Here is a 274,997-nt window from a genome sequence, read left to right as displayed (position 1 = left end):
AGAGAAAAACTCTCAGAGGAGAGGAGAGGAGATGCTCTTGCTGAAATTGTTTAAGAAGAAGCTGGATTGCACTAGTAGAATATACATTACACAGATTCACTGTGTTTTCAGAAGGTTGAATCAGGCACCTCACCAGATTTTTAAAAGATTTTTCCATATTTGAACCCCCAGTACAACTGGAATGCTGAGATATTTTAAGTGAAATTTGGCTATTTCAAAACTAGTATACAAATTATACCACTGACATCCTTGATTTTGGATGTCCAGGAGGAGGAGAAACCCTCAGCATGAAGTATTTTTGGAGGACCGGGAGGGCAGGAGGGCAGAATTTATAGATTCTACCACAGTTTTGGGGGTTACTGTTTAAATACCACACAATGGGAACTGAGAATCAGAGGTGGGCAAGATCAACAAGAATCAAGAAACAAAAGATTCTTTTATCCTCTCGCTGACAATGAAATGGGCAAGACAAAATACACTGCAGAACTTCTTAACAAGGAAATTACAATTTGGGGGCTTTTTACCACTTGAACAATTTATTTCTCTCAGAATCCATATATTTTCTGTGAGCATATTGTCTTTGGAAGCCTGGTTTTTATGCATACAAGATCAGTGGCCAAAACTATTGAGCTTTTATAACAATTAAGCCTGAGTTATGTTGTATATTAACTACATCCTGTCATTAAAAAAATCCCTCATTTTACATTAGGCTTCTAAGATTTAGTCTTGTGCAGTTTCTTTCTGCTCAGTATTTGGGTCATTGCACATCACAGGAGGGGGATCCAGTTAAAGTTTTCCAATGATCTTACATAAGGGGAAGAACATAGAACCCAAAATGCATTTCCCAAATTTCATATATGAAACTCCCTTACGGAATTAATTGCAGCCACCTTTGATATCTTTTAGGATCATCTGTCATTTCCTCTTCTTCTTCAGTCATTTGATGTGTTTCAAGAACCGCTTCCATTTTTGGAAAAAGCTATTACACTGTTAATTGACTTTCTCCCCAGGAGAAATGTGAGTAAGCTACCTTTATAGAACAGTGCTTATTAGTACATGATACAGTGACTACAGTTTCTATAGGATACATAATTCATGTTGGCTGGTCAAAAAACTTCAACCTGCCCATTCTGGGGCTTAACAGTCTCAAGGTTCCAATAAGCAGCATTTCCTTGAGGAAACCTTATTTTATTAGCTCCCTAATCTATATGTAACATATTTAGGTATAAAATGAGTCAAAGAATCTTCCTGCTTCATGCCACTAAACACTTCAGTTAGAGCTTTCTGTGTTTCTAAACCCACTTGTTCTCAAACTGTAATTACATTCTTAAAATGTAAAGTCATTTACTGCCTTTCTTTTACACAATTTGCCTCACATTTTAATCCAGGTGATAGCCAAGTTTGTGTCAACAACTGGTTAAAATAAATCATGTACAATCTTCCTTCCCTATCCTGTTCTCCTAGCAGCAGTTTCATGGATCTCATATAAGACAAGTATTAAGGAAGGAGCTGAGCTGTTATCCTCATTGGAGTCCTAAAGAATGAGTAGGCGCTCAGTTTTGCTGTTATTTAGTTGTTTGGAAACTACTGGCCATTCCTTGACACAGACACTTTTTAAAGATAGTGCCAAAAGTCCCATGTTCTGTTAAGGCTCCTGTAAATATGCAGAAGTATCACCTTGATCAAAAGTTTCACTTTCGTGAGTAAGTGTACATTGAAGCCTTTGGTTTCTTCCTTCACATGTCTCTGAGGGAGAAATGAGTGAACAGCATTTTGATATCAGCACACATAGTTTAATCTGCATGAAGGAAATATATGCTCTGGAAAGTACTGGACAGGCTGAAGACACCAAGAAATGTAATAATAAAATGTGTATGCGAAGAGCTTGGCATGGTGGCTGGTATATATTAGGCCCTATATGATGCTCACACATGCCTGAGTGGTTGGCTTTGCACAGTGCTCACACAATTGGACATACCAAGAGTGCACAGAATACTTGTAATGAAATAAATGCTTTATCACATTTTAATGACCTTGTGCAGCTTAAACCAGCATGCTAGAAAATCAATATTGCTAGCATATAAGTTAATTTTCCATTAGCTTTTGGTATGGGGATGCTCTACTCTCCTGACTTCTGGCTCCTCTCTGCGGCCTCCATCCATCACTAGAGGATCCAGTGATACTGCTCTCCATTTGCAGATAGGTATGTGTGTACACATATATATATGCCAGCATTTATATAGATATATATAAAAATCTGGGACCTGGTTATGTTGTTATACAGAATACTGCAACACCTACTGTCAGTGGTAATACTGCTTAGGTAAAGCCTATTATGCAACTCTATCTGATTTTTCAAGGTGATGCTATTATGGTGACATTATGCACCTACCTCTGGAATATGTGTTGTTCAGGTGCCTTTGGCTGACTTAAAGAACTAATTAAAGGAATCCTTCGGCATGAAGTACAACAGAATTGCTTCTGCCACATAGTGAGAAAAGCGTATCTTACACTGCGCTGTGGATTCCCTTTCACATCGCAGGACTGCCTCCATGCAATCACTCTGCCATAAGTTTTAACATCAAAAGATGACAGAGATGTAGTGAAGTAAACATCTCTCAGAAACCACACAGCTTGGCAAATATTAAAAATGTTTGCCTGTCAGTGGCACCCAGAGCTAAGTAAGTGTTGTCTGAAAAAGACAGCAAGTAACTCATCCACATTTAAGAACTGATGTCTAAAGCATATTACAAGACAGACATGCTAGGCTTGAAAACTAGATTTTTTTAAAACCGGGACCCTGACAAAGAGTTGGAGGCTGGCCTTCATACCAAGTAGAGCAGCCATAAGTCTGTTGTCACTCCCACCACTCAACTCACTTGTCCCTCAACATAATGAGCTCCATTGTGGTGGAGAGTAGTGGGACATGTCATGAAGCGATAACCGCATGTATGCTGTCAGGTGGGTAAGGTTATGCTACAGGCATATACATACAGGCAATAAGGCACATAGACCAGGTGTTGGATGCACCTATGGGGCTTTGTATTAGGTGAAAGGTGAAAGCCCATGTTGCCAGTGTGCTGTTCCAGCAGGAGCAATATCTGAATCTCCTACCAAATGCGAGACCTTGAAGGGCTGCCCTATGGGCCCAGCAGTGGGTATTGCGTCAGTGCTGGGGCATTACACATGATTTCAGGCTTCAGCACTGAGATGAGATAACATTAGAGCTGGCCCTGGCAACCCTGTTCCAGCTCCTTCGGTGATATTTTATGGAAGGTTCAAGTGTCTTGGCACCCCTTGAGCAACACTGAGGAGAATTAGAAAGTCCTTGCCTGTTAATTACAGGAATGGTGCCACACAAGAAGCCTGACAAGACATAATAGTTATTACAACACATCAATCACAGCCACCCTAGACTTTTAATCCTGCAATAGTTTTCCTGTTAGATAAATCCTTCAGCTTTTCTGGGACTCAAATTCCACTCAGTGCAGCCTCAGTGGGAAAAATGTGTGTGATTCTGGGGGAAGCTAGACTGAAATGTGTGGAGATGTAATTCTGTGTCCTAAATAAGCCCATACTGTATCATAGCCTTCCTTTAGGAAGACATATATCAGTCCCTACCTTGAAGAACTTCCTTCTCTCAGTGTTTAAAGAATCCTACCTGAAGTGTCTCTACCTGTGAAACAGTGTGCTAAGCAGTTACAAATCAAATCAGTTCTGTACACTAGGACTTAAGGCTTTTCAGACATCACCACTCCTACCCCCAGATTATCTACACTGTCAAAGCCATTACTGACTGGTGTCTACCTTCCTCTTCATCACCTATGGTGCAAACAGCCTTAGGCTCAGTGAGGACCCAAGACCTCATTCCCATAGGCTGGCCCAGGAGGCTCAGGCCCTGCCTAGAGCAGTTACACCAACCTGGCCCTTCCCAGATGCTGTGAAATCCAGCTGCAGGCAGCTTCAGCTGGCACCAGGGCTGAACTTGCTCTCAACTCCCTACCTTGCAGTGTGGAAATTACCTGGGGTGCATGTTAGATAAGGGACAAGCTTAACACCATGAAATTCTGCTTGTCTTAGATGCCTAAAAGGGGATTATGCAACATTTAAGTACTGACATTGGAGAAAGTGATCCACAAAGCTCCTGATGGGTGTTCACCCGATAAAGAGGTGTGTAAATTGTGTTAGACCTGTAGACTCAGGAAGTTCTTTGTAAGACTGAATTTAAGCTGCCACCAAGCATCACAAAAGCTACCTTGATCTTTCCAAAGCCACATTTAACAATCTCTTGTTAATCTACTTCACTGCAGTTGCAATACAAATGCAATCCTGAAGATAAGCTGCATCTTACCCTGAAGGGTGACTGCACTGAGAACTGGCAGGTGCAGGTACCTCCCTCTGTTCTTAGGGAGTAAATAGCACAAAAAGGTGAAATCAGTTTTATTTTATCCACAGGCTGCCTTCACACACGCAAGGGGACGTCTCAGCTGGCCACATAGGGTCAGATTCTGGCCAGCAGCACAAGCAAGGAGATATTTATTAGCCAGAAAGTAGTGGGAGTGTTATGTGGGTGAATTTTTCCACAATATTAGAAGATACCAGAGATTCTAAGTGTGACAGGTCAACCCAGGGCAGTAAATGTACTTGCTTTCAGTCAGAAGAAGGGGCTATTCTGCCTATAGATCTTGCTAATGGCCCCCTGGGTCAAGCAAGCTTTCATAAATGGACAGCCCGTATCATCTGCAAAGCTGTCAAATATGCTGTTTGGCTGATGGTAGGAACTGTTGACCTGTGAGTTACATTGCTCCAGTTGTTTGTACCTAAGAAAAAATTAAAATTCCTGTCAAGTATCTTTGCTTAGGCCCTTATTGTGCACTGCTAGGCTCCCCCTGTGAACCTGCCTGCCAAGCCATGTGGGTGTGCGCATTCATTAGTATGCACACAGACTAATGCAAAGCAACCTGGAAGTAACAGGATATTGCAGTGCTATAATGCCAAAACCTCCACAACCTGATCAATGTTGATGGTGCAGTTAGTGCTGCATTGATTAATTTACAAAGTGAAACCCCTACAGCAAGTGAGTTTTGCACCTAAGCGCTCACTGCCACAGTGCCTACCAGAATCGTGCAGCTGTATAAAATAATAAATAGGTCACAGGCAAACCACAGGTGTAAGCATGTGCAGCCCAAATGGTACACTGTGCAATGAACACTTACAGGATGGCTGCACACCCTGTAGGGTAGACTCTGACAAATTTTTGTTACGCTAAGTCTTGTCCCTCACCACAGACTAAAACTCTTAACCCCAGAGGCTCTTGTCCATGCTTCCTGACCTCACTCTGCAAGGTGATGTGTATGCTCTACCATATATAACTATATTGTTGACTGTAGGTGCCAGTGGGCTTTGGGTTGCTGGTACCTGCTCTGCGTAGAGGCATAAGGCTGGCTACAAAATCCATACATGCTGCTAACCAGTGGTGGGATTATGGTGGCAAATGGGCCAGCTGCCCTGATGCTCACCCACCTACATGGCAAACAGTGATTTGCTTGAGCCCATCCTGAAAACTCTCAAGGTCTTTTCACGTCTCTGCAGCTGGGTGAGGTCAGGGCTGTCATTCCTCTCCTCTGATAAGGTAGCTCAACCAGAAGTCCTATGTCCTCTTTTAAATGCATGGGGGAGATTATGCCTTTCTGTATTTTCTACATACTGTCAAAACAAAAAAAAAGGATTTGGTGATAAAAACTGTGTACTACTTCCTTCTGCCCTAGTCCAGCTCCCCTAGTCTCCTCCAAGAACTTGGTTTTGAAATGTAGAATTGTGCAAGTTCAGCAAAACTGGATTTATGCCCACATCCAGACACAGCTTCAAAATGAAGAGACTGTCCAAACGCTTCCTGTCTAAGCCTATCATGTCAGCTTCTCTTCTGCTCTCCCACCCACCCACCAATCCCAAGCTCTGTTTCAGAAAACTGTTTCAAACATTTTGAAAAGCCATGCACCTTCCTTCCTGGCAACTGATGGCTCACAGCTTTTTTAGCCATTTGTAAAATTGAGTGGCCAAGGGCTGACACAGACCAAGGTGTCAAACATCCCCAGCCTCCACCAACGAGTATCCCAATCCTTCCCTGGCATGCGTGACCAACACTTATATATCCAGGGACAATCCCAGCTGACATGCAGAGCATCAGCTCCCAACGGAACTGGTTCTCCAACTAGTCCAAAGCCCTCTTCAATACACAGCTGTTATGGATATGATTCCTCTTGTCAGACACATGACCTACATTCTTGATCATACAATGTAATGCCTTTGGACATGGTAAAGTGTATGTGTCTCAGTTGCTCTCAACCTTCAAAACCAGTTCAAGTTAGTCTGTATAATTGATCTAAGTGTCTCATTTTCTATTCTAATAGTATGTGCCATCTGCATGTTTTTCCTTAAATAATTTTATATCCTCTTCTACATTATTAATTTAGCAGCATTTGGTGACAAAGAAATCCCCTGGAGATGCACAGAAGATCCCAAGAGAAGGATTTACACTTCATTGCTGTATTCTGTTGTAAGACATTTAGTAGCCAGTTTACTGCTTTATTATATATGATCACTGTTGTGTAAAACTGAGGCACACAAATGGATTTTTTTTTAGCAGTGTTGTCTATAAATCAGGCCCATGAGCCATTAAAAAATTGTATTGCATTTATTTGACAAGAGCCATTTTTCATAAAACTATAGTTTTATTCTTTGCTGTTTGCATATCATACCAGTCTTTCCTTAATTTTTCCTGGCTCAAATTTCAGGCCCTTTCCGCTATAATTTTCTAGCACTTGCCATTTGGCCTCTTTCACCAGTTTCTCTCCAGAGTTCCAAGAGGTGTTAAAATAATCAACCACTGAAGGGACCTGAGCCAATTCTTGTATCGTTCTTGAACAAAGGTATCTATCTCACCTGCCATCAGCTCCAGTTTCACTTACACATGCAAAAATGTAAACGGATGATCACTTATTACACTTTGTAGTATTTTATCTGTTTTGACTGTTATCACGGCAGAGGTTTACTTTATTCTTAGCATAGTACAGCAACAATTTCAGGTGAAGCTTCTGGCCCAATACTTTAATAAAATAACAATTGCTAGTGAAAAGCCATGCACATTAGAAACCTGTCTAGAAATATTCTCATTTCTTACAGTCATTTTTGGCAGATACTTATCTAGCAATTTCTCATCCCCTTCAAGGCTCTGTAGAATGAAACTCTTACAGCTTCTCAGGGCTTGTTTCTTATCTCCTATTATCTCATAGTTACCCTTATATTGACAGTGGGGTGTACTGAAGCTAGGGTTCTAATGAAATGTTTTAATTGGACCACAGTGAAGTGTGATATTCAATATAATGCCTCTGCCAAATGCAGTTTAGTGGAGGTAGGGAAATGTCACAAATCTAATTGTCAAGGCTAGCTACATGCTGCCGCAAACTGAGTCCTAAATCCTACTTTCAAGTATCACATTCCCCAGTCCCTCGTGCAAAAGACTAGAAATTTTGCAGTGGTTTCATTTTCAATTGGTCACATAATCAGTACAGTTCTTCTGAACTGTTTGCTTTAATATGAAATTACATACATGACACACTTTTCCTTTTTTCTCAAGAACCCTGATTGTCTTTTTCTCAGAAAATAGTCTCATAGAAAGTGTCAGAAATTATTAGAGAAGAATTGGAGCTTTTGACACATGAAAAGATGTGGGAGGGAGTTGCAGGTAAGGGAGCTTTTCTGTAAACATGAAGAGAAATGAAAGAGTTAAAGACCTTGATTTCTGAACTATGAATGTTTCATTTCACCATTTTCAGCTCTTTGAGTTGTGGAGGTTCACGTTTCTCTGGCTGGCTGGTGACTTAGGACAACCCCTTCAAAATGCAGACATGTTGTCAAGATTGTCTTCTGTATGACAAGGACAAGCATGAAATAGAAATAAAATAGGAATTTGATCATGCAGTGGGCAAATGGCACAAGATCTTTCATCAGCCTTTAGCTTTTAACAGTAATGAAATATAACATGCCACGATAAAAGCTGGGGGCAAGTTTGCCTTCGCTGGTATGTTTTGAAAGCAGTGCATTATTACATACACTGCTTTTCTCAGTCAGTACAAGACATTTTCTGCTACAGTCACATAGATGGGCTTCTTCCTCAAATACGTCCAGCAAGGTCACTGTGATCATATCACTGCTTTTTTTTTGCTAATATAAGATCATGGGGACTCACTTTGAATATGGCTAAGAAAAGGCACACATAGACTCGAGGCATTAACAGACACTATTTCTTCTCCACCCGAGCAACATTAATAACAAAGCGTCTGTTCTTTGTACGTTTCTGCTGTGGGCAATGACCACACCAGATCCTACAAAGAAATGAGAGCATGAGCGGCTGCACGGGCATACTGCTGTCAGAGAAATGGTCCAGAACTGGCAATTTTAGGTAGTTGCCTGCTTAAGAAGTCCAGCATTGTTAGAAAATACCTGGTAGTCCCACTGAGCATACACTGCCAGGGTGTACATCCTGAACAATGAAACACAATTTTATATTTATTTAATGATTTTTTTGTGTGTCTGAAACAGTTGATCTGGAAATTGAATACCATTGGGAGCAAGTGAATTGCTCTGCTGGTCTTATTGTTTTGATTCAGGTTAGAAATCTTACGTATTACTAACCTAGTTTCTTCATTTCATGACTTTAAAATTCGATCCTTTAATGCTTTATCTAATGCGCTTCTCACATGTAATTTTTTAAAAGATAATACATTATTTTACAAAAGATTTTGGCATTTAAGGGGCAGCTGAGCTTCTTTTAATGCACAGCTTAATATATTTCAGACTAGGAAAGAAGGTTATTCCATGTCAAGTCCTTGAGGATAGAGGAAGCGGAAAAAATGCTTTTAATGAAAATGTAAAAGAATAATTTGGTCACAAAAAAGAGAGATGAAAACACCTACTGAATAGTGTTTGAAGGTTCCACGTCTTAAGCACCTAATAACTCAAATTTTATTATTACTGTGTAGGATAGCAATATTTTTGGCTATGAATTTGGAGCTCCTTTGTTAGATTTTTGAATTCTGGGAGAATGATTTGTCAAGCTTGTAAAGATCTACTTCTAACATGTAAAAATTGAAAGACGAGTGAACAGGTAAGACGTCCTCTAATGAGAAAGACTGTCTTGGGCCACAAAATACCTACTTGTAGTTCTGCTGGTGGGAGGTTGAACTTCAAACATCAGTATCCTCCAAAATAGGCAAGGATAGCAAAGATTTGCTAGCAGTGCTTTCACCTCTGTAATGTGAACTTCCTGATACTTGCAATTCTGAAGCTTTCCCTTTATATCCCTGCAGCCTGTCTTTCAGCCCTGCAGCTTCACCGGGCTCTGGGACAGTGCTTTCACCTCTGCACCAAAGTCCTCTAACCCTCCAGACCTTGCACTAATGCACTGCAAATGCCTGTTAGGTCTGACACGCTGGATTTGTGGTGGGACACTGATGGGTTAATTGGCTTTCCTTTTCCACCTCCTGCTTTGTAGCTTTAATCTAAATCATCTAGGGACCACATTGCTCAATAGATAACAATAGCAGGCAGCGGTCATTTAAACAACTAATGAACATTACCCAAGGATGGGCAGCACAAAGCCTAACAGGCAATTAGCACTGCAATATCTGCACCTCATTAAAGCCTGCTCTAATCAACGCTATTAGTCTAAACAGTGGCAATGGGGAGACTGGGTGGGGCCTGGTGAAACCGTATTGTTACAGTTGGAGAAGTATTTGGGGTTTCCTTGTTGCATTGGAGGAGATGCCCCTTTGGTTGCCAGGAGGGCTTTCCTTTTCTGTTCTTTCTGCCTTCTTTTTTACTTCACTTTTGCCCAGTGGTGGTTTTTTCGAGTTGATGTATTGCTGTCAGCTGTGGATCATTTGAGTAAATCTGTGTGCATGTAAGCCTGCCTCCTTATTTGCTGCGCTACAAGGCTAAACTCCTAATTTATTGTTAAGTGTTGGGATGGAGGGCTTGCTGTAGTATTAAATATTAGGAAGATGCTTAAATATCTTCCTTCCTCTTCCCCCCCTTTTTCTGGTAAATAAATGAGTCACATGAATTTATTTGGTCCTCTTATAAGACACAAGTGTTTATAATCATTTAGGTTCGAAATCCGTGTTTGGAAGAGAGAGAAGGAAGAAAATAAATTTTATCCTGTGATATTAAACTCCCTAGTTATCATTCTGCACTGGCAGTGTCAGAGAAGGACATGAGTTCAAGAAGGTTTCAGTCCAAATAGGTCTCTAGAGCATCAGCCACTCTCAGACCTGACCTTGTGACCTCAGTCCTAAACAGGCTGTGCATTTCATGTTATGAGACAATGAGTGAGCTGGAGGTGTATCTCCACCTTTGCTCTTGCCTTTTGGCAAGCAGCAGCTCTTGACTGCAACAAGGATGAAGTATTTTTTGCATTTGAAATCTCTATTTTGCCTAGGGGGAAAAAAGACAGAATTTAAATTAAGAAGAAAGTGCTTTCACCTAAACTTAAAGAATCTTTAATTTAAAGAAAATTAATCGTTTAATTTTGCTTATTCTCCTTAAGCCTGGTAGCAATACTGCAGGGGAAACATACTACATCAAAAAGCACGTGGGCTGGGAGGGTAACTGCAAAGACAGTGGAATAAACAGCTGAGCAACATGTGCTTTGAATTAGTACCAATTAGTTAAAATGTTTCAGTTAGGCTTAGAAACAACCGGCTTGATTCAGCCTATAAAAGATACCGAATGGCTTGTTCCCTTCCCTAAAGAGCATTATGGAATCTGGGGTGAAAGAGGAAATGAGAGAAACTTCACGTTTAAGAATAACAAAGCCACCAAGCTGTCTGTGGTTTTCACAGGCAATGGTTCTTTCAAAAAAGAGGGGAGAATTTTGTCTGTCTGTAATCTCAAATTGTTTGTTGCTTCAAAATCTGGTAGTACGTCTGCCTCAAAAAGAGACTAGGTATTAGGTAGGTGTGGTAAGCACTTAAAAACAATTTAGTAGTTCCTATAGTTAAAAATAATTATAGGAGTATGACTTTGTGAAAGCCAGGATTTCTTCTTTCCAGTTGTAGACATCTTAAAGTGGAATAGTTATTAAAAGCTGCTTTTTTGTTTATTCAGTGACACAAGTTTATTCAAAGTCACTTGACTGGTCTGCCTCTACAGTCAACAAAGGACAGCATTGCTGAAGGGCAACTAACTCTTCCAAGTGCTTTCAGAAGGGAGTTATCACTTGCAGATGCTCATTCTTCTCTTTTAAGAGATCAAATGATCAAAGTCCTTTTTCTTTTCCCTTTTCAGAAGGGAGCGTGTATGTGGGATTACTTCAGATGAAGTAACCAACTACTTAACTGGCTAAAGTCATGCAACAAATGTCTCAAGAAACTCCTAAAACTCTGACTGAAATTTGCTGGTTACAAATAAGGCTGTGCTGATCACCGATGCTCTGACAAATTTACTGAAGGTACCAAAAAGGGAAGAGAGACACTGGACAAAGCTTTTCCAGATAGCTTTTGATATTTTAAAAAATGGTACTCATTTCCAAGAGGGTGATAGCAAGTTCTGAATTTAAGAAAATATATTTTAAAAGCCCACATCAGAGAGGAGCTGAGGAATTATATGAAATCACAAGATGAAGTGGGTAATTCAGTGTTGCATTAGAATCAGGAAATTGTTACCAGCAGAGCACTAGCTCCATACTGCAGAAAAAAGTTTCAAGTAGTAGTATTTGATATTGGTTATGGTCCTCATTGTGCTGAAGTTACTTCATTCAAGAAATCAGTTGTTTTCTCTCACTGTGAAAAAATTTTAGGAAGGCCTTTGTAAGATGGGACCTTACATAGCTGGACATTGGTCTAGAGTCTGAACACCGCCTTTCAAGCTCTTTTTTTCTGACCAGCACTGGGTAAGAAATCCTGGCTATTTTTGAATACTATTCTAAAAGAAAATCCCTTCTTTTCAAATATGTGAAATGTTATGCCTGCTTATGTAGTCCCCAGTGTTGCAAATTGTTGTAAATAATTTTACTCTAAATCATAGGTATGAAACTGTGCTGCTGAAGACTGCTATATTCATAGTTAGACTTTCCAGATTAGTCTCTCTCTTCTTTTCTGTAATAGATTTTAAAATCACTGCATAAGTCTTTATGCTCATAAAAAAAGCAAACATAGAAGTCTCACTGAAAAACAAAGAGAGTAAACCACTAATTCAAACAGAGAGGCTTGAAGGATCAAGTAATGTAAATTGTAAATAAGGCTACTGTTTCTTCATTCGTGTAAAGAGTATTTGTATTTTTGGACAAGGCACTTGAAACCAATAGCTTTTTCTAGATAAGATGAAGCTTTCAGAAATTCTGGGGCTTGAAGGTGGCTCTAGCCAAATGAGAAGCCTGTTGCACCCTTGGAAGTAGGAGCTCCATAAGCAGGATATAATTAATATCAACCTGTTTTGGATTCAAACATGAGCACACTCATATTGCATAACTATCACTGTATAAGCATTTTTGTACCTGATGTCCTAGTAAAAGTAGTATTGCCATTGCTAGGAACTGGTCTTGGGCTTTATACTAAATGGGCCAGACTCCAGTCCCTGCCTGTTAGGTTTGTTAGCAGCTTGTTACAAGAACTTTGTGTGAATTCGAGCTTGAACTAGTTTAGCTATATACACAATTTAAACATAGGATAGCAGTGAAGGCCTTGGAAATATGGGCACATGTTGAAACAGAGCCCCTAAACTATGAGTCAGTAATGAGTTCATCATCGGTGATCAGCCACTGGTGATTAAAAAGGCACACCCTGGAAAGCTGGGAAAAGATTGCTTTTGCTGTAGGGTGGCAAGGGGGCAGCAGCAACGGTTTATCAAGAGATTAAAAAAGAAAAAAATACGCACGCACACACACGCACAAAAATCCCAGTGCAAAACAAAAAACAAGCAACAGGACAAGACACCCCAGCACGCTGCAGTGCACAAGTGAATGGCTAGGAACTGCCTAGAAACTGAAACACTTATAAAAGGAGGAAACACTGAATTTAGGGGTTGTAAAGAAAGTATTTTCCTCTTTGATTCCTGCTTTCCCCCCCTTCTCAAAACTGATCACTTTTACCTCATGGACTGAGATCATCAAGGACAGGAGCCCTTGGCCTTGACTATATGGCAACTTCTTCATGGTATTGTACACTTAGAGCTAATTTAGAATAAGATTGTTAAAATCACTTATTTGAATATGTGGTGATGGTTATTAATAATAAGTACCAACAAACATTAGCTATGTTTATTGTTAACATCAGGCAAATAAAGTGGGGTTGATTTTGGTGTTTAAAGCTGCCCTTGTTTATCTGTCTTCTAAAAGCTCCCATCACAGCAGTCTCTATTTCCCTAATTAGTACAGTTGTATTCAGCTGCAACATGGTAAGAGGTCTACTAAGGAATTTTATTCTCAGTAGTGAAGGAATCAAATATCTAATATTTAATACTATAACTAGTATTTATATATTTCATGTTACATGGGACAAATGGGAAATGTGTGGGCAAGATTTCGAAAACCTAGTGGGACTTATCTTGCCAAATCTGAGAAGTCTGCAGCATAGATAACTGTATGTGATCTAATCTTTGAGTTTCCTTTCATATTCAGTGGAGGGAAATAAACTCTTCTGAAATTCTAGTCATTTGTCCTATCTTTGAGTGAGATGAGGTGACCCTTGAAGGCCTATTTCTGCCTCTTTGTAAAGAGCCCAGACAATGAACTCCAAGGTGACAGTCTGCACCATGAACATCTCCGTTTTGACAGGGGAATCTCACCCTTTGGCTATTAGACATGGCTGCTTCTGCAAACTCATCTAGTCAGAAGTTCCTCTTCTGTCTCTTCATAGGGGAAGCTACTAAAATCTTGTTTTAGAGTAAGAAAGCCCAGCAAGATTACTCGTTTGCTACTCTTAATCTTCTCCAAGCAATCCAGTTTTTGGGGTTAAGTAGATATTGGTTAGTTATGAATAAATCAAGTAAATGTGTTATGCAAATTTCTTTTTTTTTCTGCTTAAATTGGTGTTCTCAGTCTCCCTACTCCTTAAGCCGCTGTCGCTCCCCTGCCCCCTCCCCCCCCGCCTCATTTGGATCCCATCACAGTATTGTTTGAGTGTAGGAGGAGTGCAGTTTTCTGTGTTAGTGAAAAGGTTAATAGGTGGTTATTCTGGGGAGCAAGGTATGATGGCAATGCAATTTATACTGGGTAAAGGGAGAGGATGACTAATGGAATGAAAATCAGGCCCTTCTAGAGGTCACTAGCTCATAATATAGGACAAATAGGCACAGAAAGAGACAGTGCTGTAGAAGTGGTTGTAGGGGTAATTATCTGCACTATAAGGGAAGGCAGGAAACTACATTCAGGCCTTGTGCTACTCCTTTCCAGGATCTTTTTGCTGCTATGAGCCCAGTACCACCTTAAACTCTACTAAGCTGCTGTGGCCAATGCTTTATGCCATAAGAGATGATTTGAGAAGCAGTGGGGAAAAAGAACACTGTAACAGGCCATGGATTAAAAAAAAATACATTAAAAGGAAAAAGTATTTGCCACCAGTTTCTAGCCTGTTGCAAGAAGATAATACATGTATGTAGGAGTGTACCTGCCATGCCAGCTGCTCTTAGGAGCCTTGGTCAGAGGATGTGTGCTTGCATTTGCACTCAAATAGCTTCCAGACAAGGGAAGAAATAAATTTAAAGTGACAGCTGCTAGAATTCAAGGACTAGGAAAGACTTGAGGGATGTATTCTTCTACAGATTGCAGACAGATTAAAGGCATGGAGTAAACACAGGTGGTCTACACCAGCTGTGTGTTTCTGACTCAATGAAAAAAAGTTACACTCCTTTTGCATATATTCCAGCTCCATCACCATCTCCCTGACCTGTTGTATGACTTGGGAACATGATGCAATATGCCTCCTTTAGCTTAATCTAAATTATGGTAAACATCACATGAAGGTACAGCTAATGAAAGATCAACTACTGTCAGAACAGTTTCTGCCCCCTTTCCTTTCCCTCTCTGTCACCAGGTTAGTAGTGTGTCTTTGGATTCTCTGAACAATTCCAGCTCCTGAAGTCTAGCATACCAGCCTGCCCTTCCCAAGACTCATGACATAGATCCCTTGTGGCCTCTGTAGACCTTAGTGTGTACTTTTGGTCCTTTCACACAAATACAATGGAACTCAGTCCTATTATTATGGAAAAGAGTAAAGAGCACACATCCCAACCTGTCCCATTGTTATTCCTGATCTGTTGCTGTTTTTTTTTCTCTCAATGAATAACTTCAACTACTAGGTGGAAGCTGAAAACTTTTGGATTGGAACAAAGTGGTTGTTCCTTGATGTAATAAAGGGACTGGCAGTTGGTTAACTGCCTAGTCCAGCATTTAAAAGGAATCGTTTCCTATCTAGACACAGAGCAAAGCACAGACACTCCTAAAACTGTTTAAAAACAGCTTGTACTTGCTGGTGGTCTTTGTGCTATCAGGGGTTTTTTTGCAGTGGTAGGGGAAAAGCACTTTGATTTACTTTGCTGCTACTAGGTATCTGAGGTCTTTGAGAGCACCTGATGGAATAGACTTCACAAGCTTAAAATAATGGAGTTCAATATATAAACTTCTGAGCTCCTCAGTCATTAATTACTGCAGCAGTTGGGCTGGCTTATCTTTGGGCCAGCCTGTTGTTCTGGGATGTCTTATGCAGCTTCTGTTCAGACTGCTTTGCTTTGTAATTCTTGGGATCTTGGAGGGGTTTTTTTTTTGACAGATCTGCCTTATGATAAGTACCTATCTAATTAAGTCTGCATGGACAATCTTTTCTTGCATCTCTATCCTGTTGTAATAATATTTGGCAGACATTATTTCCTGCCCATTATCTCCCAACTTTTTGTCTTGTGGTTGCAAGATCCTGTGTTAGTTGGAAGTACAATTCTCTCACCTTGCTGTGTGCATCATTGGTTGCTTGTTAAAATAAGGGACCTGCAATGCACAAAAGTGAGAACCGAGGTTTTGAAAGAAGTTGTTGAAGCAGTTATTAATCCTTGGGAAAGAAAGCATATGATATATTTTTAAGATTTGAACAACTCTGCTTGCTAATGACATTACACAATAAAAGTCCCACAAGCGGGCAGGTGAAAGATTATGAAAATTAAAGATAACAAAGTCATTATCACAGCTCCGTATAAGCAGATTATTCATCTGTTTATTTAAATTTAATTTACTCAAAGCACTTGCCTTGGACCACTAGAAACTTTTATAATTTTTTTGAAACATAAAAATCCAGCAAACTTGGTGTCCTTAAAAATCTACAAAATTCCTTATTCCTCTGCAAAGTTTAAAGCTCCTTAGCTCAGTGTTATAAAACCCACTAACCACATTACACGTTGAGAGACTAACATTGCGTTTTGTCATACCTAGGAAGGAGGTGAATTCAACACACAGGTCATCAAAAGAAAATATCAGGGGAACAGTTTCCTCCCATTTGAAAAGATTGTTATGTGTCAAAGCAGTAAGAATTCAGTCAGTGTCACTTGGGGGGAAAGAGGATTTCCAAGGTAAAAAAGACACAAACAACTGAGCTTTATAGATAAAAATCAGTAGGTTGAAATTAACAAGTGTGAAAACATTGCATTTCAAAATATAGGTATGATGTATTCTCTGTGGGTATTGTTTGATATACAAGAATTTTGGAAATTAGAGAAGTCCAGTGTCAAAAATACTGTAGCAACCTGTTGACAAAGTCATAGACTGCTCTAGCAGGATCTGCCCTGTATTAATTTATTTTCATATTCTTTTCTGGTTCATAATGAAACACTGTTATCAAATAGTGCTGCTAATGATCCTTGTTAGTATGTGTGTAAATAGCCAATTATATCAAAGATGGCTGGAATACACTCGATATAATTTACCAAACACTTTAGAAAGCCTCTCAAGAATTCTTGCTAACTCCGCAATCAAGATGCTCACCAGTGTGAGGTCAGAAGCACAGCCTGGTCCAGTATCATTACAGATAGGGTATGTGTAGATGTAGTGGTAAAATTATACCAAAGATACAAGAGATGACCAAACAATCTTCTACCTCACTTGAAACATTAAATACATGCAGCTCCTATCCCTGATACATCAGCCAAAATTGTTCTTAAAACTTCTTATTGAAGGGATCCAACTACCTCGCCAGATAGCCTGTTCCAGAGCTTAGCTATCCTTATAGTAACAAGTTTTTTCTAGTGTGTAATGTAAATCCTCTTTGCTGCAAATAAAGCAGATTACTTCTTGCCCTCCTCCAGAGGACACTGAGAACAATTGATCACTGTCTTTGTTGTAATAACCTTTGATAAACTGGAAGACTCTTATCCCCTTCCTTCAACCTCCTTTTTTATCATCTAAACAATTGTTCTTTAAAGATTTTGGTTTTTGAAAAACCTTATTTTTCTCACTCTCTGTTGGATATTCTCTATGTCTATGCTTCTTTAATGCTGCGCCCAAAGCAGGAACCAAGATCTCACTAGTAACAAGTAGAGCAGAATAATTACCTCCCTTGTCTTGCATACAACACTTCTGATAATATACCCCAGAATGAGATTTTCCAGTTTTTTAAAGTGGCATCTCATAGTCTGTGAACTGCTATAAACCCAGATATTTTCTGCAGTACTGCTCACTCATTTATTTCCCCATTATGCTCTGTTATATTTGCTCTGACCTTCCTGACTGTACCTTTTTGAATGTGTCATTACGAAATTGTATCTTATTTCAGACTCTCCCTCCCAAATTGTCAAGATTCTTTTGAATTCCAAAAAGCTTCCCTTTTTCCCTGTCCCAGGTTGGCATCAGCTAAGATTTTGTGTGCATTACAGTAGCATACAAGGAGCTAGTAAAAGAGTCTTGTAGAGTTGGATGCATGACAGACTCCTTTAGGAGTATACATGACATGTCGTCACAGACTGACAGTAAGCCATAGTTTAAACACTGAATTTCTTCAGAGTCAGTTACTTATGAACCTTACGGTGATTTAATCTAAACCATTTCTAGGGTGTAACCAGGTTGCTTTTTGAAGTTTATGTGCTTGAGTTTGCAGATAAAATTGTCAGGTTGAACCTTGAGGCAGGGAGAAGGAAGAGGTTAGATATGGAGTAATAGGTCATTAAAAGGTGACTGTTGATCTACATGGTATCAGGAAAAGAAACCATACTGGAGAAAAAGAAGATGAGGCCAGGCACAAAGATTCACAAAGGTTTTCTGGAGGAAGAGGAGCAGAGGAAAATTAGCAGACAGTTAGCAGAGACATACTGTAGGTTGGGAATTAAGTGTGAAAAGAGATGCAGTTTTCTTTAGTCAGGAATGGACCAGATTTGAAGGACAAAATTAATTTAGAAAGCAGATAGATCATGTTACCAAAAGACTTCTTGCAGAACTGCTAAACATCATGAGCAAAAGCAGCAGAAGTGTGTTTGGGAAATAGACCCCCAACTCTTATGGAAACAACTCCCTTTTGGACAAAAGGGCAAAACACCTAAGGGGGACAGAGAAAACAGACCAGAAACAGCAAGGTAACGACAGAGAGAATTGTAATAGGGGATTGAAAGTGTGGATGACAGGAGAACAACGAGATGAAGGGAAAGAGTAGTAAGAGGTAATAGGTCCCTGTTTATCTGCTCAAAAAAAGATGTCACTCACCATAGCAAACATGGAAATTGAGAAGGATTGTGTGCAGTGCAAGCTTAAGCTCACATAGACATTTTTGAAGCTGGTTTTTTTAAGGAGTTTAACCCTTGAAGAAACTGTATTAGATTTCCCATTTTTGTCTACTAACGGTCAATGTCAAGAGCCCAATCGGGATCACTGCCAGCAGAATATGTATTAGAGGTTGTACTTCTATGCAAAGGACAGAAAACTTATTGGGTAACCACTTTTCATGATGCAAGTTCCTCCTTTATGTGCCAACTTTCTGTGTCAGAGCAGTCTGGGATTTCCCTATACGTTTACTGTCACTTAAGATCTCTGTAATCAAGGGTGACAGCACAGTGGGGTAAGCCAAGCCCACTTATGCTCATGTAATTGGATGCTCCTATGTACAATAAGCACCTTTTACTGCACAGTTCACAATGTCTCTCATGTGAATCATTCTGTTCTGCTCATGCTTCCTTCACTCTGCATCGTTTTGTTGCTCAAGGGCATTTTGTTCTTACTTAAAGAAGCCTACACCTTCCTTCTTTTTTAAGCATCACTGTAGATTATTTATGTTTAAGAGCTGAAAGAGTTGAATCTTAAATTTCAACTCACTGAAGCCTACCTTTAGATTGTCCTTACCTGCTTTCTGGGGCACCAGTCAGCACAAACTCAGTCTCCATGTATGATAAGTGACTAGCTGTAAGAAAGGTCAGCGCTCTTCAATCACATACACAAAGACACACAGGCTTCTTTAAGTAAAGGAAAATAAGGAGTTGGCTTTATAAATGTTCTAGGTGTCCAATTGAGACATCAAGACATTTTGGAGAAGTGGAAAGTTTTTCCTGCCATTATTCTGGATGCAGGCTGTGGTAGAGATCAGTTTGAGAGGTATCAGGTAGATGAGATCTGAGGAAAAAGAGGGGCTATTCAATGAGAAATTATGAGGTCAGAGACAAAAATGTGTTTTTTTCACATCTGCATTTCGACTGCGGCATATGTCACAACGCAGATGTCATGAAGAGCAGTAATAAGGAGGATGCAGAAATGGTGAGGTTCTGAGGAGCTGTATACTTCTGAGTAGAGAACAAATGATACAACTCTAGGATGGGCCAGTGCTGACTCATTTGACACTCCTGGAGGTAAGCCTGAGGTAAGTCCCCAAAGGGAGCCCTGGCCTGACCTGGCAAAACTATTCCAGCATTAACTGGGCTGAGTCCATGCTCCAGGAAGTTCTGAGAGCAATGTAAACTACAGTGGGGCAGATTTACACAGCTTTTACAGTGCTCAGAGATGCTGATATACCAGCAGAATGGAGAGGTACTTCAATATTCAGATACAAGATGATTTATTTAAGGATTAGGCCGGGGTGGGGGGTGTAATCTAGTTGCCTTATACTCACAGCCTATGTTGAATATATCCCCTTCCCAATCCCCAGTTCCTTTCAGAGCTCAGGATTCAGGTTTGGTGAGCCAGTGCACCCAGAAAACTGACTGACTGGTTCCCCAGATGGTTTGGATAGTATGATCCATGGTAGCCATAAAGGAAAACATGTCCAGTTTGGTGTATTCAACATCAATCAGTTGTGGGATTTCCTTTCTGACCTTCACTCAGTACTGCACAATCCCCTCTTCAGGTCTGCTGAGCAATAGCTATACTTCCATATACATAGTTAGTCAAGGACTAATCACCAGCTGGAGGCATTTGTGGTATAGAAGTGCAACACAGCACTGTGGCGCGGAAGCGTTCCTCCTCTGGCTTTCTCCCCCCATTCATAAATAACTCCAGAAAGGGGATTTATGCGTCTCGTTCCCTGAAGAAGAGTACTGGCACAGGGTTATACCATGCAGCTATGTGATGCAATGCAGCTTTCACACATGTACCCTACAAAGTATATAATTAAATGCCACACGAGCACGTGAGTTTTAAAATGTATTACAATGTATGTGAAACTACAGGACTAGACTTTCCAAGCATTACTTAATGTACGTACATTGTTATTACATTTTCTTAGGAAGGAACCCACTATCTTCCTTTTTGTCTATGAAATGACCACAATATCAGCCTGACAGAGATGAATGTGTTTCTTTCTTGCTGCCAAACTGAGAGCTCTGAGAGTCTGCAAACTGAACTCAGAATGTTATTACAAAGAATCAATATGTGTGGCCCCAGCTCTGATCTTCAAAACAGATAACTTTCAAAGCCTGCATTTAATTTCCTTCCAAATATTAAGCTATTTTAAAATGATCTTTGTAACAGATTACGTTGCTGTAAACATTACTATTGGTAAAATAAATGAGTAATTCTTTAACATTCTTTGTTATTTGGTTGATGTTATCTAGAGTGACTGCCTTCAACCTTAACAAACGTTTATCTAGAAACATTTTGGACTTACACAAATAACTTCAGTGTTAACTAAAGTACAGTTTTGGGGCCAAAGTCATCAAACTTTGTTTCTTCTAAGCCAAGTAGGGAGATGAGCTTTAGAGCTGAGGACTGTTCACTAAAGAAGTTTTTCAACAAGCAATGACCTGGACTTCCTCTAGAACTAGTTTCTGGGTAGTACAACAGCCTCAGCCGATATAATCCACCAGAGGGTTGTATGAGAAAATGACCAGCCCTTTAGGTTATAATTAAGTCCTTGCATTCAGCTGAACGTAGGGTGTGCTTCCTCCAGTTAAGCCCTGGCATATTAACTGTCCTCAAAAATAAATGGAAGCTGCTAATTTCCTCTGCCACACAGCAGCACTGTAAAGATAAAGCAGTAGAAAGGCTTTTTGTTAGCTGGGGGTTTACTGAAGAAATAGTGCTCATTTGATTATCTACTAGTGTATTCTCAGTGTAGCTATGCTCCATTGTATGTCCTTTCCCCCCAGCTGGGACAGTTACCACACTTGACTACAGCATAAGGAATAATATCCAGAAAAAGCTCACAGATTTTTCAGAGCCTTTATCCACTCTGATATTCGTTGAAAGGGCAACAGAGTGGGACACAAGCAAGCCAGGAAGTTTCTGGAGTGCATTAACGATAACTCCCTGATACAGGTGACTGAGGAATCAAGGAGAGGAAGTTCTTTGCTGGACTTGATACTTACAAACAAGGAAGAACTGGTCTGGGGTGTGAAGGTTGGGGTAGCCTTGGTTTTAGGGACCAGGCAATGGTGGAGTTAAGATAGCAGCCTCTCAACCCTAGGTTTCAGCAGAGTAGGCTTTGGCCTGTTCAGGGACCTGCTAGTAAGAACCCCATAGAAGATGGTCCTGGAGAGAAGAGGAGTTCAGGAGAGTTCAAAGTTTTACCTTCTCCAAGTTCCAGAATGGTCCACCAAAATGTGTAGAAAATCAAATGAAGGTGGCAGAAAGCCTGCATAGATGATTGAGGAGCTCCTGCCATAACTCAAACATAAAAATGAAGCATTCAAAAGGTGAAAGAAGAGACATGTGACCCCACAGGAATATAGAGATGCTGTCCAAGATGCATGCAAGGATGGAATAGGCAAGCCAAAGCCCATCTGGAGTTGAGTGTGGTGAGGGATGGGAAAGGCAACAAGCTTTTACAGGTATATCAGTAGCAAAAGGAAGACTAGTAAAATGTGGGCCCACTGCTGAATGAAACGAGGCAGATGGTGACAAGGAAAAAGGAGGCACTTGATGCCTCCTTTGCCTTGGTCTTTATGAGTAAGGATTGCGTTCAGGAATCCCAGGTCTCTGACAGTGGTTAGAAAGTGTGGACCAATAAAGACTTACACTTAGTGGAGGAGGATCGGGCTAGAGAACATTTAAGCAAACTGGATGTACGTAAGTCCATGGCACCTGATGGGATACATCCACGAGTGTTGAGTGACCTGGCTGATGTCACTGCAAGACCACTCAATCTTTGATATGTCATGGTGTTTGAGGGAGGTTCCTGAGAACTGGAAGAAGGCAAATACCACTAGTATCTTCAAGACTGGCAAGAAGGAGGATCTGCAGAACTACAGCCCATCAGATTCACCTCAATCCCTGGGAAGATGGTGAACAAAGAATCCTGGAAACCATTTTGAAACATATAACAGACAAGAAGGCAACTGGGAGTAGTAGGCATGGATTTATGAAGGGGAAAGCATGTTTGATTGACCTGATATCTTTCTACAATGAGATGACTAGATCACTGGATGAGGGAAGAGCAGTGGATGTCATTTACCTCGACTTTTATTAAAGCTTTCAATGTTGTCTCTTTTAACATTCCTACAGACAAATTAATAAAGTATGGCCTAGGTAAGTGGACACTGAAGTGGACTGAAAACAGGCTAAAATGCCAGGCTCGAGGGATTGTGACTAGAGGTAGGAAGTTCAACTGGAGACCAGTTAGCACCATGAGGAGATGCTCAGAATGCTGGTTGAGCTCACCCTCAAGAAGAGAAGGATCAGGGTGGATTTTATCAAATACCTGATCAGAGGCAGTAAAGCAGACAGAGCCAGACTGTCTGACAGGACGACAGGCCATGGGCAGGAATGGAAATACATGAAATTCAGTTCTAAACATAAGGAAAAAACTTTCATACTCTAATGATAGTTGACCACTGGAATGCGTCACCCACAGAGGTTGTGGATTCTCCATTCCTGGAGGTATTCAAAACCCAACTGGCCGAGAGCCTGAGCAACCTGCTTTAGCTTACCCAGCTTTGGGGGTGGGGGGTTGAACTAGACGATCTCTAGAGGGTACGTTCTAACCTCAACTGTTCTGTGGCTCTATGAATGATAGGAAAACTGGTTCCCGATAAAGCAGCTTGACAGTGAACTCCCAGGATGAAAAGATAAGACCAGAATCAAAGGAAAAATTGGTCACATTTAGCTAATGTACAGTTTATGCACTTTTAGGTAGAGGATGGGTATTCCTGTTTTGCTGAAAGTGGTGTATTATACCTCTACAATTAGATGACCAAAAGATATTAGAGGTAAGCAGATAAATTTAATTTGATGAAGCTGAGTAAATTAAAATTTGGTCTACACTTTATCTTTTGACTTCACGTATTTCATTTCAAAGCCAGCTTTTTCCTTTCGTAAGCTTTTCATGCCGTATATACCCTATTCATTAACTTTCTAATTTAACAATATGTGGTACAATGCCAAATCATTTTTATGTCCACAGTTTCCTCTCTGATATTTGTTACCACTATGAAAAATTGTCACATTTGATAGGAATAATCTCCCATGTGTGAATCCCACTGAGTCAAACTCTCCTTAATTAAATCATAACAGTCCAGCTGGCCTGCTCAATCTCGGTTTAATGGTGTCCTCTGTTACCCTTCCTGCATTTTTTTTATTCTTATATTTTCCTTAGTGTAAAAGACAGGTGTTACACTTGAATCTTTCTAAACATCTCCTTGCTTCCAGAAGCATACTGAATACATATGCTAATATTGGCCCAGTTCTTTTGGTACTTGCCTCAGGATTCTGTGAAGGAGACTTTCTCATTTTGCACAGTTGCTTAATCTTCAAATGCTCTAATTTTTTCTTTTATTCTCTTTTTTTACTTTCTTTCTTTTAGAGTACCAGTTCTGGCAAAATTCCAGTTTCCGTCAGTGGGTTTTGTTTTCTAAAATAATAACATCTGTTCCTGGGAAAAGTGGCTTGCTTTAATGATTATTTGTTTTTAGTAATTCCCATGGGTGTTCTTGTTTCTCATGTGGCTGAAATACTGTTGTCAGTTACGCTGATATCGTGGTTACTGCTGAACAGTCAGGCCGTGGGCCCTTTGTCAAAAACATATGCAGTCTGGTCAAAATTAAACTTGTTCAAAAATATTATATACTTGCTGGTGATAAAAATAAGGTGGTAGCACAAACTTCCTTTGCGTTATGATGACCATTTAGCAAGTGATACATATAATACAAGGTGTAACTATAAGGCAGAGATAAAACTTCATAATTTTTATTCATACTTTTCCTTATCTTTGTACAGCTGGATAAATTTAAAGTTGAGGTTAAACCTGGAATTTTGATATTAGGAAAGCCAATTTGTTTCAGTAACTACAGCACTTCTTAAATTTTAGGTACTTCCCTGTAAACTTATATTTTTCTAATACAATTTGCAGTTGGAGAAAAGTTATTAGAAGGCAAATGATCAAGTAGGCCAAGAAGATTGATTGTTCTCTTTCATGGTCTCTATTTCTCCATTTTACTCCAGAATATTCACAAAAAAATCTGCTGTAATCAATTTTAGAATGCTCTTTTATATGGAGATTATGTTTGGACTTGCAGGGCTCTATATGTAAATAAACCCCAACAATTCCTTAGCATTCAGTTTACATCTTCCCCTAAGTAATTTTGTGCACATTGTTCATTTTGTATGTCTGTGCCTCTGCTATTTCTTGCTTCATTGTTGACACGCTTTTGATTTTTGTAGACTTATATCTCACCTCCTCATCTATTTCTCCCTAAGCTATACATTTTTAACTCTCTTTCCTCACATTTAATTTCCTTCAAGCCTTTTATCAGTTGATAATATTTCTTCGGATTGGCTAAGTTTATGAACATGTTGCATTTGAGCTATCCTGTGTGATGTGGCCATCTGTTTGTTATAAAACGGATATTATAGGAACAGAAAGAATATAAATCAGAATTACACAGGAACCTAGGGACTGTAGTTAATTAAAAATAATGCAAAAGGTTCAGGTCTGCTGTTTAGAAAATAGGAAGCTTACTGAAAGTTCATTGTACTAAACAGAGTACAGAGGTGCAGGGGTGTATCTGAACTTCTTGTCTTTTTAATTTATAGTGGATCGTATAAAGAAATATATGAACAAACCAGCAAGTGATGATGTAGGAAATTGCCAAAATACACAGTTGACTTGCAGAGTACATTGCCTTTTATCTCAGATTACACCAGCTAAAACCAAGGTAACAGCCTAGATGATATGCTAGTTTTCAGGATATGTCAGAAGTGCTTCGCACAATCAACATTTACAGAGCTGGCACGACAAATAAGGGTGTTGCCTAAACTAGAAATAACAATTATATTGATTTTATATTACAATGAAAAACAGTTTATGAACTTGCATTTTCTTTGGACTGGACAAACCAGTAACTATTAGCAGAAGTAGCTATGCTATGGTAGAAGAATTTACCCAGAAAGCCTGTTCTGGGGCTAACACCACAGAGACCTAGGTAGGTACAAACACAAATAAAATATGATTATTTGGCCAAACAGCTGAAATTCCAAGTAGTAACTAACAACATTTGAAGTTTGTCTGTCTTTAGTGATATGTTACCCCCCATTTGTGTGTTATCACATCTCAAAGTGCCTTTTAGCACAATAAAGGTGACTTCAAAAACTTTAGGCAAGGAAGTATCTCCTTAGGGATGCTGGTTTTGCCTCACATCCTCCTTGTAAACCACTCTGTGGATTTATCAAACAGGGTTTCTGCCTGAGACATTCTCTTTTCTAGGCATATGTCCAAAGGTCTGGTACCTTCGTTTTCTGCTCTTTCACTTCTTCCGGAACTTTTCATTTTCAAATACAATGAATTTACCTTATTAGATTCTATCAAGCCATACTGGAAGAGTAACACAGTCACTGTGTCCAACTCTTGAATTTTTAGAAACAGAGGAACTTGCACAGTCTAGGATTTGGAAGATGGCTGCTTTGGAGATGATTTCTTCTAGACTGCCAAGTGTCATTCACAACACCTGGGACTGGTATATGATACCTCCTGGTATAAGAAAACTATGCATGTTATCTTGAAGGATGAAAAGTCCCTGAATATTAGAATGAAGCTCACTAGGAAATCAGATTTGGGCAAAAGAGCTGTCTTCTTAGAGATCCTGTCTACTCCTTTTATCAGTTCCTGGTGATTTTCATGAGCTGTCCAGAAACCCTCCTTGGGCACCTTCCGTATTCTTGCATGAGGAGAGAGAGAACATAGAAGTAGATTAAGTATAGAGTAACCATATGAAGTTCATAGCTCTCTCTACTCCCCACTGCTATCCAGTGCAATACACGTCAGCTATACGCTGTTCAGGTTTTGAGGAGAATGTAATAAGTAAGGGACTCTGAGGAGCCTCTGGAGTGCAGAGAGGTGATTCAGTTTGGTATGAACATACGTAATGAGTAGCTAGTATCTGGAGACAGTAGGTTCCTCCTGAGGGAACAGACCAAGTATTGTTAGAAGGGGAAAAGATGACATTTTAATAAAGACAAAAAACCTCTGTGGAGATTCCTTTGATAGAGTCATCAAAACTAACAAGTATTCATGGATTATTTTTGCTCAGTTTCTCCTCAAGTAAAAAATGGAGCTCCATCTCTCCTGCCCAGGTATCTGAACAGTTCAGTATTATCTTGTGGTCAGTGGTATCAGTGACAGATGATACATGTAAAAAAAACTCTAAGAACATTCTTTCTTTGTCAGTGGTTAGAAGATCATCAACAAATGAAGATCATTTGACAAGTGAAAGATTCTAGTATGAGATTACCTATAAGCCAATCTGGCCCAGAGTTTGAAGAAGAAATTGGGAAAGTTCTTGCTTTACTGATCTGTGGTGAGCAAAGAGGAACCTCTGCCATGGGGAAATCTCTGCAAAGTATAAGGTTGATTTAAGCTTCCAGTTACCACTAGTAGGGAATACTAAAAGTAAAAGTAGGACACTGCTGCACTCTGCCAATCCCAAACTTATACTCAGGTCCCTCAAAATCTTCTACCAGCTGGCAGAAAACAGAAGAGATTTGGAACATTTCTGATTTATCCTAGAAAGTGAACTTGGTTTTCTCAGTGCTGAGGAAGGAGATGAGTTGTTATATCCTTGTGTTTTATCACTACATTGCCACTACAGCAGAGAATATATTAAGCCTGGTCCTCAGGCTTGTCCCTCAACATTTTCTTGGTGGCATGTTTTTTCTCATTGCTTTTAGGTTTCTTCATTCCTCAGAACTTTTCATCTGAATTTCTCAAAATGCACTGGGCTGTCTCTGGGAATTTATTCCATATTTTGCAGAAAATCACTGTCTCATACAAGTTGCTTCTTGCACCTTATCTACAATTGTTCTTCATCACATTCTTCCATTAGCATGGGATGGGCTATTACTTCACTTACAAATGTAGTTGTCTTCTCTAAGGAGTAGCTCAGTGGGTGAATCTTGAACTCTAGGGAGCAGAGGGAAAATCAGAACTACAACTGGTATTTTTTGAAGTTGGTATCAAGTTCTTTGCTGTTGGAATAGATTTGTTATTGCAAAAGAAGCATCAAGGGTTCAGTTTTATGCAGAGACATAAGGCATCACAAGAAAACACCCAGTGCTTTCAGATACCAGCTGCAGATTTGTCTTGTGCTTGGAAGGGATTGGGAAGCTTATGTTGCTTAACTTCAAATGCACTTCATTATTCTGAATGTGGTGGTGTGATCTGAATATATCATGGTCAGCTGGTGTCCCATTTAGGAAGGAATGTGACAAAAGGAGAACAGAGACAAAAAATGGATGTAAGCAAAGAAAATAAAGAAAATATGGAGAAGCCTGGAAGAGTGAAGGGCTAAAAAATAATGCACAAGGAAACAGAAGTCAGTATGAAAAAAATTATATGGTATTTATTTCATATATGAAGTTCCCCCTTTATGTAAGCTGAGCTCCCTGCTAGCCCCTCTTCCTTTAATGCAGCATGCAGTTTGTTAGTCTGCTGGTTAAAATGCGTGGGGTTTTTTTACAGAAGGCATGAAAAGCACATAGTCAAATTACAAGGAAAAGTTTCATGTGACAGAACAAGTTGTAGGATGCCACAAACAAATTGGAGCATTTAAAGCATCCTCACTTTGCCTAATTGTCGTGGTTTAACCCCAGCCAGCAACTAAGCACCACACAGCCGCTCACTCACTCCCCCCCCACCCAGTGGGATGGGGGAGAAAATTGGGAAAAGAAGTAAAACTCGTGGGCTGAGATAAGAACGGTTTAATAGAACAGAAAAGAAGAAACTAATAATGATAATGATAACACTAATAAAATGACAACAGCAATAATAAAAGGATTGGAATGTACAAATGATGCGCAGTACAATTGCTCACCACCCACTGATCGACACCCAGCTAGTCCCCGAGCAGCGATTCCCCGCCCCCACTTCCCAGTTCCTATACTGGATGGGACTTCACATGGTATGGAATACCCTGTTGGCCAGTTTGGGTTAGCTGCCCTGGCTGTGTCCTGCGCCAACTTCTTGTGCCCCTCCAGCTGTCTCGCTGGCTGGGCATGAGAAGCTGAAAAATCCTTGACTTTAGTCTAAACACTACTGAGCAACAACTGAAAACATCAGTGTGTTATCAACATTCTTCGCATACTGAACTCAAAGCATAGCACCATACCAGCTACTAGGAAGACAGTTAACTCTATCCCAGCTGAAACCAGGACACTAATCCAAACTAAGGGGAGGTTTCCCTCTGTTTCTGCCATAGCTAATCCTAATGGGGATGTAACAGTATCATTAAACAGAAAGAGGTTCTTTTTCCATTTGCTCATGGGACTCTCCCTACATCTTTGGGCAAGGGGTTTTGTGCGCTGGTGGTGTGCGGAGGTCTTCTGCCTTTACCCTTCTCTCCTTCATCTGCTCCTTCAGATATTTCTGTATGTAAAATAAAGATGTATGTTGTTCAGGTTAATCACTCCTACAAAGCCACATTGAAATAAACACCAGAGCTAAAAGCTGGGGTACCTGGTCTTTTGATAAATCAGAGACTTGGTAAGGGAAGGAAAGAGAAGGCCAAAAGCTAGTATGTCATAGATCTTCTGGCAACTTAAGTGAACAAAGTACCCAGCTGATAAGTAAACAGAAGATAGCAAGCATCAAAATAGTTTTTTTATTAGTAATTTATTGAAGCCAGTATAAACAGTTTTGGCTCGAAGAGTTGTGTCTGGAGGAGATTTTTTTTTTTTTTAGTAGAGATTACTTAACCTTTTCCATCAGTTTCATTTGCATCCTAGTAATTTGCTATGGAATATCCTCCAGAACTTTCCTTAAACCTGGCTATCATTAAGACAAAAGACAGAACAGGTGAGTGTCAAATATGAGGACATGGGAAATAACAGTGTCGGAAACAAAAAATGCTATGATCTTTTGGGGAAGTAAGTTAATGTAGTCATTAGCAAAGGACAAAATGAGTAATATCTGGTGACTGAAGATGTCCTTTTTGATTCTAAATGGACCTTTGAGCTTGCTTTAACTTACAGAACAGGAATAAAACAGGAATAGAGATGGTGACATTATAAGTAGAATAATCCTTTCTGGCTAGTTTGTAGGAGTTAGAGTTGTAAACACTGCCCTTGAGGAAACCCAGGTAATGAAATATTTCAGCTTGCATGGGTAACATATTAAATCCTCCCTCCTGTTTCCTTTTGGTAGTATTTATGTGTGTGTGATTGTATAGCCCTTCAAAGGAGCAAACGTTAATCTGTTTCATTACCACTCTACATCCCAGCTGGTTTTACCAACATCCTGATCACATTCCCCAGAAACTTCTGCCCAACTTACTACTGCAGTAAAGGGCAAAGGACTCAGGACAGACCATTGGTTTTCAAGGACAGCATCCTCAAAACACAAGGAAGTGCCATTCCAATGCACGGGAAGTCAAGCAGGCATGGCAGAAACCAACATGAATAAGCAGCAAACTCCTGACTGAGCTCAAATGCAAAGAGGAGTTACACAGTGAAAGTGGGGACAGACTGCTTGAAAGGAATATAGAAACCTGACTTGACCATGTTGAGGTCAATGTGGGAGCCATGAGTGATATCACAGCAACAAGAAGGCTCCTACAAGTACATTGGCAGCAAAATAGAGGTCCACTGCTCAATGGATAGTGACAAAGGACATGACAAAGGCTTTCCTATTCCAGTTAAGGCAGATTAAACTCATATTTCACTTAAAAAAGCAATGGTGTAAATGCAGGATTTAAGAATCCCGTGTTTACTGTCTGACTGAACACAGATCAAACATGTTCCTAATATAAGCAAGGAGAAGTATGTTTTCTATTGCCAGGAAACACCATTTCTGGTTGAAGTCAGACTGTTTGCACTGTCTGGTGGATAGGTACAATAGGAGAGATTATATATAACACATCACATTGATTTTTACCTTCAGAAAGATCATCATTTCAGGATATAAAATGGCAGACAGGGGAAAAGCTGGGTACAGCCATTACTAAGGCCAGCATCTGGCCCTGCAAATGCATCTTCATTAACACTTCAGTTGGTATTTATGATACTGAACAGGCAGAGCAGAGCTGGCTCTACAGATCTCAAAGGAAAAAAAAAAGAAAATAGCAGAACTAAACATAGCTCTGGGATCAGCAGGATATCTACTCTTCAGAAGACAATTGGAATTGAAAAGCGGTATTTCCAAAAAGACAAAATAAAAACCCCCACCAACTTATTCTACTTAATACACACGTATGCAATCCCTGAGGGACAGCAGAGATCAGTCTGTCATTTTAAAGACTCCTGTGGGAAATGGACTCACAGGAAGCAACATCTGATGCTCACATATGTCTTGACCAGAAAGAAAGGGACCTGTGTGTGTTTCCAAAGTTATGAAGTGTGAACTTTGTTTTATCTTTGCTGTTGCAGTAAATTCTGTGATAATCTCTAGTTCTCTTTATTTCTACTAGGGACACAAAGCAGAGTAAAAGCTGAATTTGGTTCATTCTATTGTTTAAAATTTTAATTCATGGGGAATCTGAGTGTTAATTAAAAGATTAGATGATTTTAAAAGCTAATAGTTATGTGGTATTTGGGAATCAAATGTGGAGAGGCTAAATAAAGAAGACATGATATATGACCTGGAGCATGCTAGAAACCAATGGATATATTTCACAGATGCAATATGAATTTTGTGATCATCTAATCTGTTCTGTGCATGGCATACACTGCATATTTGCATCCACTGCTCCCTGCAACAAGACCACTGACTTGTGACAGAATTACAAACTATCTTTAGAAAGACTCCACCTATTGACATGAAGGTAACACACCATATGCTTTGGCCATGTCCTCTTGATGTTATAAATTGTGCTTTATTCCCTGTTATGATTTCTTCTGGATTTAACAGGGACATGTCAGATGTCCTTGCTAGGTTAAAGAGCCATCTAATAGATTCTGTTCATCAGAGTCTGATCAAAACACGTATAACTTCACTATGGTAAGTTGGAGACTGGACTTCTTTCAGCCTCTGTGTCCTGTTCTCTAGACCAGTTATCACTCTCACTGTTCCTCTGTGAACTACCAACAGTTTTGAAGTGCACACAGGGAGGTTGTGTTACAATGGTTTCTATCAAAGGAACGTTGTTTTTCTATTCAGTGTTCTTCTGTAATAATCCATGTATTGTGTTAGCCTTCCCAGTGGTGTTCAAGCGATTGCCTGTATAAATTTTCAGTCTGTCCAGAGCCAGTGGTTTCTGGAGCACTGTCCAGAGACAGGTCTCTGCATATGATTCTTTGTTCCTGCAGGAATAACATTGTGGTTTATTGTATTAAAAAGTGCCTTGGTGTGCCATACCAAGCATTCCACAGGTCTATGAACTGCTCGTTGACTTTCTTGTTTATCACCGTCCCAATATTTATAGAGTCTGAAAACTTTCCAAGTACAAATGTATGTTTACGCTATCATTATATCTCTGTGTCATTGCAAAAGAAGATTGTAACTATATAAGAGCACAAGAACAGGTCTTTGTAGGACACTACTAGTCTAACTGCAATTATTTGATGCATGCACATTAATTGCAGTGAGACTATCAACTTGACAAATTTAATTTGATTCAGTATGTGCCATTCTGATTTTCCAAGGTGCTCTTGTTTTTACTTTTTTATCTGAATGCGGAGGCATAAAGCCAGAAGTCTTACAAAAGTCTGATTATATTATATCAGCAGTACAGTCTCTGTTATCATTCATATTTGTAATCTCGTCAGAGAAAGATATCAAATCTCTTTGACATAATCTGCTTTCCATTAAGCTGCACTCTCCTCATTAGACTTGTGATGAGAGTTTTAAGATGTTACCACACAATGAGAGGAGTATCTAGAAGAAAGTAGTAAATAAGATATGATACGGTAGGAATTGGGGGGTTGACTTGTTCACTACTTCTGCTTCCTGATGGCTGAAAGCACTGTTTTCCTCTTGCTTGTGACTTTTGCTACATGTTTACCCTTGTGCCCAAGTCCAATAATTGTGTTTCAGAAACAACAGGTCAGACTCCTCTACCCACTGGTTGGCAGACACTACCATATGCAATAGTAACTGGGATATCCACAGAGGACTGGAAGATGTAACACAGGCCCTATTGGAGACCCATGTCCTTCTGGCACTGAAGACAAGGCCAGGGATCCTATATGCTGTGTATATATACACTAGGTACATCATGCTGTATTTCATCTTAAATAGCACTAGGCACTTCTATTTAAGCACTGAATGTCACTCAGTGTGCTCACTCTGTCCTGGAATTGTGCCCCAGCGGTACCTTCAAGATCCAGATCACTGTCTTGGCATGCCTAAGATGGCATGTTGGAGGTGCCATTTCAGAGGTGGCTGAACCTCAAGCTTCCACTAAGCAGTCCCCTCCTGTCCTTTCGATGACCTTGCAGCATCCACACGGAATGAACATTGACAGGGGACCATCTAGGAAAGGTGGGAAGGGCCATGCCAGCCGAGCCTTCTTACATGGTCTCTCTGCAGGATCCCCTTTAGAAGTGTGATTCTGATGATGCAATCCCATAATACTTGTAATGGAGGACCTCTCAGCACTGGAAGAAAGGCAGGAGCAGAGCAATGGTAAATTTGTTGCTGGATCTCTCAGTAGGGATTATGGGGATCCATGACAAGAGACAGGAAATCTCTAAGGCACTGGCAGAACAAGAGCAGTAGAGGCAAGGTCAGGGTGGTCCTCAGCATTGACACAGCCATCACCTAAATATTTAAAAATTATAGATAAGTATTTCATGGACCAGTCATGTGTAGGATGCAATCTTTGCCAGCATGGCTATCTTATCACTTTCATGTATTTTTTTCAAAGAATTATGATAATTTTTGGCCTAACCACCAAAATATCAAATTTAAACTGACATATACTTCTACAACAGTTTTTTAAATAATGGATCACATGGTTATGGTTGTTGAATGTCTGCAAAATTTGGCCTTTGGCAATGTTCAGCTACTTAGTTACAAAGCTAGGAGCCAAACTGTAGTCCATTATCTGTTTTGGGTAAATGTTTGGTTAAATGTCTTGCCCCTCAACACTCATTGTAACTGTTGTGAATAACAAAAGACTCACGGTGGGATCATCTATCCTTGCAGAGGAGTACCTTTAGAGGCCTTGTTCAGAATGTCATTCACACGAACAAAATCTGTGAATTTCTATCTTACTTTTTTTCTGGCAAAGGTATTTCTATACGTAAGGTGTAATGAGTGACAAGAAAATATATAGTGGTTGCCCTTACTTTTCTTTCAGAGTTTTTCCTGTGTTCTGTCTTAACTTCTCCATTCATTCAGATAACAAAAGTAACAGGAAACACACAAACAAAAAATAGATAAATGAAGTCCTAAGAAGCTAAAGGGTCCTAAGAATTTAGGAAATTACTACCTCATCAAAAAATGCCATTTCCAGCTTCCCTGTAAAAGTACATAAGAAAAGTCTTACGAATACATTTCTGCTCTGGTTATAGCATATGTAGATCAATACATTTAGTGAAGTTTACAATGTTAGTTCAGAAAGCTTCAGAAAAGTCTTAGTATTTTGTTCCCATGGGCCAAGAAACCAGTACCTGCAGTCCTCTGAAATGTCCTCAGTGTCTTTCACTGTTTCATTAACTGACAGAAGAATCATCTTCCAAGCTTGATCTTATTCTTAACTGTGTATAATCTCACACATTTTTATTTCAGAGGCAAGTGCAAATGTCTGTCCAATAGGAAGGGTTTCTTTTTTTTTGTTTTTCCCCCACAATTTTCTGTGAAACCTCAAATGATGCATGAAGAGCCTTTGTTAGAACAGTACTTTGGCTTTTTAAAGAAATTCGTTTGACCATTCATATAAAGTCTTTTTAATTTGGATATTTGAGTGGATTGGTAGTTATACCAGCTTGGGGGGGGGGTGTGTGTGTTGTTGTTGTTTGGGGCTTTTTGTGGGGAAAAAATGTTCTCTGATTTCACCATTTGCTGTCAGCTCACAACAGTTTATTCCCAGGGGAAGCTTTAGGGTTTTGACTGATTCCGGTATGATAACACAGTTCTGACACTCTCTTACATTTCCTTCTTATGTCTTTTAAGGACCCATTGCTTGTTATCTGCCTGACATTTATAAGTGTCTTCGCTTTGCTGGACAACATTTCATTAAACCTCTTAATCATCATCTCAGTATAAAGCAAAGCTCTCTTTAAAGCTCTGGAAGCTTTAGAAATATCCTACAATGCATTGCAGAAGGATGCATTACATTATGCGTCTTCCATTCAGGGATTCTTTAAGTAGACTGTACTTACTGGTATTAACCTTTATGATGGGGTCATGGCAGCTCATGTATCTCTGACTAAAATTTATCTCCAGTATCATGCTAACTGCTCCCATATGCTGTACCCAGTATGTGCATTCTGGCTATGTTACAGCTAGATTTCAAACTATTGACAAACTTGACAACAGATGGATGGCTTCTATGTAACAGCAGAAAGCAGTAATATGTTTCAGAATCTGATATATTTTTCCTAAAATAATCTGTTCTTAAAGACACTGGAAGTCAGAATTTGCCTAACAGAGACTGCCAATATTAATAGATATGTATGATTATTTTGTGTTCCTCAGAATTTCTTACTTCTCCCCTCAACTACAACTATTTTTTTGTTGTTTTGAAAAACGATAAATTAGTTTCCCAGTCTTATCACATAGCTGCTGCCCTAATCCAGCTTTTATTATTGGTACTAGGCCTCACTGTTCTCCTTCACAACACCCTGGAACACATTGGATATTTTCTTGTGCAAACTGTATTTTCAGCCAGCTGTGTCTCACTGTTCCAAACTTGGAGAGTATTTGAGCCATCAATGAGGTAAGGAGGAGAGCAAGCAAGTTAAAAAACTCAGATTCTCAGAGGCAACATCAATTGGCTTGTCTGAATGCTATGTAAATTAAAAGGCTATTATCATATTTGCTCTTTTTTTTTTTCTGTAGTTCACCTTTAGGCAACTGCCTTGCAGAAAATTTTTGCTGTATCCTAGTGATGCTGGAACTCAATTATCTGTGCAGTTCAACATCTATCTTGATTTTTCTGATGTTTTACTCGTGAGGCATGTGCATAAATAAGTAAAGGTTATGTACAAAGCAAGAATCACTATATAGGTTTATTCTGTTCAGCTTAAAGATTTTGTCAAATAGTTTTTCTGATGTCTTTTTGTTATGTGCATTTAGTGAAAAGTGTTAATAAACAAAGAGACTGGAGAGCTAGGAGTATCTTGGTTTAGCATTTTTATGTAAAAGTAACTCATACTCCATCTACTGAACAACGATGTAATGAACATTTGTCTGCCACTGTATCCAACACCCTGGGTTTACCCCCAGCATGGCAGATGATTTGTGTATTGGGCACAGAGCTGTTTTTTCTATATGTTCAAAAGGATACACATTTAAACTTGGGTTGGGGATTAAAAAGTTCAATTTAAGGGACATGCTTCTTATTCCCACAGGCAGCCAGTAGTAATTCTTAACCTCTCAGAGTCACCCCTGTCTTTGTACCAGGTTTGGGGGGGGTGGGGCTTGGGGTTTGAGCATTTCTTTCTTTAGCTACCTTGATTAATATATCAAGAAATAGAATGAGGTGGATGAAATAAATAAAATAAGGAAGCAAAGAGATACTGATTTAGTTGTTAACTACTGCCTGCTAATGAATATAATATATATTTGAAAGGAAGGCTAAGAATCACTCCAGTTCCATGCTAAAGTTCCTATCATCTGATATCCACAGGTGAGTTTGAATACTTTTAGGCAGAGTTTGACTTTGAAACCTTAAACATAAGGTGGTATTAGAGAAAAAGGGGATCATACAATATTCTTCTCCATTTTAGAGTTTTAAAAGAAAGCACTGTACTTGGCATAGCAGCACTGCATTTTGCATAGGTTCTGCACAAAGTCTGTCCTTTAAATCCCAAGTGAACCAAATCCTTTCTGACAGACAGACATGAGATCACAAACTTCTGGACACCACCTGGGCACTTAAGGGAAAAAACAAGTTGCTTGGTAATATCAGGACACATCTGCACATGCAGAAGCAGAATTTCGTGGGCCTACAGAATTCTACAGTTAAAGAGCTAATGCTCTTCAGCAGTGTATCTCCAAGTTCAGGAGACAAGGAGCAGAGCTTTCAGGATTACACTTTAAGAAATCTCCTTGATTTCCAGTTAAGACATATTTTAGGTAGTCTCACATCATGTGGGCCTTCAGGGCTAGTCCTAACTATACACATGATGATTGGTGAAGTTGAGTAAGACACACATTTTTTATACATGTAATTTTCTTCAACAGTGGAAATATCATGTACCTGCCTAATTTGACGTATACAAATTCATTTTCCTCTAACACAATACAGAACAAACTGCCCATTTACATTTCAAATATCTTTGCCTAACTAGAAGGGCTAAACTGTACAGCCCAAGGGCTAGAGAACTAAAATTGTACAGCACAAGTAAAATGAAACAATAAACTGATCTTCAGCAGAAATTAAATAGTACTGTGAAATGCAGGTACAAAAATGAGACAAAAACTATTTTGCTTGTACCTTAAGGATCTAAATAGGAGATTTACAGTAGTGCGTGATATGCTTGCTTCTTCAAAATCAGATTTTATGCTGTCCCTTTGCTGAAACTTCTTGATATCAAATGCCTCCACATCATTAATCTTATGTAAAAATATTCATTTAAACTTTTAAAGGTGTATTTTCTTTAAGATATTTTAAATGAATAAATCAGCCATGGACAAACCTGTGAATTTCACTTTAAATTGAGGTGTGTGATTAGGAATATTATATATATGAATTCCTGACAATTGTCTCTCTAAATAGGTGTCTGTATCCCCTTTCTTTGTCTTCTGTAAAGATTAAAACAGACAACAAGCAGGTAGTAATGACTGTGAACAGAATTCTTTAAGCATATTTAAAATAGTATAGATATCTTCTGCATTAGACACACTCTGGCCTGACAGGGAAGGAAATTAAGAGATTATTCAGCCCTGGTGTCTCCTGTAACAATCCCTGATTCCCAGGGTTTAAGCTGGCTGCTGTCCTCACTTGCCCTGTAGTCCCAGTGCTGGGGGGAACCAGCACGCTGATCAATCCTACTGTAATTTCATTTTTGATCTGTGGCAAGGGCAGAAAGCCAGCATTAGGGACCACAAGGGATAAAACGCTCCCCATGGTTGCTCCATGACCTATATCCCCTCCCAAACCCAGCTCAGTCCAGAGTGCCAGGTCCCCCCCTCACAATTTCACCACCTCACTAATGACCTCGTAACTCCCCTTTTCTCTCCAGCCTCCTGCTTTGAGTATAAAACTCTCTCGATCTGAGCTTGTTTCCCTAGATCTGAGTGTGCGCTCCTTTCCTCCGTGCACTGAACAGCACAACAGGACCCAGCTTCTGTGAACAACAATGCTGATGGATGATAGATAGATAGATAACGGATGGTTGGATAGGTAGGTAACTAGATGGATAGATAGATGAATAAATGAATAGACATAGATGGATAGGTGGATGAGTGGATAGAGCGGATAGATGGATAGATAGATAGATACATAGATACATAGATACATAGATAATAAAGAGACCTGCCTCTCTCCGGGGGACTCTGTCCCTTGCCCTAGCCGAAGCCGGGGTGCTGCCGAGCCCGGTTGTTTCCAAGCCGGTTTCTGCCGTTCCTTTCGGTGACTTGCAAATTCGCCGGTCGGTGTTTTGCCCTGGTGGCGGCTGCCCTCCGCCGGCCCGGAGCAGGGATTGCAGCAGCCGGATCCGACCCCGCTGCCTCTGCTCCTCCCTGGGCAGAGCTCCGGGCAGGGGCCGACTTGCTGGTGGACAAAACCCGCTGCATTTAAGTGAACCTAAGCTGTGCCCAAGTCTCATCACCTTTTTGGTTGGGCTTGAGCAGATAATATTTTTATATATGTCAGTGCTCATGGACTACAGGTTGTTTTCAATTAGCCCTTCCCGTCATTGATGGAATCCAGTACCTCTAACATAAAAATAGATTATCTTTTTTTTCCAGATGTATGAACCCAGCAGTAGAAAAATCTTGCCATGAGAGTTGTGCTGCACCTGTCCAGGTATAAACTCTTTGGAAAGTAAATTAGCTGTCATGCACCTTCAGCAGTACTCACTAAATGCACTGTTTTCATGTTTGCTTTATAATTTTCACTAGGAACTCTGTATATTCGTCTATCTTGAAGTTGCTATTTAGTTTGTCATTGCCAGTGTGTCTACTCCGTTAGTAAGTGTGATATTGATGTGAGTATATGTCTGTTGCCTAAACAGTGAATAAACCCATTCTGGATTTCTCCCCACAGGATGGATGTTTTCTGTTCTGTAGGTCTCCATTCTTTCAGAGTACCTACATGTCATTGGTCAGCAGTACCATGCATGTCAAAACGTTGTTCAACAGAAAGATGGCTTTTCACAGCTCAGCTTTGACAAGATACAACAGGTATAAAAAAATATTTAAGATACAAGAGTATGTTAGGATACCGAGAGCCTAAACTTCACTACTTTGTGTAAAAGATGTCCCAGGAATTTCACTGGTCACCCTGTATTTCTGGGAATAGTTTAGTTGTGTCAGAGACACAAGGGTCATCCTGTGATCCTGGAGGGTGCCTGGTCTGCAGTTACTGCTGGAACCATAATGCGAGTGGAAGGGACCTGCAGCTAAGGGCAGAGGATGTTAAACAGAGGGCATTAAAAGTCTTTGTTTTCCCAGGTATCCTCCCCAAACAAGATGTCTCTGCTGCTTCTGTATAGGCCAGATTTCTCTTATGCTGGGGTTATACAACCCTTATCATTTAGCTGGATTTGGTTTATGAACAGTGCTGGCCACTTAGTGAACCACTGGTCTGGTCACTGTATCTTCAGAAACACTAGACATGAAGTAGGGGGTGATCCCCTCATGTTGCCCCATCTCTCTGTTCACCTATGATGTGAGTAAACATGACAACTCCCTTGATGTCTCTGTCTCCTTTGAAAGCCTCAGTTCAGAAGCTGTTTTCCTTCCAGGCAGTGACCATGCTGTCCATGAAGTTGTGCTTGAATCACTTCTCTATTGACCTCCCTTTTAGGTAGCACTGGGCCAGGTGTTTCCACTTTCTCAGTATGTTCATGCCATCCAAGGGTTACAGGATTGGGAACTTGGCTTGAAGATGGGCCAAGCCTCGCATCAGGACACAGAAAGTTGGACGCTGATGCTTGCTTTCTCTGGGCACTTCATCCTGTTCAAGTGACTGAGATACTAGGGTTCCCTTTGGTTTGCTGCTGCCTTCTGATAATTTTCTTGCTCCCCGAGTGGAAAGAGAGGCAATCTGAGGGAGAAAGATGGAAAAGAGGAAATCTAGGTCCTAAGCCGGACACTGAGAATGGGGGAAGGACAGGCACAAGCCTACAGGGCCATATCTCTGCCTTTCTTCCTCCTACCTTCCTCTCCTGCCTGTTTTGTTTCTTCCTTGTTTATGTCCATTTTAGCTCCTTTCTGATCCATGCACCTGCTTTGACTTCAAACTGCATCTACTGCCCTTTCCTGCTTTTCTCCAGAAAATTCCCCATACCCTTTTCAATCTGGTTGATTGGACCCCACTTTCCCTTTACTAATGCCTATTCTGATTCTTTTCTTACAGGTGCTACACCAATAAGCTCTTCCTAAGCTGCCCTCAGGATGGATCCTACATGTATTTCTCTGTCCTTACTCTCCTCAATCAGCCTTGTTAACCGAACTGGTTCATTCTTGTCCTCTCTTGGCCCCTCTTGCATAGCATCTTTCCTTCCTCTAACCACTGCTATACTTCCTTCTCCTCTCCTTCACTTCCAAATCTACTTCTCAGGTGAATCCCTGTTTCTGTCCTCAGATGACCAACTAGAATTTCAAAATTAGCCTGTCCAAGGCCAGCTTCTCCCCATATCCTTTCCTGCCTGGCTTGTTCATTAAAGAGAAAATGTGCTATTTCTGTTCCCAGAACAGCATACAGTCTGGCTATTTCTCACTTTCTTATTATATCGCTCAACTGTTTTCCTTCAAACACTTTTAGTCACTATCTTTAGGTAGCAGATTGTAGAAACATTTCTTCACAAGCTGGAAGTTTCTTGCCATTGTTCATGAAATGCCTGTGTGGCACTTCTGTCCCTGCGTCTCTTTTTCAACGCTATCAAAATGTCATTGAGAAAATTGTCTTATTGTCTGTTGCTTCATGAAAAGCACACAGAAAGCCAAGATTATTCACACAGTGGACTTAAACTGCCTGACAACCTTGTGCTGCTTGACTGTTCATCATGTGACTTTCCATTTGTATCTATCTCCTAATCAACTGAAACAGCCACTGCAGGAAACTGTGGAAGGAGTCACACAGAAATTGGACACAAGAACAAGAAAAAAATCTCAGTAGATTACATTTTCCCCCACAAAATACATCAACTTAGAGCTAGAAATTAAAATATTATTTGTGGGCCATTTGAGACCTCAGGACACAAGAAAACATGTGGTTCTAGGGATTTATGTAGAAAATCGCTGCATATTTGACCTAGGAGTGAGGTTGAGGATGGAAAAATTGGATCCCATTAAGCACAATGTTTACAAAGATCAGAATAATTACTTGGCTTCAAAAGGCATTCGTAGTAGCAAAGTGTTGAAGCTGAGAGGATTCATTTTCAAACACTAAGTACCGAGATTGTCATGGCTAGAAAGAACAAGGCAAGAATTCATTGCCTTCAAAAGATGTAGGATCAAAAGGTCTTGGTAGACACCTGGCATATATCTTCTGTCCAGCATTATCTCTGGAGACTGGAGAGTACAGAATGTCTCTGAGAAGGTATATGAACTCCGACTTTTGAAGCAGGGAATTTCCCTTTATTCTTCAAAGTTGGAAGGTATACAGGGGAGATTTTAGAGCAGACAGCCTCACAAACAGATGTTAGTAGAAGGGAATTACTGTTACCTAGAAGAAACGTGGCCCCCATTTTGTCTGAGGAGAACAAGCAGCATTTCTGCCCCAAGCAAAACACTGGAGTCCTGACAGTAAAGGAGTCACTGGACCAAGAGGAGATCTGTCTGCAGAGCGATACCTGCACTCTCTTCTTTAAGATATTCTTTGAAAACCCATTGCAGCTGATCCAAAGGGCAGTGGAGGTTCGTGCTGCTATTAGTACTGAATTGGTTCTTCACTTCAGATTACTTCAGGAGAGGGCATACAACAGTTGGAGGTCTCCTTGTGAAATAGAAAATATTCAAAACTCTGAGCCTCCCGCAATCAGCCTGTGCTTGGAAATGCCTCGATTGTCTTTCTGACTTCCAGAAGATGCAGTGCACAACACATGAGCTATGCTTGCTATGTTTGCCTGTAGCTTGCATCTTTGTTAAGCACGTTTGACAGAAGGTTTGTGTAGGACGCCTTCTAGACGTTTCATACTGGCCTGGATTATTAGTGCCAACCCAAACGTCTCAATAAGTACTAAGAAAGTGTCTTTATTTGCCAGAGACGTCAGGTGAGAAACGTTTTTCCTAATTCGCCCTAGCAACAGCCAGAACCTAACGGAGGAGATGCGTGCTGAGACTCGGGGCTGGACGCCCATGTGCAGTTCCTGCGTTGGACGCCCAGTGCCGCTGTTGGCCAGTGCTGTGCCTGTGTTGCTGCTACTGGGCCGGAAGCTCCAAAGCCAGGAGAGACCAGTGAGCACCAGTCAGATGCTGCATGGCTGCTGACAATAGCTGAGAGCCCAGCCGAAACGTCCCGGTTGCACTGGAATATGCCCTGGTTCAAAGCCTTTCCAAGGGATGTGCTGGGATCTGCCGCATCGAGGACCGTCTGAAAACGCCAAGAGGACAAGGCAGAACCGGGAATGTGAAGGGGGGATACGGCCTCCCAGGTCCGTCCCAGGGGGATTTGGGAGGATTTCGCCACAGGTCTGGGCTGACTCAGGCAGAGCCCGTTGGTTGGTAAGCACCGACTTAATACCGCGAGAAAGAAGTGTTTGCATTTAGCAGAGTGATGGGGAAGGCATTAACTGCACTGAATGCAGACAGAGGAAGCCGGTTTATCTCTTGGAAAATGAACCACAAACAGGACATGTACCACTGATAGTTACAGTATAAAGGAGAGCCAGAAGGTTGGGATCGATTCTCCCGGCTTTCCTCACGTTTGCATCCAGCGGATTGCTCAGGGCAGCAGTTCCACGGGAGAGCTGGGAATTCAGGCGCTGAGGGCTAGAGGTGAGAGAAGAAATCCGTCCTGGGAGCTGGCTGGGAATGAGAGGACGGGAACGTTCCTCCCTCTTTTCACTCGGGCATGGAAATCACAGTGACTCGGGGAAGCATCTGTGCTTTGGTCTGCAGGCAACTGCTCCTTCCAAGCCAGGCTATCCTCAGGGTGTGTGGAGGTGGATGGGCAGTGGCTCCAGGGATGGGGAAGAAGCCTTTACCCAGGGGAGCAACAAAACCCGGCATGGGGCTGCTGAGATTTCTCTCAGAAAATCTGAATTCCTAGCTGGAAGACCAAGAAGGGGATTTTGGAGACTGAAATTGCACAGGCTGCACAATTGCAGGCAGAATCTTCTTTTAGGAACACTGCGTTCTGAAATATAGAGACATACCAGGAACCGAGCAGAATATGTTGCTGTAGCTCTTTTCTAGCGCTAAGATGTAAATCTCAGAGTAAAGAGGAGAACCGGTTTTCAGTAATTTTAAGCTACTTTCTTAGGATAACGACATCACCACTAAACCAAAAAACAAGGAAGCCTGCAACATCGCTATGTGCTCAAGGAGATAAGTGAATTGTCTGACACATTTATGCAAATTACATTCTTATTAGGACTATAGTTCCTTAGTCTATCCTAAAACACAGTGTGCCTTCATCTGGCAGTATACATTTTTTTTCCACTCATACACTTCCATTTTATTGTTGTGACCCAACACCAGTGTTAGTTAGCCAGTGGTGCATGGTAAGTGACCCTCTTTATTTCAGATTTCTCTAAAATCTGAAAAAATGGGAGCTTCAGTCTAAAGCAGCATCTTCTGATGTTCAAAGATACTATTATAGCCAAAAGCTCCGTTAAGGATCACTGTTCTTCTTACACCCTTCTACACCTGAAGCTGAAGGACACCATTTCTCTTCTGAAATGAGGGGAGTAACAATTAACTGGGTTACTGCAGTCAGGGTGGGAAGTGTCTGTGGAAGCTCTTCTCAGCTTGTGTCTGTTCCCCGCTGCGTAGTGGTGCCAAAGATTAGGTTATGGAGAAGCAAATACACCTTCGTCTCTCAGAGGTGCCAAGAGCTGAGCAGGAGCACCAGAAAGGGCACAAAGTAAATGGATTCCAGGTGTCACTGTTGTTTTTGCATGGCACGAATGAGGAAAGAAGCCACGTTCCCAACGCATCTACTGCTGTACTTGGCCTATATATGGTTTTACATCACGCTTCAGTGTTGGTGATAATGATAGCGACTCAAGAGATGAACACGTCCCTGGAATGGAAGAAAGGAAGAAAGACCTGACCTGGCCTTTGATTAAGTTAGCCTTTTAGATTCTATCATGCTTCCAAGTCAAAGGGCGGTAAGAGGAAGTCACCAAAAATGGTTACATCCGTGCAAAGTCCTCTAGTAGCTAAAATTCTGGGGAATCCTAAAGTCAACCCTGGTTGTTACTTTCTCCTACTGATACAGTCAAGAAGTTTTTGTTTTCAAACCAATGAAGCCATCAGCAACTTTCTAGGACTTCACCTGGTTAGTATTGTTTGACAGTGTCAGCCCTTTTAGCAAACAAAAATAAGGGAAAAAACAATTAGGGAAAAAACAATTAAGGAAAAAACTAGGAAATTAAAGGAAAGGTGTCAAACCCAAGGAGGTTAGGATACTTTCTGTATTTAAAAAACAACGTGGTTCCTTTTATTGTGGAAGCTGAATTAAAATTGCTCGAACCAAAAATAAGTAGTGCAAGCTGTATTTTGTTTTCTCCTCCATTTTTTTATTCTGTGAGAGGAAGACTGGTCTCGGAGGCAGCTGTGCGCATCACCAGGACATTGCGTGGGCATTTGCCGGAGCTCGCCGCTGGATCCACAGGAGTAGTCGCGGTATAAATCAACCCTCAGGGCCGGCGCTGAGTGCCTGACCGGTGTCCGGCACAGATCCCGGCTTGTACTGCCAGGCCGTGCTCAGGACCCCTCGCTCTCCCCTCCCACCTCCGTTTCCCCACGGTTGTTCTTCCCAGGTCCACTCCTGACCTCTCCCTCTTACCGAGTTTGATCCTGCCTCTAACCATCCCGTAATAAGCTTTGCGTATTCCTAGACACCCCCCTCGAACCTCTCGTAATCAGTTTGCTCTTTCCTATGAGACCCTTTCTGATAATCCATGATAATATCTTACTTCCCCCCCCCCACCCCCCCGTCATCGTTTACAAAGTTTATGGTTGAACCTCTCGCAGTTTACACTTGAATGGTTCCTCTAATGGCCAGTCCATCAGTGTCGTTAGGTCCCTGGTCTTTGCGGTTGTCTCCGTTAGCTCCTGCTCGTTAGCGTTTGTGTATCTGGGGGCTTAATTAATGAGCTCTCTAGTTTGTTTCCTTGCCTTTTGTATTAAATAGCTGTTGGCCGTATATCCTTACACAGGTACGGGAGTTCAGGTTCGACCTCTGAGTACAGGGACCTTTAAAGTACTTCTAAGCCTGTGCGGCAACGTCAGAGGACAAAGTACTGCATACTTCCAAAACATGAAAACAGGTTGCAGCATTTCGATGCTGGGGACATTTTTCACGAATGTGTTGCACAGTGACACACCTCATCGTGGGTGCAAGGATCAGCAGGCAGCAGGGGAGGATACTTCTGTCAATTAATGAGAAAAACGCTTTTCACACAGAAAACCGTTCAAGTTGTGTGAAATTCGGGCGAGGTGCGGTACACAATGTGAAGAAAACAACATTAAGATGATGTGTCTTAGAATAACATTATCATTCTAGTGTGATGGTGAGCTAGGGTGGTGGTGAAGCACTTGCTTTCGGGACCTTCCACTGGCACCAGCTCTCATATTCAGTAGCGGTGCTTCTCTGACCCGCCCCACTTATAACTGTCCTGTGCTTGTTAACAAGTAGAGAAGAGAAGGAAAATCCCGCAATGCATCCTGTGGAAGCGGCAGATCTTGCACTGCCTACACAAAACGGAGGAAACTCAAAAACTGCGTATGAAGAGTTCGCGGTTGCGAGTTGGGAAGTGATACCCAGAGCAGCGCAAGGTATGCGGGGAGGGAGCCTGCTTCCAAACGAAGAGAGCATTTACACTGCGGTTTTCGGCTTCGGTTTGGCACAGAGAGTGCAGATTCAAGCAGCAAACTCCAAACCAGCAGCGCTGTCCCGGATGAGAGGGCAGAGGAAATATTCCCCCTTGCGACGCTGGGTGGGGGTGTTGGCCACGGACCGGCAGGTTCCAATGCCCGCACCGGGTTTGCAGGCACAGGGAGACAAGAAAAAGCCGTGTGAGCTGCTCGGGAAGGGCGGCGGGGCGCGGCGTCGGGGTGCTCGGGGGCTTTCAGACCCCCTTAGCCCGGGATTCCTGACAAACACCACTCTGCCTCGGACGCTGCTTAAAAATGCTGGGAACCACGGAGGACAGCGGATGGCTTTTCTGGAGAGTAATGGCGTGTGTGAGACAGAGCGGAGGCAGCAAGAGGCAAGTGATCTTGTTTATTCTGTGCGTTTGTGTGTGTCAGAGCGGGGCTGAAACCCTCCGCTATTCTCTGGCGGAGGAAATGGAGAGGGACTCCTTTGTCGCCAATATTGCAAACGACCTGGGCGTTGCTCCGAGCCAGCTCGCAGCTCGCAAGGCCCGCATTGTGTCCGAGGGGAACGAGCAGCTTTTCCACCTCAATCAAAACACCGGAGTCCTGACAGTAAAGGAGTCGCTGGACCGAGAGGAGATCTGTCCGCAGAGTGATACCTGCACACTCTTCTTTAAGATATTCTTTGAAAATCCATTGCAGCTGATCCGAGGGGAGGTGGAGGTTCGTGACGTGAATGACAACTCCCCCGTGTTCCCAGAGAAGGAGATGGTTTTAGAGATTCTGGAAACAGCACCTCCCGGGTCCCGTTTTCCTCTGGAAAGTGCCCAGGACAAGGACGTGGGTAGTAACAGTTTGCAGAACTACAGCCTTGGAGTCAACTTGCATTTCTCCCTTGCTCTCAGAACAAGAAAAGGTGGAGCAAAATATGCAGAGCTCATCCTAGAGCAGCAGCTGGACCGTGAAGAGCAGCCGGAGCTGAATTTGTTCCTCATTGCCACCGACGGGGGCTCACCACCCAGGTCGGGTACGGCTCAAGTCCGGATCGTGGTCATAGATGCCAATGACAACACCCCAGTCTTTGGTCGGGAGATCTATGAGGTGCGCCTGGCTGAGAACAGCCCCCAGGAGCAGCTGGTGGTCAGAGTTGCGGCTGTGGATCCTGACGAAGGGTCCAACGGGAAAGTGCGGTACACCTTCACCCAGACATCGGAGAAGTCCCGGCAGCTTTTCAAGCTGAACCCTGCCAGTGGGGAGATACGGGTTGTGGGCAACCTGGACTTTGAGGAAGCAAAAAACCACGAGATGATGGTGAAAGCCACCGACAGCGGGGGGCTGTCTGCACATTGCAAAGTGCAGGTGGAGGTCCTGGATGTGAATGACAATGCCCCAGAGATAGTGCTCACCTCCCTCACCGCCTCCATTCCCGAGGACGCCCAGCCCCGCACCGTGGTGGCCCTGTTCAGTGTGCGGGACCGGGACTCCGGGGACAATGGCAGGATGGAGTGCTCGATCGATGGGGACTTGCCCTTCAGTCTTACCCCCACTTTCGATAATTACTATGAGCTGAGAACTAATGCGGCACTGGACAGGGAAAGGATGGCAGAGTATAACATCACCATCACAGCCATGGACTGGGGCACAACACGGCTCAGCTCTCAGGAAAGCATCTTTGTGCAGATATCGGACGTGAACGACAATCCCCCACAGTTCACTCAGGAGGTTTACACCATGTCGGTCACGGAGAACAACAGCCCCATGCTGCGGATTGGCACTGTGAACGCCACGGACGCTGACACAGGGAAAAATGCCCATGTAAACTACACGCTGGTGAGGCAGGAGGGCAAGGAGCAGCCCGATGTGTCGGTCAACTCTGAAAGCGGGGATGTTTATATCCTCCGCCCGCTGGACTACGAGGAGGTGCGCGCCTTCGAGGTGGAGGTGCACGCTGCTGACGGTGGCTCGCCGCCACTCAGCACACAGACGGTGCTACGCGTGGTTGTGCGGGACGAGAACGACAATGCACCCGTCGTGCTGCACCCACCCCCTGACAGCAGCGCAGTGGCAGGCGAGTTGGTGCCACGCTGGGCGCGCGCGGGCTACCTGGTGGCCAAGGTAGTGGCAGTGGACGCGGATGCAGGGCAGAACGCGTGGCTGTCATATGAGTTGGCCAAGGCGACGGAGCCAGGGCTGTTCCACGTGGGGCTGCACAGTGGTGAGGTGCGGACAGTGCGGGCCATGGCAGAGCGTGACGCACCCCGGCAGAGGCTTGTTGTGCTGGTGCGAGACTGCGGGCAGCCGCCGCGCTCCACCACCACCACCCTCAGCATTGCTCTAGTGGACGGCTTCTCTGACGCCCATTTGCGGTTGAGCGAGGAGGCACCGGCTGCTGATCCCGACGGGCAGCTCACCCTGTACCTCATCTCCTGCCTGGCCTGCATTTCGGCAGTGTTCCTGGCCACCGTGGTGGCCGTCGTGGTGGTGAAGGTGTGGCGGGCCAGGCGGAGTGAGGCGGAGACCTTGCCCACGTTCCCAAAGGCTGCCACGGAGAGCACCGCAGGCTCCCTGCCCCGCAGCTACATGTACGATGTTTGCTTCACCACTGGGACCATCAACAGTGAGTTTCAGTTCCTTAGGCCCCTCTTCCCCTGCTTTCCTGCTGGGCTGCCCCCCAGCCAGGGCGACCAGCGAAGCTCAGTGTGCTCGCAAGAGGTGGCCAACCTTGGAGAAGAAGGCAACTGGGCTGCACAGGTGAGGGACCTGGCTGGGCCGAGGTGATGGAGGGGAGCAGGGAGGGAGCAGCACGCTGGGGTGGAGGGGTTCACTCCTGGTAGTAAAGACTATTGATATTGCAGAGCTAGTGGTGAAGGAGCTACTGAGGCAGGACGAGAGGGTAGAGAGGGTCTTAGAGCCACTGGCGGGGGCCTCCCAGGAGGATCTGGCATGGCTCAGCTGCTCCCCAAGTGCTGACTAAACTCACCCCTCTGCATCCAGCTCTATGCCGTGAGTATTCACATTAGATCAAATCTTTGGTGTCACCACAAAGGGGGGCAGCTGCACCATGAGAAGATGAGAAGTAAAGGGTATGTATGTGTGAGCCGCACAGTGGGTCCTGTCCATGGACTGTGTACAGCCCGTAGGCACCCACAGCAGGAACGACACTGCTCCTAGGGACACGTCCTCACGGAGGCAGCAGCACCGGGAATGTAGTGGTCCTGTCTAGCATTAACTGGGACTGTGGGGACAATGGTACAAAGGGGTGTCATGTCACTGATGGTGTCTCCTGCACTGCTGTTAGGAGCTGGTGCTCGGCACTGCCAAGTGCTGTTCACCACAGTGGTGGCAGTGGTGAACTCAAGCTGTCTTTCAAGCTGCTGGAGTGGGGACCTCTGCCATTAAATTCCCATATATTTTTGTGGCTTGTATGAAAAGTATTGGCCAGAAAAATGTCATTATTGGGGCTTTACAAAGCACGCTCCCGGTGCCTTCCTCACCCAGCCCGGTGCTCCCAGACCATACCAGCACTTCTCTTCTCAGTGCTGCTGTGAACTTAAAGTGAGCCCTGTAAACTCTGGCTGTTTATAGAGCATGGGGGAGACAAAAGGTGGTCATTGAAACAGCTCCTTCTCTCCTCACTCTCCCATTAAGTCCAAGTCCCCTCTAAACATGGGGTTTACATCTAGCACTTCACAAGAGTCCGGACAATGAACACATATGAGGCTGAAGGCCCACAAACACCATCTTATCACCCCACAACATTTTCGTATTTCACAGCCACTGACGGCTTGGACTCACTTGACTGCAGGTTCTCAGAACTGCAGTCGCAGTAGACTCAGGGGAGAAAAGGACCCACCTTGATACATCAACATTAAACCACATTTACTGTTTGTGAGAAGGTGGTTTTATCTTGAGCTCTTACCATCTTAAATTACCTCCTCAGACTCATGAAAGTTTTGCAGTAGTGCCTTTGTGTTGTCCACAGGGGTGGATGGTTTCTGGCTTTAGATTTTCCCCATTCAGGTCGGAGACCCACCGCCTGGTCCAACCTCCTCTTTGGCTCTGGGTAGAGAAAAGTGGTGTTGTTACCAAAAAAGCCAGTCGAAGAAACTCTCTAAGACTCGATTTTGGAGTTTTAGAAAGCAGGCATTCTTTATTGCAGCATTGGATGCACGGGGGATAATTCCTCCTAGCGTGCACACCGTTACCTACAGCAAACAAAGCTTATATTGTTCTAATCATATACATATTCATGTTATCATTTACGTAGTGTCGGGCCCTTGGGCATGCGCAGTGTGGGTCATCTCTTTTTCCTAGTTAGTTGGCCTTGGCAGGTTTTAATTACAAAAACTCAGCAGGACCCAAGGCTTATCATCAGGGCCCAAGGCCTCTTGTCTGTTGGTGCCTTGGCGCATACCATTGACAAAGCTGAAGGTTTTCTTATGTTATTCGTACAACCAAAGGTTCAAGGTTGCTAAAGGAAGCAAAAGTTAATCACTACAGCGATACAGTGAAGTTTTCTTTCTCATCCCTTTATTCAAGGCATCAGTGTCACACATGCAGTAGTGTAAGACATGCTCTCTAAGATTCTCGCTGATGCCTGCTTACCTTCAACACCCAAATGACAGCCTCCATTCTCTGTTTGTTGCAGGGCAGAGCTCCCCCCTCCGAAGACATGGGTCTCAGACCTGCGGAAGCAGCTTGCACTGCAAACACGGGGATGGAACTAAATGTCAATTCTCATCAAAACCCTTGGCTCACTCCCCAGTAAGTGAGGAGAAAGACAAGCATGTCTGTCCTCACTGGCTAACATCCTCACAGGGAAAAGAGAATGAAAAGACAAAACACCCACCAAAAAATTACCAGAGAGTTACAAGGCTTCTCTGTGAGAGAGCAAAACCACCCTCCTCTTGAGCTATACTTTATTCATGTAGCTATTTTGTAATTGTGATATGGATGGAGGAGGAGCACTGTGTTGCATGTTGATTACACCAAGACTTGATGTATGATTGTGAGTGCTACTGTTTCTGAATCTTAAGGGAAATACTGAAAACCAGAAGCAGATCTGCAAGATAACTTTTTCCTACATCACCTTTTCTGTGGTTTGTTTTTTTTTTCGGGGGTGGGGGGGTGGGTGTTTTTTTTTTTCTTATGGAGAGGGCTCTGTAATAATGTCTTAATTTTCTGCAGCCTGTTCAATACCAGGCCAAACAGATATTAAGCAAAATGAAGTGGTTCTTGCAAAGTAATTCCTTAATAAAAAGCAGAAGCTGATTACATTAGAAATGGCTGACACTGGCACATTTCACATATTTGACCAGGAATTTACAGGTTCTCCATACTGTAAAGAGTGGGCTTTGAGAAATGTATTATTATTTTTTTCATAACATAAAGTTGAAATGAACATTTCAAGATTTTTGAGTGTAAGGTCATAGACAATTAAAAGTACTCTTTGTGGTTTTACAGTAAAATAGGCTAAAACTTTTACAATAAAGTTAAGGCACTGTAGAAGATAGCGCGTCAAGAAGCTTTCTGTTTTCTTTTATTTTCATTATTTGGTAATCTATAAAGTAATGTGATATTTCCTGTCGCTCACACATTTTTAAGAGTCAAACACCCGATGACAGAAAACAATAAAACCTCCTTGGAACTCCCTCGGGTGAGTGTGTTTTTTCAAAGATGACTTGTCACAGTCATCACCGAGGAAATAGCCACCCCAAGAGCAGGATTTCAGGAATAAATCTGTGCATTTGGAGTGGATTTTATGCAGGGGTAATCAGAGTGACCTGGAAGTAAGTCATTGTCAGAAGCCAGAGCAAGATGGAGGGGGATTTTCTGAGCAAAGCTGAGGTCTGAGAGATGCTGCCCCTAGCCCCTTCATGAGGGCTCCCATCCTGAGACGTCATGAATTGGGGGAACAACCTCAGTCCATTCCAGAAACCGGCCCTAGAATTACTACGGCGATTGCTGCCCTGGCTCATCGACCAGCTGACTCTCAGTGCTGGACACCTGTAACAATACACAGCTGCTTCAGCTAAACAGCCTACAAGTAATTTCTTCACACTGCATAAAAAGTTCAAGCCATTGTAGGGAGGGACATCAGAAAAAGCAGCTTAAAATAAATCTCGTTTTCAAATAAAAGGCTTCTATTTGAAGCACTGCTCCTTCAAGTGATTCCCATACTTTGAACAGGGTTGTATGGGCAGTTAAATCTGTATGCCCTGACCTGGGAACAGAGAAAGACAGCGGTTTCTTTCTGTTCTGCAGTCTTTGCCCTGAGAAATCTCCGCGTCCTTCTGCAGGTCGGCCGCCTGGTGCCGCTGCTGACCGCAGAGGCGCGGAGGCTCCGCGCAGCTCCCACCGCCGCCGCCCCCGGGACTGGGCGGCTGCATCATCAGGGGCTGCTCTGCTCAGGGGCCAGCAGGCTGGATCGACAGCTGCATCCAGCTCACAGGAATAGGAGATCAGTTCGCTGGGAGGGATGGAGCTGAGGAAGAGCGAGGAACGGCTCCCAGGGCGAGCGGTGGCTCTGATTCTGCTCCTCTGCATGTCGGGGATGAGAGCAGAAACCGCCCGGTACTCTGTGCCCGAAGAGGAGGAGAGGCTCCTTTGTGGCAAATATCGCTAAGGATTTGGGACTGACTGGTGAGGAATTATCGGCTTGACAGGCTCGGCTCGTTCCTGGAGGAGTAAAGCAGTATTTACAGCTGAACCAACACACCGGGAATTTGGTGGTGCAAGAGCGGATGAACCGGGAGGAGCTGTGCGGCCAGAGCGAGCCCTGCCTGGTGCATTTTGAGGTGCTGCTGGAGAACCCACTGCAGTCCTTCCAAGCTGAGGTAAGCTTCACCGACATAAGTGATCATGCTTCTGTGTTCTTAAATAAAGACATACTTTTAAAGATCCCGGAAAGTGCAATGCCGGAGGCTCAATTTTTGTTGGAAAGTGCTCAGGATCCAGAAGTGGGGAACAAGTCTTAAGCATTACAGTATCAGCTCAAACGACTATTTCCAGATCTACACATGGAGGTAGAGTGATGGCAGGAGATACGCCGAGCTGGTGTTGGACCGAGCCCTGGACCGGGAGCAGCAGGCAGAAGTGGCTTTCAGTGTCACAGCTGTGGATGGTGGGTCTCCACTGTGCTCTGGTACAGCCTTAATCCACGTGGTAGTCCTGGATATAAATTACAAAGTCCCAGTACTTACCCATAGCCTGTATAAAGTCCAAGTATTAGAAAATAGCGCCGAGGATACCCCAGTGGTGGTGGTGTCTGCTAATGATTTAGACTCAGGGATGAATGGAGAGATAACCTATTCCATCATTCCAAATTCAGAGGGAAATCACCAGACGTTTAAAATAAATCTAGAGACAGGGCAGATTTGACTCAAAGAGCCAGTGGATTATGAAGAAACAAAGACCTACAAGATAGACATCCAGGCCACAGATGGAGCGGGCCTCTTCACGCACTGCAAGGTAGAGGTGCAAGTGGAGGATGTGAACGACAACGCCCCCAAGGTGATCATCGCCTCCCTCACCAGCACCCTCGCGGAAGCTGCCCTGCTGAACACCATTGTGGCCCTCTTCAATGTGCGCGACCAGGACACGGGACAACGGCATGACGAGGTGTAAGCTGCTGGGCAAGCAGCCCTTTAGCATCAGGCCGCTGGCTGCTGACATGTACGCGCTGGTGACATCAGAGGCACTGGACCTGGAGGAGGTGGTGGAGTACAACATGACAGTGCGGGCTCATGACGAGGGCTCCCCCGCACTCTCGGCATCCAAGAAGCTGCTGTTACAACTCTTGGACATGAACGACAATGCGCCCACCTTCACCCAGGCTGTTTACACCATGGTGCTGAGTGAAAACGAGCCCACAGGGACAAGCTTGGGCTGCCTGACTGCCACGGACGCCAACATGGGAAAAAATGCCCACATGAGATACTCGATGGGACTGCTCCTGCCGGGAGTGCCCACTGCGGCATCGTTCGTGTCCGTGGACGCAGAGAGCGGAACCATGCGGGCGCTCTGCCCGCTGGACTATGAGGAGGTGCGTGCCTTCGAGATGGAGGTGCGGGCTGTCGATGGTGGCTCACTGCCACTCAGCACACAGGTGGTGCTATGCGTGGTGGTGTGGGACGAGAATGACAATGCACCCGTTGTGCTGCACCCACCCCCTGACAACAGCGCAGTGGTGGGCGAGCTGCTGCCACACTGGGCATGGGCGGACTACCTGGTGGCCAAGGTAGTGGTGGTGGATGCGGACGCAGGGCAGAATGCGTGGCTGTCATATGAGTTGGCCAAGGCAATGGAGCCAGGGCTGTTCCACGTGGGGCTGCACAGTGGCGAGGTGCGTATGGCATGGGCTGTGGCAGAGCATGACACACCCTGGCAGAGGCCTGTTGTGCTGGTGCGAGACCGCAGGCAGCTGCTGTGCTCCGCCACAGCCATCCTCAGCATTGCGCTGGTGGATGGCTTCTCCGATGCCTTCCTCCAGCTCTCTGACGCTCCTGTGGGGAGGCAGCAGCTGCAGGCAGCCAAGGAGGACCTGCTCACCACCTATCTCATCACCTCCCTGGGCTATGTCTGGTTGTTCTTCCTCCTGTCTGTCCTCGCCTTTTCAGAAGACAAGCTCTGCAAGGCTCAACTCTGGGCACGCCTTGCGACTCCCTCTGCCAGCTGCTATGCTGATGGCGACTTTGCCACCGGCGGCATGGACGTGGCCAACACGAATACTCTGTTGCCGGCTTACTGCTATGAAGCGTGCCTAAGCAGCAGCTCGGAGAGGAGCGCATTACAGTTCCTGAGGCCCGACCTGCACAGTCAGCAAAGACGCGCTGAGGCCAGGGCAGGCAAGGACGATGAACCGCTGTGCGGCTCACAGCCCGCGGGCGAGAGGGAAGGCAACCCGTGGAGCACAGCCCCTCGCCCCGCTCAGGCGGCGGACCGGGCGGGCGGCGGGCGCGCCCACGCCTGAGCCTCGCTGGGACCCGCCTCCGTTCCCCGTCCTCAGCCCGACGTTCCCGAGTAGATGTAGTGCCGTGCCGTGCTGCGACCTGCGGGCTGCCCCGGCGGAGGCTCTCTCGCCCGGCTTCTGCGTCCGGGGAAGGCGGCTCAGTCCCTCCGGGCTGAGCCTCCGCCCCGCCGTGCCGTGGGAAACGCCTCGTGCTCGTCTTGCCGCCGTGTTGCTCGAAGGGCGCGGCTCGGCCTGCCGGGAGCCGGGCGCGCGCGCCTGCCCGCGGGCTCTGGGCAGCGGGGGAAGACGCGGGGCAGCTGCCGGCGCTGCCCGTGCGCCCGGACTCAGGCGGCGGCCGCGCAGGGCTCTGGGCGCTCCTTCCCTGCGCTTCCCTCCCCGGCGCGGTGTGCGCGCGTGCTGCCGCGAGGCCCCCACGCGGGCGAGCGGGTCCCTGTGCCGGGGCGAGCCGGCAGCGCGGGCAGCGGGCGGCGGCGGGCGCAGTCCCGCCGCGGGCCGCAGGGTGGTGCTCCCGGCCAAGGCGGCGCCGAGCGGCTGCGGGCGGGGAGGCGGCCGAGCCCAGCCCGGCCCTGCCCAGCCCGGCCGAGCCGAGGCGAGCCGAGCCAGCCGAGCCGAGCCAGCCGAGCCGACCCGAGCCAGCCGAGCCGAGCCAGTCGAACCGAGCCGAGCGAGCCGAGCCGAGCCGGCCGGACTCGGCGCGAGGGAGGGCGCCCGCCCGCCGGCCCGCCCCGCCGCGCTGCTGCCGGGCGCCGCTTTCCGCGGAGGACTGCGCGGGCGATCCGCGAGACGGAGGCTGTCCGCCGCCCCGACATGGCGATCGCAAGGCAAGTGCTTTGTCTCTCTGCTTTCCTCTCCCTGCCGCACGCTCGCGCCGAGCCCATCCGCTACTCCGTAGCCGAGGAGGGGGAGAGCGGCTCCGTGGTAGCCAACGTGGCGGAGGACGCGGGGCTGGCCCCGGCGCAGCTCTCGGCTCGCCGCGCCCGCCTGGCCTCGGAGGACGGCCGGCAGCACTTTCGCTTAGAGCGCGGCACCGGCCGCCTCGTAGTGGCGGAGAGGCTGGACCGGGAGGAGCTCTGCGGGCAGTCCGCTACGTGCACGCTCCCCTTCGAGCTGCTGCTGGCGAACCCCCTGCAGTTCTTTCGGGTCGAGGTGGCCGTGGAGGACATCAATGACCATTCGCCCGTTTTCCCGGAGGAGCAAGTCACTTTTAAGATCCCGGAAACGAGCAACCCGGGCTCGCGTTTCCCGCTGGAGGGGGCTCGGGACCTGGATGTTGGCAGCAACAGCATCCAGGCTTACAGCATTGCACCCCAGAACGAATACTTTAGTGTCTCCTTTGGGAGTCGGATTAAGGGCAAGAAGTATGTAGAACTGGTCTTGGAAAAGCCACTGGACAGAGAGGAGGAGGCGGAGGTGGGTTTCAGCCTCATTGCCTTGGACGGAGGCTCTCCACCCAGGAGCGGCACCACCCAAGTCCGCATTGTCGTGCTAGATGTAAATGACAACGCTCCCGTCTTCACGCAGGAGCTGTACGTTGGGCAGGTTTTGGAAAATGCAGCGGAGGGCTCTGTGGTTCTCAGCGTGGTGGCAACGGATCGGGATGTAGGACCTAATGGGGAGGTGTCCTATCAGTTCAGCCAAGCGGTGGGCCAGAGCCACTCATCATTTGCGATCGACCCTGTGACCGGTGAAATTAGACTCACGAAGCCTCTGGACTTTGAGGCAGCAGAGAATCACGAGCTCAGTGTGCGGGCCACGGATGGCGGGGGCCTCTCAGCAATCTGCAAGGTGTTGGTGGAGGTAGTGGATGTGAATGACAATGCGCCGGAGGTGGTGGTCAGTTCCTTCAGCAGCCCCCTCCCCGAGAACGCATTACCCGGGACAGTGGTCGCCCTCTTTACTGTCAGGGACCGGGATGCTGGTGCCAACGGGATGATCTCCTGTGCCCTTGAGGACCAGCTATTGTTCTCCCTGCGGCCGGCCTATAAGAAGTACTATGAGCTGGTGACCGTGAGCACGTTGGACCGGGAGGAGACGGCACGTTACAGCCTCGCTGTCACAGCGGCAGACGCGGGGTCACCTCCTCTCACAACCACCCAGACCTTCACGGTGGACATCTCCGATGTCAATGACAATGTGCCTGTCTTCAACCAGACATCGTACACCATGTACGTGCGTGAGAACAATGTCCCCACGGTGCTCGTTGGAGCCGTCAGCGCCTCAGATGCCGACGAGGGGCCCAATGCCAAGGTGACGTATTCCCTGGCACCAGCCCACCCTGCCGAGCAGCCTCCCTGCTCCTGCATCTCCGTGAACTCTGAGAACGGGCAGGTATTTGTGCTGCGGCCTCTGGACTACGAGCAGGTGAGGCAGATCGAGGTCTTGGTGAGCGCCTCCGATGCGGGGACACCACCCCTTAGTGCCAACGTCACTGTCCGCCTTGTTGTGGTGGACGAGAATGACAATGCGCCACTGGTGCTGTACCCCTCACAGGACAGCAGCCCCGCGTCCAGCGAGCTGGTGCCCAAGTCATCTGAAGTGGGGTACCTCGTCACCAAAGTGGTGGCTGTTGACGCCGACTCGGGGCAGAACTCGTGGCTCTCGTACCACCTGCTGAGGGCCACTGACCCTGGGCTGTTTGCAGTGGGTGCCCAAAGTGGGGAGGTGCGACTGAGGCGGCCGGTGACAGAGAGGGATGCTGTGAAGCAGAAGCTCGTCGTCCTGGTGCGAGACAACGGGCAGCCACCGCTGTCAGCCACCGCTGCACTGAGCGCGCTCCTGCTCAATGACTTCTCAGACGTGCACCTGCCACACAGCAGCCTGGCCACGGAGGATGAGGGTGGCTCCCTGACAACCTATTTAATCATTTCATTGGTCTTCGTCTCAGTCCTCTTCCTCGCATCCATGGCAGCCTTCATCGTGCGCAAGGTGTGCAAGAGCAAGGAGCTGAAGGGGGGGCACGTGCTTTACGGCACTGGCAACTTGCAGAGTGGCCTGGCTGACGCGGCCGCTGCGGCGACCCTGCCCCACGCCTATTGCTACGAGATCAGCCTCACGACGGGCTCGGGCAACAGTGAGTTCAAGTTCCTGAAGCCCATCCTCCCCAGCCTGCCACCGCAGCACAGTGGCATGGGCAGGGGCACCGGCGATGAACAAGAATTCTCCCGTGGCCCTGTCACCATGGAGGATGTGGCACCAGACAACCCAGGGACGCTCTCTGCGGAACAGTTCAACAGTCTTTCCTTCAACTAGCATGGAGTCAAGCACAGCCGAAGGCTTCATGCCTCGCGATGGGAAGGGATCTGGGCTACAACACGTGGCAACGGTTCCCCCAGAGTAAATCTGTATTTGCCATTGGCATCACTGATTTCCCACAAATTCTAAGTCAGAAGAAAGGTTGTCCCCCCCTCGCAAACTAAAGAAACAAAAGAAACTAAGGCTCCCTCAGTCAGGCAATGGCATGTTTCAGCTCTGTTTCAGCCTTTTCTGAAATGCTTGGTGTGTGGGGTTAGGTCCAAGGCCCCCGGCTAAGTTCATGTCTCACTTGCTCTTAGGCAAGACCCTGAACCTGTATTTCTGATACAGGCAAGCATGCCATTGGCCTTCTCGGCCACCTGGGCACACTGCAGATTCATACTCAGCCGGCTGTCAACCAGCACCCTCAGGTCTTTTTCTGCCAGGCAGCTTTCCAGCCACTCTTCCCCGAGCCTGTAGCACTTCATGGGATTGTTGTGACACAAGTGCAGGACCCGGCACTTGCCCTTGTTGAACTTCATACAATTAGCCTCGGCCCGTCGATCCAGCCTGTCCAGATCCCTCTGTAGAGCCTTCCTACACTCAAGCAGATCAACCATACCTCCCAACTTGGTGTCGTCTGCAAACTTACTGAGGGTACACTCGATCCCTTTGCCGATTTCGTTGATAAAGATACTAAGGAGAACTGGCCCCAAAACCGAGCCCTGGGGAACACCACTTGTGACCAGCCGCCACCTGGATTTAACTCCGTTCACCACAACTCTCTGGGCTCATCCACCCAGCCAATTTTTTACCCAGCAAAGAGTACACCTGTCTAAGCCATGAGCCGCCAGCTTCTCAAGGAGTATGCTGTGAGAGACAGTGTCAAAGGCCTTACTAAAGTCCAGGTAGACAGCATCCACAGCTTTCCCCTCATCCACTAGGCGGGTCACCTGCTCATAGAAGGAGATCAGATTGGTTAAGAGCAGGACCTGCCTTTCATGAACCCATGCTGGCTGGGCCCGATCCCCTGGTTGTCCTCCACCTGCCGTGTGAGCACACTCAAGATGAACGGCTTCTTAATCTTCCCTGGTACCGAGGCCAGGCTGCAAGGCATCTAGTTCCCTGGATCATCCTTCCGACCCTTCTTGTAAATGGGCATCACATTGGCAAGCCTCCCGTCATCTGGGACCTCCCCTGTTGACCAGGACTGCTGATAAATGATGGAGAGTGTCTTGGCAAGCTCCTCCGCCAGCTCCCTCAGTACCCTCGGATGGATCCCATCTGGTCCCATAGACTTGTGAGTGTCCAGGTGGCGTAGCAGGTCATTACCTGCTTCCGCCTGAATTATGAGGGGTATATGCTGCTCTCCGTCCCTGTCTTCCAGCTCAGGGGGCTGAGTACCCTGAGGATAACTGGTCTCACTATTAAAGACCGAGGCAAAGAAGGCATTAAGTACCTCAGCCTTCTCCTCATCTTTGGTGGCAATGTTCCCCTCTGCGTCCAATAAAGGACGGATATTCTCCTTAGCTCTCTTTTTGTTGCCAACGTATTTGTAAAGACATTTTTTGTTATCTCTTCTGACAGCGGCCAGGTTGAGTTCTAGCTGAGCTTTTGCCTCTCTAATTCTCTCTCTGCATGACCTAACAAGATCCCTATACTCTTCCTGAGTTGCCTGCCCTTTCTTCCAGACGTGGTAAACTCTCCTTTTTTTCCTGAGTCCCAGCAAAAGCTCCCTGTTCAGCCAGGCCAGTTGTCTTCCCCGACGGTTTGTCTTGCTGCCCATGGGAATAGCCTGCTCCTGAGCCTTTAAGACTTCCTTCTTGAAGAACGTCCAGCCTTCCTGGACCCCTTTGCCCTTCAGGACTGTCTCCCAAGGGACTCTCTCAACCAGTGTCCTGAACAGGCCAAAGTTTGCCCTCCGGAAGTCCATGGTAGTGGTTTTGCTGACCCCCTTCCTTACCTCACCAAGAATCGAGAATTCTATCATTTTGTGGTCGCTAAGGCCACGACGGCCTCCGACCACCACATCTCCCACCAGTCCTTCCCTGTTTGTAAACAGTACGTCTAGGAAGGCTGCTCCCCTGGTAGGCTCACCTACCAGCTGTGTCAGGAAGTTCTCTTCCACACACACTCCAGGAACCTCCTAGACTGTTTGCCCTCTGCTGTGTTGTCTTTCCAGCAGGCGTCCGGAAATCTGAAGACCCCCACAAGAACAAGGGCACACGTTTGTGAGACTACTGCCAGCCGCTTGTAGAATGTTTCATCTGCCTCTTCAACCTGGTTGGGTGGTCTATGACAGACTCCCAGCACGATAGCTGCGTTGCTGGCCTTCCCCTTCATCCTTACCCACAAGCACTCGACCTTATCATCACAATCGTGGAGCTCTGTACAATGAAAACCCTCCCTGACATAGAGAGAGACACCCCACCACCTCTCCTTCCTTGCCTATCCCTATGCCTCTCTGAACGTCTTAGAGTGTTTGCATTCTGCATTCTCCTTTTTGCCCTTTCTCCTTCTACTCTGCGCACTGTGTTTGAGCCTTGTCTTGCCTACTCCTCTGAAAAAAGACTGTCACCCCATGTATACTAACAGATGCTTTGAATGAAGGCGGTGTGGCACAGAATATTCGGAAGCCCTCTCGCTGTGCAGTGCTGCAGTTATAACCTGTACCGTTGTAAACCGGGATACCCTTTTGTGTAAAAGTGAAATAAAGAAGAGAATCGAATGGCTTGTGTGGAGACAGTAGTCTTTGCAGAGAGGTTCTTTCTGGGAAAGCTCTGTCAAAGTTTTCAAAAGGCCGGGAGTTTTTTTTCTCGTGTTGTCCCTGGGGTGGGGTAAGGTTGAGCGGGTATATTGCTTCAGTTTGGAGATGAGGCCTAGAGTGCATTCAGGGAAATTAGGGGCAGCAGGGAACTGCTGGCAGGCCTGTGCGGTGCAGGTCTTCTGAGCACTGAGCTTGTGGCTGAGGCAGAGCGCAGATAGATGGAGGTGAGGGGAACCTGGCCCCTACCCGAAGAGGGGCCCTGGGTGTGCAAAGGCCTCTGCAAGGCCGTCAGGTGGGGGGCGTGAGCTTTCCAAGTCTGCTGACAGCTGCAGCTGCGGGGGCGGGCAAGGACGAAGCAGGAAGAACCGCTGTGCAGCTCGCAGGCCGCGGGCGAGAGGGAAGGCAACCCGTGGAGCACAGCCCCTCGCCCCGCTCAGGCGGCGGACCGGGCGGGCGGCGGGCGCGCCCACGCCTGAGCCTCGCTGGGACCCGCCTCCGTTCCCCGTCCTCAGCCCGACGTTCCCGAGTAGATGTAGTGCCGTGCCGTGCTGCGACCTGCGGGCTGCCCCGGCGGAGGCTCTCTCGCCCGGCTTCTGCGTCCGGGGAAGGCGGCTCAGTCCCTCCGGGCTGAGCCTCCGCCCCGCCGTGCCGTGGGAAACGCCTCGTGCTCGTCTTGCCGCCGTGTTGCTCGAAGGGCGCGGCTCGGCCTGCCGGGAGCCGGGCGCGCGCGCCTGCCCGCGGGCTCTGGGCAGCGGGGGAAGACGCGGGGCAGCTGCCGGCGCTGCCCGTGCGCCCGGACTCAGGCGGCGGCCGCGCAGGGCTCTGGGCGCTCCTTCCCTGCGCTTCCCTCCCCGGCGCGGTGTGCGCGCGTGCTGCCGCGAGGCCCCCACGCGGGCGAGCGGGTCCCTGTGCCGGGGCGAGCCGGCAGCGCGGGCAGCGGGCGGCGGCGGGCGCAGTCCCGCCGCGGGCCGCAGGGTGGTGCTCCCGGCCAAGGCGGCGCCGAGCGGCTGCGGGCGGGGAGGCGGCCGAGCCCAGCCCGGCCCTGCCCAGCCCGGCCGAGCCGAGGCGAGCCGAGCCAGCCGAGCCGAGCCAGCCGAGCCGACCCGAGCCAGCCGAGCCGAGCCAGTCGAACCGAGCCGAGCGAGCCGAGCCGAGCCGGCCGGACTCGGCGCGAGGGAGGGCGCCCGCCCGCCGGCCCGCCCCGCCGCGCTGCTGCCGGGCGCCGCTTTCCGCGGAGGACTGCGCGGGCGATCCGCGAGACGGAGGCTGTCCGCCGCCCCGACATGGCGATCGCAAGGCAAGTGCTTTGTCTCTCTGCTTTCCTCTCCCTGCCGCACGCTCGCGCCGAGCCCATCCGCTACTCCGTAGCCGAGGAGGGGGAGAGCGGCTCCGTGGTAGCCAACGTGGCGGAGGACGCGGGGCTGGCCCCGGCGCAGCTCTCGGCTCGCCGCGCCCGCCTGGCCTCGGAGGACGGCCGGCAGCACTTTCGCTTAGAGCGCGGCACCGGCCGCCTCGTAGTGGCGGAGAGGCTGGACCGGGAGGAGCTCTGCGGGCAGTCCGCTACGTGCACGCTCCCCTTCGAGCTGCTGCTGGCGAACCCCCTGCAGTTCTTTCGGGTCGAGGTGGCCGTGGAGGACATCAATGACCATTCGCCCGTTTTCCCGGAGGAGCAAGTCACTTTTAAGATCCCGGAAAGGAGCGACCCGGGCTCGCGTTTCCCGCTGGAGGGGGCTCGGGACCTGGATGTTGGCAGCAACAGCATCCAGGCTTACAGCATTGCACCCCAGAACGAATACTTTAGTGTCTCCTTTGGGAGTCGGATTAAGGGCAAGAAGTATGTAGAACTGGTCTTGGAAAAGCCACTGGACAGAGAGGAGGAGGCGGAGGTGTGTTTCAGCCTCATTGCCGTGGACGGAGGCTCTCCACCCAGGAGCGGCACCACCCAAGTCCGCATTGTCGTGCTAGATGTAAATGACAACGCTCCCGTCTTCACGCAGGAGCTGTACGTTGGGCAGGTTTTGGAAAATGCAGCGGAGGGCTCTGTGGTTCTCAGCGTGGTGGCAACGGATCGGGATGCAGGACCTAATGGGGAGGTGTCCTATCAGTTCAGCCAAGCGGTGGGCCAGAGCCACTCATCATTTGCGATCGACCCTGTGACCGGTGAAATTAGACTCACGAAGCCTCTGGACTTTGAGGCAGCAGAGAATCACGAGCTCAGTGTGCGGGCCACGGATGGCGGGGGCCTCTCAGCAATCTGCAAGGTGTTGGTGGAGGTGGTGGATGTGAATGACAATGCGCCGGAGGTGGTGGTCAGTTCCTTCAGCAGCCCCCTCCCCGAGAACGCATTACCCGGGACAGTGGTCGCCCTCTTTACTGTCAGGGACCGGGATGCTGGTGCCAACGGGATGATCTCCTGTGCCCTTGAGGACCAGCTATTGTTCTCCCTGCGGCCGGCCTATAAGAAGTACTATGAGCTGGTGACCGTGAGCACGTTGGACCGGGAGGAGACGGCACGTTACAGCCTCGCTGTCACAGCGGCAGACGCGGGGTCACCTCCTCTCACAACCACCCAGACCTTCACGGTGGACATCTCCGATGTCAATGACAATGTGCCTGTCTTCAACCAGACATCGTACACCATGTACGTGCGTGAGAACAATGTCCCCACGGTGCTCGTTGGAGCCGTCAGCGCCTCAGATGCCGACGAGGGGCCCAATGCCAAGGTGACGTATTCCCTGGCACCAGCCCACCCTGCCGAGCGGCCTCCCTGCTCCTGCATCTCCGTGAACTCTGAGAACGGGCAGGTATTTGTGCTGCGGCCTCTGGACTACGAGCAGGTGAGGCAGATCGAGGTCTTGGTGAGCGCCTCCGATGCGGGGACACCTCCCCTTAGTGCCAACGTCACTGTCCGCCTTGTTGTGGTGGACGAGAATGACAATGCGCCACTGGTGCTGTACCCCTCACAGGACAGCAGCCCCGTGTCCAGCGAGCTGGTGCCCAAGTCATCTGAAGCGGGGTACCTCGTCACCAAAGTGGTGGCTGTTGACGCCGACTCGGGGCAGAACTCGTGGCTCTCGTACCACCTGCTGAGGGCCACTGACCCTGGGCTGTTTGCAGTGGGTGCCCAAAGTGGGGAGGTGCGACTGAGGCGGCCGGTGACAGAGAGGGATGCTGTGAAGCAGAAGCTCGTCGTCCTGGTGCGAGACAACGGGCAGCCACCGCTGTCAGCCACCGCTGCACTGAGCGCGCTCCTGCTCAATGACTTCTCAGACGTGCACCTGCCACACAGCAGCCTGGCCACGGAGGATGAGGGTGGCTCCCTGACAACCTATTTAATCATTTCATTGGTCTTCGTCTCAGTCCTCTTCCTCGCATCCATGGCAGCCTTCATCGTGCGCAAGGTGTGCAAGAGCAAGGAGCTGAAGGGGGGGCACGTGCTTTACGGCACTGGCAACTTGCAGAGTGGCCTGGCTGACGCGGCCGCTGCGGCGACCCTGCCCCACGCCTATTGCTACGAGATCAGCCTCACGACGGGCTCGGGCAACAGTGAGTTCAAGTTCCTGAAGCCCATCCTCCCCAGCCTGCCACCGCAGCACAGTGGCATGGGCAGGGGCACCGGCGATGAACAAGAATTCTCCCGTGGCCCTGTCACCATGGAGGATGTGGCACCAGACAACCCAGGGACACTCTCTGCGGAACAGTTCAACAGTCTTTCCTTCAACTAGCATGGAGTCAAGCACAGCCAAAGGCTTCATGCCTCGCGATGGGAAGGGATCTGGGCTACAACACGTGGCAACGGTTCCCCCAGAGTAAATCTGTATTTGCCATTGGCATCACTGATTTCCCACAAATTCTAAGTCAGAAGAAAGGTTGTCCCCCCCTCCCAAACTAAAGAAACAAAAGAAACTAAGGCTCCCTCAGTCAGGCAATGGCATGTTTCAGCTCTGTTTCAGCCTTTTCTGAAATGCTTGGTGTGTGGGGTTAGGTCCAAGGCCCCCGGCTAAGTTCATGTCTCACTTGCTCTTAGGCAAGACCCTGAACCTGTATTTCTGATACAGGCAAGCATGCCATTGGCCTTCTCGGCCACCTGGGCACACTGCAGATTCATACTCAGCCGGCTGTCAACCAGCACCCTCAGGTCTTTTTCTGCCAGGCAGCTTTCCAGCCACTCTTCCCCGAGCCTGTAGCACTTCATGGGATTGTTGTGACACAAGTGCAGGACCCGGCACTTGCCCTTGTTGAACTTCATACAATTAGCCTCGGCCCGTCGATCCAGCCTGTCCAGATCCCTCTGTAGAGCCTTCCTACACTCAAGCAGATCAACCATACCTCCCAACTTGGTGTCGTCTGCAAACTTACTGAGGGTACACTCGATCCCTTTGCCGATTTCGTTGATAAAGATACTAAGGAGAACTGGCCCCAAAACCGAGCCCTGGGGAACACCACTTGTGACCAGCCGCCACCTGGATTTAACTCCGTTCACCACAACTCTCTGGGCTCATCCACCCAGCCAATTTTTTACCCAGCAAAGAGTACACCTGTCTAAGCCATGAGCCGCCAGCTTCTCAAGGAGTATGCTGTGAGAGACAGTGTCAAAGGCCTTACTAAAGTCCAGGTAGACAGCCTCCACAGCTTTCCCCTCATCCACTAGGCGGGTCACCTGCTCATAGAAGGAGATCAGATTGGTTAAGAGCAGGACCTGCCTTTCATGAACCCATGCTGGCTGGGCCCGATCCCCTGGTTGTCCTCCACCTGCCGTGTGAGCACACTCAAGATGAACGGCTTCTTAATCTTCCCTGGTACCGAGGCCAGGCTGCAAGGCATCTAGTTCCCTGGATCATCCTTCCGACCCTTCTTGTAAATGGGCATCACATTGGCAAGCCTCCCGTCATCTGGGACCTCCCCTGTTGACCAGGACTGCTGATAAATGATGGAGAGTGTCTTGGCAAGCTCCTCCGCCAGCTCCCTCAGTACCCTCGGATGGATCCCATCTGGTCCCATAGACTTGTGAGTGTCCAGGTGGCGTAGCAGGTCATTACCTGCTTCCGCCTGAATTATGAGGAGTATATGCTGCTCTCCGTCCCTGTCTTCCAGCTCAGGGGGCTGAGTACCCTGAGGATAACTGGTCTCACTATTAAAGACCGAGGCAAAGAAGGCATTAAGTACCTCAGCCTTCTCCTCATCTTTGGTGGCAATGTTCCCCTCTGCGTCCAATAAAGGACGGATATTCTCCTTAGCTCTCTTTTTGTTGCCAACGTATTTGTAAAGACATTTTTTGTTATCTCTTCTGACAGCGGCCAGGTTGAGTTCTAGCTGAGCTTTTGCCTCTCTAATTCTCTCTCTGCATGACCTAACAAGATCCCTATACTCTTCCTGAGTTGCCTGCCCTTTCTTCCAGACGTGGTAAACTCTCCTTTTTTTCCTGAGTCCCAGCAAAAGCTCCCTGTTCAGCCAGGCCAGTTGTCTTCCCCGACGGTTTGTCTTGCTGCCCATGGGAATAGCCTGCTCCTGAGCCTTTAAGACTTCCTTCTTGAAGAACGTCCAGCCTTCCTGGACCCCTTTGCCCTTCAGGACTGTCTCCCAAGGGACTCTCTCAACCAGTGTCCTGAACAGGCCAAAGTTTGCCCTCCGGAAGTCCATGGTAGTGGTTTTGCTGACCCCCTTCCTTACCTCACCAAGAATCGAGAATTCTATCATTTTGTGGTCGCTAAGGCCACGACGGCCTCCGACCACCACATCTCCCACCAGTCCTTCCCTGTTTGTAAACAGTACGTCTAGGAAGGCTGCTCCCCTGGTAGGCTCACCTACCAGCTGTGTCAGGAAGTTCTCTTCCACACACACTCCAGGAACCTCCTAGACTGTTTGCCCTCTGCTGTGTTGTCTTTCCAGCAGGCGTCCGGAAATCTGAAGACCCCCACAAGAACAAGGGCACACGTTTGTGAGACTACTGCCAGCCGCTTGTAGAATGTTTCATCTGCCTCTTCAACCTGGTTGGGTGGTCTATGACAGACTCCCAGCACGATAGCTGCGTTGCTGGCCTTCCCCTTCATCCTTACCCACAAGCACTCGACCTTATCATCACAATCGTGGAGCTCTGTACAATGAAAACCCTCCCTGACATAGAGAGAGACACCCCACCACCTCTCCTTCCTTGCCTATCCCTATGCCTCTCTGAACGTCTTAGAGTGTTTGCATTCTGCATTCTCCTTTTTGCCCTTTCTCCTTCTACTCTGCGCACTGTGTTTGAGCCTTGTCTTGCCTACTCCTCTGAAAAAAGACTGTCACCCCATGTATACTAACAGATGCTTTGAATGAAGGCGGTGTGGCACAGAATATTCGGAAGCCCTCTCGCTGTGCAGTGCTGCAGTTATAACCTGTACCGTTGTAAACCGGGATACCCTTTTGTGTAAAAGTGAAATAAAGAAGAGAATCGAATGGCTTGTGTGGAGACAGTAGTCTTTGCAGAGAGGTTCTTTCTGGGAAAGCTCTGTCAAAGTTTTCAAAAGGCCGGGAGTTTTTTTTCTCGTGTTGTCCCTGGGGTGGGGTAAGGTTGAGCGGGTATATTGCTTCAGTTTGGAGATGAGGCCTAGAGTGCATTCAGGGAAATTAGGGGCAGCAGGGAACTGCTGGCAGGCCTGTGCGGTGCAGGTCTTCTGAGCACTGAGCTTGTGGCTGAGGCAGAGCGCAGATAGATGGAGGTGAGGGGAACCTGGCCCCTACCCGAAGAGGGGCCCTGGGTGTGCAAAGGCCTCTGCAAGGCCGTCAGGTGGGGGGCGTGAGCTTTCCAAGTCTGCTGACAGCTGCAGCTGCGGGGGCGGGCAAGGACGAAGCAGGAAGAACCGCTGTGCAGCTCGCAGGCCGCGGGCGAGAGGGAAGGCAACCCGTGGAGCACAGCCCCTCGCCCCGCTCAGGCGGCGGACCGGGCGGGCGGCGGGCGCGCCCACGCCTGAGCCTCGCTGGGACCCGCCTCCGTTCCCCGTCCTCAGCCCGACGTTCCCGAGTAGATGTAGTGCCGTGCCGTGCTGCGACCTGCGGGCTGCCCCGGCGGAGGCTCTCTCGCCCGGCTTCTGCGTCCGGGGAAGGCGGCTCAGTCCCTCCGGGCTGAGCCTCCGCCCCGCCGTGCCGTGGGAAACGCCTCGTGCTCGTCTTGCCGCCGTGTTGCTCGAAGGGCGCGGCTCGGCCTGCCGGGAGCCGGGCGCGCACGCCTGCCCGCGGGCTCTGGGCAGCGGGGGAAGACGCGGGGCAGCTGCCGGCGCTGCCCGTGCGCCCGGACTCAGGCGGCGGCCGCGCAGGGCTCTGGGCGCTCCTTCCCTGCGCTTCCCTCCCCGGCGCGGTGTGCGCGCGTGCTGCCGCGGGGCCCCCACGCGGGCGAGCGGGTCCCTGTGCCGGGGCGAGCCGGCAGCGCGGGCAGCGGGCGGCGGCGGGCGCAGTCCCGCCGCGGGCCGCAGGGTGGTGCTCCCGGCCAAGGCGGCGCCGAGCGGCTGCGGGCGGGGAGGCGGCCGAGCCCAGCCCGGCCCTGCCCAGCCCGGCCGAGCCGAGGCGAGCCGAGCCAGCCGAGCCGAGCCAGCCGAGCCGACCCGAGCCAGCCGAGCCGAGCCAGTCGAACCGAGCCGAGCGAGCCGAGCCGAGCCGGCCGGACTCGGCGCGAGGGAGGGCGCCCGCCCGCCGGCCCGCCCCGCCGCGCTGCTGCCGGGCGCCGCTTTCCGCGGAGGACTGCGCGGGCGATCCGCGAGACGGAGGCTGTCCGCCGCCCCGACATGGCGATCGCAAGGCAAGTGCTTTGTCTCTCTGCTTTCCTCTCCCTGCCGCACGCTCGCGCCGAGCCCATCCGCTACTCCGTAGCCGAGGAGGGGGAGAGCGGCTCCGTGGTAGCCAACGTGGCGGAGGACGCGGGGCTGGCCCCGGCGCAGCTCTCGGCTCGCCGCGCCCGCCTGGCCTCGGAGGACGGCCGGCAGCACTTTCGCTTAGAGCGCGGCACCGGCCGCCTCGTAGTGGCGGAGAGGCTGGACCGGGAGGAGCTCTGCGGGCAGTCCGCTACGTGCACGCTCCCCTTCGAGCTGCTGCTGGCGAACCCCCTGCAGTTCTTTCGGGTCGAGGTGGCCGTGGAGGACATCAATGACCATTCGCCCGTTTTCCCGGAGGAGCAAGTCACTTTTAAGATCCCGGAAAGGAGCGACCCGGGCTCGCGTTTCCCGCTGGAGGGGGCTCGGGACCTGGATGTTGGCAGCAACAGCATCCAGGCTTACAGCATTGCGCCCCAGAACGAATACTTTAGTGTCTCCTTTGGGAGTCGGAGTGAGGATGACAAATACATGGAATTGGTCTTGGAAAAGCCGCTGGACAGAGAGGAGGAGGCGGAGGTGTGTTTCAGCCTCATTGCCGTGGACGGAGGCTCTCCACCCAGGAGCGGCACCACCCAAGTCCGCATTGTTGTCCTAGATGTAAATGACAACGCTCCCGTCTTCACGCAGAAGGTGTACGTTGGGCAGGTTTTGGAAAATGCAGCAGAGGGCTCTGTGGTTCTCAGCGTGGTGGCAACCGATCGGGATGCAGGACCTAATGGGGAGGTGTCCTATCAATTCAGCCAAGCGGTGGGCCAAAGCCACTCATCATTTGCGATCGACCCTGTGACCGGTGAAATTAGACTCACGAAGCCTCTGGACTTTGAGGCAGCAGAGAATCACGAGCTCAGTGTGCGGGCCACGGATGGCGGGGGCCTCTCAGCAATCTGCAAGGTGTTGGTGGAGGTGGTGGATGTGAATGACAATGCGCCGGAGGTGGTGGTCAGTTCCTTCAGCAGCCCCCTCCCCGAGAACGCATTACCCGGGACAGTGGTCGCCCTCTTTACTGTCAGGGACCGGGATGCTGGTGCCAACGGGATGATCTCCTGTGCCCTTGAGGACCAGCTATTGTTCTCCCTGCGGCCGGCCTATAAGAAGTACTATGAGCTGGTGACCGTGAGCACACTGGACCGGGAGGAGACGGCACGTTACAGCCTCGCTGTCACAGCGGCAGACGCGGGGTCACCTCCTCTCACAACCACCCAGACCTTCACGGTGGACATCTCCGATGTCAATGACAATGTGCCTGTCTTCAACCAGACATCGTACACCATGTACGTGCGTGAGAACAATGTCCCCACGGTGCTCGTTGGAGCCGTCAGCGCCTCGGATGCCGACGAGGGGCCCAATGCCAAGGTGACGTATTCCCTGGCACCAGCCCACCCTGCCGAGCGGCCTCCCTGCTCCTGCATCTCCGTGAACTCTGAGAACGGGCAGGTATTTGTGCTGCGGCCTCTGGACTACGAGCAGGTGAGGCAGATCGAGGTCTTGGTGAGCGCCTCCGATGCGGGGACACCTCCCCTTAGTGCCAACGTCACCGTCCGCCTTGTTGTGGTGGATGAGAATGACAATGCGCCACTGGTGCTGTACCCCTCACAGGACAGCAGCCCCGCGTCCAGCGAGCTGGTGCCCAAGTCATCTGAAGCGGGGTACCTCGTCACCAAAGTGGTGGCTGTTGATGCTGACTCGGGGCAGAACTCGTGGCTCTCGTACCACCTGCTGAGGGCCACTGACCCTGGGCTGTTTGCAGTGGGTGCCCAAAGTGGGGAGGTGCGACTGAGGAGGCCGGTGACAGAGAGGGATGCTGTGAAGCAGAAGCTCGTCGTCCTGGTGCGAGACAACGGGCAGCCACCGCTGTCAGCCACCGCTGCACTGAGCGCGCTCCTGCTCAATGACTTCTCAGACGTGCACCTGCCACACAGCAGCCTGGCCACGGAGGATGAGGGTGGCTCCCTGACAACCTATTTAATCATTTCATTGGTCTTCGTCTCAGTCCTCTTCCTCGCATCCATGGCAGCCTTCATCGTGCGCAAGGTGTGCAAGAGCAAGGAGCTGAAGGGGGGGCACGTGCTTTACGGCACTGGCAACTTGCAGAGTGGCCTGGCTGACGCGGCCGCTGCGGGGACCCTGCCCCACGCCTATTGCTACGAGATCAGCCTCACGACGGGCTCGGGCAACAGTGAGTTCAAGTTCCTGAAGCCCATCCTCCCCAGCCTGCCACCGCAGCACAGTGGCATGGGCAGGGGCACCGGCGATGAACAAGAATTCTCCCGTGGCCCTATCACCATGGAGGATGTGGCACCAGACAACCCAGGGATGCTCTCTGCGGAACAGTTCAATAGTCTTTCCTTCAACTAGCATGGAGTCAAGCACAGCCAGAGGCTTCACGCCTCGCAACGGGAAGGGATCTGGGCTACAACACGTGGCAACGGTTCCCCCAGAGTAAATCTGCATTTGCCATTGGCATCACCGATTTCCCACAACTTCTAAGTCAGAAGAAAGGTTGTCCCCCCCTCCCAAACTAAAGAAACAAAAGAAACTAAGGCTCCCTCAGTCAGGCAACGGCATGTTTCAGCTCTCTTTCAGCCTTTTCTGAAATGCTTGGTGTGTGGGGTAAGGTCCAGGGCCCCGGGCTAAGTTCTTGTCTCACTTGCTGTTAGGCAAGACCCTGAACCCTTATTCTGTGCTGTAATGCAATGGCACAGTTGGGCAGACAAGTCACATGCTCACTGAAAAGCACGCAGCCCACCTCCTCAGTCAGGGAAGCAAGGAAATTGTGAGTACTGTGTTACAACGTGGTGCAAGCGTGAGGCTCTTTCTCCTCTGGGTCCTGGATGTCTCTGTGTGAGATGTGTGGGCTCTGTCACTATGTCTGTCCGGACAGCCTTTGTGTGTCTGCACAGGCTGCACTATTGCTGCCCGGCAAAGCAGGGAGTTGCTCACATCTAACTGTTGCCTTGTGCACAGTTCCAGCTCATCAGGCAAGGAGGGTGTTTTGACCCTTTGAGTACAGAAGTCTCACCTTCCCTTGGGGAGAGCAATAAAACACACGAGATCTTCCTTTGGCCCAGAAGAGGGCGTTGGGCAGGTGGGCTGTCTTGCTGGGGTTGCCTTGGAAATACAGCAGCACAAACAGTGTTGGGACAGGCTGCACCTGTACAGAGGTGTGAAAGCATGTTCACTGAGTCTGGGTGCGTTGTAGGGAAACTCTACAAGTGGCTTCAAAGAGCATTTTGTGAAGGTAGAATCGAGATGAACTTGGAAAAGGACCGCTGAGCTTGGTCTCATCTGTGTTGTTCCCAATTTCAGAAGCTCCTTGATGGGAGTGGAAAGCTGTCCCGATAGGATTTTCTGGGTTTGTCTTAGAGCATTTGCATTCTCCTTTTTGCCCTTTCTCCTTCTACTCTGCGCACTGTGTTTGAGCCTTTTCTTGCCTATTCCTCTGAAAAAAGACTGTCACTCCATGTATAATAACAGATGGTTTGAATGAAGGTGGTATGCCACCGGAATATTCGGAAGCCCTCTCGCTGTGCAGTGCTGCAGTTATAACCTGTACCGTTGTAAACCGGTTGTGTGTAAAACTTTTGTGTAAAAGTGAAATAAAGAAGAGAATCGAATGGCTTGTGTGGAGACAGTAGTCTTTGCAGAGAGGTTCTTTCTGGGAAAGCTCTGTCAAAGTTTTCAAAAGGCCGGGAGGTTTTTTTCTTGTGTTGTCCCTGGGCTGAGGTAAGGTTGAGCGGGTACATTGCTTCAGTTTGGAGATGAGGCCTAGAGTGCATTCAGGGAAATTAGGGGCAGCAGGGAATTGCTGGCAGGCCTGTGCGGTGCAGGTCTTCTGAGCACTGAGCTTGTGGCTGAGGCAGAGCGCAGATAGATGGAGGTGAGGGGAACCTGGCCCCTACCCGAAGAGGGGCCCTGGGTGTGCAAAGGCCTCTGCAAGGCCGTCAGGTGGGGGGCGTGAGCTTTCCAAGTCTGCTGACAGCTGCAGCTGCAGGTAGCAACTGTAAGAGTTTTGAGAAGGTATTTTTAATCTAAAAGTTTTGGGGGATGGAGAGCAGAAAGACAGCATACATTTTCCTTTGGAGGAGTATTTGGGGGATCCCCAGCAGGTGGGCATTTAATGAGCAAAAACTGCTACCAGGGAGAGGATTCAGTCTCTGGAAATGCAGACAGAGGACTACAGTCGTCCCTTCTCAAAGGCCCTGATAAAAGGTAAGTCCTGAGGGTAGGCTGGTGTAGTGATGCTGACCAGAAGACCAATGTACATTGAGGACTGAGTGTTACACTACCCAGTTATTCTGGGAAGGCGCAGGCCTGTGCTGTGCTGTCCTGTTCTGTGTTGTGCTGCGTAAATCCCTGGTCAGCGGGAGAAGCTCAGCCAGCTCATTGTAACGGAGGAACCTGCAGGCAGCTCCCACTTGCTACTGGTAAGAAAGCTACCTGCAAGCAAGAAGTCTGCATGCAAACTTCTTTTACTGTGACACTAGAAATGGGGAATAGAATTGCTTTCTTGTAAGAAAGTCCTGTAATGGCTTGGATGACTGAATCAGGGGCACTCTTTCTTTTCTATGACCGGGGTCTGCATAGCATGTTCTGTGTGGCTGGAGTCCTCTGTGAAGCTACTCTGCTCAGTGTTCTCTGCATCTAAAGGGGCGTAGGATTATCTATGCTAATCTCTTCCAATAGTGTGAGCTGTAGTAAACAGAGTTGTGAATGACATTTCAAGAGAGTTGTCATGTCTCTCCTACTGAGATCACAAGGAACCAGCACATCCTGGTGTAAAACTGCTGCTTCTTGGGTCATTCCAAGTCGAGGGTCTGGGTGCCTGGTGCAGTTCATAACTAGATGGTTTAGTATGGTTTTTACCCTATGAGAGGGTGAGGCTGTTTTGTGCACTGGAGGGCCTGAACATGCTGCTGAGCTTTCCTGAGGGGCTAATCAGAGGTGCTGTTTAGGAAGGATAACTTCTTAGGCCACATAATAGACAGCCCTGCCAGAGGGGATGCATTACTCGATCTGTTGGTCACCAGTGCAAGTGAGCTAATCAGAGACGTCAAGACTGGAGGCAGACTGGACTGCAGTGATCATGCACTGGTGGAGTTCACAGTCCTGAGGGATATGGGTCAGGCAAAGAATAAAGCCAGGACCCTGAATTTTAGGAAAGCAAACTTCCATATGTTCAAGGAGTTAATCAATGGGACCCCCCTGGGAAACTGCCCTCAGGGACAGGGAGCAAAACAGAGATGGTAGATCTTTAAGGACAGTTTCCATAGAGCACAAGAGCTCTTGATCCCCATGTGTAAGAGATCAGGAAAGGAAGGCAAGAGACCAGCATGGATGAGTCGAGACCTGCTGGTCAAACTAAAGGCCAAGAAGGAAATGCACAAGCAGTGGAGGCAGGGACAGGTTTCCTGGGAAGAGTATAGGAATGTTGCCCAGTTGTGTAGGGATAGGGTCAGGAAGGCCGTGGGTCAGGAAGGCCAAGGCATGACTGGAGCTGAACTTGGCAAGGGACTCAAAGAATAATAATAAGAGCTTCTATAGATATGTCAGCCAGAAAAGGAAGGTCAAAGAAAGTGTACCCCCCCAACGAACTTGGCTGGCAAACTAGTAACAACAGATGAGAAGGCTGAGGTACTCAACAACTTTTTTGCCTCAGTCTTCACTGGCAATCTCTCTTCCCACACCTCTTGAGTGGATGGACCTCAAGGCAGGGACTGGGGGAGCAAAGTCCCTCCCACTGTAAGAGAAAAGCAGGTTCAAGACCACCCGAGGAACCTGACCATACATCAGTCTATGGGACCTGACAAGATGCATCCCAGAATCCTGAGAGAATTGGCTGATGTAGTTGGCAAGCCACTGTCCATGATATTTCAAAAGTCATGGCAGTCAGGTGAAGTCCCTGGTGACTGGAAAAAGAGAAACATTGCACCCATTTTTAAAAAGGGTAGAAAGGAGGACCCTGGGAACTAGTGACCTGTCAGCCTCACCTCTATGCCTGGGAAGATCATGGAACAGATCCTCCTAGAAGCTATGCTAAGGTACACAGAGGACAGGGAGGTAAATCCAGACAGCCAGCGTGGCTTCACCAAGGGCAAGTCCTGCCTGACCAATCTAGTGGCCTTCTGTGATGGAGCAAATACATCAGTGGACAAGGGAAGATTATCTATCTGGATTTCTGCAAAGCCTTTGGCACAGTCCCCCACAACATCCTTCTCTCTAAATTGGAGACAGATGGATTTAAGGGGTGGACTGTTTGTTGGATGAGGAATTGGCTGGATGGCTGCATCCAAAGAGTGGTGGTCAATGGCGCAATATCCAGATGGAGATCAGTGATGAATGGTGTCCCTCACAGACCTGTATGGGGATCGGTCCTGTTTAATATCTTTGGCAGTGACATAGACAGTGGGATCAAGTGCATCCTCAGCACAGTTGCAGACAACACGCAATGCAACTGAGTGGTGCGGTTGACATGCCTGAGGGGCAGGATGCCATTCAGAGGAACCTGGACAAGCTTGAGAAGTAGGCCCATGTGAACCTTACGAGGCTCAACAAGGCCAAGTGTAAGGTCCTGCACCTGGGTCATGGCAATACAGGCTGGGGGATGAAAGGGTTGAGAGCAGCCCTGCAGAGAAGGACTTGGGGGGTACTGGTGGATGAAAAAATGGACATGAGCCAGCAATATGTGCTCACAGCCCAGAAAGCCAACTGTATCCTGGGCTGCATCACCAGCAGCGTGGCCAGCAGGTCGAGGGAGGTGATTCTGCCCTTCTACTCTGCACTGGTAAGACCCCACCTGGAGTACTGCATCCAGCTCTGGCGTCCTCAGTACAAGAAAGACAGGCACCTGCTGGAGCAGGTCCACAGGAGGGCCACAAAAATGATCAGACGGATGGAACACCTCTCCTATGAGGAAAGACTGAGAGAGCTGGGGTTGTCTAGCCTGCAGAAGAGAAGGCTCCGGGGACACCTGATTGCAGTCTTACAATACTTCAGGGGGGCTTACAAGAAAGATGGCGACAGACTTTTTAACAGGGCCTGTTGCGATAGGACAAGGAGTCATGGTTTTAAACTAAAAGAGGGTAGGTTCAGACCAGATATAAGGAAAAAAAATTTATGATGGAGGTGGTGAAACACTGGAGCAGTTTGGCCAGAGAGGTTGTAGATGCCCCATCCCTGGAAACATTCAAGGTCAGGTTGGACAGGGCTCTGAGCAACCTCATCTAGTTGAAGATGTCCCTGCTCATTGCAGTGGGGTTGCACTAGATGATCTTTAAAGGCCCCTTCCAACCCAAATCATTCTAGGATTCTAGGATGCTATGATGCTATTCTATCATTCTGTCATTATATCATTCTATCACTTCGTCATTCTATGAAGCAAAGCGGTGGGCAGGACTTGCCAGAGAGACTATTCTGAATGCATGCATGTCCCCCGAATCTGTAAGCACTGTTAGCAGGAATGATGGGAAATGCGGGGCTGCAGCAGGCGCGGTTGGCTGAGCAGGAGTGGGAAGCCAGAAAGGCGGAGGACCGCTTCCCAGCGCCAGAGCGCTGCAGTTGCTGTCTGCGGCTGCGAGTGTCGCTGTTGGCTCACGATGGGCCGAAAGGCTCGGGAGGCGGCCGCCAGAGTAGCGGCGAGACGGCGACTGAGCCGCGGGGCTGCAAGGTCCGCGCCCGAAGCAGCGCGGTGGGAACGAGCCGAGCCGGACTGCTCGGGGGAAGGCGCGGCGGGAGGAGCGCGGCGTCAGCGGTGACCCGCAGGCCGGCTCCTGTGGGCGGAGGGGCAAGCGGGCAGCTGCTGCTGGGCTGTGCAATGGCGGAGAGAGGAGGGAGCTGGGGCCCGCGGAAGCGAGCCGTGTTGTGGTGCGTCCTGGTGGCGGCGTGGGAGGCGGCGTGGGGGCAGCTGCGCTACTCGGTTCCCGAGGAGATACCGAAGGGCTCGTTCGTGGGCGACGTGGCCAAGGATCTGGGGCTGGAGCTGCCGGCGCTCCGCGAACGCGACCTCAGCATCCTGGACAGAGGTAGGACGCAGTATTTCGCTCTGCACGGCAAGACGGGACATTTGGTGACGGCGGAGAGGATAGACAGAGAGCAGCTCTGCGAGAGTGTGCAGCGATGCGTGCTGCGCTGTGAGGTGATAGTGGAGGGGGAAATGCAGGTTTACGGCATCGAAGTAGAAATCACGGACATTAACGACAACGCGCCCAGCTTCCGAGAGGCGGAAACGGAGCTGAGAATGAGCGAGACGACAGCCCCGGGGTCGCGGTTTCCCCTGGCCAGGGCCCACGACCCGGACTCGGGACGGAATTCGCTGCAGAGCTACGAGCTGAGCGGCGACGAGCACTTCTCGCTGGCCGTGCAGGCGGGCCCCGGCGGGGATCAGCGTCCCGAGCTGGTGCTGGCGAAGGCGCTGGACCGGGAGGAGGCGGCGTTTCACGAGCTGGTGCTGAGGGCGAGCGACGGCGGAGAGCCGGCGCGGACGGGCACGGCGCGGATCCGCGTGGCGGTGCTGGACGCGAACGACAACGCGCCCGTGTTCAGCCAGGCGGAGTACACGCTGCGTGTGCCGGAGGACGTGCCCGTGGGCTCCACCCTCGTCACCGTCACGGCCACCGACGCCGACGAGGGGATCTACGGGCACGTGAAATATTCGTTTCATACCGTGTCAGTGAAAGCCTCGCAGATTTTCCAGCCGGACACTGAGACGGGAGCTATCACGCTGGTGCGGAGCCTGGACTTCGAAGAAGGCGACTCGCACGAATTGGAGGTGCAGGCAGAAGACGGCGGGGGTCTTTCCGACACGGCCAAAGTCGCGATCACGGTGACAGACGTCAACGACAATGCGCCCGAACTGACAGTGTCGTCGGCGCTGAGCGCGATCTCGGAGGACGCGCCGCCGGGGACGGTGGTGGCCCTGCTGCACGTGCAGGACCGGGACTCGGGGGCGAACGGCGAGGTGCGGTGCAGCATCGCCGAGCGCCTCCCGTTCCGGCTGGAGAAGTCCTTTGAGGACTACTACCGCGTGGTGACGGCGAGGGAGCTGGACCGGGAGGAGGTGGCGGAGTACAACGTGACGGTGCGGGCGGCGGACGGCGGGTCGCCGGCGCTGTGGAGCAGCGCGGTGCTGGCGCTGCGGGTGCTGGACGTGAACGACAACGCGCCGGTGTTCGCGGAGGCGCGCTACAGCGCCCGGCTGCCCGAGAACAACGCGGCGGGCGCGCTGGTGCTGACGGTGCGGGCGGCGGACGCGGACTGGGGGCAGAACGCGCGCGTGCGGTACCGGCTGTCGGAGGGGCGGGTGCGGGGCGCGCCGCTGTCGTCCTACGTGTCGGTGCAGGCGGAGACGGGCGCGCTGTACGCGCTGCGCTCCTTCGACTACGAGGAGGTGCGCGAGGTGGGGCTGTGGGTGCGGGCGGAGGACGGCGGCGCGCCGGCGCTGAGCAGCAACGTGTCGGTGCGGCTCGTGATCGTGGACGAGAACGACAACGCGCCGCAGGTGCTGTACCCGCCGGCGGCGCCGGCGGCGGGCGCGGGCTGGGCGGGCGTGGAGCTGGCGCCGCGCTCGGCGGAGCCCGGGGCGCTGGTGGCCAAGGTGGTGGCGGTGGACGCGGACGCGGGGCAGAACGCGTGGCTGTCGTACGAGCTGGCCAAGGCGACGGAGCCGGGGCTGTTCCGCGTGGGGCTGCACAGCGGCGAGGTGCGGACGGCGCGCTTCCCGCTGGCCCGCGACGCGGCGCGGCAGAGCCTGGTGGTGGTGGTGAAGGACCACGGGCGGCCGGCGCTGTCGGCCACGGCCACGCTGACGGTGGTGCTGGCGGAGAGCGTGGCCGAGCTGCTGTCGGAGCTGGGCAGCGCGGCGGCGGCGGCGCCGGGCGAGCCGGCCGGCAGCCTGACGCGGTGGCTGGTGGTGGCCGTGGCGGCCGTGTCCTGCCTCTTCCTCGCCTTCCTGCTGCTGCTGCTGGCGCTGCGCCTGCGGCGCTGGCGCCGCTCGCAGCTGCTGGCGGCGGGCAGCGGCGCCTTGCGCGGCGTCCCGGCCTCGCACTTCGTGGGCATCGACGGCGTCCGCGCCTTCCTGCACTCCTACTCGCACGAGGTGTCGCTCACCGCCGACTCGCGCAAGAGCCAGCTCCGCTTGTCGGGCGGCAGCTGCTGCGACACCCTCCCGGCCCGGCCGCCGGCTGAAGCTTCGGGTGATCTCGTCCCTACGGGAGATCATGTTGCCGAGAATGGTGGCCAAGTTTCCTTTCAGGTACCTTAATTTCTTTTAACCTTCTTTTGTGTGCGCGGTGCTTAGGATTCTTCGGTTAGCCACGACATTTTTAAGTGCACTCTTCGCAGTCTTGGAAACCACATTTTACGATAGTCGCCAGCTCGTGAATGTCTCCCCTTGAATGTGTGCTGAGTCTGGTCTGTGTGTTTTATGTACCATGTTCTCTACCGGCTGGGCTGAGCTCATTGTATCTAGCTTTCCCAAAAGCTGGAAGGTTCCGTTGCTTGTGCAACTGAAGAAAGAAATTTCAGTCTCTTGGTCTTCCTCTGATACTTCCTTGGAATTGTTTAAGTACTTGCTAGTACCCAGTTCCCAGAATTTCATTGCCATCCCCTGTATCAGCTCTCAAATGCCGGTAACAACCTTGTAGCCCGAAAGTCAACATCTCTGAAGTTCCAGGTTAATTGGAAATCCACCTTCAACAAAGAAATTAATCAATCCCGCTGAAGGACCCTTAAAGTTCTACGAATAGATTCGTATTACATAGTGAAAAATTCCTCTGATATCCCATCGAGTTTTTTCCCACTGCTGGGCTTTGTGACTTAACGTTTGGATTCGGTATAAATGTAATTGTCGATCAGTGTACAGGCATAGACATCAAAATAGAGTATATTTACTAGAATACAGATGGAAAATATTTTAAAACAAAGTACGATTCATCACAGTCTGTTTATCGTGTGTCTAATTTCTGAATGCGAGTTAATCTAAGAATATAAAATATTCTACTCTTTGATTTCCTTATAATATTAAAAGATTTTTTTCCTGCCAAACATGTAATTCTATGCTGAAAGCCTGTCTACCAAACAGGCTGTCTTGGAAGCGGCTGGCCTTATTTCCTCCATTACAGATCTTTCATCATGGACTGAACAGGATTTTAGGACTTCAGGAATATAATTAATGAATAACATTACGTTGCTCTATGTTTGTTATTCTGCTATTTAACCTGGTGAGACATTGTATCATTGCGTTTTAAACAAAGTAAACTGGTGTCACATAAAAATGACGCCTTTCAAGTTGAGAGAAAATCATACTGCAATGTTCCTGGTGAAGGGCTGCACAGATTTTTTTGTGCCGATTCTAGACCTTATCAAAATATTGTGAATTGTACAGGCGCTTTTGTGTGTGGTGGGAATGTAAACTGAGCCATAACCTTATACTTCACGTGACCTAACCTTGTAGTCATTACCCCCTTCTGCTGCCACCCATCAGACACAAACTCACATGCGATATTCATGTGGGAAGAAAATGTTTCCCTCTCTGATGCAGGCTGGTTCTTAATTGCATCCTCCTGGGACTTAACTGTGCTGTTGCCCTCAGGCTCGGGTACAAGGGGGAAGAGAAAATCCTGGAACTAGGAGACATCAATTTCTGCTTGGAAACAGAGATTTGGAGGGTGCTTCGTGGGTGAAGATGCATGAAAATGCGTGTCTGGGTTGTGATAATCAATTCTCGCCATATAGGAGGCAGTGAATTGACCGTGACATGTTTCAGCAGAGTCCCCCCGTCCTATATAAATATCAACATCCTTCTCTTGACCTTACGTAGAGATGCTCATATGCTTGCTACTTGACTCCTGAAACACTACAAATTCAAACCAGCTCCTCGTTCTGACAAGTTATTCATTTGTTACCGTGAGTTCTGTATAGGTGCAGCTGGAGGAAAAGGAATTATCCTCCACTGGATGAATGGCTGGGGTTAGCAGGAAAACATATTTTCTAACGACACCTTACTGAGAAGGGGAGGAGGTCTTCACACTGGCATCTACAGAGAGTCAGCGTTGGTGTATATGCGAGAGCTACTTCACTGGGTAGGTAGTCTGGAGGGTTTTCTAACCGTTTCTTATCTTCTGCATAAGGGGCTGTGGTGATACAGCCTTCCTTCAGGTCTTTTTTTTCTTCACCATAAGAGAGACAAAGTTTTAATGCACAGGAGAGATACAAGGGCTTTTCGTGAGAGACCTGTCTGTTTTCTCTTGGCTTGTTCAAGCAACCATAACCGCCGTCGACATTTGCCAGAAAAATATTCTTAAGGTTTGAGACCCACTTCAGTAAGTAATGGCCGGCTTAGGAGATGAGGACGTGGTACGGACGAAAGAAATTCGGAGCTGCGTTGTATGGCACTGGTAAGATGGTCCGCGGTTTTGACTGTAGAAAGAGATGGGATCTGGCAGGTCTGGTGTGACAGCTGTGGTTTTCTCAGTGGCTGGGATTCCCGGCTTTGCTCGTCCGTCAGCGATCACCGTTCAAAGTGGGAAAGCTGAGTGCTAGCTCGGGATCTCTCAGCTATAGAATATAAATCCTCTATCTACGAGCAGTGCTTCAGCGTTCTTCCCGTCCTGCCGTTTCTCTCACTGTGGTGATGAGATGGCAGCGGGGACACGCCCGCGCCCTCACCCTAGAACGAGTAAGATCACTGTGAGGCAGAGATAGAGATCCTGCCCCACATCCTCCGAGCAATAGGGGAGGATTTGTCCTGCAGAAGACTTGCAAGTGTAAGGAATTCAGGCAATGGGAATTATCGTTTCAGCACAGATACAAATTTACTGTTTCGCGCTACTGACAACACCTGTATTTTCCAACCCACCTGTGAGTGCAATTTAAGGACGCGCGTAGCAGGACCTTCGTGCTGTTCTCTTCCTCGCGGGCGCTGCGGTTCTCAGGCACGGACTCAGGGTGTCACTGTTGACCAAGGCGGAGAAGCGGCTCCGCCGTCGGCTCCTCCCCGTCCCCAGCGCCCGCGCAGTGCCGCTCCGCACCGAGCAGAGCAGAGAGAGGAGCAGGAACTGCCCGACTCAGCCTGTCCTGCGACCGACAACAGGGATTTCATATATTTATTTCTCTCAGGTACTGATTCAGCTGCTCGGGAAGCCTAAATAAAAATTCTGCGGAAGGTGCTTCAGCGAAGCAGTGGATGGAGGTCCGACCGGCAGCGCAGGGCCGGGCAGCCGCCGGGCGGGTCGCGCTGTTGGCCGTGCTGCTGCCGATGTGCTGCCGGGCGGCGCCGGAGCGGGTCCGCTACGCCATCCCCGAGGAGCTGGGCAGAGGCTCGTTGGTGGGGCCGCTGGCGTGGGACCTGGGGCTGAGCCCGGCCGACCTGCCGGCACGCAAGCTGCAGATAGTCTCTGGTGACGAAAAGCAGTACTTCACTCTCGGCGACGATAATACAAATCTGCGGGTAAACGAGAGGATAGACCGAGAGGGCATCTGCGGAGCCTTGTCGCCCTGTGTCCTCAGTTTGGAGGCAGTCGTGGAAAACCCTTTCAATATATTTCATGTGAGCGTTACTATCCAGGATATCAATGACAATGCGCCGCAGTTTGACAGAGAATTTATTGCCATAGAAATGATCGAGTCCACGCCTCCTGGGGCCAGGTTCCCACTGGGCAGTGGCAGAGACCCCGATATTGGGGCGAATTCATTACACAACTACCAACTTACCCCCAACCCACTCTTCTCCCTTGTAGTGAGGGAGAGTCCTGATGGGACGAAGCAGCCGGAATTAGTGCTGGAGAAAAGCTTAGATCGAGAAAAACAGAGAAATCACCATTTGATACTGACGGCGGTGGATGGCGGGGATCCAGCCCGGTCTGGGACCACCCAGATTAAGATTAATGTGACCGACGCAAATGACAACCCGCCAGTATTCACCAAGGAGATCTACAAAGTTCGACTGCTGGAAAACGTGCCAGAGGGCTCCTTAGCTTTTCAGGTGAAAGCTACTGACGGCGACGAAGGTACAAATGCAGAAATTACCTACTCCTTCAGTGACATCGCAAACAGTGCTCTACAGCTCTTCACGCTGGACTCCAGGACAGGGGACGTGAAGGTTACAGGCACCTTAGATTATGAAGAGGAAAAATATTACGAAGCCAGTGTTGAAGGCAAGGATGGAGGCGGGCTGAGTGCGCACGCCAAAGTGCACATAGACATTCTAGATGTGAACGACAATGCGCCAACCGTTTCCCTCCTCCCTATCCTAAACCCGATACCCGAAGATTCAGTCCCGAGCACAGTTGTAGCTGTGATCAATGTCCGTGACAGAGACTCGGGGGATAACGGAGAAGTGAGCTGCAACATTGACGGCGATTTGCCATTCAGACTAGAACCGTCATCAGAGAACACCTATAAACTAATAATAGCTAGTACCCTGGACAGAGAAAAGGTCTCCGCGTACAATATGACCATCACTGCTAGGGACTGGGGCAGCCCGGCGCTCTCCAGCCGCGCGGCGCTGGTGCTGGAGGTGTCGGACGTGAACGACAACGCGCCGGTGTTCGAGGAGGCCGCCTACAGCGCCTACGTGGCGGAGAACAACGCGGCGGGCGCGCCGGTGCTGCGCGTGCGCGCGCGGGACGCGGACGCGGGCGCCAACGGGCGCGTCAGCTACTGGCTGGCGGGCGGCAGCGCGGGCGCGGCGCCGTACGTGTCGGTGGAGGCGCGGAGCGGCGCGGTGTACGCGCAGCGCTCCTTCGACTACGAGCAGTGCCGCGAGTTCGCGGTGGCGGTGCGGGCGCAGGACGGCGGGGCGCCGGCGCGGAGCTCGACGGCGACGGTGCGCGTCTTCGTGCTGGACCGCAACGACAACGCGCCGCGGGTGCTGTGGCCGGCGGCGGGCGCGGGCGCGGCGGGGGCGGGCGCGGGGGCGTCCCCGGCCGCGGCCCCGTTCGAGGTGGTGCCGCGGTCGGCCGAGGCCGGGTACCTGGTGGCCAAGGTGGTGGCGGTGGACGCGGACGCGGGGCGCAACGCGTGGCTGTCGTACGAGCTGGTGCAGGCGCCGGAGCCGGCGCTGTTCCGCGTGGGGCTGCACAGCGGCGAGGTGCGGACGGCGCGGGCCGTGTCGGAGAGGGACGCGGCGAAGCAGCGGCTGGTGGCCGTGGTGAAGGACCACGGGCAGCCGGCGCTGTCGGCCACGGCCACGCTGCACGTGGTGCTGGCCGAGAGCTTGCAGGAGGCGCTGCCGGAGCTGAGCGAGCGGGCGGCGGGCGCCGACTCGCCGGCGGAGCTGCAGTTCTACCTGGTGCTGGCGCTGGCGCTCCTCTCCGCCCTCTTCCTGCTGAGCGTGGCGCTGGCCGTGCTGGCGCGGGTGCGCCGGGCCGGGCCGCCCGCCGTCCTGCGCTGCCTGGGCGCGCAGCGCTTCTCCGTGGCCGGCGCCGCCTTCCCGGCCGACTTCTGCGAGGGCACCTTGCCCTACTCCTACAACCTGTGCGTGGCGCCGGGCCGCGCCGTCGCCGAGGGCGCTTGGCTGCCGCCGCCGCTGCCCAGCCTGGCCGCGGAGGAGCTTCTCGGCGCGGAGCCCTGCGGGAAGCGGAGCCCGACCAGCAGCGCCGGCGCGGGAGAGCCGCCCGCGGACGCCGAGGCCCCGCAGGTCTGTAAGCCCGCGCAGTCCTTGCCTCTGAGCCCTTCCTAAGCTTACGCCGAGGGGACTGGGCTCTTGCTCGTCCTTTGGCCGCTTGGGCGCCTGCTGCCGCTCTCCCTTTCCACGAACGAATGAAAGGGCCAACGCTAAGGCTGTGCTATGGGCTAGTTGTTTTCTTTTTGTGATGGACCCCCGAACCGAGGGGGCATGTGCATCGCTGCCTGCTGCTGAGTTACTCTCGAGCGGAGCAGCAAGTCCTAAGTGTAAGCACGGTTTGTACCGTGTAAGGCTGTAAAAACAAAAGAAAACAAAAAAAACCCGAAAAAACAAAGTGGGGCGAAATGGAGGCTGATTGAGAGCGGCCTCCGATGTGCAGCCGAAAAGCAACGAAGTCGAGAGTGAAGGGCCGTCCCTGAGGAGGACTCCTTGTGAGGGGGGATCTTCATTGCTGCCTTGTGCTATGGCTGGGGGTTTGGGAAACTAATGTGGCTGGTGGCGTTCCAGTGTGACACACTTTTGATCTGCGGAAGGGTGAGGGAAAAGTCGTGCAAGCACGACTGCTGCTAATTGCTGTGCAACTGGTGGTGGAGATTGTGCTTTTGAACTAACGGGCCAAGACTGGTAATGCTCTGCACGGAATATTAAGAGCACTTTATGTGTACATTGTATCACCATAACAAAAACATTTATCCCTGCGGTAGAAATAACACAACCACGGGAGGCGTGTCATTTCCTTCTGGTCGTCATCCCCCCTTCCTAGCCGATTCCTTCACGTCATCGAATTAATTGTTTAGGTGTAAATGCCTATGAAGTATGCAGACCCTTAATTTATGTGGCCTAATGGCAAATCACCCATTCAAGTCCGTTAATTTTCCTTTTTCGGTATTAGCTGCCTCTGTAGGTCTTCCAACAGTTTAATGATGTAGCCATTAGCTCAGTGACTTCACTGAAGCACTCCGTTGCTCTCATCCCGTTCTAAAATACTGTCGGGACTTGACGACTAGCGGGAAAATAGGCGCAGAAGAAAAATTGGGAGCAACGCAGAGGTGTGCTATGGCTGCAATCCCCCTCCATTTTGCTAGGGTGGGCCACAGAATGGGCCGTATGAAGGGGAGTATTTCAAGGAAAGTTCCTGAAGCGTGGGTTCATGAGCCTGATATACTTGCTTCTCCGGCGGGGTGTGTGGGATGTGTGTCCGAATATCACGTTTTCAGGAACAGTGTGGCCAGCAGGAACAGGGAGGTGTTGTTCCCCTGTACTCGGCACTGGTGAGGCCGCACCTCGAGTACTGTGTTCAGTTTTGGGCCCCTCACTACAGGAAAGACATTGAGCTGCTTGAGCGTGTCCAGAGAAGGGCAACCAAGTTGGTGAGGGGCCTTGAGCACAAGTCTTATGAGGAGCGGCTGAGGGATCTGGGGTTGTTCAGTCTAGAAAAGAGGAGGCTGAGGGGAGACCTTATCGCTCTCTACAACTACCTGAAAGGGGGTTGTAGTGAGGTGGGTGTTGGTCTCTTCTGTCAGGTGTCTGGAGATAGGACAAGAGGAAATGGCCTCAAGTTGAGGCAAGGGAGATTTAGGTTAGATATTAGGAAAAATTTTTTTACTGAGAGGGTTGTCAAACATTGGAATGAGCTGCCCAGGGAAGTGGTTGAGTCACCATCCCTGGAGGTATTCAAAAAGCGAGTGGACAGGGTACTCCAGGGCATGGTTTAGGGGGCATGGTTAATGGTTGGACTTGATGATCTTGAAGGTCTTTTCCAACTGAAATGATTCTATGATTCTATGATTCTCTTGCTTTCCTTGTAGCAGTCATTCAAGCACGACGAATACAGAAAGTCACGTTAGAGGTTAAGGTATGGGCTCAGGTGGCTCAGATTCTCAGTTGATTGACCCCACCTTCTTGGGCCTATGAATGTTTAATCTCAGCCAATGGTCGTGGTAATTAATGTCAAGCGTGTTCCTTATTGTTGTCCCACAAACGGGGTTCGTTTTCCCGGCCTGCAAGCCAATACCACACAGAGTCGAGGTATTTTTAAATTAATTTCATGGATGCGCATGGACGGGTGCCTGTCTCAAGACAGCACACCTTTGTCTCAAAAATCCCCACGTTTATCTAATTAAGTGATACATATTCATTATTATTTCCCTTAATGATTGGTTCTTTCTTCTTTGCCTGTCATGTAAATTAGTGCACAGACTCGGTCTTTTTCCTTCATGGTCTTCTTTTGAGTAGGTGGTATCATTCGTGTAGGTGGTCAATGAGTTGGTGGTCGCGATCTCCCCCTGTAGGAATTACCTCTTACCTACTTGTTATTCTGTCTTGGCAGTTACAGGTGGTTCTTCAAGATTTATTGACCAGACCACAACCCATTACCTTTTCTGACATAAACATCAAGCCCCATTGTCAGATAGTTACTAAACCTTAATTGGACTAGTGTATATTTTTTGTTTCCTTATTTTAAATATTAACCGATGGGGGCTGTAGCCAGGACTTCAGCAGTTTCCTGGTTATTTCAATCATATTATGCATATTAATTGATAACAATTTCCCCTCTTTGAGACTTGTGAATTGTCAATATTTTTTAAAAGGTCTCACTTTCTATCTCTTATCACTAATACATATGGTTGAGATGCCTGTCTCATGATGAAACTCTTGAGACATCCAAACAATATACAAACAAAAATCACTGTAATAACCAAAATGATCAGCTTCTGTAGTAAACTCTGTAGCCATCCAGTCAGCGAGAATCCAAACTCATGCGGGATTTTATTCAAGCACCCTGTCTCCATTACCTCTCATATATTCCTACAAGATTACTTTACCACTGGACTGTGGACTCCAAGGGGCATGTAAATTTCCTTGAATACCCGAAAACTAGAAATTCCCTCTACGATTTCTACAATGAAATGGGGTCCTATATCAGAAGACATACCTTCTGGAATATCAAACCTAGGGAGAATTTCTTTTGATAAAGCCTTAATGATTTCTCTAGCCTTCTTGGTATGACATGGAAAGGCCTCTGGCCAACCAAAAAAGGTATCTACTATCATCAAGAAATATTTGTATGAATTACACCTTGGTAGTGACATAAAATCTATTTGCCAGTATTCCCCTGGAGTTATTCCTTGTTTCACAACTTGTCCTGTAACCCTCTTGGTAATTTTTTGGATGATTAGCACAACAAATAGCACATCTCTTAACTATTATGTCTGTCAGATTTTGCATTTTTGGTCCTACGACCTATCTTTTTGGCAGTCAATACCAATGCATTTGCTTTTGAAACTGTTTCTCGATGCAATCCTTTAAGTAGAATTTCCATCATCTTTTCAGATAGTAGCAGTTGCTTTAAAGGTGTCACCCACCATCCCTGATCATTCTTAGAACAGTCTAATTGTTCGGGCAATTGATCTTCTCTCTCAGTATATTGTGGAGGTGATGATTGTAAACGAGGTGCTGGAATTAAGGGTCCTTCAACTGTTGACTCTTTGAGAGCTGCTTCTTTTGCCACTTGATCCGCTTTTCGATTTCCCTTTATCATTTCACTATTCCCACTCTGAAGGGCTTTACAATGTGTTATTGGAACTTCCTTGGGTTGAAGAACTGCCTGCAAAAGTTTCGCTATTTCTTCCCCATATTGAATTGGGGTTCCTTGTGAGCTTAAAAGTCCTCTTTCTTTGCAGGTGGCTCCATGTGCCTGCTTCAGCCACGCTTCAGCCTTTAAATGCCTAATCTCAGTCAATGGTCGTGGCGTAGTTAATTCCAAGCGTGTTCCTTAGGAACGGAGGTATTTAAAGCACAGTCCCTGCCGCTTGCTTTCAGGAGCCCGATACCGCTGGTTCTCCGGGGGTGTGTGTCTGAATATCCCGTTTTGTATTTCAGAGCCCGTTTTCTCTTGCTCTCCTTGCACCAGTCATTCAGGCGTGACTGCTACACAAATAGGAGATTGTGCTTTCGGACTAATGGTATGAGGCTCGTGTGAGCATGTGAGACGAAGAGACATTATTTTACTTGGCATGTCTCGGCGTTAGCAAGTGACTTTTCCCGTGCGGTTGAAGCAGCACGGCGGCGGGAGGCCTCTGCCTTCCTCCTGGTCGTGATCGCCTCGAGGGTCGAAGGAGAGATGGGCTGGCGAAAAGCCGGCGCAGGAGATGACCGCTGGACGGGCCCCGCTGTCCCCGTGGCGACGGTGCCGTCCCCGCCCGCTGCCCGCGGGAAAGGCAGGGCGGGCAGCGCTCGGCCGCGCTCGGTGCCTGCAGTGCCGGGAGGAGGCTGCGGGCGCCGCTGTTGACCGAGGAGGAGCGAGAGGAAGGCCGGAGCGCTGCCGGCAGCCCCGCCCGCTGCGGCCCGGCTCGCTCGCTCGCTCGCTGGCTGGCTGGCTCGGCGGCCGGGCGGTCTGCGAGCGTCCCCGCGGTGCGGAGCCGTGCTGCAGCGAGGCGGAGGGGCCGGCGGCAGCGGCCGGGAGCGGCAGCCGGGGCCGGAGCCTTAGAGGGAAGCGGAGCCGGAGCCGGAGCGTCTGCGAGGAGCGTGCGGCGGCGGTGCGGGGCCGCGGCGGCGATGTGCGCGGCGGGGAGGCGCTGGGGCCGGCGGGAGCGAGCCGTGCTGTGGTGCGTCCTGGTGGCGGCGTGGGAGGCGGCGTGGGGGCAGCTGCGCTACTCGGTTCCCGAGGAGACGCCGAAGGGCTCGTTCGTGGGCGACGTGGCCAAGGACCTGGGGCTGGAGCTGCCGGCGCTCCGCGAACGCGGCGTCCGCATCTTGGACAGAGGTAGGACGCAATATTTCGCTCTGCACGGCAAGACGGGACATTTGGTGACGGCGGAGAGGATAGACAGAGAGCAGCTGTGCCGGCTGGTGGAGAAATGCGTGCTGCGCTGTGAGGTGATAGTGGAGGGGGAAATGCAGGTTTACGGCATCGAAGTAGAAATCACGGACATTAACGACAACGCGCCCAGCTTCCGAGAGGCGGAAACGGAGCTGAGAATGAGCGAGACGACAGCCCCGGGGTCGCGGTTTCCCCTGGCCAGGGCCCACGACCCGGACTCGGGACGGAATTCGCTGCAGAGCTACGAGCTGAGCGGCGACGAGCACTTCTCGCTGGCCGTGCAGGCGGGCCCCGGCGGGGATCAGCGTCCCGAGCTGGTGCTGGCGAAGGCGCTGGACCGGGAGGAGGCGGCGTTTCACGAGCTGGTGCTGATGGCGAGCGACGGCGGAGAGCCGGCGCGGACGGGCACGGCGCGGATCCGCGTGGCGGTGCTGGACGCGAACGACAACGCGCCCGTGTTCAGCCAGGCGGAGTACACGCTGCGTGTGCCGGAGGACGTGCCCGTGGGCTCCACCCTCATCACCGTCACGGCCACTGACGCCGACGAGGGGTTTAACGGGCGCGTGAAATACTCGTTGAAGAAAGTGACCGACCTCACAATTGAGATTTTCCAGCTAAACGACGAGACTGGATCGATCACACTGGTGCGGAGCCTGGACTTCGAAGAAGGCGACTCGCACGAATTGGAGGTGCAGGCAGAAGACGGCGGGGGTCTTTCCGACACGGCCAAAGTCGCGATCACGGTGACAGACGTCAACGACAATGCGCCCGAACTGACAGTGTCGTCGGCGCTGAGCGCGATCTCGGAGGACGCGCCGCCGGGGACGGTGGTGGCCCTGCTGCACGTGCAGGACCGGGACTCGGGGGCGAACGGCGAGGTGCGGTGCAGCATCGCCGAGCGCCTCCCGTTCCGGCTGGAGAAGTCCTTTGAGGACTACTACCGCGTGGTGACGGCGAGGGAGCTGGACCGGGAGGAGGTGGCGGAGTACAACGTGACGGTGCGGGCGGCGGACGGCGGGTCGCCGGCGCTGTGGAGCAGCGCGGTGCTGGCGCTGCGGGTGCTGGACGTGAACGACAACGCGCCGGTGTTCGCGGAGGCGCGCTACAGCGCCCGGCTGCCCGAGAACAACGCGGCGGGCGCGCTGGTGCTGACGGTGCGGGCGGCGGACGCGGACTGGGGGCAGAACGCGCGCGTGCGGTACCGGCTGTCGGAGGGGCGGGTGCGGGGCGCGCCGCTGTCGTCCTACGTGTCGGTGCAGGCGGAGACGGGCGCGCTGTACGCGCTGCGCTCCTTCGACTACGAGGAGGTGCGCGAGGTGGGGCTGTGGGTGCGGGCGGAGGACGGCGGCGCGCCGGCGCTGAGCAGCAACGTGTCGGTGCGGCTCGTGATCGTGGACGAGAACGACAACGCGCCGCAGGTGCTGTACCCGCCGGCGGCGCCGGCGGCGGGCGCGGGCTGGGCGGGCGTGGAGCTGGCGCCGCGCTCGGCGGAGCCCGGGGCGCTGGTGGCCAAGGTGGTGGCGGTGGACGCGGACGCGGGGCAGAACGCGTGGCTGTCGTACGAGCTGGCCAAGGCGACGGAGCCGGGGCTGTTCCGCGTGGGGCTGCACAGCGGCGAGGTGCGGACGGCGCGCTTCCCGCTGGCCCGCGACGCGGCGCGGCAGAGCCTGGTGGTGGTGGTGAAGGACCACGGGCGGCCGGCGCTGTCGGCCACGGCCACGCTGACGGTGGTGCTGGCGGAGAGCGTGGCCGAGCTGCTGTCGGAGCTGGGCAGCGCGGCGGCGGCGGCGCCGGGCGAGCCGGCCGGCAGCCTGACGCGGTGGCTGGTGGTGGCCGTGGCGGCCGTGTCCTGCCTCTTCCTCGCCTTCCTGCTGCTGCTGCTGGCGCTGCGCCTGCGGCGCTGGCGCCGCTCGCAGCTGCTGGCGGCGGGCAGCGGCGCCTTGCGCGGCGTCCCGGCCTCGCACTTCGTGGGCATCGACGGCGTCCGCGCCTTCCTGCACTCCTACTCGCACGAGGTGTCGCTCACCGCCGACTCGCGCAAGAGCCAGCTCCGCTTGTCGGGCGGCAGCTGCTGCGACACCCTCCCGGCCCGGCCGCCGCCCGACGAGCCCGCGCCGCTGCTCGGGGAGGACCCTGCCGGCGCCCGCCGCGCGGACCCCGCCGCTCCCCCGGTGAGTTCCTCCCACCAGCCCTTCTCCGCGGCGCGACGCGACGCGACGCTTCCCTCCGCTGCTTCTCCGCCCTTTCCCCCCCGTCTTCTGTCTCCTGCCTCGGGAGGTGGAGGTAGCGGGAAGGCAAAGCTTCGCTCAGCGACGCGCGGGGCGCTGGCGCCTCTTGCTGCCGGGGGGTGAACGTGGGATCGCGGCTCAGCGTGACAGTTGCTGCGGGAGGCAGGAGAAGCGGGAGGCTGCTGTTGCCTGCTGGAGTTTCCTCTCAGGGGGGCTTGCTGCTTTTATCACGTCGCTGATGTGTTACATGCTGTTCACTGACCCAGCCTCTCCCGGAGGACAGCTCCTCTTTGAATTTTAGAGCCCCGAGGTTTCTTTCCAGAAGGCTAGTGAGCAGGCAATGTATCTTCCTTCTCAGTACGGAGATGTAGCGAAATCTCGGCGAGGTCCGTGGCGTGGTAGTGGTGCATGTTGAGGACAAATGGTCTGGGTTCTGGCCCTTTGATGACAAGTGCTTGCAAACTATGAGGGTCAACGAGCACCAGGCAAGTTGTGACGGCTTGGAGACGAGAGTCTTGGGAGGTGTTTGTGAGGGGCTGTGGAACCAGACACAAGAGATCTGGTTTGCTCCTTTCCCTGTTCGGTGCCCATCTGTACTATCATGCAATGTGAGTTTTGGCTTCCCAAGTAAGCTTGGCCCAAGTCAGACACGTTGTTCCAGCTGCATAGGGAGCCCTGGGAGGTTCCTCCTGTGTGCTTGCACATTGTGGAGATGTTTCTAACTAACAGCTTAATTCTATACTTATGGCAAGTGCCCTAAAGGGAGCTTTGGGAGGAGCCAGCCCTGGTTTTGAAACCTACTAAACACCTGAGTTATGCCATAATCTAGAAGAGTATGTTGTCATCCCTTCCCTTCTGTGTGTGTTAACGTCCCGACTTGCTCGTTGTAATGATGTGGAGGTGGGCTTTTGTCTGTGATAATGTGTGGAAGACCACATGTGTTACATTTGGCTGACTGTCCCTTATATGCGTTTCATGCTTTCAGCTGTAAAGAGAGAGAGACTTTCATAGAAGTGTTTCCTTAAAATACTACTGGAAGAAATGCTCTTGCTTGTCACATGCACATGCTGAGAAGTCAAATATTCTCCCTGGTAAGGAGAAGTTGTCTGTGCAGCTTTTCTTCGGGTGCAGTCTATCTGCAAATGATGAAGGTCAAGGACAACCATGCAAGCTGTGAAGGGTTTGAGGAGAGTCTCGAGAGGGTGCTGTGTTTGAGGAGGTACTGGTGGAGACATGGCATGTGTTTTGTTGATTCCCAGGGTTTGTTGTTGTTGTTCTGAAAATGAGTCTGAAGGTGTCTCATTTTTTGGATATTGCCTTGCTCGGAGTCCAGCTGTCCAAGTTGTGAGTTCATCAGTGTGCTTTCCTGTTGCATGATGTTTCCTGGGAATGGTGGTTATGAAGCATAGATGTAAACTTTGCAATAGTGTGGTAGTGTAATGTATCTTCCAAGTTGCCCATGTGTTGAAGAAGGTTGACGTTGCCTTTGAGTTGAGACTTTGAGGACTGGATGTTTGACTGAGCTCCATGTCACTCATGGCCTTTAAAACTTTTAATGTTTAATCAAATTATATGGGATGAGCAGAAAAATCTCTTTGCATTTGTCCATGTTGAAATGCTTGGATTCTGAGACATTGTGTGCCCAACATTTCTTTCAATGCTGTTCGTCTGCAGAGGTGGCTTTCCTGTTGCATGCTCTTTGGGCAGGTTGAAGTTCTGCCTGTACAGAGACAGGGCAGCTGGAAGACTTTGCTGTGGTATAGTGTGAAATGGCTAAAGGGTAGGTTTAAAAGTTTGTCCTAGTTGTTAGATGAGTCCCACAGTTGTGGTTCCAAGTCTTTCCCCTTTTTTATCACCCAAAGAATCTATTAGTGGGAATACGGCTATGGTCTATGGTGTGAACTGCTGTGTGAGCCTCCTGTGTACTTGTTAGCAGGTAGTTACCTTTTCTGTGTACCTACCACAACTGACACAATCTGAAATGTGAAGCTACGATTCTTCCAGTCCTGTAGGGTCCCCATTAATGCCTTCTTTCTTTGTCCAGGTCTGAAGCTGGGCCTCACTTTGGCTGGTAATCCTTAAAACCCTAAAAGGTTAAAAGACTGACAGGTTGTTGGGGTGGGGAAGTAGTTTCCATCCACACCTTGAAGGTTTACAGCTGCCAAGATGTGGTGGGTTAGTCTTGGAAAGCTGTCAGGTGCCCACCAAGTTGCTTTTTCACTCTCCCTCCTCAACTGAACCGTGGAGGGAAAATATGATGAAAGGCTCATGGGTTGAGGTAAGGACAGGGAGATCACTCAGCAATTACCATCACGGGCAAGCCAGACTTGACTCAGGGAAATGAATTTAATCTACTGCCAGTTAAAGTCAGGGTAGGAAAATGAGAAATAAGAACAATCTTAAAACACCTTCCCTCCACTCCTCCCTTCTGAAAATATGTGGAAGATGGCAGCTGTTAAGAGTTGCTTCAAGTGTCCAGTACATGCCTTTCATGTTTACAGCTGTAAAGAGAGAGACTTTCATAGAAGTGTTTCCTTAAAATACTACTGGAAGAAATGCTCTTGCTTGTCACATGCACATGCTGAGAAGTCAAATATTCTCCCTGGTAAGGAGAAGTTGTCTGTGCAGCTTTTCTTTGGGTGGAGTCTATCTGCAAATGATGAAGGTCAAGGACAACCATGCAGGCTGTGAAGGATTTGAAGAGAGTCTCGAGGGTGCTGTGTGTGAAGAGGTACAGGTGGAGACATGGCATGTGTTTTGTTGATTCCCAGGGTTTGTTGTTGTTGTTCTGAAAATGAGTCTGAAGGTGTCTCATTTTTGGATATTGCCTTGCTTGGACTCCAGCTGTCCAAGTTGTGGGTTCATCAGTGTGCTTTTGCATGATGTTTCCTGGGAATGGCAGTTACTGAGCACAGACGTACACTTTATGTTCAGATTTGAGAGTCATGTACCTTCCCAGTTGCCCAGTGTGCTGAAGTAGGATGATGGTGTCTCTGAGCTGATACTTTGACAACTGGGTCTGTATCAGAGCTGCATGTCACTTATGCCCTTGAGAACATTTTACATTTCTTCAAAGTAGTATTGTTGTCCTAAAAGCAGATTCGTTACCTGCTGTGCAATAGACCAATCTCACACACCCAGGAAATCTATTGCTTTTTGTTGGGGCCTAGGTGCTCGGTGGACTTTCCACAAAGCAAGCACACCAGATTCATCAGGTGTGTCTCTTTTATACAGTAACTATTGCATATAATTTATTAAACTACTCCTACCTCGTACATATTCAGGCTATCTAATGTATATGCAGAGCATTGCGTAACCATGACACATAAAAGGCCTTCTCCACATGCGCAGGGGTCTCGAGTGGTCTTTGGTGGTCATTTTGGGAGGTATTCCCTCCTCACTTTGACCACTAAGTCGCTCTGTGTCGAGTCAAAGGTTTGTTTTCCTGCCAAGAGGGATGTATCATCAATCTGGGAAGAACAGATAGGGTCAGAATGTCCTTGGCTACTTCTGTAAGTATTACTAAAATTGTTTGAAGTTGAAAATGATAAACTAACATGATTTAGAACAGGATTTTCTAATCAGAACACAATTCTCTACATCTGAGATCAGTGCGATGAGCAGAGAAATCTCTTTGCATGCGTCCATGTTGTCATCCGTGTTCTCAGTAAGGAGAATTTGCACGTGCAACTTTTCTTTCAATGGTATCTGTCTGCAGAAGTAGCTTTCCTGTTGCGTAATATTTGAGCATGGTGAAAAATTCTGTCTGTCCCAATACAGGGCAGGTGAAAAAGTTTGCTGTGGTATAATTTGAAAAGTGTAAAAGATGGGAAGATGGTGTAAAAGTTCAGTTTGTCCTAGTTGTTAGATGAGCCCCACAGTTGTGGTTCCATGCATTTCCCCTTTTTTGTTGTGCAAAGGAATTACTTTGAGGAACTGTGGCTATGCTCTTAGGTGTGAGCTCCTGTGTGAGCCTCCTGTGGACTTTTCCCCAACTAGATACCTTTCTAATGTACCTACTACAGTTGATGTAATCTGAAATGTTAAGCTATGATTCCTTCACTTGTGTAGGTTTCCCATTCCTGCTTTGTTTCTTTGTCCAGGTCTGAAGTTGGACTGTAGAGAGAAAATATGACAAAAGTCTGATGGGTCAAGATAAGGACAGGGAGAGGTCATTCAGCAATTACTGTCACAGGCAAACCCGTCTTGATTCGGGGAAATTAATTTTATGTATTGTCAGTTAAAGTCAGAGTAGGATAATGAGAAACAAGAACAAGTTAAATCAAAAACACCTTCCCCCACTCCTCCCTTCTTCCCAGGCTCTACTTCACTGACAATTTCTCTACCTCCTCCCCCTGAGAGGTGCAGGGGGACAGGGAATGGGGGTTGTGGCCATTTCATCATGGTTTGTCTCTGCCACTCCTTCCTCCTCATTTTCTTCCCCTGCTCCAGCGTGGGGTCCCACCCATGGGAGACAGCCCTTTACAAACTTCTTCAACCAAGTCCTTCCCACAAGCTGCAGATCTTCATAAACTGCTCCAGCATGGGTCCTTTCCATGGGCTGCAGTCCTTCATGAATGGACTGCTCCAGCATAGGTCACCTGCAAGCGTCACAGGTCCTGCGCTGCCAGAAGACCTGCTCCAGTGTGCGATCCTCTCCACAGGGCCCCATGTTCTTCCAAGACCCTGCACCAGCACGGGCTCTCCACTGGCTCACAGCCTCCTTCAGGACACATCCACCTGCTGCAGCGTGGGGTCCTCCATGGGCTGCAGGGTGGATATCTGCTCCACCATGGACCTCCATGTGCTGCAGGGGGACAACCTGCATCACCATGGCCTTCATCACAGGCTGCAGGGGAATCTCTGCTCCAGCACCTGGAGCACCTCCTTCTTCACTGACCTTGGTGTCTGCATCGTTGTTTCTCTCACATATTCTCACTCCTCTCTCCCAGCTGCTGTTGCGCAGCAGGTTTTAACTCTTCTTAAATATGTTATCACAGAGGTGCTACCACTGCTGCTGATTGGCTCAGTATGGCCAGTGGTGGGTCCATCTTGGAGCCAGCTGGAACTGGCTCTGTCATACATGAGGGAAGCTTCTGGCATCTTCTCACAGAAGCCACCCCTGTAGCCCCCCTGCTACCAAAACCTGGCCATGCAAACCCAATACACAACACAAAGACTTTGATATATTTCTGTTTCCCTAAAATGTTGCTGAATGAAATACGCTTTTATCTGTGACCAACATACAGCCAAAAGTTAGATATTATCCATGGTTCAACTACAGGCTGTGAATGCAGAGCAAGGAGGGTGAGAGGCTGCCTTTGAACCAGGAAAATAGGTGGGTCAGTGTGGCTTTGTCTGGGCAATGGTTTGATTTCATGCCTGGTGCCAAGGCCTGTGCCATCCATGCTGTGATCCTGGTTTCTCTGTCCTGAAAGGTAATGGTAGTCCTCCAACAATAATGAAGTGTTTGCACATGTCATGGTTAAACCCCAGCCAGCAAGTAAGCACCACGCAGCCACTCACTCACTTCCCCCCACCCAGTGGGATGGGGGAGGGAATCAGGGAAAAAACAATCTCCTGGGTTGAGATAAGAACAGTTTAATAGAACAGAAAGGAACAAACTAATAATGATAACAGTAACAATAATTAAATGGCAATGCTAATAAAAGGATTAGAATATACAAACCAGGTGATGCACAATGCAATTGCTCACCACTCACTGACCCATGCCCAGTTAGTTCCCAAGCAGTGATCCCCTCCCCAGCCCCACTCCCCCCAGTTTATATACTAGGCATGACATCACATGGTAGGGAATACCCCTTTGGCCTGTTTGGGTCAGCTGTGCTGGCTGTGTGTCTCCTCCCAGCTTCTTGTACCCTGCCAGCCTTCTTGCTGGCTGGGCCTGAGAAGCTGAAAAATCCTTGACTTGGTCTAAACACTACTTAGCAACCACTGAAAACATCAGTGTGTTATCAACATTCTTCTCATACTGAATCCAAACCATAACAGTTATCAGCTACTAGAACGAAAATTAACTCTATCCCAGCCTAAGCCAGGACAGCCCAATAACTGTGCCTGTACAACGATGATGGTCCTCCTGCTAGCAGAGGACTTTTTTGGCAGGGACACCTGTGGGAAGTGGAGCCTGAGCACCAGTGCCAGCATAGAAGAGCCGCCCGTGGACACCGAGGGGCCACATGTCTATAAGCCCACGCTCTCTCACTGTTTTCCTTGAGCCTTTCTGAACCTCTGTCCTCTTTCCCCCGGGTTTCCCTGGGTGGTGTGGATGGGAAGTGCTGATCTGTGTCTCCAGGAAGGAATGAAAGAAGGAACAGTGTAACCCCAATCCATTCAGAGCAGCAAGTTGACTCCGTTTGTGCTGACTGAAATGGTAGAAACTAAAACGGGTGTCCCTGAAACCTTTTGATTTCTAGTGAAATCACCTGACTCTGCATAACAGACTCTGCAACATGGTCAGCTTTGTGTTGCAGAGCTTGTTTTCCTTTCTCAATGCTTTTTCCCATTGGGATGCACTTGGACCCAATTGATAGCATTAGACACATAGCTGATGGTTATTTCTGGTTTGATAATGGAAGTCCGAAAGGAAATGAGCGTGCAGTTCCATGAATAGAGAAATGAAAGTTTGTTCTGTGTAAAGAAAGAAAGGAGTCTCACTGTCTGCCCTCCCACCTTTTGGAGGAAGGCTGCTGCAGAAACAGTAGCATTAGTGGGATGGATTAATTTTCTCCAGGCATGGTTTCTCTGTGTTCTTGCTGCAGCTATTTCTCACTGTTTATTCCATCCTTGGAGGTAGCCCCTTCCTTGCCTATCGAGGTGAAGGTGGAGATGTAGATGTACAGCTGAGGGTAGAAAAGCATTTCCCTGGAGGGCTGTAGTTGCTATGTCATAAATGCAGGATTTTGTCCATCCATACCTTGAAGTTTCCATCCATACCTTGAAGGTTTAGAGCTGCCAAGACAAAGGCTTGGATAGACTTCTGTTTCTCTACAATGTTGCTGATTAAAATGGTCTTTTGCCTGTGGCTGATACATGGTCAAATCTTGGATGTTGTCCATGGTGCAAATAAAGGCTGTGAATGCAGAGCCAGCAGGCTGGCTCCCAAGCAGGAAAATTGGTGGGTCTATGTGGCTTTGGCTGAGCAATGGTTTCATTTCATGCCTGGTGCCAAGGCCCGTGCCATTCACGCGGTGATCCTGGTTCCCCTGTCCTGAAAGGCAATGACAGTCCTCCAGCAATAAAGCGTTTGTACAATAACTCTCCTTGCAGAACAGTGATGCATGGGTAGATCCTGCGTGAAACCTCCTTCATCCATCTGCATCTCCCTGTAACATCTGCAATGTAGACTTTCTTCATAGATGTAATTACACTGTCTTTCATGCCTTTGTTTCCTGGAAGGTCATGGTTCATTTTGCCCCATTTCTGGATAGTTCTTTATCTTTGGAGACTCGGCGTGTTGTTTTGCAGTAAATCCTTACTTCCCCTGGCAAGCCCTCAGCCACTGGAAGACAGAATTTTATGTATGAGAAAAAGAAAGCAGAAGCTAAAAGAGAATCTGTTATACTTTCTCAGAAGACTTAGCTTGAGAAAGTGGCCTGTGATTAGCCATTTACACTTACGGCTTCAGACTTGTGGGAGATGAGCAGGCCACAGAGTAGAAAAAATGATGAGAGCTGATGAGTTTTTCATAAAAGGAACCCCCCTACTCTGTAGTCCGGAGTAAGACTTTAGGGTTGCACTTGCAGTTTGAGAACACAACAGCTCCCAGGTGCTCTGGGGGATGAATTTCCATGCCCACAGTGAAGACCGAGACATCTTCCTGGTGAGTTTCTCTGACAGTACTTTTAATGGTTCCCTGCATTGCTTCTCTGTTTTTTTTTTCCTTTTCTTCCCCCCTCCCTGCCCCCTGGTGTTTTATGTATGTAGGTTTAGTTATAAGTAGTGGCATATCTTCTTTTAGCAATGCCTTGTGTGTTAGTGCCTCTTGCTCATGTTACAGCTGGTGTGGAAGGCAGGAGATGTAAGGGGGGGGTACATTTGTGTTCCGGTTTTGTTATGAGTGAATAGATGTAAACGTGACCTTTGAAGAAGTTGCATCTCTGTGGAACAGCATGTGTGATAAAAGAGGAGACAAGATTCCTCCTAAGTGAAGAGTTTGATGACCCAGTCTCTGTTGGATGACTGCTTGTCTTTTAGTTTGGCCATGTTAACTCTCGTGTGCTTTTGAATACTCATGTTTCTTCTGAGAATGGTGGTAAGCAGACAAATGTATGTCCTTTCTTGGTATGATCATGATGCATTAACCTCTCATGACATGTGTGTGTCAGTTATGAGGGTCAGAAGCTAACCTGCAAGTTGTGTGGCGTTGGAGAGAAATGAGAACAATGATACATCATTGCTCATACATACATGGTGTCGGAGTTTCAGCCTAGCTGGTAACAAAGGACCACGCAGCCGCTCGTTCACTCCTCCCCACTCCCCTCTGGTGGGATGGGGAGGAGAATCAGAAAGGAGAAAAGAAAAGGAAAAGGAACCTCGTGGGTTGATATAAGGACAATTTACTGGGACAACACAAAGTGAGAAGTTACAACAACAACAACAGTACTAATAAAAGAATATACAAAACGAGTGATGCACAGTGCAACTGCTCACCACCCGGACCCCGACGCTCCCCCACTGAAAGCCGAGAGCCCCCCACCCAGCCTGCTCCCCATTTATATACTGAGCATGATGTCACATGGTATGGAATAGCTCCTAGGCTAGTTCAGGTCAGCTGTCCTGGCTGTGACCCCTCCCAGGTTCCTGTGAAAATTAACTCTATCCCAGCTGAACCCAGGACATATGGGTAGAACATCTTGATAATTCCTGTGTGAAACCTCCTCTACCCCTGTATTTCTCCCTGTAACGTTTTGATGGAGACTTTCATCAAAGTGGTAATTATTTTCCCATCCTTTGATCTGCCTTCAGGCTTTGTTTCCTGGAAAGCCAACGTTTAGCACTTGTGGATTATTCTTTTGCAGTTGGAACTGTGAGTGTTGTTTTGCAGCAAACACTGACTTCCCTGGAGAACCAGGTGAAGACAAGACCTTTTTGTGTGAGGAAAATGAAACAGAAGTTAAAACTGAGTCTCTCATATGCCCTTATACCTAGATAAAGACCTTTGATAAAGTATTTACACAGTAGAAAAAGTCACAAGGACTGACAGATTTGTAAAAGCCACCCTCCTACTATGTAGTCCAAAGTAAGACTTTAGGGCTTTGCTTGTGGGTTCAGACCTCAGTCACTTCCAGGTGCTCTGGGAGATGAATTTTCAAGGCAGAGTTGCGGCCAAGCATCTGTACATTCCAGTAGTCAAATACTTACCTCGGTGGAGCAAGTCAGAGTGTTTGGTCTTGTTTATTAATCATCAGAAATGGCTGAGAGATTTGAGCTTCTGCTTTGCAAGAAGGAACTCGTGGAGAACACTTGCACACCCCCCTACCCACCACTTACTCCAAGTGGATAACAAGCACTAAAGAAGACCAATGAGCATTACTGCATAGCAGCAGTCACCTCTGATCCCCCTCTGGCAAGCTGGCTTCTCAGGAAGGTGGTACAGCCTGGTGTAGAGTACTGCTGGCCAATCCCACCTACCTGTGGCTTGTTCTTTTTTCTCTGAGGAGTACAAGGCTACATGTCCCTCTGTGTGATTTCCTAGGCTGCACAGGCCTGGATGTGTCACAGGAGCAAATAACCTGCCCCATCTTGCTTAGTGAGAGGTACTTGGTTTGGCTTCTTTGTTTTAATTAAGTGCTGCTGAGTTTTGTTGTTCTCATTAAAGGAACACGTGGGGCCTAGTAAAGTACAGGCAAGAGAGACCTAGCAGCCCTTCTAAATCACTGCAACTTGCCTAGCTTACATCTCGAGGCCTCAGCAACTTGTGGCAAAGCATCTGCAAATCACAGCACTGAAGTACCTGCCCCAATGAGGTCAGATGGAGGTTTTGGTTTTGTATATTAATCACCAGAAATCGTTGACAAGCTTTCAGCTGATCAGGCAGTCCTTGCATGGGCTGGCCAGATGGTGGGACTTTTGCCTAGAAGCTCCCAAAATCACAGAGAGAGCAAAATGCAAAATTGAGCCTTATGGCAGGCCTCGGACATTGGCATTTCCAGCAAGAGCACTGAAGGTTTTTCTGGATGGAAGAGGAGTCAGCATCAGGATGTGCACAGGGCAAAGAGCCTATACGGTTCTGCGCTTTGTTCTTCTCTGCCACACAGGTACAGTGACACTGGTCTGAGTTCAGGTCCACTACCTTTAGGCTTCACATCTCTCCATCAGTGTTAATTGTTGTTCTAAACCAGAATCAAACCTGAGCATTTCAGAGTAAAATGAAATTCACCCTTTTTGCATGGGCTTCCGAGACACACGTGGGCAGGGAGATGAAACATCAGGACAGGCTGAAAACATGCAAGACAAAACTTCTTTATTGCTCTGTCACACATATTTCCTTCTTAGTTTTCATACCAACTCACGCCAGAAGTTGTAAAGGTACATGACAGAGTGTATCACTACTTTAAGAGTCTACTGCGGCCTCAAGATCCTTCTTGAGTAGGAGACGACGGTCGTATTATAATGGCTAGGGTTCCTGCTAAGCATTACGTCAGTGCGTCTGAGCGTCCTTTTTGTATTAAAAGAGAGACCGCCAAGCTTGATGCGTACAGATCGAAAGCCCGGGCCGCCGTGAGCGAGCGCGGCCATCAGCCGGCTGCGGTGGCGTCGCGGCGCCTCCGGGTGCCGCTGTTGGCCGAGGCGGAGCGGCGCTGGAGCCGCAGCCGCAGCCGCCGCAGCGTCCTGCCCCCGCAGGCTGCTCGCTCGCACGGCGCCGGCCGGAGCGGCAGCGGCACGGGCAGCAGAGGCGAGAGGCGGCGCGGCGCGGGGAGCAGCGGCGTCCGAGCCGGCGCCGAGATCGCTGCCCTCCGGCGGGCCCTGCGCTCGCTGCGGAGAGTGGCTGGAAGGGAGGAGCGCGGCGAGCGCTGCCCAGAATGGCGGGCAGGCAGAGGCAGAGCCGCCGGCGAGCAGCCGGGCGAGTGCTGCTGCCCGCTTTGCTGCTGGGCTTGTGCTGCCGGGCGGCGCCGGACCGGGTCCGCTACGCCATCCCCGAGGAGCTGGGCAGAGGCTCGCTGGTGGGGCCGCTGGCGCGGGACCTGGGGCTGAGCCCGGCCGACCTGCCGGCACGCCAGCTGCGGCTCAGCGCCGAGAAGCAGTACTTCGGCGTGAGCGGGGAGACCGGGAACCTCTACGTGAGCGAGAGGCTGGACCGGGAGGAGATGTGCGGCGAGGCGGCGTCCTGCTCCGTCAGCTTCGAGGCGCTGGTGCAGAACCCGCTCAACGTTTTCCACGTCGAGGTGGCCATCCTGGACATCAACGACAACGCCCCGCGCTTCCTGCAAGACAGTTTCCAGCTGGAGATCAACGAGTTCACTTCTCCCGGTGCCCGGTTTGCCTTGGGCACGGCCGAGGACGCGGACGTGGGCAGCAACTCGCTGCAGGGCTACGAGCTGGAGGCCAACGGGTACTTCGCGGTGGAGGCGAAGGAGAGCCAGGACGGCAGCAAGTTCGCGGAGCTGGTGCTGCGGCGCGCACTGGACCGGGAGAGCGAGCAGAGCCTGCGGCTGGTGCTGACGGCGCTGGACGGCGGCGAGCCGCCCCGGAGCGGCACCGCCCAGCTCTGCATCAACGTCACCGACGCCAACGACAACCCACCCGTGTTCGCGCAGGACCGCTACCGCGCCAGCCTGCGGGAGGACGCGCCGCCGGGCTCGGTGGTGCTGAACGTCTCCGCCTCCGACGCCGACGCCGGCACCAACGCTCGCATCACTTACGGCTTCGGGAAACTGCCGGCCAAGGTGCTTCAGAAGTTCGTGGTGGACGCGGAGAGCGGGACGATCACGCTGCAGGAGGCGCTGGACTTCGAGGACACGCGAGGCTACACACTGCTGGTGGAGGCAAGGGACGGGGGCGGTCTGGTGGCACACTGCAAGGTGGAGGTGGAGGTGCTGGACGTGAACGACAACGCGCCCGAGGTGACACTGACGTCGGTGTCGAGCCCGGTGCCCGAGGACGCGCCTGCCGGCACGGTGGTGGCCCTGGTGAAAGTGCGGGACCGGGACTCCGGGGAGAACGGGCAGGTGTCGTGCGAGCTGTCGGGCGAGGCGCCGCTGTCGATCGTGGCGTCGTCGGGCGGCTCGTACAAGGTGGTGACGGCGAGCGCGCTGGACCGGGAGCAGGCGCCCGAGCACCGGGTGGCGGTGGTGGCCAGGGACCGGGGCAGCCCGGCGCTCTCCAGCCGCGCGGCGCTGGTGCTGGAGGTGTCGGACGTGAACGACAACGCGCCGGTGTTCGAGGAGGCCGCCTACAGCGCCTACGTGGCGGAGAACAACGCGGCGGGCGCGCCGGTGCTGCGCGTGCGCGCGCGGGACGCGGACGCGGGCGCCAACGGGCGCGTCAGCTACTGGCTGGCGGGCGGCAGCGCGGGCGCGGCGCCGTACGTGTCGGTGGAGGCGCGGAGCGGCGCGGTGTACGCGCAGCGCTCCTTCGACTACGAGCAGTGCCGCGAGTTCGCGGTGGCGGTGCGGGCGCAGGACGGCGGGGCGCCGGCGCGGAGCTCGACGGCGACGGTGCGCGTCTTCGTGCTGGACCGCAACGACAACGCGCCGCGGGTGCTGTGGCCGGCGGCGGGCGCGGGCGCGGCGGGGGCGGGCGCGGGGGCGTCCCCGGCCGCGGCCCCGTTCGAGGTGGTGCCGCGGTCGGCCGAGGCCGGGTACCTGGTGGCCAAGGTGGTGGCGGTGGACGCGGACGCGGGGCGCAACGCGTGGCTGTCGTACGAGCTGGTGCAGGCGCCGGAGCCGGCGCTGTTCCGCGTGGGGCTGCACAGCGGCGAGGTGCGGACGGCGCGGGCCGTGTCGGAGAGGGACGCGGCGAAGCAGCGGCTGGTGGCCGTGGTGAAGGACCACGGGCAGCCGGCGCTGTCGGCCACGGCCACGCTGCACGTGGTGCTGGCCGAGAGCTTGCAGGAGGCGCTGCCGGAGCTGAGCGAGCGGGCGGCGGGCGCCGACTCGCCGGCGGAGCTGCAGTTCTACCTGGTGCTGGCGCTGGCGCTCCTCTCCGCCCTCTTCCTGCTGAGCGTGGCGCTGGCCGTGCTGGCGCGGGTGCGCCGGGCCGGGCCGCCCGCCGTCCTGCGCTGCCTGGGCGCGCAGCGCTTCTCCGTGGCCGGCGCCGCCTTCCCGGCCGACTTCTGCGAGGGCACCTTGCCCTACTCCTACAACCTGTGCGTGGCGCCGGGCCGCGCCGTCGCCGAGGGCGCTTGGCTGCCGCCGCCGCTGCCCAGCCTGGCCGCGGAGGAGCTTCTCGGCGCGGAGCCCTGCGGGAAGCGGAGCCCGACCAGCAGCGCCGGCGCGGGAGAGCCGCCCGCGGACGCCGAGGCCCCGCAGGTCTGTAAGCCCGCGCAGTCCTTGCCTCTGAGCCTTTCCTAAGCTCACGCTGAGGGGAGTGGGCTCTTGCTCGTCCTTTGGCCGCTTGGGCGCCTGCTGCCGCTCTCCCTTTCCAAGAACGAATGAAAGGGCCAACGCTAAGGCTGTGCTATGGGCTAGTTGTTTTCTCTTTGTGATGGACCCCCGAACCGAGGGGGCATGTGCATCGCTGCCTGCTGCTGAGTTACTCTCGAGCGGAGCAGCAAGTCCTAAGTGTAAGCACGGTCTGTACCGTGTAAGGCTGTAAAAACAAAAGAAAACAAAAAACCCCGAAAAAACAAAGTGGGGCGAAATGGAGGCTGATTGAGAGCGGCCTCCGATGTGCAGCCGAAAAGCAACGAAGTCGAGAGTGAAGGGCCGTCCCTGAGGAGGACTCCTTGTGAGGGGGGATCTTCATTGCTGCCTTGTGCTATGGCTGGGGGTTTGGGAAACTAATGTGGCTGGTGGCGTTCCAGTGTGACACACTTTTGATCTGCGGAAGGGTGAGGGAAAAGTCGTGCAAGCACGACTGCTGCTAATTGCTGTGCAAGTAGTGGTGGAGATTGTGCTTTTGAACTAACGGGCCAAGACTGGTAATGAGCTGCACGGAATATTAAGAGCACTTTATGTCTACATTGTATCACCATAACAAAAACATTTATCCCTGCGGTAGAAATAACACAACCACGGGAGGCGTGTCATTTCCTTCTGGTCGTCATCGCCCCTTCCTAGCCGATTCCTTCACGTTATCGAATTAATTGTTTAGGTGTAAATGCCTATGAAGTATGCAGACCCTTAATTTATGTGGCCTAATGGCAAATCACCCATTCAAGTCCGTTAATTTTCCTTTTTCGGTATTAGCTGCCTCTGTAGGTCTTCCAACAGTTTAATGATGTAGCCATTAGCTCAGTGACTTCACTGAAGCACTCCATTGCTCTCATCCCGTTCTAAAATACTGTCGGGACTTGACGACTAGCGGGAAAATAGGCGCAGAAAAAAAATTGGGAGCAACGCAAAGGTGTCGTATGGCTGCAATCACCCTCCACCCACAGAATGGGCCGTATGAAGGGGAGTATTTCAAGGAAAGTTCCTGAAGCGTGGGTTCATGAGCCTGATATACTTGCTTCTCCGGGGGGGTGTGTGGGATGTGTGTGTCCGAATATCACGTTTTGTATTTCAGAGCCTGTTTTCTCTTGCTTTCCTTGTAGCAGTCATTCAAGAATGACGGCTACAAAAATTCGTGTTAGAGATTGTGGTACGGTTTCTCAGTTGATTGACCTCACCTTCTTGGGCCTTTAAATGTCTAATCTCAGCCAATGGTCGTGGTGTAGTTAATTTCCAGCGTGTTCCTTATTGTTGTCCCACAAACGGGGTTCGTGTACCCGGCCTGCAAGCCAATACCACACAGAGTCGAGGTATTTTTAAATTAATTTCATGGATGCGCATGGACGGGTGCCTGTCTCAAGACAGCACACCTTTGTCTCAAAACTCCCCATTTTTATCTAATTAATTAATACATATTCATTATTATTTGCCTTAACGATTGGTTCTTTCTTCTTTGCCTGTCATGTAAGTTAGTGCGCAGACTCTGTCTTCTTCCTTCATGGTCTTCTTTTGAGTAGGGGGTCTCATCTGAGTAGGTGGCCAATGAGTCGGTGGTCGCGATCTCCCCCTGTACGAATTAACTTTTTCCTACTTGTTACTCAGTCTTGGCAGTTACAGGTGGTTCTTCAAGGTTTATTGACCAGACCACAATCCATTACCTTTTCTGACATAAACATGAAGCCCCATTGTCAGAAGAAAGACCTTCTGGAATATCAAACCTAGGGAAAATTTCTTTTAATAAGGCCTTAATTATTTCTCTAGCATTGGTGGTACGACATGGAAAGGCCTCTGGCCAACCAAAAAAGGTATCTACTATCATCAAGAAATAATCGTATGAATTACACCGTGGTAGTTCCATAACATTTATTTGCCACTATTCCCCAGGAGTTGTTCCTTGTTTCACAGCTTCTCCTGTAACCCTCTTGGTAATTTTTTTGATGATTAGCACAACAAATAGCACGTCTCTTAACTATTATGTCTGTCAGGTTTTGCATTTTTGGTCCTACAAGCTATCTTTTTGGCAATCAATACCAATGCATTTGCTCTTGAATGCGTTTCTCGATGCAATCTTTTAAGTAGACTTTCCATCATCTTTTCAGAAAGTAGCAATTGCTTTAAAGGTGTCACCCACCATCCCTGATCGTTCTTAGAACAGTCTAATTGTTCGGGCAATTGATCTTCTCTCTCAGTATATTGTGGAGGTGATGATTGTAAACGAGGTGCTGGAATTAAGGGTCCTTCAACTGTTGACTCTTTGAGAGCTGCTTCCTTTGCCACTTGATCCGCTTTTCGATTTCCCTTTATCATTTCACTATTCCCACTCTGAAGGGCTTTACCATGTGTTATTGGAACTTCCTTGGGTTGAAGAACTGCCTGCAAAAGTTTCGCTATTTCTTCCCCATATTGAATTGGGGTTCCTTGTGAGCTTAAAAGTCCTCTTTCTTTGCAGGTGGCTCCATGTGCCTGCTTCAGCCACGCTTCAGCCTTTAAATGCCTAATCTCAGTCAATGGTCGTGGCGTAGTTAATTCCAAGTGTGTTCCTTAGGAACGGAGGTATTTAAAGCAAAGTCCCTGCCGCTTGCTTTCAGGAGCCCGATACCGCTGGTTCTGCCGGGGTGTGTGTCTGAATATCCCGTTTCGTATTTCAGAGCCTGCTTCCTCTTGCTCTCCCTGTACCAGTCATTCAGGCATAACTGCCACACAAATTGGAGATTGTGCTTTCGGACTAATGGGATGAGGCTCGTAATCATGTGCATGTGAGACGAAGAGACATTATTTTACTTGGCATGTCTCGGCGTTAGCAAGTGATTTTTCCCGTGCGGTTGAAGCAGCACGGCGGCGGGAGGCCTCTGCCTTCCTCCTGGTCGTGATCGCCTCGAGGGTCGAAGGAGAGATGGGCTGGCGAAAAGCCAGCGCAGGAGATGACCGCTGGACGGGCCCCGCAGTCCCCGTGGCGACGGTGCCGTCCCCGCCCGCTGCCCGCGGGAAAGGCAGGGCGGGCAGCGCTCGGCCGCGCTCGGTGCCTGCAGTGCCGGGAGGAGGCTGCGGGCGCCGCTGTTGACCGAGGAGGAGCGAGAGGAAGGCCGGAGCGCTGCCGGCAGCCCCGCCCGCTGCGGCCCGGCTCGCTCGCTCGCTCGCTGGCTGGCTGGCTCGGCGGCCGGGCGGTCTGCGAGCGTCCCCGCGGTGCGGAGCCGTGCTGCAGCGAGGCGGAGGGGCCGGCGGCAGCGGCCGGGAGCGGCGAGCCGGGGCCGGAGCCTTAGAGGGAAGCGGAGCCGGAACCGGAGCGTCTGCGAGGAGCGTACGGCGGCGGTGCGGGGCCGGCGGGGCCGCGGCGGCGATGTGCGCGGCGGGGAGGCGCTGGGGCCGGCGGGAGCGAGCCGTGCTGTGGTGCGTCCTGGTGGCGGCGTGGGAGGCGGCGTGGGGGCAGCTGCGCTACTCGGTTCCCGAGGAGATGCCGAAGGGCTCGTTCGTGGGCGACGTGGCCAAGGACCTGGGGCTAGAGCTGCCGGCGCTCCGCGAACGCGGCGTCCGCGTTGTCTCCGAGGGGAGGACGCAGTATTTCGCTCTGCATGGGAAGACGGGACATTTGGTGACGGCGGAGAGGATAGACAGAGAGCAAGTCTGCGAGAGTGTGCAGCGATGCGTGCTGCGTTGTGAGGTGATAGTGGAGGGGGAAATGCAGGTTTACGGCATCGAAGTGGAAATCACGGACATTAACGACAACGCGCCCAACTTCCGAGAGTCGCAAAAAGAACTGAGAATGAGCGAGACGACAGCCCCGGGGTCGCGGTTTTCCCTGGCCGAGGCCCACGACCCGGACTCGGGACGGAATTCGCTGCAGAGCTACGAGCTGAGCGGCGACGAGCACTTCTCGCTGGCCGTGCAGGCGGGCCCCGGCGGGGATCAGCGTCCCGAGCTGGTGCTGGCGAAGGCGCTGGACCGGGAGGAGGCGGCGTTTCACGAGCTGGTGCTGATGGCGAGCGACGGCGGAGAGCCGGCGCGGACGGGCACGGCGCGGATCCGCGTGGCGGTGCTGGACGCGAACGACAACGCGCCCGTGTTCAGCCAGGCGGAGTACACGCTGCGTGTGCCGGAGGACGTGCCCGTGGGCTCCACCCTCGTCACCGTCACGGCCACCGACGCCGACGAGGGGATCTACGGGCGCGTGAAATATTCATTGAAGAAAATTAAAGAGAGAGCTTCCAAGATTTTCCAGCTGGACACTGAGACGGGAGCCATCATGCTGGTGCGGAACCTGGACTTTGAGGAAGGCGACTCGCACGAATTGGAGGTGCAGGCAGAAGACGGCGGGGGTCTTTCCGACACGGCCAAAGTCGCGATCACGGTGACAGACGTCAACGACAACGCGCCCGAGATTTCGGTGCGATCGGCGCTGAGCGCGATCTCGGAGGACGCGCCGCCGGGGACGGTGGTGGCCCTGCTGCACGTGCAGGACCGGGACTCGGGGGCGAACGGCGAGGTGCGGTGCAGCATCGCCGAGCGCCTCCCGTTCCGGCTGGAGAAGTCCTTTGAGGACTACTACCGCGTGGTGACGGCGAGGGAGCTGGACCGGGAGGAGGTGGCGGAGTACAACGTGACGGTGCGGGCGGCGGACGGCGGGTCGCCGGCGCTGTGGAGCAGCGCGGTGCTGGCGCTGCGGGTGCTGGACGTGAACGACAACGCGCCGGTGTTCGCGGAGGCGCGCTACAGCGCCCGGCTGCCCGAGAACAACGCGGCGGGCGCGCTGGTGCTGACGGTGCGGGCGGCGGACGCGGACTGGGGGCAGAACGCGCGCGTGCGGTACCGGCTGTCGGAGGGGCGGGTGCGGGGCGCGCCGCTGTCGTCCTACGTGTCGGTGCAGGCGGAGACGGGCGCGCTGTACGCGCTGCGCTCCTTCGACTACGAGGAGGTGCGCGAGGTGGGGCTGTGGGTGCGGGCGGAGGACGGCGGCGCGCCGGCGCTGAGCAGCAACGTGTCGGTGCGGCTCGTGATCGTGGACGAGAACGACAACGCGCCGCAGGTGCTGTACCCGCCGGCGGCGCCGGCGGCGGGCGCGGGCTGGGCGGGCGTGGAGCTGGCGCCGCGCTCGGCGGAGCCCGGGGCGCTGGTGGCCAAGGTGGTGGCGGTGGACGCGGACGCGGGGCAGAACGCGTGGCTGTCGTACGAGCTGGCCAAGGCGACGGAGCCGGGGCTGTTCCGCGTGGGGCTGCACAGCGGCGAGGTGCGGACGGCGCGCTTCCCGCTGGCCCGCGACGCGGCGCGGCAGAGCCTGGTGGTGGTGGTGAAGGACCACGGGCGGCCGGCGCTGTCGGCCACGGCCACGCTGACGGTGGTGCTGGCGGAGAGCGTGGCCGAGCTGCTGTCGGAGCTGGGCAGCGCGGCGGCGGCGGCGCCGGGCGAGCCGGCCGGCAGCCTGACGCGGTGGCTGGTGGTGGCCGTGGCGGCCGTGTCCTGCCTCTTCCTCGCCTTCCTGCTGCTGCTGCTGGCGCTGCGCCTGCGGCGCTGGCGCCGCTCGCAGCTGCTGGCGGCGGGCAGCGGCGCCTTGCGCGGCGTCCCGGCCTCGCACTTCGTGGGCATCGACGGCGTCCGCGCCTTCCTGCACTCCTACTCGCACGAGGTGTCGCTCACCGCCGACTCGCGCAAGAGCCAGCTCCGCTTGTCGGGCGGCAGCTGCTGCGACACCCTCCCGGCCCGGCCGCCGCCCGACGAGCCCGCGCCGCTGCTCGGGGAGGACCCTGCCGGCGCCCGCCGCGCGGACCCCGCCGCTCCCCCGGTGAGTTCCTCCCACCAGCCCTTCTCCGCGGCGCGACGCGACGCGACGCTTCCCTCCGCTGCTTCTCCGCCCTTTCCCCCCCGTCTTCTGTCTCCTGCCTCGGGAGGTGGAGGTAGCGGGAAGGCAAAGCTTCGCTCAGCGACGCGCGGGGCGCTGGCGCCTCTTGCTGCCGGGGGGTGAACGTGGGATCGCGGCTCAGCGTGACAGTTGCTGCGGGAGGCAGGAGAAGCGGGAGGCTGCTGTTGCCTGCTGGAGTTTCCTCTCAGGGGGGCTTGCTGCTTTTATCACGTCGCTGATGTGTTACATGCTGTTCACTGACCCAGCCTCTCCCGGAGGACAGCTCCTCTTTGAATTTTAGAGCCCCGAGGTTTCTTTCCAGAAGGCTAGTGAGCAGGCAATGTATCTTCCTTCTCAGTACGGAGATGTAGCGAAATCTCGGCGAGGTCCGTGGCGTGGTAGTGGTGCATGTTGAGGACAAATGGTCTGGGTTCTGGCCCTTTGATGACAAGTGCTTGCAAACTATGAGGGTCAACGAACACCAGGCAAGTTGTGACGGCTTGGAGACGAGAGTCTTGGGAGGTGTTTGTGAGGGGCTGTGGAACCAGACACAAGAGATCTGGTTTGCTCCTTTCCCTGTTCGGTGCCCATCTGTACTATCATGCAATGTGAGTTTTGGCTTCCCAAGTAAGCTTGGCCCAAGTCAGACACGTTGTTCCAGCTGCATAGGGAGCCCTGGGAGGTTCCTCCTGTGTGCTTGCACATTGTGGAGATGTTTCTAACTAACAGCTTAATTCTATACTTATGGCAAGTGCCCTAAAGGGAGCTTTGGGAGGAGCCAGCCCTGGTTTTGTAACCTACTAAACACCTGAGTTATGCCATAATCTAGAAGAGTATGTTGTCATCCCTTCCCTTCTGTGTGTGTTAACATCCCGACTTGCTCGTTGTAATGATGTGGAGGTGGGCTTTTGTCTGTGATAATGTGTGGAAGACCACATGAGTTACATTTGGCTGACTGTCACCTATGTGCCTTTCATGTTTACAGCTGTAAAGAGAAAGACTTTCATAGAAGTGTTTCCTTAAAATACTACTGGAAGAAATGCTCTTGCTTGTCACATGCACATGCTGAGAAGTCAAATATTCTCCCTGGTAAGGAGAAGTTGTCTGTGCAGCTTTTCTTTGGGTGGAGTCTATCTGCAAATGATGAAGGTCAAGGACAACCATGCAAGCTGTGAAGGGTTTGAGGAGAGTCTCGAGAGGGTGCTGTGTTTGAGGAGGTACTGGTGGAGACATGGCATGTGTTTTGTTGATTCCCAGGGTTTGTTGTTGTTGTTCTGAAAATGAGTCTGAAGGTGTCTCATTTTTTGGATATTGCCTTGCTCGGAGTCCAGCTGTCCAAGTTGTGAGTTCATCAGTGTGCTTTCCTGTTGCATGATGTTTCCTGGGAATGGTGGTTATGAAGCATAGATGTAAACTTTGCAATAGTGTGGTAGTGTAATGTATCTTCCAAGTTGCCCATGTGTTGAAGAAGGATGACGTTGCCTTTGAGTTGAGACTTTGAGGACTGGGTCTTTAACTGAGCTCCATGTCACTCATGGCCTTTAGAACTTTTAATGTTTAATCAAATTATATGGGATGAGCAGAAAGTTCTCTTTGCATTTGTCCATGTTGCAGTGCTTGGATTCTGAGACATTGTGTGCCCAACGTTTCTTTCAATGCTGTCTGTCTGCAGAGGTGGCTTTCCTGTTGCATGCTCTTTGGGCAGGTTGAAGTTCTGCCTGTACAGAGACAGGGCAGCTGGAAGACTTTGCTGTGGTATAGTGTGAAATGGCTAAAGGGTAGGTTTAAAAGTTTGTCCTAGTTGTTAGATGAGTCCCACAGTTGTGGTTCCAAGTCTTTCCCCTTTTTTATCATCCAAAGAATCTATTAGTGGGAATACGGCTATGGTCTATGGTGTGAGCTGCCGTGTGAGCCTCCTGTGTACTTGTTAGCAGGTAGTTACCTTTTCTGTGTACCTACTACAGCTGACACAATCTGAAATGTGAAGCTACAATTCTTCCAGTCCTGTAGGGTTCCTATTAATGCCTTCTTTCTTTGTCCAGGTCTGAAGCTGGGCCTCACTTTGGCTGGTAATCCTGAAAACCCTAAAAGGTTAAAAGACTGACAGCTCCAGCTGTCCAAGTTGTGGGCTTATTAGTGCGCTTTCCTATTGCATGATGTTTCCTGGGAATGGCAGTTACTGAGCACAGACGTACACTTTATGTTCAGATTTGAGAGTCAATGTACCTTCCCAGTTGCCCAGTGTGCTGAAGTAGGATGATGGTGTCTTTGAGCTGATACTTTGACAACTGGGTCTGTATCAGAGCTGCATGTTGCTTATGCCCTTGAGAACATTTTACATTTCTTCCAAGTAGTATTGTTGTCCTAAAAGCGGATTCATTTCCTGCTGTGCAATAGACCAATCTCACACACCCAGGAAATCTATTGCTTTTTTGGGGGCCTGAGTGCTCGGTGGACTTTCCACAATCGAAGCACACCAGATTCATCAGGTGTGTCTCTTTTATACAGTAACTATTGCATATAATTTATTAAACTACTCCTACCTAGTACATATTCAGACTTCTAATGCAGATGCAGAGGATTATATAACCATGACAGATCAAAGGCCTTCTCCGCATGCGCAGGGGTCTTGGCTGGTCTTTGGTGGTCATTTTGGGAGGTATTCCCTCCTCACTTTGACCACTAAGTCGCTCTGTGTCGGGTCAAAGTTTTGTTTTCCTGCCAAGAGGGATGTATCATCAATCTGGAAAGAACAGGAAGGGTCAGAATCACCTTGGCTACTTCTGTAAGTATTACTAAAATTGTTTGAAGTTGAAAATTATTAACTAACTTGATTTAGAACAGGATTTTCTAATCTAAAACAGGATTTTCTAAATCTGAGATCAGTGCGATGAGCAGAGAAATCTCTTTGCATGTGCCCATGTTATCATCCGTGTTCTCAGTAAGGAGAATTTGCACGTTCAACTTTTCTTTTCTTTCAATGGTATCTGTCTGCAGAGGTAGCTTTTCTGTTGCATAATATTTGAGCACAGTGAAAAATTCTGTCTGTCCCAATACAGGGCAGGTGAAAAAGTTTGCTGTGGTATAATTTGAAAAGTGTAAAAAATGGGAAGATGGTGTAAAAGTTCAGTTTGTCCTAGTTGTTAGATGATCCCCACAGTTGTGGTTCCATGCATTTCCCCTCTTTTATTGTGCAAAGGAATTACTTTGAGGAACTGTGGCTATGCTCTTTGGTGTGAGCTCCTGTGTGAGCCTCCTGTGGACTTTTCCCCAACTAGATACCCTTCTTGTGTACCTACTACAGTTGACATAAGCTGAAATGTTAAGCTATGATTCCTTCACTTGTGTCAGTTTCCCATTCTTGCCTTGCTTGTTGTCCAGGTCTAAAGCTGGGCCTCCTTGTGGCTGGTAACCCTCAAAACATGAAAAGACCTCCTAGAATTGTTGGGCTGAACAAGTAGTTTCCATCCATACCTTGAAGGTGTTCAGCTGCCAAGACAAAGACGTTGGCAGACTTCTGTTTCCCTACAATGTCACTGAATGAAATGCTCTTTTGCCTGTGGTCGCCACATGGCCAAAACAGTGGATATTGTCCGTGGTGCCACTAAAGGCTGTGAATGCAAAGCAAGGAGGGTGGGAGGCTGGCTCCCAGCCAGGAGAACAGGTGGGTCAATGTGGCTTTGGCTGAGCAATAGTTTGATTTCATGCCTGATGCCAAGGCCTGTGCCATTCATGCTGTGATCCTGGTTTCCCTGTCCTGAAAGGCAATGACCGTCCTCCAGCAGTAACATATTTGTGGAATTCCTGTGCCTGCAGAATGATGATGCATGGGTAGAACGGCTTATAATTCCTGTGTGAAACCTCCTTTATCCATCTGTATCTCCTGTAATGTTGCGATGCATAGTTTCTTCATAGTTGTAATTACACTTTCTTTCAGGCCTCTGCTTCCTGGAAGGTCATGTTTCCTTTTCCCCACATCTGGATATTTCTTTTGCATTTGAAACTGTGAGTGTTGTTTTGCAGCAAATACTTACTTCAGCCAAGTAAGACAGAATTTTCAGTGTGAGGAAAATGAAGCAGAAGCTAAAAGAGAACCTGTTGTAATTTCTCAGCAGACTTAGCTTGAGAAAGAGGCCGATGAGAAGATGTTTAGCCTGACGGCTTTGTATCTGTGGGAGATGAGCAGGCCACACAGTAGAATAGAATTGCTGAGAGCTGTTGACTATTTCTTATAATGAAAGCCCCTACTATCTAGTCCAGAGTTAGACTTAAGGGCCGCACTTGCAGCTTGAGTTATGAATGACTGCCAGGTGCTCTTGGGGATGAATTTCAGTACCCGCAGTGAAGACCAAGAAGACTTCCCGGTGAGTTTCTCTGAGAACACTTTGTCTTCTAATGCTTCCTTGCCTTGCTTGTCTAATTTATGTTTTTCTTTACCTGGTCTCATATGTATGTAGGTTTACTTGTAATTATCAACATTGCTTCGTTTAGCAATGTGTCATGTGTTAGTGCCTCTTGCTCATGCTACAGTGGGTGTGAAAGGCAGGAGATGTGAGGGTATCTTTGTGTTCTGTTATTGTCAGGGGGAATAGATGTAGGCACAACCTTAGTAGGAGGCGGGAACATCTCTGTGGAACAGTGCGTGTGATAAAAGAGGGGAGGAGATTCCCCATAAGCCATTAGTTTGATGACCCATTCTCTGCTGGATGACCACTCCTCTTTTAGTGTGTCCGTTTATCATTCCTGTGCTTTAGAATCCTGTTCCTTCTCACAATGGTGGTGAGGAGACAAATGTACCTCCCTTCTTGGTATGAGCATCATGCATAATCCTCTCCTGATATGTTTTTGCCTATTATGTGAAGGTCAGAAACAAACCTGCAAGTTGTGTAGGGCTGGAGAGAAGACAGGGGAGCTCTGTGTGTTAGGCTATAGGAGAACAGATGGTCATTTCCTTGCTTGACATAGTTAACACAGCAGTGTGCCTGATGGAGTACTATGTACTATGAGTTGCTTCTGCTCAGTAAGTTTGGCCTAAGAAATGTTATTCCACCAATCCATCGACTGCTGTACATTCCTAAGTCTTGCCTTGCTTGTTGCCATGAGCTACAGCTCAACCTCAGGGTGTCTGATCACATGTGGAAGGTCACATCTGTTCCAGTTGTCTGAGTGTAGGGGCAGTTCCCACACAAAACTTCGATGTTTATGGCTGTAAAGAGGAAGCATTTCATAGACAGGCGTGTGCTCACCCAGGCATACTTGTCTGTAGGGTAAGAAAGGAGAACCATCTCTACTGCAGTCCACAAACTGCAGAGTGGCAGCCCTGCCCAGCCAAGGTTTCCATGAACAGACAAGAGACCAGTTGGAGAGCGCACGTAGGGTGTCCCCCACACAGTCCCCCAAACCATGCTGGCCACTCAATTGGAGAGATATGGGTTTGACAGTTGGCCTGTTAGATGAATAAGGAACTGGCTGGCTAGCAGTGTCCAAAGAGTTGTAGTCAATGGCTCAATGTTCTCGTGGAAACCAGTAATGTGTGGTGTCCCGCAAGGGTCCATACTGGGACCAATACTACTGAATATCTATCAAATAATACAGTGGGATTGAGTGCAGCCACAGCAAGTTTGCAGATGACACCGAGCTGAGTGGTGCAATTGATTCACTAGAGGGAAGGGATGCCATCCAGAGGGACCTTGACAGGCTGGAGGAGTGGGCCCATGTGAACCTCCTGAAGTTCAACAAGGCCAAGTGCAAGGTCCTGCACCTGGGTGGGGGCAACCCCCAGTTTCTGTACAGACTGGGGGATTGAGAGCAGCCTTGTAGAGACGGACTTGGGGGTAGTGGTGGGTGACAAATGGGACATGTACTGGCCATGTACTCTTGCTGCCCAGAAAGGCAATATTATCTTCGGCTGCATAACAAGCAGCATGGCCAGAAGGTCAAGGGGGGGAATTCTCTCCCTCCCTTCTACTTCCATGAGACCCTACCTGGAGTACTGCATCCAGCTCAGGGGTCCATGGCCCAAAAAGACATGGACCTGTTAGAGTAGTTCCAGAGAAGGACCACAAAAGTGTTCAAAGGGCTGGAACATCTCTGTGATGAAGAAGGGCTAAAGGAGTTGAGGTTCTTCAGGCTAGAGAACAGAAGGCTCTGGGGAGACCATATGGCACCTTTTCAATATATAGAGAGGGCTTAAAAGAAAGATGGAGAAAGACTTTTTACCAGGGCCTGTTGTGACAGGAGAACGGGCAATGTTTTTAAACTGAAAAAGGGTAGATTTTGATTGGACGTAAGGGTGGTGAGACACTGGAACAGGTTGGCCACAGAAGTTGCGGATGCGCCATCATTGGAAGTGTTCCAGAACAGGTTGGACAGGGCTTTGAGCAACCTGTCCTAGTGAAGGATGTCCCTGCCCATGGCAGAGGCGTGGATTCGATGATCTTTAAAGGCACCTTCCAACCCAAACCAGTCTACAAGTCTATGAAAGACTCGATGTGGCTTTGCACTTTCGCATTGTCAGCCGCTCAAGTATGGAAATGCAACAGAAGGCATTTCAGTGTGAATCAGAAACACAGTAGTATCTTAGCATGGAGCTACACACATTCCCTTTAGGGTGATATATTTCCCAGGGTAATTGTTCTCCGTAAAATGAAAATTAACAACGGGACAAATGTCAGACTTCCAGGAGCCAAAGGAAGAATTGCTGGGAAGATGGAAACCCTTTGCAGACCAGGCGTGAGAGGATTGCAATGATTTTTGCTTCATTCTGTTTCTGATTACTTATTGATTATTCCAACAAGAGTAATTCCATCTCGGTATTTCTCCCAGGTGAGGAAAGCAGAATTGAACGTACCTGACAGAGTGCTAAAAAGCTCGTGAAGGCTTCCCTAGCTATAATACTGTTTCATGCTGTTATCGTTCCACCTTGATTTTAGAAAGAGCAACCAAGTTCCTTTACTTATTGCTCTGCAACGAGTATTTCCTTCAGACATTCATTGCCACTCAAGGAGGCGACCTAGAAGTACCCGACAGCGTTTCTCAGCATTAAACGCCTTCGGGGGGGCAGGAAGCAAGTGTTTCCGCGCCTCCTGATTCTCGGAAAAGAGACACCCCAAAGCTGGGTGCAGCCACTAAACACCGGCCACAAGCCCGGGCCGCCGTGAGCGAGCGCGGCCATCAGCCGGCTGCGGTGGCGTCGCGGCGCCTCCGGGTGCCGCTGTTGGCCGAGGCGGAGCGGCGCTGGAGCCGCAGCCGCAGCCGCCGCAGCGTCCTGCCCCCGCAGGCTGCTCGCTCGCACGGCGCCGGCCGGAGCGGCAGCGGCACGGGCAGCAGAGGCGAGAGGCGGCGCGGGGAGCAGCGGCGTCCGAGCCGGCGCCGAGATCGCTGCCCTCCGGCGGGCCCTGCGCTCGCTGCGGAGAGTGGCTGGAAGGGAGGAGCGCGGCGAGCGCTGCCCAGAATGGCGGGCAGGCAGAGGCAGAGCCGCCGGCGAGCAGCCGGGCGAGTGCTGCTGCCCGCTTTGCTGCTGGGCTTGTGCTGCCGGGTGGCGCCGGAGCGGGTCCGCTACGCTATCCCCGAGGAGCTGGGCAGAGGCTCGCTGGTGGGGCCGCTGGCGCGGGACCTGGGGCTGAGCCCGGCCGACCTGCCGGCACGCCAGCTGCGGGTGGCGTCCGCCGCTAAAAGGCAGCTGAAATACTTTACCGTGAGCGGGGAGACCGGGAACCTCTACGTGAGCGAGAGGCTGGACCGGGAGGAGATGTGCGGCGAGGCGGCGTCCTGCTCCGTCAGCTTCGAGGCGCTGGTGCAGAACCCGCTCAACGTTTTCCACGTCGAGGTGGCCATCCAGGACATCAACGATAACGCCCCGCGCTTCCTGCGAGACAGTTTCCAGCTGGAGATCAACGAGTTCACTTCTCCCGGCACCCGGTTTTACTTGGGCACGGCCGAGGACGCGGACGTGGGCAGCAACTCGTTGCAGAGCTACGAGCTGGAGGCCAACGGGTACTTCGCGGTGGAGGTGAAGGAGAGCCAGGACGGCAGCAAGTTCGCGGAGCTGGTGCTGCGGCGCGCACTGGACCGGGAGAGGGAGCAGAGCCTGCGGCTGGTGCTGACGGCGCTGGACGGCGGCGAGCCGCCCCGGAGCGGCACCGCCCAGCTCTGCATCAACGTCACCGACGCCAACGACAACCCACCCGTGTTCGCGCACGACAGCTACCGCGCCAGCCTGCGGGAGGACGCGCCGCCGGGCTCGGTGGTGCTGAACGTCTCCGCCTCCGACGCCGACGCCGGCACCAACGCTCGCATCACCTACGGCTTCGGGGAAACGCCGGCCAAGGTGCTTCAGAAGTTCGTGGTGGACGCGGAGAGCGGGACGATCACGCTGCAGGAGGCGCTGGACTTTGAGGACACGCGAGGCTACACACTGCTGGTGGAGGCGAGGGACGGGGGCGGTCTGGTGGCACACTGCCAGGTGGAGGTGGAGGTGCTGGACGTGAATGACAACGCGCCCGAAATCACGATGTTGTCGGTGTCGAGCCCGGTGCCCGAGGACGCGCCGGCCGGCACGGTGGTGGCTCTCCTGAACGTGAACGACCGGGACTCCGGGGAGAACGGGCAGGTGTCGTGCGAGCTGTCGGGCGAGGCGCCGCTGTCGATCGTGGCGTCGTCGGGCGGCTCGTACAAGGTGGTGACGGCGAGCGCGCTGGACCGGGAGCAGGCGCCCGAGCACCGGGTGGCGGTGGTGGCCAGGGACCGGGGCAGCCCGGCGCTCTCCAGCCGCGCGGCGCTGGTGCTGGAGGTGTCGGACGTGAACGACAACGCGCCGGTGTTCGAGGAGGCCGCCTACAGCGCCTACGTGGCGGAGAACAACGCGGCGGGCGCGCCGGTGCTGCGCGTGCGCGCGCGGGACGCGGACGCGGGCGCCAACGGGCGCGTCAGCTACTGGCTGGCGGGCGGCAGCGCGGGCGCGGCGCCGTACGTGTCGGTGGAGGCGCGGAGCGGCGCGGTGTACGCGCAGCGCTCCTTCGACTACGAGCAGTGCCGCGAGTTCGCGGTGGCGGTGCGGGCGCAGGACGGCGGGGCGCCGGCGCGGAGCTCGACGGCGACGGTGCGCGTCTTCGTGCTGGACCGCAACGACAACGCGCCGCGGGTGCTGTGGCCGGCGGCGGGCGCGGGCGCGGCGGGGGCGGGCGCGGGGGCGTCCCCGGCCGCGGCCCCGTTCGAGGTGGTGCCGCGGTCGGCCGAGGCCGGGTACCTGGTGGCCAAGGTGGTGGCGGTGGACGCGGACGCGGGGCGCAACGCGTGGCTGTCGTACGAGCTGGTGCAGGCGCCGGAGCCGGCGCTGTTCCGCGTGGGGCTGCACAGCGGCGAGGTGCGGACGGCGCGGGCCGTGTCGGAGAGGGACGCGGCGAAGCAGCGGCTGGTGGCCGTGGTGAAGGACCACGGGCAGCCGGCGCTGTCGGCCACGGCCACGCTGCACGTGGTGCTGGCCGAGAGCTTGCAGGAGGCGCTGCCGGAGCTGAGCGAGCGGGCGGCGGGCGCCGACTCGCCGGCGGAGCTGCAGTTCTACCTGGTGCTGGCGCTGGCGCTCCTCTCCGCCCTCTTCCTGCTGAGCGTGGCGCTGGCCGTGCTGGCGCGGGTGCGCCGGGCCGGGCCGCCCGCCGTCCTGCGCTGCCTGGGCGCGCAGCGCTTCTCCGTGGCCGGCGCCGCCTTCCCGGCCGACTTCTGCGAGGGCACCTTGCCCTACTCCTACAACCTGTGCGTGGCGCCGGGCCGCGCCGTCGCCGAGGGCGCTTGGCTGCCGCCGCCGCTGCCCAGCCTGGCCGCGGAGGAGCTTCTCGGCGCGGAGCCCTGCGGGAAGCGGAGCCCGACCAGCAGCGCCGGCGCGGGAGAGCCGCCCGCGGACGCCGAGGCCCCGCAGGTCTGTAAGCCCGCGCAGTCCTTGCCTCTGAGCCCTTCCTAAGCTTACGCCGAGGGGACTGGGCTCTTGCTCGTCCTTTGGCCGCTTGGGCGCCTGCTGCCGCTCTCCCTTTCCACGAACGAATGAAAGGGCCAACGCTAAGGCTGTGCTATGGGCTAGTTGTTTTCTTTTTGTGATGGACCCCCGAACCGAGGGGGCATGTGCATCGCTGCCTGCTGCTGAGTTACTCTCGAGCGGAGCAGCAAGTCCTAAGTGTAAGCACGGTTTGTACCGTGTAAGGCTGTAAAAACAAAAGAAAACAAAAAAAACCCGAAAAAACAAAGTGGGGCGAAATGGAGGCTGATTGAGAGCGGCCTCCGATGTGCAGCCGAAAAGCAACGAAGTCGAGAGTGAAGGGCCGTCCCTGAGGAGGACTCCTTGTGAAGGGGGATCTTCATTGCTGCCTTGTGCTATGGCTGGGGGTTTGGGAAACTAATGTGGCTGGTGGCGTTCCAGTGTGACACACTTGTGATCTGCGGAAGGGTGAGGGAAAAGTCGTGCAAGCAGGACTGCTGCTAATTGCTGCGCAACTGGTGGTGGAGATTGTGCTTTTGAACAAACGGGCAAAGACTGGTAATGAGCTGCACGGAATATTAAGAGCACTTTATGTCTACATTGTATCACCATAACAAAAACGTTTTCCCCTGCGGTAGAAATAACACAGCCACGGGAGGCGTGTCATTTCCTTCTGGTCGTCATCGCCCCTTCCTAGCCGATTCCTTCACGTTATCGAATTAATTGTTTAGGTGTAAATGCCTATGAAGTATGCAGACCCTTAATTTATGTGGCCTAATGGCAAATCACCCATTCAAGTCCGTTAACTTTCCTTTTTCGGTATTAGCTGCCTCTGTAGGTCTTCCAACAGTTTAATGATGTAGCCATTAGCTCAGTGACTTCACTGAAGCACTCCATTGCTCTCATCCCGTTCTAAAATACTGTCGGGACTTAACAACTAGCGGGAAAATAGGCGCAGAATAAAAATTGGGAACAACGCAAAGGTGTCGTATGGCTACAATCACCCTCAACCCACAGAATGGGCCGTATGAAGGGGAGTATTTCAAGGAAAGTTCCTGAAGCGTGGGTTCATGACCCTGATATATTTGCTTCTCCGGGGGGGGGTGTGTGGGATGTGTGTGTCCGAATATTACGTTTTGTATTTCAGAGCCTGTTTTCTCTTGCTTTCCTTGTAGCAGTCATTCAAGCATGACGGCTACAAAAATTCGTGTTAGAGGTTAAGGTACGGGCTTAGGGGGCCTAGATTCTCAGTTGATTGACCTCACTTTCTTGGGCCTTTAAATGTCTAATCTCAGTCAATGGTCGTGGTGTAGTTAATTTCCAGCGTGTTCCTTATTGTTGTCCCACAAACGGGGTTCGTGTACCCGGCCTGCAAGCCAATACCACACAGAGTCGAGGTATTTATAAATTAATTTCATGGATGCGCATGAATGGGTGCCTGTCTCAAGACAGCACACCTTTGTCTCAAAACTCCCCACGTTTATCTAATTAAGTGATACATATTCATTATTATTTCCCTTAACGATTGGTCCTTTCTTCTTTGCCTGTCATGTAAATTAGTGCGCAGACTCGGTCTTCTTCCTTCATGGTCTTCTTTTGAGTAGGGGGTCTCATTTGAGTAGGCGGTCAATGAGTCGGTGGTCGCGATCTCCCCCTGTACGAATTAACTTTTTCCTACTTGTTACTCAGTCTTGGCAGTTACAGGTGGTTCTTCAAGGTTTATTGACCAGACCACAATCCATTACCTTTTCTGACATAAACATGAAGCCCCATTATCTGATAGTTAGCTCCTAAACCTTAAATCGTGTATAGTTTTTGTTTCCTTATTTTATATATTAATCGATGGGGGCTGTACGCAGGCGTTTAGCAGTTCCCTGGTTATTTCAATCATATTATGCATATTAATTGATAACAATTTCCCCTCTTTGAGACTTGTGAAGTCTCAATATACTTCAACAAGTCTCACTTTCTATCTCTTATCACTAATACATGTGATTGAGATGCCTGTCTCATGATGAAAGTCTTGAGACATCCAAACAACATACACTGTAATAACCAAAATGATTAGGTTCACTAGTAAACTCTGTAGCCATCTAGTAAGCGAGAATCCGAAATCATGCGGGAGTTTATTCAAGCACCCTGTCTCCATTGCTGCTCTTATATTCCTACAAGATTACTTTACCACTGGACTGGGGACTCCAAGGGATATGTAAATACCCCTTAATACCCGAAAATCTAGAAATTCCCTCTACGATTTCTACAATGAAATGGGGTCCTATATCAGAAGACATACCTTCTGGAATATCAAACCTAGGGAAAATTTCTTTTATAAGGCCTTAATGATTTCTCTAGCCTTCTTGGTACGACATGGAAAGGCTTTGGCCAACCAGAAGAATTACCGGCTATCATCAATAAATATTTGTATTTAGTACACCGCGGTAGTTCCATAACATCTCTTTGCCAGTATTCCCCAGGAGTTGTTCCTTGTTTCACAACTCCTCTTTTAACCCTCTTGGTAATTTTTTGGATGATTAGCACAACAAATAGCACACCTTTTAACCATTATGTCTGTCAGGTTTTGCATTTTTGGTCCTACAAGCTATCTTTTTGGCAATCAATACCAATGCATTTGCTTTTGAAGGTGTTTCTCGACGCAATCTTTTAAGTAGAATTTCCATCATCTTTTCAGAAAGTAGCAATTGCTTTAAAGGTGTCACCCACCATCCCTGATCATTCTTAGAACAATCCAATTGTTCTGGCAATTGATCTTCTCTCTCAGTATATTGTGGAGGTGATGATTGTAAACGAGGTGCTGGAATTAAGGGTCCTTCAACTGTTGACTCTTTGAGAGCTGCTTCTTTTGCCACTTGATCCGCTTTTCGATTTCCCTTTATCATTTCACTATTCCCACTCTGAAGGGCTTTACCATGTGTTATTGGAACTTCCTTGGGTTGAAGAACTGCCTGCAAAAGTTTCGCTATTTCTTCCCCATATTGAATTGGGGTTCCTTGTGAGCTTAAAAGTCCTCTTTCTTTGCAGGTGGCTCCATGTGCCTGCTTCAGCCACGCTTCAGCCTTTAAATGCCTAATCTCAGTCAATGGTCGTGGCGTAGTTAATTCCAAGCGTGTTCCTTAGGAACGGAGGTATTTAAAGCACAGTCCCTGCCGCTTGCTTTCAGGAGCCCGATACCGCTGGTTCTCCGGGGGTGTGTGTCTGAATATCCCGTTTTGTATTTCAGAGCCCGTTTTCTCTTGCTCTCCTTGCACCAGTCATTCAGGCATGACTGCTACACAAATTGGAGATTGTGCTTTCGAACTAATGGGATGAGGCTCGTGCGAGCATGTGAGACGAAGAGACATTATTTTACTTGGCATGTCTCGGCGTTAGCAAGTGACTTTTCCCGTGCGGTCGAAGCAGCACGGCGGCGGGAGGCCTCTGCCTTCCTCCTGGTCGTGATCGCCTCGAGGGTCGAAGGAGAGATGGGCTGGCGAAAAGCCGGCGCAGGAGATGACCGCTGGACGGGCCCCGCAGTCCCCGTGGCGACGGTGCCGTCCCCGCCCGCTGCCCGCGGGAAAGGCAGGGCGGGCAGCGCTCGGCCGCGCTCGGTGCCTGCAGTGCCGGGAGGAGGCTGCGGGCGCCGCTGTTGACCGAGGAGGAGCGAGAGGAAGGCCGGAGCGCTGCCGGCAGCCCCGCCCGCTGCGGCCCGGCTCGCTCGCTCGCTCGCTGGCTGGCTGGCTCGGCGGCCGGGCGGTCTGCGAGCGTCCCCGCGGTGCGGAGCCGTGCTGCAGCGAGGCGGAGGGGCCGGCGGCAGCGGCCGGGAGCGGCAGCCGGGGCCGGAGCCTTAGAGGGAAGCGGAGCCGGAGCCGGAGCGTCTGCGAGGAGCGTGCGGCGGCGGTGCGGGGCCGGCGGGGCCGCGGCGGCGATGTGCGCGGCGGGGAGGCGCTGGGGCCGGCGGGAGCGAGCCGTGCTGTGGTGCGTCCTGGTGGCGGCGTGGGAGGCGGCGTGGGGGCAGCTGCGCTACTCGGTTCCCGAGGAGATGCCGAAGGGCTCGTTCGTGGGCGACGTGGCCAAGGACCTGGGGCTGGAGCTGCCGGCGCTCCGCGAACGCGGCGTCCGCATTGTCTCCGAGGGGAGGACGCAGTATTTCGCTCTGCACGGCAAGACGGGACATTTGGTGACGGCGGAGAGGATAGACAGAGAGCAGCTGTGCCGGCTGGTGGAGAGATGCGTGCTGCGTTGTGAGGTGATAGTGGAGGGGGAAATGCAGGTTTACGGCATCGAAGTGGAAATCACGGACATTAACGACAACGCGCCCAGCTTCCGAGACGCAGAAATGGAGCTGAGAATGAGCGAGACGACAGCCCCGGGGTCGCGGTTTTCCCTGGCCGAGGCCCACGACCCGGACTCGGGACGGAATTCGCTGCAGAGCTACGAGCTGAGCGGCGACGAGCACTTCTCGCTGGCCGTGCAGGCGGGCCCCGGCGGGGATCAGCGTCCCGAGCTGGTGCTGGCGAAGGCGCTGGACCGGGAGGAGGCGGCGTTTCACGAGCTGGTGCTGATGGCGAGCGACGGCGGAGAGCCGGCGCGGACGGGCACGGCGCGGATCCGCGTGGCGGTGCTGGACGCGAACGACAACGCGCCCGTGTTCAGCCAGGCGGAGTACACGCTGCGTGTGCCGGAGGACGTGCCCGTGGGCTCCACCCTCGTCACCGTCACGGCCACCGACGCCGACGAGGGGCTCTACGGGCACGTGAAGTATTCGTTGAGGAAAACGAAGGACCTTGCATCGGAGATTTTCCAGCTGGACGCCGAGACGGGAGCCATCACGCTGGTGCGGAACCTGGACTTTGAGGAAATCTCCTCACATGAACTGGAGGTGCAGGCAGAAGACGGCGGGGGCCTTTTCGACACGGCCAAAGTCGCGATCACGGTGACAGACGTCAACGACAACGCGCCCGAGATTTCGGTGCGATCGGCGCTGAGCGCGATCTCGGAGGACGCGCCGCCGGGGACGGTGGTGGCCCTGCTGCACGTGCAGGACCGGGACTCGGGGGCGAACGGCGAGGTGCGGTGCAGCATCGCCGAGCGCCTCCCGTTCCGGCTGGAGAAGTCCTTTGAGGACTACTACCGCGTGGTGACGGCGAGGGAGCTGGACCGGGAGGAGGTGGCGGAGTACAACGTGACGGTGCGGGCGGCGGACGGCGGGTCGCCGGCGCTGTGGAGCAGCGCGGTGCTGGCGCTGCGGGTGCTGGACGTGAACGACAACGCGCCGGTGTTCGCGGAGGCGCGCTACAGCGCCCGGCTGCCCGAGAACAACGCGGCGGGCGCGCTGGTGCTGACGGTGCGGGCGGCGGACGCGGACTGGGGGCAGAACGCGCGCGTGCGGTACCGGCTGTCGGAGGGGCGGGTGCGGGGCGCGCCGCTGTCGTCCTACGTGTCGGTGCAGGCGGAGACGGGCGCGCTGTACGCGCTGCGCTCCTTCGACTACGAGGAGGTGCGCGAGGTGGGGCTGTGGGTGCGGGCGGAGGACGGCGGCGCGCCGGCGCTGAGCAGCAACGTGTCGGTGCGGCTCGTGATCGTGGACGAGAACGACAACGCGCCGCAGGTGCTGTACCCGCCGGCGGCGCCGGCGGCGGGCGCGGGCTGGGCGGGCGTGGAGCTGGCGCCGCGCTCGGCGGAGCCCGGGGCGCTGGTGGCCAAGGTGGTGGCGGTGGACGCGGACGCGGGGCAGAACGCGTGGCTGTCGTACGAGCTGGCCAAGGCGACGGAGCCGGGGCTGTTCCGCGTGGGGCTGCACAGCGGCGAGGTGCGGACGGCGCGCTTCCCGCTGGCCCGCGACGCGGCGCGGCAGAGCCTGGTGGTGGTGGTGAAGGACCACGGGCGGCCGGCGCTGTCGGCCACGGCCACGCTGACGGTGGTGCTGGCGGAGAGCGTGGCCGAGCTGCTGTCGGAGCTGGGCAGCGCGGCGGCGGCGGCGCCGGGCGAGCCGGCCGGCAGCCTGACGCGGTGGCTGGTGGTGGCCGTGGCGGCCGTGTCCTGCCTCTTCCTCGCCTTCCTGCTGCTGCTGCTGGCGCTGCGCCTGCGGCGCTGGCGCCGCTCGCAGCTGCTGGCGGCGGGCAGCGGCGCCTTGCGCGGCGTCCCGGCCTCGCACTTCGTGGGCATCGACGGCGTCCGCGCCTTCCTGCACTCCTACTCGCACGAGGTGTCGCTCACCGCCGACTCGCGCAAGAGCCAGCTCCGCTTGTCGGGCGGCAGCTGCTGCGACACCCTCCCGGCCCGGCCGCCGCCCGACGAGCCCGCGCCGCTGCTCGGGGAGGACCCTGCCGGCGCCCGCCGCGCGGACCCCGCCGCTCCCCCGGTGAGTTCCTCCCACCAGCCCTTCTCCGCGGCGCGACGCGACGCGACGCTTCCCTCCGCTGCTTCTCCGCCCTTTCCCCCCCGTCTTCTGTCTCCTGCCTCGGGAGGTGGAGGTAGCGGGAAGGCAAAGCTTCGCTCAGCGACGCGCGGGGCGCTGGCGCCTCTTGCTGCCGGGGGGTGAACGTGGGATCGCGGCTCAGCGTGACAGTTGCTGCGGGAGGCAGGAGAAGCGGGAGGCTGCTGTTGCCTGCTGGAGTTTCCTCTCAGGGGGGCTTGCTGCTTTTATCACGTCGCTGATGTGTTACATGCTGTTCACTGACCCAGCCTCTCCCGGAGGACAGCTCCTCTTTGAATTTTAGAGCCCCGAGGTTTCTTTCCAGAAGGCTAGTGAGCAGGCAATGTATCTTCCTTCTCAGTACGGAGATGTAGCGAAATCTCGGCGAGGTCCGTGGCGTGGTAGTGGTGCATGTTGAGGACAAATGGTCTGGGTTCTGGCCCTTTGATGACAAGTGCTTGCAAACTATGAGGGTCAACGAACACCAGGCAAGTTGTGACGGCTTGGAGACGAGAGTCTTGGGAGGTGTTTGTGAGGGGCTGTGGAACCAGACACAAGAGATCTGGTTTGCTCCTTTCCCTGTTCGGTGCCCATCTGTACTATCATGCAATGTGAGTTTTGGCTTCCCAAGTAAGCTTGGCCCAAGTCAGACACGTTGTTCCAGCTGCATAGGGAGCCCTGGGAGGTTCCTCCTGTGTGCTTGCACATTGTGGAGATGTTTCTAACTAACAGCTTAATTCTATACTTATGGCAAGTGCCCTAAAGGGAGCTTTGGGAGGAGCCAGCCCTGGTTTTGAAACCTACTAAACACCTGAGTTATGCCATAATCTAGAAGAGTATGTTGTCATCCCTTCCCTTCTGTGTGTGTTTAACATCCCGACTTGCTCATTGTAATGATGTGGAGGTGGGCTTTTGTCTGTGATAATGTGTGGAAGACCACATGAGTTACATTTGGCTGACTGTCCCTTATATGCGTTTCATGCTTTCAGCTGTAAAGAGAGAGAGACTTTCATAGAAGTGTTTCCTTAAAATACTACTGGAAGAAATGCTCTTGCTTGTCACATGCACATGCTGAGAAGTCAAATATTCTCCCTGGTAAGGAGAAGTTGTCTGTGCAGCTTGTCTTCAGGTAGAGTCTATCTGCAAATGATGAAGGTCAAGGACAACCATGCAAGCTGTGAAGGGTTTGAGGAGAGTGTCGAGAGGGTGCTGTGTTTGAGGAGGTACTGGTGGAGTCATGGCATGTGTTTTGTTGATTCCCAGGGTTTGTTGTTGGTGTTCTGAAAATGAGTCTGAAGGTGTCTTATTTTGGGGGTATTGCCTTGCTCGGAGTCCAGCTGTCCAAGTTGTGGGTTTATCAGTGTGCTTTTGCATGATTTTTCCTGGAATGGCAGTTACTGAGCACAGACGTACACTTTATGTTCAGATTTGAGAGTCATGTACCTTCCCAGTTGCCCAGTGTGCTGAAGTAGGATGATGGTGTCTTTGAGCTGATACTTTCACAACTGGGTCTTTATCAGAGCTGCATGTGGCTTATGCCCTTGAGAACATTTTACATTTCTTCAAAGTAGTATTGTTGTCCTTAAAGCAGATTCGTTACCTGCTGTGCAATAGACCAATCTCACACACCCAGGAAATCTATTGCTTTTTGTTTGGGCCTGGGTGCTCGGTGGACTTTCCACAATCCAAGCACACCAGATTCATCAGGTGTGTCTCTTTTATACAGTAACTATTGCATATAATTTATTAAACTACTCCTACCTCGTACATATTCAGGCTATCTAATGTATATGCAGAGCATTGCGTAACCATGACACATCAAAGGCCTTCTCTGCATGCACAGGGGTCTCGAGTGGTCTTTGGTGGTTGTTTGGGGAGGTATTGCCTACTCACTTTGACCACTAAGTCGCTCTGTGTCAGGTCAATGGTTTGTTTTCCTGCCAAGAGGGATGTATCATCAATCTGGAAAGAAGAGAAAGGGTCAGAATGACCTTGGCTACTTCTGTAGGTATTACTAAAATTGTTTGAAGTTGAAAATGATTAACTAACATGATTTAGAACAGGATTTTCTAATCAGAACACAATTCTCTACATCTGACATCAGTGTGATGAGTAGAGAAATCTCTTTGCATGCATCCGTGTTGCCATCCTTGTTCTCAGTAAGGAGAAGTTGCACGTGCAACTTTTCTTTCAATGGTGTCTGTCTGCAGAGGTAGCTTTTCTGTTGCATAATATTTGAGCACAGTGAAAAATTCTGTCTGTCCCAATACAGGGCAGGTGAAAAAGTTTGCTGTGGTATAAATTGAAAAGTGTAAAAGATGGGAAGATGGTGTAAAAGTTCAGTTTGTCCTAGTTGTTAGATGATCCCCACAGTTGCGGTTCCATGCATTTTTCCTTTTCTATTGTGCAAAGGAATTACTTCGAGGAACTGTGGCTATGGTCTTTGGTGTGAGCTCCTGTGTGAGCCTCCTGTGGACTTGTTAGCAGCTAGTTACCTTTTCTGTGTACCTACTACAGCTGACGTAATCTGAAATGTTAAGCTATGATTCCTTCACTTGTGTAGGTTTCCCATTCCTGCTTTGTTTCTTTGTCCAGGTCTGAAGTTGGACTGTAGAGAGAAAATATGAGAAAAGTCTCATGGGTCGAGATAAGGACAGGGAGAGATCATTCAGCAATTACTGTCACAGGCAAACCCGTCTTGATTCGGGGAAATTAATTCTATGTATTGCCAGTTAAAGTCAGAGTAGGATAATGAGAAACAAGAACAAATTAAATCAAAAACACCTTCCCCCTCTCCTCCCTTCTTCCCAGGCTCTACTTCACTGCCAATTTCTCTACCTCCTCCCCCTGAGAGGTGCAAGGGGAAGGGGAATGTGGGTTGTGGCCATTTCATCATGGTTTGTCTTTGCCACTCCTTCCTCCTCACGTTCTTCCCCTGCTCCAGCGTGGGGTCTCACCCATGGGAGACAGTCCTTTACAAACTTCTCCAACCAAGTCCTTCCCACAAGCTGCAGATCTTCATAAACTGCTCCAGCATGGGTCCTTTCCATGGGCTGCAGTCCTTCAAGAATGGACTGCTCCAGCATAGGTCACCTGCAAGCGTCACAGGTCCTGTGCTGCAGAAGACCTGCTCCAGTGTGCGATACTCTCCACAGGGCCCCATGTTCTTCCAAGAGCCTGCTCCAGCACGGGCTCTCCACAGACTCACAGCCTCCTTTGGGGCACATCCACCTGCTCCAGCGTGGGGTCCTCCATGGGCTGCAGGGTGGATATCTGCTCCACCATGGACCTCCATGTGCTGCAGGGGGACAACCTGCATTGCCATGGTCTTCATCATGGGCTGCAGTGGAATCTCTGGTCCAGCACCTGGAGCACCTCCTTTTTCACTGACCTTGGTGTCTGCATTGTTGTTTCTCTCACATATTCTCACTCCTCTCTCCCAGCTGCTGTTGCACAGCAGGTTTTACCTCTTCTTAAATATGTTATCACAGAGGTGCTACCACTGTTGCTGATTGGCTCAGTTTGGCCAGTGGTGGGTCCATCTTGGAGCCAGCTGGAACTGGCTCTGTCATACATGAGGGAAGCTTCTGGCATCTTCTCACAGAAGCCACCCCTGTAACCACCCTGCTACCAAAACCTGGCCATGCAAACCCAATACACAACACAAAGACTTTGATATACTTCTGTTTCCCTAAAATGTTGCTGAATGAAATACGCTTTTACCTGTGGCCGACATATGGCCAAAAGTTGGATATTATCCATGGGTCAATTACAGGCTGTGAATGCAGAGCAAGGAGGGTGAGAGGCTGCCTTTGAACCAGGAAAATAGGTGGGTCAGTGTGGCTTTGTCTGGGCAATGGTTTGATTTCATGCCTGGTGCCAAGGCCTGTGCCATCCATGCTGTGATCCTGGTTTCCCTGTCCTGAAAGGTAATGGTAGTCCTCTAACAATAATGAAGTGTTTGCGCATGTCGTGTTTTAACCCCAGCCAGCAAGTAAGCACCCCGCAGCCACTCACTCACTTTCCCCCCACCCAGTGGGATAGGGGAGGGAATCAGGGAAAAAACAATCTCCTGGCTTGAGATAAGAACAGTTTAATAGAACAGAAAGGAACAAACTAATAATGATAACTAACAATAATAAAATGGCAACACTAACAAAAGGATTGGAATATACAAACCAAGTGATGCACAATGCAATTGCTCACCACTCACTGTCCCATGCCCAGTTAGTTCCCAAGCAGCGATCCCCTCCCCAGCCCCACTCCCCCCAGTTTATATACTAGGCATGACATCACATGGTAGGGAATACCCCTTTGGCCAGTTTGGGTCAGCTGTGCTGGCTGTGTGTCTCCTCCCAGCTCCTTGTACCCTGCCAGCCCTCTTGCTGGCTGGGCCTGAGAAGCTGAAAAATCCTTGACTTGGTCTAAACACTACTTAGCAACCACTGAAAACATCAGTGTGTTATCAACATTCTTCTCATACTGAATCCAAACCATAACACTGTTATCAGCTTCTAGAAAGAAAATTAACTCTATCCCAGCTGAAGCCAGGACAGCGCAATAACTGTGCCTGTACAACGATGATGGTCCTCCTGCTAGCAGAGGACTTTTTTGGCAGGGACACCTGTGGGAAGTGGAGCCTGAGCACTAGCGCCAGTGCAGAAGAGCCGCCCGTGGACACCGAGGGGCCACATGTCTATAAGCCCACGCTCTCTCACTGTTTTCCTTGAGCCTTTCTGAACCTCTGTCCTCTCTCCCCTGGGTTTCCCTGGGTGGTGTGGATGGGAAGTGCTGATCTGTGTCTCCAGGAAGGAATGAAAGAAGGAACAGTGTAACCCCCATCCATTCAGAGCAGCAAGTTGACTCCGTTTGTGCTGACTGGAATGGTAGAAACTAAAACGGGTGTCCCTGAAACCTTTTGATTTCTAGTGAAATCACCTGACTCTGCATAACAGACTCTGCAACATGGTCAGCTTTGTGTTGCAGAGCTTGTTTTCCTTTCTCAATGCTTTTTCCCATTGCGATGCACTTGGACCCGATTGATAGCATTGGACACATAGCTGTTGGTTATTGCTGGTTTTATAATGGAAGTCCAAAAGGAATTGAGCATGTGGTTCCATGAACAGATTGATGAAAGTTTGTTCTGTGTAAAGAAAGAAAGGAGTCTCGCTGTCTGCCCTCCCACCTTTTGGAGGAAGGCTGCTGCAGAAACAGTAGCATTAGTGGGATGGATTAATTTTCTCCAGGCATGGTTTCTCTGTGTTCTTGCTGCAGCTATTTCTCACTGTTTATTCCATCCTTGGAGGTAGCCCCTTCCTTGCCTATCGAGGTGAAGGTGGAGATGTAGATGTACAGCTGAGGGTAGAAAAGCATTTCCCTGGAGGGCTGTAGTTGCTATGTCATAAATGCAGGATTTTGTCCATCCATACCTTGAAGTTTCCATCCATACCTTGAAGGTTTAGAGCTGCCAAGACAAAGGCTTGGATAGACTTCTGTTTCTCTACAATGTTGCTGATTAAAATGGTCTTTTGCCTGTGGCTGATACATGGTCAAATCTTGGATGTTGTCCATGGTGCAAATAAAGGCTGTGAATGCAGAGCCAGCAGGCTGGCTCCCAAGCAGGAAAATTGGTGGGTCTATGTGGCTTTGGCTGAGCAATGGTTTCATTTCATGCCTGGTGCCAAGGCCCGTGCCATTCACGCGGTGATCCTGGTTCCCCTGTCCTGAAAGGCAATGACAGTCCTCCAGCAATAAAGCGTTTGTACAATAACTCTCCTTGCAGAACAGTGATGCATGGGTAGATCCTGCGTGAAACCTCCTTCATCCATCTGCATCTCCCTGTAACATCTGCAATGTAGACTTTCTTCATAGATGTAATTACACTGTCTTTCATGCCTTTGTTTCCTGGAAGGTCATGGTTCATTTTGCCCCATTTCTGGATAGTTCTTTATCTTTGGAGACTCGGAGTATTGTTCTGCAGCAAATCCTTACTTCCCTTGGCAAGCCCTCAGCCACTGGAAGACAGAATTTTATGTATGAGAAAAAGAAAGCAGAAGCTAAAAGAGAATCTGTTATACTTTCTCAGAAGACTTAGCTTGAGAAAGGGGCCTGTGATTAGGCGTTTCCACTTACAGCTTCAGACTTGTGGGAGACGAGCAGGCCACAGAGTAGAAAAACTGATGAGAGCTGATGAGTTTTTCATAAAAGGAACCCCCTACTCTGTAGTCCGGAGTAAGACTTTAGGGTTGCACGTGCAGCTTGAGAACTCAAGGGCTCCCAGGTGCTCTGGGGGATGAATTTCCATGCCCACAGTGAAGACCGAGACATCTTCCTGGACTGTTTCTCTGACAGTACTTTTAATGCTTCCCTGCATTGCTTGTCTGAATTTTTTTCCTTTTCTTTCCCCTCCCCGGTGTTCTATGTATGTAGCTTTAGTTATAAGTAGTGGCATATCTTCATTTAGCAACGTGTTATGTGTTAGTGCCTCTGTGATGGAAAAGGACTTAACTGCAAGGTTCAAGCAAATGATTTATTTGAACTTCACTTACAGACTTAACACGCCACTATTGCAGGTTTTACAGATACAATGGAGGAATGCACTATTGCAATTTTTTAAGGCAAGAGTAGTACATTATTACAATCACAAGCAATTCACAGACAACCACAAGCACACACGCATTTACAAACTTAAAGCATAAACAATATTCACGTACTCCTCCAGGTAAGGGCTTTCAATCCCAGGGAAGTTACCTCAACTGGCATCCCCATCAAGGGGGAAAGGGTTTCCTTCACAAGCCAACTGTATAGTTGGAGAAGTGACTCCCCCATTTCCAACCTGAATCTCAGAGTTATTATCCCCTGACTTGTGGAATGGTGTGTATGACTATGAGTGGATTATGGTATATGCCTAAATGGATTATGTATATGTGAGTGGAGTTTTCCCTTATCTTTCCTTTGTTGGTCTGTGATTGCTTGAATACACAAGGTTGTCATTTGAAACTGAAGCTGAAACCCTCCAGGTTTGGGGTTTTTTTTACCTTGCTTCCTCAGACAACTGAATAGTGGTCGGATTGAGACTCAGGGCATACTATTTGTTAAGGGATTTCAAGGCTAAGTTCAGGTTTGGGTTCTTTGAATGGCACAGCCACCGCCCTGTGTAGTTTAGGGTTTATCAGACAACCCAGGGCTAAGGTGTCTACACAGCTCCCCGTGAGTCGTCTCTGCAGAGAGACAGGGCCTGAAGGCAACCCAAGGCTGGGTCGCTTTTGTAACCCCCCATGAGTCACCTGTGTGCACTAGACATGGTGAAACTCGTTTGTGAACTATGAGCCAGACAAGCCACACAGTCTCTTGCTCATGTTACAGCTGGTGTGGAAGGCAGGAGATGTAAGGGGGGTACATTTGTGTTCCGGTTTTGTTATGGGTGAATAGATGTAAACGTGACCTTTGAAGAAGTTGCATCTCTGTGGAACAGTGTGTGTGATAAAAGAGGAGACGAGATTCCTCCTAAGCAAAGAGTTTGATGACCCAGTCTCTGTTGGATGACCGCTTGTCTTTTAGTTTGGCCATGTTAACTCTCGTGTGCTTTTGAATACTCATGTTTCTTCTGAGAATGGTGGTAAGCAGACAAATGTATGTCCTTTCTTGGTATGATCATGATGCATTAACCTCTCATGACATGTGTGTGCCAGTTATGAGGGTCAGAAGCTAACCTGCAAGTTGTGTGGGGTTGGAGAGAAATGAGAACAATGATACATCATTGTTCATTACATACATGGTGTTGTTGTTTCAGCCCAGCCGGCAACAAAGGACCACGCAGCCGCTCGCTCACTCCTCCCCACTCCCCTCCGGTGGGATGGGGAGGAGAATCAGAAAGGAGAAAAGAAAAAAAAAAAGGAACCTCGTGGGTTGATATAAGGACAATTTACTGGGACAACACAAAGTGAGAAGTTACAACAACAACAACAGTACTAATAAAAGAATATACAAAACGAGTGATGCACAGTGCAACTGCTCACCACCCGGACCCCGACGCTCCCCCACTGAAAGCCGAGAGCCCCCCACCCAGCCTGCTCCCCATTTATATACTGAGCATGATGTCACATGGTATGGAATAGCTCCTAGGCTACTTCAGGTCAGCTGTCCTGGCTGTGACCCCTCCCAGGTTCCTGTGAAAATTAACTCTATCCCAGCTGAACCCAGGACATATGGGTAGAACATCTTGATAATTCCTGTGTGAAACCTCCTCTATCCCTGTATTTCTCCCTGTAACGTTTTGATGGAGAGTGTCATCAAAGTGGTAATTACATTTTCCCATCCTTTGATCTGCCTTCAGGCTTTGTTTCCTGGAAAGTCATCATTTATCACTTGTGGATTGTTCTTTTGCAGTTGGAACTGAGTGTTGTTTTGCAGCAAATACTGACTTCCCTGGAGAACCACATGGAGATAAGACCTTTTTGTGTGAGGAAAATGAAACAGAAGTTAAAATTGAGTCTTTCATATGCCCTTATACCTAGATAAAGACCTTTGATAGAGCATTTACGCAGTAGAAAAAGTCATAAGGACTAACGGATTTCCAAAAGCCACCCCCCTACTATGTAGTCCAAAGTAAGACTTTAGGGCTTTGCTTGTGGGTTCAGACCTCAGTCACTTCCAGGTGCTCTGGGAGATGAATTTTCAAGGCAGAGTTGCGGCCAAGCATCTGTACATTCCAGTAGTCAAATACTTACCTCGGTGGAGCAAGTCAGAGTGTTTGGTCTTGTTTATTAATCATCAGAAATGGCTGAGAGATTTGAGCTTCTGCTTTGCAAGAAGGAACTCGTGGAGAACACTTGCACACCCCCCTACCCATTGCCTACTCCAAGTGGATAACGAGCACTAATGAAGACCAATGAGCATTATTGCATAGCAGCAGTCACCTCTGATCCCCCTCTGGCAAGCTGGCTACTCAGGAAGGTGGTACAGCCTGGTGTAGAGTACTGCTGGCCAATCCCACCTACCTGTGGCTTGTTCTTATGTCTCTGAGGACTGCAAGGCTACGTGTCCCTCTGTGTGATTTCCTAGCCTGCACAGGCCTGGATGTGTCACAGCAACAAATAACCTGCCCCATCTTGCTTAGTGAGAGGTACTTGTTTGGGCTTCTTTGTTTTAATTAAGTGCTGCTGAGTTTTGTTGTTCTCATTAAAGGAACACGTGGGGCCTAGTAAAGTACAGGCAAGAGAGACCTAGCAGCCCTTCTAAATCACTGCAACTTGCCTAGCTTACATCTCGAGGCCTCAGCAACTTGTGGCAAAGCATCTGCAAATCACAGCACCGAAGTACCTGCCCCAATGAGATCAGATGGAGGTTTTGGTTTTGTATATTAATCACCAGAAATCGTTGACAAGCTTTCAGCTGATCAGGCAGTCCTTGCATGGGCTGGCCAGATGGTGGGACTTTTGCCTAGAAGCTCCCAAAATCACAGAGAGAGCAAAATGCAAAATCGAGCCTTATGGCAGGTCTCGGACTTTGGCATTTCCAGCAAGAGCACTGAAGGTTTTTCTGGATGGAAGAGGAGTCAGCATCAGGATGTGCACAGGGCAAAGAGCCTACACAGTTCTGCACTTTGTTCTTCTCTGCCAGCCATGTACAGTGACATTGGTCTGAGTTCAGGTCCACTACCTTTAGGCTTCACATCTCTCCATCAGTGTTAATTGTTGTTTTAAATCAGAATCAAACCTGAGCATTTCAGAGTAAAATGAAATTCACCCTTTTGCGTGGGTTTCCAAGACACACGTGGGCAGGGAGATGAAACATCAGGAAAGGCTGAAAACATGCACGAAGAAACTTCTTTATTGCTCTGTCACAGATATTTCTTCCTTGGTTTTCATACCAACTCATGCCAGAAGACGTAAAGGTACATGACAGAGTGTATCACTACTTTAAGAGTCTACTGCGGCCTCAAGATCCTTCTTGAGTAGGAGACGACGGTCGTATTATAATGGCTAGGGTTCCTGCTAAGCATTACGTCAGTGCCTCTGAGTGTCCTTTTTGTATTAAAAGAGAGACCGCCAAGCTTGATGCGTACAGATCGAAAGCCCGGGCCGCCGTGAGCGAGCGCGGCCATCAGCCGGCTGCGGTGGCGTCGCGGCGCCTCCGGGTGCCGCTGTTGGCCGAGGCGGAGCGGCGCTGGAGCCGCAGCCGCAGCCGCCGCAGCGTCCTGCCCCCGCAGGCTGCTCGCTCGCACGGCGCCGGCCGGAGCGGCAGCGGCACGGGCAGCAGAGGCGAGAGGCGGCGCGGCGCGGGGAGCAGCGGCGTCCGAGCCGGCGCCGAGATCGCTGCCCTCCGGCGGGCCCTGCGCTCGCTGCGGAGAGTGGCTGGAAGGGAGGAGCGCGGCGAGCGCTGCCCAGAATGGCGGGCAGGCAGAGGCAGAGCCGCCGGCGAGCAGCCGGGCGAGTGCTGCTGCCCGCTTTGCTGCTGGGCTTGTGCTGCCGGGCGGCGCCGGAGCGGGTCCGCTACGCCATCCCCGAGGAGCTGGGCAGAGGCTCGCTGGTGGGGCCGCTGGCGCGGGACCTGGGGCTGAGCCCGGCCGACCTGCCGGCACGCCAGCTGCGGCTCAGCGCCGAGAAGCAGTACTTCGGCGTGAGCGGGGAGACCGGGAACCTCTACGTGAGCGAGAGGCTGGACCGGGAGGAGATGTGCGGCGAGGCGGCGTCCTGCTCCGTCAGCTTCGAGGCGCTGGTGCAGAACCCGCTCAACGTTTTCCACGTCGAGGTGGCCATCCTGGACATCAACGACAACGCCCCGCGCTTCCTGCAAGACAGTTTCCAGCTGGAGATCAACGAGTTGACTTCTCCCGGCACCCGATTTGCCTTGGGCACGGCCGAGGACGCGGACGTGGGCAGCAACTCGCTGCAGGGCTACGAGCTGGAGGCCAACGGGTACTTCGCGGTGGAGGTGAAGGAGAGCCAGGACGGCAGCAAGTTCGCGGAGCTGGTGCTGCGGCGCGCACTGGACCGGGAGAGGGAGCAGAGCCTGCGGCTGGTGCTGACGGCGCTGGACGGCGGCGAGCCGCCCCGGAGCGGCACCGCCCAGCTCTGCATCAACGTCACCGACGCCAACGACAACCCACCCGTGTTCGCGCACGACAGCTACCGCGCCAGCCTGCGGGAGGACGCGCCGCCGGGCTCGGTGGTGCTGAACGTCTCCGCCTCCGACGCCGACGCCGGCACCAACGCTCGCTTCACCTACGGCTTCGGGAAAATGCCGGCCAAGGTGCTTCAGAAGTTTGTGGTGGACGCGGAGAGCGGGACGATCACGCTGCAGGAGGCGCTGGACTTCGAGGACACGCGAGGCTACACACTGCTGGTGGAGGCGAGGGACGGGGGCGGTCTGGTGGCACACTGCGAAGTGGAGGTGGAGGTGCTGGACGTGAACGACAACGCGCCCGAGGTGACACTGGCGTCGGTGTCGAGCCCGGTGCCCGAGGACGCGCCGGCCGGCACGGTGGTGGCCCTGGTGAAAGTGCGGGACCGGGACTCCGGGGAGAACGGGCAGGTGTCGTGCGAGCTGTCGGGCGAGGCGCCGCTGTCGATCGTGGCGTCGTCGGGCGGCTCGTACAAGGTGGTGACGGCGAGCGCGCTGGACCGGGAGCAGGCGCCCGAGCACCGGGTGGCGGTGGTGGCCAGGGACCGGGGCAGCCCGGCGCTCTCCAGCCGCGCGGCGCTGGTGCTGGAGGTGTCGGACGTGAACGACAACGCGCCGGTGTTCGAGGAGGCCGCCTACAGCGCCTACGTGGCGGAGAACAACGCGGCGGGCGCGCCGGTGCTGCGCGTGCGCGCGCGGGACGCGGACGCGGGCGCCAACGGGCGCGTCAGCTACTGGCTGGCGGGCGGCAGCGCGGGCGCGGCGCCGTACGTGTCGGTGGAGGCGCGGAGCGGCGCGGTGTACGCGCAGCGCTCCTTCGACTACGAGCAGTGCCGCGAGTTCGCGGTGGCGGTGCGGGCGCAGGACGGCGGGGCGCCGGCGCGGAGCTCGACGGCGACGGTGCGCGTCTTCGTGCTGGACCGCAACGACAACGCGCCGCGGGTGCTGTGGCCGGCGGCGGGCGCGGGCGCGGCGGGGGCGGGCGCGGGGGCGTCCCCGGCCGCGGCCCCGTTCGAGGTGGTGCCGCGGTCGGCCGAGGCCGGGTACCTGGTGGCCAAGGTGGTGGCGGTGGACGCGGACGCGGGGCGCAACGCGTGGCTGTCGTACGAGCTGGTGCAGGCGCCGGAGCCGGCGCTGTTCCGCGTGGGGCTGCACAGCGGCGAGGTGCGGACGGCGCGGGCCGTGTCGGAGAGGGACGCGGCGAAGCAGCGGCTGGTGGCCGTGGTGAAGGACCACGGGCAGCCGGCGCTGTCGGCCACGGCCACGCTGCACGTGGTGCTGGCCGAGAGCTTGCAGGAGGCGCTGCCGGAGCTGAGCGAGCGGGCGGCGGGCGCCGACTCGCCGGCGGAGCTGCAGTTCTACCTGGTGCTGGCGCTGGCGCTCCTCTCCGCCCTCTTCCTGCTGAGCGTGGCGCTGGCCGTGCTGGCGCGGGTGCGCCGGGCCGGGCCGCCCGCCGTCCTGCGCTGCCTGGGCGCGCAGCGCTTCTCCGTGGCCGGCGCCGCCTTCCCGGCCGACTTCTGCGAGGGCACCTTGCCCTACTCCTACAACCTGTGCGTGGCGCCGGGCCGCGCCGTCGCCGAGGGCGCTTGGCTGCCGCCGCCGCTGCCCAGCCTGGCCGCGGAGGAGCTTCTCGGCGCGGAGCCCTGCGGGAAGCGGAGCCCGACCAGCAGCGCCGGCGCGGGAGAGCCGCCCGCGGACGCCGAGGCCCCGCAGGTCTGTAAGCCCGCGCAGTCCTTGCCTCTGAGCCCTTCCTAAGCTTACGCCGAGGGGACTGGGCTCTTGCTCGTCCTTTGGCCGCTTGGGCGCCTGCTGCCGCTCTCCCTTTCCACGAACGAATGAAAGGGCCAACGCTAAGGCTGTGCTATGGGCTAGTTGTTTTCTTTTTGTGATGGACCCCCGAACCGAGGGGGCATGTGCATCGCTGCCTGCTGCTGAGTTACTCTCGAGCGGAGCAGCAAGTCCTAAGTGTAAGCACGGTCTGTACCGTGTAAGGCTGTAAAAACAAAAGAAAACAAAAAACCCCGAAAAAACAAAGTGGGGCGAAATGGAGGCTGATTGAGAGCGGCCTCCGATGTGCAGCCGAAAAGCAACGAAGTCGAGAGTGAAGGGCCGTCCCTGAGGAGGACTCCTTGTGAAGGGGGATCTTCATTGCTGCCTTGTGCTATGGCTGGGGGTTTGGGAAACTAATGTGGCTGGTGGCGTTCCAGTGTGACACACTTGTGATCTGCGGAAGGGTGAGGGAAAAGTCGTGCAAGCAGGACTGCTGCTAATTGCTGCGCAACTGGTGGTGGAGATTGTGCTTTTGAACAAACGGGCAAAGACTGGTAATGAGCTGCACGGAATATTAAGAGCACTTTATGTCTACATTGTATCACCATAACAAAAACGTTTTCCCCTGCGGTAGAAATAACACAGCCACGGGAGGCGTGTCATTTCCTTCTGGTCGTCATCGCCCCTTCCTAGCCGATTCCTTCACGTTATCGAATTAATTGTTTAGGTGTAAATGCCTATGAAGTATGCAGACCCTTAATTTATGTGGCCTAATGGCAAATCACCCATTCAAGTCCGTTAACTTTCCTTTTTCGGTATTAGCTGCCTCTGTAGGTCTTCCAACAGTTTAATGATGTAGCCATTAGCTCAGTGACTTCACTGAAGCACTCCATTGCTCTCATCCCGTTCTAAAATACTGTCGGGACTTAACAACTAGCGGGAAAATAGGCGCAGAATAAAAATTGGGAACAACGCAAAGGTGTCGTATGGCTACAATCACCCTCAACCCACAGAATGGGCCGTATGAAGGGGAGTATTTCAAGGAAAGTTCCTGAAGCGTGGGTTCATGACCCTGATATATTTGCTTCTCCGGGGGGGGGTGTGTGGGATGTGTGTGTCCGAATATTACGTTTTGTATTTCAGAGCCTGTTTTCTCTTGCTTTCCTTGTAGCAGTCATTCAAGCATGACGGCTACAAAAATTCGTGTTAGAGGTTAAGGTACGGGCTTAGGGGGCCTAGATTCTCAGTTGATTGACCTCACTTTCTTGGGCCTTTAAATGTCTAATCTCAGTCAATGGTCGTGGTGTAGTTAATTTCCAGCGTGTTCCTTATTGTTGTCCCACAAACGGGGTTCGTGTACCCGGCCTGCAAGCCAATACCACACAGAGTCGAGGTATTTATAAATTAATTTCATGGATGCGCATGAATGGGTGCCTGTCTCAAGACAGCACACCTTTGTCTCAAAACTCCCCACGTTTATCTAATTAAGTGATACATATTCATTATTATTTCCCTTAACGATTGGTCCTTTCTTCTTTGCCTGTCATGTAAATTAGTGCGCAGACTCGGTCTTCTTCCTTCATGGTCTTCTTTTGAGTAGGGGGTCTCATTTGAGTAGGCGGTCAATGAGTCGGTGGTCGCGATCTCCCCCTGTACGAATTAACTTTTTCCTACTTGTTACTCAGTCTTGGCAGTTACAGGTGGTTCTTCAAGGTTTATTGACCAGACCACAATCCATTACCTTTTCTGACATAAACATGAAGCCCCATTATCTGATAGTTAGCTCCTAAACCTTAAATCGTGTATAGTTTTTGTTTCCTTATTTTATATATTAATCGATGGGGGCTGTACGCAGGCGTTTAGCAGTTCCCTGGCTATTTCAATCATATTATGCATATTAATTGATAACAATTTCCCCTCTTTGAGACTTGTGAAGTCTCAATATACTTCAACAAGTCTCACTTTCTATCTCTTATCACTAATACATGTGATTGAGATGCCTGTCTCATGATGAAAGTCTTGAGACATCCAAACAACATACACTGTAATAACCAAAATGATTAGGTTCACTAGTAAACTCTGTAGCCATCTAGTCAGCGAGAATCCGAAATCATGCGGGAGTTTATTCAAGCACCCTGTCTCCATTGCTGCTCTTATATTCCTACAAGGTTACTTTACCACTGGACTGGGGACTCCAAGGGATATGTAAATACCCCTTAATACCCGAAAATCTAGAAATTCCCTCTACGATTTCTACAATGAAATGGGGTCCTATATCAGAAGACATACCTTCTGGAATATCAAACCTAGGGAAAATTTCTTTTATAAGGCCTTAATGATTTCTCTAGCCTTCTTGGTACGACATGGAAAGGCTTTGGCCAACCAGAAGAATTACTGGCTATCATCAATAAATATTTGTATTTAGTACACCGCGGTAGTTCCATAACATCTCTTTGCCAGTATTCCCCAGGAGTTGTTCCTTGTTTCACAACTCCTCTTTTAACCCTCTTGGTAATTTTTTGGATGATTAGCACAACAAATAGCACACCTTTTAACCATTATGTCTGTCAGGTTTTGCATTTTTGGTCCTACAAGCTATCTTTTTGGCAATCAATACCAATGCATTTGCTTTTGAAGGTGTTTCTCGACGCAATCTTTTAAGTAGAATTTCCATCATCTTTTCAGAAAGTAGCAATTGCTTTAAAGGTGTCACCCACCATCCCTGATCATTCTTAGAACAATCCAATTGTTCTGGCAATTGATCTTCTCTCTCAGTATATTGTGGAGGTGATGATTGTAAACGAGGTGCTGGAATTAAGGGTCCTTCAACTGTTGACTCTTTGAGAGCTGCTTCTTTTGCCACTTGATCCGCTTTTCGATTTCCCTTTATCATTTCACTATTCCCACTCTGAAGGGCTTTACCATGTGTTATTGGAACTTCCTTGGGTTGAAGAACTGCCTGCAAAAGTTTCGCTATTTCTTCCCCATATTGAATTGGGGTTCCTTGTGAGCTTAAAAGTCCTCTTTCTTTGCAGGTGGCTCCATGTGCCTGCTTCAGCCACGCTTCAGCCTTTAAATGCCTAATCTCAGTCAATGGTCGTGGCGTAGTTAATTCCAAGCGTGTTCCTTAGGAACGGAGGTATTTAAAGCACAGTCCCTGCCGCTTGCTTTCAGGAGCCCGATACCGCTGGTTCTCCGGGGGTGTGTGTCTGAATATCCCGTTTTGTATTTCAGAGCCCGTTTTCTCTTGCTCTCCTTGCACCAGTCATTCAGGCGTGACTGCTACACAAATAGGAGATTGTGCTTTCGGACTAATGGTATGAGGCTCGTGTGAGCATGTGAGACGAAGAGACATTATTTTACTTGGCATGTCTCGGCGTTAGCAAGTGACTTTTCCCGTGCGGTTGAAGCAGCACGGCGGCGGGAGGCCTCTGCCTTCCTCCTGGTCGTGATCGCCTCGAGGGTCGAAGGAGAGATGGGCTGGCGAAAAGCCGGCGCAGGAGATGACCGCTGGACGGGCCCCGCTGTCCCCGTGGCGACGGTGCCGTCCCCGCCCGCTGCCCGCGGGAAAGGCAGGGCGGGCAGCGCTCGGCCGCGCTCGGTGCCTGCAGTGCCGGGAGGAGGCTGCGGGCGCCGCTGTTGACCGAGGAGGAGCGAGAGGAAGGCCGGAGCGCTGCCGGCAGCCCCGCCCGCTGCGGCCCGGCTCGCTCGCTCGCTGGCTGGCTGGCTCGGCGGCCGGGCGGTCTGCGAGCGTCCCCGCGGTGCGGAGCCGTGCTGCAGCGAGGCGGAGGGGCCGGCGGCAGCGGCCGGGAGCGGCAGCCGGGGCCGGAGCCTTAGAGGGAAGCGGAGCCGGAGCCGGAGCGTCTGCGAGGAGCGTGCGGCGGCGGTGCGGGGCCGCGGCGGCGATGTGCGCGGCGGGGAGGCGCTGGGGCCGGCGGGAGCGAGCCGTGCTGTGGTGCGTCCTGGTGGCGGCGTGGGAGGCGGCGTGGGGGCAGCTGCGCTACTCGGTTCCCGAGGAGATGCCGAAGGGCTCGTTCGTGGGCGACGTGGCCAAAGACCTGGGGCTGGAGCTGCCGGCGCTCCGCGAACGCGGCGTCCGCATTGTCTCCGAGGGGAGGACGCAGTATTTCGCTCTGCACGGCAAGACGGGACATTTGGTGACGGCGGAGAGGATAGACAGAGAGCAGCTGTGCCGGCTGGTGGAGAAATGCGTGCTGCGCTGTGAGGTGATAGTGGAGGGGGAAATGAAGTTTTACGAAATCGAAGTGGAAATCACGGACATTAACGACAACGCGCCCAGCTTCAAGGAAATCGCGCTGGAGGAGAGAATGAGCGAGACGACAGCCCCGGGGTCGCGGTTTCCCCTGGCCGAGGCCCACGACCCGGACTCGGGACGGAATTCGCTGCAGAGCTACGAGCTGAGCGGCGACGAGCACTTCTCGCTGGCCGTGCAGGCGGGCCCCGGCGGGGATCAGCGTCCCGAGCTGGTGCTGGCGAAGGCGCTGGACCGGGAGGAGGCGGCGTTTCACGAGCTGGTGCTGAGGGCGAGCGACGGCGGAGAGCCGGCGCGGACGGGCACGGCGCGGATCCGCGTGGCGGTGCTGGACGCGAACGACAACGCGCCCGTGTTCAGCCAGGCGGAGTACACGCTGCGTGTGCCGGAGGACGTGCCCGTGGGCTCCACCCTCGTCACCGTCACGGCCACCGACGCCGACGAGGGGCTCTACGGGCACGTGAAATACTCATTGAGGAAAACGAAGGACTTGGCATCGGAGATTTTCCAGCTGGACGCCGAGACGGGAGCCATCACGCTGGTGCAGAACCTGGATTTCGAGGAAGGCGACTCGCACGAACTGGAGGTGCAGGCAGAAGACGGCGGGGGCCTTTTCGACACGGCCAAAGTCGCGATCACGGTGACAGACGTCAACGACAACGCGCCCGAGATTTCGGTGCGATCGGCGCTGAGCGCGATCTCGGAGGACGCGCCGCCGGGGACGGTGGTGGCCCTGCTGCACGTGCAGGACCGGGACTCGGGGGCGAACGGCGAGGTGCGGTGCTCGCTGGACGGGGGCGTCCCGTTCCGGCTGCGGAGCTCGCAGGGCAGCTACTACCGCGTGGTGACGGCGAGGGAGCTGGACCGGGAGGAGGTGGCGGAGTACAACGTGACGGTGCGGGCGGCGGACGGCGGGTCGCCGGCGCTGTGGAGCAGCGCGGTGCTGGCGCTGCGGGTGCTGGACGTGAACGACAACGCGCCGGTGTTCGCGGAGGCGCGCTACAGCGCCCGGCTGCCCGAGAACAACGCGGCGGGCGCGCTGGTGCTGACGGTGCGGGCGGCGGACGCGGACTGGGGGCAGAACGCGCGCGTGCGGTACCGGCTGTCGGAGGGGCGGGTGCGGGGCGCGCCGCTGTCGTCCTACGTGTCGGTGCAGGCGGAGACGGGCGCGCTGTACGCGCTGCGCTCCTTCGACTACGAGGAGGTGCGCGAGGTGGGGCTGTGGGTGCGGGCGGAGGACGGCGGCGCGCCGGCGCTGAGCAGCAACGTGTCGGTGCGGCTCGTGATCGTGGACGAGAACGACAACGCGCCGCAGGTGCTGTACCCGCCGGCGGCGCCGGCGGCGGGCGCGGGCTGGGCGGGCGTGGAGCTGGCGCCGCGCTCGGCGGAGCCCGGGGCGCTGGTGGCCAAGGTGGTGGCGGTGGACGCGGACGCGGGGCAGAACGCGTGGCTGTCGTACGAGCTGGCCAAGGCGACGGAGCCGGGGCTGTTCCGCGTGGGGCTGCACAGCGGCGAGGTGCGGACGGCGCGCTTCCCGCTGGCCCGCGACGCGGCGCGGCAGAGCCTGGTGGTGGTGGTGAAGGACCACGGGCGGCCGGCGCTGTCGGCCACGGCCACGCTGACGGTGGTGCTGGCGGAGAGCGTGGCCGAGCTGCTGTCGGAGCTGGGCAGCGCGGCGGCGGCGGCGCCGGGCGAGCCGGCCGGCAGCCTGACGCGGTGGCTGGTGGTGGCCGTGGCGGCCGTGTCCTGCCTCTTCCTCGCCTTCCTGCTGCTGCTGCTGGCGCTGCGCCTGCGGCGCTGGCGCCGCTCGCAGCTGCTGGCGGCGGGCAGCGGCGCCTTGCGCGGCGTCCCGGCCTCGCACTTCGTGGGCATCGACGGCGTCCGCGCCTTCCTGCACTCCTACTCGCACGAGGTGTCGCTCACCGCCGACTCGCGCAAGAGCCAGCTCCGCTTGTCGGGCGGCAGCTGCTGCGACACCCTCCCGGCCCGGCCGCCGCCCGACGAGCCCGCGCCGCTGCTCGGGGAGGACCCTGCCGGCGCCCGCCGCGCGGACCCCGCCGCTCCCCCGGTGAGTTCCTCCCACCAGCCCTTCTCCGCGGCGCGACGCGACGCGACGCTTCCCTCCGCTGCTTCTCCGCCCTTTCCCCCCCGTCTTCTGTCTCCTGCCTCGGGAGGTGGAGGTAGCGGGAAGGCAAAGCTTCGCTCAGCGACGCGCGGGGCGCTGGCGCCTCTTGCTGCCGGGGGGTGAACGTGGGATCGCGGCTCAGCGTGACAGTTGCTGCGGGAGGCAGGAGAAGCGGGAGGCTGCTGTTGCCTGCTGGAGTTTCCTCTCAGGGGGGCTTGCTGCTTTTATCACGTCGCTGATGTGTTACATGCTGTTCACTGACCCAGCCTCTCCCGGAGGACAGCTCCTCTTTGAATTTTAGAGCCCCGAGGTTTCTTTCCAGAAGGCTAGTGAGCAGGCAATGTATCTTCCTTCTCAGTACGGAGATGTAGCGAAATCTCGGCGAGGTCCGTGGCGTGGTAGTGGTGCATGTTGAGGACAAATGGTCTGGGTTCTGGCCCTTTGATGACAAGTGCTTGCAAACTATGAGGGTCAACGAACACCAGGCAAGTTGTGACGGCTTGGAGACGAGAGTCTTGGGAGGTGTTTGTGAGGGGCTGTGGAACCAGACACAAGAGATCTGGTTTGCTCCTTTCCCTGTTCGGTGCCCATCTGTACTATCATGCAATGTGAGTTTTGGCTTCCCAAGTAAGCTTGGCCCAAGTCAGACACGTTGTTCCAGCTGCATAGGGAGCCCTGGGAGGTTCCTCCTGTGTGCTTGCACATTGTGGAGATGTTTCTAACTAACAGCTTAATTCTATACTTATGGCAAGTGCCCTAAAGGGAGCTTTGGGAGGAGCCAGCCCTGGTTTTGTAACCTACTAAACACCTGAGTTATGCCATAATCTAGAAGAGTATGTTGTCATCCCTTCCCTTCTGTGTGTGTTAACATCCCGACTTGCTCGTTGTAATGATGTGGAGGTGGGCTTTTGTCTGTGATAATGTGTGGAAGACCACATGAGTTACATTTGGCTGACTGTCACCTATGTGCCTTTCATGTTTACAGCTGTAAAGAGAAAGACTTTCATAGAAGTGTTTCCTTAAAATACTACTGGAAGAAATGCTCTTGCTTGTCACATGCACATGCTGAGAAGTCAAATATTCTCCCTGGTAAGGAGAAGTTGTCTGTGCAGCTTTTCTTTGGGTGGAGTCTATCTGCAAATGATGAAGGTCAAGGACAACCATGCAAGCTGTGAAGGGTTTGAGGAGAGTCTCGAGAGGGTGCTGTGTTTGAGGAGGTACTGGTGGAGACATGGCATGTGTTTTGTTGATTCCCAGGGTTTGTTGTTGTTGTTCTGAAAATGAGTCTGAAGGTGTCTCATTTTTTGGATATTGCCTTGCTCGGAGTCCAGCTGTCCAAGTTGTGAGTTCATCAGTGTGCTTTCCTGTTGCATGATGTTTCCTGGGAATGGTGGTTATGAAGCATAGATGTAAACTTTGCAATAGTGTGGTAGTGTAATGTATCTTCCAAGTTGCCCATGTGTTGAAGAAGGATGACGTTGCCTTTGAGTTGAGACTTTGAGGACTGGGTCTTTAACTGAGCTCCATGTCACTCATGGCCTTTAGAACTTTTAATGTTTAATCAAATTATATGGGATGAGCAGAAAGTTCTCTTTGCATTTGTCCATGTTGCAGTGCTTGGATTCTGAGACATTGTGTGCCCAACGTTTCTTTCAATGCTGTCTGTCTGCAGAGGTGGCTTTCCTGTTGCATGCTCTTTGGGCAGGTTGAAGTTCTGCCTGTACAGAGACAGGGCAGCTGGAAGACTTTGCTGTGGTATAGTGTGAAATGGCTAAAGGGTAGGTTTAAAAGTTTGTCCTAGTTGTTAGATGAGTCCCACAGTTGTGGTTCCAAGTCTTTCCCCTTTTTTATCATCCAAAGAATCTATTAGTGGGAATACGGCTATGGTCTATGGTGTGAGCTGCCGTGTGAGCCTCCTGTGTACTTGTTAGCAGGTAGTTACCTTTTCTGTGTACCTACTACAGCTGACACAATCTGAAATGTGAAGCTACAATTCTTCCAGTCCTGTAGGGTTCCTATTAATGCCTTCTTTCTTTGTCCAGGTCTGAAGCTGGGCCTCACTTTGGCTGGTAATCCTGAAAACCCTAAAAGGTTAAAAGACTGACAGCTCCAGCTGTCCAAGTTGTGGGCTTATTAGTGCGCTTTCCTATTGCATGATGTTTCCTGGGAATGGCAGTTACTGAGCACAGACGTACACTTTATGTTCAGATTTGAGAGTCAATGTACCTTCCCAGTTGCCCAGTGTGCTGAAGTAGGATGATGGTGTCTTTGAGCTGATACTTTGACAACTGGGTCTGTATCAGAGCTGCATGTTGCTTATGCCCTTGAGAACATTTTACATTTCTTCCAAGTAGTATTGTTGTCCTAAAAGCGGATTCATTTCCTGCTGTGCAATAGACCAATCTCACACACCCAGGAAATCTATTGCTTTTTTGGGGGCCTGAGTGCTCGGTGGACTTTCCACAATCGAAGCACACCAGATTCATCAGGTGTGTCTCTTTTATACAGTAACTATTGCATATAATTTATTAAACTACTCCTACCTAGTACATATTCAGACTTCTAATGCAGATGCAGAGGATTATATAACCATGACAGATCAAAGGCCTTCTCCGCATGCGCAGGGGTCTTGGCTGGTCTTTGGTGGTCATTTTGGGAGGTATTCCCTCCTCACTTTGACCACTAAGTCGCTCTGTGTCGGGTCAAAGTTTTGTTTTCCTGCCAAGAGGGATGTATCATCAATCTGGAAAGAACAGGAAGGGTCAGAATCACCTTGGCTACTTCTGTAAGTATTACTAAAATTGTTTGAAGTTGAAAATGATTAACTAACTTGATTTAGAACAGGATTTTCTAATCTAAAACAGGATTTTCTAAATCTGACATCAGTGCGATGAGCAGAGAATTCTCTTTGCATGTGCCCATGTTATCATCCGTGTTCTCAGTAAGGAGAATTTGCACGTTCAACTTTTCTTTCAATGGTATCTGTCTGCAGAGGTAGCTTTCCTGTTGCATAATATTTGAGCACAGTGAAAAATTCTGTCTGTCCCAATACAGGGCAGGTGAAAAAGTTTGCTGTGGTATAATTTGAAAAGTGTAAAGATGTGAAGATGGTGTAAAAGTTCAGTTTGTCCTAGTTGTTAGATGAGCCCCACAGTTGTGGTTCCATGCATTTCCCCTCTTTTATTGTGCAAAGGAATTACTTTGAGGAACTGTGGCTATGCTCTTTGGTGTGCGCTCCTGTGTGAGCCTCCTGTGGACTTTTCCCCAACTAGATACCCTTCTTGTGTACCTACTACAGTTGACATAAGCTGAAATGTTAAGCTATGATTCCTTCACTTGTGTCGGTTTCCCATTCTTGCCTTCCTTGTTGTCCAGGTCTAAAGCTGGGCCTCCTTGTGGCTGGTAACCCTCAAAACATGAAAAGACCTCCTATAATTGTTGGGCTGAACAAGTAGTTTCCATCCATACCTTGAAGGTGTTCAGCTGCCAAGACAAAGACGTTGGCAGACTTCTGTTTCCCTACAATGTCACTGAATGAAATGCTCTTTTGCCTGTGGTCGCCACATGGCCAAAACAGTGGATATTGTCCGTGGTGCCACTAAAGGCTGTGAATGCAAAGCAAGGAGGGTGGGAGGCTGGCTCCCAGCCAGGAGAACAGGTGGGTCAATGTGGCTTTGGCTGAGCAATAGTTTGATTTCATGCCTGATGCCAAGGCCTGTGCCATTCATGCTGTGATCCTGGTTTCCCTGTCCTGAAAGGCAATGACCGTCCTCCAGCAGTAACATATTTGTGGAATTCCTGTGCCTGCAGAATGATGATGCATGGGTAGAACGGCTTATAATTCCTGTGTGAAACCTCCTTTATCCATCTGTATCTCCTGTAATGTTGCGATGCATAGTTTCTTCATAGTTGTAATTACACTTTCTTTCAGGCCTCTGCTTCCTGGAAGGTCATGTTTCCTTTTCCCCACATCTGGATATTTCTTTTGCATTTGAAACTGTGAGTGTTGTTTTGCAGCAAATACTTACTTCAGCCAAGTAAGACAGAATTTTCAGTGTGAGGAAAATGAAGCAGAAGCTAAAAGAGAACCTGTTGTAATTTCTCAGCAGACTTAGCTTGAGAAAGAGGCCGATGAGAAGATGTTTAGCCTGACGGCTTTGTATCTGTGGGAGATGAGCAGGCCACACAGTAGAATAGAATTGCTGAGAGCTGTTGACTATTTCTTATAATGAAAGCCCCTACTATCTAGTCCAGAGTTAGACTTAAGGGCCGCACTTGCAGCTTGAGTTATGAATGACTGTCAGGTGCTCTTGGGGATGAATTTCAGTACCCGCAGTGAAGACCAAGAAGACTTCCCGGTGAGTTTCTCTGAGAACACTTTGTCTTCTAATGCTTCCTTGCCTTGCTTGTCTAATTTATGTTTTTCTTTACCTGGTCTCATATGTATGTAGGTTTACTTGTAATTATCAACATTGCTTCGTTTAGCAATGTGTCATGTGTTAGTGCCTCTTGCTCATGCTACAGTGGGTGTGAAAGGCAGGAGATGTGAGGGTATCTTTGTGTTCTGTTATTGTCAGGGGGAATAGATGTAGGCACAACCTTAGTAGGAGGCGGGAACATCTCTGTGGAATAGTGCGTGTGATAAAAGAGGGGAGGAGATTCCCCATAAGCCATTAGTTTGATGACCCATTCTCTGCTGGATGACCACTCCTCTTTTAGTGTGTCCGTTTATCATTCCTGTGCTTTAGAATCCTGTTCCTTCTCACAATGGTGGTGAGGAGACAAATGTACCTCCCTTCTTGGTATGAGCATCATGCATAATCCTCTCCTGATATGTTTTTGCCTATTATGTGAAGGTCAGAAACAAACCTGCAAGTTGTGTAGGGCTGGAGAGAAGACAGGGGAGCTCTGTGTGTTAGGCTATAGGAGAACAGATGGTCATTTCCTTGCTTGACATAGTTAACACAGCAGTGTGCCTGATGGAGTACTATGCACTATGAGTTGCTTCTGCTCAGTAAGTTTGGCCTAAGAAATGTTATTCCACCAATCCATCGACTGCTGTACATTCCTAAGTCTTGCCTTGCTTGTTGCCATGAGCTACAGCTCAACCTCAGGGTGTCTGATCACATGTGGAAGGTCACATCTGTTCCAGTTGTCTGAGTGTAGGGGCAGTTCCCACACAAAACTTCGATGTTTATGGCTGTAAAGAGGAAGCATTTCATAGACAGGCGTGTGCTCACCCAGGCATACTTGTCTGTAGGGTAAGAAAGGAGAACCATCTCTACTGCAGTCCACAAACTGCAGAGTGGCAGCCCTGCCCAGCCAAGGTTTCCATGAACAGACAAGAGACCAGTTGGAGAGCGCACGTAGGGTGTCCCCCACACAGTCCCCCAAACCATGCTGGCCACTCAATTGGAGAGATATGGGTTTGACAGTTGGCCTGTTAGATGAATAAGGAACTGGCTGGCTAGCAGTGTCCAAAGAGTTGTAGTCAATGGCTCAATGTTCTCGTGGAAACCAGTAATGTGTGGTGTCCCGCAAGGGTCCATACTGGGACCAATACTACTGAATATCTATCAAATAATACAGTGGGATTGAGTGCAGCCACAGCAAGTTTGCAGATGACACCGAGCTGAGTGGTGCAATTGATTCACTAGAGGGAAGGGATGCCATCCAGAGGGACCTTGACAGGCTGGAGGAGTGGGCCCATGTGAACCTCCTGAAGTTCAACAAGGCCAAGTGCAAGGTCCTGCACCTGGGTGGGGGCAACCCCCAGTTTCTGTACAGACTGGGGGATTGAGAGCAGCCTTGTAGAGACGGACTTGGGGGTAGTGGTGGGTGACAAATGGGACATGTACTGGCCATGTACTCTTGCTGCCCAGAAAGGCAATATTATCTTCGGCTGCATAACAAGCAGCATGGCCAGAAGGTCAAGGGGGGGAATTCTCTCCCTCCCTTCTACTTCCATGAGACCCTACCTGGAGTACTGCATCCAGCTCAGGGGTCCATGGCCCAAAAAGACATGGACCTGTTAGAGTAGTTCCAGAGAAGGACCACAAAAGTGTTCAAAGGGCTGGAACATCTCTGTGATGAAGAAGGGCTAAAGGAGTTGAGGTTCTTCAGGCTAGAGAACAGAAGGCTCTGGGGAGACCATATGGCACCTTTTCAATATATAGAGAGGGCTTAAAAGAAAGATGGAGAAAGACTTTTTACCAGGGCCTGTTGTGACAGGAGAACGGGCAATGTTTTTAAACTGAAAAAGGGTAGATTTTGATTGGACGTAAGGGTGGTGAGACACTGGAACAGGTTGGCCACAGAAGTTGCGGATGCGCCATCATTGGAAGTGTTCCAGAACAGGTTGGACAGGGCTTTGAGCAACCTGTCCTAGTGAAGGATGTCCCTGCCCATGGCAGAGGCGTGGATTCGATGATCTTTAAAGGCACCTTCCAACCCAAACCAGTCTACAAGTCTATGAAAGACTCGATGTGGCTTTGCACTTTCGCATTGTCAGCCGCTCAAGTATGGAAATGCAACAGAAGGCATTTCAGTGTGAATCAGAAACACAGTAGTATCTTAGCATGGAGCTACACACATTCCCTTTAGGGTGATATATTTCCCAGGGTAATTGTTCTCCGTAAAATGAAAATTAACAACGGGACAAATGTCAGACTTCCAGGAGCCAAAGGAAGAATTGCTGGGAAGATGGAAACCCTTTGCAGACCAGGCGTGAGAGGATTGCAATGATTTTTGCTTCATTCTGTTTCTGATTACTTATTGATTATTCCAACAAGAGTAATTCCATCTCGGTATTTCTCCCAGGTGAGGAAAGCAGAATTGAACGTACCTGACAGAGTGCTAAAAAGCTCGTGAAGGCTTCCCTAGCTATAATACTGTTTCATGCTGTTATCGTTCCACCTTGATTTTAGAAAGAGCAACCAAGTTCCTTTACTTATTGCTCTGCAACGAGTATTTCCTTCAGACATTCATTGCCACTCAAGGAGGCGACCTAGAAGTACCCGACAGCGTTTCTCAGCATTAAACGCCTTCGGGGGGGCAGGAAGCAAGTGTTTCCGCGCCTCCTGATTCTCGGAAAAGAGACACCCCAAAGCTGGGTGCAGCCACTAAACACCGGCCACAAGCCCGGGCCGCCGTGAGCGAGCGCGGCCATCAGCCGGCTGCGGTGGCGTCGCGGCGCCTCCGGGTGCCGCTGTTGGCCGAGGCGGAGCGGCGCTGGAGCCGCAGCCGCAGCCGCCGCAGCGTCCTGCCCCCGCAGGCTGCTCGCTCGCACGGCGCCGGCCGGAGCGGCAGCGGCACGGGCAGCAGAGGCGAGAGGCGGCGCGGGGAGCAGCGGCGTCCGAGCCGGCGCCGAGATCGCTGCCCTCCGGCGGGCCCTGCGCTCGCTGCGGAGAGTGGCTGGAAGGGAGGAGCGCGGCGAGCGCTGCCCAGAATGGCGGGCAGGCAGAGGCAGAGGCAGAGCCACCGGCGAGCAGCCGGGCGAGTGCTGCTGCCCGCTTTGCTGCTGGGCTTGTGCTGCCGGGCGGCGCCGGAGCGGGTCCGCTACGCCATCCCCGAGGAGCTGGGCAGAGGCTCGCTGGTGGGGCCGCTGGCGCGGGACCTGGGGCTGAGCCCGGCCGACCTGCCGGCACGCCAGCTGCGGGTGGCGTCCGCCGCTAAAAGGCAGCTGAAATACTTTACCGTGAGCGGGGAGACCGGGAACCTCTACGTGAGCGAGAGGCTGGACCGGGAGGAGATGTGCGGCGAGGCGGCGTCCTGCTCCGTCAGCTTCGAGGCGCTGGTGCAGAACCCGCTCAACGTTTTCCACGTCGAGGTGGCCATCCTGGACATCAACGACAACGCCCCGCGCTTCCTGCGAGACAGTTTCCAGCTGGAGATCAACGAGTTCACTTCTCCCGGCACCCGGTTTTACTTGGGCACGGCCGAGGACGCGGACGTGGGCAGCAACTCGTTGCAGAGCTACGAGCTGGAGGCCAACGGGTACTTCGCGGTGGAGGTGAAGGAGAGCCAGGACGGCAGCAAGTTCGCGGAGCTGGTGCTGCGGCGCGCACTGGACCGGGAGAGGGAGCAGAGCCTGCGGCTGGTGCTGACGGCGCTGGACGGCGGCGAGCCGCCCCGGAGCGGCACCGCCCAGCTCTGCATCAACGTCACCGACGCCAACGACAACCCACCCATGTTCGCCCACGACAGCTACCGCGCCAGCCTGCGGGAGGACGCGCCGCCGGGCTCGGTGGTGCTGAACGTCTCCGCCTCCGACGCCGACGCCGGCACCAACGCCCGCATCACCTACGGCTTCGGGGAAACGCCGGCCAAGGTGCTTCAGAAGTTCGTGGTGGACGCGGAGAGCGGGACGATCACGCTGCAGGAGGCGCTGGACTTTGAGGACACGCGAGGCTACACACTGCTGGTGGAGGCGAGGGACGGGGGCGGTCTGGTGGCACACTGCCAGGTGGAGGTGGAGGTGCTGGACGTGAATGACAACGCGCCCGAAATCACGATGTTGTCGGTGTCGAGCCCGGTGCCCGAGGACGCGCCGGCCGGCACGGTGGTGGCTCTCCTGAACGTGAACGACCGAGACTCCGGGGAGAACGGGCAGGTGTCGTGCGAGCTGTCGGGCGAGGCGCCGCTGTCGATCGTGGCGTCGTCGGGCGGCTCGTACAAGGTGGTGACGGCGAGCGCGCTGGACCGGGAGCAGGCGCCCGAGCACCGGGTGGCGGTGGTGGCCAGGGACCGGGGCAGCCCGGCGCTCTCCAGCCGCGCGGCGCTGGTGCTGGAGGTGTCGGACGTGAACGACAACGCGCCGGTGTTCGAGGAGGCCGCCTACAGCGCCTACGTGGCGGAGAACAACGCGGCGGGCGCGCCGGTGCTGCGCGTGCGCGCGCGGGACGCGGACGCGGGCGCCAACGGGCGCGTCAGCTACTGGCTGGCGGGCGGCAGCGCGGGCGCGGCGCCGTACGTGTCGGTGGAGGCGCGGAGCGGCGCGGTGTACGCGCAGCGCTCCTTCGACTACGAGCAGTGCCGCGAGTTCGCGGTGGCGGTGCGGGCGCAGGACGGCGGGGCGCCGGCGCGGAGCTCGACGGCGACGGTGCGCGTCTTCGTGCTGGACCGCAACGACAACGCGCCGCGGGTGCTGTGGCCGGCGGCGGGCGCGGGCGCGGCGGGGGCGGGCGCGGGGGCGTCCCCGGCCGCGGCCCCGTTCGAGGTGGTGCCGCGGTCGGCCGAGGCCGGGTACCTGGTGGCCAAGGTGGTGGCGGTGGACGCGGACGCGGGGCGCAACGCGTGGCTGTCGTACGAGCTGGTGCAGGCGCCGGAGCCGGCGCTGTTCCGCGTGGGGCTGCACAGCGGCGAGGTGCGGACGGCGCGGGCCGTGTCGGAGAGGGACGCGGCGAAGCAGCGGCTGGTGGCCGTGGTGAAGGACCACGGGCAGCCGGCGCTGTCGGCCACGGCCACGCTGCACGTGGTGCTGGCCGAGAGCTTGCAGGAGGCGCTGCCGGAGCTGAGCGAGCGGGCGGCGGGCGCCGACTCGCCGGCGGAGCTGCAGTTCTACCTGGTGCTGGCGCTGGCGCTCCTCTCCGCCCTCTTCCTGCTGAGCGTGGCGCTGGCCGTGCTGGCGCGGGTGCGCCGGGCCGGGCCGCCCGCCGTCCTGCGCTGCCTGGGCGCGCAGCGCTTCTCCGTGGCCGGCGCCGCCTTCCCGGCCGACTTCTGCGAGGGCACCTTGCCCTACTCCTACAACCTGTGCGTGGCGCCGGGCCGCGCCGTCGCCGAGGGCGCTTGGCTGCCGCCGCCGCTGCCCAGCCTGGCCGCGGAGGAGCTTCTCGGCGCGGAGCCCTGCGGGAAGCGGAGCCCGACCAGCAGCGCCGGCGCGGGAGAGCCGCCCGCGGACGCCGAGGCCCCGCAGGTCTGTAAGCCCGCGCAGTCCTTGCCTCTGAGCCTTTCCTAAGCTCACGCTGAGGGGAGTGGGCTCTTGCTCGTCCTTTGGCCGCTTGGGCGCCTGCTGCCGCTCTCCCTTTCCAAGAACGAATGAAAGGGCCAACGCTAAGGCTGTGCTATGGGCTAGTTGTTTTCTCTTTGTGATGGACCCCCGAACCGAGGGGGCATGTGCATCGCTGCCTGCTGCTGAGTTACTCTCGAGCGGAGCAGCAAGTCCTAAGTGTAAGCACGGTCTGTACCGTGTAAGGCTGTAAAAACAAAAGAAAACAAAAAACCCCGAAAAAACAAAGTGGGGCGAAATGGAGGCTGATTGAGAGCGGCCTCCGATGTGCAGCCGAAAAGCAACGAAGTCGAGAGTGAAGGGCCGTCCCTGAGGAGGACTCCTTGTGAGGGGGGATCTTCATTGCTGCCTTGTGCTATGGCTGGGGGTTTGGGAAACTAATGTGGCTGGTGGCGTTCCAGTGTGACACACTTTTGATCTGCGGAAGGGTGAGGGAAAAGTCGTGCAAGCACGACTGCTGCTAATTGCTGTGCAAGTAGTGGTGGAGATTGTGCTTTTGAACTAACGGGCCAAGACTGGTAATGAGCTGCACGGAATATTAAGAGCACTTTATGTCTACATTGTATCACCATAACAAAAACATTTATCCCTGCGGTAGAAATAACACAACCACGGGAGGCGTGTCATTTCCTTCTGGTCGTCATCCCCCCTTCCTAGACGATTCCTTCACGTTATCGAATTAATTGTTCAGGTGTAAATGCCTATGAAGTATGCAGACCCTTAGTTTATGTGGCCTAATGGCAAATCACCCATTCAAGTCCGTTAACTTTCCTTTTTCGGTATTAGCTGCCTCTGTAGGTCTTCCAACAGTTTAATGATGCAGCCATTAGGTCAGTGACTTCACTGAAGCACTCCATTGCTCTCATCCCGTTCTAAAATACGGTCGGGACTTGACGACTAGCGGGAAAATAGGCGCAGAAAAAACATTGGGAGCAACGCAAAGGTGTCGTACGGCTGCAATCACCCTCAACCCACAGAATGGGCCGTATGAAGGGGAGTATTTCAAGGAAAGTTCCTGAAGCGTGGGTTCATGACCCTGATATATTTGCTTCTCCGGGGGGGTGTGTGGGATGTGTGTGTCCGAATATCACGTTTTGTATTTCAGAGCCTGTTTTCTCTTGCTTTCCTTGTAGCAGTCATTCAAGCATGACGGCTACAAAAATTCGTGTTAGAGGTTATGGTACGGGCTTAGATTCTCAGTTGATTGACCTCACCTTCTTGGGCCTTTAAATGTCTAATCTCAGCCGATGGTCGTGGTGTAGTTAATTTCCAGCGTGTTCCTTATTGTTGTCCCACAAACGGGGTTCGTTTACCCGGCCTGCAAGCCAATTCCTCACAGAGTCGAGGTATTTTTAAATTAATTTCATGGATGCGCATGGACGGGTGCCTGTCTCAAGACAGCACACCTTTGTTTCAAAACTCCTCATTTTTATCTAATTAAGTAATACATATTCATTATTATTTGCCTTAACGATTGGTTCTTTCTTCTTTGCCTGTCATGTAAATTAGTGCGCAGACTCGGTCTTCTTCCTTCATGGTCTTCTTTTGAGTAGGGGGTCTCATTTGAGTAGGTGGTCAATAAGTCGGTGGTCGCGATCTCCCCCTGTACGAATTAACTTTTTCCTACTTGTTACTCAGTCTTGGCAGTTACAGGTGGTTCTTCAAGGTTTATTGACCAGACCACAATCCATTACCTTTTCTGACATAAACATGAAGCCCCATTGTCAGAAGAAAGACCTTCTGGAATATCAAACCTAGGGAAAATTTCTTTTAATAAGGCCTTAATTATTTCTCTAGCATTGGTGGTACGACATGGAAAGGCCTCTGGCCAACCAAAAAAGGTATCTACTATCATCAAGAAATAATCGTATGAATTACACCGTGGTAGTTCCATAACATCTATTTGCCACTATTCCCCAGGAGTTGTTCCTTGTTTCACAGCTTCTCCTGTAACCCTCTTGGTAATTTTTTGGATGATTAGCACAACAAATAGCACGTCTCTTAACTATTATGTCTGTCAGATTTTGCATTTTTGGTCCTACAAGCTATCTTTTTGGCAATCAATACCAATGCATTTGCTCTTGAATGCGTTTCTCGATGCAATCTTTTAAGTAGACTTTCCATCATCTTTTCAGAAAGTAGCAATTGCTTTAAAGGTGTCACCCACCATCCCTGATCGTTCTTAGAACAGTCTAATTGTTCGGGCAATTGATCTTCTCTCTCAGTATATTGTGCAGGTGATGACTGTAAACGAGGTGCTGGAATTAAGGGTCCTTCAACTGTTGACTCTTTGAGAGCTGCTTCTTTTTGCCACTTGATCCGCTTTTCGACTTCCCTTTATCATTTCACTATTCCCACTCTGAAGGGCTTTACAATGTGTTATTGGAACTTCCTTGGGTTGAAGAACTGCCTGTAAAATTTCGCTGTTTCTTCTCCATATTGAATTGGGGTTCCTTGTGAGCTGAAAAGTCCTCTTTCTTTCCAAGTGGCTCCATGTGCCTGCTTCAGCCACGCTTCAGCCTTTAAATGCCTAATCTCAGTCAATGGTCATGGCGTAGTTAATTCCAAACGTGCCACTTATGAATGGAGGTCTTTAATGCAAAGTTGATGCCGCTTGGGGTCCTAACTCTGGCTCACGGAGGAAGGGGGCGCGGGGGGTGTCTGAATATCCCGCTTTCTATTTCAGAGCCTGCTTCCTCTTGCTCTCCTTGCACCAGTCATTCAGGCATGACTGCTACACATATTAGTGTTGAAGTTTGTGGTTTCGGACTAATGGGATGAGGCTCGTAATCATGTGCATGTGAGACGAAGAGACGTTATTTTACTTGGCATGTCTCGGCGTTAGCAAGTGACTTTTCCCGTGCGGTCGAAGCAGCACGGCGGCGGGAGGCCTCTGCCTTCCTCCTGGTCGTGATCGCCTCGAGGGTCGAAGGAGAGATGGGCTGGCGAAAAGCCGGCGCAGGAGATGACCGCTGGACGGGCCCCGCTGTCCCCGTGGCGACGGTGCCGTCCCCGCCCGCTGCCCGCGGGAAAGGCAGGGCGGGCAGCGCTCGGCCGCGCTCGGTGCCTGCAGTGCCGGGAGGAGGCTGCGGGCGCCGCTGTTGACCGAGGAGGAGCGAGAGGAAGGCCGGAGCGCTGCCGGCAGCCCCGCCCGCTGCGGCCCGGCTCGCTCGCTCGCTCGCTGGCTGGCTGGCTCGGCGGCCGGGCGGTCTGCGAGCGTCCCCGCGGTGCGGAGCCGTGCTGCAGCGAGGCGGAGGGGCCGGCGGCAGTGGCCGGGAGCGGCAGCCGGGGCCGGAGCCTTAGAGGGAAGCGGAGCCGGAGCCGGAGCGTCTGCGAGGAGCGTGCGGCGGCGGTGCGGGGCCGGCGGGGCCGCGGCGGCGATGTGCGCGGCGGGGAGGCGCTGGGGCCGGCGGGAGCGAGCCGTGCTGTGGTGCGTCCTGGTGGCGGCGTGGGAGGCGGCGTGGGGGCAGCTGCGCTACTCGGTTCCCGAGGAGATGCCGAAGGGCTCGTTCGTGGGCGACGTGGCCAAGGACCTGGGGCTGGAGCTGCCGGCGCTCCGCGAACGCGGCGTCCGCATTGTCTCCCAAGGGAGGACGCAGTATTTCGCTCTGCATGGGAAGACGGGACATTTGGTGACGGCGGAGAGGATAGACAGAGAGCAGCTGTGCCGGCTGGTGGAGAAATGCGTGCTGCGCTGTGAGGTGATAGTGGAGGGGGAAATGCAGGTTTACGGCATCGAAGTGGAAATCACGGACATTAACGACAACGCGCCCAGCTTCAAGGAAATCGCGCTGGAGGAGAGAATGAGCGAGACGACAGCCCCGGGGTCGCGGTTTCCCCTGGCCGAGGCCCACGACCCGGACTCGGGACGGAATTCGCTGCAGAGCTACGAGCTGAGCGGCGACGAGCACTTCTCGCTGGCCGTGCAGGCGGGCCCCGGCGGGGATCAGCGTCCCGAGCTGGTGCTGGCGAAGGCGCTGGACCGGGAGGAGGCGGCGTTTCACGAGCTGGTGCTGAGGGCGAGCGACGGCGGAGAGCCGGCGCGGACGGGCACGGCGCGGATCCGCGTGGCGGTGCTGGACGCGAACGACAACGCGCCCGTGTTCAGCCAGGCGGAGTACACGCTGCGTGTGCCGGAGGACGTGCCCGTGGGCTCCACCCTCGTCACCGTCACGGCCACCGACGCCGACGAGGGGCTCTACGGGCACGTGAAGTATTCCCTGAAGAAAGCGACAGACGTGGCATCGGAGATTTTCCATCTGGACACTGAGACGGGATTGATCACACTGGTGCGGAGCCTGGACTTCGAAGAAGGCGACTCGCACGAACTGGAGGTGCAGGCACGGGACGGCGGGGGTCTTTCCGACACGGCCAAAGTCGCGATCACGGTGACAGACGTCAACGACAATGCGCCCGAACTGACAGTGTCGTCGGCGCTGAGCGCGATCTCGGAGGACGCGCCGCCGGGGACGGTGGTGGCCCTGCTGCACGTGCAGGACCGGGACTCGGGGGCGAACGGCGAGGTGCGGTGCAGCATCGCCGAGCGCCTCCCGTTCCGGCTGGAGAAGTCCTTTGAGGACTACTACCGCGTGGTGACGGCGAGGGAGCTGGACCGGGAGGAGGTGGCGGAGTACAACGTGACGGTGCGGGCGGCGGACGGCGGGTCGCCGGCGCTGTGGAGCAGCGCGGTGCTGGCGCTGCGGGTGCTGGACGTGAACGACAACGCGCCGGTGTTCGCGGAGGCGCGCTACAGCGCCCGGCTGCCCGAGAACAACGCGGCGGGCGCGCTGGTGCTGACGGTGCGGGCGGCGGACGCGGACTGGGGGCAGAACGCGCGCGTGCGGTACCGGCTGTCGGAGGGGCGGGTGCGGGGCGCGCCGCTGTCGTCCTACGTGTCGGTGCAGGCGGAGACGGGCGCGCTGTACGCGCTGCGCTCCTTCGACTACGAGGAGGTGCGCGAGGTGGGGCTGTGGGTGCGGGCGGAGGACGGCGGCGCGCCGGCGCTGAGCAGCAACGTGTCGGTGCGGCTCGTGATCGTGGACGAGAACGACAACGCGCCGCAGGTGCTGTACCCGCCGGCGGCGCCGGCGGCGGGCGCGGGCTGGGCGGGCGTGGAGCTGGCGCCGCGCTCGGCGGAGCCCGGGGCGCTGGTGGCCAAGGTGGTGGCGGTGGACGCGGACGCGGGGCAGAACGCGTGGCTGTCGTACGAGCTGGCCAAGGCGACGGAGCCGGGGCTGTTCCGCGTGGGGCTGCACAGCGGCGAGGTGCGGACGGCGCGCTTCCCGCTGGCCCGCGACGCGGCGCGGCAGAGCCTGGTGGTGGTGGTGAAGGACCACGGGCGGCCGGCGCTGTCGGCCACGGCCACGCTGACGGTGGTGCTGGCGGAGAGCGTGGCCGAGCTGCTGTCGGAGCTGGGCAGCGCGGCGGCGGCGGCGCCGGGCGAGCCGGCCGGCAGCCTGACGCGGTGGCTGGTGGTGGCCGTGGCGGCCGTGTCCTGCCTCTTCCTCGCCTTCCTGCTGCTGCTGCTGGCGCTGCGCCTGCGGCGCTGGCGCCGCTCGCAGCTGCTGGCGGCGGGCAGCGGCGCCTTGCGCGGCGTCCCGGCCTCGCACTTCGTGGGCATCGACGGCGTCCGCGCCTTCCTGCACTCCTACTCGCACGAGGTGTCGCTCACCGCCGACTCGCGCAAGAGCCAGCTCCGCTTGTCGGGCGGCAGCTGCTGCGACACCCTCCCGGCCCGGCCGCCGCCCGACGAGCCCGCGCCGCTGCTCGGGGAGGACCCTGCCGGCGCCCGCCGCGCGGACCCCGCCGCTCCCCCGGTGAGTTCCTCCCACCAGCCCTTCTCCGCGGCGCGACGCGACGCGACGCTTCCCTCCGCTGCTTCTCCGCCCTTTCCCCCCCGTCTTCTGTCTCCTGCCTCGGGAGGTGGAGGTAGCGGGAAGGCAAAGCTTCGCTCAGCGACGCGCGGGGCGCTGGCGCCTCTTGCTGCCGGGGGGTGAACGTGGGATCGCGGCTCAGCGTGACAGTTGCTGCGGGAGGCAGGAGAAGCGGGAGGCTGCTGTTGCCTGCTGGAGTTTCCTCTCAGGGGGGCTTGCTGCTTTTATCACGTCGCTGATGTGTTACATGCTGTTCACTGACCCAGCCTCTCCCGGAGGACAGCTCCTCTTTGAATTTTAGAGCCCCGAGGTTTCTTTCCAGAAGGCTAGTGAGCAGGCAATGTATCTTCCTTCTCAGTACGGAGATGTAGCGAAATCTCGGCGAGGTCCGTGGCGTGGTAGTGGTGCATGTTGAGGACAAATGGTCTGGGTTCTGGCCCTTTGATGACAAGTGCTTGCAAACTATGAGGGTCAACGAACACCAGGCAAGTTGTGACGGCTTGGAGACGAGAGTCTTGGGAGGTGTTTGTGAGGGGCTGTGGAACCAGACACAAGAGATCTGGTTTGCTCCTTTCCCTGTTCGGTGCCCATCTGTACTATCATGCAATGTGAGTTTTGGCTTCCCAAGTAAGCTTGGCCCAAGTCAGACACATTATTCCAGGTGCATAGGGAGCCCTGGGAGGTTCCTCCTGTGTGCTTGCACATTGTGGAGATGTTTCTAACTAACGGCTTAAATCTATACTTATGGCAAGTGCCCTAAAGGGAGCTTTGGGAGGAGCCAGCCCTGGTTTTGTAACCTACTAAACACCTGAGTTATGCCATAATCTAGAAGAGTATGTTGTCATCCCTTCCCTTCTCTGTGTTTAACGTCCTGACTTGCTCATTGTAATGATGTGGAGGTGGGCTTTTGTCTGTGATAATGTGTGGAAGACCACATGAGTTACATTTGGCTGACTGTCCCTTATATGCGTTTCATGCTTTCAGCTGTAAAGAGAGAGACTTTCATAGAAGTGTTTCCTTAAAATACTACTGGAAGAAATGCTCTTGCTTGTCACATGCACATGCTGAGAAGTCAAATATTCTCCCTGGTAAGGAGAAGTTGTCTGTGCAGCTTTTCTTTGGGTGGAGTCTATCTGCAAATGATGAAGATCAAGGACAACCATGCAAGCTGTGAAGGGTTTGAGGAGAGTCTCGAGAGGGTGCTGTGTTTGAGGAGGTACTGGTGGAGACATGGCATGTGTTTTGTTGATTCCCAGGGTTTGTTGTTGTTGTTCTGAAAATGAGTCTGAAGGTGTCTCATTTTTGGATATTGCCTTGCTCGGAGTCCAGCTGTCCAAGTTGTGAGTTCATCAGTGTGCTTTCCTGTTGCATGATGTTTCCTGGGAATGGTGGTTATGAAGCATAGATGTAAACTTTGCAATAGTGTGGTAGTGTAACGGATCTTCCAAGTTGCCCATGTGTTGAAGAAGGATGACGTTGCCTTTGAGCTGAGACTTTGAGGACTGGGTCTTTAACTGAGCTCTGTGTCACTCATGGCCTTTAGAACTTCTAATGTTTAATCAAATTATATGGGATGAGCAGAAAGTTCTCTTTGCATTTGTCCATGTTGCAATGCTTGGATTCTGAGACATTGTGTGCCCAACGTTTCTTTCAATGCTGTCTGTCTGCAGAGGTGGCTTTCCTGTTGCATGCTCTTTGGGCAGGTTGAAGTTCTGCCTGTACAGAGACAGGGCAGCTGGAAGACTTTGCTGTGGTATAGTGTGAAATGGCTAAAGGGTAGGTTTAAAAGTTTGTCCTAGTTGTTAGATGAGTCCCACAGTTGTGGTTCCAAGTCTTTTCCCTTTTTTATCATCCAAAGAAACTATTAGTGGGAATACGGCTATGGTCTATGGCGTGAGCTGCTGTGTGAGCCTCCTGTGTACTTGTTAGCAGGTAGTTACCTTTTCTGTGTACCTACTACAGCTGACACAATCTGAAATGTGATGCTACGATTCTTCCACTCTTGTAGTTATCACGTTAATGCCTTCTTTCTTTGTCCAGGTCTGAAGCTGGGCCTCACTTTGGCTGGTAATCCTTAAAACACTAAAAGGTTAAAAGACTGACAGGTTGTTGGGGTGGGGAAGTAGTTTCCATCCACACCTTGAAGGTTTAGAGCTGCCAAGATGTGGTGGGTTAGCCTTGGGAAGCCGTCAGGTGCCCACCAAGCTGCTTGTTCACTCTCCCTCCTCAACTGACCTGTGGAGGGAAAATATGATGAAAGGCTCATGGGTTGAGGTAAGGACAGCGAGATCACTCAGCAATTACTGTCATGGGCAAGCCAGACTTGACTCGAGGAAATGAATTTAATCTATTGCCATTTAAACACAGGGTAGGAAAATGAGAAATAAGAACAATCTTAAAACACCTTCCCTCCACTCCTCCCTTCTGAAACTATGTGGAAGATGGAAGCTGTTGAGTTGCTTAAATTGTCCAGTACATGCCTTTCATGTTTACAGCTGTAAAGAGAAAGACTTTCATAGATGTGTTCCCTTAAAATACTACTGGAAGAAATGCTCTTGCTTGTCACATGCACATGCTGAGAAGTCAAATATCCCTGGTAAGGAGAAGTTGTCTGTGCAGCTTTTCTTCGGGTGCAGTCTATCTGCAAATGATGAAGGTCAAGGACAACCATGCAGGCTGTGAAGGGTTTGAGTCTTGAGGGTGCTGTGTGTGAGGGGGTCCTGGTGGAGACATGGCATGTGTTTTGTCAATTCCCAGGGTTTATTGGTGCTGTTCTGAAACTGAGTCTGAACATGTCTCATTTTTGGATATTGCCTTGCTCGGAGTCCAGCTGTCCAAGTTGTGGGTTCATCAGTGTGCTTTCCTGTTGCATGATGTTTCCTGGGAATGGCAGTTACTGAGCACAGACGTACACTTTATGTTCAGATTTGAGAGTCGTGTACCTTCCCAGTTGCCCAGTGTGCTGAAGTAGGATGATGGTGTCTTTGAGCTCATACTTTGACAACTGGGTCTTTATCAGAGCTGCATGTCGCTTATACGCTTGAGAACATTTTACATTTCTTCAAAGTAGTGTTGTTGTCCTAAAAGCAGATTCGTTACCTGCTGTGCAATAGACCAATCTCACACACCCAGGAAATCTATTGCTTTTTGTTGGGGCCTAGGTGCTTGGTGGACTTTCCACAAACCAAGCACACCAGGTTCACCAGGTGTGCCTCTTTTATTCAGCAACTATTGCATATAATTTATTAAACTACTCCTACCTCGTACATATTCAGGCTATCTAATGCAGATGCAGAGCATTGCATAATCATGACACATCAAAGGCCTTCTCCGCATGCACAGGGGTCTCGGGTGTTCTTTGGTGGTTGTTTGGGGAGGTATTCCCTCCTCACTTTGACCACTCAGTCACTCTGTGCCTGGTCAAGAGTTTGTTTTCCTGACAGGAGGGACATATCATCAATCAGGAAAGAACAGAAAGGGTGACAATGACCTTGGCTACTTCTGTAGGTATTACTAAAATTGTTTGAAGTTGAAAATGATTAACTAACATGATTTAGAACAGGATTTTCTAATCAGAACACAATTCTCTACATCTGACATCAGTGCGATGAGCAGAGAAATCTCTTTGCATGCGTCCGTGTTGTCATCCTTGTTCTCAGTAAGGAGAATTTGCACGTGCAACTTTTCTTTCAATGGTATCTGTCTGCAGAAGTAGCTTTCCTGTTGCGTAATATTTGAGCATGGTGAAAAATTCTGTCTGTCCCAATACAGGGCAGGTGAAAAAGTTTGCTGTGGTATAATTTGAAAAGTGTAAAGATGTGAAGATGGTGTAAAAGTTCAGTTTGTCCTAGTTGTTAGATGAGCCCCACAGTTGTGGTTCCATGCATTTCCCCTCTTTTATTGTGCAAAGGATTTACTTTGAGGAACTGTGGCTCTGCTCTTTGGTGTGCGCTCCTGTGTGAGCCTCCTGTGGACTTTTCCCCAACTAGATACCCTTCTTGTGTACCTACTACAGTTGACGTAATCTGAAATGTTAAGCTATGATTCCTTCACTTGTGTCGGTTTCCCATTCTTGCCTTGCTTGTTGTCCAGGTCTAAAGCTGGGCCTCCTTGTGGCTGGTAACCCTCAAAACATGAAAAGACCTCCTAGAATTGTTGGGCTGAGGAAGTAGTTTCCATCCATACCTTGAAGGTGTTCAGCTGCCAAGAGAAAGATGTTGGCACACTTCTGTTTCCCTACAATGTCACTGAATGAAATGCTCTTTTGCCTGTGATCACTGTATGGCCAAAACAGTGGATATTGTCCGTGGTGTCACTAAAGGCTGTGAATGCAGAGCAAGGAGGGTGGGAGGCTGGCTCCCAGCCAGGAAAACAGGTGGGTCAGTGCGGCTTTGGCTGAGCAATGGTTTGATTTCACGCCTCGTGCCAAGGCCTGCGCCGTCATCCAAAGAAATTACGTTGAGGAACTGTGGCTATGTTTTTGCGTGTGAGCTCCGGTTTGAGCCTCCTGTGGACTTTTCCCCAACTAGTTACCTTTTCTGTGTACCTACTACAGTTGATGTAATCTGAAATGTTAAGCTATGATTCCTTCACTTGTGTAGGTTTCCCATTCCTGCTTTGTTTCTTTGTCCAGGTCTGAAGTTGGACTGTAGAGAGAAAATACGACAAAAGTCTCATGGGTCGAGATAAGGACAGGGAGAGATCATTCAGCAATTACTGTCACAGGCAAACCCGTCTTGACTCGGGGAAATTAATTTTATGTATTGCCAGTTAAAGTCAGAGTAGGATAATGAGAAACAAGAACAAACTTAAAACACATTCCCTCCATTCCTCCCTTCTTCCCAGGCTCTACTTCACTGCCAATTTCTCTACCTCCTCCCCCTGAGAGGTACAGGGGGACAGGGAATGGGGGTTGTGGCCATTTCATCATGGTTTGTCTTTGCCACTCCTTCCTCCTCACGTTCTTCCCCTGCTCCAGCGTGGGGTCCCACCCATGGGAGACAGTCCTTTACAAACTTCTCCAACCAAGTCCTTCCCACAAGCTGCAGATCTTCATAAACTGCTCCAGCATGGGTCCTTTCCATGGGGTGCAGTCCTTCATGAATGGACTGCTCCAGCATAGGTCACCCGCAAGCGTCACAGGTCCTGCGCTGCCAGAAGACCTGCTCCAGCATGCGATCCTCCCCACGGGATGACATATTTTTCCAAGAGCCTGCTCCAGCACGGGCTCTCCACAGACTCACAGCCTCCTTTGGGGCACATCCACCTGCTCCAGCGTGGGGTCCTCCATGGGCTGCAGGGTGGATATCTGCTCCACCATGGACCTCCATGTGCTGCAGGGGGACAACCTGCATCGCCATGGTCTTCATCACAGGCTGCAGGGCAATCTCTGGTCCAGCACCTGGAGCACCTCCTTCATCACTGACCTTGGTGTCTGCATTGTTGTTTCTCTCACATATTCTCACTCCTCTCTCCCAGCTGCTGTTGCGCAGCAGGTTTTAACCCTTCTTAAATATGTTATGACAGAGGTGCTACCAATGCTGCTGATTGGCTCAGTATGGCCAGTGGTGGGTCCATCTTGGAGCCAGCTGGAACTGGCTCTGTCATACATGAGGGAAGCTTCTGGCATCTTCTCACAGAAGCCACCCCTGTAGCCCCCCTGCTACCAAAACCTGGCCACACAACCCAATACACAACACAAAGACTTTGATATACTTCTGTTTCCCTAAAATGTTGCTGAATGAAATACGCTTTTACCTGTGGCCGACATATGGCCAAAAGTTGGATATTATCCATGGTTCAACTACAGGCTGTGAATGCAGAGCAAGGAGGGTGAGAGGCTGCCTTTGAACCAGGAAAATAGGTGGGTCAGTGTGGCTTTGTCTGGGCAATGGTTTGATTTCATGCCTGGTGCCAAGGCCTGTGCCATCCATGCTGTGATCCTGGTTTCCCTGTCCTGAAAGGTAATGGTAGTCCTCTAACAATAATGAAGTGTTTGCACATGTCGTGGTTTAACCCCAGCCAGCAAGTAAGCACCCCGCAGCCACTCACTCACTTCCCCCCACCCAGTGGGCTTGGGGAGGGAATCGGGAAAAAAAGAGAAAACTCATGGCTTGAGATAAGAACAGTTTAATAGAACAGAAAGGAACAAACTAATAATAATAACAGTAAAAATAATGAAATGGCAATACGAATAAAAGGATTGGAATATACAAAACAAGTGATGCACAGTGCAATTGCTCACCACTCACCGTCCCATGCCCAGTTATTTCCCAAGCAGTGATCCCCTCCCCAGCCCCACTCCCCCCAGTTTATATACTAGGCATGACATCGCATGGTAGGGAAAACCCTTTTGGCCAGTTTGGGTCAGCTGTGCTGGCTGTGTGTCTCCTCCCAGCTTCTTGTACCCTGCCAGCCTTCTTGTCGGCTGGGCCTGAGAAGCTGAAAAATCCTTGACTTGGTCTAAACACTACTTAGCAACCACTGAAAACATCAGTGTGTTATCAACATTCTTCTCATACTGAATCCAAACCATAACACTGTTATCAGCTACTAGAAAGAAAATTAACTCTATCCCAGCCTAAGCCAGGACAGCCCAATAACTGTGCCTGTAGAACGATGATGGTCCTCCTGCTAGCAGAGGACATTTTTGGCAGGGACACCTGTGGGAAGTGGAGCCTGAGCACCAGTGCCAGCGCAGAAGAGCCACCCATGGACACCGAGGGGCCACATGTCTATAAGCCCACACTCTCTCACTGTTTTCCTTGAGCCTTTCTGAACCTCTGTCCTCTTTCCCCTGGGTTTCCCTGGGTGGTGTGGATGGGAAGTGCTGATCCGTGTCTCCAGGAAGGAATGAAAGAAGGAACAGTGTAACCCCCATCCATTCAGAGCAGCAAGTTGACTCCGTTTGTGCTGACTGAAATGGTAGAAACTATAACAGGTATCACTGAAAGTTTTTGATTTCTAGTGAAATCACCTGACTCTGCATAACAGACTCTGCAACATGGTCAGCTTTGTGTTGCAGAGCTTGTTTTCCTTTCTCAACGCTTTTTCCCATTCCAGTGGGATGCACTTGGACCCGATTGATAGCATTGGACACATAGCTGTTGGTTATTACTGGTTTTATAATGGAAGTCCAAAAGGAATTGAGCATGTGGTTCCATGAACAGATTGATGAAAGTTTGTTCTGTGTAAAGAAAGGAGTCTCGCTGTCTGCCCTCCCACCTTTTGGAGGAGGGCTGTTGCAGAAACGGTAGCATTAGTGGGATGGATTAATTTTCTCCAGGCATGGTTTCTCTGTGTTCTTGCTGCAGCTATTTCTCACTGTTTATTCCATCCTTGGAGGTAGCCCCTTCCTTGCCTATTGAGGTGAAGGTGAAGGTGAAGGGAGATGTAGATGTACAGCTGAGGGTAGAAAAGCATTTCCCTGAAGGGCTGTAATTGCTATGTCATAAATACAGGATTTTGTCCATCCATACCTGGAAGTTTGCATCCATACCTTGAAGGTTTAGAGCTGCCAAGACAAAGACTTGGATAGACTTCTGTTTCTCTACAATGTCGCCGACTGAAATGCTCTTTTGCCTGTGGCTGATACATGGCCAAATCTTGGATGTTGTCCATGGTGCAAATAAAGGCTGTGAATGCAGAGCCAGCAGGCTGGCTCCCAACCAGGAAAATTGGTGGGTCTATGTGGCTTTGGCTGAGCAATGGTTTGATTTCATGCCTGGTGCCAAGGCCCGTGCCATTCATGCGGTGATCCTGGTTCCCCTGTCCTGAAAGGCAATGACAGTCCTCCAGCAATAAAGCGTTTGTACAATAACTCTCCCTGCAGAACCATGATGCATGGGTAGATCCTGCGTGAAACCTCCTTCATCCATCTGCATCTCCCTGTAACATCTGCGACGTAGACTTTCTTCATAGTTGTAATTACACTGTCTTTCATGCCTTTGTTTCCTGGAAAGTCATGGTTCATTTTGCCCCATTTCTGGATAGTTCTTTATCTTTGGAGACTCGGCGTGTTGTTCTGCAGCAAATCCTTACTTCCCCTGGCAAGCCCTCAGCCACTGGAAGACAGAATTTTATGTATGAGAAAAAGAAAGCAGAAGCTAAAAGAGAATCTGTTATACTTTCTCAGAAGACTTAGCTTGAGAAAGGGGCCTGTGATTAGGCGTTTCCACTTAGGGCTTCAGACTTGTGGGAGATGAGCAGGCCACAGAGTCGAAAAAATGATGAGAGCTGATGAGCTTTCATAAAAGGAACCCCCTACTCTGTAGTCCGGAGTAAGACTTTAGGGTTGCACGTGCAGCTTGAGAACGCAACGGCTCCCAGGTGCTCTGGGGGATGAATTTCCATGCCCACAGTGAAGACCGAGACATCTTCCTGGTGTGTTTCTCTGACAGTAATTTTAATGCTTCCCTGCATTGCTTGTCCGAATTTTTTTCCTTTTCTTTCCCACCCCCTGGTGTTCTATGTATGTAGGTTTAGTTATAAGTAGTGGCATATCTTCATTTAGCAACGTGTTATGTGTTAGTGCCTCTGTGATGGAAAAGGACTTAACTGCAAGGTTCAAGCAAATGATTTATTTGAACTTCACTTACAGACTTAACACGCCACTATTGCAGGTTTTACAGATACAATGGAGGAATGCACTATTGCAATTTTTTAAGGCAAGAGTAGTACATTATTACAACCACAAGCAATTCACAGACAACCACAAGCACACACGCATTTACAAACTTAAAGCATAAACAATATTCACGTACTCCTCCAGGTAAGGGCTTTCAATCCCAGGGAAGTTACCTCAACTGGCATCCCCATCAAGGGGGAAAAGGGTTTCCTTCACAAGCCAACTGTATAGTTGGAGAAGTGACTCCCCCATTTCCAACCTGAATCTCAGAGTTTTTATCCCCGACTTGTGGAATGGTGTGTATGACTATGTCTGAGCGGATTATGGTATATGCCTAAATGGATTATGTATATGTGAGTGGAGTTTTCCCTTATCTTTCCTTTGTTGGTCTGTGATTGCTTGAATACACAAGGTTGTCATTTGAAACTGAAGCTGAAACCCTCCAGTTTTGGGGGTTTTTTTTACCTTGCTTCCTCAGACAACTGAATAGTGGTTGGATTGAGACTCAGGGCATACTATTTGTTAAGGGATTTCAAGGCTAAGTTCAGGTTTGGGTTCTTTGAATGGCACAGCCACCGCGCTGTGTAGTTTAGGGTTTATCAGACAACCCAGGGCTAAGCTGTCTACACAGCTCCCCGTGAGTCGTCTCTGCAGAGAGACAGGGCCTGAAGGCAACCCAAGGCTGGGTCGCTTTTGTAACCCCCCATGAGTCACCTGTGTGCACTAGACATGGTGAAACTTGTTTGTGAACTATGAGCCAGACAAGCCACACAGTCTCTTGCTCATGTTACAGCTGGTGTGGAAGGCAGGAGATGTAAGGGGGGTACATTTGTGTTCCGGTTTTGTTATGGGTGAATAGATGTAAACATGACCTTTGAAGAAGTTGCATCTCTGTGGAACAGTGTGTGTGATAAAAGAGGAGACGAGATTCCTCCTAAGCAAAGAGTTTGATGACCCAGTCTCTGTTGGATGACTGCTTGTCTTTTAGTTTGGCCATGTTAACTCTCACGTGCTTTTGAATACTCATATTTCTTATGAGAATGGTGGTAAGCAGACAAATGTATGTCCTTTCTTGGTATGATCATGATGCATTAACCTCTCATGACATGTGTGTGCCAGTTATGAGGGTCAGAAGCTAACCTGCAAGTTGTGTGGGGTTGGAGAGAAATGAGAACAATGATACATCATTGTTCATTACATACATGGTGTTGTTGTTTCAGCCCAGCCGGCAACAAAGGACCATGCAGCCGCTCACTCACTCCTCCCCACTCCCCTGCGGTGGGATGGGGAGGAGAATCAGAAAGGAGAAAAGAAAAAAAAAAAGGAACCTCGTGGGTTGATATAAGGACAATTTACTGGGACAACACAAAGTGAGAAGTTACAACAACAACAACAGTACTAATAAAAGAATATACAAAACGAGTGATGCACAGTGCAACTGCTCACCACCCGGACCCCGACGCTCCCCCACTGAAAGCCGAGAGCCCCCCACCCAGCCTGCTCCCCATTTATATACTGAGCATGATGTCACATGGTATGGAATAGCTCCTAGGCTAGTTCAGGTCAGCTGTCCTGGCTGTGACCCCTCCCAGGTTCCTGTGAAAATTAACTCTATCCCAGCTGAACCCAGGACATATGGGTAGAACATCTTGATAATTCCTGTGTGAAACCTCCTCTATCCCTGTATTTCTCCCTGCAACATTTTGATGGAGAGTGTCATCAAAGTGGTAATTACATTTTCCCATCCTTTGATCTGCCTTCAGGCTTTGTTTCCTGGAAAGTCATCATTTATCACTTGTGGATTGTTCTTTTGCAGTTGGAACCGAGTGTTGTTTTGCAGCAAATACTGACTTCCCTGGAGAACCACATGGAGATAAGACCTTTTTGTGTGAGGAAAATGAAACAGAAGTTAAAATTGAGTCTTTCATATGCCCTTATACCTAGATAAAGACCTTTGATAAAGCATTTACATAGTAGAAAAAGTCACAAGGACTAACGGATTTCCAAAAGCCACCCCCCTACTATGTAGTCCAAAGTAAGACTTCAGGGCTTTGCTTGTGGGTTCAGACCTCAGTCACTTCCAGGTGCTCTGGGAGATGAATTTTCAAGGCAGAGTTGCGGCCAAGCATCTGTACATTCCAGTAGTCAAATACTTACCTCGGTGGAGCAAGTCAGAGTGTTTGGTCTTGTTTATTAATCATCAGAAATGGCTGAGAGATTTGAGCTTCTGCTTTGCAAGAAGGAACTCGTGGAGAACACTTGCACACCCCCCTACCCATTGCTTAGTCCAAGTGGATAACAAGCACTAATGAAGATCAATGAGCATTACTGCATAGCAGCAGTCACCTCTGATCCCCCTCTGGCAAGCTGGCTACTCAGAAGGTGGTACAGCCTGGTGTAGAGTACTGCTGGCCAATCCCACCTACCTGTGGCTTGTTCTTTTTTCTCTGAGGACTACAAGGCTACATGTCCCTAGGCTGCACAGGCCTGGATGTGTCACAGTAGCAAATAACCTGCCCCATCTTGCTTAGTGAGAGGTACTTGTTTGGGCTTCTTTGGTTTAATTAAGTGCTGCTGAGTTTTGTTGTTCTCATTAAAGGAACACGTGGGGCCTAGTAAAGTACAGGCAAGAGAGACCTAGCAGCCCTTCTAAATCACTGCAACTTGCCTAGCTTACATCTCGAGGCCTCAGTGACTTGTGGCAAAGCATCTGCAAATCACAGCACTGAAGTACCTGCCCCAATGAGATCAGATGGAGGTTTTGGTTTTGTATATTAATCATCAGAAATCATTGACAAGCTTTCAGCTGATCAGGCAGTCCTTGCATGGGCTGGCCAGACAGTGGGACTTTTGCCTAGAAGCTCCCAAAATCACAGAGAGAGAAAAGCAAAATCGAGCCTTATGGCAGGCCTCGGACTTTGGCGTTTCCAGCAAGAGCACTGAAGGTTTTTCTGTACGGAAGAGGAGTCAGCGTCAGGATGTGCACAGGGCAAAGAGCCTACATGGTTCTACACTTTGTTCTTCTCTGCCAGGCATGTACAGTGACACTGGTCTGAGTTCAGGTCCACTACCTTTAGGCTTCACATCTCTCCATCAGTGTTAATTGTTGTTCTAAACCAGAATCAAACCTGAGCATTTCCGAATAAAATGAAATTCACCCTTTTTGCGTGGGCTTCCGAGAGACACGTGGGCAGGGAGATGAAACATCAGGAAAGGCTGAAAACATGCACGACAAAACTTCTTTATTGCTCTGTCACAGATATTTCCTTCTTAGTTTTCATACCAACTCACGCCGGAAGACATAAAGGTACATGACAGAGTGTATCACTACTTTAAGAGTCTACTGCAGCCTCAAGATCCTTCTTGAGTAGGAGACGACGGTCGCATTATAATGGCTAGGGTTCCTGCTAAGCATTACGTCAGTGCCTCTGAGTGTCCTTTTTGTATTAAAAGAGAGACCGCCAAGCTTGATGCGTACAGATCGAAAGCCCGGGCCGCCGTGAGCGAGCGCGGCCATCAGCCGGCTGCGGTGGCGTCGCGGCGCCTCCGGGTGCCGCTGTTGGCCGAGGCGGAGCGGCGCTGCAGCCGGAGCCGCAGCCGCCGCAGCGTCCTGCCCCCGCAGGCTGCTCGCTCGCACGGCGCCGGCCAGAGCGGCAGCGGCACGGGCAGCAGAGGCGAGAGGCGGCGCGGCGCGGGGAGCAGCGGCGTCCGAGCCGGCGCCGAGATCGCTGCCCTCCGGCGGGCCCTGCGCTCGCTGCGGAGAGTGGCTGGAAGGGAGGAGCGCGGCGAGCGCTGCCCAGAATGGCGGGCAGGCAGAGGCAGAGGCAGAGCCGCCGGCGAGCAGCCGGGCGAGTGCTGCTGCCCGCTTTGCTGCTGGGCTTGTGCTGCCGGGCGGCGCCGGAGCGGGTCCGCTACGCCATCCCCGAGGAGCTGGGCAGAGGCTCGCTGGTGGGGCCGCTGGCGCGGGACCTGGGGCTGAGCCCGGCCGACCTGCCGGCACGCCAGCTGCGGCTCAGCGCCGAGAAGCAGTACTTCGGCGTGAGCGGGGAGACCGGGAACCTCTACGTGAGCGAGAGGCTGGACCGGGAGGAGATGTGCGGCGAGGCGGCGTCCTGCTCCGTCAGCTTCGAGGCGCTGGTGCAGAACCCGCTCAACGTTTTCCACGTCGAGGTGGCCATCCAGGACATCAACGACAACGCCCCGCGCTTCCTGCGAGACAGTTTCCAGCTGGAGATCAACGAGTTCACTTCTCCCGGCGCCCGGTTTTACTTGGGCACGGCCGAGGACGCAGACGTGGGCAGCAACTCGCTGCAGGGCTACGAGCTGGAGACCAACGGGTACTTCGCGGTGGAGGTGAAGGAGAGCCAGGACGGCAGCAAGTTCGCGGAGCTGGTGCTGCGGCGCGCACTGGACCGGGAGAGGGAGCAGAGCCTGCGGCTGGTGCTGACGGCGCTGGACGGCGGCGAGCCGCCCCGGAGCGGCACCGCCCAGCTCTGCATCAACGTCACCGACGCCAACGACAACCCACCCGTGTTCGCGCAGGACCGCTACCGCGCCAGCCTGCGGGAGGACGCGCCGCCGGGCTCGATGGTGCTGAACGTCTCCGCCTCCGACGCCGACGCCGGCACCAACGCCCGCATCACTTACGGCTTCGGGGAAACGCCGGCCAAGGTGCTTCAGAAGTTCGTGGTGGACGCGGAGAGCGGGACGATCACGCTGCAGGAGGCGCTGGACTTCGAGGACACGCGAGGCTACACACTGCTGGTGGAGGCGAGGGACGGGGGCGGTCTGGTGGCACACTGCAAGGTGGAGGTGGAGGTGCTGGACGTGAACGACAACGCGCCCGAGGTGACACTGACGTCGGTGTCGAGCCCGGTGCCCGAGGACGCGCCGGCCGGCACGGTGGTGGCCCTGGTGAAAGTGCGGGACCGGGACTCCGGGGAGAACGGGCAGGTGTCGTGCGAGCTGTCGGGCGAGGCGCCGCTGTCGATCGTGGCGTCGTCGGGCGGCTCGTACAAGGTGGTGACGGCGAGCGCGCTGGACCGGGAGCAGGCGCCCGAGCACCGGGTGGCGGTGGTGGCCAGGGACCGGGGCAGCCCGGCGCTCTCCAGCCGCGCGGCGCTGGTGCTGGAGGTGTCGGACGTGAACGACAACGCGCCGGTGTTCGAGGAGGCCGCCTACAGCGCCTACGTGGCGGAGAACAACGCGGCGGGCGCGCCGGTGCTGCGCGTGCGCGCGCGGGACGCGGACGCGGGCGCCAACGGGCGCGTCAGCTACTGGCTGGCGGGCGGCAGCGCGGGCGCGGCGCCGTACGTGTCGGTGGAGGCGCGGAGCGGCGCGGTGTACGCGCAGCGCTCCTTCGACTACGAGCAGTGCCGCGAGTTCGCGGTGGCGGTGCGGGCGCAGGACGGCGGGGCGCCGGCGCGGAGCTCGACGGCGACGGTGCGCGTCTTCGTGCTGGACCGCAACGACAACGCGCCGCGGGTGCTGTGGCCGGCGGCGGGCGCGGGCGCGGCGGGGGCGGGCGCGGGGGCGTCCCCGGCCGCGGCCCCGTTCGAGGTGGTGCCGCGGTCGGCCGAGGCCGGGTACCTGGTGGCCAAGGTGGTGGCGGTGGACGCGGACGCGGGGCGCAACGCGTGGCTGTCGTACGAGCTGGTGCAGGCGCCGGAGCCGGCGCTGTTCCGCGTGGGGCTGCACAGCGGCGAGGTGCGGACGGCGCGGGCCGTGTCGGAGAGGGACGCGGCGAAGCAGCGGCTGGTGGCCGTGGTGAAGGACCACGGGCAGCCGGCGCTGTCGGCCACGGCCACGCTGCACGTGGTGCTGGCCGAGAGCTTGCAGGAGGCGCTGCCGGAGCTGAGCGAGCGGGCGGCGGGCGCCGACTCGCCGGCGGAGCTGCAGTTCTACCTGGTGCTGGCGCTGGCGCTCCTCTCCGCCCTCTTCCTGCTGAGCGTGGCGCTGGCCGTGCTGGCGCGGGTGCGCCGGGCCGGGCCGCCCGCCGTCCTGCGCTGCCTGGGCGCGCAGCGCTTCTCCGTGGCCGGCGCCGCCTTCCCGGCCGACTTCTGCGAGGGCACCTTGCCCTACTCCTACAACCTGTGCGTGGCGCCGGGCCGCGCCGTCGCCGAGGGCGCTTGGCTGCCGCCGCCGCTGCCCAGCCTGGCCGCGGAGGAGCTTCTCGGCGCGGAGCCCTGCGGGAAGCGGAGCCCGACCAGCAGCGCCGGCGCGGGAGAGCCGCCCGCGGACGCCGAGGCCCCGCAGGTCTGTAAGCCCGCGCAGTCCTTGCCTCTGAGCCCTTTCTAAGCTCACGCCGAGGGGAGTGGGCTCTTGCTCGTCCTTTGGCCGCTTGGGCGCCTGCTGCCGCGCTCTCTTTCCACGAACGAATGAAGTAATCCTCTGCCGTGTCTTTTCTGGCAGCAGGCAGCGGGAACGGCACTTCCTGCCTGACCACCTGTCACACCTGTAGGCTCAGTAGAGAGGTTACTGCCATTCAGCTTGTGCTGGATGAAATGGTACAAATGTGGTGAAGCTCTAAAGTGGAATGAGTTCTGCTGATGCTGAACGTCCACGGTTTGCATCTGTTTACTTTCCACTCAAAGCAGGCAGGTAGCGGCGGCAGTTCTTGGTTCATCACTCGTTCAGTTTCAGCTGAGAAGGTTTTCTTGTGGAACGTGTGTTCCCTAAATGGTATGAGTTACTGATGTTGAACGCGGATCCCTACCGTGTACAATGAGATGACCTAAGTCTATATGATGCAGTCGGGAAAGTGGGATTGGTGCTTGATGTTTGACATTTTTACCTTCCTGATGGCTTTTTCCCGAAGCGATGGACTTGGGACCTGGCTGACAGCTGAATAAAACCACCCCGTTGTTTAATGCTGTTTCTAGAATGGAGCAGCAAGTCCTAAGTGTAAGCACAGCCTGTACCGTGTAAGGCTGTAAAAACAACAAAAAAAACCCTGCAAAAAACAAAGTGGGGCGAAAGGGAGGCTGATTGAGACCGGCCTCGCCTGTGCAGCCGAAAAGCAACGAAGCCGAGAGTGAAGGGCTGTCCCTGAGGAGGACTCCTTGTGAAGGGGGATCTTCATTGCTGCCTTGTGCTATGGCTGGGGGTTTGGGAAAGTAATGTGGCTGGTGGCGTTCCAGTGTGACACACTTTTGATCTGCGGAAGGGTGAGGGAAAAGTCGTGCAAGCACGACTGCTGCTAATTGCTGTGCAAGTAGTGGTGGAGATTGTGCTTTTGAACTAACGGGCCAAGACTCGTAAGGCTGTGCACGGAATATTAACAGAACTTTATATCTACATTGTATCACCATAGCAAAAACATTTATCCCTGCGGTAGAAATAACACAACCACGGGAGGCGTGTCATTTCCTTCTGGTCGTCATCCCCCCTTCCTAGACGATTCCTTCACGTTATCGAATTAATTGTTCAGGTGTAAATGCCTATGAAGTATGCAGACCCTTAGTTTATGTGGCCTAATGGCAAATCACCCATTCAAGTCCGTTAACTTTCCTTTTTCGGTATTAGCTGCCTCTGTAGGTCTTCCAACAGTTTAATAATGTAGCCATTAGGTCAGTGACTTCACTGAAGCACTCCATTGCTCTCATCCCGTTCTAAAATACGGTCGGGACTTGACGACTAGCGGGAAAATAGGCGCAGAAAAAAAATTGGGAGCAACGCAAAGGTGTCGTACGGCTGCAATCACCCTCAACCCACAGAATGGGCCGTATGAAGGGGAGTATTTCAAGGAAAGTTCCTGAAGCGTGGGTTCATGACCCTGATATATTTGCTTCTCCGGGGGGGTGTGTGGGATGTGTGTGTCCGAATATCACGTTTTGTATTTCAGAGCCTGTTTTCTCTTGCTTTCCTTGTAGCAGTCATTCAAGCATGACGGCTACAAAAATTCGTGTTAGAGGTTATGGTACGGGCTTAGATTCTCAGTTGATTGACCTCACCTTCTTGGGCCTTTAAATGTCTAATCTCAGCCGATGGTCGTGGTGTAGTTAATTTCCAGCGTGTTCCTTATTGTTGTCCCACAAACGGGGTTCGTTTACCCGGCCTGCAAGCCAATTCCTCACAGAGTCGAGGTATTTTTAAATTAATTTCATGGATGCGCATGGACGGGTGCCTGTCTCAAGACAGCACACCTTTGTTTCAAAACTCCTCATTTTTATCTAATTAAGTAATACATATTCATTATTATTTGTCTTAACGATTGGTTCTTTCTTCTTTGCCTGTCATGTAAATTAGTGCGCAGACTCGGTCTTCTTCCTTCATGGTCTTCTTTTGAGTAGGGGGTCTCATTTGAGTAGGTGGTCAATAAGTCGGTGGTCGCGATCTCCCCCTGTACGAATTAACTTTTTCCTACTTGTTACTCAGTCTTGGCAGTTACAGGTGGTTCTTCAAGGTTTATTGACCAGACCACAATCCATTACCTTTTCTGACATAAACATAAAGCCCCATTGACTGATAGTTAGTTACTAAACCTTAATTATAGTGTATAGTTTTTGTTTCCTTATTTTAAATATTAACCGATGGGGGCTGTAGCCAAGACTTTAGCAGTTCCCTGGTTATTTCAATCATATTATGCATATTAATTGATAACAATTTCCCCTCTTTGAGACTTGTGAAGTCTCAATATACTTCAACAAGTCTCACTTTCTATCTCTTATCACTAATACATGTGATTGAGATGCCTGTCTCATGATGAAAGTCTTGAGACATCCAAACAACATACACTGTAATAACCAAAATGATTAGGTTCAGTAGTAAACTCTGTAGCCATCTAGTCAGCGAGAATCCGAAATCATGCGGGAGTTTATTCAAGCACCCTGTCTCCATTGCCTCTCTTATATTCCTACAAGATTACTTTACCACTGGACTGTGGACTCCAAGGGATATGTAAATTCCCTTTAATACCCGAAAATCTAGAAATTCCCTCTACGATTTCTACAATGAAATGGGGTCCTATATCAGAAGACATACCTTCTGGAATATCAAACCTAGGGAAAATTTCTTTTATAAGGCCTTAATGATTTCTCTAGCCTTCTTGGTACGACATGGAAAGGCTTTGGCCAACCAGAAGAATTACCGGCTATCATCAATAAATATTTGTATTTATTACACCGCGGTAGTTCCATAACATCTCTTTGCCAGTATTCCCCAGGAGTTGTTCCTTGTTTCACAACTCCTCTTTTAACCCTCTTGGTAATTTTTTGGATGATTAGCACAACAAATAGCACACCTTTTAACCATTATGTCTGTCAGGTTTTGCATTTTTGGTCCTACAAGCTATCTTTTTGGCAATCAATACCAATGCATTTGCTTTTGAAGGTGTTTCTCGACGCAATCTTTTAAGTAGACTTTCCATCATCTTTTCAGATAGTAGCAGTTGCTTTAAAGGTGTCACCCACCATCCCTGATCATTCTTAGAACAATCTAATTGTTCTGGCAATTGATCTTCTCTCTCAGTATATTGTGGAGGTGATGATTGTAAACGAGGTGCTGGAATTAAGGGTCCTTCAACTGTTGACTCTTTGAGAGCTGCTTCCTTTGCCACTTGATCCGCTTTTCGATTTCCCTTTATCATTTCACTATTCCCACTCTGAAGGGCTTTACCATGTGTTATTGGAACTTCCTTGGGTTGAAGAACTGCCTGCAAAAGTTTCGCTATTTCTTCCCCATATTGAATTGGGGTTCCTTGTGAGCTTAAAAGTCCTCTTTCTTTGCAGGTGGCTCCATGTGCCTGCTTCAGCCACGCTTCAGCCTTTAAATGCCTAATCTCAGTCAATGGTCGTGGCGTAGTTAATTCCAAGCGTGTTCCTTAGGAACGGAGGTATTTAAAGCAAAGTCCCTGCCGCTTGCTTTCAGGAGCCCGATACCGCTGGTTCTCCGGGGGTGTGTGTCTGAATGTCCCGTTTTGTATTTCAGAGCCCGTTTTCTCTTGCTCTCCTTGCACCAGTCATTCAGGCATGACTGCTACACAAATTGGAGATTGTGCTTTCGAACTAATGGGATGAGGCTCGTGTGAGCATGTGAGACGAAGAGACATTATTTTACTTGGCATGTCTCGGCGTTAGCAAGTGACTTTTCCCGTGCGGTCGAAGCAGCACGGCGGCGGGAGGCCTCTGCCTTCCTCCTGGTCGTGATCGCCTCGAGGGTCGAAGGAGAGATGGGCTGGCGAAAAGCCAGCGCAGGAGATGACCGCTGGACGGGCCCCGCTGTCCCCGTGGCGACGGTGCCGTCCCCGCCCGCTGCCCGCGGGAAAGGCAGGGCGGGCAGCGCTCGGCAGCGCTCGGTGCCTGCAGTGCCGGGAGGAGGCTGCGGGCGCCGCTGTTGACCGAGGAGGAGCGAGAGGAAGGCCGGAGCGCTGCCGGCAGCCCCGCCCGCTGCGGCCCGGCTCGCTCGCTCGCTCGCTGGCTGGCTGGCTCGGCGGCCGGGCGGTCTGCGAGCGTCCCCGCGGTGCGGAGCCGTGCTGCAGCGAGGCGGAGGGGCCGGCGGCAGCGGCCGGGAGCGGCGAGCCGGGGCCGGAGCCTTAGAGGGAAGCGGAGCCGGAGCCGGAGCGTCTGCGAGGAGCGTACGGCGGCGGTGCGGGGCCGGCGGGGCCGCGGCGGCGATGTGCGCGGCGGGGAGGCGCTGGGGCCGGCGGGAGCGAGCCGTGCTGTGGTGCGTCCTGGTGGCGGCGTGGGAGGCGGCGTGGGGGCAGCTGCGCTACTCGGTTCCCGAGGAGATGCCGAAGGGCTCGTTCGTGGGCGACGTGGCCAAGGATCTGGGGCTGGAGCTGCCGGCGCTCCGCGAACGCGGCGTCCGCGTTGTCTCCGAGGGGAGGACGCAGTATTTCGCTCTGCACGGCAAGACGGGACATTTGGTGACGGCGGAGAGGATAGACAGAGAGCAGCTCTGCGAGAGTGTGCAGCGATGCGTGCTGCGTTGTGAGGTGATAGTGGAGGGGGAAATGCAGGTTTACGGCATCGAAGTGGAAATCACGGACATTAACGACAACGCGCCCAGCTTCAAGGAAATCGCGCTGGAGGAGAGAATGAGCGAGACGACAGCCCCGGGGTCGCGGTTTCCCCTGGCCGAGGCCCACGACCCGGACTCGGGACGGAATTCGCTGCAGAGCTACGAGCTGAGCGGCGACGAGCACTTCTCGCTGGCCGTGCAGGCGGGCCCCGGCGGGGATCAGCGTCCCGAGCTGGTGCTGGCGAAGGCGCTGGACCGGGAGGAGGCGGCGTTTCACGAGCTGGTGTTGAGGGCGAGCGACGGCGGAGAGCCGGCGCGGACGGGCACGGCGCGGATCCGCGTGGCGGTGGTGGACGCGAACGACAACGCGCCCGTGTTCAGCCAGGCGGAGTACACGCTGCGTGTGCCGGAGGACGTGCCCGTGGGCTCCACCCTCGTCACCGTCACGGCCACCGACGCCGACGAGGGGCTCTACGGGCACGTGAAATACTCATTGAAGAAAATCACAGAGAAAGCTTCCAAGATTTTCCAGCTGGACACTGAGACGGGAGCCATCACGCTGGTCCGTAGCCTAGACTTCGAGGAAGGCGAGTCGCACGATTTGGAGGTGCAGGCACGGGACGGCGGGGGCCTTTTCGACACGGCCAAAGTCGCGATCACGGTGACAGACGTCAACGACAACGCGCCCGAGATTTCGGTGCGATCGGCGCTGAGCGCGATCTCGGAGGACGCGCCGCCGGGGACGGTGGTGGCCCTGCTGCACGTGCAGGACCGGGACTCGGGGGCGAACGGCGAGGTGCGGTGCAGCATCGCCGAGCGCCTCCCGTTCCGGCTGGAGAAGTCCTTTGAGGACTACTACCGCGTGGTGACGGCGAGGGAGCTGGACCGGGAGGAGGTGGCGGAGTACAACGTGACGGTGCGGGCGGCGGACGGCGGGTCGCCGGCGCTGTGGAGCAGCGCGGTGCTGGCGCTGCGGGTGCTGGACGTGAACGACAACGCGCCGGTGTTCGCGGAGGCGCGCTACAGCGCCCGGCTGCCCGAGAACAACGCGGCGGGCGCGCTGGTGCTGACGGTGCGGGCGGCGGACGCGGACTGGGGGCAGAACGCGCGCGTGCGGTACCGGCTGTCGGAGGGGCGGGTGCGGGGCGCGCCGCTGTCGTCCTACGTGTCGGTGCAGGCGGAGACGGGCGCGCTGTACGCGCTGCGCTCCTTCGACTACGAGGAGGTGCGCGAGGTGGGGCTGTGGGTGCGGGCGGAGGACGGCGGCGCGCCGGCGCTGAGCAGCAACGTGTCGGTGCGGCTCGTGATCGTGGACGAGAACGACAACGCGCCGCAGGTGCTGTACCCGCCGGCGGCGCCGGCGGCGGGCGCGGGCTGGGCGGGCGTGGAGCTGGCGCCGCGCTCGGCGGAGCCCGGGGCGCTGGTGGCCAAGGTGGTGGCGGTGGACGCGGACGCGGGGCAGAACGCGTGGCTGTCGTACGAGCTGGCCAAGGCGACGGAGCCGGGGCTGTTCCGCGTGGGGCTGCACAGCGGCGAGGTGCGGACGGCGCGCTTCCCGCTGGCCCGCGACGCGGCGCGGCAGAGCCTGGTGGTGGTGGTGAAGGACCACGGGCGGCCGGCGCTGTCGGCCACGGCCACGCTGACGGTGGTGCTGGCGGAGAGCGTGGCCGAGCTGCTGTCGGAGCTGGGCAGCGCGGCGGCGGCGGCGCCGGGCGAGCCGGCCGGCAGCCTGACGCGGTGGCTGGTGGTGGCCGTGGCGGCCGTGTCCTGCCTCTTCCTCGCCTTCCTGCTGCTGCTGCTGGCGCTGCGCCTGCGGCGCTGGCGCCGCTCGCAGCTGCTGGCGGCGGGCAGCGGCGCCTTGCGCGGCGTCCCGGCCTCGCACTTCGTGGGCATCGACGGCGTCCGCGCCTTCCTGCACTCCTACTCGCACGAGGTGTCGCTCACCGCCGACTCGCGCAAGAGCCAGCTCCGCTTGTCGGGCGGCAGCTGCTGCGACACCCTCCCGGCCCGGCCGCCGCCCGACGAGCCCGCGCCGCTGCTCGGGGAGGACCCTGCCGGCGCCCGCCGCGCGGACCCCGCCGCTCCCCCGGTGAGTTCCTCCCACCAGCCCTTCTCCGCGGCGCGACGCGACGCGACGCTTCCCTCCGCTGCTTCTCCGCCCTTTCCCCCCCGTCTTCTGTCTCCTGCCTCGGGAGGTGGAGGTAGCGGGAAGGCAAAGCTTCGCTCAGCGACGCGCGGGGCGCTGGCGCCTCTTGCTGCCGGGGGGTGAACGTGGGATCGCGGCTCAGCGTGACAGTTGCTGCGGGAGGCAGGAGAAGCGGGAGGCTGCTGTTGCCTGCTGGAGTTTCCTCTCAGGGGGGCTTGCTGCTTCTATCACGCGGCCGCCAGTTTGTTTCTCATTTTGTCCCCCGACCGGTTTTCTTGTCAGTAGTAGGTCTTCTGAACGGATGTGTTGCAGTATTAGCAAATCGAAGTTTGCGTTATTAGCAGCGTCAGATGTCTTCCCGACAGCAATTGTGCTTGAGTAGGATGAGATTCTCTTGAAACGGAACTTTAATTATCCCGTTTATATCTTGCCGTGATGGGTTAATCATTTATACTTTTCATGCAGCCCTATTGCTTGTTTCGTATCATTACCTGCTCGTGCATGTTGTAGCCCTTGATCATATGTTGTTTATTATTTATTGTCATTGAAATCAGTGTGTGAGGAACTGAGTACTACATGTTCTTAATAGCGGTACTCGTTAGAAAGGTTCTCTTCTTTTTTTCTGTGCTTCTTACCAGCTAGTGAGCACTTTTACTTATTGGATGGGACTTTCACAAATACAGAATTATTTTTATGTTGAACGGCGTGTTAGTTGAGGTGTTTTTCTCAAGTCCGTCTTTGTTTCACTTAATTATCACTCTTGCCTTGTAACACAGCTTTTTCATTTAACAGTCATTATTTAGGACCAATGTAAACCAGTGTTGGAAATAAACGTAGAGCCACCTGTGCCTGCTTTGGGGCAGGACTTGTATTTCTCTCGTGTGATGGTTCCTCACACAGCATGTCCCTCAGCCAGTAGTGACAGCAGTGCCATCTTTGTGTACCAGAATGCAGTATGTGTTTTCTGTGCTGGAGGTACATTTTCCTCAACCGGGAGACCATTCCTACACATTCCTGCACATTCCTTGTTGCTTGTGGGAATTTCCTTGGTTGGGTCAAAAGTGAGCTCCATGCTCCAGATTGAGCAATAAGGTGGAAGAGGAGCGAAATTACTTGTGGGTAAGTGTTAAATTCTAAAATACACGTGCATACATGAGCACTGGTTGGTCACTTTGGTGCTGAGCCGCCGCTGTGCTCTTCCAAAAATGGAGTGGAGTTGAAGAACTGGATGTTCCAAGACTGAATGTTGTGCTTATAGATTCTATAAGCCTCTTCCTAGGCCTTCAAATAACGGGTGAAATGCTAGAGAGTATTGTCACAGTTTCTGCTGGCGTGTGTTACAGATGGCATGGCACTTTAAGAAATGTCAAGATACTCTTGCTGTGAAGGATTATTCATTTGTGCTTTTTATGTCGCCTCTCAGCTTGGTTTGTATCGTTATCCCTCACATAGCAGTGCTTGATCTTTCGATGCTAAGCGTTTACAATCGATGCAAATGGTTTGTGAGGAACGGAGTAGTAGGCATTCTAAATAGTGTTACTGGTTAGAAAGGTTGTGTGCTCCTTACCAGCCGGTAAGTACATCCAGAGTCTTACTGCACCTGGAAGCATTTTGAGAGAATGACCTTCTTGTCCATTAGGAGTCTATTCACACAGCAACCTTGTGGCCTCTTCTGCCAAATGAGGGTTAATCTCTGAGGGATTGGTACTGTCCTATGGTCACTTTTCATCTGCTTTACTGTTAATCGTCGTGTCTTTTACAGAGAGGTGTAGTTAGAGGTAGCAGTGTAGCTGAGGGTGTAACAACAGTATGTCCTAATGTGCCTAATGCCACTATAATGTTCATTTCTTGCTCGGCAGCATTACGCAGAGGATTGGACTATTAGACATAGACAGGTATTTTCATCATGAATGGCTTATTAGTTGAAGGTTTTTCTAAAACTCTATCGTTTGTTGCTTTATTTATCACTATTGTCTTACAACACAGAGTTTTCATTTAATGTTAATTATTTGAAATGCATGTAAGCAGTACCTTAGTAATGCAATGCAACAAACTTTGAGAAAGGGCAAGATTCTGTGTAAATACCTGCTTGGTATGGGTAGGTGACCCTCTGGTATGCATCTGTCCATGTGAAGTATAGTGTGGCTACTTTGTGAGAATGGTCTTGTTGGTGAGGAAGAGCCTGTTCTCAGTGACATTGTAGCCAAGTGATCATTTGCTAATAACTGCTACAGTGGAAGAAGCTTGTGAAGGAGAAACTGAGTCCTGTAGTCCGTGTCCTTGTATCTTTTAAGGGAGTAGCAAGAGTGGAACTGAGTTATCACCAGCACCCTGTGAATGGGCACAGCAGTCATCCATGGAGTCATCTCTTGTTTGGAGCAATAGGAGTTTTAGGAAAGTCTGCTGTACCTGTAGTTTCCAAATTCGTGGGTTGTGTAGCACTTGAAATGATTCAGCTGGTCATAATGTGCCCTGCTCTCTCCACGGTCATGAACTAAGATTTGTTGGTTTGCAGAGTCTTGCGTTCTGTGATTTTCTTTGAGTGCTGCTGAGAGGTGGTGTTATCATACAAACAGGCACTGAGGAGGATCAAGTACTTTTTCATAGGCGTTGCACTCCAGAGGGTTTTATCCTTCCCACTTTCAGACCAGCACATGCCTGGAGTGTTCTGTGTGTTGTGGGTGCAAAATACACGTTGCTGTGTTTGTGTCACAGGTAACCTGCCTTCACTAGTGTTGCCCTTCTGACTTTTCTTCTTGTGACTTTTTTTGCCATCTTTTCTTCCTACAAGTCTCTGACTGTCCTGGGAAAGGTAGCTGACATGTCACATACACGTCAGGCATCACCATGGAGGAGTATACCACTCCACCTTACAATTCTCGGAAAAGCACACTGGTAATTGAAGTATCCTGGGTGCATGGGTACCTTTTTGCTGCTCGTCCATGTTCTTAGATCTACTTATTTACCCCATTCACTGAAAGAAGCAATTTTGAAGAAATGCTTTAACAGGTCTGTTTTCACAGTTCTAGAGCAAGAAGTTGTGGTGATCTCCATGATTTGTAAAACTGGGAGCATGTACTGATAGTGCTGCTGTAGAAAATAAGGCTTGCCATTTTCCCCCAGTCTCGGTCACTCTGAGAGGTATATAAAATAAAAAGGATATAAACAAGAATCTCCTCAAAGAAAACGGTGGGTCTGGTGCTTCCTTTCTACAACAGCTTTTCCACTGAAGTATTTTGTAGCTGTTGCTTCTCAGAGCTCGTAGAAATGAAATAAAAGAGCGGGGGAAAGACAACCCACAGCAATAGTAGAAGCTGTTGGAATATGTCAGACATTTGCTGTACAGTGTACCTGCTTGTACTTACCTGCACTCACCTAGGTCTGCTGTACGAAGTCTGCACGATCGTCAACACGTTCTCCAGCCGGACCCTTCACTTCCACTATTAAACAGAGCTGCTCGGATCGTCTTTCCACGGGTATGAGAACACTCGCCAAACTGAAAGCTGAATCGCGCCTTTCGGTAGCCGATGGTGCCGACTGCCGGCAGCAGCTGACAGTGCGGCTCGGAGCGCAGAGGCCAAAGCGCCGCACGGCCATCAGCCGGCTGCGGTGGCGTCGCGGCGCCTCCGGGTGCCGCTGTTGGCCGAGGCGGAGCGGCGCTGGAGCCGCAGCCGCAGCTGGAGCCGCAGCCGGAGCCGGAGCCGCAGCCGCCGCAGCGTCCTGCCCCCGCAGGCTGCTCGCTCGCACGGCGCCGGCCAGAGCGGCAGCGGCACGGGCAGCAGAGGCGAGAGGCGGCGCGGCGCGGGGAGCAGCGGCGTCCGAGCCGGCGCCGAGATCGCTGCCCTCCGGCGGGCCCTGCGCTCGCTGCGGAGAGTGGCTGGAAGGGAGGAGCGCGGCGAGCGCTGCCCAGAATGGCGGGCAGGCAGAGGCAGAGCCGCCGGCGAGCAGCCGGGCGAGTGCTGCTGCCCGCTTTGCTGCTGGGCTTGTGCTGCCGGGCGGCGCCGGAGCGGGTCCGCTACGCCATCCCCGAGGAGCTGGGCAGAGGCTCGCTGGTGGGGCCGCTGGCGCGGGACCTGGGGCTGAGCCCGGCCGACCTGCCGGCACGCCAGCTGCGGGTGGCGTCCGCCGCTAAAAGGCAGCTGAAATACTTTACCGTGAGCGGGGAGACCGGGAACCTCTACGTGAGCGAGAGGCTGGACCGGGAGGAGATGTGCGGCGAGGCGGCGTCCTGCTCCGTCAGCTTCGAGGCGCTGGTGCAGAACCCGCTCAACGTTTTCCACGTCGAGGTGGCCATCCAGGACATCAACGACAACGCCCCGCGCTTCCTGCAAGACAGTTTCCAGCTGGAGATCAACGAGTTGACTTCTCCCGGTGCCCGGTTTTACTTGGGCACGGCCGAGGACGCAGACGTGGGCAGCAACTCGCTGCAGGGCTACGAGCTGGAGACCAACGGGTACTTCGCGGTGGAGGCGAAGGAGAGCCAGGACGGCAGCAAGTTCGCAGAGCTGGTGCTGCGGCGCGCACTGGACCGGGAGAGGGAGCAGAGCCTGCGGCTGGTGCTGACGGCGCTGGACGGCGGCGAGCCGCCCCGGAGCGGCACCGCCCAGCTCTGCATCAACGTCACCGACGCCAACGACAACCCACCCGTGTTCGCGCAGGACCGCTACCGCGCCAGCCTGCGGGAGGACGCGCCGCCGGGCTCGATGGTGCTGAACGTCTCCGCCTCCGACGCCGACGCCGGCACCAACGCCCGCATCACCTACGGCTTCGGGAAACTGCCGGCCAAGGTGCTTCAGAAGTTCGTGGTGGACGCGGAGAGCGGGACGATCACGCTGCAGGAGGCGCTGGACTTTGAGGACACGCGAGGCTACACACTGCTGGTGGAGGCGAGGGACGGGGGCGGTCTGGTGGCACACTGCAAGGTGGAGGTGGAGGTGCTGGACGTGAACGACAACGCGCCCGAAATCACGATGTTGTCGGTGTCGAGCCCGGTGCCCGAGGACGCGCCGGCCGGCACGGTGGTGGCTCTCCTGAACGTGAACGACCGGGACTCCGGGGAGAACGGGCAGGTGTCGTGCGAGCTGTCGGGCGAGGCGCCGCTGTCGATCGTGGCGTCGTCGGGCGGCTCGTACAAGGTGGTGACGGCGAGCGCGCTGGACCGGGAGCAGGCGCCCGAGCACCGGGTGGCGGTGGTGGCCAGGGACCGGGGCAGCCCGGCGCTCTCCAGCCGCGCGGCGCTGGTGCTGGAGGTGTCGGACGTGAACGACAACGCGCCGGTGTTCGAGGAGGCCGCCTACAGCGCCTACGTGGCGGAGAACAACGCGGCGGGCGCGCCGGTGCTGCGCGTGCGCGCGCGGGACGCGGACGCGGGCGCCAACGGGCGCGTCAGCTACTGGCTGGCGGGCGGCAGCGCGGGCGCGGCGCCGTACGTGTCGGTGGAGGCGCGGAGCGGCGCGGTGTACGCGCAGCGCTCCTTCGACTACGAGCAGTGCCGCGAGTTCGCGGTGGCGGTGCGGGCGCAGGACGGCGGGGCGCCGGCGCGGAGCTCGACGGCGACGGTGCGCGTCTTCGTGCTGGACCGCAACGACAACGCGCCGCGGGTGCTGTGGCCGGCGGCGGGCGCGGGCGCGGCGGGGGCGGGCGCGGGGGCGTCCCCGGCCGCGGCCCCGTTCGAGGTGGTGCCGCGGTCGGCCGAGGCCGGGTACCTGGTGGCCAAGGTGGTGGCGGTGGACGCGGACGCGGGGCGCAACGCGTGGCTGTCGTACGAGCTGGTGCAGGCGCCGGAGCCGGCGCTGTTCCGCGTGGGGCTGCACAGCGGCGAGGTGCGGACGGCGCGGGCCGTGTCGGAGAGGGACGCGGCGAAGCAGCGGCTGGTGGCCGTGGTGAAGGACCACGGGCAGCCGGCGCTGTCGGCCACGGCCACGCTGCACGTGGTGCTGGCCGAGAGCTTGCAGGAGGCGCTGCCGGAGCTGAGCGATAGAGACGCTGTGTCCGAGCTGACGTCTGATCTAAACCTCATTCTTGTAGTGGCGCTCGCTGTCGTGTCCTTGTTATTCGTTTTGACAGTCATTTTGATACTGTTCTTTAAATGCCGACGGTCGAGGACTCCTCCCGTTTTTATAACTTCTGATAAGGAACTGTATTCCAGCCTGGGCTCAAAACCACCGTACAACTACTGCAGCAGCACGCTGCCCTTGCCCTGTTCCTACGAGGTGTGTTTAGCTTCCGAGTCGGGCCAGAAGGACTTCACATTTCTGAGACCAGGGACGGCAGCATTGTCTGACTGTCTCCTGACCAGGGAACCCGGCTCAGACACTCACTCCGGGAAGGATCCTCCTAGCCCCGGGAGCTTGGCAGAGGTGAGCTTCTGTCCCGGGGTCCCTCTCTGCGTGTTTGTGTGAATCTTCTTCTTCCCCTGTTCTGCCGTAGGGGATCGGTGGGCTACGGGCAGAGCTCAATGTCACTTCCCGGCAAACTGCTCAATAGCTCGGAGGCGTGGGTGGGTGTGAGTGTGCGCGTGATGTTCACTCTTCCTTTTGACCTGCCCAGTGTCATCCACGAATTGTCATTTGTGCCCCGAGGAGCGACGCTATGTTTGTACTGGTGTCTGTCTGTCCTACTCCAGGTGCGAGTTTCACCGAGCCGGGGTGATGGGGGCGGAGCGGGGGCAAAAGTGTCGTGGGGTCCTAAGCTGAGACAACCCTTTCGTCTTGGTCTAGTGAGTGCTTCATTCATTGTCTGCCAGATTTGAGCGCTTTCATGTGATAACGATGTGTGAGCTATCCCGGCCTCTTCACTCAGTGAGGGCAGCAGCTCTGTAGTTCTCTGTTTTCCCTTCCAGCTCTGTTCTTTTCATACTCTGAAGCCCTCAAAAGGAAAACCTTGTGTACACCCGTGACTTAACATTTCTCTTCCATTTGGGGAGCCGGGACTGTAGCTCCAAGCCCGGAGCCGAGCAGAAAATGCTCTGGGTCCACTGCTGCCACCGGCTTCTCTGGAGCCCCAGCACAGCTGGGAATAACGCCAGAGCAGCTCTGGCTGGGATTTGGCTTGAACCCATCCCCGAAGGAATTCTTGGTGCAGGGGAAAGGCACCTGTCCCCTTAGCTGTCACATGTTTCCACTCCTCTCCCTCCAAATGGTGCTTTCAGGAGCTCCGACCCGTTGCTTTCAATATTCGGGCTTCCCATCAAAGTAAGGGAGACATAATGTGTCCAGATCCGTCGAAATACGGGAGATGGAAATGTTCAGTCTTCCATATGTTTCCTGAGATCTCTTTGCTGTACTCAGCTCTCCACTGCTTGGCCGTCTTACTGCTGCTGGGATTAATAGGTCGTGTGTCCACTCATGTGAAAAGAAACTCCTTAAGAATTGCGGTATGCACGTTAAAGAAATTTCTCAGTAAGCAGAGTTTAGGAAAGGCACGAAATGGGCAGTGGTTGGAAAAAAGATTCAGACCTTATTTCAGAGAAAATAAGTGGCTGAAGACTATTTCAAGATTTGTCTCGAAGAGAGCTGTGGATTTTCTTCTTTTTAGATTATATGTAAGAAAGAAAGGTAATTGGGATTTGGTTGCGTAAGGGCCTATGAGATAAGAAGTCTGCTCTCAGCGCTGTGAGCCTGCATACACAGTTTTACAGAAGTGCTCCAAAACGCATATAGGCATAACGGATACTTACATACACGATGCAGCTGTGGTGGGTAAAGCATATCGGTTTCCTTCTCAGTATTTAAATTGCTTCAGAATTAAATTCCATTAAAATCCAACGTTAGACGACTAACCTTGGATTTTATTAGTGTGAAGCCTATGCTTTTATCACATTCTGTGGACTGGTGATAAGAACGATAAGTAGCGCTGATACGGTTTATCTTTTGGCAACGATTATTCGCAAAAATACTGCGTCTCTGGGTGGATCCTGTGTGCTCACGGCAGTTAACAGGACTGTGCGGGGTAAGAACATGTAGCCAGAGTCGAGGTCCCTGTCAGTCTGGGGGGGTGTCGTGTCTCCCATCTTGGTGCGGCTGATTTGCAGCCCTTCCACAACGCACTCAGCCACGACAAGCAGCGGGATAACAGATAACCAGCCGCAACGTTTCCGAGCCATTTCTGAAGGGCATAGAGAGCCTTGTCGTTTCTCTCGATAAGGGAATGAACGCGTGGGCGCTGATTTCCAGTCCAGTTTCTTTCCCAGACATCGCCGTCCCTTCCTTATCAGTCTCGGGTGTGGAAAGACACCTGGACGCTGTGTTTCTCGGCCACAGCTGGGTTTTGACAGGGCTCCTGGCTCTCCCTTATCAAGCTCCCTTGGCCCCTTCCCATTGCACCGTGACAGCTGGGCAGTTGCGCGGGTGACGGACAACGAGAGCGGAAATTGCCATAGTTTTATCCATACGGGCGCTCGAAATGTCGGCAAACCGACGTATCAGGAATTGTTGTTGACAGCAACAACCCCAAAACGCAGGCAGGCAGCCCGGGAATTGGCTGTTTCTCGCCGAGGCGCTGCCGGTGCCGTGGTCTATGCGGTGCAGCGACCCGCCGGGCTGTTGCTGCACGGGAACGGGAATCGCTCCTGTCCCCGGTGAACCAGCACGTCGTAGACCGTGATTTCTCTGCGTCTGGCTGGTGGAAACAGATACCAAGGAGCAAGCAGGGAGGTGGCGAGAGCAGGAGGGCGTATTAAACCCAGCTTTCTACGATTTGTCGGGGAAGATGCCTGCTGGGACAGTGGTGGCGGTGGGGAGCAGGAGGGGTGATGCTCCTGGGAACGCTGTGGCAGGAGCTGCCCCGCGAGGTGACTGTGTGCTGCAGCTGGAGGAGCTGCTCGTAACTCGGCAGCATGAAATCTGCGTCGTTTTGCCGGCGACACTGCTTTGGTGGCACACAGAGGCGCGGCGTCGCGACGCCGTGGGATGTCAGGAAGGGGCTGACCAAGCACTCGGGTGGGAGGACCGGCATCCCGAAGGTCCCGAGGGACACTCGGAGCTGGCCCGTCGTGCCGGCGCCCTGCGTGCCCCGGCCGACATTCCCCACCCCTCCTCCTGCCCGCTCCACCTCCCCTTCTTGCTCCCGCTGCCTCTTTCCAACGAGGTTTTCCCGGGGGGACACCACTCCCCCCAGCCCCCGTTTCCATATTCCCCCTTTTGGCGTCATCCTCTCCGCCAATTCTTAGACATTCCTGCCCGCACACGCAGTCCCCGTCCCCGATCTACGCTGTCTCTGCCAGCGCGCTCTCAGCCCGGCTGTCCTTATGAGCTGGGTTTCTCCCTTCAGGGTCAACCGGCCCGAGCCCCGCTGCCTTCGGGCAGGGGCCGCCGCGCTCCCTCCCGGCGGTGGTCGGCGGGCGGCTGCCCCGCGGCGGGGCTCCGGCAGCCCGCGCTCCGTGCAGTTATTGGCCGGGACTCTGTGTGCCGCTGTCGGCCAATGATGGAGCGGGGGGGAATCTGGCGGCCCGGCCCCGCTCGGAGCCGGGATGAGGCGCAGACGGTCTCAGAGAGAGCCTGGGAGTGAGTCACCGCGGAGCCCGCAAAGCAATGCCCTTCTCCCCGCCGGACGCCGCTTCCCGGGGCGCGCTGGGCAGCGGCATGACGGGGCGAGCTGAGGATTTCTAGCCGGGGCGGGGGGGGGCGAAGCGAAGAGCGCGGCCGTCCTGTGCGATGAACGGCGTTGCTGTAAGGAGCCGCGGGGTGACGACGGGGCAGGTACTGAGCCTCTTGGTTTTGTTCGGCGTTTCCGACTGGGTTTCCGCCGCGATTCGCTATGCGATTCCCGAGGAGGCGCGGAGAGGCTCCGCGGTGGGGAACGTGGTAGCCGACCTGGCGCTGGACCTCGGGCGGCTGCCGGGGCGCCGGCTGCGGGTTGTGTCCGGCGGAAACAAGAAGTACTTTGGGGTGGATCTGACGAGCGGCGCGCTGCTGGTGAGCGAACGGATAGACCGGGAGGAGCTCTGCGGCGCGCTCTCTCCTTGCTCCCTCAGCTTTGAGATCGTGGTGGAAAACCCGCTGGAGCTGTACAGCGGCACCGTGGAGATCCAGGACATCAATGACAACGACCCGGTTTTTCCCAGCAGCCATGCGAGGCTGGAAGTCAGCGAGTCGGTGGCGGCCGGAGCGCGCTTCCCGCTAGAGAGCGCGCAAGACCCCGATGTGGGGATTAACTCTTTGCAGACCTACCAGCTCAGCGCCAACCCGCACTTTGCGCTCGACGTGCAGACGAGGGTGGATGGCAGCAAGTACGCGGAGCTGGTGCTGGAGAAGGAGCTGGACAGGGAGGAGCAACGGGAGCTGCATTTGGTCTTGACTGCGCTGGATGGAGGCAGCCCGCCACGGTCGGCCCACGTGCAGATCCTCATTGATGTTGTCGACGCCAATGATAACGCCCCAGTCTTCAACCAGTCCACGTACAAGGCAAGTGTGAGGGAGAACACGCCCAGTGGTACCCTGGTCGCCAGGATCAGTGCATATGATCTGGATGATGGGCCCAACGGAGACATTGTCTATTCCTTCAGCAGCCACACACCCGCCAAGGTACGAGAACTCTTCGCTCTGGACTCTGCCATGGGGGAATTGAGGGTCAAGGGACAGCTGGACTATGAAGAAACGAAGCTGTACGAGATTTACTTACAGGCTAAAGACAAGGGTGCCGCTCCTGGTGTGGCTCATTGCAAAGTGCTGGTGGAAGTCATAGATGTGAACGACAATGCTCCAGAGGTGACAGTGACTTCTGTGTACAGCCCTGTGCCTGAAGATGCAGCCCCAGGGACGGTTGTAGCTCTGCTGAGTGTAACAGACTTGGACTCCCTTGACAATGGTCTGGTGAACTGCTTCATTTCCCCTGGGATCCCGTTCATGCTCAGCTCCTCCCTCAAAAATTACTACACATTGAAAACAAAAGCAGCTCTGGACCGGGAAAAGGCATCGGAGTATAACATCACTATCACAGCCAGGGACTCAGGCTCACCACCCTTGTCTGCGGTAAAACAGATCCTGGTGCAGGTGTCAGATGTCAATGACAATGCGCCCAAGTCTTCCCAGGACTCCTATGATGTGTATGTGCTGGAGAACAACATGCCTGGCATCCCCATCCTTAATGTGAGTGCCACAGACCCGGACCTAGGGAGCAATGCCCATCTCTCCTATACCCTCTTGCAGAGTGACCCCACTGTAGGCCACCTCTTCTCCATCAACAGGGAGAATGGCACCCTCTACCTGCTCAGCTCCCTGGACCACGAGGACCAGGTGGAGTTCAGCATGATGGTGCAGGTCCAGGATGGTGGCTCGCTGCCTCTGGCCACTAATGTCTCAGTCAGTGTGTTTGTCACTGACCTCAATGACAATGCCCCAACCGTGCTGTACCCTCACCCCAACACCACCACCACCTATACCGATGTGGTGGCACCAGGCACTCCTGCTGGGCACATGGTCACCAAGGTGGTGGCGGTGGATGCGGATGCAGGGTACAATGCCTGGATCTCCTATACCCTGTTGCAGGCCACTGACCCCAGCCTCTTCTCAGTTGGGCTGCACAGCGGAGAGATCTTCACAGCCCGCCAGCTCCAGGAGGATGACGCTCCCCAGCACATACTAGTCATCCTGCTGAAAGACCATGGGGAGCCTGTGCTGTCGGCCAGTGCCACTGTCTCCATCTCTGTGGCCGAGATGGTCAAGGAGGTGCTCACTGACCTCACTGATGTGGCACCCACCAACGATCCCAGGAGGCATGTGACTTTCTATCTCATCCTGGCTGTGATTTTGGTGTCAGCAGCCTTCTTCATCACCATGTTGTCAGTGGGCATCTTCAAGTGCTACAAGTGGAGACAGTCAAAGGAGCTGTTCAACAGCTCCAGGAGCACCCTGTACAGGACACCAGGGCCTTTCCACCACATTGATGCTGTGCGGGGTGGCTTCACGCCACCCAACTTCTACCACCAGGTCTATCTCACCACAGACTCTCGCCAGAGTGATCTCCTGTGTAAAAAGCCCTTCACTTCCAGCCCCCTGGGGAGCCGCCAGAGCACCATGAGGAATGGTGAGCCAGGGCTGTACCATCAGATCGTGGGCACCGCCAGCCGGCTCCCCACGCCTGCTGAGGTAATGTAGCTCCTTCCTTGGCATGTCCTGGTGCCGGTCAGAGACATGGTTCATTTATGCCATACATATATGGTAGCATATTGGGATTGGGGGGAATATCCAGTCGCGCCATGCCTCTAAAGAGTGGTTAGCTATAGCTGAACAGGTCTTCTCTGGAGTCAAATGAGACATCCTGAATGTCGACATTTGCACCATAGTGAGCAGGATCAAGTGAGTCAGCTTGCTCAGGTTAGCAAAGATATGTCTTTCCGATGCAGTTTTGGGTATGCCTTGTGTGAGTAACTCGTAGAGGCTGAGGTCAGCTTGCAGCCACTTGCAAATCCTTGGCAGAAAGTTTGCTGCTAATGGTATTTCCTTCCCTTTGCAAAATGAGAGCTGAGGGGAGCACTTGCGGGGTCAGGAGGGGAACATAGCCTCTCTGTGTCATGCCCTGGTGTGGGCTGGGGAGGTGGTGGTGCAAATGGGGCTGGGAGCCACCAGTTGCCAGTGGCGGATCGGGGCGTCGCTTCCCACAGTGTAGTATGCAAAGCTGAAGGACAATGCTGGTTCCTCCGTTTGACAGACCATAGCCACAGAGCAGTCCCTTCCGTCCGTGTCTCACTTCATGTTTGACTCCTGATGGTTCCGGCTTTGTTTCCGTGGAAGTTTTGTGATGATGTTAACTTCAGGGTGGGGGGGTGGGATTGCAGACTACCCCAGTCTCTTGCAGGGCTCCACTCAGCTGGACTGTGGCTCTGAGCAGGATAGTGAGTCTTCCACCCAGTTGTTGTTTTAAAAACCCTATTACAAGCCCTGCATGATTTGTAATATGCTATCTCTGGGTGATGTCTAATGTCCTGACTGAACAAACTGCAGCCAGAAAGGCGTTTCCGCATGGCAGGCAGCTTCTGTACTTCTCCCCCAGTGGGAATTGTGCAGCTTAATTTGAGAGCTTTCAATTACAAGAACGCTTCGATCCTCAGAGGTGAGGCCAGGTAGTGGATCCAGCAGAAGGGGGTAGGGGATCTGATGGGTTGCCAAGATGGTCGGTGCCGGTAACGTGTCCCTTCCTGGGAGGCTGTGAGTAGGAGAGATCAGTTCCTTGGAGCAGAAGGAAGTGAGGTGCAGTGGAAGCTGTGCATGGGTGTGGGGCTGTGTGTGCCGCCTGCTCGCTGTAGCCGAATCACAGACGGAGGCAGAAACATCTCAGAATTATTTTATGCTTTTTTTTTTTTTTTTCTTTTTTCCCTCTTGCGTCACTGCTCAGACTCAGCACTTCTGATTTGTGGCAGGTGGGACCAGCTGCAGCAGCTGCAGCAGCAAGTGTTCTTCTGCATTGTGCAGAGTGTGCTACAGCTGGGGACAAGGATGTCCCCTCCACCAAAGGGTCATAGCAAGATGCCTCTGGGGGTGGGGGCAGTAAATGATTTGAGGGTGGGGATAGAAGAAGGTGATAATGGGCAGGTGGTAAGCCCAAGCACTAGCCATGGCTCCCCCTTACTCCCCAGTACTACACTGGCAGTGAGAAACCAGCTGGGCTGGCACTGGGCCCTGGATTTTCAGTCTCTGTAGTGACAGAAGATCCGGCCCAATGCCACAGACCATGTCAAGCCTGCAAAGGCTTTACACCTCTTTGCTCTGCAGGGTAACAGCCAGACCCCAAAACTGATGCAGTGGGGATGGTGCTGACCCCATCTGTGGCAGGTAGTGTGTCCTGCCATGAGGGATCCTACCCTGCAGGATCTCTAGTGATCCCTCAGCTCCGCGGGTCATCTAGGTCAGAGCCTTTCCACAGGGTGAGCTCTGGCCCTCTGGAATGGGGACATCTGCTCCTCCGTCCTAGACACCCCATATCCTTCCTGCCTTGCCACCATCTCCATCCCAGGCTTTAGCAGACCCAAACAACAGCAGGATCCCCGTGTGAAGCCTGTCCCTTGCTCCAGCCCCTTGGTGACTGAGCCACCTCGGGAAACTGAGCAGATTCTCCCAGACCATGTGGGCTTCACAGGGGGCTTCTGCTGAGGCACCGCAGCAGCACCAAACCCATTTCCAGGGGCACAGCAGCCTGTGTTGTGGCAATGTCTGTCACCCAGCTGTACTGTCCAGGGCCCTGCCTGGGATGGGGACAGGGCACATCCCAGAGTCAAGGTTACTACGACAGCTTCCTGCTGGTGGCACCGTGGGAAGCCCTCGGGGAATGAGTACGTCCAAAGAGGTATCGGTCTCTGGAAGCTGGGGAATCCACTTGTCCAGCATTTCGCTGCGTTAGCCCTTTAAGAATGCCTTTTCCCCTCTCCCGGAGCAGGCAGTAGGTGGGACCCGGGCGGTGTTCTGCACCAATCGCGAGGTTCCTTGCTCCGTCTCTCCCTGACTGGCAGCAGGGTGGTCCCATCCCGTGGCTCTTGGAACGGGCAGGGAGGGGCTGCAGAGGGGAGGGAGGCCCCTCGACGGCAGCACCTCCACTGTCTGTCCTCGCCCAGAAGGTTGGTGTGCCTGTCACCGTCGTCCGTGCCGGGCATGGGTGCCCCCAGCCTCTCTCACCTATTCCCCCAGGTCCCCTTGTGCCCAGGTGGTGGAGACAAGCAGGGTCCCAGGCAGGAGCTGGCTCCCCTGCCTGCCACACCACTATGGAACCCAGCCCCCCAGGGTCTGCGTGCACCCAAGGGAGGTCAGGGTGGCCTTCAGTGCACTGAAGACAGGATTCCAAGGCATGCCGGTACAAGGCTTCTGCAGGGATGTGAACTGAGCTAACACTCTGCAGCTTGCCACCATCCTCTGGGACAGGGAGAGGGGGAAACTACTGCTCCGCTCACCCCTGGGGAGGCTGAGACCCCTGCTTTTGCCCTCTGGGAGATTGCTTAGCTGCAAAGCTGTGTCTGCAGCCGAATTTCAGTATGTGTGTCTGCCAGGTGGGATGCTCGGGCCTTCTTCCCAGTCTGATGTCCTGACCTGAGGTTGCAATCTGGTGGTGGTCTAGTGGGCTTGCTGGCTGTCTCTGTGCATTTGCAGTGAGTCGTGTACTGTGAAGGTTGACCCCTTCCTTTTTGCAGGGTGAGGAAGGGGCATCCAGCCGGATGTGTGTGGGGAGCAATTGTGTTCCAGCTTTGAATGGCACACCCATTTCTGCCTTCCCACCTTCTGCCTCCAACACCCACGAGGGGCTGGCAGGGATGGGCATCCCTGTCTCAGTGCAAGTTCTCCTGGCTGACGGTAGCACTGGTGGCAGTGATGCCTTGCTTAGACAGGCAATCCTGGTGTCCGGGCAGCAGCCAAAGCATTAGCTGGGGAGGAGAAAAGGGGTGGGAGAAGAGCCCCTGGCACCTCAGGGCTCTAACAAGCACCTTTTCATCAGGCATGAAAAGTCCTTTGGCCCAAGCTCATGACAGCTGCCCTTTGTCTGTGGGCGCGATGTGAAGCCACCATTGTGGAAGGGGGAGCGCACAGGGAGGGCTTGTACCTAGCTTCCAGGCTGCCAGGACGTGCAGTTTCCCTGTGAACGGGAAACGAGCTGTCGGAGCAAGTGACTCAGGCTGGCAGAGGGGAGGCCGGGGGTGGCAGCCCCGCTGATGCCGGCTCGGGCCCCCGCTTCCTGCACCTCCGGGGAGCCACCGCTGGCCGAGAGGGAACGGAGCTCCTGGCCAATTGGGTGCTGATCTGAAGCCGGGGGGGGAGGGGGGGGAATCTACTTCTCCCCCCCCTCTTCCACCTCCGCGCTGGGGCTGTGATTCAGTTCCCCTCCCCCAGCCCACCCCCTCTGCTCAGAGGCTGACAGCCGGAGCCGCAGCCTGCTGGAGCCCCGGAGCTGTTTTCCAAGCCGTGGAAGAGAGACCCAGCGATTTTTTCACAGCTCCTCAGCGCCTGCTGCGTCCCGGGCCGGACGCGCACAGACATGGAGAGCGTCCGCCTCCAGCGACCCGCCTGGAAATGGCAAGTACTGAGTTTGTTTTTGCTCTCCGGCTGGGGCTGGGTCTCCGGGCAGATCCGCTACTCGGTGGTTGAGGAGTCAGAGGTGGGAACTGTGGTGGGGAACGTGGCCCGGGACCTTGGCTTGAAGGTGGAGGAGCTGCCAGGTCGCAGGCTGCGCCTGGGTTCAGAGGAGAGCCTGCGCCACTTTGCCGTGCGCCTGGACAACGGCGCGCTAGTGGTGAGCCAGCAGCTGGACCGGGAGCGTCTGTGCGGAGCGGCTGCCAGCTGTGTGCTGTCGGTGCAGGTGGTGACAGAGAACCCCCTGCAGCTCTTCCGCTTGGAAGTGGAGATCCTGGACGTGAATGACAACTCCCCGAGCTTCCCCACCTCTCGCCGCACCCTGCGTGTCGCCGAGTCTGCCACAGTGGCTGCGCGCTTCCCCCTGGAGAGCGCACAGGACCCCGATGTGGGCACCAATGCTGTGGGCTCCTATCGGCTGAGCCCCAACTCCCACTTCTCCCTGGACGTCAAGCAGCAGCAGGATGGCAAACTCTTCCCGGAACTGGTGCTGGAGCGTGCCCTGGACCGGGAAGAGCAGCCAGAACTGCAGCTGGTGCTGACAGCTGTGGATGGGGGAAGCCCAGCCCGCTCAGGCACGGTGCAGATAACAGTGCTGGTCCAGGATGTCAATGACAATGCACCCACCTTTGACCGCACTACGTACAAGGTGCAAGTCCCGGAAAACATGCCCGTGGGAGCCCTGCTCCTCCAGCTCAATGCATCTGACCCTGATGAGGGCCCCAATGGGGAGACACAGTACTCCTTTGGGGTCCACACCTCTGACTCGGTCCGGAGGCTCTTTGCCCTGGATCCCCGCAGTGGTGAGGTCCGGGTGAGTGGGGCCCTGGACTTTGAGGAATCACCTTTCTATGAGATCTATGTGCGAGCCCATGATGGAGGGATCCCGGAGATGGAGGGCCACTGTGTACTGCAGGTGGAAGTGGAGGATGTCAATGACAACCCCCCAGAGGTGTTGCTCACCTCCCTGCTGAACCCAGTGCCAGAAGACACACCACCGGAGACCGTCATGGGGCTCTTCAACATACGGGACCGAGACTCGGGGGCCAATGGGGATGTGAGCTTGGAGATCTCCCCTGATGTGCCTTTTGCCATCAGGTCCCTTCAGAACCACTTCTCCCTGGTCACCCGGGAGAGCCTGGACCGAGAGTCCACCTCACAGTACGTAGTGGAGCTAATTGCCCGGGATGGTGGGTCTCCCGCTCTCACCACGACCCTCATGCTGCTCCTCAACATATCTGACGTGAATGACAACCCCCCGCGCTTCTTGCAGCCCTCCTATGATGCCTTCCTCCCAGAGAACAACCCACCTGGCTCCCTGCTGTGCACTGTCTCTGCCTCGGACCCCGACGATGGGGATAATTCCCGGCTTGTTTACTCCATAGAGAGTGGCCAAGTGCAGGGTGCCCCCACCTCTTCCTTTGTCCACATCAACCCTGACAATGGCAACCTCTATGCTCAGCGCACCTTTGACTTTGAGCAGCTGCAGGTTCTGCCGGTCTCTGTGGCCGTGCGGGACTCGGGGTCCCCCCCGCTCCATGCCAATGTTACTGTCTACATCTTTGTGCTGGACCAGAATGACCACCCCCCCACCATCCTGCACCCTGCCAGTGACAGTGATGTCCAGGCACCCCAGAGGGTCCCACTGTCTGCCCCACCGGGCTACCTGGTCACCAAGGTGACAGCAGTGGATGCAGATGCCGGGCACAATGCTTGGCTTTCATACCGACTGCTACCGCAGTCCACCGACCCCTCCTTGTTCCACGTGTCGCTGTACAGCGGGGAGGTGCGGACGGCGCGTGCCCTTCAGGACACTGACGTGGCAGCGCAGCAGCTCATTGTCCAGGTGATGGACAACGGCGACCCACCGCTCTCCACCACTGTCACTATCACTGTGGCCCTGGAGGAGGTGACCCTGGAGGACAGCTACAAGCCTCGGGATTTCCTGGCTGGTGCCAAGGAGAAGCCGGACCTGACCCTCTACCTGATCATCGCGCTGGCAGCCGTTAGCACTGTGGCGCTCGGCACCGTCACCCTCCTGGCTGCCCGGTGCCTCCGGCGCAGAGGCCGTGCCGCCGCCTCGCCCTGCTGCTGCTGCTGGCTCAGCGAGTCGCCCTCCCGGGACTTCTTCAAGCACTCTAGCCCCAAGCTCCAGCTCAGCTCCGACGGCACCCTTAAGTACATGGAGGTCACCCTGCGACCCACCGACTCCCAGTCCCAGTGCTACGGCACCTGCTTCTCCCCCGGCTCCGACCGGAGCGACTTCACCTTCCTGCGGCCTTGCCCGCCCCCCGCGACCCTACCGAGGGAAACCGGGGCTTTCCTCTCCGCTACCGGTACGCTGCGGGACCCCGGCCAGGTGAGAGCCTAGGGGCAGGGGAAGGCGGTGCCGGCGCAGGGCTCGCCGGGCGGCCGGACCGCGCCTTCCCCCCCGCGGCCGCCCTGGCTCCCCGGCCCCGGCGCGGGGGGCGCGGGGGGCGCCGGGGCCGCCGCCGCTCGGGGAAGCGCCGCGCAGGTTCGCGCCGCGCGGCAACAGCCCGCGGGTTGCGATTGGCGCCGGTGTTGCTGTCCTGGGAAAGGAGCGCGGCGATTGGAGGAGCGGCGCGGCCCTGGGAGCCAATAGCGAGGCGGCTGCGCGGAGCACCGGCGTCCCCCGCCCCCGTCGAACCGCGTCCGCCCCAAACAATGAATGGGAGCGGCGAGCGCTGAGCGCGGCCCCGGAGCGCGGTGGGCATCGCTCCCCGGCCGCCCACCCGGCAAGGATGCCGAGGGCAGGGAAGGCGGGCCGGTCCCTGGGACTGCCGCGTGTCTTCTCTTTCTGTTTGTTCTTGCACAGCTCCTCTGCTCAGATCCGGTACAGCATCCCGGAGGAGCTCACCCGGGGCGCCTTTGTGGGCAATATCGCGAAGGACCTGGGCACCGATGTGGCGAAACTGGCGGCAGCTAATCTGCAGGTACTGTCCGATTCGGATTCCCAGTACTTCTCGGTCAATGTGAACACCGGTGTTATAATGGTCAGCGAGCGGATAGACCGGGAGCAGCTCTGCGGGCAGAACCCCCGCTGCTTCCTCCACCTGAAACTTGCCATCGAGAACCCAGTGGAGTTTTACCGCATTGAGGTGGAGATCCTGGATATCAATGATAACCCCCCACAGTTCCCCAGTGACGAGGTTTCCTTGCGCATCTATGAGCTGGCATCCCTGGGTGCCCGCTTCCCCATCCAGCCTGCCCAGGACCCCGACGTGGGCACCAACACCTTGCAGACCTACCACCTGAGTGCCAATGAGAACTTCAACCTCAACGTGAAGGCACGCACAGATGGTGGGAAGTTCCCTGAGCTGGTGCTGGAGAGGGCCCTGGACCGGGAACTCAGAGCTTTCCACCACCTGGTCCTGACTGCCGAAGATGGGGGCTCTCCCCCCCAGTCCAGCAAGACACGCATCACTATTCAGGTCCTGGATGCCAATGACAACCACCCAGTCTTTGACAGACCCTCATACGGAGCCCGTTTGGTGGAGAACTCGCCACTGGGCACCCTTGTGGTGAGGTTAAATGCCACTGATGTGGACGAAGGGCCCAACGGAGACATCCGCTACTCCCTCAGCAGCCACAACTCAGCTGCCTTACGCCAGATCTTTGCCATCGATGAGCAAACTGGGGAGATTCGCGTCCAGGGCAACCTGGACTTCGAGGAGGCAACGGTCTATGAGATCGAAGTGGAGGCCAAGGACATGGGGTCGCCCACGATGGAGGAGCACTGCAGCGTGGTGGTGGAAATCACCGATGTGAACGACAATGCCCCTGAGGTCATTCTTACCTCCTTCTCCAGCTCCCTGAGCGAGGATGCACCCCCGGGCACAGTGGTGGCCGTGATACACGTCAGAGACAGGGACTCTGGTGAGCAAGGCAAGGTCCAGTGTCACGTGTCTCCAGATCTTCCCTTCCAGCTGCGTAAGGACTATGAGCACCAGTACTCACTGCTAACCAGCACCCATTTGGACCGGGAGCATATTGCCTACTACAATGTCACTGTCTCTGCCTCGGACCTGGGCAGTCCCCCGCTCTCCCGCCACACCATCTTGCCAATTGCCCTGGCAGATGTCAATGACAATGCGCCCCAGTTTGAGCAAGCGTCCTATGAAGTGCTGGTGGCAGAAAACAACCCAGTGGGCAGCGTGCTGGTTACAGTCTGTGCTGCCGACCCTGACTCGGAGCAGAATTCCCGCCTCTCCTACTCCATCCTGCGAGCTGGTGGGACAGATCCAGGCCTGGATCCGACTCGCTACCTCTCCATACATCCCACAAGTGGGCAGGTCTCTGCCAAACTCCCCTTTGACTATGAGCAAACCACCTATCTCCAGTTCCATGTGGAGGTCTCGGATGGTGGCTCCCCGGCCCTGAGGAACAGGACGCTGGTTCATGTTTTTATAGTGGACCAGAACGACAATGCCCCACGGGTGCATTTCCCCAGGGCTGGGGAGGACTCCGCTACCCAGTTACGAATCTCCCCCTCCACCGCCCCTCCTGCTCTCATCACCAAGGTGGTGGCAATAGATGCGGACTCGGGGCGCAATGCCTGGCTCTCCTACCACCTCGTGGAAGCCACAGACCCAGGGCTTTTCAGCGTGGCCCTGCGCTCCGGGGAGATCCGGATCATGCGGGCCCTGCAGGAGACGGATGCCTCTGCGCATGAACTGCTGGTGGTGGTCCGGGATGCTGGGGACCCCCCACTCTCCACAGCCGTCACGCTGGTGGTGCTAGTGGAGGAGAAGGGCCCAGAGGCTTTGCAGGGCTCCGAGGCTCGGGCCACTGATGGTGGGGGCTTACCCACGATTACACTTTATCTGATTGTGTCCCTAGTTCTCATCTCCACTGTCTCTCTGGTGGGACTGGCAGCACTGGGCATGCGGTGCCTCCGGCGGGGCTCTGGCCCTGCCAACCAGGGCTGCTGCGTGGAGAGCGTGAACACGCTGCAGCCCCCTCCCAGCCACATTTCTGGGCACTTGCACTATGAGCCTAAGCAAGGGGACACGGTGATGGGTGTCCAGGTGACAGCCACGGCACCCCCTGCTCCGCGTTACCGCTCCTGCTTTTCGCCGGTCTCGGACATCAGCGAATTCATGTTTGTGAAACCCTCCGCGGGTCCAGCCGGTGCCAACCCGCCGGATCCCACCCTGTGCAGCGAGGTGAGCTCGGGAGCGTGTCCCCCAGCCTGACAGCAGCCCCGCTGCCTGCGCGGCTCGGCACCGGAGCGGCTCGGGGTGCGGCACCCCCAGCCGGCTTTGGTGAGGGGGTGCCCGCCGGTGCCCGCTCCCAGCAGCCGGGAGGGGCGGAGCGGGGATTCCCGCTGCCGGGAGTCCCCGGCGCCCTCCCGGCGCTGCGGGGGCGGAGTGGCGGCGGCGGGGCGGGGGGGGGGGAAGGGGGGGGCTACGCCGTGCGTATTTTGGGGAAGGCGGCGGAGGAGGGAGAGGAGGAGGAGGGAGAGAAAAAGGAGGAGGAGGAGGAGGGGGCTGTGGAGAGACGTAAAACTGTCACTCGGTCCATCCCCTCCGCTCGCCGACTTTGTGTGTCTGCGTGCCGAGGAGCTGCTCAGCCGGCCGGGCTGCGATCGCCCCCCCCCCCCCCCCCGCCCCGTCCATCCCTCCCTGCCCGGCTCCAGCGGCTCCGGCGGCGGCTTCCTCCCTGCGCAACCCGCTCGGACCCTCCCGGGGCGCGGGGGTTCCGGCGCGGCGGCGGCTGCCGGGGCCGGCAGCGGAGGCGGGGAGGCGGGGGAGGCTGCGCGGAGCCGCTGCCGCTCAGCTCCGTGCTGCTCCGCTCTCACAGTCGGCACGGGATGCTCGGGGGACGGAGTTTGCCATGGCAGCTCCCGCTGCTGCTCGCAGCCCTCTCCGGTCTGCCGGCTCCCAGCAGCGCCCAGCTCCACTACTCCGTGCCCGAGGACCGAGAGCCGGGCTTCTCGGTGGGCGACCTGGCCAAGGACCTAGGGGTGGAGGTGCGGAGCTTGGCCACCCGCAACCTGCGCCTGGTGAGCGAGGGTGGGCAGCGGCACTTCCAGGTGGACCTGGCAGCGGGCGTGCTGCTCCTCGACAGCAGGCTGGACCGGGAGGCCCTGTGTGGGCAGAGCCCCACGTGCTCCCTGCACCTCCAACTCGTCATGGAGAATCCCCTCCAGCTCCACCGTGTCGAGGTGGACATCCTCGACGTCAATGACAACGTGCCCCAGTTCCCCAAGCCGGAGGTGGTCTTGGAGATCACTGAGGTAGCTAACCCTGGGACTCGGCTACCCTTGGAGGTAGCAGAAGACCCGGATATGGGCTCCAACTCCATCTCCACCTACAAGCTCAGCCCCAGTGAGCATTTTGCCCTGAGTATCAACGTGAGAGGAGATGGCGTTAAAATGCCCGAGATCGTACTTGAAAAAGCATTGGATAGAGAGAAAGTGGCTGTTCATCACCTAACACTGACAGCCCTGGATGGAGGGAATCCGGTGAAATCTGGCACTGCCAAGGTTACCATCCATGTCCTGGATGCAAATGACAACCCTCCTGTCTGTGATCCACCCATATCTAAGGTACGTCTGGAGGAGAACGTGCCAGTGGGTACTCTGGTCACCAAGTTGAATGTCACCGACCTGGATGAAGGTCCCAACGGGGACGTGGAATATTCTTTCAAAACTAGCAATAATGCACCTGGTAAATTCACCAAGCTGTTCTCCTTAGATCCCCGGACAGGGGAGATCAGAACCAAAGCCACACTGGATTATGAGGAATCCAGTGCTTACGAGATTGCGGTTCGAGCCAGGGACAAGGGGTCCCCAGCCATGGAAGGACACTGTCACCTGCGAGTGGAATTAACTGATATCAATGATAACAGCCCAGAGATCGTGCTGACCTCTCTCTCTAGCCCAGTGCTGGAGGATGCAACCCCAGGCACTGTGATTGCCCTCATTGGTGTGAAGGACAGTGATTCTGGTGACAATGGGCAGGTCCGCCTGCAGATAGCAAAAGAGCTCCCATTTAAACTGGTGTCGTCTTTTAAAGAGCATTTCTCACTGGTCACAAGTGGTCCCCTTGATCGGGAGAAGGCCAGTGGATACAACATCACGGTGAGGGCCGTGGATTCAGGGTCCCCACAGAGGGCTACACAAAAAACCTTTTACCTCCGCATTGCTGATGTGAATGACAATGCACCGAATTTCTCCAGCCCTTTTGATACAGCTCACATTCAGGAAAACTCCCTTCCTGGAACTTCTGTTTTTTCAGTGTCAGCATCTGATCCTGATGAGGGTAGCAACGCCAAGCTGTCTTACTCCATCCTGGACAACGGGATGCAGGATGTACCCATCTCAACCTACTTCCGGATAGACCAGGACAACGGCACCATCTACACTGTGCGGGCTCTGGACTACGAGCAAGACAAGGTGTTCCAGGTGCCTGTGGAGGTGAAGGATGCTGGGTCTCCTGCACTGAGTAGCACTACTGTGGTCCATGTGTTTGTCCTGGATGAGAACGACAATGCCCCCACCATTGTCTACCCGTCTGTCCCCAAGGGCTCTGCCTTCCACCAAACCATCCCGGCCTTAGCAGAACCTGGCTATCTGGTCACCAAAATTGTAGCTGTTGATGCTGATAGTGGCCATAATGCCTGGCTGTCCTACCAGCTGCAGGAGAGCACTGAGGCTTTGCCTTTCCAAGTGGAACACCGCTCTGGAGAGATAAGGGTTGCACAGGCTCTCAGGGAGTCAGAAGATCCCCACAGGCTGGTGGTCGAAGTGAGGGACAATGGGACACCGTCCCTCTCGGCCTCTGTGGTAATAGTAATTTCCCTGGAGGAAAACAGTGTGCAGGACTTTTCCAAGTCCTTGGACCTTCCCAAATCTTCTCCCAAGGATACCAGCCTAACGCTTTACCTCATCATCTCCTTGGTGTCCATTTCCCTTGTGTCCTGTGTGATGTTTGCTGTGGTGGCTGCCCGGTGTCTCAAAGCTGGCACTGCCAGCTGGACCTTCGGGGGTTGCTGCCGAGGGACTGGCCGCAAGCCTGCCTCCCATTTCCATGGGCAGATGAAGCCAGATGGCTTCATCAAGTACCTGGATGTGGGAGGGGCGGGCTTGACCTCCCAGGCACAGAATTACACTTCTTGTTTCTCGCCCATGTCTGACCAGAGCGATTTCCTCTTTGTAAAACTTTTCAGCCATTCTAGCACTGCGGAGACCGTGGCTGCCTATGAGCAGGTGACCAGCACCTTAGCAAGTCCCTGTGATGGGGTAAGAGATGGGTGTTTCTTACTGTCCTGTGTGCGAAGCGCAACGGTCCGTAATATCCAGGCCAGCTGGCTGTTCTCTGTCTGTCCTTCCACCTAAGAAGGTAGCTTCAGGGAATGTGTGTCACTGTCACCTCCTGGGAGGTGGCAGGTGAAAGCTTTGGCTCGGCTTGATGGAGGTGGGGGAAGGGGCTGGGCAGCACTATAAAATCAAAGACTGTGTGTTCGTAGAAGTGGAGAGTTTTCCCTTGGCCCCGTTCGTACTCTTTTTAAAGTGATTCTTAGCATGGTCAGGAACATGTTTTTTTGGTGTTTAACTCTGATTCTATTTAACTCCTTTATGCTGCATGGCATACAAACCGCAATGTGGGAGGAGGTTATCTGAAAGCAAAGTTTGTCAGTGTTTCTTTTGCTCTGTTTTAGAGGTGCATTGTAGAAATTTCTCATTTCTTAACTCCCAAGTGTTACTAATTACTGATTGTGCACTGGCGAGGGATCATTTTCCAGCTTGGTCGTTTTGAGCGAGGGGCTGAATTCACTATTCGGCACTGAACATGGTGACATTTTTCGCAAAGGTCCTGGTGACCTTACATGCCCTTGGGCTTGCAGAGACCTAGGCAGTGGCATGCTTTGAAAACTTCAGCCACTTGTATTCAGATGTCTAAATACGGATGTAGGTGACTGTATTTAGCTGTAGCTTTTATAACTTTAGGATATAAAAAGTAAAGTAATTTTGCGTCATAAATGCCTGCCCTAAATTTGAAAGTGGTAATTACAACAGGAGTTCAAAATATAGATTGGGAAGGGCTTATCTAGTGCAGGATTGTGTGTCAGCATGTGCAAAAATGTGTATCTGAAATCTGGAGGGCAAGTATTTAAACAGCTTAATTTGCATGCAACATGGGTACCAGTGGGGCCTCTATTTTAGGGGAGTAATTTATTCTAATATATTCTTTCATGAGATTCATCAAAGCTGTGGAGAAATTAGTGAAATCACATCTACTAAATAAAAATCTAGGTCAGCTGTACCCGTCTTCACTTTTCCTTAGTAATTGCATGTACAAGCAGAATAATCCTATAAAACTGATGTTCCACTGTTTGGACTATGAACTGCTCATTCCTAAGGTAACTGAGAGAAATGTTGTCCTTTCCAGGTAGCATGTTATCATTCTGGAGTTAATTAAGAAGATTACTATTTTCGGAAGTATGCCGTCTTCCAGACAGAATACAGTTCAGCTATTTAGTGCTCTTCACAAAGGCGTGATTCAAACAGGAATATGCAAGCCTGCTTTGTGTCCTTCCTTATTTACAAAATGTTCATTGTCTGATGGTAAAATAACACAGGCAGAAAGCGATACAGGGGCTTACTAATGAAGTTACAAAGTGTGCTGCTGTGTCCGAAGTTTATTGTATCTCCTAAACAAATAATGCTTTTTTCTTTTGCTGTCGGAAGTTCATTCTTTTCTCTGTGGACAGAAAAATACTGTAGTGCTCCGAGGCCACAACACCTAGGAAAAGTCATTCAAATACAATGTGTGAAATCAAGATCTCAGGCAGGCCTTTTTAAGGACAGAAGAAGGACAGATTAGGAAGGTCTGTTATCATTTTACCTTCTGGCATTAAAAGCATCTTTCTCAGTCTCAATTAACTCTGCCACCCCCTACCCCCCCAAGCTCATTACTTTGGTACCATTGCTTCTGCTGAATTGATGCCCTTATCAGTTTATTTCATGCTTCATTTCTTTCACAGCCTGGTTTCCTGAGCTGCTTTGGAAGATTATGCGCTGAATAGTTTTTGTCATGCTCTTTAGTATTCATGCTGGTTCAGAAATACTCAAGAAAGGGGGAGGGGGAGCTTTCTTTTTGTTCTAATTGATTTGCTTTACTTGGAAAGAACACGCTGATACTCCAGACTCAAATAATCCAGGATCAGTTCACTTTCATTTTCAAAGGCAAGAATGGAGGTATTAAAACTCTTCTATTTTCTCTGCAGCAAGCTCAGCCTAACACAGACTGGCGCTTCTCTCAGACCCAGAGGCCTGGAACGAGTGGGTAAGTGCCTCTTTTTCCATGTATGTGTCTAGTGAAAGTTTCTTTCCTTTGGGTGACACTTTCAGTGCTGGGAAGTCCTTGACTGGCAGCTCTGAGGATGGGTGTTCCCTGTCATTGGGAGAATTGTCCAGCCAAAGAGTCAGCTTCTCTGTCAGTTCTGTTTGGTGGTGGGTTGTTTGCAATGGTGTGTCTGGTTTGGGGTTTGGTGTCTACAGCTCAAGGAGGACAGTCAGGAACCGGAGAGAACTCCAGGTGAAGTCGTACAATGGTTAAAGGACTGGAAAACATGATTCAAAGAGAAAGGCTTCCTCTCTAAAGCAGATTTTGAGCATTTAGACTAGATTCTGAGTCCAAAATCTTGATTCCTCAGCCTCCTTGGAGGCCACTGGAAATCACTGTGTGAGTCCCTTTACCAGCCATGGAGCCTCGAGTTCTGTGCTGCTGAAGTGTATATTGCCTGCTCTGGCTTGAGCACCTAGTGCCAAACTGCTGTGTAAGCCCCCATGGCAGTCAGATGTTGAGTGGATGAGACCCAGGTCCCCAAAGGCCCCTCGAGAGAAATGTGTCCCAGCAACATCAAACTCAGCAGGAGCAGGTCCATCATGAAATGCCACTCTATGTGCTTTCTCCTGTAGGCTAGTCTGGCTGAGTCAGGGTTAGGTCTCCTGGATCCAACTCCATTTGTTGGGGAGTTTGGAACCTTTCTTGCATTCCTTGGGAAGTGCCATCACCAACACGGAGTGGTTCATCAGTTCTTCCAGGTGAGGAGCCCTCTGCATGCTTCCCACAGGAGCTGGGCAGCTGGGCAGATGGAGGCTAAGGAAGAAGAAATTAAACCTAATGGGTCAGGACACTCACAGGAAGGATGTCTCCTAAGGTCTGGTCTTGCTCTCAAAACCATGGCTGAGTTTTTGCCAATTTGCGTGTGATGTCAAAAAGATAAGCCCTGCCAGCAGAGCAGACACCTGCCTCCCAAGTGAGTACCCCTCTCTTGACTGTGCGCTCTTGCCTCTGGCCCAACAAAGTTTGCTTTTCTTGGTCCACAGTGAGAAAGCACTGGCAAGAAAATGTTGAGCAGGTGCCCTTCACCTCTCCCATCTTCTCTCCTGGCTCATAAGCGAGGGCAGGGATCCTCTTCCAAGGGTGCACTTTCTTGAGTAACATTAGGGTGAGAAAGGACTTAAACTGGGAGTCCACCTTCCTGTGTGAATACCCCAACCAGAGGTTATTGTGTATGAGGAAACTGGCTCCAGGATAATTTATGTGTGAAAAGATTACATCTTTTGAGGCATACCCAAGGATTATACCCTTGGAGCAATCAGGAGTAAATTGGGATGCTGTGTGTCCATGGCTGGCTGGGTCAGGTACTAAGAGAGGAGCTCATGCCTCTGTGCTTTGTCATTCCTGGTAGCCACTCAGGCAGCTCCTGTGGAGGTTTAAATGGTGCCACAGGGAGTGTCAGTTTCTGGATTTTGGTGTCAGAGCTTACAGTTAAAACATCTGCAGCAGCTGGTTGTGTCTCAGCCTTTCTCTGGGTCTGGCTTGATAATTTAGTTTAACAGAAAATGAAGAGACTGCTGTAGCCAACTTGTTGCAGCGATTAAACTTTGTTACTAGGCTCCTCTAGCTGACAAAGCTAAAATGGAGTGAGGGTTTGATGTAAAGTAGTTAAAGCATTCCTACTAGAAACCAGCTATGGACTTTAAAACAAGGTTATCGCTGGAACACTTTTCTCAGAGGTCTGTTGAATTCTCCATCACTGACAACATTTTAATCAAGAAAAGTCTTTCTCACCATTTACGCTCTAGTTCAAATGACAATTAACAAAGCCCTGTTAATACAGAAGTGCACCAGAGCTGCTGTAATAGTTTTGTTACAAGAAGCAAGTAAATGAGCCCCATCAGAGCAAGCTCTATTGCTCCCTCCTCTAGGATCATGCCAGAGCTCTTCAAGGCACAGAGCTGATGCAGTCCAGACCTACTTAACTCAGTGACAGGGACCTTTTCTCAGGTCATGGGACAGTGACCCTCACCCCAGCCTCTGCCTGAAGCTCTTCACAAGCTCCAGCCCCTTCTCAGTGCCTAAGTGGGAGCAGCAGCCTGTGGGGTGGGAAGAGAGAGGGCAGGAGGAAAGGCAGCCTCAGACTCTGTTCATGGGGAGCTAAACTAGCACAACATGTTGGTTCTTGTGCAGGAGCTGTGATGTTACCCCTGGTGATCTGTGACCTGGGTGCCCACAGTAGTCCCTGAAACAGCCACTAGTGGCTTGTGTTGGTGCCTGTTGTGGGAGTTCCCATAGCACTGGCTGCCCAGGCTGGCCGCCAGGTTTGGAGAGTGGCTTTGTCCCAGCACAGGCTGGTACTGAAGTAACTCAGTGGATTTTAATTCCTGCTGGTTTTGCCCACCTGCCTATGTGCAGATTCCACATTTGCAATAAAACCAGCTCTTACTGATTTTGGTTTTTTGTTTCTTTTATCCTGTTTTAAGTTAAATCAAGGGAGATGTGTTTATTCTAAGCCAGTGTTAAAATACTACAGGATGGAAATAGAAGGTGCTATTTTATGTGTTCAGTGCCCAGCCCTGACATCTCTCAGGTGATCAAACAGGCAAATCCCGGAGAGCAGTTCACTCCCCATTGTGCTCTTCCCAGGGTTTTGATGTCTGGTGGGTGAATTCCCCAAGCACTGGTTGGTAGTACAGGCATTAAAGAAGGTGCAAGGGCAACTGCCTGAGCCCTGCCCACTGTTACTCTCTCCAATGTTAGCTCACGTACAACTGTGTCTCCTGCTGACAGGCGAACCTCTCTAGGACTATGAGCTCTCCGAACAGCAGGGATCTGCTTGGCTCTTGGGGAACACAGGCCACCTCTAGCTGAAAAGAAAAAAAAGGGATGTGCTCTTAACTGCATTTGTCTGACCCAAATTAAATAGCAATAAATACAAGGCAGCTTAGGCTAGTGGTTTGAATGGATCCTGGAGGGAGTCCGGCACTGACCCTAAGCCAGGAAGCAGGCTTAAACCCATGTTGTGATTTCTCCTTTGCTGTCTTCATGCGAGTTGGAGAAGAAACAATGCTGTCTTTTCTGAGCATATTCCGACCCACTGAAACAAATCCCACATGTCTCCGAGCACCTGAAACCTGGCAAAACTCAGGGTAAGCTCAGTAAGGCAGGGACCATCTCTCGATCTCATATATCGCTGCATTCAGAGTGCTGTTACAGGACAACAAAGAGAATTTGTTCTTTGTTCGGAAACACAGGAGAGCTCTGGTGCACATGCTCAGGAAATAAGAGCTCAGACAATATCCTCTGAAAATGTGGTAGGGAGTCAGAACTGAGTAGACCAATTCTCAATTAATCTTGTTTGGGAGAAACAGGAGGATAGATTAATTAATTTAATGATGTTTGTATTTTGTTTTCTAAAAAAAAAAAAGCATCCATGCTGTCTCTGGGCAAATGTAAATGAGTACAGGATGATACCGAGCAGCAGATGCTGTTCCCAGACAAATCAGATCAGTGGCTGTAGTGGAGATCACAGCAATGAATTGATCAAAGGGCAGTAGACGTACAGTCTGACAGTGTTACAGGACATCCGTGTGGGATCATCAGTGTGGGGTTTCCCTGGGGGGGGGGAGGCTCGTATGGGGGTGCAATGCAGGGATTGGAACTGGTACGAGGGACACATCTTGTTGCTTTTTCACTAGTTGCCAAAGGAACAGAGACGGGGCTTGTGCCCTGCAAGTTCATGGTACTTGCATAACACTGGTAGCTCTTTGTTTTGATCTCTGTGTGATGGTTTATTCAGGAAAACACCTGGCTCAAGTCAGGATTTCCTTCCTGGAGGAGTGGTGAGGGCTCTGTGTTGCTCACAGGTGGGCATGGGAGGGTGAGATGTCCTGGGCTGGGAAAAGCCGGTATGTCCTGGGCAGCTCATAGGAGGAGTGCGGACAATCTCAGGCCATGTGGGTAAGCTGGAAGGAGATCCCAGGCAGGAGGCACCCCAGAGACCGTGGCGGGGGACTCCCAAGGAGGTGGGGAGCAGTGTGGGAATCCCCGGTCACTCCAGGGGAGGGAGGAGCAAAGCATGCAAAGAAGATATAGAGTCTCATTTCGCACACTCCCTCCATTTATTTTCTCTAATCCTAAATCTCCCTGTGCTACTGGTTTCCAATGCTGTTGTGAGCCAGTCTCCCTCTCCCAGGGTGAACACAGTCAATAGTGATGTTCGCTCACCTGTTAAACAGCATCATGGCCACCTTGTCTGACCCCGGCCATCATCACCCAGGCTGTGCAGAGGGAGGAAGGAGGGTGCAGCAAAAGGGGTTTGCAGCTGATAGTGGAGGTGCCCATAGGAAAGCTATGAAGGAAAGGATGTTTTTTTCATTCTTTGTTTCATTTTCAAGCCTGAGGTCCAAGAGTTGGGCTTGCAGGACTAACGACAGTCTGCCTGTGTCTGGTGGGGGACAGGGAGGGGAAAAAAGGTGTTCCAAGGATAGTCCTTAAAGCTCTCAGGAGCATTCTTGGTGATCAGAACGTGCAGGTACTGCCAAAGGGTGGCTGCAGCTCAGGGGGCTTCTACTGTGTGTTTGGGGTGGTCAGACAGCAGCACCCCAGCGTACCAGGACACGCTCCCGCCAAGGGGAGCCTGTATGTGTATGTGCGGGTGGGACATCTCAGAGCAAACAGCTGCTGGGGCCAGAGGCAGAGGGAGACGTGAACATTCATGGGTTTACACAGCGTGGGGGCAGATACACAGCAGAAAGACAGCTGGCCAGAGATGCAGGCTTTAGCACGTCCTTCCTTAAAAAAAATACTTGCTAACCCACCAGCCACAGGGGTGTCTGCAGGTGTCGTAACCCCACAGGAATTTACGTTGCAAGTTTGTGTAACATTATAGTGGATACAGCAGCAAGTGCTATAAAGCATATGCACACCTGCACGAGTGGGGATGTCAGGGTAAACACTGACAGATTGACCTTCTGTCCACTTTTTGATTGAAAATGTTGTGAAAACTGGCGTGTGCTGGGCAGAGGCGCCAGCCAAGCTGCAGCCTGCAGCAGTTGTCTCCCTCCAGTGCTTCCGCTGGGTTGCAGAGCCAGGTCCCTGTGACTGTGACCCCTCCATCCCTCTCATGCCCCACCATGGCTCTTCTGGCATCTTTTCATAGAATCACAGAAGGGTTTGGGTTGGAAGGGACCTTCAAAGATCATCCACTCAAACCCTTCTGCCATGGGCAGGAACATCCTTCACTAGATGAGGTTGCTCCAAGTCTTGTCCAACCTGACCTTGAACACTTCCAGGGATGGAGCATCCATAGCTTCTCTGGGAAACCTGTTCCAGTGTCTCACCACCCTCATTGTAAAACATTTCTTCCTTATGCCCAACCCAAACCCCACCCTCTTTCACTTTAAAACCCTTGCCCCTTGTCCTTTCATGACAGACTCCGGTAAAAAGTCTTTCTCCATCTTTCTTATAAACCCCCTTTATATATTGAAAGGCTGCAGTATGGTCTCCCCAGAGCCTTCTCTTCTCCAGGCTCAACAACCCCAACTCTCTCAGCCTCTCTGCATAGCAGAGCTTTTCCAACCCTCGGAACATTTCGGTGGCCTCCTCTGGACCTGCTCTCACAGGCCCGTGTCTGTTTTGTGCTGGGGACCCCAGAGCTGAACACAGTGCTCCAGGGAGGTCTCAGGAGAGTGGAGCAGAGGGAAACAATCACCTCACTTGACCTGCTGGCCACGCTGCTGGTGATGCAGTCCAGGAGACTCTTGGCTTTCTGGGCTGCGAGCGCACATTGTCTACTCGTGTCCCATTTGTCACCCACCAGTACCCTCAGTCCTTCTCCACAGGGCTGCTCTCAATCCATTCATCCCGCAGACTGTATTGACATTGGCAATTGCTGCCACCCAGGTGCAGGACCTTGCACTTGGCCTTGTTGAGCTTCAGGAGGTTCACATGGGCCCACTCCTCCAGCTGGTCAAGGTCCCTGATGTTTCCCCCCACAATATCTGCTCTTGCCACCCTCCTATGCACCATGCAGCGAGGGTCTCCCTACGCTCCTCTTCTCCATTCCCCCACTGCATCTCCAGCCTCCTGCTTTCTCAGAGCCCCTCCCCACCACCACTGTCCTCCCACACAGCATCCCAGGCTGTGCCCAGCTCCAAAGTAGCAGCAGAACAAGCAGCTTTTGCAATTTCCAGCCACTCGTGTGATGATGAGTAGTGACAGGAGAGCCAGTGGGCCAAGCATGGCTGGTAACTGAGCCTTTCCCTAGTAGCAGACACCAATGAAGGTCTTTCTTGGTTGATTTTCATGCAAATGGTGGAAGAGTAGCATGTCAGAAACTTCCACCTGGCCATTGGATCTGGTTGAAACCGCTCAACAGCTTCCAGAAGCCTGGGGTAATTGAACGAGTGGATGGGCAGTGTGGGGGAAAAAGGCTGAAAAAGGGAAAAGGAGACAATCGTCAGGACAGTGTAACCTGGAGAATGTGCAGCTAGTGGGATGTGCACCACAGCTGGTGTCATCGCGGCTTGGGGAAGGCCAGGAGCCCTGGGACCAACTGCTGGCACTTCTGGGCTATGCAGGCTTCCCACGCTCAGCTCCTCATTGACAGGCACAAGAGGAGCAGTAGAAATAACTGCCACCCTGGGAAGTTTAGGAAATAATTGTAATCCTCAGGTTTCCATCCCAAACACACTCAAGAGTTAAAGCCAGTAGTGGTACTCACTTGGCCAGATGAGGTTCCACATGTTCTGCAGTGAATCAAAAGAGGTGCAACAGTCTTTGGACTAAAATTACAGCTGCTTCTGGCTGGTTCGCATTTGTCTGCCTGTTCAGATGCTTGAGTATTGAGTGATGCCTCCACAGCTCCTGCAGCATGCAGAGCATGGAGCTGCTCTCAGTTGCCACCCCGGGGCCTCAGGAAGGTGTGAGTGGAGCCCAGTAGCCTGAAAAATCACAGGTCCCTCTGGAAATCCCTTTGAGGTCATCGCTTTGCAGGAACAGCCGTAATCTAAAAGTGACACAGCACTCTCCTAAGATTGAGAGCCGCTGTGCTTTAATGTGGGCTGTGGACCTCTGAGTGAAGTAGGAGTCGTGCTAGTAAAGGGGCTCTGCTGTGAAGGGAGGGTTTTCCCCCACCAAAGCCTCTGGGGCTGCAGAGCTCAAATCACTAGCTTGTGCCAGGTCCTGGGGAGTCTGGGAGAGAAGTTGCCTTTTTGGGGAGTATTTAAGGTGGTTGTTCATGCCTGATGATGCAGCCCATGCCAGCCCCCAGCCTGTTTGTGTGTCTTTTGCTCAGCAAACACCTTGGAGGAAACCATGGAAGCCAGCAAGGGTCAGACAGTTGCATCTGCCAGGTTTGGGGTTGCCCTGGTGGGTCTTGAAACAGGAAAGGTTGAAGACCACACAGAAGCTCATGGCTTTAGATGGGACTGTGGTTTCCCATCAAACAGTGCAGAGAAAATGCTGCTTTAAAGCACTACAAAGCTGCTTAGAGCCCAGCTTTGCTCTGAGCATGGGCTACAGCCCCATGGTGCAATTTTGGAGTGGATTTGGGGCGCTGCGACAGGCAGGAGCTGTGTTGACACTGGGAGCAGGTGTTGTCCCTGGGTAACTGCTTTCCTTTCCCCCCTTCCTCTGGAGCTGAGCCAATCCTGAGACTGAAAGCTGAAGGTTTTGTAGTGATGTCTCCTCGTCCCACCCTACTTCCCCTTCCTTAGCTAAGAGACCACAGAGCTGGTCCCCCATGCTGTGCACGATGCCAGTGAGCACTCCTGTTCACAGTGTTCACCCTTTTGTCTATTAACAGCCCACATCTCAGCAGATTCAGTATACGGGCTTCTTTCTAGGTCATGTAGCCCTCTTCAGTGGAATGTTTCCTTCCCTTATTGATCATCCTGGGCCAATAATCCCTTTATCTGCATTTGTCATGGCCCTTGAAGTCTGAGCCAGCTGGATCCTGCCAGGTGGGACAAAATCTGGAGAGTCTTTTATGGAGAAAGGGAAATATCCTAGTGATGGGACACATTTCTTATTCTGGAAAGCCCCCAGAATATCAGGAGTTTCATCATCACAGTGTTATGTATAGAAATGCTATTTTAGGTAATTTAGCAGGTGCTATGTGTATTAGTTTAATTTTTCTGTCTCCATCTGCTTCCTGCACAGCTGAGCACATGCCATGGCTGGCTGCAGAGGCACAGGGATCTGACAAATAGGCACAAAAACCCTTCCAAAGAATTTCTCAAAATATCCTTCCTGGCATGTTTGGGGCATAGATGGCAGCAGGATGGGCTGGGTGAAATAATAATGGTCTCAGCTCCGGCTCATCCAGGAGGGCTGGAAGAATCCCCAGGAGAGGGGACTGCCCCTGGTCCCCATTTTAGAGACATCATGGCCTTTTGTTCTGCCTCTGCCTGGCAGAGCAGCATCCCAGCAGCTCCATGGGCTGGATGTAACGACCTGCCAGTGCTTTGGGAGGCTGCAAATCTTCCCCCTGCTTGCCTGCTAACATTTTTCAATCCCATCTTTGCAAAGTCATGATCGTAAAGCTGGGCCTCATCCAGGTCCTCTCCAGCCCTTGTAATTGCATTACAGCAGCAGCAGGGAATGTGGGGAGCTGGGGAAGTGTGGGGGAAGGGCCAGCAGCATCCTCTGTTAAGGAAGGGAGAAGGGCAGGAAATAGTGGCAATTTTGGAGCTGGTGCCATTTTTTCAGAGGTTGGAGGAGGTGGGAGGGTGGTGGGCTGGGGCCATGGGAGGCTGGCGTGGGTGCTGGGACAGAGGGATGCTGACCCTGGGTCTGTATCCCCAGCCGTGGGTCTGTGTCCCCAGCACACCTTGAGCGCAGCGGAGACTCAGCACTGGCAGGGATGAATTCATTCCCTCTTGCTTGTCGCTTTGCCAGCCAAGAAACGGCGCAGGCGGAGGTTTTACTTCTGCTGCTGCCTCCAGCTGGAGCTGTGTGTGGGAGGTGGCGAGGCGGGGGGTGGGGAGGGCTTAGGGGAAGCTGAGAGAGAGGAAAGAGCAGTGCAGGGGGAGTTAGGCTGGGGGGGGGCAGCCTGAGGGGGACCAGGGGATGCCCAGGAATGGGACTGGGGGAATGGGCTTGAAGATACCCCCCTGGCCCTGGGAGCTGGGTGCGTAGGGGAGGGCAGAGTGATGCCCCAGACAAGCTGCCAGTGCAGGTGATGGGAGCGTGGGAGCAGCAGCCAGAGCTGTGGAGCAAACAGGAGTGAAAGGGGAAGAGGCTGAGAGGAGAAACAAACCCCAGCCACATCCTCCTCCCTGGAGCGGGGATGCCTGGGAGCAGCCGGTGCTGTGGGGTGGAAGCAGTGCTGGCCACTGCCATAGGAGCCAGAAAGCCCCAAATGAGAGAGGAGGGCGGATGCTGAGGGTGTCTTCGGGAAATCCCCAGGGAAAGTGCTGCCAGGAGCCCTGCCAGGCACTGCAGGGTCCCAGGGTCTCGTCCGCAGGGTGCTGGGCTGTCCTCTTCAGCCCCTGGGATTCTGACAGCACTGCTCTGGCATGAATAAACTTTTCCAGTTTGTTGTGGTGCTATGGCTTGTGTTTCCAGCTGCAGAGTGAGGAAAACAATTTTTCAGGAATCCACCAGGCAGTCGTGCAAATAAATGTTTGCAAGGCCTTTGGCTGCCATAGTGACGAGCTCCATAGCAACCCCACAAGGAAATGAATAATTCTGTGCTCAAAGTGGAAGTTAAAAAGGGTTGTGGTGGTCGGGAGTGCCACAAAATAGCCAGTCAGCAGAGCACTCAGGTCCACTCTGTGCTGCTCGGGTGGATGCTTGTGGAAGTCCTCAGTAATGGGGCAGCCTTGTGATGCAGCATGTGGTGGGGCTGTGTCAAGGCTGCAGGGCAAGCCTTTCATTTCATCGTTCCTCGATTTCCATGTAGGCAGTTTTAATGAAGGCATTTGCAGGTCATGCACTGGCTGTACCTGCCTCTGCTGTCCCGTGCTCTGTGTTCACCATGTCCTGAGCCCCCTAAGATGCTGCATCCCTGGGTTTGTTTCAAACATGGGTTTGTTTCCTTCCCTCCAGTCCTAGCTGTGCTGGAAACGTGCCTGAAAATGAAAGCCAGCTCTTTTTTGAGCTTTGATGTGTGGAGTAGAATTGAAGAGAGAGAAAAAAAAATCTATCCTATGGGGGATGGGGTTTTAGAAAAAAACCTATTGAGTCAACAGCATTTGTATTAAAAACAGCGAGTCCTTGGAGTCATTTCCATAGGAACCAGCCCCTCCGTTCCGGGCAGCCTCCCTGCAGCAGCACCCAAGGCTGCCGCTGAGTGGGGAGCAGGGCTGCAAGGGGGGGCTCTGAGGTCTGCCTGCCCCAGGCACAGGGAGCAGGGCAGGGCAGGCTGCTTGCTATTGAATCAGTGATTCACAGCTCTGATTCACAACTCCATCCTATAGCTGTGGAAAACGGCCAGATCTGGTCATCAGCTGTGTGCCTTTTTCCAATGCGAGAAGTTATTTTTGAGCATTTTTAGATTACAGCACTTGTTTTTTTTCTGTGCCTCTGAATTCTGGATGATTGCACTGCAAGTAATTGAGGCACTTGAATTTCCTGCTTTGAGAAGTGAGCTCAATACCATTTTTGCAGCTCTAAGTCATTTCTAAAATAGCTTTTCTGTGTGGCATCATGGGGAGCAGGCACACAGCTTTGGGACTGTTTGTGCAAAATTTGGGAACACTGGGTGCAATAAATTTGCAGAAAAGGACTTGGGGACCATCAGGTTGAACATTAGTACCCAGTGCACCTTGCTGTGGTGGAGACTGACTGGGTTATACTGGTAAGATTGTAGCCAGCAGGTCAAAAGAAGAGGTGGTTGCCCTCAATTCGTCTCTTAATGGGACCACACCTGGAGCACTGTGCCCAGTTTTGGGCTCCCCACTGCAACAAAGACATGGCCATATGGGAGCCACCAAAATGATCAGAGGTCTGGAGCCCAAGGCAGGGGAGGAGAGGCTGAGAGCACTCCCTCAGCTTGGAGGCATGAGAGCTAGGAGAAGGGTCTCATTGCTGTCTTCAGAGGTGCACAGTGAAAGGATGAGGGGTAACGGGCAGATGTTGCAACAAGACAAATTTGGAGTAGATGTTAGGAAACGTTTTTTCACCCCAGGGTGGTCAAACACTGGAACAGGAGGCCAGAGAGGAAGATCCATCTCATACTTAAAATGTGGCTGGTCAGGCCCTGAGCATCTAATATCAAGTTGGGTCCAGCTGAAAGCTTGGCCCTGCTTTGAGTGGGGTGTTGGGGCAGAGACCTTCCCACCCTCGTTAGACTGGATGCTTCATGTCCCTCTCCAGCTGAATCAGTCTGTGATTTTGTGATCCCACAAGGCATTAAGGGGATGTAGGACTTTGGCTGTCCCCCTGACACTGGGGTACAGCCATAATGCAGGGGCTGGTGAAGCCCACCACGTGAGTTCATGTGTGTTCACTCCCTCTCTAAGACTAGAAGAAAGGAAAAGGGTCCGAAAGGCTGCCCATCTCCCCTTCCTTCAGGGATGAATCTCCCTCTGCTCTCTGGTGTTGTATGGTCACCCCTCCCTGAGGGCACACAACTCTAGAACAAGAGCTCAAAACAACCTAAACAAGATCCACAAGTTTCTTGGTACAGCTGCTCCTCTTGTGACACGCACGGGACGGGCTGAACTGTGTTGCACAACCCTCTCCCAGGCTGCAGGGACTAGCCACCATCCTTCTTCCCCCTGCTTTCCAACCCAGCCCTGGACAAGTCTGGTGCTTTGTGGTGGCCAGCTCTCCTGTCTGTGCCTACATGCAGCCGTGGGGCCAAGGATCATTGGGGTGGAGAGTGAGGACCACCTGGTTAGGGAGTTCAGTGAGGCTGGGGGTCCTGGTCCTACTTCCCAGGTGAATGCCCTGACCACAGAGTGAGCCTTTCCTTGCATGCATTCCCTCTGCCCTAGGGCACAGAGGCACGGCTTTGACAGGAGGCAGGAGGAGCTTCTGTCCAGTGCAACCCATTGCCTGAAGGAGAGGCAGGAGGGGAGGAAAGAGTCTTTCGGGAGGTGGAAAATGTGATGCTGGCACTGCTGCATCGAAGAGGGAGTTGAACATGGGTCTCTGATTTCAAAACAGAGTTCAAACCACCAGAATATTACAATCTAAAAAAAAAAGAAAAAAAGATTTCCTTGTGCTTTCCCTTTCCCCATCCCTGGATCCCATCACCATGCTAGGGCAGCCTCTAGAGCCAGAAGCAGTGTCTGGGAGGCACTGGAGTGTTTCTGGGCAGCTTTCCTGCAGCCCTGAAAAAACTGGGAACCTCAGCTGCCAGCCACGGGGGCAGCTGGTGGGGCAGGAGCTGCTGGTGTTAACTGGTGACTGAACGGGTTGTGGTTTGCAATGGTGTTTAGGTTCATAAGTCCTTTATTGGATCTAGCCCAGGGTGCTATTCCCAGCCCTGCTTGTGACATTAAAAGGTCACTGCAGCCCCAGGGCTGTCCCCTCCTTGTCCTCGCTGCCTGGACTGCCTGCACGCTGCTCACTGGCATAACACTGAGTGCAGGGTAGCGGTATCCAAGTCCAAGGAGTCTCAGCACAACCATCACGCAAGCGCTGAAATCAGTTTGCGAGGTGGGCAAGCCTCGCTTCTGGCCTTCTTGAAACTGTGCCACCACACACATAGCAGAGGATGGATATAAATAGTTTTCGGGATGCCCTGGGTTGCAGCAGACAGCAGGTATTTCAGAGGCGGTGCTGTTGACAGTGTCGTGCCAGGGCAGTCTCTGCTACATTAGGGATTGTTTGCATCCTTCACAGATAAACTGGTGTAAGAGCAGTGCCCTGCACCCGGCTGGGGCTGGATCAGGCAGGAGGTACAGAAGGGGAAGGGACAGGTGGTCATGTGGTCCTGGCACAGGTCCTGCGTGGTTTTGGACAAGTTGCTTAAGACCAGATTTTCTGCAGAGTAACTGGGAGTGTCCATACATGCATCCTTACACTCAGATCTTGTGTTTCAAAGGGAGTTTGCCCATGTATACCCCTCACTTGGTCCATACTAAGCTGGGTGACTGAGCAGGGCCATGTGGGGCCTGATCAGAGCTCATGGGCACTCTTATCCATCCCGTGCATCTGCAGTTTTTCTTCCTGTGTGCAGGACATTTGCACAGGGAGGATAGCGAAAGCTCTTGTGCATTCAGGGCTTCCCTCCTTGCAGAGCTTTGATGCAGCTGGGGCAGTGACCTAGACACAGGAGCTGCCCACACTACATGCCAGATATAACCTTCGAGGATGTGCCTGTGGGTCCATCTCACGTCTGAAATGGCCATATTGAGCCTGTCCTGTGTGGGAAGGCTGCAGTGGGTGCAAACGGCGGGGGGAACTCGGGCAGCAGGACGCTCAGCATGGTGGTGAAGAGCCCATCTGCCACCCAGCACGCAGCGCTGAGTTGGCATGGGCAGTGCCTGCACTGACATTTGCAGCGCGCAGGGTGCTGAGTGCTCAAGCATGGAGCTGTGGCAGGAGACTCCAGAGCTGGGGGAGATCTCGGCTGTCTGAGCAGGGCTTCGGGGTCTGGCAGATCCTGGGTGCAAGGGCTGGGTCCACTGTGGTGGAGGCCACCTCCATGCCTTGCAGCCTGATGGTTTGAACATTTGCCTGGGAAACAGGCTCAACTCTCTCCAAGGGGGAGGGCTTTCACCCTCCCCCATCTCAATTCTGGAGATCTCCCAGCTGCAAGATCAGGGCAGCCCTTGTCCCAAGCAAGCCAGCACACAGCCAAGGGGCAGAGCCTGGCATCCCAGTGGGCAGCAAGAGCTGCAGGTGGTCAGAGCACGCAGCTGGGAGAGGGGAGATCGGCAGTCTGAGTGATGTGGTCACTTAGGGTCAGAGCAGAGGGGGACCCAGGAAGCTGGTGAGATGTTTAGGTCTCTGCTGGAAGCAGTGAAGCTCCGGGGGCGGCTCTGGGAGCACAGCCCTGACCTCTTCAGAGGGGAAGTGCCACCACCAGTGAGCGGTGGCCGAGCACAGCTGGCACGTGGCAAACATGAAAGCAGGTCTTGTTAGACTGCACACAGACTGCTGATTGTAACCTCGGTCACAAACCCTCCTTAAAGCCTGGTAACATTCCCAGAGGTTTCCCAGGCAGATCTGTGGTGCTCAGCCCCTCCATCACCCAGTCCCAGGGAACCAAGGTGGGCATCCACCTCCCTTCTCTCCTCTTCATGTTGCTCCAGCCTCCCCAGGACTGTTTGCTGCCAGCTCTCCAGAGCCAGCGGCTGATTTTGGACTTCCTTCAGAGCAGGTTTCATGGCACTGGGCAGCTGGCTGCATGCCACGATCACACCGTGAGGTTTTCTCACTCTCAGTCTCACAAATGAAGCTGCAGACCAGAGCAGTAGCCTGAAATACTTCGAAAGGGGCATCCACTCACATGGCCTGCAAAAGGAGCACAGGACCTGGTCGTACAAGAGTGCATGCAGCTCTGGGACTTTAGGACCAGCATTTTTTTGTGGTGTTATATTGGTGGGAAGGCACCCACAGGGATTTTGAGGTGATGAGGTGCTGGCTGTCTCTGAAGTCAGCCAGAGTTAGGCAGGTGTTGCTGGAAGCACCACTGAGCCTCCAAGTGCTTTTGGTACTGGGAGACTTCTGAAAGTGTCTTGACTCTTAAGTGTTATGTAATAGAAGGATTTAAAGCCTGCAAACTCCTCTCCACCAGTGGACAAGCCCGCAGCCTTGGCTTCTTACGCTCTCTGACAAGCCCACACCTCCTGACCGAGCTTTAGTAACTTGCTGTTTCTTTTCTTTTCCCATAGCTCCCAGAATGGAGAGGAAGGTGGAGCCTGGCCGAACAACCAGTTTGACACAGAGATGCTCCAAGCCATGATCCTGGCTTCAGCAAACGGTTGGTCTCCACTGTGTGTGGAAAAACTATGGCACTTGCTCTCGTGCAAACATCTCAGATGCATGCTGTTAGATAAGAGGCTGGTGGGATTGATGTTTCTGGATTGACTGAGGTGGCTTCAAAAGTCCCTCTTCAACAGATGCTGGTGGAAAAGCACTGCTGTCTCTCTCCTCGGCCTTGCAGAGGAGAGGGGTCGGGAAGGATTCAGACAGAGGAGATACCAGATAGCCATCAGCATCAGGCATGCTGTAGACAGGGGTACCTCTTCCACCCAAACTATATCATCTATGTACCAGACAGAATGTTATCTGGCTTGTGACAGGGTTGTGTTACATGAAAGAGCCAGTCTTGAGATGTGTTGTAAGCTACTTGGCTTCAGAAAGTCACAGTAAATGAAATGTCTGCTGTGTTGCAACTTGCCATAAGGCGAGGAGGTAGGAAGCCTGGAAGCTTTGCTTGTGGCTAGAGGCTGGACCAGGAATACAGTAAATGCTTGACAGTAGCCGCAACAAGCCTCCTGTCCAGAGATGCCAGTGTGTGCTTTCTGCTCACACCGGGTCCCTCCACCGAGCCGTGGGCTCGCCAAGGTTTGCCCCACTGGCTGCTGCTGGCTCTTTGCAGTTGTAGTTGCTGGGGTTTGGGTTATTTGGGGTTGGTTTGTTCTGGTTTATGGCTGTGCTGCGTGGAAGTGGTGGGCAGGGAGGGGTGTTCCCATGCACCCGTGGTCTCCATGGCTTTATGTAAAAGAAGTGCAATTATCACTCTGTGCAGCACTACAGATAAAGAGCCTGGTTTTCATACAGCCTTTATTTATAAATACTGCCAAGTCTTTTCCCCCTTGATTTAAAAATAGAAGCAGCAGCACAGCCATAAAACCCTGTGCAAAATGCTTAGGATGTTTCCTTTGAGCTGTTGGGAGAGAAGGAATCTGGGGGAGGAGGGATGGCTTTAGTGTTGCTTTCTTGGAAAGCTGCTGCAGCTGAACTTTGCTGCTCTGCAGACACCAGGCAGCCTGGAGACACAGCTGCCGTGGCCGGGGAAGGGGACGAAGGTCTTGGGCAAGGGAGTTGTTTACACTGAAAGGAAAGAAACAATGCGAAAATGTGTCTCTGCTCTGAAAAACGACCATGGAAAAATAGCCTCCGGCCTTGCACGTGGTTATCATCAGCCGGTGCCTCCAGATCCGGTTTCCTTGCTCGCAAATAAAGCTGTTTTTCTGACTGCTGCTCCAGCAGTCCCCAAGACCAGAGAGATGAGCGGGTCCCTTCCAGGTTAAGCACCGACTTCCACGTAGCCCCGGGCCCTATTGCAGCAAATCTCCCCCAATCCACAAGTCTCAAACAGTCCTAACCTCTCCCACGGCTTCAGTGCACCCAGGGGGTTAATTTAAATCAGATCCATCCGCTAGATAAGGGTTTTCCCTGCTGCAGCCCCAGGGAGAGGATGGCTCCGTGCTCTCCATCCTTCTCTTGCCCGCACCGGTCCCTTGCTTGGATGGATGGATGGATGGATGGATGGATGGATGGATGGATGGATGGATGGATGGAGACATAGCATAAGCTTTTTCCACCAGCACTGTGTTTTCATGTCTCCCCTACTCTCTGTCCTCCCTGCCCCCCTTTTCTGCTCTCACTCATTAATAGTGTTGATTGGAGCAGGCTTTGATTAGGGGCAGTGCTAATTGCCCATTAAGCTTTGTGCTGCCCATCCTTGGGTAATGTTTCCTGGCTATTTAAATGATCCTTATCTCTTACTGTCACCTGCTGGTCTCTGTCTGAGCTCTGGGCTGGCAGGTGGGACACAGTGACACAGGTGACAGCACTGTGTGCTCTTTGCCTACCCGCTCCTCCCAAGTGTGAGCTGGTCCCGCGCAGAGCGGTCGATGCTGACTTCCACCACACTACATCAAGCCAATGCTCAAGTCTGTGCCGAGCAGAGACTGCCTGGGAGGCAGAAGTTCCTTTGATCCTGCTCTGCTCCATGAACATCTGGAAGGGGCTGGTGATGCTCTGCCTGCATCCTTACCCTGTGCCAGGGATTATCCTTCACTTCAGCAAGAGGCAGAACTGGCCCTGCCATGCCAAGCCTGCACGATCCAGTTGCTCTGAGGATTAAATCACTTACCCAATGGTTAAATCACCCTCCCAAGCCAGAGTGCCTGGGGAGCTGGCTTCCCCCAGGGCTGTGACCCTGATGTGGGGCTTCTGTCTCCCTTCCTCTGGATCTTCCCCCCTTGCAGCTGGAAACAATATGAAAAGCCAGTGTTTTGAGCCATCTGAAGGGACAGAGGCAGCTGCTACGACAGACCAAGGAGCACCGATGCTCCAGGATACCAGACACTAAAGGGCAGACATTCTGTCCTTAAAATACTCTGGCTTCCAGTGAGAATTTATAGGGGTGCCATGAGATGGTGGGAGAGCAGATGGAAAGGCAGCCTGAGGAGGTCCTTCTCCCCAGCTCCACTGCCTGCAGGCAGGGGCAGATGCGCTATATTGGGTTCTCCTGAAAGTCCCACCAGCAGCTGCAGCAGCACGTGCTCCAGGGCTGCCTCCAGTTTGCCTCTCCTCCCCTTTGCTTATGAGGGCAATGGAGCCCCTAACTGGTTATTTTTGCCAAAGCCCAAATTCTTGTTTTCGTCCTCAGGATCGTTTGGGATAATGTCTGGGTTCTGGTAAAGGCTGAATGTAACCTTTCCAGCAACAAGAGCTGAAGTGCCCTGCTTGGCAAAAGCAGCTCTGTGCCCATTTATAAACCTCTATTGTTCTTGTTCTCTCTTCTTTTCAGCCTTAATGTCAATGTTACCTAGAAACAGCCCTTTGCTCTTACCCTGGACCAACAGGCAGGCTGGGAACTTCACGGGTGGCTTTTTCTCCCCCATGAAAGCTGTGCTGTGACTGCAAACTAGTTCACAGGGACCAGTTGTCCTGGATGCCGCTGGGATCCCCCAGCCTCCTCACTGCCCTGGTGCAGCTGGGATGGTCCAGTAGGGAAGCATGGCAGCAGTACCCAGTGGTGAGGGCACAGGAGAAGATGCCCAAGCCCCCAGTCAGGCTGTATCCAGCTGGAGGAGCCCAGAAAAAAAAATCTGCCTCACTGCCAGAGGTCATAGTCCACCTGCGAGCTGGCCCCTGGCTGCAGCCTGGCCTGACAGCACATCTCCAGCCATCCTGTCCCCGTTCATAACACCCTGATGGGTATGGGGTTGAGTTGGTTGTTAATGAAACAAGTTGCTGATGAGGTGGGCTGAGGATTAGAGATAAATATCACTAACTGTATACGCACATCTCCTTCAGCCCTCCTCCAGACCAAGGTCCTCAAAGCCCTGCCAGGTCTGGGACCCATTTAATGGGGACTGTAGAAAAATTCTCCTGCCGCTGAATGCTTCCACAGCAGAAAGCAAAATGGCATTTCCCCACACTGGTTTGCTGTGTTTCTACACCCTCCTGCATGTCCCCCGGCCTTCGTGCACAATATCTCGCCTGTTTTCGGACTCAATGTGTGTTTTCCTCTGCCTGCTCCAGCAGAGCAGCTGTAACTTTTCAAACTGCAGTTGCTTAATACTTCCGACCTCTGCAAGGGGATGTGTACACAGCAATATTTCAGGGGGGCTGGTGGGATGTGGCCCAGCTTTTTGTGTAGCTTTCTGGCTGGCTTAGCCACCTCCATCTGCTCAGGGGAAAGCAAAGGCAACACGGAGGCGTGCACAGATCTGGTCTGGAGCAAGCAGAAAAAAAGGAGGGGACCAGCCCACATTCTCTGCTCGTTGTTTTTCTTTATTCCCTCAGTCTCTCTGCCTGTGAAAGGAGGGAGCAGTAGCCCCGGACTCTCCCTTGGGCCCTTCAGGTGCCCTTGGTAGGTTTCTCCAGCCTCCCAGGAGAGCGTGATCATAGCCACATGCACGAAGCAGTTAAAAGGCTGAAATGGGATCCACAGTATCCACTGCAAAGACAGGGCTTTAGCAAATAATTTCTGAGCAGGGCTGTGCAAGGATCCCATGGTGGGCTGTGCAGGGGCAGTCACGCTGGAGCGAGTTCCCACAGCGGCTCATGGCAACAGCATTGCTTGTGCTCTGCCATCCCCGCTGTGCTCATTTCTCCCCTTGCCTCTGTGCATCCCCTCTGTCTCCATCTGGTCTCTATCTTCCAGCAGTGCCCCAGCATTGCGGGGGGGCCCTGTGCCTTTTCCCACCCCTGCGCTTGCTCTCTCTTTGCTGGAGCTTTGTAGAGCGACAGGAATGAATTTGCCTTCCCCTCCCCCTGCTCCCAGATCTGGACCGTAGGACACGCTTCAGCATTGAATTGCTTCGTGCTCGGCTTCCTAGAGCCATTTTGTGGTATTGCAGGGGAGGGATTTTCTTCGCTCATGTGCTCTGCTGCCTGAATAAACCTGGCTGGAGAAATAATGGGGGCAGGGTTTTAAATGCAGTGGAAAAAAAAATAAATATTGGATTTCCCTTAATGCATTACTAATGGTTATGTCTGTACAATATGTTTGTAATGGGCCACTTTCGGAGGGAGGGATGTTTTTCTGCGGAGGCAGCAGCCGGGGAGGGGGGCAGAGCAGACAGCGTCAGGCAGGCAGGGAGGGACAGGCAGCCCCATCGCTGCTAAGGGCAGAGGAGAGGTTGCCCTACTCCGGCCAGCCTCCAGCCCCAAATACCAAACCTTTAACAATGATGTGAGATGGAAACAAGGGATTTTTGGTGCCGGCTGCGCCATGCTCCCCAGTACGCACATTGCAGCTATCCCATGGAGCAGTAGTGCTGAAGGGTAATGACGGGTGGGGGGGCGAAGGTTGGTGGCACTGAGGTCTGGGTTTGACACCCAGTGAGAGCCTTTCGGGGCTGCTGGGGCTTGGGGTGGGCTCTGGCCAGCACTAACAACCTGACCTTCTTTTTTGTCCCCTCCTCCGGTGTCCCCCACAGAAGCTGCTGATGGCAACTCAACCCTGGGCGGCGGGACGGGCACCATGGGGCTGAGCGCCCGCTATGGCCCCCAGTTCACCCTGCAGCACGTCCCTGATTACCGGCAGAATGTCTATATCCCGGGCAGCACCGCCACCCTCACCAACGCTGCTGGCAAGCGCGACGCCAAGAGCGCCGGTTCCTCGGGAGGCAACAAGAAGAAATCCGGGAAGAAGGAGAAGAAGTAGAGAAGAAGAAGGAGACCTTAGAGCTACAGGGCAGCCGGCTCCAGCACTCCCCCAAACCACAGCCCAGGCCGGAGGACGAATGTGATTTCTTTTTTTTTTTTTTGTGATGCAAAAAGTAGGAAATGCTGCGAATGTATCTCATCATCATCAGAGCTAGGAGCAGGGTCTCGCTGCTGTTAGATCTCATGATGAAAACCAATCCAGAAGCTAAACCGAACACAAACAAGTGCCCTGTGAATACTTGCTAATGTTTTATACGATCCCTCGGGTATTAGAATATGCAAGGGTGGAAGGTCTTTTGCCACATCTTTGGATCCGATTTGTTCCCAGATAGTCCAAGAAAGGCACAAGGCTTGTGCTCGGCTTTGCCCAGTGTAAATAATTTTAATGCGGATCTTTTAATTTATAGACCTTCAGTCATTTTTTTTGAAAGGAAAAGGCAGTTCCTAGCTTAGAGCCCATGCTCCAAATCTTTGCTCTTAAACTTTCCATTAGTAAAATTCACCCTCAGTTAATGATAGCGATGGATTTGTTGCTGAGAAGTTGGTAGGGAGTGCTTCAGTTCCTGCTTACCTGTTACCTGGGAAAAAAAAGTAAGTGTTTATATTGCATGAGTCAAAGGGAATAAGGCAAAGCTGCATCCTCAACATTTTTTTTTTTAAAAAGTGCAACCACCAATGGCCTGAAATATGAGACAAAAAAACCCCCTCCTGATGTCTGAGAGGTAGGGAATTCAATGAGGAGCATGTGAAGGTGTGCAGCAGCTGCCCCAGTGGTTCTAGGGGTCTCCGAAGAGCAGACACATCTCATCCCTTCTTTGCAGTAAATATTTATATGTACAGTTAATGTTCTTCTGGAATTAAAGCTGAGAGAGTCTCGCTCCCCTGTGGCCAGGCAGCCATCTGGCTGAGTTCCTGCCAAGGGCACCAGGGGAGGATGCTTCATGTTTCTGCACACCATGTCTGCATGCATGTCCTTCACCTCACACCTGCACTAGCGCAGTTAGCTCCACGGACCCAGAGAAGTCCTCGCATGCCCACGCAGTGTGGTGTGAATGCGCCGGCTGCTGCCCAAGCCTTTGCGCTGGGGCTGCCTTGGGGGAGGGTGGGGGGTGGGATCAGTCAAGCAGGATAGGGAAACTCATTGCTTCTTATTTGGGGTATAGACCCCAAATAAGGGTTATTTGGGGTCTCACTCAAAGAGGCGAGATCTGCGGAGCTGCTGGTGCATGGCTTTGGTGCAGAGTTGGTGACTGAGTAAGTGATGGTTGGTTTGGTGGTGTTTGGGGACCAGAGCCAGAGAAGGTACCCGAGAGCTGGGGGTGAACGTGGGGTGATGCTGCAAAGCTGGGAAGCCGGGGCAACAAGGGGGGAGGCGTCACATGGGACCACGCCAGGCCAGCCTGGAGGAGGTGATGCTCCTGCTGGCTTTGGGCTTTCCAACCTGTGGATGGAATCGAAGGATGAGGAATAGAATTTCTCCACGTCACCATCACCCTTGCACCAGGCCGGCTTCCCATATCAAAGCAGCTCTGAGTCCCCCCAGGAAGGCAGAGGGGGACTTGGTGTAGCCAGAGCGAGGAGAGGGGCTGCGGGGTGGCCAGGAAGCAGCCGCGCTGGGTTTCCCAGGGTGTGCGTGTTGTTTTTTCCCTTTTTAATCACTAACACGTAACTCACCTGAGCAGATCCATCCCTCTCAGCCAGGCTCCGGCATGGCAGCCATCACCCCACCACCACCCCCTCCCCAAACCCAGGGCAGCAGGAGCATCCACCGTGTTTCATCCGGATCCAGCCACCTCCGGCACTGGCTGCGCTGGGAGCGATTCCCACCCTGTCCCCTGCAGCTGCCACCTGCCCCTCTCTAGAAATGCTGTAGCTGAATCGTAGTCTTTATATTTCTTTTTAATCTGCAATCTGAGGTAGCGTAGTGAGTGTCGTGTATTTAGTGGCGTGTTATTTTTAATCTCGGTAACTAACTTGTGGACACCAGTATTTTCAATTTTCTCTGTATCTTCTTTCCATGTGGTCTGTGCTCCGAGTGTACGTGAAATGAAACACGTTTGCCCTTTCAATGTGTCTAATATTGAATTATACTATATATTATATATATGCTTATATCCTTCTTATACCCATATAGACCAACGTCAATGTGTTACACGCAAGTTTTATACTCTAATATTTATATTGCTTTTTTTCTTTGGGAAAAAAAAATAATAAAATGTTTTCTTCTGAATAAATGGTATTTTTTCCAATGGGAAGAGGGGGGCACAGATGGGGCCTGTCCATCCCAATGCTGCCACTGTCCCGAGGCTGCTGGGGGGGGGGGGGGGTGGGGGGGGGGGGGTGTTCAGCCCCAGCTTGGCTCCAGCAGCGGGGATGCTCTTGGGACACCTCTGTCCTTAGGTCCCCCCCAGGCCTTTGGTCTGAGCGTGACACGGCCATGGGTGGCACTGATGTGCTCTGGCTGGTGTTTTTGGGGAAGGGCAGGGCAGACCCTGGCACACCCCACTGAGGGGACCGCGGTGTCCACAGCTACAGCCCCTTCCCCAGCCTGAGGGGATCCAGTTGCCCTTCCCCATCACTGGCAGGGATCTGTTCTCCCTTCCCCAGCCCCGAGGTGATCTGCTTTTTGTGGTGCCTGGGCTCCCCTCTCTGCGCTTGGGGGGGGGGAGATGGGGGGAGTCAGGCACCGTGCCCGGGGTCCCCTGGCCAAGGCGAGCCCCCCGCCCTCTCCCTGCGGGGGGGTCTAACACAGGCCAGGGAGAAACGTCCTGTGACTTGGGGTGTCACAACCGTGGAGGAAAAAAATAAGCAGCTGCTGCTGCCCAGATGTGAGGGGGAGGGTGGAGGAGGAGGAGACAGAGCAGTCCCGGCAGACAGACAGACAGACATAACCCGGGAGGCAGGGGGAGGGGACTGGAGCTAGTCCCCCCCACATTAGCAGCACGCAGGAGGCTCCAGGAGCGCAGGGCTCAGCCCCCCCCCGCCGTATTCCCATTCAGCCCCCCCCCAGTGCCTCCGTCCAGGCTGCAGCTCTGTGGCCTCCACACCCCCCACCACCCCAAGACTACCCTAACATGCAGAGACCACCCCCCCAAAACCCCCTTGCAGACTGACAGACACTCCCCAAATCCCCTGCACCCCACAGAGACACCTATCCCCCCCCAAATCCCACTGCACTCCCGCAAAGACCCCTGGAAATCCCCATGCACCTCATAGGGGACACCCCCCCCACACACACATTCCCCTGCGCCCCTCAGAGTCAACCCTTCTCCCCTCCCTGTGCACGAGGACAGCACTGATCACACGCATGCACACGCGTGTGCGCACACCCCCCCCCCCCAGAGGGGGTTCCAACCAGAGCATCCTCCTTTGGGGCAGGCGGTCCCAGACCACAGGGGAGGGTCCGGGGGTCAGGCTGGTGTCAGGGCAGGGGCCTGGTGCTGTGGGACCCCTGTCACGCCGTGCCCTCTGCCCCCGGCCCTGGGGGCCACTGTCCCTCCCACACTGGAGTACCTGGAGCGTGTTAGGGACAGGTCCAGGGGGATGACGATGGGGATCAATCACATCGACTCACTGCTAATGGGGACCAGGGCTAAGCACATCCAGGTGCCACCCATGGGCTGTCCCCAGCACCTGCCCTAGTCGGGGTGGCATCGTCCCAGGGCACTGGACATTGCTGCCCAGTTTGCCGGTGATGCCACCGGGCACCTGGAGCTGGGTGGTGGTGGAAGAAGAGGGGATGGTCAGGCCAGTGGGTCCCCACCTGGGTGATGGCCACTGCTGGTGGGGAGCAAAGAGGCTCTGCAGAGCTGCGGGTGTGGGTCTGACTTCAGGAGCCCACAGCCTCCCAGATGCCCTGAGCCCCATCATGTCCCCAGCTGCTGGTGTCAGTGTAAGGATGTGCGCAGTGTGAGGATGTGTATTGAGTTTCATTTTGTTTCTCCTCTCTGTTGCACTAAAATCGCCCAAGGGCTCTGCAAAAACTGGGAAGGGAAATGCGCAGACACAAACCTGGCCAATTAGCACTGATGAAGGGAACCCGGTCAGCCATTCTAATTAACAGGGACACACGGGAGTGGGAACATGTTCATTGCAGCGTGGTTAGCCGACGGAGGACTTCCTGAGCTGAGATGATGAGAAAAGGGAGGCCAACAGAAACAGAGCCCAAATCACAGCCCTGATAAAAAGGACACAAAGAAGGTGGCAAGATTGACCCCCGATGGCTGGGTGACCATCGGGGGATTAGAGGTATCGCTCCTGGGAAGGGTGACTTGACCTTGGAAAGGAGGGAATGATCCTGGATGTGGGGTGGGAGCGAGTGAGCGGATGGAGGGTACTCAGGGGCTCTGTGACTGGAGTGGGACATGGTTTACAGCCCGTGTGCCTGATGCTGGCTGCTGTTTCCCCCCCCCAACCAGGTGTGCGTGTGTATTCACCAGCAAACTTTGAGGTGGCCCAGCCAGAAAGCAGAGGGGGACCTTGGGTCTGGGGCAGGGTATCAGGCAGGCAAGGGTCCATGCTTGGATGCTCTGAACATCCCTCAACAGCCAGAAGGGGCTCGTATCCTCCTCTACCCGGTGCCCTCCTGCTGCTGTCTCACTCTGCTTCTCCTCCTCCTCCATCTCCTTCTTCCCCCCCCACTGGGAGAAGCTCAGCACCTCTTCCCTGCCCCTCCCCACTGTCCCTTGTCACCCTCCCAGGTACATCCATGGCATGGGACCAGGGGAGCCCCAGGCTGCTCTGCAGGCACCTGAGCTGGAAGACCTTGGTGGTACAGGAACAGGTCACTCAGTGCTGGAGACCCTGTTATCCTTCCCCTGGGGATTGTCCCTAACTCACCGCCTGCTTCTGGCGGGGCTGGAGCCTGCAGGCGCCATGGGCAGTGATGGCCCCATGTCACCAGCTTGTGGGGCTCTTGTTCTCAGCAGTCACTTTTTTTGGCCAGTTGACCTTGAAAATCAAACTAAAACAACAACAGGAAAAAAAAAAAAGGAATTGAGCAAACCCAGTTTTCCACTGGATTTGTGAGCTGAGCTGACCTGTGGTCGCTCGGCCCCAGGGAGGGTTGGGTGGGGAGCTGGCATCCTGCCTGCTGACGTGCTCCTTGGCATCAGGCTCCTGTCATGGGCTGAGTCCCATCAGGCAGCTCCTCCAGCCGTGACCTCACCCAGCAAAGAGTGGGGAAAAAAGATCACCAAAAAAGCTGAATTTTCACTCAGCTCCCTCTCACCCCCTCCTTTGGGGTCCCCAAAGGAAGTCGCCTTGGGTCTGACACAGACACTGGGAGCTGCAGGATTAAATGGGTCTTTGTGCATTCCGGTGCCAAGAGCCTGCAGCTGGATTTTGAGCCTGTCTCGAGCAGATGAACCCCCAGGGAGCCAGCGGCAGTGGGGGGGCTTCTCCTCCTGTAAACACATCAGCGGGGAGGGCAGCTGATGCCGCCAAAAAACACTCAGAAATCTTGGTGCTTGGGATAGAAAAGGTCCTCTCTGGGGCAGTGGGTGCAAACAGCCAGGCGAGGAGAGTGCGTGTCCATAGCAGGGTGGCACGCTGGGAAAGCCCTTCCGACAGCCTGTGCCATCGGGCTCCCCGCCAGCGCCTTGCCATAACATCCCCTGGGATTTTATCTCCCCCTGATGCAGCCGGCTCCTCTCGCAGCCTCACATTCCCAGGTGAGACTGAGAGGTGTTTCACCATCCTCCACATTCCTTCCTGCTCTATAAATCCACTTCCTGACACTTTGATTTTTTTTTTTTTTTTTAACAGTTTAAGCCCAGCGTGCAGAGACGGAATAAAGTTTGCCTTTTGCTGGCTGAAACCTTGTGACTGCAGTGAAGGAGAGGGTGGAGGGAGGGCACTGCTTGCCCTTTGCTGGCCCCACCAGGGCTCGGTGGCTGCCCAGAGCTCATCCATCACGCGGAGGAGCAGGACCAGCTCTCAGCCAATCTCTGGGTTGCAGGAGACCAGACAAAATAGGATGTGGTGGGATTTCGCCCTTTCACAGCCTGCCTGAGCTTGTGGTAGCCTCTGCCATGCAGTGGCATGAGCAGCTTGGAGCCCACTCTGTCTCTCTGTCCGTCCTCCCCTGCGGGGCAGAGCCCCTGCCCCAGCCATGCTGGTGGCCGGGTGCCGGATGAGCTTGTCCCTAGGGAGCCAACGGCAGCTGCAGCCAAGACCTGAAGTCACGGAGCTGGGGAGAGGGGAGGGCAGGGATGGGGAAGGAGAGGGATGCCAGGCTGGACAAAAGCAAACCGGGTGGAGGGAGGAGATGCTGTGGGCACTGCTGTCAGGCCACGGTGTGGCTGGAAGGGCTCAGCTCCAGGGAGACACTGCTGCCTCCTGGAGCCAGCACGCTTTGCTAGAACTTGCTGGGGCCCCTGCGATGCTGTGGGTGCGACCTGCCAGGGTCACTGTCACTGAGCTGCTGGTGGAGGAGCCAGCCTGTGCTCTTGGTCCTTGGGCCTGCTGCTGCCTCTGCAGTCAGCAACACCCCTCCATTCCCCCAGAAACCAGTGCTGGCCCCCTCCAAACCCATCCTCAGGGAGTCCCTGGTGGCACACAGCCAGGCAGGGCTAATTCCCTCTTGGATGCCCGCAGCCTGCATCGGCCCTCAGGGAGTTTAGGCAGAGGCAGTGCTTTGGGAAACCCCCAGCCAAACAAAAATTCAAGAAAAGCCACTCACGGCCAAAATGTTCCTTCAGCAGTGTGCACAGCAATAGCCAGGGGCTGCCCGTGCCCAGCACTGCCTGCCCAGCCCTTCTCCCTTCGGCACATGCCCAGAGTGGCCATCCCTGGCATGGGGAGGGGGTTTTTGACACCCTCTCCATGTGAATGGGTAGTGACGCTGAGCCAAACCACCCAGGGCTTTGCCAGGGTGGCTGGGAGCAGGAAGGGGACTGGAGATGGCCGTGTTAGGGCATGTCCCCCTTTCAGGAGGCAGGGACGTGGGTGGCATAGCACCAGGCACATCCCACCGGCCAAGGTTTGGAAGCCGCTGCCAGTTTCGGGCTAGGGAGCAGAAACACGTCCTGGGGACCTCCCCTCCTCTCCCACAGGGCTCACGACACATGGGATTTGGAGGGAGCCCTCCTGGGTGAACCCCAAGCAACTCAGCCCTGCCGGCACGGGGAAGGGAAAGCAGCTGGTGAAGCCATGCCGTGCCATAGGGAAAGGAACCCCCCCTTGTGCTGTGCTGGCTCCAGAGGGCTTCGGGGAGCACCCACCACTCGCCTTGGTGGTAGCTGTATGACTGGTCCCCAGGATGTGGACAGGTTCCAGGGCTGGTGGAGTGGGGACCCTGCCATCATTCCCATCACCTCTGGACCAGGGCACAGCCAGGAGTGTCCCTGTGAGCCACAGCAGGGCAACAGGGGGGCTTGGACCCATCCCCAGAGATAAATAGAGAAAGAGGGTCCTTGCGCTGCAGAGGGGAACGGGTGCCAGGGAGGGAGAGCGGCCAGATGGGAGGAGAGGGAGAGGAAGAGGCAGACAAAGCTGCTTTGTGCGGGGCAGTATCTGGGGGGGAAAGGGGCCACTGATGCCAGATGGGGGGACCGGACTAGCTCCCTCCAACCCCATGATCCCCATAGCAGGGTGCACGAGATAGTCTACTGGGGTGCAGGAAGAAAAGATTTTTTTTTTGTACTGTTAATAAATAAAAAAATACTTTAAAAAATAGTGCTTATTTTATCTTTATCCCATCCTTTTTAAATTTTTATTTTAGTTTCTGCTTCAAAATGTACATGTTAGCCCAGTAGTATGTGCAGGTAATTTATAAATCAATAAATATATTGGGGGGGGTGCAATCAAAAAATTTAGAGCACACTGCTCTACATGATGCTGGTGGGTGCTTCATGTTGTTAGAAACCAGAAATCCCCCCACCCCACTTCAGCACCCTGGCGGGTAATGCAGCACCTCTCCCTGCTGAAGACCATGAGGTCTGCTGGCCCCTGCAGAGCTTTGGGCTGTCCCTACCCCCTAGCCGAGCATGAGTCCCATGCCCCTCCGAGGCTGTCCCAGCCTGGCTTTCCTCCATCCCCCTGGTCAGGCCCAGTGCCAGGTTTAGACATTATTTTATCATGGCTTTTTGCTTTCCCCATTTTCACAGGCCAATGCAGGTGTGTTGAGCTGTGGGGTGCCCCAGGAGACCCCGCTCCCTGCCCCACCACACCAATTCAGGGCCTCCTGCTCCCCAATTAGCAACTTGTCATTGATAAGCTCATCAAAAGGCTGCTAAAAAAAAACCCCAAAACTAAGGAGTTTTGACACAAACTAGGGCAATAATCAGGTCTCTGTCCTCATTTTTAAATTACTCCTGCAGTCCCCAGCATCCATGCCAGCAGGGACCAGCTCCTGAAAGCCCCGCGGAGCAAGCACTGTCCGGCCAGCCCCATCCCACACCCACCGCAGCAACGAGGATGCCTTGAAGCAGAAGGGGAGCTGGGGAAGAGGCAGGGACATTTTGAGGTACAGGCCTGGCTGATGGCCACATCCCCCCAAGACTGTGCCTGTGGTGGGACGAGGATGAGGAAGGCACGGAGGAGGATTGGGGATGGGGAGGAGATGCTGGTGGCAGCTTGCTGTAGCAGGAGGGGCTGGAGCAGTTCCAGGGGATACCGAGGACCCCCTTGGTGATGTTCCACCACCACCTTTCTAAACCCACGGGGGCAGGGAGGGGAGCAGGGCTGCTCCCCGCCACAAGCAGGGGGTAAAGGCAGCGCTGCCCTGGGCAGGAGGGGCCAGGGCTGACCACAGGGGGGATTCAGATCCCCAACGGGGTACCTACCATGAGATGCCAGCAGGATCTCAGCAAGAAAACAGCTGCTGCAATGTGCGCTTGGCCCTGGGATGAGGAACACAGCCCGGGCTTGGTTGTCCATGCACAAAGGACGCAGCCTTTCGCAGTCAGCTCCAGCCCCATACACAGAACTGGTCACAAGGGCAAACTCTTCCTGGACCAAGCCACTGTCACCAGCATGTGGCAAAACATTTGTCCCTCCAAAGCGGCCATCTGGGAGAAAGCATCCTTCATCCCAGCAGAGCAGCAGGGAGCTGCAGCCTGGCCGATTTCTGGCTGGGTTGATCTCTAAAACTCAGCCAGCGGCCAGGCTGGTGCTGCTTACATGAGAGCAAGGGCAGGAGGACCCCTCCGCAGGGTCACTAGGAAGGACACTGCTGTCACAGAGCTGCCATACACTTTTGGGTATATACACCTTTGGGGACAAGAAAAGCTCGAGTGGTGTGACCAGGGCTCTGCTTACTGTTTTATCCCTGGGGAATATCCATCATGGCAAGTATTTGGGTAGTGGGGGTGGCTTCTGTCCACACCAGCTTCCCACCAACCTGGCTTTCAGCCTGGGTGACATTTGGGCAGGAAGGACAGCCCCAGAGCCCCCTCCACATCTGGGCTTTCAGGCACGAGACCAGGTTTGCCAAGGTGGATTTTCTGTGCAGGGAACAGGACTTCCAGCCTCCTCCTGGGATGTGATGGCAGCACCCAGCCCACCACAGGCAGCTGCGATGCTGCTCCAGCTGCCCAGCAGCCCACTCCAGCCCCGACAATGTCTCTGCAGCTCAGTGCCACAAGGCTCCAGGTTCATCTCTGCACCAGCAAAGTTATGATATGGAGGCAAGATCACATTTTTGTACCAAAAATAATATTTATTTCTCCATCTTTTGTACATATAAACTATCACAACAACACAGTGCTACCAGAGCATCACTTGCCCACAGCTGCAAAGCCATGAAAAAAGGCTTTATATTAAGGGAACTGTTACAAGAAAAAAGCTCTCAGGCAAGGCTCCAGGCTGGCCCGAGTGCAGCTCACGTATCCGTTTCTCTTTGATTCTGCAGCTTTCAGGGGCTGCTAAATGCAGCCATGGGCATTTGGCTGCACAAAGGCAACTCCTGCCCTGCACTTACCAGCCTGGCAGAGCCCACCATCACCCTGAGGGTGAAACATCTCTTGGCCCTACAAGGAGCTCTCTGATGCCCCAGGCACTAAGGTGGCAGAGGGACCGATACCTTAATTATCCTACCTGCCCTTTTTGACTCTCTCATCCCTTTCCGGGGGGGGGGGGGGGGGGGGGGGGGGGGGCCAAGGCACGAGAAGGGGTCAAGCCTTGTTTCTTAGCAGGCTTCTGGTTCACCCAGGTTGGAGTGCGGGGAGTCCCTAGACTGTGGCCAGCAGCATTCCCCTCTACAATCAGCATTTTTCTCTTTGAAGCACAAAGCTCTTGTGTGCAGGCACGCACCCACCTCTTCCCAAGGGCCTATCTGCAGCCGCTGCCTCGCTGTTATTCTCTCTGGTTCATGCACCGCTGGGTTTGTGTGCCGGAGCCAAGCACCTGGGATGTGAGCGAGATAATAGACATGAAGTGCATTTGAAGCAGGGAGCAGGCATCATGCCCTGCACAAAGAGCCCCGCTGAGTGCAGCCACCGCCACGAGGGGACTGGTGGCTGTGCCACGCGCCACACGGGGCTGCTGGGCTGACCTGACACAGGGCCACACACTCTCCTCAGCTCACCCAGCTTTTTATTAGCACTTCCAACCTGTGATGTAATAACAAGCCCCAGGAACACCTGAAATGCTACGAAAAACAGAATTGTATTATTATTGAACATAAAAGCGCATTAAAACTAAAAGCTGCAAAGGCTCCGTGTGACTCCAGGATGGACCAGTGCTCCCAGCAGTGCTTGGGCAGGCACAGGCTCCCACAGGAAAGAGCCTGCCCTGTGCTGGGTGACCCCAGCCATGCTGAAAGGCCCCCAGACCCTGCTGCACCACTTGTGCTAGCTCACCCCTCCCTGGGTGGCTCTCCCAGATCGGAGGGTGCCAACCTGCCTTCTTTCCGAGAGCATTCCCAACCACATTATTTCCTCCACCCTCCTGGGTACCCCAGCTCCTACCTGGGCTGGGATCAGCCTGCCTCTTCCTGCAGGGATGCAACAGCAGCCAAGCTGTGTGCCAGTCCCAGGTGATGCTGGGCTCTTACAGATCACTCCATTACTTCAATGTTACAAATATGTTAAATTAGAACAAGAAAACAACTCAACACCTGGAAGCCACAAAATGGGGCAGACCCATTCCCACCGTAAACTCTTCCACCAAGAGCCAGCACCCTGCCAGACAAGACCTGGGGTCCCTGCTGTGGCACCCCAGCACTAAGCTACGTGTAGGGAGAGCTGTGATTTTACCCTCTGTCCCTGCTTTTCTGCCCAGTCTGCTCCAGCATGAGAACTACAGATGATGTTCCCCCCCCCTCTTGGCTGAAGCTTTTGACCGGTTGTCTATAGGGGCAGACCAAAGATCAGACAAGAGAGCTAGAACAACACAAAAACTGGCACACATGACCCCAAGAGCAAGAAGGAAAATAAATTACCCTTTATAGCCATGCACAGACCCCAGAGTGAAATTTTATTTTACTTACTGAAAGCTCTCATGGGTCCAACAGTTTTCTGCCTTTGTCCGGGGGTGACGTCTAGCTTGAGCAGCTGATGACCTCCGTGGTCTCCTCAAGAATGCCTCCATCTCTTGTCACCTTGCTGGCTTTGCTGGTCTTGCTTGGTTCTGAAAACAAGGTGTTGTTAAAAACAGGGGGGAGAAGCACTTCCAGGCCAGCTCTGGTACAGACCACCTTCATCGGGGACAGCAGCTGGCTGGGTTGGAGGAGCTACCTGACTTCAGGACACTGGTGAATTTAGAAGTTTCCACCACAGGAACCAGGGCTGCAAAGTGCACCATGTTAAGGGTTCAGGCCTCTGCCTGTCTTCACCCCAACTCTAGACAGCAGGCGTAGCTCCCCAAGGGGCAACGCCGTGACCCAAACGGGACTCCACGCCTCAGGACACAACCTCCTTACGAGGCCCCCGTGCACCCCACGGGAGAGGACAGCGGCGGTGTAACGGAGGATACTGCCCACCAGGCTCCCGCAGGGCTGTGCCAGCAGAGGGTTACAGCCTCCCGAATCTCCCCACGCGTCACGCTTTGGCCTTATCCATATAAGCCCGGCATTGCCTTCTGGACGCAGCCGAGCGCTGGTGTCCTAATAACGAGGCCCAGGCAGCGCCTACCCTTAAGAAACCTTTATAGCTTAAGGCCTGAGCTCATCCAGCTCATGAGGCCACGCTCAAGCTGGCAGCCCTGAATTAGAGCAGCCGCTGAGCACCGACAGGCACCGGGGCACTTGGTGGCCGGCTGACCACCGGCACCGCCGCAGGCAGGGCACGTTGGGGCAGGCACCAGCACAGCCACGCGGCGCTGCCTGCACAAGCTCCTGCCTTCAGTGCTTCGGAAGATGTATTTTTACGATTGGGAGGGACGGGCTCAGGAATACAAAGCAGCAGCTGAATTGCTGCCCAGACACTGCAGGCATGAGAAATTAACTCCTTCAGGACTGAAAAACCTTACACGCTGTCACCCGAGCTCCTGAGATACCAAGGGCAGGCATACAAAACCATGCAGAAGAGAAGCTGTAGGCTCCTGTAGAGAATTTAAAAGCCTTTCAGACTCTGCTGAATAACTATCATGAACCCAACATCTCTCTCTCACCCTGGAGCACCCCTGAAACTACCCCCTCACCTCTCCTTGCTCTGCCTCTGCCTCTCTCTGCCCTGGTCCCCAGCCTCAGCCCCACGGGGTGTCCATTTCACCAGTGGCACAGCAGGCAGGAGACATCACTTATGGGTCTGTCCCTCACCCCCCTAAACCAGAAAAGCAAAAGACACATTGGCTGTGCATGAGGGGGACAGGACAGCACTTCTGCCTTGTGCACAACAGGTCTGACGCATGCAGAGCCTGGCTGGAAAGGGACCGACAGCCTCCAAACCCAGACATGGACCACCTCCCTTCCCCTTCCAGGTCTGCTGGCAAGATGTCCCCTGTGCAGGGTGGGCGTTTTTCAGCACTGGATGCTGGTATGTGGATCCTGTGTGGGTACTGCTGATGGGTCTACCCCTCCGGGTAGTCTCAGGTTGCTGCTGCTGGGTTGCGCGAGAGCTGCCCAAGAGCTGCTCTCCCATCTCAGTCCAGCAGCGAGCAGGGACGAAGCATTTGATTTGCGCAGACAACACAGGGAGCATTCAGAGCTGCCAGGCTTTGTGCACTGATCCCCTCAGGGCTACAGCAGAAAGGGACGGGGAGGGGGGTGGGTGAGAGATGTCCCCCCAGCTGCGAGCTGGACATAGTGTAGCTAGAGCGAGCTGAAAGAAAGCAGGAGCCTATACTCAATGCACTTCTTGTCTTCTTCATCCCTCAGCAAATCCTCCTCTCCCCAACAGCCCCACTCTGATCCAGCAGCTCTTTCTCCCCCCAGGCTCTTCCACGTCCCCCAACCCCTCTCCCAAGCCCCAACCCGCACACTTCTCACTCCTCTGGGCAGAGCCATCCTGCTCCCGCAGCCCAGCTCTCCCCCAGGCAAAACCCATTCCCAACACACAGCACGATCCCAGCAGACTGCTCCCTCCCTCCACCTCCGCTCCTTGCAGGTCCCAAATATTCCCTCACACCCCCACTGACACTCTCACATCTTTCTCAGCCAGTGAATTTTCTCACATCCTCCCACCTTTTTCTTCCATAAATGTATTTGGTTGCTTTTTTTAACCCATGTAAACCGTAAGCATGTGCAACATCCTTTAAAGAGGGCTGTGAAACTACAGCTTGGTATTTAAGCCTGCCCCTCCTGACTTCATTCAAGCTCTTGCAGAAGAGACATAAACATCTCCAATTTATAATTTCATACGCCTCCTTCATGCCCCTTTCCTGAATTAAGCAGTCCCAGGTTTACCCAGCCATCCTTACTGCCTCCCTCTGCACCTTATCTAGCTTATGATGTCCCTCCTCAGGCAGGGGAAGCAGAACTGCAGGCAGCACAACACATTTAAAACAAAAAAAGCCAGTGCTGTGGTTGCTTTTCCTTCCTCTCCTTCCTTTCCCAGGGATTCCTAGCTCTCAGATGGGGATTCTGGGTTTTAACTAATGCAGAGCACTAGGGCTGACATTGCCACGGACATCCCATAAACCCCATGTTTTGCTCCAAGTGGCAGTGGTCAGCTTGGAGCATCCCCCTGCTCACAGAGTTAAAAGGGAAAGGCACACAGGGCAAGACAAGCCCTTCGAGATGCTGTAACCCACTGAGCATCCAGCTGAGGTTCTTCTGCAGCCCTTCACAGTTAGTCTTTTGTTTTTTCCTACTGAAATAGTCAGAAATATTCCTACTATTCACAGTCTTCCTGATAGATCTTGTTTCCTGCCTTTTAGCCTGTTAAGTAATGGGTTAGCGGTCACATAGGAACATCCCTTTTCATCCCATGGGAGCTTAGCTGCTTTAGGAGACTACAAGAGACCCCTTTGGAAATCCAGGTGGGCTTTATCAACTGGCTTTATCAACTCATGCCATCATCATCATCAGCAGGACAACAGGAAAATACTGGAGCTACTGAACATTAGTAGTTTTTTGGGCAATGAGTATTTATGGCTTTACCAAGGGATTGCCAGGCTGGAAACCCATGTCCAAAGATGTTACTTCTGGTCATCCCCAGCAGATCTCATTTGAGATTGCAGCGACTTTACAGAGGACTGACAAAACATTTCAGGATGACTCACAAATTGCTGCCTCCTACCCACGATCCACAGATTTCTGCCCTGGCATGACTGCACCCACCAGCAAAGGCTGCAACCTGCCCTGCTCCCCTGGCTCAGTTTGGGGTTAGCACTACCTGGGTTAAAGATGACCACCATCTTCTCTCCCACAAACCAGGCAACAGCAATGGGACAAGCGGTAACGTGTCTGCTCTGTGCACCACAGCTTCATCCTATTTGAGGAAGAAGAGTCCCCTTGCATCCAGTCCGGCTCAACCCTTGCTGTCTTTCCTTTGGGTGCCTGGGCCAGCAGCGATGGATTTGTGATTGATTTTCTGCCTTCACTTTGCTGTGTGGTGGGGAGCAGATGGTATATGTGTGACGTCAAGGCAACAGAAAAGGACACCGGTTGAGTCACTTCAACCACAAACCAATTCTGAATCATATAGCTGAAGCTCTGAGGGTAGGACAAGTGCTGAGCCAGACTGGAGGAGGACACTGAGCTATTGTGTGTGTGCCCTGCCATGGTCTGCACGCCTTTCTCAATGAGCTGGCTGCAGCAGTCCCCTTTTGGTGACCTCGCTCCCCCACAACAGGTCCTTTAAGCATTAAGCAGAAGCCCGGCAGCTTTTCCCATTCCTTTACAGTCTAGGGATGGAGCTGCTTGTGGCTGAATAGACACAGCTGCCTGGGCAGGATGGGAGTCAGAGATCAGAGCTGACAAGGCTCACATGCTGAGCTCCTGTCTTCCTTGGCAGCCGTGACGGAGGATGGAGAAATGTCCTGACAACTGGTAGCGGGGCGATGGAGAAGCACAATATGTCCCACTGGGAGAGCCCCCGGTGACTGCAAAGCATCAGGCAGGAGGCTCACAGGGAGGAGGACTCGGAGAAGCACCAGCTCCAGAGGATCCTCTGCAAACACACAGTCTCAGAGCACCACGTAGCAATGCCAAAACCAGCACAGGCTTGGGACCTGGTGTGGGCTAACCCGTGGGCAGCTCAGCCTCCCACAGCCGCTTGCTCACTCCCCCCCAGCGGGATAAGGGTCAGAATTGGAAGGGTTAGGGTTGAGATAAAGGTGGTTTAATAGGTAAAGCAACAGCTGAGCACACAAGCAAAGTAAAATAAGGAATTCATTCACCACTTCCCACTGGCAGGCAGGTGTTTGGCCATTTAGCGGCTGGTGAGGTTTAGCTGCCCAGCGGGGTTAAACACGACAGGACCACACAGATACCGCATTGTACTGAAAGCACCTTCTGAAAAGAGAAAAAAAGAAGAAAACCCAGAGAGCAGGGGAAGGAAATCCCACAGTGATAGGCAGAGTTCAGGCTCATGTGGCGCACCCCCCCCCCCCGGCTCCTACCCCCGTGAACGTGATGTAAGGGGAGCCCTCTTGGCCCTTGCACCCTGTAGGCAGTGAGTCAGGGCCCCTTGTTTTTTGTAGGTGGGGAAAGGGAAATCCTCCCCCTCCAAGGGAAGCCGAGTCTGAAACAGCTGTGAAGGTGGACAGTGTCCTCCCAGGGTTTTGATTACAGCAGGAGAGCTTCCTGCGATCAGAGTACACAGTGCTCCTCTGGGAAAGGGCCAGAGGGGTGAAACCAAGTCGGGGACACGTCAATGGGACACAGGGCACGCCATCACCAACAGCCGAGGTGGTGTACAGGAGCACACATAGTGCTATGGTCACACGTACCTACTGGTTCTGGGCTGCTGCTGCTCACAGCCATGGTCCCATCACCGGTGGAGGACCACAGGCGCCTTGTGCGTCCAACAGCACCAAGACACGTCTGCCACGCAGACACCAAGCTGATCAGGGTCTGAGGGGGCAGCGAGGCTACGCTAACCATGCACTAGCCTTGGACCTCGCTGAGGCCAAAAGGCAGAACAGCCCGTTACTTTAAATCCCTGCCCTTTTCTGCATGTAAAAGATGGGCAAACATCCCACTGCTACAGTAGGCTGCTGAAACTGAGTTGGAGATTTCTCTCCATGCTTCTCCTGACCCTCCTTCTCCTATAGTTGAGACAGAAAAGTTGTAGCTTCATTTCTTCTACATCTCTACTCTGGTTTTCTTTTTCCAAATGCTTGGCTGAGAGATCTTCCTCCTCCACTCTTTTGGTCTGGTCACCAGCTTGCAGCCACTTCTGTGGCACAGATCTGGCACCATGTGTCCTCACTCCCACTTTGTGTCCTGTTTTTCTCTGCTTTCTTTTCCACCCTGAGTACACTATATCCCCTCTACCCAGAATCTCCCATACAGGGACCACATTCAGCAGCACATAAGCTGCTCTAACATCTCTTCACACTGTTGTCCTCAAACTCTGTCATTCCTGAACCTGCTTCCAAACTGTCTCTTTTTCCAAGCCCTCTTGATCTCTCTTCCTTCTGCCCCTAACATGGCACAAGCCTCTTCTCTCTCTCTTCTCCTGTAGCTGCTGGCACCTGGCAGTATCTCCATATATCCCACTACCGTCTCGACTCTTTCCATCTCTTTGCAAGTCTCCTGGCAGAAGTGCAACAGTAGTCCTGTCTTGACTGCACTTAGGCACATAAAAGGTACGATTCTGCTTCCTCAGCCTGGAAGAAGACATTTTAGTAGGGCCTGTTGTGATAAGAGAAGGGGTAATGGTTTTAAACTAAAAGAGGATAGATTCACACCAGATATAAGGAAGAAATTTTTTATGATGAGGGTGGTGACACACTGGAACAGGTTGCCCAGAGAGGTGGTAGATGCCCCATCCCTGGAAACATTCAAGGTCAGGTTGGACAGGGCTCTGAACAACCTGATCTAGTTGAAGATGTCCCTGCTCATTGCAGGGGGGTTGGACTAGATGACCTTTAAAGGCCCGTTCCAACCCAAACTATTGTATGATTCTAAGAAAAAGTATGGCGTCCCAGTCCACATCACTGGGCGGGAGAACAGACGAGGGCAGGCGGGAGTGCACAGTGAAGGGTGCTGTGTAAGCCAGCACGAATGGAGGGGTGGAGAAGCTATTTTGGATATGGATTAAAAGGATGTAACTCATCAGCAACTGCAGCAATACCAGCTGGGTATGTGAACCATGCCATGGTTTCCTTGACAGCTGAGAGGAAGGAACAAACACCAAGTAGTAATAGTAGGCAGCATTTTTTTCCTTCCCTTACCAGCCCTGGAGCTCTCTGCGGAAAGAAGCACAGAGGCAGCACAGCCTGGCAAGCAGCACCTATTCTGCCACGCTCCCCTGCTCCAGCAGGACAGGCCGCCAGCCTGCAAAGCTTCCTGTAAAACATCCATCACTCTGGCCCCATTAGCCACCTGCAAAGAAAACACAGGACCCTGTGACACCCACATGGCAGAAACAGGGAATGGAGCCCAGCACCTGGACTCCTTCACAGAAGTTTTGTCAGCGACAGCCTCGCACCCTACTCCACTACAGAAAATAGCATCTTTTGCCTCTTGTATCATGGAAAGGGACAATAAATATTCTGCATCCTGTTCCTCCGTGTCTTTCAGGTATGGGGTAAAATTCAGTGGGTCTTCGCTCTGTATATGCTTCGAGGGAATGTTTTCATGCCCCATGGGTATGATGGGGGGTGGGAAGGCATCCACCTCCCCCCCACCTCTGTATAGGAGGGAACGGATTAGGACCCAGACTGCCTGGCAACACCTTCCTCCCGGGGGAGGAGGGGGTGGGGACAGCTCCGCCAGGATTTTTGGGCTTGTTGTCTAAAGCCTTTCACTTCCTCAGAGATCCCAGCTGTTGGGTTATTTGCTGCTGACAGAGGCCTCTCTGGCTCCTCTGCTGATCTCCCCCAGGGTCTTCTCCCTCTCTGCTTGGCTCAGTTGTCTCCTTGCTCCTCTCCAATGAGCGTCCCGGGGTGCTAATGCCACCCTGCCCTCTAATCTCCCTTTCACTCTCGTGATGGTGCTCAGGCCACTAAGGAGATTAGCCTGGCCTCAGCTGCTCATCCACCCTAGCAACAGGGATGTCACCCTCGGGGGAGCCATGTGCAGGGGTGACACATGTGCTGCCACCACCCCAGTGGCAGTGCAGCTCTGGTGCCCTCTCCCGTCCAGCCACAGACCCAGAGGAGGTGCCTGAGCTGCAGCGTAGGATGAGATGTGCTGGGACCAAGTGTTGGTAGGATATATTCCCCCCCCCCCCCCCCCAAGCTGGGAACCTGGGAGAACTGCACCCATGCTTGTGTTGTTTGTGTGGGAATCTCCCAAGCTTGAAAACGAGAGGGCCAGGACACCCAGGCAGAAGACGGAGCCCCCCTGCACCCCCAGCCTGGGGCACAGCCTTGTGCTCCACCAGCACAGCAGCAGATTTTCAAAGACCATTAAAACCCCAGTCCTAAATAAAACAGCACATTCCCGCTGCCTCTGCAAAGCCAGGCGGAGGTTGTGAGCTCCAGGCACAAATCACTCACCGCACGCCTTGAAGAGGAGCCTCCCTGGGGCTGCTCGCTACCCTGCGCATCCTCCCCCGGCCATCGGCACGGCACCGAGGCGGTTAACGCCGAATGCACGGGCTCTCTGCAGATCCTCGTTTCCGTGACAACAGCTCCCGATGAAACCCAGAGCTATAAAATCCCATTAAACATCTGTGAGAGCCTGCCTGCGCTGCCTGCACAGGCTGCCACCTGCCGGCAGGCAACCCCCCCGTCCGTCCGTCCGTCCCCCCCGGCCAGGCTGACCCACATTGCCCACGGCAGGGCAGAGCTGGTGGCACCCAGCACCCCAGAAACACGGCTGAGGGGAGCAGGGACAGCACCAGCATGCTGGGGGGAAGCCTGGGGCGTGAAACCTAGCTACCAGACCCGGCTTTTGGGCTAGTGAAGGGAGGCTGTAAGGATCCAAGGGTGCAGGTATACACCCCACAAGTCACCAGAGCTTTAGGGGGGGCCCTAGGAGAGACACAACACCCATCACTGTGACTTTGGCTGGCAGAGATGCTCCTTTTGAAGCAAACCAGTCCAAATTCACCCATGGGGGCTCTCAAACTTTTGAGGGCAGGTTTGAGCAACAGCGGTAAGCCACTGGCATCTATTACAGCTTTCTAGTTTCTTATACATCTGCTTATGCCAAGCCCAGGTGGGGGATCTGGGCTGCTGCAAAGGGTCTCTGAGGATGAGACAGGGTGGTGGCCCAGTGGAGACTTCAGACTAAACTCAGCCCAAGCCAGACAACAGGACTGGAAGGCTGAGGAAGGATGCTGTGACACTGATGGCTGGGGTCCCCGCCTCACCTCTGTGCTTCATGTACTCCCCTCCAGCTTTAGCATACTCAAGGACTTCTAAAAACCCTTTTACTTTGCCTGATTCAAGAAGTTTGGGCTTTTCCCTCTCCACGCTTCTACCACCACCTGCAATAGGAAAAGGCATCAGGAGAACGCAAGTAGAAAGTTAGGGAGGTGCTACACATCTAAGGTGATGCTCCTGATGGCAGAGCTCAACTGATGTGTTCCTGCTGTGGGTAAGAAAAGCAGTGCTGAGTTTAGTCTGGTATTGCACAAAGGGCTCTTTGGGTATTGGGCAAACAGGGAGGGCTCTGGCACTCAGGAGATCCTAAGGAGTTACTACTCCTTGTGGGGGAAGTGGTCCAGGAGAGAATGGGCACCATCCCTCGAGGGGAAGCAAAAACAACAGCACAGGAACAACCCATTCCCATGCGCCTGTTGCTGGGGCTCAGTGACCTTAGATGAAAGAACCCAGACACACACAGTGTCCAGGCTTATTATAGTACAGCCTACTATACAATATATAATAATACATAAGCCCTATACATACATAACAATATGTAAGCACTATTATACAATGAGGTTCCTGCATCCAAAACTGACTGCAGGACTGCTCAGCCGGAGATACTTATTTGTTGGATCTTCCCCCGAGCTGTACCCTAAGTTGCTCCCCTACGCTCCTGGATTCAGAGGCACAGAAGCTGCAGCTTTTCCTTCCATTTGCAAGTGCTGCTGTGTCACTTGGATCCTGGGAAAAAGCCTCTCCTCTGCTTGGGGAAGGATGGAGCAGGAGGCAAGCAGGGAGCAAACAGTGCCTTCTTCATCCTCTGCTATCATCTAACTCCATCGCCAGGTATGGGAGGGAAAATGGTCACAGGGACTTGCAGCAGCAGGAGCCCTGGAAACTCTGGCATCTGTGGGACCCAGGGGAATCCAAAGGGGCTACGGATGAAAGCTGACACAGAAAGAAAATACTCTTTTTGAGCTACAATTGCTGGCACAGCTGCTGGCCAGACCCCCTTCTGAAAACTGAAACATGCCAGCAAGGGGATGGAAATCATTAACTTGTTTGTTTGCATGATGTAACCATTTCCATCTCCCTCTGGCCCTTGAATAAGCTCAGATTTCTTAAGATTTCCAGCACCCCGATGCTGCAGCGCCTGGGGCTCCCCCAGAGCAGCAGGCAAGGGTTGAGAGAACCACTAACAGAAGACAGGGCTCCCTCTCCCCTCCTCCTCAAATGTTTTTAAAGGCAGAAGCCATGGGCACATGGCTTTTCTGCAGGAGTAGATGTCCAGGAAAGAAGCCAAACAGCACCCAGGAGAAACCCAGAGCAGTTTGATGCTCCTTTCAAAGCACAGAGGCTCAGAAAGCCCATGGCCTCAGAAGGGAATGGGAAAAAACCCCGTCAGTCTTGCAAATAAAGCATTTGGCTGAGAACTACAGGGTGATCTAGGACCGATGCTGAGGCAGGGTGGGGACCTCTGTGACAAGAGGAGCTGGGACACAGCTCTGCTAGACACTGAGCATGCATTTAGTGGGCTGGCTAGTTTTGCTGTGGCAAGCCAAGCCTTTGGGGTACCTGGGCTCAGCTATAGTGACAGTGTGGCTCTACAGCCTTATCTGTGTGTGCTCTGGATCACAACCACCTTGTTAGAGGCAGCAAAATAGCAGGAGGGAGGGAGGAATGTGAGAGCTTGCAAAGCATCTCACTGCGGGAGTTCAAGCTGCTAGGAGGAGGGGATGCGTTTCAGGAAACCCAGAGAGGCAGGAAATCAAGGGAGAGGGACAGTAATTGAGTCCGTATGTTGGAAGTGAAGAATGCATCTGGTAGCAGGGAGCAGACTAAGGGAGAAAGACCATGCTGTGGGGACAGCACAGGGCACTCGCAGAGTCACGTTAACCTCCTGGGCCAAGCAGAAGGCTGAATTCAGACTAACCACAACTGCTGAGATGGGTCACTTGTCACTTGTGTGGGCTTTCAGGCCTGTGACTATAGTAGCTACAGGTTCAGGAGGCTTCCAACCTTAAACTCATTAACATCCTAATATAACAGGTAATGTTGCAAAAAGGTAATGGAAATGGCTGTTTTATTGCAAAGTGACAGGGTTAGATCTACACCCATGTCCCTGAGCATGTATGGAGCTAGGAAGGAAAGTGGACAACACTAACATCCGAACATGGTATTGCCATTCATCGGGCAGTGCCAGGAGGGACGTCAGGTCCACTCTGCTCCCAGAAAGCACTACAGCTTTGATGCAGGAGTACCTGCTATTGTAGGATTCACTCACTCACAGGTAAGGGCACAGATGGGGTGATGAACGAGGAACCTGAGTCTGCACAATCATCGCAAGGCTATCCCACTGGTTTGGGTACTCCCAAAGTTCAGGCTACAGCACTGGGAAAGCTCATAAGACTGTTTATGGCCTCTCCCCCTCCTCCCTTCTAAAACACATTTGCAAAGAAATCTGAAATGTATGTGGTTGGAATAGAGGAGCCTAATGCCCGACTCCTACACTAAAAGAGCACAGCATAATGGCTTGGGAAGGGGGGAGAAGAGCTGTCATGCTAATAGCCACCGAGCCTCCCAAGAAAACAAGGGAGGAGATGGAGTGCAGGACTACAGCATGGAATGGCCGTACAGGCTTTTGGTGTGTCATGCAAATTACTGCATTTTATACAGGGAAAAAGCCTCTCAGGAAGGCCCTCAGGTTTGGCAAGGTTCTCTGTACCTTAGTACGCTTTGTACATTGCTCAAAATGGGCTTACTGTAGCTTGTCCAAAACTTATGTTTAAAGCTCTCCAGGCAAACCTGCAAATTGCTGCTCTCAGGACTTACCCTCTCAGTAAAGAAGAGAGTAATACCACTCATGCTGTCCCAAGCCTCCATCCCTGGGAATCCAGCTCCAGAGCATTTCTCTCTTCACCTGTAGCTCTCTGCACACATTATTAGTAGGGCTTTGCATCCAGTCCAAAACTTCTGCTGTCCCAAACACCCAATTGCATCTCATACCTGCATTCATGTCTACCAGCTGTTCTCTGCTGCTGTCACTCCTGGTGTTTCTTCTCTGCCTCCTCCTTCAGGAGATTTGCACAACATATTATCTGTTTCGTGCCACTTCTGATTCTCCATGACAGCTTGCTGCAGAACAGGAGAAACAGCTGCTTGGGGGCTGCAGGATGATTGGGTGGGGGAAAAAACCACACAAAAGCAGTTAACATCCCTCTTTGGAAGAGGGGGAATAAGAAGCATGGCAGGTCTGGGCAATGAAGGAAACACTTAAGAATTAAGAGGAGGCAAGTGCATCTTGTTCACCAGAAACCTATTTCAGTTCTATGAAGATGCTATCAACAGTCACTTTCTGGGGGTCAAACAGAAAGTACTGGCCCAGTACCTTATAAAGGTCCTCTGTGTTTGAGTACATCATTTGCAACTTCTCATGCTGTGTCTTGGCATCCTTAACAATGTTGTGAAACCCACAAGTCAAGGACCGTAAACGAAACATCAGGTGGAAAACATCAGAGTGAGCAACAGATCACACAGTACTGCAACATTCAACCTCTGCTGTGGTTTCTCTCCACTCGAAGGTTTCAGCAGTAGCACAGATGCCACCATCACCAGACCATGATGCTGAACACTCCGTGGTCCACACCACGACAGAAATGCCTTTTCCCATGACAGACCCTTCTGCTCTCTCTCTCCAAACTTTGCCGAGACCTGTAAATCCCTTTTGCCATAGCTCACATCCACTTTGAAATGTTTTTCTTCCTAAAAGCAAAAGGATATTGTAATTTTTTCCCATAAATTTGTCGTCATTCTCATTTGCGTCAGCTGCAAAGTTCAGAATATTACACTGCACTTTCAAAAATCTGTTCTTTTGTCACGTTTAAGCTTTTCTTCAAGTTCTCAGCAGACACTGAAAAAAAAAAAAGACAAAAATAGAGAAGGACATTCTTAAAATATCTGCTTTAAGCATGAACATAGTTTCTACCCTGCAACTGTCATCAGTACTCCAGATGTACCCCATGAAAATCCCTTTGACCTCACTGCCAGAAGTGTGGCCCGCCCCCCCCCCCCCCGATAATTAACTGCTTCAGGCAGCACCTCAGTGCTCCCTCAGCAGCAGATCTCCCAGGATATGTGGTCCCTTCTGTTCCTGGATAGTGTGTGTGCTCAGACTAAGGGCAAAGCTTGCTCATACATATGCTCATGTGCATTTCACAGGCAGATGAGAGAGCTCTGCAGCATAAATACAAACCAAGCCAGCACCAAGGCTCCCCACCCCCACCTTTTTTTTTTTTTTTTGCAGTAGTTTGGTATGGGACACACACAACAGGAAAGGTCTGCATGCTTTAACAATCTCCAGTCTCTAAAATGAGATAAAAAGGTGATTTCTTTGGACCTATTGTTTAAAGCTGTTTAAAGACTGACAGCCCCAGAGAAGGGTGCAAAGACACCATGAAGCAACCTGCCCAACTCTAGTACAACACAGTGGGGCTGGCTCAGCAGCCTGGGACAAGGGATGGGACAGAGTTATACTGGAGATGTTACTGTATGTTAGAAGGAGGCTTATTAGCTGCATATAAATATTAGACCAGGTAAGACAAAGAGCAGAGCACCAGGGGTACGTGGCAGGGAAGCAGCCAGGCATTCGGCAGAGAGCTTTCATCCTCTGAGGGACGGATACATCTGCAGTCAGCATCCTGCTGCTGCCTCTTGCTTTCCTTCCTCCCTGGACACTGACTCAGCATTACCAGTCTTTTATCACAGGACAAAACAATAGGTAACGTTCCTTCCAGGCATCACATCGGCTTGTTTCATCGATGTTTCTTTCCTTTGCCACCCTGCACAGTACAGCACACCTGCAGCACTAATAGGAAAAAGGCTTCTACTATAACATCACAAATAAAGCATCTTTGGGATGCAGCCTCAGGCTTTACAGCCACAGCCACAGCAAGGAGCCAAAACTGTCTTTGCTCAGAGCAGCCGAGATCCAAACCCCTGTTCCCCAGCCACAGCAAACATCTCGCCTTCACTGGGATCACTTCTGATCCCAGGACTTTGTGTCTTGGAGCTGGTCATGAGAAAAACTGGTCAGGAAAAGAGGACTGTACAGAAGGCATTGAAAGCCTAGCCAGCAGGTATTTCCAGGTGCTGGAAATCCTCTGGGTGTATTTCCTAGCCACCCACAAGCAGGTGGCTGGGAAATAAACCCAGAGGGTACCAACCAGTTCCCTGAGCTGCCCACAGAAAAGCACTCACCTCGCAGAGAGCCGATTTCTCTAGTTCTGTACAGACCTGCTCCACAGTCCCCAAGCTATGCCAGAGCTATCATCCCTCAGAGACCTACACGTTGGGTCCTGCTTTGGTCTGCAGAGATTGAGCCCACGCACTGTATCATGCTCAGGCCCACTCTACCAAGCAAAAGAAAATAAATTAGGTCTTAGTGCCAGAGGCAGCAGGTAAGTGAGTAGGCGCAGGATGCATGGAGGCACTAGGACTGGCAGGCAGCAATCTTTTTCTTTGCCATCACCAGCTCCCACTTGTAAGATCAAATGCAGAAAGCATTGAAGTGATGCCTGCAGTCCCGCATACTTCAGACCTATCAAGCACTTGTTTCCTGCTGACCTGAGCCAGTGTCCAACACAGCAACAAGCACAGAAATCAGCAGGAGAATAAGGCAGAAAGATGTGTTTAAACAGAGATAAAGAGATGCTTCCTGAGATGAGCACCGACCAACCGAGTCTCAAAGGACTGTCACCGAGCATGTCCATGCCACAGGGTCCTGCAGCAGCACAGGCACATGTCTGAAGCAGCTTGCTAGGTGAGACCTTCTGCATTTTGGACTCCCACATGACTGAATACAGGCAGTTACTGAAAAACAACTGCTCATTACTTGTGCTGCTTCCCAACCTGTCACAGCAACCAGAACTATGAACAGGCAGGTTTTGTCTCCAGAACAGTTCTGCATTCAGATTCCATCCTCGGGCAAGTTATCAGGAAGGAGAATCATCATAGAATGGTCTGGGTTGGAAGGGACCTTAAAGATCATCTAGTTCCAACCCCCCTGCCATGGGCAGGGACACCTTCCACTAGGTGAGGTTGCTCAAAGCCCCATCCAACCTGGCCTTGAACACTTCCAGGGATGGGGCATCCACAACTTCTCTGGGCAACCTGTTTCACTGTCTCACCACCCTCACAGTGAAGAATTTGTTCCTAGTATCTAATCTAAATCTACCCTTGTCAGAAGACCTCAGACCGAGTGTACGTTATCACAGCCACAAATGGTCTTATAAGGTTATCCAGGAGCTGAGGAGGAGGAAGGAGACTAAGTTCAGGCTGCAGACACTAGACAGGTTACACACAGCTGGGCACAGGAGGAGATGCTTCCAGAAAGAGCATCAGCAAGGGTTGAGCGATGGCAGAATCATGATCCTTCTCAGAGAGGGTCCTTCTAAGCCCTGAGTGCATCTTAACCGTAAAAATGCTACTCTGATCAATAAAAGTAAAAAAATTACAGGAACGGGCATTTCTGAGGTATTTCATCCTTCTTGTACTTCTCAAACTTTATAAAGGTTCCAGCATTAGGAACAAGATCAGATTTATTTTCCACTCCCCTGTTTCTGACAAGCAGCAGTGCTCTCATTTGAGGTCATGGTCTTAACTCCTAGTCAGCCCATTCTCCTTCATGCAGAATTCATCAGACATGGGGTCCTGCTCTTCCCATTCCTCACCTTGCTCTCTTCTTGCCTGTTACCCTGCAGCAAGGCTAAACGGGACTGAAAACTTAACAGTTCTGCTAAAGGATGCTTTTTAGATCTGACAATCTGAAGACTTCTTGCACTGAAGAAAGGGAAAAAAAAAATTTGTTATGGGAGTTTCCTACTGGCATTGCATGGCCAATTTTTTATTTTTTTTGAATTAAACGTGGCAGGAGAAAATGACTTATTCTGTTTGAGTTTTACCAGATGCTTTTGCATTTCAAACATCAGATTTCTCCTATGTGGACAACTTGGAGTTCTGTGTCTTAAAAAATAGGACAACTGAGACCCTCTCAAGATGTTTTGGGAAGACAAATAGGGAACTCTTAACTCTTCTTTTTTTTCCCTGCCTTTAAAAAAAGTGGGGTGGGGAGTTGGGGTGTGAAGCCAAGCAACCACACACTTTATGAAAGTTTGTACACAGGGAACAAGGACAGGGAGCATAGATTTTCTAGAACATCTATATAAGGACAGATATTGTTTGGATCTTAAAAATCCATCAAGTCCAAAATTTACTCATCTAGACTCCCCTACATCAAACTGAGATAATAAAGCTGCCTTCTCTACAGGAAGAGAGAGTCAGTCTATTTAGAAACTTAGGTAATAAAGCCAGTATGAATTAAGCAGCCCAAAGAGAATTACTGCTGTCCAAGCAGGTTACAGACATTGCTAGCCTTTTTTTTTTTTTGTCGACAAATTAAGCACATAATTTAAATTCATCAATGGTTAGTCATAAGGATGCTAAAAAACATTATCGGAAGCAGCATAAGGAAGAAAAGGAGAGTACAGAAATAAAGTCCCTACTGTAAGACAGTGTGTGTAGCAGACAGACCAGGCAGAAGAGACTTTCCAGTGTTATTTTCCTTGACAGCATGCAAGGGCTTACAAAATGAGACCTAAAACTAATCCTCAGCCCACACAGTGCCATAACCTGTATAACTCTGAAGCCTCTCCCTTATCTCCCCTAGATCAGCCCCGCAGCCCAGGTCTGTTGTGCTGTGTGTTGCAATGGGAAACAATTAGAATAGAATAGTTAATTACCACTGATGGGAGAACTGATCTTCCTTTTCCTGCCCTTGCTTTGTGCTGTGAGCTGTAACCTTGTACCAGGGCCCTCAGTAGACAACAATAGGAGACAAGGGTCATTAAAGCAACCACTAAACATCACCCAAGAATGGGCAGCACTAAGCTTAATGGGCAATTAGCGCTGCAACATCTGCACCTTATCAAAGCTTGCTCCAATCAACACTCTGAGCCTAAAGATTGACAATGGGGAGACAGCAAGACCTGAAGAGTCCAAAGAGTTACTGTAGGAAATGTATTTGGGGGACTCCTTGCTGCACTGGAGAAAGTGCTTATTCAGGGAGACTCCTGCTGTTTCACATCCTAAGGTGGCCACTGGGGAGAGTTTTCCCTTTCCTCTCATTTATTCCCCCTCCTCACACCCCAAAAAGGAACTTTTACTGCTGTAGTTGATGTTTACCACCACATTCTGAGAATAAATCTGTATGCGTGTTAGCCTGTCTCATCATCTTGTGCGCAGGGGAGACGCAGAGACACTGCAAGGAGCATGAAGCGGGAAGTGGAGCGGGGCATCACACAAGGAACAAAACAGTGAAAAAATGCAATTTTTCTATTAGGGGCAGATGCTGATGTGATCTCTATTTGTCTGACTAGAGGAAAAGTCACTTAACAGAACCCCAAAATACCCATACTATGCCAGACCTGCATTTTTCTGAGCTTCACCAGCTGTGGCAGCAGCTTGAGTAAGTTCTGCAAGAGAAGTGCACAAACCAGTGGGACAGAACTGCCTGGACCCACACCAGGGCAAAGCTGAAGAGATGCAGAGTACAAATAGCTCCCTGACTATATGCCTCTCTCCCATCCTTACACAAAAGGGCAGGTGCAGAAACTCACCTGCACCACGCTAGTGCTCAGCACAGTCTTGTCCAGCTCCAGGACCGCAGTCTTGATCTTTTCATAAGGCAAGTGGAGAAAGCCCAGGAGAACATCTGCCAGACCCCAGGAAGAAGCACGGGTCAAAGCTTTAAGAACAACTCCCTGATGAGCACCAAAGAGAAGTGGTTTCTGACTTGGTCCTACTGGCAGAGGATTGTCCAAACTCAGCAAGTACAGCTCCTTCCCCTTTCTTCTTTGGAGGTTCTTTCTTCTCTCACCCTCCTCACCTTTCTTTTTCGAGTACAGCAAATGCAGGTAAGCCATGAGCTGTTGAAGGAGTTATCCCGTGGGTAACCACGCAGCTTTTCTTCAGTCAACGTCTGACCAGAACTGCCCTCTTACTAAGTACCAAAGCTCTGGCTGCTCCATGCAACAACATCTTTGCAAAAGGGTAGGGAAAGATCAGAGCACGGCTCTCCCTGGTGTTCACAGATGCGGACACAGGTGACTCTCCCACAAAGAGCAAGATAACCTCGCTAAAGACATCTATTGCCTTAAATTAATGCAGATACTTCAGGCCTGACAATATCCACAGTATCCACCTGCACATCAAAGCTCAGTGCAAGACATTGAACACCAAAGGATTTGTGGAGTGGCATGAGGGCAAGCGTTTCAGATGTGTTTGCAGGTTTGATGCTGAAAGAGCGACTGAAATATGCCTAACATCATCACAATCCCTAGACTTTTTTGCCCCTTGTTAATGGCCCCCTCCTCTGTGTTGCACCAAAGTCAAGCTGTCACAGACACCCCCTTCTCTGGGAACACGAACAGTCCCACCAACACTCCTGGGACTTGCATAGAGGAGCATGGAAAGGGTTTGCACCCCATCCTGCAACTCCAACTGCCTCTGCCAGCTCCACACCATAAGAGGGATGACTGAGGCATCCCACTGCTTGGATGCCTAAAAACTCACTGCTTCACCGCAGGCTGGAACAAGCAGGGGGGTCTGCACCCATCCCAGGGTGATCACAAAAGCCAAGACACCCCTTCCTGCTGCACCCCAACCATGGGGAGGGGGAGAAGCAGCACAGAAATGCAACCCAGACCAGCTCCGCTGGGCGCTCACCCTTTGACACCGCGGACAAGGGGGCTGCAGAAGCCTGTAGCACTCCCAGCACTGTCCCCCAGTCTGCTCGCCAGTCCGAAAGGCAGCATGCTGCCCAGTAACAAGGCAGGGGAGAATGAGCATCCCTCCCTCGGAGCTGACCTATGGCTGTGCTGCTCCTCCGTGCCTCCTCCCGCAGACGGGCTGACGCCCTGGGCTAGCGAGGAGACAGCACGGCTGCTGCCGGCACAGCATCGCTGACCTATTTTCGTATATGCGGGCATGCACAAGATCACAAACAAAGGGCGCTTTGGCTTAGGATATTTAAAGGAAAAGATACTCATCTAACTATCCCCAGAAACCACAGCAGCTCTGATGATGTTTATTATCTTCCTGAAAATCATTCTCGTGCATGGCTGTGGGAAAGAAAAAAAGAAAAAGCACAGAGCAGTTGGTCAAAGCAAAACAAAAAGCTTCATTAAACTGCAAAATCACATTTCTCAGAAAGCAACAAAAAGGGATATAAGAACTTGAGAATAAACTGGGCCTAGGACTTAATAAGCACAAGAGCAACCAGGATTCACCTATGTGGAAGGAACAAATTTCTATAATGAGGAGTGACTGCGCAGTCCTGCAGGGATGTCCCCCACCTCCCTGTCACTGACAGATAAGCTGCTTGGGCAGACTCGTCTAAACAGACTTTAAACAAGTCAGCTTTCCCAGGGATTTCTGTTCAAGTTTGGTGATGCACTTGGACCAAATTGTGAAGTATTTAATCCGCACCTCCAGCAGGTTTCGGAGCTGGCAGCTTCAGCTGGTTTGAAATTGGTTGGATGGGTTTACGTCAGCTACTATCTCTGTGCACATACCGGTAAGGGTGAGGACCTAGCAATTTGGTTCTCAGGTATTGCAACAACAGATGCCACAAAAGAAAACCCTTAAACTGCACTCCTTAGTCTGAAAAAAGCTGCAAACAAACTCAGGAGCCCTACAGAGGTTCACAAAACTGTCTCCTGCCAACCGCCTCTCATGGAAGGGAGAGATGGGTTGTGCTCATCGCAGAGCAAGAACCTGCAGAGAGGCAGTGACCAGGACCACAGTTACGCGAGTCCATCTTTGAGCCCGCAGCATCCTTGCTTGGTTGGTTCAGTGAAGTTCACTGTTGGAGAAGCCTACAGCAGTTTGGTTTGCCAGCTTGCTTCACATCCTGGATTGGGAAATGCCTGCTCGCCCCTAAGCGCTCCACTGTACAACACGAAGGATGTAGTGACGAATAACACAAAAATGGTTACTACAAATAGAGACGCTGACAATAGTTACTCAATATCAGATGCTGGCAGCTCTCCTGGGGCTCTCCACACAGCTGGGAAAGGTGCCGCTGCCAGGATTTGTTGGTAACGAACCTGGGGCAACAACCCATCCCCTGCAATATGCACAGGCAGGAAGGAAAAAAAGAGCAAGAATAGATCTCAGTGTCCTGAACAATGAAAACAGGAAAGTGCCTCTCATCTGGGGAGCCCAGACAAGAGCAGGTCTGCAGCAAAACCTTAGCGCCATCCTGCTTCCAGGCAGTTTGTGGGGTCTGCTCAGCCTCTTATGGAGATGCGGGTTAAAAAAAGCAATATTGCAGCTAGAGCATCCTGTGACAGTGAGGGATGGAAGGAGGGAGGGCACCATCCAGTCTCAGGGGCTGGCAGGGGCTGGGAGAGGGGGGGGTTCCAAGCAGTATTTCATCTGAAACACAATCTCTCTCTGCAGATCCACTCCGCCTGCCTTCCCCAGTTCTGGCAACCCCCCCAGAGAGCCCCTCGCTCTGCATCCCCCTGGCTACAAGTCAGGGCTCACTGCCTCCCCCCATCCCAGCCCCACATCCCGCCCCAGCGCCGAGAAAGCCGCTGCCAAGCTTTGCCTCGGCATGTCCCGCTCCTCCCCCGTCCTCCCCCTCTTTGCCGACCTTTTTATTTTCTGCGTCAGAAACATAAAATGGAGACTGCAGGGAAGGAAAACATTTTGCCTAAGATGGCTGAGGGAGAAGAAGGATTTGCACGGCGGTGCATGAGCACCCTCTGGCGCTGGATGAGCTGGCTTGGGGGGGGAACAGCTCTCCAGCCCTGCTCCAGCCCCACAGGCTCCAGGCAGAAAAAGAGACTCCAACTAGCCCTTACTGGGTCATTTTAATTGTTGTTATAGCCAAAATATTTGCTTAAAAAACTTCTGCAGCCTTGTTGCCTCCTGAGCTCTCCTGGTTGCCTCTCCCCACCACCCCACTTATATTCTGCTTTTCTTCACTGTGTTACATCCACAATTCTTAGGAAAAGGGTAGTATTTTGTATTTAAACAAGTGTGTTTCACACATACAACTCCCAACAACTAATGTTGCCACCTTCCATGTTTACATATTTTTCCAGCTTTGAGAAAAACCACCAAATTTCATCTGTATTAAATTCCATATCAGGGTAAGTGCCCGAAGCCTGGTGTTACCTCTTGTAGGAACACACCCAGGCCCAGGGATCAGAGAAAGGGCTGAAGATGGACATGAGGGGAGAACCAGCACCCACCTGAAATAGGGTGACCAGATGTTGCCCCTAGGAAAGATTTAGGGATGAAAGGGTACATGCAAAACCAGCACAAGGATACCTTGCAAGCTGCGCCCTGAGCATCCAACTTTCAAGCCAGGAGTATGCAAGCATAGGACCAAATCCAGCTGAATCTGAGGCTTAAATTTCCCAGTGAATCTCGCAAGAAGTTTTCCCAAGATCAGTTCAAAAAGGGCCAAAAGGCATCACTTAGCCATGAGACAAAAACCACAAATAGATCCAGGATCCCAAGTCCTTTGTGGTAACTTAAACACCAAGGAGGATGAGGAAGAAAAGCAAGCAGTTAGAAAAAATGAAGGGAAAGACAGACAGAGAGAAAGCACTTATATAGGTGACGGCAGGTAAAATCCTAACACCGAAAGATTAAATTCAGCCAGGAGTGGGGTGCCCAGCACGCATTTCGATACCATAACCGCACACATCCAGCCCACAAGGACATAGCCTGGGAGGTGCTGCTTCTGGGGTTTCAGCACTTACACACCACAAAGCTGCACAGAGAAAATCCCACTGGCTACATAACTAACTACAAAAATACCTTTAAGGGCCTTTTCTGTGAGAGACACCTGGGATGGGACACCCAGGGAGGCTTGATTTTATTACTGTCATTTCGGCAGCTGAAAAAAACTATGGGCATATCCCCCTGCATGACAGGAGACAAGCAAGGCTGGCACTGGGACACTAGGGAGCTTGGCAGGTTGGAACTGGCTGCCAGGGCAGGGGGATCAGCATCACGGGTGTGCTGAAGAACAGGCATTTTTGCAGTGCTGCCGCATAGGAAGGGGTATCAAAAGATGAGGTGCCAGAACACCTCATCCTGTGAGCAATGGGGGACTGAAAAAAATTACAAAATATTGCTTTGGGGCTACTAAACATGGGTGTATTCCCAGCACACCCTAGGTGACTCAGTCTGGGAGTGCTGGGAAAACACAAGTGAGACATCAGGGTGGACCCTAGCCTGGTAAGACAGTGCCATGGGGCAGGAGCAATGGAGACAGGCAGAGCTCTGTGCAAGCCCAGGACTGGGGTACGCTGGCACTGCTGGGCAGCCACCCGAGCCTGTAATGTCAGCAGGCAAGGGGGTTTGGGGGGTGCAGGAATAGAGGAGCACTACAACAGCAATGGCTCAGAGGATAGGGCAGGAATGGGGTGCACCAGAGAGATGTGGGGAGCTCCACAACTGAGGGATGTAGAGAGGGGCTTGCACAATGCTCCAGAGATCCCCGTTTCATTTGATGGCACAAAACATTGCTAATCCCCGCTCCTGCTCTCAGACTGCCTAATAACTAAGCACCCAAAAGGCTGGTGATGCTGGCCGGGGGGGGGGGGGGGGGGGGGCAAGTGCTGCCTTTGTGTGCCAAGGCAGGTGATTTCTCCCTGCAACCCCTCCCCATTCCCCAAAGCAGCAGATGGAGACCCCCTCCCAATTACAGTCTTGTCACAGGCAGAAAAAAAGAAAGACAAATCACCCAAAGAAGGCTGTCTGACAGGACAAAGGCTCCTTGAAATGGGAGCTGAGCTGTTCTTTCCAGGTTCAGAGCGAGGACGGAGGGAGGGGGGGGCTGAGCACAAGGCGGGGGGGCTGGGGCTGCCAGCAGCACAGGGCAGGATGCGTGCGCAGCCAGCGCTTCCCCTCTTTGTCTGCAAAAGGAGGCCACGGGGCGGGGGGATACGGGGGGATGCGGGGGGGGATGCAGGGGGGGATGCGGGGGGGGGATGCAGGGGTGGATGCAGGGCTGCGTCAGCCCTTCGTCAGGAAAACAGCTGATCCCTTCTCCCAATCCCAAGCTTCTGACCTCATCCCCAGGAACGGAGCCAACACGGCTCAACTGCGCACATCTGGCGGATGAAAACAGAACTGCAAGGGACCTGGAAATACTAACCCACAGCAAGGGGATCCCAGAGGAACCCCCCAGTTTTCAAGGCCAGACAAGCCCCAAGACCCACGTTAAGCCAGAAAACCTTAGGGCACCCCTGGCCCTAACCTGGGGTTCACCCAGGGGCCTCTCGAAGCTCAAATTACAAATAAAATCACTGCCCGGTGCTGACACCCGAGTGCAAACACCAGGGATGTGCACTGTGGGCACTACAGGCACGGTCCAGCTCCCAGTATCTCCCAGTAAGCACCACACACCTGCAGAGAGCCCACCAGTAACACCCCAAGTGCTTCTCACAGTGGCAGCAGCCTGGCAAAAGCCCGAGACAGACAGGAGCTGCACCCCAGAGCTGGGCGCACCCGTTACCCACAGCACCCCCAAAAGCGAGCATCGGCAGCCAACTGCCGCACTGACAGTGCCAGCACCGATGGGGACAGCAGCAGCTCCTCACTCCCAAGGAGGGAGCCCTGGGTCACAGCCTGACCGCACTCCCACTGAGCTTTTACATGTCCTCTGTTAGAAATGCCACGTCCATCTAGCAAAATATCTGCACCAGGACATCTGCTGCAGCTGAACCAGTACCTAGGCACAAGTTGGGTGCCTCAGGGATGGCACTGCAATGGCAGGAAAAGTGCTGCTTGCCCTAAGTGTAAGGAAAGGTCAGTCCAAGCCATACAGGCAACACCATCGCCTGTTGCAAGATGAAAACATCAGCTGCTAAAATACAAGGCCGTGCTACAGAAACTTTGAGGTGGCTGTGGTTCTTTTCTCTGGACTCTGATACACACAGGTAGAAAAGAGCAGAAACATACAAACACCTCCCAGACCAGCCAGTGCTGTCGTATCTGCACTTCTGGGTTGCATACATGCGACAAGGAGTGACTACAGTTCCTAGAAACTCCAGGGTACAGACTCAAAAGCCTCTCCTAGGGTATGATACAGGGAGCGGATACTCCATGTTTTCTACAGAGATGAAATGAAACACTTACAAGATCTAGGGAGAAAGTTCCCCAAACAGGTTCTGCCTCCTTTCAAAGGCAAACGAATGTTCAAGTTTCCCACCAGCAGTGCTCCCAGAGCCCCATCAAAATACACTGATGCTGTTAGCGTGTGCTCCCCAACACCACTTCAGGAGAAACTAGGAAACAAGAACAGGGAGAAGGTTAAGAGGTAACAGCCACCAGCTCCAACAAGAGAAATCCTGACTTGATAGGAGAATTATTTTCACAAGGATGGTTAAACACTGGAGAAGGGAGCCCAGTTACATCTAGAGAAGTGGGCAATTTCTGTCCTTGAAGAGACTCAAACTTGACTCCAAAAGGGCCTGAATAAACTCTAACTTTCACGTTAGCCTTACTTGGAGCAGGACGGATGGATCTGAGACCCCCAGAGATCCCTTTGAATCCCAATTGTTCTGCAACGCTGGAAGGACACCTGGTGAGCCCCCCCAGTTTGTTCTCCTCAGCAGACACTTTTGAATCAGGATTTACCAGCTCCCAGGTTTGTGGGCAGACTTCTCCATTTTGTCTGAGAATATTCCTGAGCAACAGAGGAAGAGAGAAGTTTCTGTCCCTGTTCACTGCTGCTTCTCAGCCAACGTTGGCACAATAGGCATGGATGCTTGAGGAAGATAGAAGCTACAGCTGCAGAGTCCTGAAGGCCTGTGCCTCACCAGAGAGAGGTGGTGGAACTGGGGACGCTAGGCTGGAAAAGGAGAAGGAAGGGAGGTATTGGCTAGAGGAGACACTTGTGCCAGGGATCCCTGCAGCAAGACATCTGTGAGCAAGAGGAAGCAATGTCTCGCAGCAGCCTGGAAATCTAAGGACATGTGAAGAGCATGCAGGGATGCTTTAAATGCGTTTGTGAGCACCTGGAGGGTCAGCAAACCAGCAAGATACATTTTGTGAGCTAGTCCACAGCACTGGGCAGCATTTTCAGAAAACCGCAAAGTTTCATTCTCAAGAGAAACTTTGGTTTGGGTCCACACAAAATGTTCAAGACCCTGACCCCTAGCTAGGTGTATAAAGTCCCACAGTCTGTTAATGGTATCTTATGTTTCCACATATTAGGAGCTAAATACTTTCTGGATCTGGCCTTCTGGAGCTAAGGAGTCACTGACTTCCCACAAAGCACTGGATCTTATTAGATGGATAAGGAACTGGCTAGATAGCTGCATTCAAAGAGTTACAGTCAATGGCTCAGTGTCCAAATGGAAACCAGTAACATGTGGTGTCCCTCAAGGGTGCGTACTGAGACCTATACTATTTAATATCTTCACCAATGACATAATACAGTGGGATTGAGTGCACCTGCAGCGTGGTCTCATCTGCAGACTTGCTGAACAGTGCAGTCGATTCGCTAGAGAGAAGGGATGCCACGCAGAGGGACCTGCACAGGCTGGAGGAGTGGGCCCGTGTGAACCTCCTGAAGTTCAACAAGGCCAAGTGCAAGGTCCTGCACCTGGGTGGGGGCAACCCCCAATATCAGTACAGGCTGGGGGATGAATGGATTGAGAGCAGCCTTGTGGAGAAGGACGTGGGGGTACTGGTGGGTGACAAACGGGACACGAGTGGGCAATGTGCGCTCGCAGCCCAGAAATCCAAGCATCTCCTGGACTGCATCACCAGCAGCGTGGCCAGCAGGTAGAGAAGGGGATTCTCCCTCTCTGCTCTGGTGAGACCCCCCCTGGAGACTGCCTCCAGCTCTGAGGTCCGAAGCACAAAACAGACATGGGCCTGTAAGAGCAGGTCCAGAGGAGGCCACCGAAACGTTCTGAGGGCTGGAACAGCTCTGCTATGGAGAGAGGCTGAGAGAGTTGGGGTTTTTGAGCCTGGAGAAGAGAAGGCTCTGGGGAAACCGTACTGTGGCCTTTCAATATGTAACAGGGGCTTATAAGAAAGATGGAGAGACTTTTTACCAGGGCCTGTCGTGACAGGGCAAAAGGCAAGGGTTTTAAACTGGAAGTGGTTAGATCTAAACTGAACACAAGGAAGAAATGTTTTACAATGAGGGTGGTGAGACACTGGAAAAGGTTGCCCAGAGAGTCGTGGATGCCCCATCCCTCAACGTCTTCAAGGCCAGGTTAGATCACGCTTTGCGCAACCTCAAAAACAAGACAGAAATTTGTTTTATCTGATTCTTTACAAGCAATTAAGAGAGAAAATTAATTCCTCCCGTGAAGGGGATCTCAGGGTGACAGGGCTGTTCTGCCCCTGGAGTTAGTGCAGAGAAAGGGCAGGGCCACCCTGGCCACAGCTCTGGTCACCAAGCTGGCCACACTCTTGGTGGCAGAGGAATTGCTGGGCTGCTGCAGAAGCTGACGCAGGAAAGGCACGCGTGTGCAGCAGCGAGCAAACTCTGCTCCTCTGCAGCCTGGTGACAGTCGTGCCAGAAACTGGCCTCTGACGGGCTCTGCAGCTGCTGCATTGCACTGGCACCCCCTGACCTCTCTGAGAGCACAGCCAGGACTCTGCTCCCCCAAAAATCCACTCCCAGGACTGGAAGTTCACTCTGACAGTCTCTGAAGCAGGGCTGTAAACACAGGCTGCAGCAGGGACACAAAGCCTCCATGCAAAACCAAGAGATCCATGTGCCACCTGGTGTCCAAAAGCAGCTCTGCACCGTGACCCGAATTGCCCAGAGTCGAAGGTTTTAACCTCTCCAAAACGTAAATAGCATCACCATCGGGACAAGCACCCCCCGACTCTGCTGCAGAAACATCGAGTGCCACCCTGCCTGTCCTAAACACCTGCGGCTTACGGTACAGCAACACAGATCTTCAGAGAACACCTGCATGTTTTCCTTCATGCACATCACTTCTGTCCCAGTAGGAACCTGCTTGCCAGGCTCCCGAGTCCTAGGGACACCTCAAACTATGAAACTTAGGTAAAAATTAAAAAAACCCCATAAATCAGTACATTCAGAAAAACAGCCTTCAACTTAGACACCAAAAGTAGCAGGGGAAACACAAAGCAGATGCTTCCAGTACCAGCAGCAGAGTAAGGAGCTGCTGACAAAAAAAAGCAGTGGAAAATGGCCTTGGAGCGAAACCTTGCTGTTCCCACAGCTGGTGCCACCACCACGGCAGGTGCTGGGCCGTGCCCTTCAGCAGCCAGAAGGGTCAGGGCTGGCCCTGGGCGGAGCACCGAAAAAGAGCCATACACTCTGGGGAAGAACAGATTTCTCTGATGAACAGGCAGTTCTCTTCCCCTGACCAAGATAAAAAGCTCAAAGGCGTGAGACTTTTCTCCCCTTCCACCTTTTTAAGGAACATGAGGTTGGCAATGTCTGTGTACATTGCCTTCCAAGCCCTCCTATTCATACATGCCCTCTATTGCACATCTGCAGGGCTTGCCCTAATCGCTGGGTCATAACACAGTCCTGAACCCTGTCCTTAGGACAGGGGAAGTCCCCTCCAAAGGCCACGCTCTGGAGCGGCAGGCAGAGCGAAGGGTAGAGATCGTGGGTCCAGGAGCGCTCCCTCTCCCTGGGTGATGCACACACGCAGTGCCTGGATCCTGCTGCTTTCCTGCCTCGAGTGCAAAGATGGGGAAATAGCTCCATAAATGTTTGACAGCGAGAGAGATGTTAACAAAGAGCACTCAGAGATGAGGGCTGAGAGCCCCAACATCTACCTGGCGATGCAGAAGGAAGGAGAGGAAAGAAAACCAGTGAGAAAAGCAGTAACTGGCTGTATGCAGTGCCAAGCAGACATCTCTGCCAGGCAGCCTACTCTTAACACAACTGTTGGGACAGGCAATCGAGCAGAAGCGAGAGAGACGGTGCAGAAAGAAAGCACAAAGCGCAGTATCCATACTCAAGAGGGTGCAAAGCACAGACAGCAGAGCGGTGAGAAGCACACCACACCGTGCAATGTCCTGCCACCGCCACAAACCCTGTCTACAGCCAACCTGGCTCTGCCTCGCAGGCTGCTTGTGAGTCACACCGAGATGCAGGCATCATGCAGCCATGGCTTAGCCAGGAGATCCCTCCCTCCCCTCATAGCTAAAGAGGACCTCATCATCTGCAAGGGCCTCTAGGTCTTCACAAGATCTTACTAAGGACTGCCAGCTTATTAAGCCACTTTACACAGGAGAAACACCTCAGGTCAGCGATGAAGACCTTCCAATCCACCCGAGCCTTCAAAGGTGGCAGAGGAAAGCATGTGCCAGCATGCTGCAAGCTGGGCCTCCCACACGGTTTCTGGAGGACCAAGCACTTCAGGTCCCTTCAGGTGCTCTGCCCTGCCCTCTCTCTGCACACAAAGGCAAAGATGAAATCACCTCCTTCTGCTGAAAATTGGCTTCTCTATGGAGTACAGCAAGCAGGGCCCTGAAACCCCTCAGCCAGAGTGATGAGATGAGACAAGGGAAAGGACGAGCTTGCTGGAGTGAAAGAACAAGGTGTAAGGTGGCCTTTAAAATGTAGGTCCTACCTTAGTCCAATGTGGTCTTCACTATTGTTCAGCTGGCTGAGAATCTTCTTCGGAGATGATCCCCGTGCACAGGCTCCCCCAGATTCGAAGCCAAGGGCAGGAGGGGCAATGCCCATTCCTCATGGAGGTGGTGGGATGCCAGAACACTCTGGGTGCAGGGGAGCTGGTGGGATGTCTCCAGAAACAGTCTCTGGTAGTGGATGGGTGGTTGTGGCTGGATGTTCCCTGCAGCACCTGGAAGCGAAGCTGCAGGCAGGGAAGAAAAGCCTGAAGCCATTTCTCTCTTGGTGCCTCTTCAAGGTGTTCTTTCAGCCTCTCCATCTGAAGCAGAAACAAGAACATGCCAGTGGTCAGCTCATACTCAGCTGCGCAGAGCAAACAGGGTACTACCCTGAAGCATGTCGCAAACGATCAAGTCTATCTCAAATCCCCATCCTTCTCCTCACCAGATGCTGCCAACTTCCCTTGTCAATGAAAAATGAGCAAAAGGCAGCATAACAGGTAACCTGTATCATCACCTCGGGACTTGACACCCTCCTCCCATGAGCTGATAGAGGGAAAGATGCATTCCTGCAGCAGGGTGACCTCAGAAGAGGTCTGGTGAGCAAGCTACAGCTGGAAGCACAATAGTGAAGCAGAGTCTGCTCCCAAGTCCAAAAGTCAGTGGTTGAAACAGGCCTCAGAGACATGTTACGGTTTATTTGGTCTGTCTCAACTGTTAGGAAGCTGGCAAATATATATGTAAGTGTCCCAGCAATCTATGTCCATGAAGATCAAACAGGGTGCTAGAGATGCACTGTGTAGCATAGAAAGAAAACCCCAATTTTCTGTTTGCACCATCCTAGTGTCAGTGATGATAAACAGGGTAGAAAGTCTGTGGATCTGCAGGACAGCCAGAGCCTGTGCTCTTATGGTGGTGCGTCCACACCATGGTCAGCCCGTAGCCCTCACTGTTTGACACCTCAGAGAACCTGACAGACCTTCTCTTGTGCCGCATGACCCCTTTTCACCATGTGCCCTCCCCTCCTCTCAGCTTTTGACCTGACACTGGCATCAGGCAGGACAAGCCTGGTGAGATGAAACCTCTTGCCCACAGTACCCAGTATCTCAGAAAGGAGAAGTGTCCTGCGGTCAGCTCACTCCTGCCTTGTGATGGGGGAGAGGCAGAGCAGGAACTACGACAACCAACTGCCCAACTCCCAAGCAGCCCAAGAACTGCAGCAAAATTAGTTGAATGTTTCCATCCCTTCGATCTGTGCTCTCTCATCTTGTCAAAGGTAAACAGCCAGAGGGAGAAGGCTTAATAACAGAGATGTTTTTCTTCCTCTCCTCCATCAGAGGAGCTGCTTACAAAAGCACATTGTCACCAAGAAAGGGATTTCTATAGAATTTTGATTTCAAGACTGTTTTGTGTAAACAATTGCAAGAAGCTTTATCTTGCTCTCTACTGTTTTTCTCAGGGGTAAATTTCTCAATACATTTAAAAAACTCCAACAAACCAGCATGCATTTTCTATTCTATCAGACAAGGGACTTAAGAGCAGAAATGTCCACATCCAAATCTGAAAGTTTCCTTAACTGTTCAGTGTTGTTCTCCAGAGAGCAAAGCCAAGTACGCACAGACTGCCTGGGCTTCCAGGCAGAGCATAGCACTCAGTGCAGCAATAGACTACTTGAACTGAGGACACCAGCTAACACCGAGCATCCTGAACAAGACAGATTGCAATATTTCTGCTTTTTCCTGCCCCACACTTATGTCAATACAAAAAAGCAACTCTAAGAATATGCTTAGCAATTTCTAGGGGAAGTCTTTGTGTCCAGGGAAAAGCCAAGACACTGCAGGGTCAGTCCCACATAAGCCAGGTCACTCCAGGGCAGATCTGGGTGATGCTGAGCTGAAAGAAGCATGTGAGGGTAATGCTGGACAAAGTACAGAAGGAAAGATTCAAGGCAGACAACTCTATTCATACTAAATCTAAGATTCAAACCTCTTTAGAGCACAACAAAACACCAGAGCTGCCTGTAGAACAGAAGAGCAGGGCAAGAATCAGCTCAAAGAAAGCTGACCCAGAGACTACTTTTGGGCTAGGGAGAAATTAAAGTAGTCATCTGTGGACTGATCCTGCTGGCCTCAGGTCTATGGATACTGCCAAGAGAAAAAGAAAGCAGGGAGCAGCCAGAAGCAGCACCAGTGTCATTCAGCCTCTTCATCTTTCTCCTGTCTCTACCTGTTTAAGCAAAAGTGACTCAAAGCCTCCTGAGGGCACTCCCCAATTCTCTGACCAGGGGAGCCTCTCATTATTTCTCCTCCTTCCAATGTCACCTCTCCCCAGAAAGGGACAGAGCTCTTTGAGAACAGTCTCTGGCCTGCTGTACCCCATCCCCAACTCATCAGCCCATGTCTCAGCCCGAGATGGACCTCCTCACTCAGATGGGAGACTTTGCTTGCCAGCTCCTGCTTCTCCGCAGTCATCTGCTGCTTCCCCAGGTCCAGCATCTCCTTCCCACCACGTGCATCGAGTAGTTTCTCCTCCAAGTCCCTTTTCACCTTCTTCATCTCAATCTGTAGCTCTTCCATGCAGTCAGTTCCGAGTCCAGCTGCAGAGGCAACAAACATATGGGCTGAGCAAGGACGTACAAGGAGTATGTGTATATATAGGGATGGGGGGATTCCTTGCTTTTCCTAAAAAGCTCTCAAAACCTCGACCACACAGCTCTCATGCAGTACTCCAGTCACAGAGATGAAGATTTATGCCTCTGCCTAACCCAAGAGGCAAAAAAAAAATCCTAACAGTCCCATCTGCAGTCCAGCAGTGTTGGCCCCAAGTTTCCCAAGGCACACATTCACACTGAAACACAGGCAGCAACACCTTTCTTACTGGGAGGGATTCACACTACAGATATGGCACAGTCTGGAGGCAGCTTCTTGCACCGCAGTGACGAGAACAGCATTTTTCAATTCCACCCCATTACAGCTTCCATTATTTCACACCAGACAGAAACTGCAGGGGACTACCTGACTGCCTGCGAGTTCAAGAGGTAGGGGAGACTCACACCCACAGCTCAAATGTTGTTTTCCCTCACTGTGCAACCTGTTGTTTTGGGTTTTTTTTTAATTAAGATGTAAGCATATGCCCTGTCAGAAAGATCAAGCACAATATGTACAGTGGTAATCAATTAGGCAGAAGTGAGTGGCAGCACTTGTAGTCCAGCAACAGGTAAAACATGTTTTAGTCTGATCCCTGCTAACTTGTTACCTAACCACATCAGCAAAAAACCTTTGTCTCCAGTTCCACTACTCTGCTTCAATTTTCTTCACCTTGGTTTTATCAATCGAGTTATCTAAAAAGAAAAGGAAGGGAAATACAATTAAGAAAAGAGCTGATGTAAACACTCTCCCCTTTTCCTTCTCCAATACACCCACAAGCTGCACAATGCCCCACGCCACCCACTGCAGGGCTGTGCTCTGCCCTTGCTGGAGAAACCCCATCTGCTACTGCAGAACCTCTGCCTGAAGACTGACATGCCCCTCTCTTAGGGAAGACACCACAGGATAATGGTTTCTTCTGGAAGCTGCTGTCAATACAGACCACTGGATCCTGGTAGCACTCCCCGCCCATTCTGGATTTCATATGGGTAGAATCGCTGTGCTCAAGCAATGGGAGATGTGCTCTAAATGAAGTAGTGAAGATCAGCCTCAATCCCCATCCCACGTGCGGCATGGGGATGGGAGCAGGCGTGCTGAAAACAAACACAACAAGACAGCTCAGGTTAAGGAAAGACATGGAGAGAAAGAAGCAAGAAACTCTGACAGCCAACAGCTCCAGTGAATACAGGGATGAAGGGTTTGCTCTAGGACCATAATCTGATGGGGCTGGTTTTAGCTGAGCTATAATCAGTGAAAGCACTTACCTGTCAACCGCTCAGGGTTTATGTCAAGGTGCTTGCACCTGAAGTTGGGGTCAGCTCTATTTTTGTATGACTGGGGAGACACATTCATCAATCAGCTTATAATAGAGAGGTCTGCAGCAGAAGGCAACAAAGCAACAAAACATTAATATTCCTGCAAGCCCCGGGTTCAAATAAGGAAAGGTCTCACAATGAAGTATTTGTCATTGAGTTTTCATAAACACACCCAATTGTAACTTTTCAAGATTTCAGAGAACATGAATGAGGAAAATGTGGAACGGCTTCTCCATGCAGGACAAACAAGTAAACTAGGACTTCTCCAGGTAGAAGGACAGTGAAGGGGAGGAACAACAGAGGTTTAAAATGATGAATTGTAGGGGTATGGAAAGGATGGGGAGGATTCTGCTGTTCACCATCTATTGAAACAAGATTGGAGCCATCCCGCAAGATCACGAATCAGGTTCAAAACAAACAAGAGTTTTGAATGGTAGTTGGACTTGATGATCCTTACAGGTCCCTTCCAACTTGAGACATTCTATGACTCTATGGTAAGAGGGAGCTCTTCACATGAAGGGCAGCGGAGCTGAGGGTCTCCTGCTCCGGATCTTACAGATGCTCAGAGATGATACACCTTCAAGGAGGGACCAGGCAGGCTTATGGAAAACAAATCCACTCAGGGCTACCAGGTACATTGAAACTACACCTGACTCAGTCTTGGAGCAACATGAGCTTGGAGGCCAGAAGATGCTTCCCTTTTCTCATATACTTCCCCAGGCACCAGCTTTCAGTCACTGTCACAGCCAGGACATGGG

The 274,997-nt window shown here is 52.4% G+C and overlaps 14 protein-coding genes and 1 pseudogene across 23 annotated transcripts; all 15 read left to right on the top strand.

Annotated features, from left to right (window-relative positions):
- Nucleotides 1–45,396: 45,396 nt before the first annotated feature.
- On the top strand, nucleotides 45,397–51,085 carry LOC128154959 (protocadherin beta-15-like). Its single transcript, XM_052816311.1, has 2 exons — nucleotides 45,397–48,944; nucleotides 50,842–51,085. The coding sequence occupies exons 1-2, from the start codon at nucleotides 46,506–46,508 to the stop codon at nucleotides 50,959–50,961; spliced, it is 2,559 nt and encodes an 852-aa protein (XP_052672271.1). The 5' UTR covers nucleotides 45,397–46,505; the 3' UTR covers nucleotides 50,962–51,085.
- A 1,228-nt stretch (nucleotides 51,086–52,313) lies between these two features.
- LOC128154981 (protocadherin beta-16-like) lies at nucleotides 52,314–55,164 on the top strand (annotated as a pseudogene).
- Nucleotides 55,165–55,838: 674 nt separating this feature from the next.
- LOC128154962 (protocadherin beta-15-like) lies at nucleotides 55,839–61,123 on the top strand. Its single transcript, XM_052816314.1, has one exon. It carries the CDS (start codon nucleotides 55,972–55,974, stop codon nucleotides 58,411–58,413), a length of 2,442 nt encoding a protein of 813 aa, XP_052672274.1. The 5' UTR covers nucleotides 55,839–55,971; the 3' UTR covers nucleotides 58,414–61,123.
- Nucleotides 61,124–62,312: 1,189 nt separating this feature from the next.
- On the top strand, nucleotides 62,313–67,597 carry LOC128154960 (protocadherin beta-15-like). The gene has a single exon (XM_052816312.1). The coding sequence runs from the start codon at nucleotides 62,446–62,448 to the stop codon at nucleotides 64,885–64,887; it is 2,442 nt and encodes an 813-aa protein (XP_052672272.1). The 5' UTR covers nucleotides 62,313–62,445; the 3' UTR covers nucleotides 64,888–67,597.
- Nucleotides 65,937–68,740, top strand: LOC128154980 (translation initiation factor IF-2-like; the record flags this gene model as incomplete). The annotated part of the gene is made up of 2 exons (XM_052816354.1): nucleotides 65,937–65,961; nucleotides 67,866–68,740. Coding segments are annotated over exons 1-2 (900 nt in total), but the record flags the coding sequence as incomplete, so codon positions are not given.
- Nucleotides 68,741–68,786: 46 nt separating this feature from the next.
- LOC128154961 (protocadherin beta-15-like) lies at nucleotides 68,787–72,521 on the top strand. The gene has a single exon (XM_052816313.1). It carries the CDS (start codon nucleotides 68,920–68,922, stop codon nucleotides 71,359–71,361), a length of 2,442 nt encoding a protein of 813 aa, XP_052672273.1. The 5' UTR covers nucleotides 68,787–68,919; the 3' UTR covers nucleotides 71,362–72,521.
- Nucleotides 72,522–76,661: 4,140 nt separating this feature from the next.
- Nucleotides 76,662–233,038, top strand: LOC128155009 (protocadherin gamma-A4-like). Of its 10 annotated transcripts, none has more exons than XM_052816424.1 (4): nucleotides 76,662–79,252; nucleotides 210,706–210,764; nucleotides 225,563–225,651; nucleotides 230,576–233,038. In XM_052816424.1, the coding sequence occupies exons 1-4, from the start codon at nucleotides 76,817–76,819 to the stop codon at nucleotides 230,800–230,802; spliced, it is 2,811 nt and encodes a 936-aa protein (XP_052672384.1). In that variant the 5' UTR covers nucleotides 76,662–76,816; the 3' UTR covers nucleotides 230,803–233,038. The 10 variants fall into 10 exon arrangements, with proteins under 10 accessions (XP_052672384.1, XP_052672382.1, XP_052672387.1 ...); XM_052816422.1 differs by lacking the exon at nucleotides 76,662–79,252 and adding an exon at nucleotides 175,073–177,552; XM_052816427.1 differs by lacking the exon at nucleotides 76,662–79,252 and adding an exon at nucleotides 181,618–183,328.
- LOC128155012 (protocadherin gamma-B1-like) lies at nucleotides 82,031–85,360 on the top strand. Its single transcript, XM_052816433.1, has one exon. It carries the CDS (start codon nucleotides 82,184–82,186, stop codon nucleotides 84,677–84,679), a length of 2,496 nt encoding a protein of 831 aa, XP_052672393.1. The 5' UTR covers nucleotides 82,031–82,183; the 3' UTR covers nucleotides 84,680–85,360.
- On the top strand, nucleotides 89,035–92,127 carry LOC128155013 (protocadherin gamma-A2-like). Its single transcript, XM_052816434.1, is given in 2 exon segments — nucleotides 89,035–91,702; nucleotides 91,704–92,127. Coding segments are annotated over 2 exon segments (2,793 nt in total). The 5' UTR covers nucleotides 89,035–89,182; the 3' UTR covers nucleotides 91,977–92,127.
- LOC128155014 (protocadherin gamma-B5-like) lies at nucleotides 102,695–106,436 on the top strand. The gene has a single exon (XM_052816435.1). The coding sequence runs from the start codon at nucleotides 102,721–102,723 to the stop codon at nucleotides 105,208–105,210; it is 2,490 nt and encodes an 829-aa protein (XP_052672395.1). The 5' UTR covers nucleotides 102,695–102,720; the 3' UTR covers nucleotides 105,211–106,436.
- Nucleotides 108,415–112,585, top strand: LOC128155010 (protocadherin gamma-A2-like). The gene is given in 2 exon segments (XM_052816431.1): nucleotides 108,415–111,148; nucleotides 111,150–112,585. Coding segments are annotated over 2 exon segments (2,793 nt in total). The 5' UTR covers nucleotides 108,415–108,628; the 3' UTR covers nucleotides 111,423–112,585.
- On the top strand, nucleotides 118,752–128,317 carry LOC128134493 (uncharacterized). The gene is given in 5 exon segments (XM_052772227.1): nucleotides 118,752–121,072; nucleotides 124,327–124,430; nucleotides 124,555–124,814; nucleotides 124,816–127,530; nucleotides 127,532–128,317. Coding segments are annotated over 5 exon segments (5,553 nt in total). The 5' UTR covers nucleotides 118,752–118,871; the 3' UTR covers nucleotides 127,805–128,317.
- Nucleotides 137,864–148,248, top strand: LOC128155094 (uncharacterized). Its single transcript, XM_052816626.1, is given in 3 exon segments — nucleotides 137,864–140,374; nucleotides 143,857–146,819; nucleotides 146,821–148,248. Coding segments are annotated over 3 exon segments (5,721 nt in total). The 5' UTR covers nucleotides 137,864–137,889; the 3' UTR covers nucleotides 147,094–148,248.
- On the top strand, nucleotides 154,218–157,435 carry LOC128155011 (protocadherin gamma-B5-like). The gene has a single exon (XM_052816432.1). It carries the CDS (start codon nucleotides 154,240–154,242, stop codon nucleotides 156,745–156,747), a length of 2,508 nt encoding a protein of 835 aa, XP_052672392.1. The 5' UTR covers nucleotides 154,218–154,239; the 3' UTR covers nucleotides 156,748–157,435.
- LOC128155008 (protocadherin gamma-A2-like) lies at nucleotides 159,509–162,730 on the top strand. The gene is given in 4 exon segments (XM_052816420.1): nucleotides 159,509–160,123; nucleotides 160,125–162,652; nucleotides 162,654–162,690; nucleotides 162,692–162,730. Coding segments are annotated over 4 exon segments (2,964 nt in total). The 5' UTR covers nucleotides 159,509–159,763.
- Nucleotides 233,039–274,997: the final 41,959 nt, after the last annotated feature.

Source organism: Harpia harpyja, chromosome 20 (assembly GCF_026419915.1).
Source record: "Harpia harpyja isolate bHarHar1 chromosome 20, bHarHar1 primary haplotype, whole genome shotgun sequence".
Taxonomy (NCBI): domain Eukaryota; kingdom Metazoa; phylum Chordata; class Aves; order Accipitriformes; family Accipitridae; genus Harpia; species Harpia harpyja.
Note: the sequence above shows the minus strand (reverse complement) of the source record. Positions and strands in the feature narration are given on the sequence as shown.

What these genes read in the sequence shown, in the direction of transcription:
- LOC128154959 (XM_052816311.1), top strand. Translation starts at nt 46,506, where the DNA reads ATGCTGGGAACCACGGAGGACAGCGGATGGCTTTTCTGGAGAGTAATG. An exon ending in AAGGCAACTGGGCTGCACAG is followed by an intron (nt 48,945 to 50,841) that starts GTGAGGGACCTG and finishes TGTTTGTTGCAG; the next exon opens with GGCAGAGCTCCCCCCTCCGA.
- LOC128154962 (XM_052816314.1), top strand. Translation starts at nt 55,972, where the DNA reads ATGGCGATCGCAAGGCAAGTGCTTTGTCTCTCTGCTTTCCTCTCCCTG.
- LOC128154960 (XM_052816312.1), top strand. Translation starts at nt 62,446, where the DNA reads ATGGCGATCGCAAGGCAAGTGCTTTGTCTCTCTGCTTTCCTCTCCCTG.
- LOC128154961 (XM_052816313.1), top strand. Translation starts at nt 68,920, where the DNA reads ATGGCGATCGCAAGGCAAGTGCTTTGTCTCTCTGCTTTCCTCTCCCTG.
- LOC128155012 (XM_052816433.1), top strand. Translation starts at nt 82,184, where the DNA reads ATGGAGGTCCGACCGGCAGCGCAGGGCCGGGCAGCCGCCGGGCGGGTC.
- LOC128155014 (XM_052816435.1), top strand. Translation starts at nt 102,721, where the DNA reads ATGGCGGGCAGGCAGAGGCAGAGCCGCCGGCGAGCAGCCGGGCGAGTG.
- LOC128155011 (XM_052816432.1), top strand. Translation starts at nt 154,240, where the DNA reads ATGGCGGGCAGGCAGAGGCAGAGGCAGAGCCACCGGCGAGCAGCCGGG.
- LOC128155009 (XM_052816422.1), top strand. Translation starts at nt 175,099, where the DNA reads ATGGCGGGCAGGCAGAGGCAGAGGCAGAGCCGCCGGCGAGCAGCCGGG. An exon ending in CAGAGGCCTGGAACGAGTGG is followed by an intron (nt 210,765 to 225,562) that starts GTAAGTGCCTCT and finishes CTTTTCCCATAG; the next exon opens with CTCCCAGAATGGAGAGGAAG. An exon ending in GATCCTGGCTTCAGCAAACG is followed by an intron (nt 225,652 to 230,575) that starts GTTGGTCTCCAC and finishes TGTCCCCCACAG; the next exon opens with AAGCTGCTGATGGCAACTCA.